The sequence below is a fragment of the Puma concolor genome, chromosome C1, assembly GCF_028749965.1.
Source record: "Puma concolor isolate L17-30 chromosome C1, mPumCon1.1.hap2, whole genome shotgun sequence".
Taxonomy (NCBI): domain Eukaryota; kingdom Metazoa; phylum Chordata; class Mammalia; order Carnivora; family Felidae; genus Puma; species Puma concolor.
This window is the reverse complement of record NC_141674.1, coordinates 159,142,874-159,408,979: the sequence shown is the minus strand read 5'-3', so window position 1 is coordinate 159,408,979 and position 266,106 is coordinate 159,142,874. Positions and strand designations below refer to the sequence as shown.

General features: G+C 39.6%; 1 protein-coding gene and 1 pseudogene across 2 annotated transcripts; both read left to right on the top strand.

Moving 5' to 3' along the window:
• Positions 1-20,273: 20,273 nt before the first annotated feature.
• On the top strand, positions 20,274-20,827 carry LOC112848531 (cofilin-2 pseudogene; annotated as a pseudogene).
• Positions 20,828-33,162: 12,335 nt separating this feature from the next.
• On the top strand, positions 33,163-231,740 carry LRP2 (LDL receptor related protein 2). Of its 2 annotated transcripts, none has more exons than XM_086718833.1 (79): positions 33,163-33,470; positions 70,061-70,168; positions 71,973-72,095; positions 81,591-81,707; positions 93,935-94,045; positions 94,378-94,491; positions 96,166-96,282; positions 97,311-97,463; positions 99,025-99,144; positions 105,122-105,250; positions 106,916-107,085; positions 108,093-108,310; positions 109,375-109,581; positions 112,401-112,603; positions 114,290-114,430; positions 116,694-116,897; positions 123,065-123,257; positions 125,003-125,128; positions 126,027-126,157; positions 128,742-128,879; positions 129,253-129,534; positions 130,697-130,936; positions 132,163-132,282; positions 132,379-132,495; positions 133,962-134,339; positions 135,536-135,784; positions 136,800-137,011; positions 137,846-138,030; positions 139,018-139,246; positions 140,276-140,453; positions 142,266-142,394; positions 147,956-148,122; positions 149,073-149,216; positions 153,205-153,314; positions 155,350-155,527; positions 157,672-157,885; positions 159,418-159,651; positions 161,229-161,417; positions 164,330-165,250; positions 165,383-165,548; positions 165,910-166,068; positions 167,230-167,516; positions 168,444-168,647; positions 169,998-170,240; positions 172,982-173,107; positions 174,453-174,572; positions 177,493-177,624; positions 179,645-179,846; positions 183,309-183,604; positions 184,686-185,202; positions 186,543-186,695; positions 187,213-187,383; positions 188,853-189,076; positions 190,965-191,142; positions 192,109-192,305; positions 193,227-193,472; positions 194,100-194,222; positions 195,220-195,339; positions 196,585-196,701; positions 197,405-197,521; positions 198,395-198,532; positions 200,410-200,532; positions 203,805-203,933; positions 208,228-208,359; positions 209,431-209,562; positions 211,258-211,401; positions 212,506-212,671; positions 214,344-214,472; positions 215,717-215,937; positions 216,739-216,915; positions 219,356-219,475; positions 221,914-222,004; positions 222,806-222,873; positions 223,255-223,369; positions 223,900-224,029; positions 225,028-225,132; positions 226,203-226,310; positions 229,891-229,962; positions 230,152-231,740. In XM_086718833.1, exons 1-79 carry the CDS (start codon positions 33,392-33,394, stop codon positions 230,311-230,313), a joined length of 13,938 nt encoding a protein of 4,645 aa, XP_086574959.1. In that variant the 5' UTR covers positions 33,163-33,391; the 3' UTR covers positions 230,314-231,740. The 2 variants fall into 2 exon arrangements, with proteins under 2 accessions (XP_086574959.1, XP_086574958.1); XM_086718832.1 differs by having other exon boundaries at positions 33,164-33,470; positions 223,252-223,369.
• Positions 231,741-266,106: the final 34,366 nt, after the last annotated feature.

Below are 266,106 nucleotides of genomic sequence, written 5' to 3'. Positions count from 1 at the left end.
CTGGCATGGAAAGAAGGAAGCTGGGCTTGAGATGAGAGAGAAATGAAAGTACAGGTGGGAATGCCATGCAACACGATGCTCTGGGTCTAAAGGGTGTAGCAATATAAGCTTGTCAGGCAGGCAGTTAGCGAATTAAGGTATATACAAGAGTAGGAAAATGCTTCTGTGGGCTCCAATATGTGCTCCATTTAGTAGATAAGTCTACAAGCAGGAAATTGTTGTGTATGCCAATCCAGTGGTTCCTGGGAGGACCCCTGCAAAGTTATAATAAACAGGATCCAGAATGCAGGGATAAATCAGGCAGGATCAAGGCAGGGAATCAGGATGTGAAAAATTTTATGAAGCACACATGATTTGGAGCCAGACTGAAATGGTTATCCAAGCATTTTCCCTTCTTAGCTGTGTGACTTTTGCAAGTTCCTTAACCTTTCTGAGTCTCAATTTTTGTAACTGTAAAGTGAAATAATAATCGCCACTTCACAGATTGTTATAAGGATTGGAAATGCTGTATGTAAAATGCCCAGCACAGTAGTAGACCCACAATATGACATCCATTCTTAATTGGTTAAGACATCAGTCCTTGTAAAGGCTGAGAGCTCCAAACAGTTGAGCCAAGGCAGCTGCTCAGTCTTAAGGACTGAGATGACTTGGTCAGGGAGAAGTCAGGTGGGAAATGTTGTGACCTGGCTATGTGGGATTCCAAGGCTTATTCTTAGCAAACCATATACCTTGTCTACAGGCTGGAGGGCCTGGGGCTGCTGATAAGGAATGGCTCAGAATAGGTCTAGGACAGAGGCCAGCCCCTGTAGTAGTCAGAGGACAAGAGGGGGGATCGGAGAAGGCAGAAATGACAGTGATTTTTGTTGGTGAAACCCATGGCCTGGTGGAGTAGTCTATGGTCTTGTCTCTAAAGGGACCAGATCTTTCTTTTGGTCTGGGAAGAGTCCTCAAGTGTATGTGTGTGTGTGCGTGCACGTCATTAGCAATGATTGTTATTCATAGAATCCTTTCACTAACCTATATTATTGTTTATTGTATGCTTATGCTGTCCTTGCAATAAGTAAATTATCATTTCCCTTTAATACCTAGCTGAGGAAAATAAAGTATAGAGTGAGCAAGTGATTTGTTCACATCACAATTGGAACCAGAATCTAAGTTTCATTTCTTCTAGACCAGAGCTTTTCCTCTTCTGTAGATTTAAAAATAAAATATTTTGAAGAGATTTTTGGTGATGGTAATAGGACATACTTTACTTTGTGACTTGTGGGATTTTTTAAAACCATATCATAAGAGTATATTGGTAATTGTATCCTTAACTGTACCTCTATGTAGATTACAGATGGGACAAAATTTATGGGAAATTTCATGGCAGAATTAAAATTCCCAATTCCAGAGAAAACTTGCCTGGCAGCACCCTTTTTGAGGTAGTTAACAGCTCAGTAAAGACAACAGGATGGTTCTGGATTTGTCTGTAGCTAGCTAGCTCTGTGGCTTTTGGCAAGTCTCCCAGACTTGAAAATCTGGTGGACTGTGTCATTCTAGCTTCAGCGTCCTAAGTGACCTTTGAAAGCTTCTTTCACCTCTAAGTAATAACGATACTGTGCTCCCACAACTGTGTTTTATGGATAGTATCATATGTGGGTATAATCACCTTCCTTTGATAGAAGAGGACCCTGAGGCTTAAAGAGATGAAGAGATCTGTGAAGACTGCACCAGTCATAAACGGAAGAGCGGTTTCCAATGCAAGAAAAGATTGGGGTCCTTAAAGCCCTTGCTTGTTCCAGTGTGCCAGATCACCAATCAGTTAGTTTCTCTGCCCTTCACTGGTGAGAAGTCAGAGAACTGCTAGTGTAACACCTCCAGGATGGGAGGTACCCTCCCCAAGCATGTGCAAGATATTCCATTGTGAGATAGAAAAGAATGTCTCCACTTCGATTTATATTTAGTTCATACTTCAAACATTTTTATTTTGGGCATATTTTATAATATGCATAAGAGGTCAATAGTGTGTCTATACCAAATATAAGTAATTTACATATATCATACATGGAGGTTTATAGGTTTATTGGATTTTTTTTTTCCTGAAAGGAAAAAAGTTTGGAGAGCCCTCATTTTCAATCTAATTTTAATTTTTGATTTAAAAAATGATTGTGAAAGTAAGTAGGCCATAAAAGTATCGTATAATAGAAACCCACTTGTAAGTGATTTTATTTGGATTATTTGATTTTTTGGATTATTTATACTTTCAGATTATCTGGGACCCCTGTTCACCTGTATCAAAGCAGCTATTGGAAACTTGATTCAAGAAGAGAAGTCTGGTTCATGGGGGTTTGACTTTAGTAACCTTGCTGTTTCTGGTATTCAGGTAATAATAAATACTCTTCTATATTTATGTGCCTGGTACCATGATAAGCATTTAAAATTATATCTCATTTAATCCTCACGACAGCCCTGCAAGGAAGGATTAATAGCTCCATTTTATAGGTGAGGGATTTCAAGTTGAGTGAAATGCTGAGACTTGTCCAAGATTGCCCAGTTAGAATTTGGACTTTGATCTTTTTGATTCTTAAATTCACAGCTTGTTTGGTAATCTGTGTTACACATGTCATATGTATTTGCTAAAATATTAACATCATAAAAATTAAGGTTTTTTTCTTTCTATTCTTTAGAACCATTAAAATGGATGCCACAATACAAATCTTACCACAAAATTTCCAGTGTTCATATAAGAGATTGATTTACAAAATTATACATGCTATGCATTTTTCTCCTTATCTTTATTTTTTAAATTATTATTATTATTAATTTGTTTATTTTTGAGAGAGAGAGAGAGAGAGAGTAGGGGAGGGGCAGAGAGAGAATCCCAAGCATGCTCCACGCTGTCAGTGCAGAGCCTGAAGCAGGGTCTCAACCTCATAAACACTGAGATCACAACCTGAGTTGAGGAGTCAGGAGTTGGACGCTTAACCAACTGAGTCTTTCAGGTGTCCCTCTCCTCTTTAAATAGAAGCAAACTTCAACTCTGATAGAATTTCCTAATTAGCATATTTTATGTGCAATTATATCACCCTCAAGATTTCAAAATTAAAATCATTAATGTTTAATTATCTATAAGTAACTGACCAATCAGAACAGGTAATTTTGCTATTTGCTTTAGGAAAAGTTAAGGATATAAATTATCTTGTTGTCCAATTAGGTTTGCTATATAATTCTAATTTATTCCATTAGCTTCTACTAGAAATTGAATACATTGTTTTGTCAAGTGAGGGCAAATAGTCTTTTTTTTTTTTAATTGAAGTATAGTTGACACACAATGTTACATTAGTTTCAGGTGTACAACATAGTGATTGGACAAGTCTATATGTCATACTATGCTCACAAGTGTAGCTACCATCTGTCACCATACAATGCTATCATAATACCATTGATTATATTCCCTATCTGTACCTATCATCCCTGTCACATATTCATTCCATAACTGGAAGCCTAACTCTCTCACTCACCTTCACCCATTTTGCCCATCCCTCTGCCCCCCCCCACCCCCAGAAATTGCTTTTTACTGTTAGGTAAGAAAATGCATAAAAAAAGAGGATACAGACATAAATCTATTAATTATGTGTGAAATAAGACTTACTAGTTGAATCTGGCTTTATAAGATATGATACACTTTGAATAAACAAGACATAGATTTCAATAATATTTACAATTGAAAACAGATAAAGGGACATTTTAGAAAATGGCTAATTACCCAGAAAGGGAATTTCAGTGGAAAAAAAGAAAGGATTAAATTTGGCCACTGGGTGTCAATCTTGATCCATATTCACAAGCAGTTAGGGACTGAGAAATAAATCTTAGATGACTTCAGCTTTTCTTTGTAATTCGGTCTCCAGAGAGTAGGGGAAACACTTTTATTTAATGACTAACACAACAACACATTTTCTCTTTTAGTCTTTGTGATTTCTCTTTCACAACCATGAAGATTTCAATCTTCAGAAAATCTGAGGGCCAAAAAAAAAAGACTAAAAACAGCAGCAAAAGAAGCAGGTTTATTGAAAATGGACTGACATTTGCACTTTAAAAATCCTCCTGGGCTTGACTAGCTGTTTAAGACATCATTGGGTGACTTTATTTCTGCACAGTACTTTGTGTTAAATTTCAAAGTCAAATAATGGTCTGGAAAATATAACTCTCAATTAAATGGTGCACTTTATTTAACGATTACCTTCTCAACCCAGAAAAATGGTATAACTCTGAAAGGCGTATAGTGTAGGTGGATATCTCAGTCCCAAGATCCCCTTATCTGATCCCTTTATCTTTACCTCTTTCTAATGTATCCTTCTAGAATCTAGATATGCACAAAAAAGCATTTATGTATACCTTTCTCCCCCCCCCCCTTTTTTTAAAAAAAAAAAATACACAAATAGCACAGTATAGATGACATTCTGGAACTTTCTTTTTTTAAATGTTTAATAATGTATCTTTGCAGTTGCTGCAAGTCAGTCAATATAGATCTACCTCATTTTGAATTGAGACCATCCTTTTAAAAATATAATAAATAGTACTCTGATGTTCTCATCTCTTAGGATTTTAAAAGTGGCACCAGAGGCAAGAATTTGGTCAGACATGCCAATCCAGATTAGAGGAAATGGAACGCGGAGAAGTTGGGCGTCCTCACCTCTGATGGTGTGCAAGTCTTTGATGCCCCTTCTCCTCCTCCTTCAAAACCCGTCCAACAACCCTGAACATACCGCTGACTTCTGTTTATCTTACACTCCCTGATAAGTCTCCTTAGAAGCTGGTGGTTCACTTAAGCCAAGTCACAGCCATATCTTGGCCCCTAAGACAAACTGTAGCAATGTTAGGGCCTAGAATAAAATATATCATAAAATTAGATAAAGCTGGATATTTGCAAATAACATTTTGAAAAACTCATTTGGATTAAAACAATGCAGCTTAATTTCATTTCTTTCTGAGCAATTGACTTGGATTGAGCATATTTTCATTTGTTTGAATTTAGTAGTTTGAGACTTCAATCTGTCTTCCTATAAACGGAACTGCCCCAAATGAGTCTCTATAATTATTGTGGGTTGCCATAGTCCCAAACTTACCTTTCCATTATGTTGGACTGGCACTGAAACCATTCTGGACAAAATTCCAGTAATCTTCTTGAAACAAATGCAATCATCACGTGTTGAGACGTAGCTTCAGTGAGTAGTCAATGATCCCTTGCTTTCTGGAGTAGCTGTGTTCTGTTGCAGGGTTTTGACATCCGTTCCCATCCCAAGCATGGTGGGAGATTGTACCTAGGTTTTGAATTAATTTTTGGTTTTGAGTACTTTTAGAATGTTGCATCATATATGTGGGAATCATTAGAGATACTCCCTTTAAGTGCTGGGGATACCTGTTACCAAGCTGTATCCTCTGTCTCAGCATAGTACTTAGAACCCCTGCTTAGTAAAGGCCCTTTGAAAAGCCTCAGGGCTTTACAATTCTACCCACAGTATACAACAAGCCCTTTGGAGTGACTGCAGCATTTCCTTATAAGAATTAGGAGACATGGTCAGTGCTTGTGTTCAGAGGGGAGTTTTGGATGTTTTATGCCCTGTCAGGATGTTCAGAGGCCACTCTTGATTTATAGTTGAAGTCCCTATTAGCCCCAGAAGCTTCTATAACACGTTGGCTGGGAATGACTTTAAGTCAGGGCTGCCCAGCAGGTTGATCTGTAGGCCTTTGGGAGCAGTATTTCAATGCACCCTTAGAATCTTGCCACTCTTTAAGTTATCAGGGCCTTGATAGCATTAATGCAGCTTCTGTAAGGGTCTAGTCCGAAGGAGGAAGTCCAGAGCTGCCAGAAGCAGAAATAACAGTGGTTGTGTTTCCTTTCCTCTCAGGCCTTCACTACAAATGTTCCAGAAGAGTGTGTTCCCTTCCTGGGACTGCTCTGGGGAACTTTGGCCTCTCCTTTTGCCTTTGGCTGGTAACTGCTGCCAAACCCAGGATCAGACTGGCATTTCAGAAAGGCAAAGGTGGGATTTAGTGCCATTCCTTGTGTGCCCTTGGGCTAGGAACTAACAGCTTTTTCATCTGTGAAATAAAAATGATAATAATGTCAAAAAAGTGATAATAGTGTCTGTGTAAATAAATGAGACGATGTATATAAAGAGGTTGGCACAATGTTGGCCAATGTAAGTGCTTAATAAATTGTGGCCACTAACACAGGGAGAGAAGTTTGCTTTAAGGCTCCCTGAAGAGGGTGATTTTAGTTGTTCCTTGTCTAAAAGAGGTCCTGCCCTTCTGACTCTCTGATATTTGAAATTCTGTAACCAGAAATTCATTCCTCAAAATCAAAATGTCTTGGTCAGTATAAACACTTTTGTGAGAGAAAATATTCAGGTTTGGCAACCATTTACACATTAATGAGAATAAATTAATCTTAATAATAGGTTTTAATAGGGAGAGATAAGGGCACTGACACTTTGGGGAAGAGAAGTTTTCACTGAGTAGAAAAAAAGAAAAGATTCTCAAGGCTCAGACACTGTAATTTTTTTCTACTTTGGAGTTCTATATAGAGCTCCCTTATTTCCTTGAATTCTGTGTCCCTTTGGGAGGAAATGATCCATAGGCACTTAGTCCCATGGTACCTTCTCTTTATTTAAAGAAAAAAAATTTTAATGTTTATTTATTTTTGAGAGAGATACAGAACACAAGTGGGGGAGGGGCAGAGAGAGAGGCCCGAAGCAGGCTCCAGGCTCTGAGCTGTCAGCACAGAGCCCGACACGGGGCTCGAATCCACGAACTGTGAGATCATGACCTGAGCCAAAGTCAAGACACTTAACTGAGCCACCCATATGCCCTGCTTCATCATTAATCACTAATTAACTTTTTTGCTTAAGTTAGAGTAAAACTGGAAACAGCATGAGAGCAGGGACCCCATATATACTCTTATTACCCATGTATGTTGGCCACAGTGCCATAATAAATACTTGTCTTTGAAGTAAAGTAAATAGGCACAATATTTTATAAATCTCTGTATAAAGTTATGTTATTTTTATATAATTATATGTCATTGAATATATGTTCAATTGAATATATAAGTATTATATTTGAATATATGTATGTATTTGAAAGGTATATGTAGTTGAAAGTATATATTCATGATATTTTCATGCTAAGTATATTCTTTCAGAAGAGACCTTGAACCTTTTCTACTTAAATATACTTACTTTACAAACAGGTATTTAAGGGCCCAAATGGAAAAGTTACTCCATCTAGATCTCACAACTAATTTGTGGCAGAGCCACAGGACAAAACCTGGGGTTTTTTGTTCCAAAATGGTACTTACTGTGTAATACTAAGTGTAGCTGAGTAGTCAATGAATGCCTAAGACAGCTAGGTTGGCTCAATATATATATATATACAGATTTTGTCTGGAGCCAAGTACTCAAACAGACATAAATTTAAGTGCGTTAAAATAAATACTTATTAAAATGAACCTATGTGGTTAGAAGTGAGAATAGTGGTGTCCTTTGGGGGAAGAGAGTGACCAAAAGGGTCATGAGGGGAGCTTCTGGGATGTGGATAATGTTCTGACTCTTGATTTGGTGCTGGCTACATGGATTAATTTATGAAAAATCCATCTAACTGTATACTTAATGATTTGTGTATATATTTTACTCTTTAAAAAGTTTACTGAGAAGGATGTAGGTTGGCTAGGTGCCATCTATATGTAAGACCTTGAAGTGCTATGTTTTACCCACATGAAAGTAATAGTTGGAGGTCAGAGGTTCACATTTTAGAATGGTCAAATTTAATTCTCCACCTTTGTCCTTTTATTCTCTCCTGCTTTCTCCAAAATAAGCAAATTTATTTAAGAAATGTCACAGATAAACATCTACCCCATGGGTATTGCCCAAATTGTATGGAAAAATTATTGCCCTGAGCCCAGGGTTAGAAATGCTTGTCTCCTGTTTGGTTACTGCATAACCTTTTTATGTACCTTAATCTGATCTTTCTACCCCAGGCAGTAAAGGAGATGATCATTTTTCCTTCAGGCTTTGCAAGGACATTGTATGCGGATGGACGAGAGTGCTGGTCGCACAGCCACGAGTTGAATAGAGCTATTTCAGATGTTTAGCATGATTCTACTCTTGTGCTTCTCACAGTGTGCGAGGCAGGTCCAAGCATATTTTTCTTGAATGTTAGCACAGAAGGGAGTGGGAATTAATGGGTTTTTATCAAGAAATAGGAGGAGGAGGCGGCTGAATGCTATTGATGTAGAACTGACTATACAGCCTGCCACCTATTTCTCATCCTTTGATCTTTTGCCATGATTTTCACCTTTAAAAATTTTACTTAAAGCTTTGCCATGGAAATAGGACATTCTTATAGGCCCAACCGGAACAAGTACAGGGCTTGCAGTTTTATAGATTTTTAAAATTGAAATTAATTCTAGAAAACCTGGGCCATTTTAGACTTAAAATAGCTAACAGTTTTCTACAAATACAGTGATAGTTGTCTCAAGGTTCTATATTCCCATTCATTAGCTCCTTTTTTTTTTTTCTCAACATGACAACTTACCATATGAAGCTGCTCTTTTTCTTTGCATCCAAAGTTCCTAAAAAATTCTTTGGAAGTGTAAATTCCTTTGATTTCACTCTTCCTTTTCTGGTTGAAATAAGAAAAACATTAATTTAAAAAATTATACATGCCCATTTTAGCAATGAAAAATGTTCTCCTTACATAGTTGGAAACATTCAGAAATGGCAAGACCCCTGTCAACATTTTAACTTGGTTTATATAACCGTCCACTGCCTTTGGCTCCCTTTCCCACCCCTCCCCCCCCCCAGCTTTATTAAGGTATAACTGATGAGTAAAATTATAAGATATTTAAACTGTACAATGTAATGATTTGATATACATGTACATTTGGTAAGAATTCCCTCCATGGAGTTAATTAACACATCCATCACCTCACATATTAGCCTTTTTTGTTGTATTTGAGAACATTTAAATTTTACCCAGCAAATTTCAGTTCTACAGTACAGTTGTTAGCAATAAAGTGATCATGTTATACATTGGATCATTAGATCTTCAGACCTTATTCATCTCACAACTGAAAGTTTGTATTCTTTTACGAACCTCTCCCTATTTTCCCCAGCCCCTGGCACCCACTTCTCTGCTGTTTCAATGAATTCAACTTTTTTTTTTTGGATTCCACATATAAGTGATTCCATGCAGTGTTTGTGTTTCTCTATCTGGCTTATTTCACTTAGCATACTATTTGACTCCCTATTTAAGGTGTGCTAAATCTCCTAGGTCTTAGCTCTGTGCATCTCAAGCCAGACCAAAGGACCTATGAGTAAATAAAAAGACAGAAGTTCAAAGAGTAAACATTTTGACCTAATGCTGTTTAAAATTCAGATTTTACAAAATGTTTGCAATATAGTTCAGCAATTCCACTTATAGTCTACTCACTCTGTATCAAGCTCCATGTTAGGCATTATACAAAATAATGACTTTCAGAGTTGCTTTTGTGTGGAAGGAATGTGATTCTTCCTTGCCTTAAGGATCGAAATCATTGTAATAGATAGAAACCCAAAGAGAAAATGGGTCCCTGAGACTAATTTTGTTCTGCACTTTTACTGTTTTGATCTTCCAGTCTTTCAATACATATTATTTGAAAACCGTGCCTTCACAAATGCAAGGATAGATCCACAGTAATTTAATTACAAAGCTTCAAACACAGCTTTACATGTATTTTAAAAAGTACATGTAACTGAGAGGGGAAAACAAAGAGACAAATGAAAATATTATAGTTACTAATGCGAATGGCTGATGAAAATGAAATGGAGACAGTACTTTTTTTGAGGCCCAGAGATTAATTTTTTTTTTTTTCCATTGAGGGATATTGGGAAACTTCTTTAAAAAATTTTGTGCTTAGAAGCACATCCATTGAAAAGATTCTGGCACTACTACTCCCATCTACATCCACATTCCAGCCGTATCTCTAGTGCAGAGATCTGAGAGTCAGAGTTAGAGAAAGATTTTAGAAAATAGGATTTTTTTTTCCTTTTTTGCTGTAATTCAACCTGAGGGCTTTTCATTTAAGTTGTCATGGGGGTGGGGGGGTGTGGACAAAAACCTACCACCAAACCTGATAATGCTCTCTTGGCTGGCTGCAGATAAGATTGCTTTTGCCATAAAGGAATGAGTTGATTTTGATTTAGCTTTAAATTACTCCAATGAATTGGTCGGCAAAGGAGATATGCATAGATTTAATATAATTTCTATATTTCCAGTAATTGGTACACAACATTTTTATATGTTTACCCTCGTTGTCAAGGAATAAAATCTGATGGAAGATCACTAAAAATTATTTTCATGGTGTGTGTATATATATATATATATATATATATATATATATATACACACACACAAATGAGACTGCAATTAATTAATGAGCTGTTTTTCTCCTACCATGTACTTGTGGCATGACTCCTTTCTCTTATTGTACTGTCTGGAAAGTCATTTATTTTTACCTAAATCGACTAAAGTAATCAAAAGGTAAGAATATCGAACAAGTTTTCCTTTTCTCCCTAGACTGTGTCTCACAAAGTTTAGCCTGTACATATTGTCCCATGTAGCATTGCTTTATTTTTTATTTAAAAATACAGAATTTTTTTCAAGGATTGTTGTTTAAAAACAAGTACCCTTATTGCCAACATCTGAAAATTGGGGTGTTTTTCCCAAAAATCCAGATTTCTGGCTTCTGTTACAAAATTAGGGGCTGGTAATAATAGGTCTGACTTCTCTCAGGACAATAATTGACTGAAGCTGAACAGTAGCCAAGTTATACACTGTGGAACAATGTGAGTTTTTTCTTAAATATGACCTATATTAACTTATTTGTGTTACCAGCCTAGGCCCTGTAGGCCTTTGAGTTTGAGACTCTTCTTTGAGTCAGGAATTGGTCTGGGTTAGATAAGAGTTTAAAGGTAGCAAAGGATTTTTGCTGCTGTTGTTCAGAAAGCAGGAATGACCCTAGAGCTTCACGGTGGAGTCTAGACTTTGGTTCAGACATATACGCACCCTGGTCCCTGCCCTGACATTCCCTACATCTTAGAACTTGGGGCAAATTCCTTAAATATTCTTAAGCTGCTTCCTCTTGTGTAAGTGAAGCTAATAACATCTCTCTCCTAAGGTTGTTGGGAGGAGTAGTAGAGAGTGATTATTTCCAGTACAAAAAGTTTTGCGAATGAAGAAATCCTCTAGCTAATTTTAAGAAATTGTTTACAGAATATTTACTAAAATTCTGAGAAGGGTGATACATTTGTGTATTTTAGATGGTCATCTAAATATTAGCTGTTATCTGATTATCGCTCTTACTCTCCAAGTTAGAATTTTATTTTATTTATTTTATTTTTTGAAAGATTTTATTTTAAGTAATCTCTACACCCAACATGGGGCTCGAACTTACAACCCTGAGATCAAGAGTCATATGCCCTGAGCCAGCCAGGTGCCCCTCCAAGTTAGAATTTTATTTTTAAAATTTATTTATCTAAATTCAAGTTAGTTAACATAGAGTATAGTATTGGTTTCTGGAGTAGAACTCCCAAGTTAGAATTTTAAACCATTTCCCCTGTAATATAATTCTTTCAAGAAAGTCATAGTGATGGCTTTTAGGCTGAATAAAGTTTCCTACATTGTTTGGCTAGATTTCTGCATTCACAGTAGCCATGCTTAAAAGTCACTGTAACTTCAAAGGTCATTCTAGAATAGATAATAAGAGAAACGTTAAAACAAACAAAAAAGCCCTCAGGGAAGGATTAAGAATCCTTTTTGTGTGTGCTTGCACAGAAAAGGGTTAAATCAATTTCCCTACACTGGTAAAATAGACTGACCTAGAAAAAAAGCCTTTCCAAAAGAAACTTATCATTTCTAACGTTCATAGAGCTACTTTTGCTGGCTGCAATGAACTGAATCTTCACTTATTTAAGTGACGAGAGAGAGATGACGTTGGAGCAGGTGGTTAGCGAACTCTCCAGCAAGGGAAGAAAACGGTATCCACAACAGTATAAAACAGTATAGAACATTTGAAATGCATTTCATACTTGACACAGTATATCTCATTTGGTCACACCAATTATCTCTGAGATGGATGTTATTATTATTTCCAGTCTATGGATTAGTAAAGGAACCCAAAATAGATATGAGTTTTTCCATAACAACTTGTCGCAGTGTTTTGATATCTAAATTAACATTGAGTCTATTTCTGAATTCCTGTTTGCCAAGGTCAGTAAACAATTCAGTATAAATCACATACCTGCCATGGGCCTGCACAAGAACTCTGGCCTTATGGACATGATGGGTCTTTGGACCATAGTGGTCACCATTGTTAATCCACTTTTTCTGCTATATGATGCCTCTGTCACAACCTGGCCCTTTACTGTTTGGCTCCAGGTAGACCACAGAGCAATCCTTCCCTGAGATCCTCTCTAATTTCTGCAGCTTGGCCATGGAGATCCCCATTGCTATTCCCAAGTCTCTTGTCTTCCATAGGTATCCCTGTACCCATCCACTTCCTTCAACATCTAGAGCACTGTGGAGAAGCTAGTGGAGGTTTCCTTTCCTCATAGAGCCCCATTCCTCTCCCAGTCTTGCAAGAATCAAATATTTGGGAGTCCAAGCCACTCCCATTTCCTAGGAAACATAGAAGCCTTAATACCATTTCCTTGCATGGGTCAAGACTTCCCAAAAAGAAAGCTTAGGAAACACACAAAACACTGTTATTCCTCCTGGGGCAAAGGAACCTAAAACTCAAACACAAAGACTTGGCTGTATTTCTTGAATAGAAAAAGGAAAAATAGCATTTTTTTCTTTTTGTTGAATTCATAACAGCCCAAACGACACAAATTAATTATAGTAGATCCTTGGATTGTAACTTGTTCTGCAAGATGAACAGACATTTGTAATAAATTGTTTTGTACTTAAAACATTTTTTTTTAGTGTTCATTTATTTTTTAATTTTTTTTAATGTTTAGTTTTGAGAGAGAGAAAGAGACAGAGCACAAGCAGGGGAGGGCAGAGAGAGAGCGAGACGCAGAATCTGAAGCAGGCCACGGACTCTGAGCTGTCAGCACAGAGCCCAACATGAGGCTCAAACCCACGAACTGTGAGATCATGACCTGAGCTGAAGTCAGAAGCTTAACCAACTGAACCACCCAGGCGCCCCTCTAATAAATTTTAACTTGATAAATGAGCGATATCTTACAATATGAGTAGTACGTGATGCTGAGTGTCACATGATCACAACAGAGCCAATGGTTCTTGAAATTCACTTTGATATATGAGTGCTTTGGATTACAGGCATGTTTCCCGAATGAATTATGCTCATAAACCAATTCACACTGGTGCAGTATTAGAAACTTTCCAAAGCAAGTGAGACTGCTTTCTGAGTGATTAATTCATTAAACATGGGTCTTTATACTTCATGAGTAAAAAAAAAAAAAAAAAAAAAAAAGGGCAAGTCATCTTTGGTGAAGATATTTGAAAGCTGATATTTGAAATTAGATGCTATATTAGGTCTTTGATAAAACAAACTACCTCAATTTTTTAAAAAGATTTATTTATTTTTTAAAGAGAGTGCACAAGCAGGGAAGGGGCAGAGAGAGAGGGGTACAGAGGACCCAAAGCAGGTTCTGTGCTGACAGCAGCAAGCCCAATGCAGGGCTTAAACTCGTGAACCATGGGATCATGACCTGCGTTGAGGTCGCAAGCTCAACTGACTGAGCCACCCAGGTGCCTCAAACTCCTTCAGTCTTTAATGAGGCTTTTTTGAAACAGTTGACTTTTCACAGATAATTCTTCTACAACACCATCCCCCATGCCCCTCCCCTTTTAGCTTTGTTTTTATGAGACTTTTTGAGTACTAATAGTGGCCTTTGTCATTGATTCTTATTCTTTTTTTTTTTTAAGTTTTTTTTAATGTTTTATTTATTTTATTTTTTTGAGAGAGAGAGAGAGAGTATGAGTGGGGAGGGACAGAGCGAGAAGGAGACACAGAATCAGAAGTAGGCTCCAGGCTCTGGGCTGTCAGCACAGAGCCTGACTTGGGGTGCTCGAACTGTTTTACTGCAAGATCATGACCTGAGCCAAAGTCGGAAGCTTAACCGACTGAGCCATCCAGGTGCTCCATTGATTCTTATTCTAATAGTCACATATCTAAGTTTGAGCCAGAGAACTATCTTTAGACAACAAAGGCTTACAAATCCTTGGGGACCCTTGGAAGATCTAAGGGATCAAAGGGTATTTTTGGCCCCACTTTCAGCTATAAGACCTCAACTACAAATATAATATAATTCAGATGGTCATTAGCTTGACTATGCCATAATAGATAGAGACTTCTCATAAACAGAATTCTAGCCTGCTCATCCTTCTTGCAAGTTAAAAGGGAAGGCCTTTTCTGAGGCTGCTGTGTTAACATCCCATAAATGACCTCAGTAGGGTCTGATGAATGGTGATAAGAAAAGAAAGTGTACAGAATTGGATGTTTATACTATATGGTGAAAACCATAGGACCATTAATAGAATGAATCCTGGGGAAGACTGAGGACTCTTTGACAGGAAGAGAAGAGTGACTATACTGACTTTGTGAGAGCTCAAATATTACAGTCATTCATAATAACTGAGTAGAGTTGGGATTTGAACCTAGGCAATGTAGCTCTTAATTGTGATGGTTGCCTGATAGGCTCGGCAGCTTTATTACTGGGAGGATCTGGGGGAGCTTGATGAAAATAATGTCTTTCTATGTTGCCAGCAAAGCTTCCCTGTGAAAAGCTGCCAGCCCTGATGCTGGCAGTATATTGCCCAGCAAATCTTGCCCATGAAGCCCTTTACACGTTGTGCACAAAAGCAGCAGCAAGAGCTAAACATTTCCTTCTCTAACCAACCCCATGGTTTATCAAGTAAAACAGTTACCTTAATCATCTCAAGTTCCAAAGGTTGGAACTTTGCTTTTTCCTAAGAGATGATTTTCCGAGAAGATTCTTAACTTGCCAAGAAGCAAACACCTTGGCAAAGGGGTAAAAAATTGACTACTTAGCGACCATCAATCCAGGGGGCTCAGGACCTTTGGATTATTGACACAGTTCATCTACTTTGGCAGTCATATAAGATTTCTAGGGACTAGCACATTTTTATTAACTGTCTCTTTAGCCACCAGACATGCAATTGTAGACTTCACATATTTAAAAAAACAGTTATAAAATTTTGGGACATTTTTTGGGGGGTAGAGTGACAAATCTGAAGAATAAAATCATACAAATTCATGTCTATTCAGATCACCAATAGTGTGGCTGTTGACTAATCCAATCCAAGTGGATCCTATTTTTTGTACTATACAATTTTTTAGCATACTTTGCTGTAATAGTTCTTGCAATACACTAAATTCCAGAGAAGAGTATAGAATAAGAATTAAATTATATTTAAAATTTGATGTTTGTGATCGTTAATGATTTGTAGCATGTGATAAAGAGAGAGCAACCAGTAAGCTATTCGCATTTTTCATTCCCAGTAATTCCTTTTTTTTTTTTTTAAGTTTATGTATTTATTTTGAGAGAAAGAGAGAGACGGTATGAGTGGGGAAGAGGCAGAGAAAGGGAGAGAGAATCCCAAGCAGGCTCTGCCTCACCCCACCCCCCCACCTGCCACTGATGGGGAGCGTGACCCCACGAACTGAACTGTGAGATCGTGACCGTGAGATCACTTAACTGACTGAGCCACCCAGATGCCCCACTAGTAATTCCTTTTGATTATAGAGTTGGGGTGTCCTATCCCCAAAGCTTATATTTTTCCTTATCCTTTCTCTGCTCATACTCTTCCTTTGTTTAGAATTTTCTTTCCTGAATTATCACTTATGGAAACCCTTACTATCCTTCAAGGACCAGTTTGAAAGCTGCTTCTGCCCTGATGTCTTCTTTGATCACCCTGCTATCCTTTGTAGGCTCCCAGCACTCAGAACCTGCTGGGTGTCACATGGTGTTTACTCCAGCCTGTTTGAATTTGCTGTTATTTCCATATGCATTTCATGTCACCTTCTAGATTGGGTGTAGGGGTTGGCAAACTCTATAAATGGCCAGACAGTAAATATTTTAGTCTGTGTGGGCTATGTGGTCTCTGTCAGAGCTATTCAACTCTGGCATATGTAGAATGAAAACAGCATAGTCAGTATACAAATGAACTAGTACTCAAATAAACTGGATTTTTGGAAACTGATATTTGAATTCCACATAATTTTCACATGTCATGAGATACTGTTTTCCTTTTGATTTTTTTCAACCATATAAAATTGAGCTGCCTTGGCTCAACTGTTTGGAGCTCTCAGCCTTTACAAGGACTGATGTCTTAACCAATTAAGAATGGATGTCATATTGTGGGTCTACTACTGTGCTGGGCATTTTACATACAGCATTTCCAATCTTTATAACAATCTGTGAAGTGGTGATTATTATTTCACTTTACAGTTACAAAAATTGGGACTCAGAAAGGTTAAGGAACTTGCAAAAGTCACACAGCTAAGAAGGGAAAATGCTTGGATAACCACTTCAGTCTGGCTCCAAATCATGTGTGCTTCATAAAATATTTCACATCCTGATTCCCTGCCTTGATCCTGCCTGATTTATCCCTGCATTCTGGATCCTGTTTATTATAACTTTGCAGGGGTCCTCCCAGGAACCACTGGATTGGCATACACAACAACTTCCTGCTTGTAGACTTATCTACTAAATGGAGCACAGAAGCATTTTCCTACTCTTGTATATACCTTAATTCGCTAACTGCCTGACAAGCTTATATTGCTACACCCTTTAGACCCAGAGCATCGTGTTGCATTCCCACAGGTGGCATTCCCACCTGTACTTTTTTTTTTATTTTTTTTTAACGTTTATTTATTTTTGAGACAGAGAGAGACAGAGCATGAACAGGAGAGGGGCAGAGAGAGAGGGAGACACAGAATCGGAAGCAGGCTCCAGGCTCTGAACCATCAGCCCAGAGCCCGACGCAGGGCTCGAACTCACGGACCGTGAGATCGTGACCTGAGCTGAAGTCGAACGCTTAACCGACTGAGCCACCCAGGCGCCCCTGAGTTTTATAGTTTTAACTTAAGTCTTTGATCCATTTAGAGTTAATTTTTATTTATGGTACAAGGTAGGGATCCAACTTCACTTTTTGTCTATAGATATGCTGTGGTCCCAACACCATTTGTTGAAAAGACTATTCTTTCCCCATTGAATGGTTATGGGTGGCACCCCAACCAATTGACCACAGATGTACGGGTTTATTTCTGGACTGTCAATTATTTTCTATGGATGTATATCTCCGCTTATGCCAGTAACACATTGTTTTCATTCCTGTAGCTTTGAAATAAGTCTTGAAATTATGAAGTGTGAGTTGTCTAACTTGATTCAAGTTATCTTTTTTCAAGATTGCTTTGGCTATCTTTGGGGTCCCTTGCAATTCCATATAAATTTTAAGGTTGGCTTTTCCATTACTGCAAAAAATGCCATTGGGATTTTGGTAGGATTACATGGAATCTGAGGATTATTTTGGAGAGTATTGCCATTTCAACAATATTAAGTCTTCCAATCCATGAACACAGGCTGTCTTTTCCTTTATTCTTGCTTTCTTTAATTTGTTTCAGCAATGTTTTCAATCTATAAATCTTTTGTCTCCCTTGGTTAAGTTTATTCTTATGTATTTTATTCTTTTTATGCTATTATAAGTAGATTTTTTTTCTTAATTTATTTTGGATTGTTCATTGCTAGTGTATAGAAATACAAGTGATTTTTATGTGTCGATTTTGTAGCCTGCAATTTCTGAAATCATTTATTAGCTCTAACAGTGTGTGTGTGTGTGTGTGTGTGTGTGTGTGTGTGTGTGTGTGTTCTTTAGGGTTTTCTACATATGATATCATGTCATCTTTGAACAAAGATAATTTTACTTCTTCCTTTCCAATTTGGATGCTTCTTATTTCTTTTTCTTGCCTAATTGTTTTAGTTAGAACCTTCAGCCCTATGTTAAATACAGTGGTGAAAATGGGTATTCTTGTTTGTTCCTGATCTTGAGGGAAAAGCTTTCACTTTGTTCACCATTGACTATTATATTAGCTGTGGGTCTTTCAGATAAGTTCTTTATCATATTGAGGAAGTTTCCTCCTACTCCTAGTTTATTGAGTACTTTTGTTTATCATGAAAAGTGAGTTTTGCCAAACACTTTTTCTGTACCAACGGCAGTGATCATGTGGTTTTTATCATTCATTTTGTTAATATGATATATTACATTAATTGATTTTTATTTATTAAACCACCCTCACATTACAAGGATAAATCCCACTTGGTCATGGTGTGTAATTCTCTTATTGTATTACTGAATTCAGTTTGCTGGTATTTTGTTGAGGATTTTTACATCTATATTTATAATGGATATTAGTCTATGATTTTTTTTTCAAAATTTTATTTAAATTCTAATTAGTTAACATATAGTGTAATATTGGTTTCAGGAGTAGAATTTAGTGATTCACCACTTACATATAACATGCATTGCTCATCATAACAAGTGCCCTCCTTAACACCCTCATCCATTTATAGCCCATCCCCCCCCCATCTCCCTCCATCAATCCTCAGTTCATTCTCTATAGTTAAGAGTCTCTTATGGTTTGCTTCCCTCTCTCTTTTCTCCCCTTCCCATATGTTCATATGTTTTATTTCTTAAGTTACACATTTGAGTGAAATCATATGATATTTGTCTTTCTCTGACTGACTTATTTTGCTCAGCATAATACACTCTAGCTCCATCCACATCATTGCAAATGGCAAGATTTCATTCTTTTTGATGGCTGAGTATTATTCCATAGTATGTATATACCACATCATCTTCTTTACCCATTCATCAGTCAATGGACATTTGGGTCCTTTTTTCCATAATTTGGCTATTATTGATAATGCTGCTATAAACATTGGGGTGCATGTGCCCCCTTTGAATCCATATGTTTGTATCCTTTGGGTAAAATACCTCATAGTACAATTGCTGGGCCATAGGGTACTTATATTTTTAACTTTTTGAGGAATCTCCATACTGTTTTCCAGAGTGACTGCACCAGTTTGCATTCCTACCAACAGTGTAAAAGGGTTCCGCTTTCTCCACAGCCTCACCAACATCTGTTGTTTCCTGAGTTGTTGATTTTAGCCATTCTGTCAGGTGCGAGGTGGTATCTCATTGTGGTTTTGATTTGTATGGTCTATAATTTTCTTTCTTTCTTTCTTTCTTTCTTTCTTTCTTTCTTTCTTTCCTTTCTTTTTTTGGTAATGTTTATTTTTGAGAGAGAGAGGCACAGCACAAGTAGGGGAGGGGCAGAGAGAGAGAGGGAGATGCAGAATCTGAAGCAGGCTCTGGGCTCTGAGCTGTCAGCACAGAGCCCGATGTGGGGCTTGAACCCACAAACTGTGAGATCATGACCTGAGCCAAAGTCAGACGCTTAACTGACTGAGCCACCCAGGCGCCCCTATATTTTTCTTTTCTTTATAGTATCTTTGTCTGGTTTTGGTATCAAGGTAATTCTAGCCTCATAGAATTAGTTAGGAAATGTTTCCTCCTATTCAGTATTCTTGGAAGAGTTTGAAAATGAGTGGTGTTAATTTTGCTTTAAGTGTTGGGTAGAATTCACAAGTGAAGTCATCTGGTTCTGGGCTTTTCTTTGTTTGGAGGTTTTGATAACTAATTCAATTTCCTTACTTGTTTTAGGTCTATTCAGATTTTCTCTTTCTTCTTGAGTCAGTTTTGGTAGTTTATGTACTTTTCAAATTTGTCCATTTTATTCATTGCATTTTGTTTTTTCTAGGTCCAGGGAAATCTCCCAAATTTAGCTAGAAGCTAAAATGATTATGATATATAAAATTTTTATTTTAGGAGTCTTAAAGTTTTCAGATAATGTTTTAATATCTAATGAATAGGTAAATAGGTTTTTGCCTGAGTAATATGCTTAGTGCATAAATACTTAGTGTTTCTAGATTGCCCTTTTTCTGAGCATCCCAATTTCTAAGACACCTAGCTTTTATGTTAAGTATGTACTTTTATCAATGAAAGACTTTTAATGAGGGAATTCATAATTTTACTCTTCAAAAACATACCTAATATAAGAACCTGGATATAGGGCTGCAGCTCCCGCACTCGCCGCTGCCCGCCTGCCCCTCCCTCTCCTCCTACCAGTGCCACAGACCCGGAGCCGGAGCCGCCGCCGCAGCCACAGCCACAGCCACGGACACTATGGCTTCTGGAGTTACAGTGAATGATGAAGTCATCAAAGTTTTTAATGATATGAAAGTAAGAAAATCTTCTACACAAGAGGAGATCAAAAAAAGAAAGAAAGCCGTTCTCTTCTGTTTAAGCGATGACAAAAGACAAATAATTGTAGAGGAAGCAAAGCAGATCTTGGTGGGTGACATTGGTGATACTGTAGAGGACCCCTACACATCTTTTGTGAAGTTGCTACCTCTGAATGATTGCCGATATGCTTTGTACGATGCCACCTACGAAACAAAAGAGTCTAAGAAAGAAGACCTAGTATTTATATTCTGGGGTCCTGAGAGTCCACCTTTAAAAAGCAAGATGATTTGTGCTAGCTCTAAAGATGCCGTTAAAAAGAAATTTACAGGTATTAAACATGAATGGCAAGTAAATGGCTTGGATGATATAAAGTACCGTTCAACACTTGGAGAGAAATGGGAGGCAACTAGTTTCACTTGAAGGAAAACCCTTATAAAGTGCAAGTGCCATCTGGATCTTAAGGAGCTTCCATTTCTCCACCTCAATCAATTGAAATAGTGTTAGGTGTTTTTTATTTCTGTTTTTGTTTTTTTTCTCTTCCCACTGGGTCCTTCCAATACAGTGAATGAAGGAAATACCATTCATGTAAGCAGCCTATCAGTGATTGCCATTAGACTGTTTAATACTGTTACTTTTATGTAGAACCCAAGGAATGCCTTCCCGTCATATTTTAGCCAAAACAACTGGTTATATGCCTCCCTTGCAGCAAGCACTACAATGAAAGTGATTGTCAATGTGAATAGCTTAGAATACTACAAAGGGTAAGCTGATTGAATGCCTTGAAAGTATTATCCACTGGTCAGATGGTAAACTTTATTCAGTATTATTTATAGTTGCACTTGATTGCAGTTCTGTGAGGCTCGAGCATTCATACACCTCACCTGCCTTGGCAAGCCTATTTTTGTGACATGGCAGCACAGATATAACACTATGCATTGAAAGCACTTTTTTTGTAATGAGTTTAACTCACTCTCCCTCCCCCAAAAGGAATGCCAATTAAGTTTTGTTAACAGTGTCATCAACTTATCCTAGTACCTCAGTATTCATTCCTGTTACCTGCATATCTTAAAAGAAACAGCTGTTAATGCCTTTTTGTTTTCCATTGAGTGTACCCTACTGAATAAGTGTAGGAGTTTATGTTTACCATGTAAGTTTGGCAACACTAAAAATATTTTGAATATCAGTCATGATGGCAATTTCTGTATAAAAGAGCCTTAAATGGAACATTGTTTTTGAGATCAAACTCCCTACCCTCACAAAATGGCCACGTCGCAATAAAAGTTGTGGCATATTACAAAAAAAAAAAAAAAAAAAAAAAGAACCTGGATGTAAATAATGGAAAGGAGATCTTGGGTGGATAAAAATACTTATCACATAAGGTTGTTGGGCACTATAATGCATCAATTAAAGGATTTTATTATATTCCTGCTTCCTCATTTCAGCCATATGAATTACTTATCTTTCAATATTCAGCTTATAGATCATTTTATTCCTCAACCTTGATTTTTCCCTTTCAACAGAGAGATAGGTGTGCCCTCCTGTGTGTGTCCATAGAAATTGTTTTTTCTCTTTTCATAAAGATGGCATATATTCATTATAGATAATTTAAATAACAGAAAAGTTAAAAAAGATCACCTCAAATCCCACCATATGGAGCTAAAGACTTGTACTGGTTCAGTGATCATTCTTTTAGAGTGGAGTTCAATCTTGGTCTTGACCTCATGCATCTCTCTCTCTGTCTCTACACACACACACACACACACACACACACACACACACACACACACAGACACGTACAAGCCTATGCAACCTAACAGAATAGCATGTTGAATGCACGTTACTTTGCAAACTGATTTCCTAAACATTTTTATGAAGATAAAAATAATATTTAATATTTAGGGGCACCTGGGTGGCTTAGTTAGTTAAGCGTCTGGCTTTGGCTCATGTCAAGATCTTACAGTTTTGTGAGTTCAAGCTCCATGTTGGGCTCTGTGCTAACACCTCAGAGCCTGGAGCCTGCTTCAGATTCTGTGTCTTCCTCGCTCTCTGCCCCTCCCCCGCTTGTGCTCTGTCTGTCTCTCTCTCAAACATAAACAGAAAATAATACTTAATTTTTATCATAAGCTAAAGCTTTAAATTTCTAGTAACCAAAGTGACATGGCAATTAAATTAGAGTTAATTTACAAGTAAGGGGTTTATGAAAAGCAAATAAAGTTGTTTTATTAACTTTAATTTGTAAGGTCACATTTATAATACCCTTTCGCTTCTGTTTTGACTGAGGCAATTATCTAACTGTTGGTTGAAATAACTGTATGAACAGGAAGGTACAGCAGAGAGAAGTCTTCCTTTGACTGGTGAGTGAAGACAGGAGTCTAGATGAAAACCAGCCAACTCTGAAGGAGCAGAGGCAAAGGCACTCAGGTATGGAAAATATCCTTATCTTTATCTGCCCACTGGAAAGGGCTGTGTTGGAAGAAAAGAATTTGCAGTTCTCTCTTCTAAAACCTGCATTAGGAAGCACCTCCAATTTTTCAGTTTGAGAAATAGTAAGGATTTTGATTATAAAGAGTCATATAAGTAGTAAATCAATTTTAAAGAATAATTTTTAGAGCTATTTGGCCAAAAAGTTTTCTGTCAGTTTACCCACAATTACCAAGATCAGTGTAATCAGATGGTAGCAGAGTCAATGTCTCTGTGCTACTCACCCTCCCAAACATTATTAATGGTAGGTTTTATTTTTATTATAATTTTTTTTCAGTTTAGGGAACCTCAGCTGATTCTGGGGAACATAGGTTTATTGTAATGTGGTATTTTCCAACTTGTTTCTCCCATCAGCATCTGCTTCTGTGTCACAAAATTCAAGTGGACTGTGTCCAAATATAACCAATGACAGTATAATGGATATGGGGAGAAGTAAATGGCCTTTCAAAGAGAATTCAAAAAGACCATATATAATTACTATATTTTTACTATAATTTTAAAAACTTTTCTTAGCCTAATTTTTCTTTCAGTTTGAGGTATTTCTAGACTTAAATATTATTTTATTTTATTTATTTATTTTTTATTAAATTTTTTAAGTGTTTATTTTTGAGAGAGATAGACAAAGAGTGCAAGCAGGGGAGGGGTGGAGAGAGAAAGGGAGACACAGAATCTGAAGCAGGCTGCAGGCTCTGAGCTGTCAGCACAGAGCCCTATGTGGGGCTTGAACCCACGAACTGTGAGATCATTACCTGAGCCGAAGTCCTGTGTTTAACCAACTGAGCCACCCAGGCGCCCCGACTTAAATATTATTTTAAAGTTATTACTTTCATGATGACAGAATGTACAAATTTTGGATGATATCTCATCCAAATGTTGTTTTGCAATATATTCAAATTTAGTGAGTTTTTATTTTTGTGCCATATTTGTTACTAAACAGGTTCCTATTACAACAGGGTGTACTGCAAATATTAGGCAGAACATATTATGCTTTGAATTGAAAAATTGGAATTTTGGAAAACTGTATCTTCCATTGGGAACTGGATAGCTTAAGTATACTGAAAGACTTTTTTCTTTTTTTTACAATGAGTTTTGTGGTAATATTAGCCAATGTAATTTTAAAAAATATTCTATAATGAAATACATCAACATTTAGAAGAGCTGCATAAGAGTGAATTAATATTTTCAAAATGTCTAGTATATAATGATACAAAATCCATTCAAAGTTAAAGACCAATGGATTTTAATGTAATTGTGGATGAAAAGTTCCTTGATGTGGTTTCAAATTCCTTATTGTAATTAACTCTTAGGAACAACTTGTTGAGTTTTGGTGTAGTATCAGAGAATAGTCACAATTATATGAAAAATATATTTTAAAGTTAAAAATATGAAATAACAGTAAAGGCATTGGAGAACTACAGCACACTCAGCATTTGAGAGACCATGAGCCAAGAAAGAAAGGGAAAACACTTAGGAAAGCTGGAAATTCTCTGCTACTTTTCTTCTCCAAAGCATTTCCAATTTGTAAGCTGCATTGATATGAGAAGTCTAATATAAATAAATGTTTACACGTTAAGAGTTTAATCAGAGCTTTTGGTAGTATCGTGGTGCTGCTGAGATAAAGACTGGAACTCAGAGCCACTAAGGAAGAAAAGTTCCTGGAAAATGCTGCACATTTTCTACTGAGGTATTTAAAGGACAAACCAGAACTAGTTCAGCCCTCAAAAAGATTGAAATCCAGGGGTGCCTGGGAGGCTCAGTTGGTTAAGCATCTGATTTTGGCTCAGATCATGATCTCACAGTTTGTGAGTTCAAGCCCCATGTTGGGCTCTGTGCTGACAGCTCAGAGCCTGAAGCCTACTTCGGATTCTGTGTCTCCCTCTCTCTTTGCCCCTCCTCTGCTCACATTCTGTCTCTCTGTCTCTCTGTCTCTCAAAAATAAATAAACATTAAAAAAAAGACTGAAATCTAGTCTTGAGACACTTCATTCTGGTTGGATCAAAGATTTACCCCTATTTTAACTGCCTACTTGAAGGAAAAGAAATTCTCTTTGGAGGAGATAGCATCATCTATAGCGTACACAATATGTTATACTCGTTTAAAGTACTCAATTAAAATTTGTCAAGCATACCAGAAGCTAGAATGAAATGAATGGAAAAAAAAAAAAAAGAAAGATAAACAATTGACAGTTTCAAAAGATACAATTCATATGTTGGAGATGATGAAATGGACAACTTCATGTGAGAACTGGGCTCTTTAAAAAAGGATTTGAATGGAAATTCTGGAACTGAAAACATAATGATGGAAATAAAAAATGTAATAAATGACTTTGACAGTATATAAAACCTAAAGTTAGTAGAAAGATGGAAATAATAAAAGCAAAGATATTAATGAAATGCAAAACAAAAATAAAAATGTAATTGATGTAAAAACAAATCCAAAGTTGGTTCTTCGAAAAGACCAACAAAATTGGTCATACTAGAAAAGAAAACAAAAAGGAGGAAATAATCAATCAATATAGTAATGAAAAGAAGGGCAGTACTGCAAATCATGCAGATTCCAAAAAGATAAGAGGAAATAATGAACAAATTTATGCCAATATATTTGAAAATGTGAATGAAATGGAAAAATTCCTAGAAAAGCAAAATTGCCAACATTGACATAAGAAAAAATAGAAAATTCAGTCCCTTGGTGGCACATTGATTACATTGGACCCTTTATATATGGAGGAAGAGGTGATTTATTCTTTCCAGAATCTACTGGTACTTTGAAGGTGGTTTTGTCTTTCCTTTTCACAGTGCCTCTGCCAGCACCATAAAAATGCCTGATTTACTAACATGGGATCTTGAATAGTGATGCCTCAGAACAAGCAACTCATTTACAAGTGAAGGAGGTTTAATAGTGGGTATTTGACCTTGGAATGCTTTAGTTTTATTATACAGCTTGTCCCCGATTTATGATTTGACTTACGATTTTTTGATTATACAATGGTAGAAAATAGATATGTATTCAACAGAAACAGTATTTCAAGTTTTGCATTTTGATTTTTTTCCCCTGAGGTGGCAGTGTGTGGTATAGTGCTGTGTTGTGATGCTGGGCAGTGGCAGCTTCAGCTCCCTTCATCCCTTCAGCCAGGCGGTGACGAGGGTACACAACTGATAACACTTACAACCCTTCTGTACCCACACAACCATTCTGTTTTTCACTTTCAGTACTCTGCTCAATGAATTACAGGAGCTTTTCGATACTTTATTGTAAAATGGACTTTGTGTTAGATGATTTTGCCCAACTGTAAGCTAATGTAAGCGTTCTGAGCACGTTTAAGGTAGGCTAGGCTAGGCTATGATGTTCGGTAGGTTAGGCGTATTAAATACATTTTTGACTTACGATACTTTCAACTTCTGATAGGTTTATCAGGAGGACGTAACCCCATAGTAAGTTGAAGAAGGTATGTATACCTCATAACCCAGAGGGAGCTTCCCTAATAGTACAATAGAATGACTTGTTCAATTTGTATTTAAATTACAAGGACAAAGCTTTGTAATTTGCTGAAGGACAAAGCTGTGGGATTGGGATATTGTCTTCTATGATCTAGCATGTGTCAGGTATATGCTGGTGCCTGTCATCATCCCGGTAAGAGTTTGTTAAATGACAAGAATGCAGTTTAGGTTCTGCTGGATCAGAGATCCTGATCCTTAGAATGATTTCACCAGGGGACACGGTAAAAGTACCACAGAACATTAAGGTATGACAACTGCCTAGTCACTTGACTCCTTACACGGGTTTCACCTAACCTTTACTGCAATCATTATGCTTCAGGTGTCTGTGGCATTTCTTTCATTTTGTGCCCAGGAGCTTCTCCATTGCTGCAGGCTCTAGTGGCTAGGGTGAACACACATGCATACCCCAGGTGACAGGGAAGGTGATGCCCCCCATGATCACTCTTAACCAATAGGGGATGGCAGCTGAAAGAGAAAGAGTTCTCTTATTGATCCAGGGGAATAATTCTGAGACTTGATCTAAATTCTCCTTAGGAGGGTTCTGGGAGATCTAAGTGCCAGATATCACAGCAGTGACATTGATATAGCACACTCAGTCCCGGACAGGGTCCCGCTGCCTCGCCCTTCCCAGGGGCTAGAACCTGCCAGTTATTGCCACCCCTTCTCGCTGGAGCACCAACTGACCATCTGGGACTCTGCTGACTCCCAACAGTCCAGACTGTACCTTCCTACCTTGCGTACCTTCCGTGGGCTTTGGTGATTGGTGACACTCTGAGGGGAGGAGGAAGGGGGAATTATTTTAGAAACACAAAAAGAGAGGCAGAAACAGACACAGAGAGGAATAAACCTGGAATTAAAAAAGAGGAGAGCTGTGAGAAAAGGTAGCAGTCACTTCGTGGTTTTCTTTTTGAGATTTCTGGATTTGGAAATGCAGAGCTCTCTGCTCTGACCCAAATCACTGGAATGTGGTTGGCCTCCCTGCACTGTGAAGCGGAGGAGAAGGTGGGATTGGGGACTGGAGGGGCAGAGGGGTCTGGTGCTTCCTGACTCTGGTGAGTTCTGGCTTGATCAGAACATCTGTGCATGCCTTAGGCTCACCTGACTCCCAGAGCTTCCTGTGATTGGGTCATTAAGTCCTAACATTTTTTAGCAGAGTTCTAATTTTATTCAACTTTTTTTCTTCAATCCGTGAGATTTACTAGATTCCCTGTTGTTTCTTTAAAATTCTGCCAAGACTTTTCATATGACTATATTTGCAAATCAGGAGGAGTCTCCTGTGATACTATATCTGGTGTCTCCATTTTTGGTTTGGAAAATGTGGCTGCTGCACTGGTTGTCCCTTTAGGTGTTGCTGTGGCTTTCTTGGCCCTGGCTACCTACCATGAGCCGGCACCTGACTTATGGCTCAGGACCTGGTTACAAGTTATTTAAAAAGGTAGGCGGTGGGAGAGTCATAAATGCAGTGTTCTTCCTTTTTGGATTGCAGTTGTTGTTATATCAGAAGCATACTGGGGCTGCCTGGTAGGTGAGATACCTTAAGATGTCTTTTTGGTACTTTTTGATGGTTTCAGTCTTGCTCTGTTTTGCATGTGGCAGAGATCCACTCAAGTTGCTCGAGCAAAAGAAGGATTATTTTAAGGATATAGTAGGTTAGTAGCTAGACCTGGAGTGGAGTCAGGAGTTTAGGCAGCTCCAAGAACCTCTGCCTATCTCTCCCCTATGTCTCTGAATCTCACCATCAGTGCTGGGAAAGCAGATAGTATATTTGAGAAACCAAGAGGAGGCCAGTGTGTCTAGACTGTCATATGAGATTCAAGAGATTGCCAGGGGCCAGATCCTGCAAAGACTTGTAGATTATGCTAAAAATTTTGATTTTTATTTCAGAATACTGTGAAAACTACCGAAGTGTTATAACCAAGTGATCTATGTAGTCTGCATGACTGCAAAATATTATCCTGGTTTCAGAGGGAGAAACTTTGAGGAAGTTACAGGAATACAAGTGTGATGACAGCTGGACTGAGGGAAAAAGAGCTGTGAGGACACATTAGAAGGGACTCCTAAGTCACTATGGGGGGCTTGGGAGGTATTCCTGGAAGAAGAGGTATTTTAGATGAGATTGGAAAGTTAATCGGAGTTAACCAGATGAAGAAAGGTGTTGGGAGGGAAAGAATGGACACAGGCAATAATAGGAGTGAACACTGGGACATAGGAGGGGAACTGTTCATGTGGATTTATGATTTCCAAGTTTCTCAAACTTGAAAAAATCATTTGATTTCAATATAATTTCAAACTCACAGAAAAGTTGCAAGAATAGTGCAAAGAAACCCTCACATACTCTTTGCCCATTTGCTCTCTCTCTCTTCCTAACACACACGCATACACACAAATTTTGCTTTCTGAATTATTGGAGAATAAGTTGCAAAGTCATGTTTCTGTACCCCTAAATCCTCTAGGATATATTTCCTAAGAACAAGGACCTTCCCTTTCCTAAGCAATGTCAGACAATTTAACATTACAAGATACTATTATCCAATAGATAGTCGACATTGAAATGCCTCAGTTTTTCCTATATTTTTCCCTAGTCCAAGTCCAACCCAAGCCTGTGTGTTGCATTTAATTACCATATCTCTAAAAGGTTCCTTAGTCTTTGTCTTTCATGACCTTGCCATTTTTGAAGAATACAAGTTGGTAATTTTATAGAATGTCCCTCAGTTTGGGTTTGTCTGCTGCTTTCTCATGGCTATATTATGCATTTTTGTCAGTGATACCATGAGGCATCTGCTAGATTTACCAAGTTTCTAGCTTGTGTAATCTTTAAGATGCTTTAACATCTGCCCTGCAGGCATATGCTGGACACACCTTGTAATGGACAACCTGATGGTATGCCCTAGTCACCTTGCCTTGACCTCCTGCCTCCCTCAGTGCCTCCCTCCTCTGAGAGTTCTCCCAACGGAGTGTTTTTCAAATACAAACTGGCCAACCCTGAGCGTGTTTACCCTATCTGCTTATTCCTTCCTTCAGAAACCACAGAAAAGCTGCTTGCCCACATTTTCCCTCCTCTCCCTCTGGGAATGCTCACTTTGGTACTTCCCTGTGTGGCCCCCCAGTGGTGTGACACGTCTTCCCTCTCTTGGCAGCTGGACGCGTATAATACACTACCTTTCCAATGGCAGTCATCTCCTGATCTATTGACCATACTATACCTAAATAATAATAAAACCTACTAAGATATCTGCCAGGTTTCTCCACTTCTCCTACTATGTGTAATTTGTGGAGAGATACCTCAAATTTTTTTGACTGTGATCTATAATAAGGTGACCATATATACCTATATATACATATGAATGAACCAGTTTTGTGAAACAATACGTATGCTTTCCACATGAAAGTTATTTTAGTTTCTATTCTGTTTTATTTAATTTGAAAATAATTCTTGTCTGAACTACTGAATTGATTTCTTACCCTCTAATTAGTAATGATCTTTGTTTGAAAGCACTAGCCTAATGCAAATATCACTTTGGATCATCTGATTGCAGAATGGAAAATAGATGGATAGATGGCGGGGGGGGGGGGGGGCAAAACTGATGACAAGGAACTTGTATAAGGCTCTTGCCATCATTCAGGTGAGAGAGTCTAGGTGGCTACTGGCCACGAAGTTGAGAGAAGTGGGTGGGTTTGGGAGTAAAGAAAGTAGATTGAAGAATTTAAGTTAACAGCACTTCATGATTGATTGCATATAGGGGTGGGGAAGAGGAGGGGTCAAGAATGACAATTCAGGCCTTGGCCTCTGGGCTGGATGGTGGTGCCCCTTTCTGAGATAAGGAACAATGAAGGTTTACGGTCCAGGCTCCACCATGTTGAGTTTAAGGTATCAAGGACATTAGACTGGAGCTGTTCAGTGGGCAGTTGGCTCAATAGCATTTAAGAAGCAAGTCTGGGTTGGATTAATAGCAAATTGAAGTTGAATTTTACTCAAGGAGATTTTACAACTTTATGCCCACTGCAGGAAACAGAAGTTTGTTTAAGATAGGAACAAATTCTCTGAAAATAGTTTTAATGATTTGTTATTGAGATGCATAAGTAAAATAATATGTACAAGTCGAAAATGTTTCAAGGAAGTCAATTAACATAAATTTACTAGAATATCACTTTTCTGCACTGTTCCTCTCTGTCTCCGGCTAACTGTAAAGTCTTACGTGCATATATATAGAGAGAAATGTGGAAAACAAAAGAAATTGCTCTTTACATCATATAGAAACAATGTCGGCTTAAATCACCACTGTGCAAACTCGGGCTTTCCCGGATGCTGGTCCTCAGATTTAGTCCTTCAAATCTAGATTTTCTCAGGTATAGATACCGGAGATAAACAGGCTGCAAAAAGATGCTTGTTTTCAAGCGGCACCAGTTTGGGGTTGCACTGAGAAAATGAGATCTTCTAGTGGAAAACTGTGGATGTGTGAATTTACACCCACAGCGTTGGGAGTGATGGACCGTGCTCCGTTAGTGGTCACTCATTCCCCATCCCACCCTTTATCTGCTCCCCTCCCTCCCGCTCTCCCTCCATTCTCCCCCCCTTCACTGCGTTATTCTGGGATTAACGGCGGGGTCGGCCCCGTACACAAACGCAGCTGGCTCGTACCGTCAGCCTGAGCCCCGCTGTGCAACCACGTCAGGAATTCCAGTAAGTTGGCAACACAGGAGCACAAAGACAACAACAATGAGGAAAACCCTTCAGTGCAGAAAGGAATGTTTGGAGCCCTGGCTGCTACAGTGAAAGGACACACACACACACACACACACACACACACACACACACACACCCCACACTCGCGCCCGCGCTCACCCTCCCACACCCCCCACGCGCCCACACCCGCACTGGGAGCCACCCAGCCCCTCCCGCGCACGCCTCCCCAGCGGCCGCCGCAGCTCTTTGTAACTCCGCGGTGCGGGGACGCTCATTGACTATGCAGCGCGGCCTGGGCGGGCGTCAGAGCCGCCTGACCCCGGCGCGGTCTCGTACCATCGCCTCGGCCGCCCGGAACCGGCATAAATCACCAGCCGAGACTGAAGTGCAGCTTCTCGCCCCCTCGCCGCTTCCCTCCTCCCACCGGCCTCAGCCTCTTTACTTCCCAGACCCCTCTGCCCCTCCGGTCCCCAATCCTGCCTGCTCCTCGGCGCTGCCGCCGGACAGCGCCAGTGCCGTGCAGGGAGGCCAACCACGTTCCAGTGACTTGGGTCAGAGCAGAGAGCTCTGCATTTCCAAATCCAGAAATCTCGGAAAGAAAGCCACGAAGTGACTGCTGCCCCTTCTCACAGCCCTCCTCTTTTTTTAAGTCTAGTTTTTCCCTGTGTCTGTTTCTCACTTTTTGTGTTTCTAAAATAGTTCCCCTTGCTCCTCCCCGCAAAGCGTCACCAATCACCAAAGCCCACGGAAGGTAGGGGTCCGGACTGTCGGGGGTCAGCAGAGCCCCAGACGGTCGGTCGGTGCCCCGGCGAGAAGGGGTGACAATAACTGGCAGGTTCTCGCTCCTGGGAAGGGCGAGGCGGCGGGACCCTGTCCGGGACTAAGTGCGCACAGGGCTGCCGCCTCCACTGTTCTGGCCCCTCTGGCTGGGGGAAAAGGGCTCCTGACTCCTTGGACCGGGACCTGGCTCCCGGGGGCCCTGCTGCGGAGTTAATCCAGAGCCCGGGACAGGAGATTCTGGGGAGACCCCCCGCCCGAGAACGGCCCCTTCTCATAAGACAGGGATCCCAGGTCCAGGAAATAAGTCGCGCCACCCCTCCTTTTTTTCTGCCGGCTCTAGAGTCACGAACCGCCTGAGGAAGATGCTCTGAGGGTGGCTGTAAGGTCCCTCCGCAGGGCTCTTGGGGGCCGGAGTCCCCGGCAGCCTGTCTAACGCTGCCTTGCAGGAGGGAGCTTCAGGGCTCCCCGAACCCCTTACGTCTCTCCCTCATATAAAGGCGCACCAGTCAATCCAGAGGACATTCATTCTTTTCCAATGTTGCTTCAAATGGAACAGATTTGTAAGAAACGCGATCTGGCGGTGACACCTGTGTATGTGCTGCTTAAGAAAAGCTGAACAAGGATCCAACTCTCCCCCCAACATTGATCTGCCCCCTTTCTCTTGGAAAAACAAACAAACAAACAAACAAAAAACAAAACAAAACAGCACCCATCTCAGCATCTCAACTCTGTGGGTGAAACCAGGGTGTCCGAGAAGCCTAGAGATTTCAGACTAGAGAATGGTCACAAATCGCTCCCAGCGGGCTTATTCCTTCCGTTTTCTTCTCTTCTTTTTCTTCCTTTTTTTAAGACTGTCGGTGGTAGGTTTCCCCGCGGACTGCGTAGCCGACTTCTGTTGCACAGGCAAACCCGCGCAGAGGCTAGGGCAGAACGTGCCCGTGTGTGTGTGTGTGTGTGTGTGTGTGTGTGTGTGTGTGTGTCAGGCGGGTGTTCGCACAAGTGTGAGACTTCCAGGAGTGAGTAAACGTGTGAATGCCTGTGAAGTGTGCGTGCACGTGTCGGTGTTTGTGTGACTGTGGAGTACCGCACGCGTGTGCGACTTAGGAATGTGTGTGCCGGCGCGCGAGTGAGCGCGTGAGACTGTCAGTTTGTGTGACAGTGAGGAGTGTGGGCTACGGTGGGCGCGCGACCCTATGAAGTGTGTGAGTGTGCGCGCGCGCGCGTGGGGTGTGCATGTGAGAGCGCACGTGTGTTCGAGTCCCTACTCCTCCCTACGCTGCGAAGTGCAGGGGGCGGGCCTGGCGGCAGGGGGCCTGCCCCGCTGGATTCCCGCATGCTAGTTCCGGGGCGGTCGGGTCTCAAGGGCTTTATGCACTGTCTGGAGGGTGGGGACTTGCGCGGGTAGAAAACAGGATGCCTCGGGCGCTGGGGCCGGCTTTCTGCCACTAGGAGCCCGCCGGGGTGCAGGCCTACAGGAGCGCTCGCGAGCAGAGGTGCCGCCGGTGCTGCGGGCTACGCGCGCCCACCTCCCGGGGAAGGAACAGCGAGGCCGGGGCCCCGGACGGTCGCGGGGATGGAGCGCGGGGCGGCGGCGGTGGCGTGCACGCTGCTGCTGGCTTTTGCCGCCTGCCTGGCGCCGGCCAGTGGCCAAGGTAAGCGCCCGCTGGCCGGAATTCCGCGCAGAGCTCCGGACTTACCCGGCAGTGGCAGGGGTCGAGTCCGTGAGCGCACAGAGGGGACCGCGGCCGGGAGGGGGCCAGGGCAGGGCGGCGGCGTTGGAGCGGCTCCCGCCGGGGCGCTCAGGTTGCTCAGCGAGGGGCGAGCGCGAGCACCCCTCCTTCGCCCGCCCGGCAACCGAGCAGCCACAAACTTGAGAAAGCGGCTCCGCCGGTTTCGGTGACAGCGCACCCCACGGGGACCCCGTCTTTGTTCCCACGGGACTTTCTCCCGATCCTCTGGAAAGCACTCTGCAGTTGGAACCCGGAGAATGAGGTTCTCTCAGCCTGTGCGCAGTCTGTTCCCCCCACTTATTTATTCCCTGGGGGTGCTGAGCAGTCCTCGGAGCTGCTCAGTGCGCAGCTTTCCACCTGCAGCGCGCAGCCGGGGAGATCCCTTCGAGGGCTAGAGCACCCCCCCCCCTTCTTTTCCTCGGCGAAACTTGGTCCCGCTGTGACCCTCAAGAGACTGCATCTCGATGCAGATCATTTACGAGCCGAGATAAGGCAAAGAGGCGGGATTGGCGGAGAGAGCGGCTGATATACTGGAGCATTTTCTTGAAGGGTTTTCCTTTTCAACGGGGAGGTGGGGGCTTTTGTGTTGATGAATGGGGCCCCGTCTGCGCGGCCAGAGTTTTGAGGGCTCGAAAGCAAAAGTTTCTGGTATGAAGCGCTTTAAAATTCTCTCAAGTTGTCAGAATTTACGTTTTTATAGAAACAGAGGCAGAGAAAGAAAGGGAGGAAGCAGTGGAGAGAATAAAAACAGTAAGGGTGAAAAACAGGGAAGACAAGTAGGGAGAAAAAGGGAGAGAAGGGAGAGGAGCAAACTTTGAAGACAGAGCAGCGAACGGAGTGGGGGGTGGGTGGGGGAGAGAGAGAAAGAGAGAGAGAAAGAGAAAGAGAGAAAGAGAGAGACCAGGGATGAATGGGAAGGGCGAGGAGGAGGCCGGGGAACCCGCGAGCTCTCTCCAGGCTTTGCGTTGCTAGGTAGCAGCCCAGAGCTGCGTGTGACCGACCACCAGACAGACAGAACGGACGCTGCTGCCTCCACAGGGACTAATCTGTCTGTGGGGATGGGAGAGGTCTCCCCCCACTTCTCTCCCCTCCTGCTCCTTCCTTCCCGTCGGACAACTTAATTGCCCTACAATGAAAATGAAACCCCTATTGTTGTAGGATTAGCCAAAGCAATAAATTGATTTCCCTGGATCACATATTGGGGTTGACGGGTGGGGACTGTAGAAGTCCCCATTTATGGCAGAGAGAGGGAAAAGCTTGTGGATGGGCCGTGGCATGTATTCAAATGGTTAATCTGCTTTCTTTCCTCAATTCTTAGCGTAAGCTCCTTAGAGGGAATCAACTAAATAATTATACAGCAACTCCTAGCAGTACCCATTTCAGACTTCCTGAGAAGTTTGGAAACGCCAACAAACCTCACTGGTTTGTAAAAATCTTTGGAGAGGGAGGGGAGGTGGGGAGAGACTGTTAACAATTCTTGCTTTGCACACCTTTTTCTCAGGGTTGGTAACACGGAAAGAGGATTTATTATTATCGTGGAGGGTTTGCCGCAGCTCTTAGGGTGATATACATCGTATGTCCTAAGTATAGCCATAGGATTTACTGTATGTTCCTGTCAGTGCCTGGCAAAAGGAAATCTTGTCCGGATTCATCTGGGATACATCTGGATTGTTCCCATACAACCCAAACAGGTGTTTTCTCCCCTGGATTGATGGTTTAGTCACCAATAAGGTGTACTTAACTTTTTTTTTTTAATTTTTAATGTTTATTTTTGAGAGAGAGAGAGAGAGCGAATGAAAGAGGGGCAGAGGGAGAGAGAGAGAGAGAGAGAGGGAGAGGGAGAGAGAGTTGGAGACACAGAATCCAAAGCAGGCTCCAGGCTCTGAGCTGTTAGCACAGAGCCTGCACAGAGCCCAAACGCGCCGAACTTACTCTTTTTGGTGGTTTAAATCCATCCATCTTCTCTGATGATATACAATAATATGTACAGTAATAATAGCATATCGTACACTTATACATGTGGCAGACCCTGTTCTAAGTGCTTTACACTAATTGACATTTAATTTTTATAATACTATAAATACTATAATGTTGACATTTAATCTTTATAATACCCCTTTGATGTAAGTACTCTTTCTGTATCTGTTTTACTGATGGGAAATGGAGGCATGGGTCATTGAAGTTAACTTGCTGAAGGTCATACTGCTAGAAAATGGCAGAGCTGTGAGTCCAGAGGCTATAATTTAACTGCTATAGTGTGTGGCTCTCTCCTCTATTTCCCTGTCTCTTTTATTTTGCACTAAAAATGTCATGCTCCCTAAGTCACTACCCATGTATGAGGTTACTAAAGAATCTGAGTGGTATTTTACAAGTCTTTGCCACTTACGCATCATAACTCTGGATATTTTTTCAGAAATTCTTTTCAGGTTTCTATCACCTGACCTCTAGGTAACCTTCCTGTAAGGTTAAGGAGATTTCTAGATTCCTGTCCTATTGACTTATCAGGTGAAGTAAAGTATGACATTGTAAAGATCCTTATTTGAGCACACACTTTAGGTAAGATCTTCCTGCAAAGTTTGCATCATTAGAAATTGGAAAAGACCTCTGAGTATTTTATGGTTAGTCTTTAAAAAAAAATTATAACACATCTGTAGCTAAAATTATTTGTATTTTCTTCATATTTTGTAGAATGCTGTTAAGAAATATTGGGAGAGCCTGAACTCTGGAGTCAGGCTGTCTGGGTTCTAGCAATGGCTTTACCACTTTCTAGCTGTGTGACATTGGGGAAGTCACTAAACTTTCATGGCTCAGATTGCTTATCTGCAAAATTGATATGATAAGAGAATCTACTCCAGGACATTTCATTAACATAAAGAGATAAACGTGCTGAATATGTAAGGCATATAGACAAAGATCGTAACTACAGCTATTATTATATTGACCAACACTAAAAGTAACATTTCTTTTTTTGTTTTCTATTCGTATTTCTAATTTCCAAGTGCACATAAGGAAGCCTTAGGCATTTTCAAGTAACATTTCTTTGAGGAATTCCCAGATCCCAGTACATGACTGAAAGTTTTTTTGAGAAAATGGTATTGGTCTTCAAGTTATATTCTTTCATTCAATAGAAACTGGGTTATGCCTGTTATAGTTAGTATCAGCTTTATGACAATTACACTTTCAGGTGAAGTTTATGTATTTAAAAGGATTATGGGCCCAGTAACAAACAGGCAATATTTTGGTTCTGTCACATCTCTGATACTGCTGCTGCTTTAATTTCACAGCAGTTGGCTTCTTTTTCTCTGCTTGAAGTTCTTCCTAGCCAGTTTTTATAGTATAGGGCTTCTGCTCAAACTCCCTTCAGTCTTGTGCCTGTCCTGTTCTAGTAGAAAGTTAGACTTTTATAGATGGGGGAAACCTTAGCTATCAGCTGGTCTACTTGCATTATTTTATAGATAAGTAACTAAACCTGGAGGGAAGAAAGGGGGACTGACAGGAGGGAAAGGGAGGGGGTTAAGCCCTTAGCCTAAGGGCCTGTGGCCCAGGATAGAACCAGCTCTCCTCTTTGTGTCTTCCTAATTGATCATTTTTAATTTTTTTAAATATTTATTTATTTTTGAGACAGAGGGAGAGACAGAGTGTGAGCAGGGGAGGGACAGAGAGAGAGAGACACAGAATCCGAAGCAGGCTCCAGGCTCCAGGCTCCGAGCTGTCAGCACAGAGCCCAACTTGGGGCTTGAACCCAAGAACCATGAGGTCATGACCTGAGCCAAAGTCAGATGTCCAACTGACTGAGCCACCCAGGCGCCCCTAATTGATCATTTTTAGATATAGGGTGGGTCACATATCCCGGGTCTAAGAGGAATCTCAAGTCTAAGAGGATAGGTTAATACAACCATGTGTCATGTCCAGCTTGGTTCAGAACTTATGCCATGTTAGTGCCCCACCTTTCAAAGACCATATCTCTGGATCCATTTTTCAAAATCTTGGGCCATCGAAACGTGTTACTAAGGTTTATGGATTTCATAGTACAGAATAGGTATTTATTCTTAGTTGAAGGTAATTGTTAGGTCATTTTTTTTAAAGTTTATTTTTGCGAGAGGGAGGGAGAGAGGGAGAGAGAAGGTGAGCAGGGGAGGGCAGAGAGAGAGGGAGAGAGAATCCCAAGCAGGCTCCTCAGTGTCAGCACAGAGCCCTATGCAGGGCTCCGCAAACCAACTGAGCCACCCAGGCACCCTTAGTGCCTACAACTTTAAATGTTAGTCTAGATTCATATTTGTAAATGACAGAAATCTAAATTAAACTTCCTGGAGCCAAAAAAGGAAATTTATTTCAATACATAATTGTAAAGATATAACTATTAGGTTGAACCATATGGGATTGCTGTTTTTCTAAGAAAGACTCAACCTAATATAAAATTTTATATTTTGCTCAACCCAATATAAAGTGGAGGCTCAGCCTATGTCAAGCTGATCTGGTTTCTCTATCTTCTGACTCTGAGAAGACTGTTCTCAATCATGTTCTTTAGTGTCTTAGGATGGCTGTCAGTGGCTCTTGGAGCCACGTTCTTTCTGGGAAAAAGCAAGAGTTTTTGTCTTGTCTTAAAAGTGTAAGTTGCCTCTTGGGCTCTGCTTAGGTCACAGACTCATTGCAGAACCAGTCATTGTACCTGGCATGAAATGTGCCCATGGCTTAGGCTTTGGGTCATATGCTTGGTTCCTACAGTCATGGACTAAGGTCGACCATAGAGGGAATTTTGGATAGGGCTCCCAGGTGAACAGAGGCTGGGCTGCAAAAACCAAATCTGTCTAGGACACTTTATCAGGTAAAACCAGCTGATGCTATTTTTGTTTTATCCATGAAGACAGACTTAAAAGGCTGAAGAAATTTCTCAAGAGCAGTCAGTGCTGGAAAAACTCAATGAATTGAAGGGGGGAAATGTTTTGGAAGTATTAAAGCAAAAGGGATGAAGTTTTATGTTCATGTGATCATGTTGCAATTTTAAGTTTAGGAGAACTGGAGAAAGAAGGACTTCTAGAAGATTTACTTGTAGCCTAAAGGCTTCTTATATGGAGCAGATCTTTGTGATGGATAGGAAAGTTCTGAAAAGTGAGCTGAGAGAGCAGAGTACAGGAGCTCTTGAGTCCATTATATGATTTCATTTTTCAGTGAATCCTACGTCCTTTCTCCTTTCCCAGCTAACTCTGCTTTCTTGCTTATATTTCTAAGACTTTGCTGCTTTTCCAGGCATTAGGCCTTGGCTATGAGAATGCGGTGGAAAGAAAGAAGAGAGGAGGTTTGGAGACATTAAAATGCTTCTGTGGAGGGGTGCCTGGGTGGCTTATTCGGTTGAGCGTCAGACTCTTGTTTTCGGCTTAGGTCATGATCTTATGGTTTGTGTCGGGCTCTGTGCTGATCCTGCTTGGGATTCTCTCTCTCCCTTTCTCTCTGTCCCTCCCTCCTCTTCCCTCCCAAATAAATAAATAAAAACATCTAATTAGAAAAAAAAGCTTCTATGGAGACAATACATCCTGGTGCAAATCCAAGAGTCCTTAGCATTTAACCTAAGAACTTCTTCAATAATGGTAGAGCAGGTGTCTTTCACACCTCCCTGGATTGATTTGGAATGTCAAATATATGCGCTCTATGCCAATGGTTATTTAGCTGGTCTTTAAGTCTTATTTCTAAAGCATGTGCTGAGAAACTAGAAACATTATCATTCCAAAATTAAGATGGTTAACTTTTATATAAGGGTACTTCTGACTTAGTACAGTGCCAAAACCCAATGCAAGGAAATAAGAAGTCTCTCTAAGAAAGGTGACGGGTTACACAATGTGAAGTTTCATGATGAAAGCTCTATGCTTTTAGTCATTAGCCCTCAGGTCATGCCTGACCCCCAAGGTTATTGGGAACAGGGAGAAATGAATGAAAGGAGGAAATGTAATTACCATTCTGTGCATTGAAAAGTTAAGCCACTGTTACCATGGATACAATGGCTTGTTTATTGTCCAGATCTTGAGATCCAAGTTTGTAAGCAATACTAGAGGTCTCCTTTAAGTTTATGTACTATCGGTCAATAACACATGAAGATTCTTTCTTAGTAACTTTGAACAGAAGCCTTTACTCACTAATCTACTGATTGACATTAAATGAAAACCTATCTACTTTTGACGTTCCTATAGGTGTTAAATGTGAACAAGGGGAAGAAGACAATAGCCACAGTTCTGTTGTGCTAGACTTTCTTGGATTCTTATATAAAAACATCCTGTCCTATAGTGTCAGAGATTTGCTTGTCTCTTTGGGCCCAATTTTTGGTTTTTATTTCATTAGCAAGGAGAAGCTTTTTTGTGTAAAGGCTGAAAAAGCAAAATAATTTATTTCATTAGGGAAATCCTCAAAGTTGAATTAAAGAATGGAAGGGTTTTTTTAAAATATGAAATATATCAATCCTATGCACATTATAATCTCACTAAAGGAGAGGAGAAAATGCTAGCATGTGCTTCCACACTGGTTTAATTTTGACATGGGGAAGGAAGGGTGTGGAGGATACTTTTTGTTGCGAGAAACAAGAAACTGAAAACCCACCTCAAACCGGCTTAAACAATAAAGGGTATTTATTGGCTTGTGTAAGAAAATTCTGAGGCTGAGTGGGGTTCAGGTGAGGTGCAGTCAGGGCTCCAGTTCTCTTTCTTTGTGTTTTTCTTGACTCTACTCTCTTCTAGGTTTCAGCTTTGTTTTCAGTCCAGCTTCCCCTATTGTTATATTATAGCTGCCAGAGCAAATGGGGCTGCATGTTTTCTTGATCATATCTAGGGTGAATTCAACATTGAGAGTTTGCTTATGTTCTCAAAAGCACTCTTTCACCACAACTTATAGAATGCTATAATTTTTAGGAACCCTAGATAGAAGTCAGCCAGTTCCCCGAACTTGGCATTATCATCAAAGTCACCTGGGGAGCTTTAAAAAGTGTATAGATTCTTAGGGCAAAAACCCAATCTTACTAAATCAGGAGTATGGGCATCTGTTTTTAAAGAGTTTCCAGTTGATTCTGAGGGTCAGACAATTTGGGAACAGCTGATCTAGGTAATCTCTCATTTTTAGTTTTGTAACTAAAGGTATACTAACATGCCACTGTAAATTCCTTCTAGCAGGCAGTTAAATACACTCTGTTAAATCCATACTTTCTTTTGAATGGGGATGTTACAAGGTAGCTACAGTAAGAAGGAAAACTACTCTTTTATATCTAGTGCTGCCCCCATTTCTGGCCATCTCCTATCCTGCCTAACATGACCCTCCCTCCCTAGAGCTACTGTTTGTGTCTTAATTGTATTCTTTGCTCTGTCCCTGGACACAATTGAAGTCCTTCCTCCTCCTCTCAGAACCTTTGATTCTTTAAGATGAGCAACTGTTGGATGGATCCTCTAATCCTTTCTTACCCAAATTAGGCAGATTTCTCTATAACCACTGTAATCTCTCTCCTCCAATTTATGTCAGAGCATCCCAACAGAGCCCACTGGCATCTAAAGCGGCCATCTATTCCATGGTTGGAATGGGAGTATTGGAAAATCTTGTAGCTCATTTCTTTTATAGCCTAGGCTCAATTCTTTGTAGACCCCACTGGGACTTAGAGTCCGTGATCCTACCACCTGTACACTGTCCCTCAAATCCCTTGTTTATTTACTTCCTCATCTTATATTGTTATGACTCTTCATTAACATTACTTCCTTGCCTATACCGCCAGCAGTCGGGCCCCCCTGTCCCGTTGTCTTGCTCTCTTGTGCTCTGCCAAAGCTCAGTCCTGGTTAAATCTAATGCTCCACATCTGCATTGCTGTAGCTAAATGTGGCAAGAGAAAACACAAAACTAGGTTGACTGATCTCATTATAAATTTGTGAAACTAATCTCAACCTCAGACCTGCTGTCTGGTGAGGCCATTCACTTTCCTACTTCCTTATATCTCCTCTTTCCTCAAACTTCCGACACCACCTGCTCAGATGACATTGCTTCTTATAAATGTGAAAATAGAAGCAATCAGAAGAGAACTCAACAAGCTCCCATAACTCAGCCATCATCACCTGCATACATCCTGTCTGTATATTCTGTCTTCCCTCTGGTTACACTGGATGAACTTTCCATGCTCTTAAGTTCAAACAGTTCATTCATGTTCTACATTGAATTCTGTCTTAACCTCTCACTAATTAATTGTCTACTCTCTTTCCCCACATTTCTGTTCCTATTTTCTCTGTTCCTCTTTATGGCAAAATTCCTTCCCAGATTTGTCTATTATACCCACTGTAATTTTTCTCCTCCAATTTTTCTCAAATCCATGCCTTTCAAGTTTTTGCTCCCACCCTTGGTAGATACTTCTTTTGCTAAGGTCACTAATGACCTCCATGCTATTAAATCCAATAATCCACTCTCAGCTCTTGTTTTATTTAACTATCAGAGGCATCTGACACTGTGTATCCTGCCTTCCTCCATGAAACACCTCATCTGGCTTCCAAGAAACCAAATTCTCCTGGTTTCCTTCTTCCTTGCTATTTTATTCCTGCCCATCTACCTGACTGACTACTTTTCATCTCTGTCTACGCTACGTCTTTGGAGACTCATCCTGTCTCATGGCTTTACCATCTATATGTTGACAACTTCCAAATTTGTGAATCTGATCCAAATCTAGACCAATACCATAACTCTGATCTTCTCTAATGCCCTAAACCTGCTTTCCACATAGGCTTTTCCATCTTAGTAAATGGCTGGACCATCCTTGCTCGGATTCCTTTTTCTTTTATATCTTACATTCAATCCATCAGAAAATCCCATTGTTTTAATCTTCAAAATGTATCTAGAATCCAATCACTTTTTACCATGTTTATTGCTACCACACTGATCCACATCATAGTCAGCTCTTACCGAGATTATTGCAATAGCTTCCTTACTGATCATTCTGTTTCCCTTTTGTCCCTCTTCTGTCTACTCTTGACACCTATTTAGAATATCAGTCAGATCATGTTACTACTGCTCAAAAGCTCCAATGGCTTCTGTCACACACAAGTTGAGTTGTCTAGAAACAGACACTAAGATGGAGTTTGGGGTAAAAGATGTTTATTAAGATCATTGCCCTTGAAGAGAAACGAGGAAGCAGGAATGGCAGAAGTTAAACACTCTGAGAAGGCCTCAGTCAACCTAGTGGGGAGCTCTGGAGCAAGACTTGACTGTGAGAGTGTTCTATGGCAGGCTGCAATGACCTTTTTTAGTTACTAGATGTGGCCTGCCCTCATAAGGGCATGACCTTGGGCAAGGTGTCTTTCTATAACTGAAGTGGACCCCAAAGGAGCTGAGTGAATCTAGAAAACCCTTTCTCCTCTCCCCCTCTCACAATGCTCTAGGCATGGTGATAATCCTTGCTTCCTCCCCGCATCCCCCCAACATAGTGTGTACCTTAAGGCTTTTAAATTTGCTTTCTCTCTGAGTGCTCTTCCCTCAAATTGTGCATGACTCACACTCCTTGCTTCCTATAGGTCTTTGCTCATAGGTCACCTTATCAGTGTGGTCTTCAGATTTTTCTTGATTAACTCTCTTCATTGCACTTATAACCATCTGACACAATGTATATAACTTATTTATTTATTTACTTTTGTCTTCCTTTCTTTAAGATGTCAATTTCATGAGGGCAGGAATTTTTGTCTCCCTTGTTTATTGCTTTATACCTAGTATCTAGAATAGGGCTAAATAAATAAATATAAGTTGAACAAATGGATAAATGCCCCATGGACTCTAAAGCTAAGAAGGGACATTCAGCTCATCACCATGTCCCTGGTATTGCCAGCCTTTAATTCCCCCAGGCTCCATCAAAAATCCCATGGAGGGGATAAAAAATTGCTATCTCTATTAAAACAAGTGGCTTAGCAATGCTGTTTCTCTCCATTTGACTCTTCCCTTTCCTCCGCCTCGCTGACCCCCAACACTGACGATTCCCAATGCATTTGAGAGTAGCTGATCCTGCATCAGTCTCTTTAACCTTTCTAAGGTTAACTTAGACACTTGATTACCCTGTGAGAATCCCCTGTATATACAGAATGTGTCATCCTGCTATTTTTAGGACAGATTTGATACAGTAGCTTTTACAAAAAGATAAGTTTTTGACATTATGTTAGTGGACTGCCATTCTGCATTTAAACAACACAAAAGAAAGCTGTCTGAGGCCACAGCATGGTGAAAACAGCCTTGATCACACAAAAGGGCCTCTTTGAAGAGGGGAGTGGTTTCCCAACTCAGGGAGGCGGCATGGACTATGGTGGAAAGAACATCACATGTCAAGCCGTGACATTCATCAGTCTTGTTCCTGATGAATGAAGGAAAAATGGGCTCAACCAAAGAAGGACCAGACTGCTGAAAAATGCCCATGACTGCTTGTCCTGTGGGCACAACCTTTCTCATTCCAGGTCCCATTCTTTTGAGGACTCTATGTACAACCATGACCAAATAGGTTAAAGGCAGAGGAATGGCTCAGTTACATGCATGAATGGGTAGTGAAGTTGCAAGAATGAGCTAAAATAATTATGGATAAATTTTTTTGGAGTGCTTGCTACATGTCTGACACTATCCTAAGTGTTTTACAGGTATTAATTTACCCACTTCATTAACAATCTGAATTTATGGATAAAAGACCAAGGCAAAGACAGGTGCCCAAAGCCATCCAATTACTAAGTGGTGAAACCAAGATTGGAACCCAGAGCCCTTATTCTTACATATTGTCACTGTGGATAAGTAGGAGCAGGTAGAAGATAGTGCCTGTCTACACAGTCAAACAAAGCCTTATTTAATGGTTCATGTTATGTTACGGTGACCTCATTTCAGAGATTGTTAGCTTTGCAACCCAAATGTCAGATATTTTTGTGTGACTTTGGCAATCATTCATGTAATACATGTTGATCAAGACCTTATGCTCCCGGCGTGATGTAACTAGTTATATCAAAGGATAGAGAGATTCCTGTGACATATGCCTGTCAAAATACCTTACTATTCTGAAGAGTACACTTCTATTTTAACCTACTTTTTACTCTATACTCCTTGGGTATCCATTGATTCTTGCTTGCTGGCTTCCTCCTGTACTACCATTCCTTATCTGGCAGTATTCTCTTCTCTATAATTACATGTCTTTTCATTCAAAAGATGACACCCAATTGGAGAGTTCTACTCTAACTTCCTCTTAGGGATGACAGATTTTAAAAGGTTGTTGTTGTTTAATATTGATGGAAAAATTCTTAATAAGCTCTCTTATTCAATATCCTAGAAGATAGTAATGAACAAGTGAGAGTGGAGTCTCTATATCTGAGGAGGCTGCTCTTTTTTTTTATTAAAATTTTTTTTAATGTTTTATTTATTTTTGAGAGAGAGAGAGAGAGAGAGAGAGAGAAAGAGAATGAGCAGGGGATGGGCAGAGACAGAGAGAGACACAGAATCCACATTAGGCTCCAGGCTCTGAGCTGTCAGGGAGCCTCTGAGCTGTCAGCACAGAGCCTGATGTGGGGCTCAAACTTGTGAACTGCAAGATCATGACCTGAGCCAAAGTCAGACACTTTTAAAAAAAAATTTTTTTTAACGTTTATTCATTTTTGAGAGACAGAGAGAGACAGAGCATGAGCGGGGAAGGGGCAGAGAGAGAGAGAGAGACACAGAATCTGAAGCAGGCTCCAGGTTCTGAGCTGTGAGCACAGAGCGCGATACGCACGGAGCTCGACATGGGACTTGAACTCATGAACTGCGAGATCATGACCTGAGCCAGAGTCGGACGCTCAACTGACTGAGCCACCCAGGTGCCCCTATCAGACACATTAAAAAAAAAAATTTTTTTTAATGTTTGTTTATTTTGAGAGAGAGGGAGAGAAAGCACGAGCTGGGGAGGGGCACAGAGAGAGGAAGACACAAAATCTGAGGCAGGCTCCGGGCTCTGAACTGTCAGCACAAAACCTGACATGGGGCTTGAACTCATGAACCGTGAGATCACGACCTGAGCTGAAGTTGGACACTCAACCGGCTGAGCCACCCAGGTGCCCCTTGAGGAGACTGCTCTTGTAGAGATGTGGAAGACATTTGCCGATGGGCTGGAGGTGCTAAAAGGTCTCTTGGCCCCCAGACGTCTCTCATCTTGGCCAAAGAGGTCTGCTTTGTCACCGTTAGAACCAGTTCTTAGGAGTAAGACATTGTTTCCTCCTGACACTCTGTTTAAAAGGGTAGAAATGTTTACCCCTCTAGAGCAGAGGAGTTCAGTGAGATAGCCATGCAGGTAAAAGTTTGCTAGAGCAAGGTTCACTGAGAATGAGATCCAAAACTGGTATGGTTTGATGGGGGATGAAAGTAGGGAGGAAGCTGCCAGAGGTGACAGGTAGTCTTGAAAGGGAGTCAACTTCATCTCAATTGGGTTGCCTAAATCAGCATTTCTAGGAGAAAAAGGTCTTAGGATGATTTTACGGGGAATTTCTACTGTAAATCTGTCAAGTGGACTTCAAAGATAGAACTCCTTACCTTCTACTATGGCTCTGCTTCCTCAAGTTGGCTGTATTTGAAGTAGGATTGTTAAAACAACAGGAGAGGTTGACCTTAAAAGCAACAAAGTTGTAAGGCTCTATCAGTCATTCCTTAGGGATTCACCAGTGCCAAGTAAGTGGGAGAGGAGGCTTGTGGATTTATTTATTTATTTATTTTTTAAAAAATTTTATTTTTGGGACAGAGAGAGACAGAGCATGAACGGGGGAGGGGCAGAGAGAGAGGGAGACACAGAATCAGAAACAGGCTCCAGGCTCTGAGCCATCAGCCCAGAGCCCGACGCGGGGCTCGAACTCCCGGACCGCGAGATCGTGACCTGGCTGAAGTCGGAGGCTTAACCGACTGCGCCACCCAGGCGCCCCGGCTTGTGGATTTAATGTACGTTGCAGTTATGATTTTTCTAGACCATAGTGATGACTATTGATAGGTACTTCTGGTTTTGTTTTTAGCATGTAGTACATAAAAAGAATTTGCAAATGAATAAAGTAAAATGCACATATTTCTTAAGTCAATTGTTAAATGGTTGATTTTTTAAATGTTTTTTTAAATTTTTATTTTTGAGAGAAAGAGAGAAAGAAACTGCAAGTGGGAGAGGGTCAGAGAGAGAGGGAGGCAGAGGATTCAGAGTGGGCTCTGTGCTGACAGCATAGAGCCCCACACAGGGCTTGAACTCACATGAAGTCTGATGCTTAATAAACTGAGCCACCCAAGTGCCCCCAATAAATGGTTAATTTTTGTGTACCAAAACTCTGAATTTTTTTTCCAGTTCACTTCTGCCACAAAAATTTACCTCTTCCCTAATATTTGGTGCAGTGAGGTGTTGAAAGAATTTGCAAAGTAATCATTGAAAGCCGAGATTCTGGTGAAAAACAAAATGCATGGTTTAAAAATTGAACATACTAACTGGAAGGCAGTGAAAGTTAGATGATTCTCACTGTAAATAATTAAACCCAGCAGTGAAGACAAGAGAAAACGTGGGACTTGAGCTCAGAGGGATACATCTTGTATTGAAGGCTTTCACTTCTCTGTAAGGGAAATCCTAGAGGTCTTTAATAGTTGTTGCCGATTGTGAATATGTGCAACAAAATCCCACCGTAATCCAGATTTATTTTTCAAACACTTTGCTGTGATGGAAGGAATGAGAAAAGGGAGGGAGGGGAATCAGGTTTTATCAAGACCCTTGCGCTCTTTCCCTTTAGCAAGTGTAAGCGTGATTTGTCACAGTGACCTGGGACTTTGGTTCCCTCCAGAGCCCTCTTGTACTGTGGGTGCTTTGGTAGATCAAAGACAATTGGCTTTATTTTATTTTTTTTCAGAGAAGCAGTGGGTCTACTAATTGAGAACTGGGTAGCCATGAGAGACATGGGTTATATTCCTTCTGATTGGTTTTCTTATGCCTTCCCACCCCCCTTTTCATTGAGGTGGGGGGGGCAGGTGATTTGTCTTAATTTTTCTGTCTTTAAAAAAGGGAATAAGGTTTCATAGTTTTTATGAATATTGGCATTATGAAGTGCTTTGTTTTATTTAAAAAATTAACACAGACTAAAATAGACTTTAGTGTACAGCTTGATCAGTTTTAATATGTGTATATATTTGTGTAACCACTACCACAGTCAAGATTAGAACAGCTCAGGGGTGCCTGGATGGCTCAGCCGGTTGGGCAGCCGACTTTTGGTTTCTGCTTGGGTCATGAACTCTGGTTCATGGGTTCGAGCCCCGAATCGGGCTCTGTGCTGATGGTGTGGAGTCTGCTTGGGATTCTCATTCTCCCTCTCTCTTTGCCCCTCCCCTGCTCGCTCTCCCTCTCAAAAAACAAACAAAAAAAGATAATTAAACCAAAAAAAATTAAAAGATTAGAACAGCTCAGTAATAACGTGCCCCTCACGCCCATTCCCTCACATGATTTCTTTGTAGTCACACCCTCCAAATAAGTTCTCAAGTTATTTTTTTGAAAACTCACTTTCTCATGTGAAAGTCTCCATTGCCTTTCATTTGCTCATTTTTACTTGAAAAGTGTTCCTAGCTCATTTTTTAAAGTAATTCAAAATGACATGGATGGTAGGGTTGCAAGGCTGCTCCTCCCTTATTATAAAAGAGGAAAAAACTCTGGAAAGATGGCAGCTCTTTCAGTATAGCTGTATAGGGGAAAACACACACACACACACACACACACACACACACACACACACACACACACACACCCCAAACTTGGCTTGTTGCTAGATTGGAATCTGCAAAGAAAACATGCTCAAGAAATCTCCCTTGAAGAGGGGGACAGAGGTTTATTTTTTATTTAACGATTTACCCCTTGACACCTGGGAAATGATTAGTTGATGTTTTCAAAGAAGATTAAGTCAGTGTGGTTAATTAACTGTAGTAATCAGGTGACTTAAATCAATTAACTCCTTGTTAACAATTTCCATCAATTTTGTAAATAAATGACTAAATCAGTAAATTGTACTCTTGAGATTAAAGGGTATTTCCTGATTTATTTTATTGATGACAAATTAGAGATTTTCTCCTTCTCATCTCATTTCCTCCCTGCCAACCTTACTGTTACAAATGAGAACTCTCAAGGTAGCTATAGTTTGAAAGAACACACCAGGTTAAGTTTTAATATATGATTTTAAAGAAAAGTCAGGCTGAAGGACACCTTTGCTCTATCTTAGCAGATGTTGAAAGAATCACTTAGGGAAATGAAACTTAATGAGTAAGTGTGTACATAATAATATTAAGGGAGAATGTGAGTAGCAAATAAACTGATTGCAGGATAAGCCCTTACTATTAAGTTTTAAAAAATTTTATTTTCCTTTCTTTTTCTAAGTTAAAACTGAATGATGGCTATAATAAAATGAAACAGAATTTGGCTTTTAGCTAGAAATAACCTTTGATGGATATCTTAGGTGCTCTATTTAAAGGGAACTTATAAAAATAATTGGATTTATTGATTGTATTAGTCTGTAAAGCTTAACTGCATTTTAAAAATATCATATAAATATACAAAAAAATGTTGTTTTTAGAATTTTTTAATTGAAGCGTGCCTGGGTGGCTCAGTTAAGCACCTGACTTGGTTTCAGTTTAGGTCATGATCTCCCGTGTGGGATCCAGCCCCAAGTAGGGCGCTGTGCTGACAATACAGAGACTACTTGGGACTGTCTCTCTCCCTCTCTCTCTGTCCCTCCCCTACTGATGCACTCTCTCTCTCTCTCTCAAAATGAGTAAATAAACATTCAAAAAAGAATCTCTATAATTGAAAATTCACTTCCCCACCTATAAGATTTTATTATGTCTTCATCTCCAATGAAACATATGAGATGGAACATTAAAAAATGATCTCCCATACCCTCAAATACGCCATTGCATTTCCTAGAAGACATGGAATATTCCAGGGATTTGCCCTGTATACCAGATGTTTTAAGGTTGTTTGGGATTGCTTCAAGAAGGAATATTTGGCATCTTGAATAACTTTTGAGGAATTAGTATGTATTTGCAAAAATTCCATGCTAAAATAAACCACATTTTATAAAGAGAAAATTCTTAAAGTTTCCTTGAATGTACAGAAAGTAGCCTAAATTGTGGGAATGCACTGAAGCCGGTGATATAAATTTAAATCTCTGGCTGCTAAGTAAAACTTTGGGCTCTTCCCGCTGCCCCTTCTCCACCTGCCCAAGGATCCTCAATCTCAAGGGTCTACCCTGGACATGGTTAACCTGTGGCCAAATCCTTTCTGGTGCTGGGACACTGCCTGGTGTTGGAGTTTGGAGACTTAGCTTGCTTACTTTCTAGATATGTGCCCCTGGGCCACTAGATCTCTCTGAGCTTCAGTTTCCTTGACCTATACAGTGGGTGTTAGTAATTTCTACCCTGCAGGCTCCTGGGAATATTTAAAGGACACTGTGAACATGTAAGTTCTTGGCACTTGGTGAGCATTCAGTAAACATTTGGCCCTACAGGGAACCTGGTGTTAAATCATTCATAGTTGACCAGCTCTTGGTTAGGTCAGTGCAGCAGAACAGCCACCATGCTGTGGTCTTTTGAAATAAAGGAACCACTTGTCAAATTCTCTATCCATAGAACTTGCTGGGGAAAAATATATCTTTTTTTTTTTTTTTTTAAGGAGGTGAAACTATCAGACAAAGAAGAAACATTAGAAGACAGGCCTTATAATCTGCCTTTCTACTCCAAGAATTTTTGGTTCTTCACTTTTCAGGTCTTGAAAGCACAGATCCCAAAATGTAATGTTACAGAAGGTTTCAAACTTCTGAATGGATCCAGTATTTCCATTTCATGTGTTCTGTATATGTTTCCTAGAAACTTGATCCCATGCAGAGTTTACTGATGAGGTCTTTGTAACTGAGAATAACAATGATACTCTCTACTTAGCCCAATGAAGAACCTTGGGGCTAAGTAGAGTTGGGTGTGTCCCCTGGTCAAGGAGAAGGATTTCTAGGGGGAAGAGTATATTTGAAGATGAACGCTTGGCTTTGTGAGAGGTTTTAGGCAGAATGTGTAAGAATCACAATGATGTGTTTTTTCTTTTGTGGTAGTGTCTTTTTGTTGCATGAAACTAGAGCAAGGTCAGTGAGGGGTGTTCAAGGTCAGTTCAAGGGGGTGAGAAAGCTATCAGCAAATCTAGTTTAGGTTAATAATCAGTGAATATTATCATTAATGTATTTATTCCACAAACATTTACTGAGATCCTATTGTGCCTAGAAGTGGAGACACGGAGGGATAAGACGCGTAAATAAACACTTGTGAGAGGTGCTATAGCAGAGGTTTGGGAACACAGGAAAGGATTGAAGTCAAGTAAGACCTGAGGGGGCCAAGAGCCAAGACCATAAAGATGGCTGGGTTTGAACTGAGTCTTCAGGAGGGTGTGCCAGCAGGAGATGGAGTTGGAAGAGTGGAGTCTGGTGACACTGTGGAGGACTTTGTCTGTCAAGAAGTTTGGTGCCTTTGAAGAAATGTAAGGAGGGAAGTGCAACAATCAGACTTTTGTTTTGTAAAGATAATGCTTGCTGCAATGAGGGAAAGCAGATCAACCAGTTAAGTTAGAGGAGCCACCGATGATGAGGGTGGAACCAAACCTGTGGATCTGCAGGTGATAAGAAATGTAGAGAGTCACCATGGGATAGAGAGAAAGCTTTTATTTGTGGCTTTTTGGGGATAATTCATGTTATTTGTTTTATAAGTTGATATGCTTATTTATGGGAGTATTAGACATATCTTTTCAGTGTACATCCATGTTATATACATTTATAACTACTTGATAGTATTTTCTTGAATCCTTTGTTTTAAACACTTCTACCTCATTGACCATCTAGGCATGGTGTGTGATGTCTTCTGTGGTTTATCTCACTGACTCCTAGTTGGTACAGCTCACATAAGAGGCATCTAGAAATGTGTAGGCTTTTTTTGGGGGGGGGGCGTTGTCATAATGCCTGAGTGTCACTGCTAGGCGTTGAGAGGAGGGATGCTACACTAGCTGCAATATACAGGACAGTTCTATACTACAAGGAGCTGTCTAGTCCCAAATGCCAATAGTATTTCTGTTGAGGGTCCATCTTGGTTGACAGGGAGTGAAGGAAGGAATAATACTACTAATAAGAACTGACATTTTACTGAAACTTACTATATGCCTGTGATATAGTCACCATAGTTATAGTGTTCAATCCTTGTGTCAGTTTGGGGAGGTTCTATCCCCATTTTAAAAATGAGCGCACTGAGACAGAGTAGGAGGACTGGCTCTGGGTCTTGCATGCTTAATTAACTCTAATACCGACTGAACCATCCAAGCGCCCAATTCTTTAACTTTTATTGAATACATACTCAGTTTAATACAATAGATTGATCAATTACAAGAGGACAGTGAGAAATACATTTGCATGGTGTGCTTATACTTTATTAAATATCTCAGAATACATCTCTTGGAGACATTTCATCCAGTTTAGTAGAATATTAGCAAAGTATCACCTCCAAGTATTTTTTAAAATATGGAAAATGATCACATTTATTGATTAGGAGAAACTCTTACTTGATGGCAAAACAGTTGGTGCTCTATAGATGTCTTGTGACTTGAATTGACTCTATGGAGGCACTAAGTGGTTTTAGAGGGTGCTATGATCTTGAAAATTTGGTTTTTACTTCATGTAAAAGGGAATCTGCCTCAAGCACTCAAGGTCTTTGTAATTTGAAGGCATGTGTCAGTGATACAGGATGAAAAATGTGTCTCTTTCTTGGACATGCCTTACACTTTCTTGCCTCTGCCAGTTCCAGTTTGTTTCCTCTGCCAGAAATACCCATCCCTCAGATCTGTGTATTGGGGATTATGCGCTCCTTTCTCCACAGGGCCTTTCTCGATTTCCACTCAATGTTATCTAAACCTCTCTTACCGCACTTATCATCATACCATGAAGTATAATTATTTATGTATGTATTTTATCTCCTCTAGAATAGGACCACTAATGCTGAGTTATGCCTGCCTCCCCTGGTATCCTGTGTCTGGAACAAAGCCATGTGGAAGCAGGAGCTTGAGAAATATTTGTTTTGGTAGATATTTAAAAGAACCACATGAGTGTAGTAAAGCAACTCCATCACCTAGGAGAGGTGATAGGACTGTTGTTGCAGAGAGGATTTTGTTTGGCTTGACCAGGATAAACATTTGTTTTTCTAACCAGCAGTAGAAGGCTGGCTTGGTACTCCTGTGACACCTGTCTTCCTGCTCCACCATACTCTGGTGGTGGCATCCATCCCTAAGGTCACCTCATTGTCCGAAATAGCTGCTTTAGCCACAGCCATCACTGCTCCGTGCCAGGTAATGGAAATGGAGGAGGAAAAGGAAGAGTGTGCCTTCTGTCTTTAAAAAGACTTCCCAGAAGTCCTGTACAACACTTCTGCTTGCATTTCATCTCCTTGATTATGACTTAATCCCATGACCACACTTAGCTGAAGTCTGGGAAATGTAGCCTTTCAGCTGAAGACCTGTTCACCTGAATAAAATTGAGATTCTCTTTCTGCATAGGAAGGGGGAATGAATATTGGGGTAGGCTACTTTGGTCTTGGCCATAGATGGCCAGGTAACACTGGGCATTTGTTCAGTGTTGAGGATCACATTTTGGGAGAGACAGAGACCATCTGAAATGAATTTGGAGGAGAGAAACAAGGATGGTGAGAGAATGGAGGCTATGTTATGGGAAAAAGGCTGGAAAAACTAGAGCTTCTTGGGGAGGTAAGAGGGAACAAATGGCTGGCTTTCCCCAGATATTTGAAGGACCATCATGTGGAAGAAGGATAAGCCTATTTTAAATGGTTCTGAGGGATAGGAAGGAAATTGTTGGTGCATAGCATGCACCAATGGAATGTTGGAATTCTACTTTAAGGTCTCTTTTAACCTTTGACCTTATGTAGTAGAGCTATATTACTGTATATATGTCTGTGAGTCTCTGATTTTAAGGTTAGAAATACTGCTTGTTCCCTGGTTTCTTTATATCAAAATCAACCCCCCCCTTAAAAAATATTTTTTAGAGAGAGAGAGAGAAAAAGAGAGCTCAAGCAGGGGAGGTAGGGAGGGAGAGAGAGAGAGAGAGAGAGAGAGAGAGAATCCCAAGGAGGCTCTGTGCTGTCAGCACAGAGCCTGACTTAGGGCTCAGGCTCACAAACTGCAAAATCATGACCTGAGCCGAAATCAAGAGTTGGAAGCTTAAACCAACTAAGCCACTCAGCTGCTCCTAGAATCCCCTTTCTTTCTTTCTTTCTTTCTTTCTTTCTTTCTTTCTTTCTTTCTTTCTTTCTTTCTTTCTTTCTTTCTTTCTTTCTTTTTTAAAGTTTTTTTTAATGTTTATTCATTTTTGAGAGAGAGAGAGAGAGCTAGAAAGAGCACAAGCAGGGGAGGGTCAGAGAGAGAGGGAGGCACAGAATCTGAAGCAGGCTTCAGGCTCTGAGTTGTCAACACAGAGCTCGATGTGGGTCTTGAACCCACCAACTGCGAGATCATGACCTGAGCCGAAGTTGGACGCCCAACCGACTGAGCCACCCAGGTGCCCCAAATCTTTTCTTAATGGTTGTTTTAATGGTGATACAGTCAGCAGTTTACATTTTGCAAAGCACAGGAATTTCCTCTTGCCAGATGTGGCCTCAGTTTCCTTCATGCTTGGCTTTCTTCAAAATGTCGTGGAGTAAGAAACAATTTCCACACTTAGGGTGTAGTGAGAATTCTTAGGTTGTAAACACTTAATATGAAGGTTTAGTAACTTCATATTTTTTAACTCAGTAATTCAATAAATACTGTCACTCTCAACTTCTTTGGACTGAGATATCTATGTACTAAACAATTTAAATACCCCTAAAATGTAATTGTTTAAGTGTCTTAAAAACAGCTATTATCAACAAAAAAATAAGCTTTCAGAGAGTTTATTTCACTAAGTAGTAATGTATTTTTGAAAGTGCATAGAGTAGACACATGCCTGAAAACTTGCCTATCTTTGTGAATTAAGTTCTACTCTTCTAGTTCAGTTTTATTTTGAATGCAGATATATTTTTCTCTTCTAAACTTCAGATATAAGAAACAGTTAAAGAGAGAATATAATTAAAAATTTTTTTCCTTTAATGTTTATTTTGAGAGAGAGAGAGACAGAGTGCAAGTGGGAGAGGGGCAGACAGAGAGGGAGACACAGGATCTGAAGCAGGCTCCAGGTTCTGAGCTATCAGCACAGAGCCTGACGCAGGACTTGAATTCACTGCAAGATCATGACCTGAGCCGAAGTTCGATGCTTAACCAACTGTGCTACTCAGGTGCCCTGAGAGAGAATATAGTTTAAGATGAAACTGATAATTTAGTAATAAGGTATTATTCAAATTTCAGTATTAAATCAACTTTTTTTGGGGAAAGAAGCTATCATAAGTTAATTTAAAAAGATTTTCAAACTATGTTGCAATTATGAATATGGAAATGCTAGAGTATGAGCAAATGTGTATGAAACAAACTAAAATTCAAAGGGAGACAATATATAAAGGACCAGAAAACACTTGTCTAAAATATTAATAATAACTAACATTTGTTGAACACTTAGTCATGTGCCAGGCTTATACTCCTTTTTCTATCTTCATATTAACCTCATAATAAGAGCTCTTATTATCCCATCTAAAAAGATGAGGAAACTGAGGCGTAGAAATTAAATAACATACCCGCCATAGTGTTATTAAAGCAAGAGCTGGGGTCTGAATCTATCTAGCCTGTAGGACTCCAGGGGCTGGCTTCTGGGAAATTACTTGGCTTTTGAACAGTCAGTCTTCCCTTCCTCCCTCCTTTTTTAGAGTAGTATATCAAGCACATTGCTGGCTGGTTATTCAGACTTTGTCTTTTAATCTTCAACAGAAAAGCTGTTGGCTTTTAGACATACTGGGCTGATTGGAAGAAGGGGAATACAGACTATTGCATTTGCTATGCATTCCTAAAGTTGCTCTTTGATCAGCAAGCTTTGATCAGCATTCCTTGATCAGCAAGCTTTGTAACACTGGGTGGGCCTCCTTGTGTGTACCTGTATGTGTATACAGGCGTATGTACGTGTAGATTCCATATTGGGTGGAATTGGTAAATCTTGCACTTCTAGTGGAAGGAGTTTTTTGAGTTACAAATAAAGTAAGGGGTTTCAGTTTACAAAAGAACCCAAATAATAGTATTTCAGTAAATCATCTTCATTTGTTATTTGGGTCTCTCTAGGCCTTTGGAGTCATTGCTTTTGCAATATTTCTTTAATGCCTTTCTCTTCAGCCCAGAGTAATCTAAGACACGTTCACTGATGCAGAGATGACACCAAATTCTCCCGGGAAGCCCTTTGAGTGTGTTTTAATTGGGCTGTGCTTTTATGGAAAAGTGCTGTCTCACTGCTGATGAGGTTTTGGCACCAGCAAAGATGGCCTTGTACAGGTACCACCACCTATGTGGAGTCCTGATAAGATACTCTGTCCCCCTAAAATCTGCCCCGCCAAGCTGGTGAAGAAGGTATTTGTGCATTAGAGAATACCTAAATGCCACCATCAGAAAATTCATTCCTTTGCAGAAGGACTCCCTATTTTCTGCTGTAAATGCAAATACCCAAGGAAGGGCTTTAGAAACCACTTAAACTTTGCTGTTAATAAGTCACTGGGAACAGATTTTGGGGGTCAGGGGTGAGAGCCATGAAAGCTGTAGCCACATTATGGGGATCCAAGGGACAGAGAAGAAAAGGATTTTCAGACAGGGGTGTGGGGAAATGAAGCGGAGGTGGGACCATTTAACTAGATAAGGCCCTAATTGCCTCATTCCTGGACTATCAGAAGAGCCTTTTAAGTTTAAGTTGCTTTTCCCTTCTTCATAACTTTACCCACCAAACTTAGTGAAGTGTTGAGTGCTCTTAGTAAACGGTGAGCATAGCCCTGCTCGGGGAAGAACTGGCTTCACTTAAGTTTCTGGCAGGACTTGGGGGTGGTTATACTGGTTTGCTTAAGGAGAGCCAAACTGTGGCCTTGTTCTCTTCACAAAGGTGTCCAGCTAGTTGTTGTTCTCCCTTCTTAAGAACACTCAGATGAACGGTCTACCGGAGCTTCAGTCCATGTTTGTTGGAATTTGGAGCCGATGCTCTGTGAGGGTGGAGAATACTTAGGAAGGCGGTAAGGCCTCAGGGAAGCCTAAGGCTGGGGTCATGTCGCTGGGATATTTTACTCTTCTTCTTGGAGGGATTGGATGTCCGAGTTTCATAAAGCCTTTCTCATTCAGCTAGAAGCGAACAACTTTGTCATCTCGAGCTTTCCTTTGAATATATTGTAAAGGCATGATCACACATGATTTTAGTCAAAAAATGCTTGCATTTTGTAGCATTTTTCTATAATATAGGAGAAAGTTTAGAGAACTAGGATAATGACTATCTTAACACTTGTAGGAAGAATTTGAAATACCATTCTTTTGAACCTAGGACGTGGAGCATTTCTGAACTTTCTAAATGGAACGATTTTTAGCTTAGTTTCACTTGATTAAAATCCTGAATTTCTTGGGATGCCTGGGTGACTCAGTTGGTTGAGTGTCCAACTCTTGATTTCTGCTCAAATCATGGTCTCACAGTTTGTGGGTTTGAACCCCGCATCGGGTTCTGCTCTGACAGCATGGGGCCTGCTTGGGATTCTCTCTCCCCTTCTCTCTGCCCCTCCCTCTTACCCTCTCTCTCAAAAAATAAATAACTTTTAAAATCCTGAATTTATTTATGACCTTCATTTCTTTATGTCCATGTAGAGGCACACACTGAGGTCAATAGGAAAACTTGGGAGTTCATTGTATAGTGTAATAATGACTCAAGGCTCATTCTGGGAAAGCCTTTATATGTATCATCAAGTGTGTGTGTGTGTGTGTGTGTGTGTGTGTGTGTGTGTGTGTTGAAATTATACACTTAACAGTATTCCACATATAAACTCCAGAGGATCACCTAAAGAGAGTGATTTTAAAATAGATGAAATAATAAAAAATGGTCATTGTGGGAAAACAGAAAGATGCATAAAGAAAAGCGAAACTGGTGGCAGCCTTGGTTTTGGGTCTAGCTTGACCTTTGTTTCCTAGAATAAATCTTGATTTTCAGTCTTGCCCTTGACTCCAGACTTGGCTATTGGATACTTTGTTCTTGGGCTGGAGGCAAAGCAACCACTGTGCTCTCAGTGCTGAGTGAGCTTCCTGGAAGCAAGGTGGTGCAGGGTTGGGAGGTTTTCTCTCAATTAGAACAAACAGCTCTTATCTGGTGGAGGTATTGATCCTGGAGTATTTTATTACCTAGACTGTTACAATGTTAGAATTGGATGACAGGTGGGAGTACCCAGGAGGGAACGAGCCTTCCTGGAAGGACTATTTCTAGCATTGTGCTGGTGTTTTACAGTTCTCTTCAGTCCTCACTTGAACCTGATGTTGTAGGTCAGAAAATTTGCAGGTTAAGGAAACTGCGTATCAGAGTTCATTAAATTTTTTTTTAAAAAACGTTTATTTTGAGAGAGTGAGCAGGGGAGGGGCAGAAAGAGGGAGAGAGAGAATCCTAAGCAGGCTCTGCAACTGTCATCACAAAGCCCAATGAGGGGCTCGAACACACAAACCGAGAGAGATCATGACCTGCGCTGAAATCAAGAGTTGGATGCTTAATCAGTTGAGCCACGCTGGTGCCCCATGTATTAGAGTTTAAATCCAGGTCCCCCAAGCTAAGTCAGTTAAGCAACAAATATTTATTGAGTGAAGAGTCAATTGTTAGTAAGGCAAATAGTTCCTACCCTCATGGAACTTAGAATGATGTAGGGACAGTCAGTGCTATTGCAAGGGTTGAAACCCATGTGTTCTAGTATTTTCTCTATTAGTATCTTGTTTTAGCTCTTTTTTGTAAAATCTGAATTTGTTACTAAATTTAATTAAAAATTTCTTCAATTATTATAATACCTAAGGACTCATTCTGAATATCAGCACATTCATTCAATATCTAATTTACAACTGTAACCATAGATACCCAATTTCCAGAATTGAGACAGCCAACTAAAAATTCTTGTTTTTGACCAAATCCTTCATGTCAGTTTATTTTTTGGTTGCCTTTTTAAAAAGTGCAATATAGACAATATTCCAGTAAGAGATGGTTTTAATTATTTGTGTCAACAAAGGTTTTATTGTGTGTACTTTCTAGTATAGTTTATTACTGGAATCATTACTTTTTTCCAGCATTGAAATTCTAAGGTTTTATTTTAATGCATGGTTAAAAGTTTAAATTTATAATGATAGGTTTTTTACTATCATTATTTATTGTGTTTATAGTAGAGATTAGGTAAAATCTTAGGAAATGCACTCCACATTGTTTTTCCTGCTTCTGACAATCACCACAGATAAACTTATAATTTTATTTAAGCTGTTCTTAATATTAGGACACTAAAAATTCACCATATGTAATCAGAAACCCACACCCCATTTTATCACACACAGGTATCAGTTGGAGACAATATAGTATTGTTGATTCTGTGTCAATAAGCTATTGAGTTGTTTCGAGTCATGGTAATCACATTATAACACAAAGTGATGACATTTATAGAGACTGGAAGTGATTTGGAGACCTATAAATGCTCTTCAGCACAGGCATAACAAACCCGGGCCAAGGGACTCTTTCTGTAACAGATAACCAGCTGGCGAGGCATGTCCTAAAGTTATTTTTGCTCAATCTGTTAAGATCAGTACAGCAGAGAAGACAAGAAATTCATTCAAACGTGAAAGTCTTTGCAAATATAACAGATCCTATTTTATAAATTCCCAAGTTAACAAAGGCAGCCCTACCTTTGACTCTGTATAAGGAAACCAAAATCATGATTATGTTAGCAAATTGCTTATAATAAAAAATTATAGCTTTTGATTTGTGGAATCAGATGTTCTTATAGCCTTTTGGGGGGGGTGCAGAGTACTTTTTCCACTCTAGAGTAGTGCTGGATATAAACACGGGATCCCATCCTTTAGTGAATAAGCAGAGAATAATCTGAACATATAAATAGGCTCCCAAGGATTTGAGGTTGACTTCTTCTAGTCTGTCTGGTGTCTCATGCCAGGTCAGTATGGAAGATGATTGTTGAAATGTTAATTAGATCAGAAGAAACAGTGCCTCTAAACAGTGGCATCCATTATCAAAGTTCAGAAATCACCAAGATTTCAAGCCTTTATCATCTTTTGGAAATCATCTTGGCCATACACACCTACACACACACACACACACACACACACACACACACACACACATTTTTTTAGACTTTTCTTTTTAAGTTTATTTATTATTTATTTTGAGAGAATGAGAGTGAGAGTGGGGGAGGGGCAGGGAGAGAGGATGAGAGAGAGAATCCCAAGCAGGCTCTGCACTGTCAGCACAGAGCCTGATATGGGGCTCCAACGTACGAACCATGAAATCATGACCTGAGCCCAAAATCAGATGCTTAACCAACTGAGCCACCCAGGTGCCCCTCATCCATATATTCTAATGGATTATATATTGTTTATTTATTGAATGTCATCTGGGTACTAGCAGGTACTGTACTAGGCACTAGGATTACAGAAGTATTTAGTCCTGCCCTTAGGAGCTCACAGTTTAGAATTATGCTTTGTTCGTGGTAGAATCGTAATTGAATCCTGCCACCTTACCATTTACTCTTCCTTTGGTGGTCACTCGATCTCATCTACTTCCTCTGTTCTTTACTTTTCATATATCAGGTCACGGTGGGAGAATTTTGAGCTTCTGTGTATAAAATTCTTTCTGAACTATAACTTGTCACTAGAAGGGAAAAAAATACAAAAAAAAATGTGTAAAACAACAAAAATTGGTTAATTTTTTAAGAAAGATAATGACACCATACATTTTTATTAAAAATAATGATGTCAGTTTATCAGATGATTAATTATCAGTACTTATTCCCAAGAACAGGTTTTTAAACTTACTGGTGGAATTATTTTCACATTCTTGCTGCATAATATTTAAGAGTTTAAGAAAGTTCTTTGTTGGCAGAAACCCTACATGCCCATAGCTAAATCATTAAGGTTGAGTCATACATGTGTGTACCCCCATTAGTCTCCTAACAAATGAACTATGATAAAAGTCAGTGTTTGTGTCAATAACAATGTAATGAGCCCCACAATAAGTGTCAAAATTCCTGATCAGAGTTGTCATCACACTTGTTTATTGACATGGAAACATTGTTTGCTTCAGAGTAAATTATATATATATATGTATATATGTATATTTATGTATGTATTTTATATGTAGTATATCTGATCTCTACTTTTTGAAAATGTACACATTAGAATCAGATGGTTGTTTAGTTCCTAGCATGAAATTTGTGACCAATAAACCCACTTAGCAATTACGTCCTGGTCCAGTCTGGATTTGGGACAAAGCTAAATAAGAATGAGTTAACCAAATTGAGGTTAGGGTTCAAGATGCTAGCTCTTATTAAATTCAGTGTCTGGACACTGATTATTGACCATAACACTTCTCCTTTCCTCCCTCTTCCTTTTTCTCTTCTTTCTATTTTTGCCTCTTCTTGCTCTTTTCATGCCGTCAGAGCTTGTTGGTGTAACTATTGTAATAGTTAAGAATGAAGTAACATGGAATAGAGGAGAAAGAGTACGGTGAGGTGTTTGTAAGATTCAGCCAAGAAGATCTATTTAGCATTTACAACTGATTTAGTCTGTGGCTGTAGAGAATCACCAAATCCACCAGTTGGGAATCAATTTCTCCTTCTGCTGCTATTGTAATTTCCAGTATCAAGCCATTGTCCATTTGATAACCTGGTGATCTAATCTGCTTGTTAAGGTGACCAAATTAGCAGTGATATTTGCAACTTTAACATATCTGTTTTAATTTGATTTATGGTTCAACACTTGGGGCTAATGCATCAAGAAAACCTTAGTTTGTTGCTGTCTGTAAACTTTGGGTTGAGAGTGGGTCTTTTGCACCATTTATAAGCCATAGGCAGGAAAGCTGCCTGTCTGGAGATGTCTGTAGTCCCTTATTTCTCACAAGTGCCTAGTTTCTTTTTTAGTGTTTGATTCCATTCAACCATTTTCCAGTAATTCATATTTGCTAGTCACTAAGCCATATAAGAATACTTGGGGCAATTGGGGTTGGAAGTCAGCACTTAAATCAGGGTGATTTATAGTTTTTGTACAAGGCCTGTTAAATTATTATGTGCTGAAGGGTATTTTAGACTTTTCTTATGTATAGCGTGATTCAGTGGTTCCTTACTTACCTGAGCAGGCGACTGTTTCAAATTTTCTTCTGTTTGGATAGTGTTCTTTATGGCATCCTGTAAGTATAGCTCTTTGGCCATTAGAGAGGTAGAAAACCAGGTAGTCCCTTAGAGGGAGTGGGGTTGAAGGTCTTGGACTTAGATTTCTTCCATGTGGAGGAGGAGTCCATCCACAGGAAACACAGTGACTGAGCTGATACAGAAAATACTACATGAATTACTTGGAAGTACAGAAAAGACTAATACAAATATAGTGTCAGTGTTTTGGTAGTGGCTGCCAGGAAGTTTTCATTGCGGAGTGTTCTGGGTAAAATCTTGGAGAGTCCTTTGAATGTTTTAAGCACTCATGTGATTGCCAATTTATATTTTATTTCAAAATTTTTAAGTGTAGCAGAGATCGGGTAAGGACATATGAAGAAATTTTTTGTTACGATAATTATACAGGTGGAAAAAGTTTGCCCCATAAAGCAGATGTGTCTGTGATTTTGTTTTTCATAACAATGATCCTTTTACATTAATGAAGAACTGCCTGAGGATTTCAGATTTTCAGCTTTTTTTTTTTTCTCTGTGTGACTCCCCCCACCCTTGAATGGGTAAGCCTGTGGATGCACTGTGGAACATTCCAGGGTGAAGTAGGCCTCCCTGGAACTTAGATTCTTTATCACACTCCCAGGGGAGTTGATTTCAAGCTGCTGGTACTAGGAGCTGCAGCATATTGCCCAATCCCAGGCCCTCTTATTGCTGGGTGGGAGGGAGTGGGATTGCTGTTTAAGAAATTTTATTATCTTCAGAAGGGAAGAATTTATTATAGGGGTTTTGGTAGATGATCTCTTTCATGTGGATTAAGATGTTTTGAGCTCTGAATGTCCAAGCTGCTTAGAGGTTCTAAGTTGTTCTCAACTGGGGGTGGTACCGCCACTCTCGAGTGATGTTTGGACATGTATGGGGTGTTATTGTTGTCACGGTGACCCCGGGGAAGGGCACTATTGGCATTCCACATATGGGGGCCAGAGGTGCTATACATTCTGCTTTGCCTGGGGCAATTAAATAATTGTCCCACCTTAAATGCCAACTGTGTTCTCTTGAGAACCCCTGAGAAGTGTGGTTTTATTCATAATGCTCAGGAGTACTGCCTGAAAGTCTGGTTGTTGGGGTAGGAGGTGCTCAGTGAAAAGTAAGTGGGATGTGAGAGACTAGGGGGAAGGGGAGGAAGGCAGGTAGCTTGTGTTTAAATGAAAATGGGAAATAGCTCAGTAAGTACAGGTGGAAACAATTTCCAGATTGAGAGGCTGCTCTGATAGGGCCTCACGTTATTCTGCTGGCTTTTGGTTATTGGAAAGGCACTTAAAAAATCATTAAGCGAATAACTATCTTTTTCTTTTTTTTTTTTTTTAATTCTTAAGTTAGTTAACATACAGTGTAGTCTTGGCTTCAGGAGTAGAATCCAGTGATTCATCTCTTATGTATGACACCCAGTGCTCATCCCAAAAAGTGCCCTCCTTAGTGCCCATCATCCATTTACAACCCTCCGTTTGTTTTCTGTATTTAAGGGTTCTTTTCTGGTTTGCCTCCCTCTCTGTTTTTATCTTATTTTTCCTTCCCTTCTCCTATGATCATCTGTTAAGTTTCTCAAGTTCCACATACAAGTGAAATCATGTGATATCTGTCTTTCTTTGACTTATTTCACTTAGCCTAATACCCTCCAATTCCACCCACATTGTTGGAAATGGCAAGATTTCACTTTTTTACTGCAGAGTAATATTCCATTGTATATATATATATAGAGAGAGAGAGAGAGAGAGAGAGAGAGCGCGCACATCTTTATCCATTCATCAGTCGATGGACTTTTGGACTCTTTCCATACTTTGGCTATTGTTGATAATGCCGTTATAAACATCGGGGTGCATCTGCCCCTTGGAATCAGCATTTTTACATCCTTTGGATAAATTCCTAGTGATCAGCTGACTTTCTTGACGGATGACTGAATTCCGTAGGCTGGATGCTCAGATACATTCAGCTGTGAGAGGATGGTGGGGAAAGGACAGTAGGATACTTTTGGTGTACCTGTAGAACTTGCTGATCATTTAGCATGCAAGTGGACCAGGCCTGGGGCAACTTGAGGGGCTTCAAGATGAGACTCATCTCTGCTAGCAGCCTCTCAGTGAACCACTGACCAGCTTGCTCACTGAGCTCATTTATGCTCTGGGTCGGTTTCTGGGGAAAGAAATAGAGCTCCAAGCCCTTCTCATGGTCAAAGTCTGTATCCTCCTCCAGGCTTACATCTACCCAGAACCACTGTTAGTTTTAAACAGTTACTGGCACTAGTGATCTCTAAGCTTTCTTAAAGTTGACCCGTTTGATCACGTCACTCTCTTGCTCGACATTTTCGGCCCTTTATTGTCCATCTTCCCAGCCTTGTTGTCCTCCACTTACAAGTAGTTCCTTATGCCGTGGAGGCCTGCACATTAGGCCTTTACCCATGATAGGCTTCTCGCAAGTTGTTTGGACGCTACACAAAGGACTGGTCCTTCCTCTTCACTTACCCAAATACTGCTCATCCACAAAGGCCCAGTGAAGTCTTATTCTCCTTCATGAAGCCTTCTCTAATCACTCCAGCATGTGGTATTAATTTTTTTCTCCTTGAGACCAGTTGATTTTTATTGTCTATGTTGCTTATTTGGAACCAAATCCTCTACAGTCATATGGCACAGCTTTGGAATCAGTCTACCTAGGTCTGAATCCCCACCTCACTACCTACTAGTTGTGAGATTTTGTCAAGCCTCAATCTCCTCATCTATGAAATGGGGCTTTTAATACAGTCTCACAGAGTTGTGATAGATAAGTGGGATAATCTATGGAAAATACTTAATACATGGCTAATTTATATTATATGTTACTTTTGTCCCCCCAGAATTTATAAACTCTATTAAAAAAAAACCCAACCATATCTTAACTTTCTTTGTTTCTTCCACAAGCTCTAGAACAATGTTTTGCATGTAGTAGGTATAGATTTTTTTTTTTTTTTTTGGTGGCTTTAGTGAATCTGACATATTCTTTTGGGTCTCTCTTTTTTTTTTTTAACTACACTTACATGATGTGTATACATGATCACTCATTGAGTGGCTTTGTGAGTTCTGCCTCAAAGTCCTTGACTTCTTGAAATGTCTTGAAATGAATGTCTTCTTGAATCAGGTATCAGGGCTCTGAAACACTATTTTGGAAAAAACAGTCAACTTAGTGGTTTGTAAAGTACATTTAAAAAAAGCCCAGAAGAATTCTGGCCACCTATTTGACAATCTGTTATGAAAACCAGAATGTTGCACAGAAAAAGAGTAGTAGGTTGGTTTGCTGGGCATGTCTGGTTTCAGTTCCATCAATCGAGTCCTTGACAATTCCACCAGTTGATGTTAGGCAGAGCAGGTCTTCCCCACAGTTTGTTACCCTTGCCTGTCATGGCTGCAGTGGTCAAGTTTTGGAAATAAGCAAGTGACTCTAAATCTTTGAAGGGAACTGGCTTTGTTGGTGGGGATAGGGTGTGAGAATTGTAGCGAACCATCACCCAACTTACAAACACTGAATGTATGTCAAGGGAATAAAAATAAAGTACAGAAAAAGTGAAGAAAGAATTATGGATGAATTAAGGAATTGCCTCTTACATTTGTTTGAGCACAGCGAAGGTAACACTATTAACATGTCATGTACTTTTACATGACGTATCTTTATTTATTTTTTAATTTTTTTAATGTTTATTTTGAGAGAGACAGAGAATGAGTGAGCATGGGTGGGGGAGGGGCAGAGAGAGAGGGAAACACAGAATTTGAAGCAGGCTGCAGACTCTGAGCTGTCAGCACAGACCCCGATGTGGAGCTCGAACTCACGCCATGAGATCATGACCTGAGCTGAAGTTAGATGCTAAATCAACTGAGCCACCCAGGTACCCCATCATATCTTTAAAAAGAGTACATGCACCTCCACTTCCTCAGGTAGACCAAGAGTCTGGAAGAACCAGCACATGTTTAAGAGGATCTAACAGGAAAATAGGATTTGCCGTAGAAATTACCTTACTCTGTTCACTTTGGACAATGTTCCATTGACTACAACTTGCCTTTCTCTTTTGAGAAAAGAATTTATGAGAGGAAAAAAGAAACTTTTACAGGAAACGGTAGGAGAATCAAACCTTTCAATATGACTCAATTTTTTCCTTTTTCTTTTTTAAACTTCTGGACATTCTTCTTTCAAGTAATTTCAAATTTTTCCAGATCTCATTTTCCTTTCTTTGGATTTAAGATAGCAAACAAACTCTTAGAGTGTTACTGCTTGCCTTTATGGTTTTATATGTCTAATGGTTTTACATATATGATACCAAGAGGCTGAATCTTATGAAGAGGAATTTTCATTACCTGATGGATACGTGTTGATTATTCCATGTGGGCCTAGCACTGTGCTAGAGGCTAGAAAGAGTACAGAAGTGGTGTTCTTAATTCAGTACTATTTCCTGCACTGGGAAAACAAGTGACTTCCTCCTCCCTCTAGGCATTATCTGTTTCTCTAACACATTCTTGGTCCAACACTTAGACCAGGAAGCTTGGGATATGGCTATTTATAAAGAAAGGATTATTCTTGTTTTTCTCCAGCTTGGGGCTTTATAAGGTTGGAAAACAAGTTTATTCTCATGTCTAATATAATTTTTCTTGAAGAGATTGAAACTGTTGCTTTTGATTGGCCAATTTCCCTAGGCCCAATAATTTTATATGCAATGTTTGTTGCCAGGTATACCACTCTTCTCCAACTGAATCATACCACATATGATGTGGTCGGGATTCCACACAAGCCCAGTTCACGAAATCAGTTAATGTTGACAGCAACTTTGGAAAAAAAGTCACATTTTTACATTCATTCTCGAGCTTGGTGGAATCATTTCTGTTTCTTTTCTTTTTTGCTTTTTCTCTTTTCTTTCTTTGGTGTAAGGGAACACAGAGCAGTGGTCAATGCGGCACAGATGCCTTTGGACCTGAACTATAACTGTCAGGTCCGAATTCTTGCATTGCACATGTTTGCTATTTGATCTCGGGCAAGTGACTGAACTGCTCTGTGCCTCAAGTTCTTTATTTGTGAAGTGTTCATAAAAATGACGTCTATCTCATAGGGTTTTTATGGAAATTAAATGACTTGAAGTTGGCAAAGTGCTTAGAGTGGTGCATGCCATTTAAGCACCATGCAAGTATTTTTCTTTTCATTTATTTTGATTCTTGGAAAAGGCCAGGGCTTGTGCTGGGGAAATAGTGTGTTTGCTTGGTCCCAGTGGTTTCTTGTCAATGGCTGCCTGGTTCCTAACAAAAGATTTTTATTTCAGTGTGGGTTACGATGTTTTCCTCGTTATTGCAAAATTACCTCTTGGTTAAAACTGGATTGACTGGATATGAATGTTTAGAGACCGTTTGTTGAAAACATTTTTTTCCTTTTGCTCTATTTAGATTTTTTTTTCTTCATAAACTGTTTGGCTCCAGTGTATGAAATCCCTCTCCTCGCTTATTTGGACTTCAAATTATTAAACAATAAGGTGTAGATACCTGTGGCGGGTTGACTTATGTAAAACAAACCGAAATCTGAAAATAAAGTGCTTACAGATGAATTGAAATCGGGGGCACCTGCCATTGTTATCAGACCTGACCCAGACCTTTCCACTAGTAGTTTGCTTCTAAACAGCACATATTCTCTTTATAATAGAGTGAATGACAGGCTTCTGACACCAGTGGAGCACTTTGTTTGATTGCTGGGAGGCCACCCAGCAATGATATAGTATGGGTTTGTTTTTCCTGGAGAGGTATTTCCAAACAATAGTCATTTGGGAGTTACAACAGGCATAGAAGGTAATACTGAAAAGGTGAACTTGATGGATGAATTATCATGGATCTGTTGATAAAGTGAGTAAATGGAGTTTGCTATATTTCTTTAGATAACTGAGTATCTGGGAGATCAATTATGAAAAAACTCTAACTAGAAAGGATTAATTGCAAAATTCCTCCTACCAGTTTTGGTTTGCATGTGTTTTATGCACTTGGCTTTGAAGTGCTTTAAAAAGTGACTTTTGGGTATCTATTTCTTTTTATGATGTGTATAACTTCATATTTTAAGAAAAATGAAAAATAACCTTAAAATCTGACTTGTAATAAAAGTTGCTTAAGGATTATATATATTTTAAAACAGGCAATAAATTGTTTTTTGAGAATTTTCTTCTGTAAGCTCAGTTTCTAAGTTTATGCTTCTCATTTTTTCATAGCAATATGAAATTCTTTGTAAGTAGACTGACCTTTAGATTGTTACCATTTTTCAACCAGAAATTATTAGATACTAAGGGAGACAAATGTACTGAACCTACAAATGTATTATGTTGGATTCCTAACAATAGACCTAATTGATAAAAGTGATTTAATATATGTTGTGTTAATAGCTAAACCTCCAAAGCCCCTAATCTCCCATGGAAATATTGCTTTGTAGAACAAAATCCAATGAGAAGTTCTGGGATTCCAGAGTGAATTTGTACATTCCTTAGGGGCATTTTTGCAAGGGAGGTTGTTGTGTTTTAAAGGTAGTTGATAAGAGACCTGCACCACCAACCCCAGACCTGCACCACCAACCACCATCGTGCATTAGTCTATAGAAGGTATTTGGGTGTACGTATTCCTGTACCACTCGGTACCACCATTTAGCCAAGGGAAGTTTCTGACCATTTGCAGCATACATTATAAATCAGGATGTCACTACCAGACAATCAGATTTGAACATTCCATGAACAAAGTAGCCTATATCCCCTAGGAATAGATCACTTAACTATGTTTATGTCATGCTGTTGATATGCCAGCATTTACACAAGTCAGGATAGCACATTGTTTATTTCTCTTAGGAGTAGATAATTGATCTGTATATTTACCTAATTTTTGCTTAATTAACCAATAACTGAAATAGGTAATTTAGCATGATCACTGAAATACCTGGGGAGAATAATTGTATTCTTTTAACCTCCCAAGTTACTCCTACCACATTGGGCTTGTGAAAGAATAATTTTGTATCTTCTCCAAGTTGGGCTGATGTTGGCTGCTTTCTTTAAAAAAATTTCCTACTTGGCACATGATACCTGGGGAAGTCACTGGTCACATATTTGGGGACTCAAAGGATTTCCAACTGCCTAATTAGTCCCCTGGGGAGACCTAGGATAATTGCTGGTTATATTGGTTGTATGAAATAAACTTGTTTAAGTTATATTCTCTTTCTGGTATCACTAGGGGATATCACTGCCACTTGGGTATGTAGTAACTTTGGGGGACAAATTTGTGCCCTCTGGTGGGGTACAGAGATTTTTCTTTTGTTTGTTTTTTTGGCTTAAAACAAGCAGAGATGAGCTTACAGATCTGGCATCCTACAAATGCGTTCAACAAAAAAGCCAAAATATTGGTCTGAATCTAAGAATGTAGGACCATAAATTGCTATATATGATTTAGTAATAAAAAGGCACTTAAAAAAATAAAGGGCGAAGAACTGAAAAAAGGCAGTCAAGCAAATAAGAAGTTACTCATGATGTTATCATTCAGAGATAAGCACCAATAACATTCTGGTCTTTCTCTACACTCTGTTAAAGGTAAAATTATACATCCTTGTCTTTGTTATATGATATAAGTTTTTATCCAAATCATTTAGAAGTTCTACATAACTATTTTAATGAGTTCTTCATATGTTAATATAAAGATAAGAATTTTATCCTTTTTTTTGAAATTATTGAATATCTAGGAAGCTTGCAATTTATTATAAGTAATGTTGTGATTAAAATCTGCATACATAAATCTTTGTCTAATTCTCTGATTAGTTCCTTAGGGGGGAAAATACCTAAAAATAAAAGAACTAAGAAAAATCACTTTTAAAAAGCAAGATATATGTTGTCAAATTGCTTTCCAGATTGGTTACGTCAAGGTATACTGTAGTGAGCTGTGCACAAAAATGGCCATCTTCCTGCAGACCCTGAAACAGATAATAAAATAACCATTATAAGAATGTTTTCTTCATTTTATAAATAATTTACATTCCTTTGATTACTAATTCATTGAAAAAACTTTTATTTTTATAAAACATTTGTATTTCTTTGAAATATCTATGTGGGTAAGTTTTTTTACTCTTTTTTTTTTTTTTGCATGTGGCATTATAAGAATGTGACAGTGAGCATTTTCGCTGTGAAGATGGGCATTGTATCCCTGCAACCTGGAGGTGTGATGGGACCAGAGACTGCTTGGATGACACGGATGAAGTTGGCTGCCGTAAGTGAGGAGGGGCCGGGCCAAACTCTGTTCGAGTAATATAAGTGCTTCCTGGTGAATTCAGCTGTACCAAAGATACAGTTGTACCTTTAGTGATAGATTCACGACTGGGCTCAAGTCTTTTGAGATGTCTGTTGTTGAATAGAGAACTGATGGCATTAATGATTCTTTTAGTTCTTTGGAGGAAGGGCTTCAATTCACATCCATTTCTATCTTACCCTTATCCCATGACCTTGATATGGAAACAAATTTGTGAGTAGTTTCCTAAAGCCTATAATAAAGTATTTCAGATTATTCACTCTGGAAATTTTGTCCACCAACTGTGATTTGTAATTCAAGGAGGAGTCTTTTGTATATAGGACGTTGCATAGCTTATGCAAATTACACAAAGAGATCACAGAAGAGGTTAGTGTGGTCTTAAATGTTTAAAAAAATGATAGTTAAAAACATGATATATTGTAACTCCAAAGTTTAATAACACAATCACTTTCACGTATATTCACATATATTTCTTCATTTAATTCTGTCAATATTCTGAGATAGGTTTCAAATTAGGAAACAGGCATAGTGAAGTTGAATCATTCATTAAAAACCTCCTTCCTGCACAAATCCCAGCCCTTAACATCTTTTGCTTTCCCAGCTTGCCGTAGGTGATCAATCACACCACTGCAGTTTCATTCATTCTGATTTGTGAACAGACAAGGGTTATCATCCGAAAACCAAGAAATCAGGGAAAAATTAATTTTGTTTGCAATTGTTGGCCATCCTGTGGCACAACAGAACAAACTTTGGTGTATTGTTTGGATCGTGATGCATTTGACAATCAGAGGAGGGTGGGGAATAGGTCCTATTCAGTGCTTCTCAAACTTCCGTGCACAAATGGAGCATCGGGGAGCTTGTTGATGTGCTGGTTTCACATCCATATGTTTGGAGTGGGACCTGAGATTCTGCATTTCTACCAGCTCCCATGTGATGCTCATGCTGCTAGTTTGTGAATCATATTTTGAGCAAGGGAGTAGTTCTATCTGCAGAGACATGATCATGTGCTATCTGTTTGCCTCCTATGGGATTACTGAGTTCATTTTTAGATTAAACACCAGGAACAGAAAAGCAAGAACTGTGTATTCTGGGATAGAGGAATAAATACAGTTGTACCAACAACTCTTTAGAGATTGTTAATGTAATAGCAATGTTCCATAACAACGATAATAACAACAGTACCAACAACAATAGTGACAGCAGCTAACATTATACTTCACTTGCACATAAATTATTTAACTTATTTTTTTATAGCAAACTATGAGATATAGTCCCCATTTTATGGTGCACACATTGAGGCTCAGAGAACCTGCCAAAGATCTTAAGTCAAGAAAATTATAGAAATAATAATTATTCACTTCTGGGTCTTCTTTTCCAAATAGCATGTTTTTTCAGCTCATTATGATGCTTTACTATTAGTTATTACAAAGCATTTCAAATAGTTTAGCAATAACTCATGGTTAGTTTGTATTTAAGTTACATTCTTAATTTGATATTTTTTTGTCATGCCTTTGTGTTTTGGTTGTTTGTTTTATTCTTTGTATTTATTCTTTGCATCATCAGTTTGTTGTGATGCCTTTGCCGCAATTATTTGGCATTGAATGCTGATTAGAGTCCACAGGCTGTTTTATAGGATTGTTTACTATTTGCCATCAATGTGTTAAGCAGGAGTTGACACAGATTGTTTTGAAATAAGCATTGCTTGTTGGTGTAATAGGGTGGATGTTTCACACAATGAGTTGAGTCCTTTCCTGGTTTGTTTTAGCTCCCCCTTCTTGCAAGTCGAACCAATTCCTGTGTCAGGGTGAAGGTCTATGCATCCCTAACTTCTGGGAGTGTGACAATGATGAGGACTGTGAGGATGGCTCCGATGAACATCAGCATTGCCGTAAGTGATTGTAGAGGAATTTTGTTTTGGCCCTCTGGACACCTAAAATTTAAAAATAATAATGGGATGATTCTTTATAAATGCTGAATTGGAACTCAAATCACAGGGGGCACCTATGCCGGCAATCTCACCCAGGGTGAGAAGATATTGAAAGTGTGAACGTGCTGAAGAATTATAAATATACCCCAGCGATTTGGAAATAGGATAGGTTCTCAGTATTAAGAATATGTCACACTCAGTAAAGAAAGAGAACATTTATTGGTATCTGTGGGGGGTGGGCAGTCTTCATTTGTGTGGTTGGCGGTTGGATGGGTCCTTTGGGTCCTGCAGTGCACACTGCATAATAACCTTCCACCCCTTCTGCCTCGGTGTTAAACTGCCTTCTTTTTGATTAAGTGGCAGTGTAGCGAGGTCTGTTGGAAGCATTGTTGCTTGTTGCTTCAGTGACTGCTGGTATAGCTTGCGTCAGATGAACTGCAGGAAGGAGGGAAACGGTAGCCCTGAGGAAGACCTTGGCAGCTGCTGCATTCCTGGACACTGAGGGAGTTCAGGACAGTAAACTGGAAGAAACGCTCCCATTCTAATTTCGTTGGGATCAAACTGTAAAAGAGTTTGAAGTGGGCTTGAAAATAATTTTGAGTGAGAGAGTAATCTTGGGTAAATATTAGATGGCAGCATATGAGAAATATGCCATGTGTAGCATTCCTTTGCTTTCTCTATTAAGGATATTTGTATAATTTCAAATTATTCCTGTATCAATGAGGATGTTTTTGGCTGCAAAGAATGAAACACACGTCTCAGAAAAGTTAAGCAAAGGGGGGAATTTATTATCTCGCACTATAAGAAGCCTAAGTGTATTGTTTTTCCAGGGTTGATGAATTCCCAACTCAGTAAATTATCAGCTAATTTTCTCCCACTTTTCTGCACTCCCATCTTTAGCCTGTTGGCTTTTTGTGATTGTATGAAAGCTGTAGAAGTCCTGGAATTCACATCCTTATAATTTCAGCTTCTAGAAGGGAGAACATAATATCCATTCCGTGTGTGTGTGTGTGTGTGTGTGTGTGTGTGTTTATAAGACAACCCCACCCAAAGCCCCCAAAGTGAAAAACCAAAGATCTTTTAGAAGTCCAGGTTAGACTGAGATGGAAATTGGAGAGGAGATATCTGACTGTAAGGAACTGCTTCAGGCTCTTGACCCCAATTGTCCTGTGGAAGAGTCTAGCTCTGATCACTGTGTGGCATTCACCTTTAAGCCTCCCCCACATTCTGTTTCATTAAATACACATCCCACAAATCATGGGCATCTATCATCACTTTGTTTTTGATTGTAAGATGTCAGCCAAGATCCTGTTGGCATTTTTACAGTCATTGTCCACAAAGATCAAAGAAGAAACAGATGTTTTTGATGGCTACTTCATGTGAGAACTTGTTTAGTCATTATATGACTAGTAATGGAGATTCCATGGCCTTTCGTTGGTCCTGGATTCATTTATAAGAGCTTGGAATTTAGCCCAGTACTTTTGAGTCCAGCATTGACTGTGAACTCTTTTCAGTCGGGCCAAGGGTCTTTTGAGGAAGAGAATAGGAATTCTCAAAATACCCTTGAGTTTGACTTCAGTTTACTCCTAAAATGAAGACTGTATAATTAAACAGCCTGTTAGGGCTTGTAAGTGTTGGTCATGGGGACTTCCAGCAACAAAGAGATGGTGATATTTGGGACAAAGTGATGAAGAAGAAACCAGCAAACTGTGTAGGGCTGTGGAGGGTGGTGGTGGTGACAAGTGACGATCTTGAGGAAGGCATGGACAGGAGCTAATCAAGGCCAAATGGGAGCATGGGATGTCCAGATGAGGTCCAGTTATGTTTCAGGATGTGAACATGTTTCAGGAACAGCAAAAGGGGAAGAACAGATCTGAAAAAGGGAGATGGGGGATGATAGTTCAGAAGTAGTGAAGGGAGGAATTAAAAGTGCCAGGCATAGTAGGGCACAGGAAGAAATCCTTGTTTGTAGGAAATCTGTCTGGGCCAATACTATTTTCTGGCCAATCCCTCAAAGGTCCTAGGGGAAAGAAGCGATGACTGCAGATAGTGAGTCCTCAGTGAGAACAGGATGGGGCTAGATTGTGAATCTCTGGAGAGCAGTGAATATACTTTATGCAGCTCGCATCCCTACTAGCAGATAGTAGGTTCTTGATAAGCGGGTACTGAATGAATTAATGAGTGATGAGTTATTTCTCTTTTGACTAGATAGACCATTTTGGTTCCATTTTCTCTTGCTCCCCACACAAAGTAGGAAGAAAGCTGAGCTGTAGATTGTGATACAATGTAATGGATGACCCCTTGCCAATAATAATATTTACAGAGGGTATGCAAGCTCCTAAGGACAACCACTTGGGAAAAGAGACTGGAGAAAATGTTATAGCAGCAATTTATTTATTTAATTTTCAAAAATGTTTATTTTTTGAGAGAGAGTATGAGTGGGGGGGAGGGGCAGAGAGAGAGAGAGAGAGAGAGAGGGAGAGAGAGAGAGAGAGAGAGAGAGGGAGAGAGAGAGAATCCCTAGCAGGATCTTAGCTGTTAGTGCAGAGCCCCATGTGGGTCTCAATCCCATGCACCAAACTGTGAGATCATGACCTGAGCTGAAATCAAGACGGTTAACTAACTGAGCCACCCAGGTGTTCCCATAGCAGTAATTTATAAGCAATGTTACATGCTATTTTAAATGAGTGTGGATTTCACAATATAATTCTTGCATTTTTAATGTCATAAAATTCTTTATTGGGCATCCTTAGCTGCAGACAGGATATGCCACCACTATATTCACTAAGGTCACCAGGGAACTCCTCAATGTCGGATGGACTTCCCTATTGCACAACTTTGGTGATCACGCCCTCCTTCTGGACACTACTATCTTGGCTGCCATGACGCCTCATTGTCCTGGTTCTTTTCTAAACTGCTTTGATCATTCTATTTTGTACTCCTTTTCTACCCAGCCCGTAAGTATGGCTGTTGCTTAGAGCCCTGCACTTACTCAATGCTTTTCCAGGATAATTTCAACCAACCTTATGATTTCGATGAATCTGGATGGCCTGGTGACACCCAAATTTATGCTTATGACCCAGATTTCTTGCCTGCACATCAGTCTTGCATGTTCAACTGCCTGTTGGAGATCCCCAGGATGCCTCAAATTCAAGGTGTCCCAAGTGGGATTAATAATCTTCTCCCATGAACTGTTTTTTGTTTTTTGTTGATGTACGTGAATTACCTTTAAAAAAATTTTTTTTAATGTCTCTTTGTTTTTGAGAGAGAGAGAGAGAGAGCATGAGCAGGGGTGGGGCAGAGAGAGAGGGAGACACAGAACCTGAAGCAGCCTCTAGGCTCTGAGCTGTCAGAACAGAACCCGACATGGGGCTTGAACCCATGAGCTGTGAGATCATGACTTGAGCTGAAGTTGTGTGCCACTGACTGAGCCATCCAGGCACCGCTATCTTCTTTTTTTTTTAATTTAATTTATTTTTTTAATTTACATCCAAGTTAGTATATAGTGCAACAATGATTTCAGGAGTAGATTCCTTAATGCCCCTTACCCATTTAGCCCATCCCCCCTCCCACAAGCACTTCAGTAAGCCTCTGTTCTCCATATTTGAGTTTCTTATGTTTTGTCCCTCTCCCTGTTTTTATGTTATTTTTGCTTCCCTTCCTTTGTGTTCTTCTGTTCTGTGTCTTAAAGTCCTCACATGAGTGAAGTCATGATATTTGTCTTTCTCTGACTGACTAATTTTGCTTAGCATAATACCCCCTAGTTCCATCCACATAGTTGCAAATGGCAAGGTTTCATTCTTTTTGATTGCTGAGTAATACTCCATTGTATATATATATACCACATCTTCTTTATCCATTCATCCATCGATGGACATTTGGGCTCTTTCCATACTTTGGCTATTGTTGATAGTGCTGCTATAAACATTGGGGTGCATGTGTCCTTTCGAAACAGCATACATGTATCCCTTGGATAAATAACTAGTAGGGCAATTGCTGGGTCATATGGTAGTTCTATTTTTAAATTTTGAGGAACTTCCATACCGTTTTCCAGAGTGGCTGCACCAGTTTGCATTCCCACCAGCAGTGCAAAACAGATCCTCTTTCTCTACATCCTCACCAACATGTTTGCTGAATTGTTAATGTTAGCCATTCTGACAGGTGTGAGGTGGTAGCTCATTAAGGAACCCCTATCTTTTTATAGAAATAAAATTAACTCACTATAAGGTAGTAGCAGAAAATACAACATCAGTCTTAACTACTAGAAATAGGCAGAGTGAGTCTTCCTCGTTAATGTAGCATTTTATGAAACATATTTCATTTTTTTCTAAATTTTTAATGTTTATTTTTGAGAGAGAGAGACAGAGAGACAGAGAGAGAGAGAGACAGAGAGTGCGAGTGGGGGAGGTGTAGAGAGAGAGGGAGACACAGAATCTGAAGCAGGCTCCAGGCTCTGAGCTGTCAGCATAGAGCCCGATGTGGGGCTCAAACTCACAGTGGTGAGATTGTGACCTGAGCTGAAGTAGGACTCTTAACCGACTGAGCCACCTAGGCGCCCCTATGAAACATATTTCTTTTTTTTTTTTTTAATTTTTTTTTAACGTTTTATTTATTTTTGAGACAGAGAGAGACAGAGCATGAACAGGGGAGGGTCAGAGAGAGGGAGACACAGAATCGGAAACAGGCTCCAGGCTCTGAGCCGTCAGCCCAGAGCCCGACGCGGGGCTTGAACTCACGGACCGCGAGATTGTGACCTGAGCCGAAGTCGGCTGCTTAACCGACTGAGCCACCCAGGCGCCCCTGAAACATATTTCATAATGAAAGCGTTAGAGGAAAAATAAAGATGGCTGTTAGTGACATTAAAAATGTAATCAATTAGCATGGAAAGGATAGTACAATCCCTTAGGCACCCAAGCTGGAAATTTGGAATTATTCTTGATTCTTCTGCCCACACTTAGTCAGCCAGCTCTGGCCTAATACCTCTGAAGTTCATCTCTTTCCCATTTATAGCATCATTTCCAGAATCTATCTGGGTGACTGCAGCAGCCTCTGGATTGGCCTCCCTGCCTCTAGTCCTATGCCTCCTCAGGTTCTCCCTGACACTGATACTACAAAGATTTAACTAAAACCCTTGGGTATCTCTCTATCCACCCCAAGAAGAAAGCTCCAGCTCCTTAACATGGTTTCATGGTTTACACTGGCTTCTAAGACACTACCAGCACTTATTTTTCCATGTCTATCACTTGCTATTCATGCCCGGAAATTTCCATGTGGGGTCACAGCAGTGCTTCTAGTTCCCTTGGGCATATGGTGCTGTGTCCCTCTTTCACAACTGTGCATGCTGCCTGAATGCTTGTTGCTAGACAGTCCTTTCCTTATGACCTAGCTAACCTCACTGCTTCTCCTTTAAGACCCAGGTAAGGTGTTACCTCCTAAAGGAAGCTGTCCCTGTTCACACTCTCATCTCAGAGTGAATTAAGCACACCTCCCTGATCCTTCTATAATTCCTTGTATGCCTATAATTCACTTTCATCATTGTTTTTAATTTTTTTAAAAAAGTGTTTATTTATCTTGAGAGAGAGAGCTAGAGCAAGCACACGAGTGGGGGAGAGGCATAGAGAGAGGGAGAGAGAGAGAATCTCAAACAGGCTCTGAGTTGTCAACACAGATCCTGACGCAGGGCTTGAGCTCACAAAGTGTGAGATCATGACCTGAGCTGAAACCAAGAGCTGGACACTTAACCAACACAGGTATCCAGGCACCCCTCTAATAAATTCTTAAAGTGTCCCCTAGAAAGCCATGAGCTCCTTGAGAGTAGGGAGTGTCCCTCATTCATCATTATATTCCCATTATTGGTGTACTTTGTGGTATATAATAGGCCCCCAGTAGAGGTTTATGTAATGAATAAGTAAATTCTAGCATCAGACTGGTTCATGGAACTGTATGATTTTAATTTGTCGTTTTTCTGTGTTTGAACGAGCATTTATTTATTTATTTAAATATGAAATTGGTTTCCATACAACACTCAGTGTTCATCCCAAAATGTGCCCTCCTCAATGCCCATCACCCACTTTCCCATCCCTCCCACCCCCCATCAACCCTCAGTTTGTTCTCAGTTTTTAAGAGTCTCCTATGGTTTGGCTCTCTCCCTCTCTAACTTTTTTTTTCCTTCCCCTCCCCCATGGTCTTCTGTCAAGTTTCTCAAGATCCACATAAGAGTGGAAACATATGGTATCTGTCTTTCTCTGTATGACTTATTTCACTTAGCATAACACTCTCCAGTTCCATCCACGTTGCTACAAAAGGCCATATTTCATTCTTTTTCATTGCCAAGTAGTATTCCATTGTGTATATAAACCACAATTTCTTTATCCATTCATCAGTTGATGGACATTTAGGCTCTTTCCATAATTTGGCTATTGTTGAGAGTGCTGCTATAAACATTGGGGTACAAGTACTCCTATGCATCAGCACTCCCGTATCCCTTGGGTAAATTCCTAGCAGTGCTGTTGCTGGGTCATAGGGTAGTTCTATTTTTAATTTTTTGAGGAACCTCCACACTTTTCCAGAGTGGCTGCACCAGTTTGCATTCCCACCAACAATGCAAGAGGGTTCCCATTTCTCCACATCCTCGCCAGCATCTATAGTCTCCTGATTTGTTCATTTTGGCCACTCTGACTGGTGTGAGGTGATATCTGAGTGTGGTTTTGATTTGTATTTCCCTGATGAGGAGTGATGTTGAGCATCTTTTCATGTGCCTGTTGGCCATCTGGATGTCTTCTTTTTTTTTTTTTTTTTTCTTTTTTCAACGTTTTTATTTATTTTTGGGACAGAGAGAGACAGAGCATGAGCGGGGGAGGGGCAGAGAGAGAGGGAGACACAGAATCGGAAACAGGCTCCAGGCTCCGAGCCATCAGCCCAGAGCCTGACGCGGGGCTCGAACTCACGGATTGTGAGATAGTGACCTGGCTGAAGTCGGACGCTTAACCGACTGCGCCACCCAGGCGCCCCTGGATGTCTTCTTTAGAGAAGTGTCTATTCATGTCTTCTGCCCATTTCTTCACTGGATTATTTGTTTTTTGGGTGTGGAGTTTGGTGAGTTCTTTATAGATTTTGGATACTAGCCCTTTGTTTGATATGTCATTTGCAAATATCTTTTTCCCATTCCACCACGGTTGTCTTTTAGTTTTGTTGATTGTTTCCTTTGCAGTGCAGAGCTTTTGAATGAGCTTTTTTTTTTTTTAATTTTTTTAAATGTTTTTTATTTATTTTTGAGACAGAGAGAGACAGAGCATGAACAGGGGAGGGGCAGAGAGAGAGGGAGACACAGAATCGGAAGCAGGCTCCAGGCTCTGAGCCATCAGCCCAGAGCCCGACGCGGGGCTCGAACTCACGGACCGTGAGATCGTGACCTGAGCCGAAGTCGGCCGCTTAACTGACTGAGCCACCCAGGTGCCCCTTGAATGAGCTTTTAATTACCCCCTCATAAACCCCTTTGAAAGGTTAAGCAAAAATATACAATTGCTTTGGGCGTCAGTTTAAGAAGAAAGCCAAGATACTTAAAATAATATTGGCACTTGATTTAGTTTTTCTACATATTTTGTTAGTACTGCTACTCATGACTTGCCGTTTTGTGAATAAAAAAAGTTCTTTAGGGGTGCTTAAGTGTCTCAGTCAGTTGAGCCTCCAACTCTTGATTTCGGCTCAGGTCATGATCTCATGGTTTGGGAGTTTGAGCCCCGCACCGACAGTGTGGAGCCTGCGTGGGATGCTCCCTCTACCTCTCTTTCTGCTTCTCCTTCTCTCTCTCTCTCTCTCAAAATAAATAAATAAACTTAAAAAATAAATTAAAAAAAGTTCTTTAATTTTATGTGGAAATTTTCAGTACATACTTAAGTAAATTATATGGGAATTTAATGAGGAAATATTAATCTTTTTAGACTTATTGAGATAAAATTGTGTCTGCTTTGGCTGAATTCAGACGTTTAAGTGACTTCTAGAAAAGTTGATCTATTCTAACTTTATTAATACAAGGTACCAGGAGAAAATATGAAATCATACTGTTGAAGTGTCAGAAATAGGCTGCCTGGAAAAATCTTGTTTGCTATTCAAGAATTACATAACACATACATAATGAAAGAATTTTCTTAGAAAGAACCGGATGACAAGATATAGTCAATTAAACACGGAATGTCTTATCATATAATAACCTGTATATGTTTGAATCTCAAGTGTCAGCTCTAAAACTGTGATTGATTATCCACTTGTCTTTTTGAAAGTTTTTTATTTTATTTTATTTTATTTTTTTATTTTTAGCATTTATTTATTTTTTTTTGAGATAGGGAGAGACAGAGCATGAATGGGGGAGGGTCAGAGAGAGAGGGAGACACAGAATCTGAAACAGGCTCCAGGCTCCGAGCTGTCAGCACAGAGCCCGACGCGGGGCTCGAACCCACGGACCGCGAGATCATGACCTGAGCCGACGTCGGACGCTTAACCGACTGAGCCACCCAGGCGCCCCGAAAGGTTTTTTTAGAAAGTTTAGATGATGGTACACCCCTTAACAGATACGTAATTTCATCAGAAAACCAAATTTTGCCAAACCTAAGCATCTTTACCATATGGAAGTATAGGAAACTATAAAAATGCAGGGGAAACCTTTTTTCTTCAATTTGAGGACTATAATTTTTTTCAGTGGGTCACATTTCCCCCAAATGCTTCTCTTTTTATGTGGACAGTTGAAAAATCCCATGATAATTCCTGCCTCAGGCTTCCCAAATAGCATTCACATGGTGCTTGCAGCATCAACTCCTTTGATTTTTATCTGTTTTATCCAGAGGCAAATTTGATAAGCTACTGATGTCCTGATTTTACCTACCCTAACCAACATAGGCTAAAAACAAGCTAGTTTAAATTGTTTATATATACAATTGACACATGTTCGATGTAGAAAGCTGATATAATGGGGAAAAACTCACCCATAGAAAAAAAATCACCTACAATTTTATTACTCAGAAATAACCACTGTTATAACCCTTTGGCATATTTCCTTCTTGTTTAAAAAAATATTATGATGACAGGTACCTCAACCGATACTCGGCTACTACTTATATCTGCAAAATTTTTGTTTTACCATTTTGGTTGTCAATGTATATTGTATTCTCAACACATGTTGATCCTATAATTGTCTACACTCACATGCTTGAGTGTTGATGTGATTCTGTGAGCATTTAGATATAGTATCGTGATACTAATACCTTTGCTTTTGCATTGTAGACAGCTCACACTGTCTACTTTGGGGTAGGTGGGTACCCTGCTTTCTAAGCCTATAAACTTTATGTTCGGTATACTCTCTTGCCTTTGCTTTTAAATTTTCCTCACTCATCTTTGGTAAATGGCAACGGATTGGTCTGTATTTGGCAGTAATTATAAAGTAGTATCTTTTCCCCTCCACAGCTGGGAGAACATGCTCAAGCCATCAGATTACATGCTCCAATGGTGAATGTATCCCGAAAGAATACAGGTGTGACCATGTCAGAGACTGCTCAGATGGAACCGATGAGAAAGATTGCCGTGAGTCCCTTTCAGTCTTTGTACTGTGTTTGCTTTCACCTTTGTCGCTTTGGCATTTTAATCAATTTGTTAGATTTGTTGATGGACAGAAATGCCTACAATATGCCTCTTGTTATTGAAATTTCTTGGCAGATTCTTTTGTGGATTAGAGGTGATATTCTGATAGGAGACTATTTTTAGCAAGACATTCTAAGTGTGTCCTGCCTTAGCATGTCAAGTTTCTGTATTTTTGGAAGAGACTTTTAACATTAACATAGAATCCTAAAAAGTTATTGAATACATTGAATACAAAATCCAGTTTGGTCAATGTTGGGTTTTATTGAATTATGATGTTAAACCAAATGTCTCATTAGTTTTCTGCTCTTATGGACTCAGTATTTTCCGGGTTACCTTTGGAAAAGTGTTACATTCTGAAAATGGCTTTCTCCAATGATGACATATTTGTAACTGATCACAAGATAAGGCATAGAAATCACACTATTCTATGTGTAATGTTTGGACATTACCATAACCAAAATAAGAGAGTGTATAATCATAGTGCATCATGTACTTCTTACAAATCAGTAATCTGCCTCTCTTGAGGTTTATGTGGAAGTGTTAGAATATGAGAATATTGGAATTATTCTACTATGTAAGTTCTGTGGTCTGTCTAACTCTATCTTTAGTCTCAGACATATTCAGTTTTGTTTAAAAGTTCTTATAAGTCTATTATTTATGTGTTTATCATCTATGGTATCATGTATGAATCAGAATGCCCTTGAGGTTTTAGACATTTTTTCCTGAATTTCTTTTGATAGGCTGCGTCTCGTAAGTTTACTATGAGCTAAGTACAGTTAGTTTCTTTCTTTTGCTCTTAAATTTATATTTCGGAGTTTAGGGAATTGTTTTAATATTTCAGTATTCCAATACTCAGTGGATAGATTTTGAGTGCCTTGATCGTAAACTTAGTTAGGTCTCCAACGGAGATTTAAGTTTTAGTCTATTCTCATGGGACACCTCTATTGTTTGATCATTTTGATTTAATTTTAATTTTCTGGACTGTTCCTAAACTTCTTTCTTTGGTCCAATTGGTATATTTTATGCTTCATGAGGAGAGAACCATCTTCTGGTTCTTTTTTTTGGTACATTCCCCTATATGGTGCAGTGCCTTGGGAGGGAGCTAACATAAACTGGTTATGAGCAAATCATTCCTATTTCACTGTACTGTTCAAACTGTACTTTTCATGGAAGAAATATTGTGAAAGGGAAAGATCTGGCTCCAAATAGGTCCAGATTCATGTTGCATCCATACCATCATCACATGGTGCATTTTAATGTTTATTTATTATTATTTTTATTTTGAGAGAGAGAGAGAGCATGAATGGCAGAGGGGAAGAGAGAGAGAGGGAGAGAGATAGAATCCCAAGCAGTCACACTGGCTTGACTTGAACTCTTGGACCGCGAGATTATGACCTGAGCTGAAATCAAGAGTTGGATGCTTTCTTTCCTTGGGTCTTATTTTTCTTTGAGAAAAATACTGTGATTTGTTTTTGTATCTCCATTTCCTAGCAGGATTGCTGGTATAGTTGTGTTGTGGTATAATTTCCAACTTAAATGTTCTCTCGGAAAGAGATTATGTTGTCTCTAATTTGGATCTGTTTTCACTTTGGAAATTTTACAGAATTACCGGCAATTTTAAAGATAGTGTATGTCTGGATGTCACCAAATTACAAGTCCATGAGTCAAGTACTCTCAGTACTTTGTAAAGCAAACAATAGGTCCTTCATTGTGGCAAGTGAAGAAAATGTTTTTGACTAAATAATAGTGATGAATCATATATTTTATAGTATTTTGTAAACTGTAAGTGTTATATAAATGTTGGTTGTTATTCTTAATTCGGTTCCTCAATGAGGACAATCGAGCAGGTGTTATTATTCTCTCACAAATAAAGAAACTAAAATTGCAAAGAGTAGACTGGCTTGTTCAAGGTTGAAAATATGTGGCAGAGCTAGGGCTAAATCCATCTTCTGGCTCCAAGTCTGGTGATTGCTCTTCATGAAAGACTTTATTTACAGAAGGAGAAAGTTCTACCTTGTGCAAGTTTAAGAGAGAACCAGAGGCTGTGCCACCAGCCAACAGTCTGTGTCTTTATCCCTAATTTACAAGTGGATAAAAATGAGTGCTTTATTGGAAATGCAATGGAACTGAAGGAAATGCTACTCTAGGGAAAATAAAAGGCAACTGAAACAGACTGTTTGGATTTATTCCATGTGAACACCCTGCAGCCAAGTCTAAAGTCATCAGTACAACTGCCTCACAACTTTGCCAATAGACCTTCCGGAAAAAAGCTGGCTGGGTACAAGTATGCAGGCTGCTGTTATAGAAAGGGGTTATGGAAAGGAAGTGAGTGAGCTTTATAAAATATCTGAGCAGGAATTTTTAATCAAGTTTTTGTTTATTTTTTTAAGTGCAAGTAATAGGTGCAACAAGGATTTCTTAAGAGAGCCAGATTTATATGATAGTTAATTGCTCCTGGAATCATACAAGTCATGAATCCTTCAGGTTTCATGGCTCTAAGATGAATCTGACACATGCAAAAGGGGTTTGTAATGAAGCATTCTTTCCTATTTCTCTTTGCCTTATTTATTTATTACTACGTGTTATTTATGGAGAAGTATAAAAAAAATCTAACAAATCAGGAAGTTACAAAAAGAATCTTCATGCTTCTTTGTGCTTTGATCTCCTGGCCACAGCCAGATTTGTACAAGAAAGAGAATAATGGCCTTGATCAAAGTCTTTAGAAAGTGCTAATATAGGGAGACAAATTGGCCTCATTTTGTTTTCCCTTTGTTTGGAACCCTTGCAGGAAGTAGGGAAGAGAGCTGCCATTTGCTGGGCTCCAATCACTATTTTATGCAATTTTTACCTTAATGACACAAGGTAGATGTGATGACCTGACCATCTCCTCAGGCTTTTAACCTAGGTCTAAACTGTATGCCCATGCAGGTTTTAAATATAATCAAAAGCAGAATGAATTGATAATGAACTCCTTTGTACTCATCACCCAGTTATATCAATTACCAACTCATAGCTAATTTTGTCTTACCTATATCTCTTTATTCTTATTTTGAAGCAGTTTTCACACATCGTATAATCTTATCTTTATTTCATCTATCTATCTATCTATCTATCTATCTATCTATCTATCTATCTATCTATCTATTTACTTGAGGTGGGGGGAGGGTACAGAGAGAGAGGGAGACACAGAATCGAAATAGGCTCTGAGCTGTCAGCACAGAGCCCAATATAGGACTAGAACTCATGGACTGCGAGATCATGACCTGAGCTGAATTCAGACGCTTAACCAACTGAGCCACTCAGATGCTCATATTTTCTTTTTGAGAGAGAGAGAGAGAGAGAGAGAGAGGGTGCAAGTGAGTGAGTGGCAGAGAGAGAGAGAATCCCAGGAGGGGCAGAGAGAGAGAGAGAGAGAGAGAAGCGGGTTCACCGGAAGTGGGGATCCTGTTTTTCCCGAAGTGGGGCTTCAACTCACCCACTGTCGGACTTGAACCCATGAACAGCGAGATCATGACCTGAGCTGAAGTCAGATGCTTAATGATTGAGCCACCCAGGCGCCCATAATCTTATCTTTAAATAGTTTAATATTTAACTCTAAAATATAAGGACTGAAACAGAGCATAACAATATCACAACCCACAGCTATGAGTTAACAACCATTAAAAAAATCAGTTCTTAAAATTCCCCAATTGGTTTTTTATTATTTTTTGTGGTGTCATTTAAAGCAAAGTCCAAATAAAATCTATGCATTGGAATTAGTTGCTGTCTTTTGATTTGTAGGTTTACCTTCCATTTCTGTTGTTTACCTCTTGCAATATATTTGTTGAAAAAACCAAATTACTTGTCCCGAGTTTCCCACAGTCTGGATCTTGCTCATTGCATCCCCAGAGCACGTCCTTTAACGTGCTCTTCTGTCCTGTAGTTTTTGGCAGCTATATTTACAGCAAGGTTCCTCAACCTTTGTACAAATGACATCAAGGGCCAGGTAGATCCTTTTTGCACGGAACATTATACATTGTAGAATGTCTAACAGTATCCCTGACCTCTGCCTACTAGAAGCCAGCAGTACCTCCCATTTGTCACAACCAAAAATGTCTCCAGACAATGCTAAATGTCCTGTGGGAGCAAAATCTCCCTCCACTAGTCTAGTTGGGAATAACATTAGTCTAGAGGCTTGAACAGATACAAAGACTTCTGCACGTGCGCGCGCGCGCGCGTGTGTGTGTGTGAGTGTGTCTGTGTGTGTGTGTGTCTGTGTGTGTGTAGGGGCACAATACTTTGAAAATACAGGTGCATATTTCCACTAGGAGGCATATAATGTCTAACTATCAGCCATTGATTGTTGCTAACATCCATTTAGTCATAGTTACTTCACTTCAGATATGTAACAGCTGTTTATTAGTTGTTTTAAATTGGAACATTACAATATGATGAAGGATTAAACAAGGCTTGCCCAGAAATCATTTTCATGAGACATGACACTTCATTCTATTGTTTCTGCAGTCATGGTACATGGGAATCATTACCTGTGGACAAATGCAGGATCAGCCTATGAGTGTGACTTTCATTTTTCTATTTCTCAGAAGATTGTCTACACGAAGGGGTCTAAATACGTTATGCCCCTAGAAATCATTTAAATATAGTAATGATGTTGGAAAAGCTCCAAGGAAGGATCTAATTCTTTTCCCCAAATATTTGAAAGGATCAGGAAGCTCGACCCTGTAGTTCATAGTCCTGATTGTCGGATCAGACCCCTAGGTTATAGTCTTTACCCTTTCAAGCTTTCTAAGATCAAGACACTGCGCTCCAACGTAGAGCACCTTGTGTCTATTCCAGACATTCCTTGTACAGAACAAAGAAAAGTGTATAAGAGTTCTCTCAGGGAGGCAGGGAGAGGGGAGGGAAGAGAATGGGCCTGATGATGAGGAAGGCAAACATAGTAAGATTCCACTAAAAAGATTATCCTTGAGACAAATTTGTGTTGTATGAAAGCTTTTCATATTGTTTGGTCTTTTTGTCTGCTGTGTTCCAATATGCATAAGGTATTTTTTGATTATTCTATTATGTGAGAACGATTTCTGGTTATGTCTACTATAAAAAGCTGTGAAACAGGTAAAAGTTCATTTTCTCCAAGTTATTTTATTCTTCAGTCTGGCTATCTATAAAATGGCACCTACTATTAAATAGCTGTCAATTAATTTTTCCCCCCAAGGAACAGGAGATTCAAAACTGCAGTCCATTTTACTTCTAATGGGATTAGCATCAAGGAAAAACCACTCATGCAGAGTCTAAGATAAACATCAGAACAATGCAGCAATTATGGGTCATTCAGTTAATATATTACAGTGACTTTAAGTTGCTCAAAACTAGTACAGTTTTTCCCAGTTAAGAGAACAGATTATTTTGTTTTTATCGAGTGCCATATTAGAGTGATGTTGGTGTGAGTAAAACTATTGCTAATTATCACTGGTTTGCAGTACTTCTCTTTTGATACTTAGGAATGCCAAAGAAAGGGTAAAATCCCTATTACAATGAAGGCTTTCTTGCTGGTAATCAGCAGTATTTGGTCTGCCTGCAACTGGGGCCGCTTTGTCCGTGAAGTTTTATTTCTATTGACTTTCTGTCTTTAGAATTCAAACATTTTCCTTTATATATCTAATTGCTGAAACTCCAAATGGGAAACAGGAATAAAGAGGATGATTCAAGTCATTCTGTAGACTATGATGGCTCGTAAAGAACATGCTTTTCTTCAAACTCAGTTCCATGGTTAAGCTGCCCCTTCAGCCTTGCTCTTACTGTTCTCTTTCTGCTACTCCAGGTGAGAAAGCAGAAGCAGAGAGACTGACACCCTTACCTATCACATCACAGACATACCTGTTTTGGTGTTCTTACAGTCGAGATAGAATTCAGAGCCCCGAAACCTTGGGGAAATAAAAATTTCTTATTTAAATCTCCATCAGGGGCACCTGGGTGGCTCAATCAGTTAAGTGTCAGACTCTTGTTTTCGGCTCAAGTCATGATCTCGGGGTTCATGGGGTCCACCCCACGCTGTCAGCACAGAGCCTGCTTGGGATTCTCTTTCTCTCCCTCTCTCTGCCTCTCTCCTGCTTGCACGCATGCTCTCTCTCAAAATAAATAAACTTAAAAGAAAATAAATCATCATACAAGCACATTATAAATATTTATTAAAAGCTCCCAAGGGCTGCCTGGGTGGCTCAGTCAGTTAAGCAGCCGACTTCAGCTCAGGTCATGATCTTGCGGTCTGTGAGTTCGAGCCTGCGTCGGGCTCTGTGCTGACAGCTCAGAGCCTGGAGCCTGTTTCAGATTCTGTGTCTCCCTCTCTCTGGTCCTCCCCCATTCATGCTCTGTCTCTCTCTGTCTCAAAAATAAAAAAAAAGTTAAAAAATAAATAAATAAAAGCTCCCGAGACCCCTCTCAGCTGTTGTCCAATTTCTTTGCTCCCTTTTATAACAAAGATACATAGAGTGCCTCCATTTCCTCTCCTCTTTCTTTCTTGAACTCCCTGAAAACAGCAGTTTCCACCAATCTCCTGAAAGCATTCTTGTCAATGCCACCAGTGACCTTGTTTTACTAAGCCTAATGGCTCCTGTTCAACTGTCACCTTATCAGAGAGCTGCTCCTCACTATCACTCATTTATTTTTGAGAGAGAGAGAGAGAGAGAAAGAGAGAGGGAGACAGAGTATGAGTGGGGGAGGGGCTGAGAGAGAAGGAGACACAGAATCTGAAGCAGGTTCCAGCCTCTGAACTGCGGGGCTCAAACTCATGGGTTGAGAGATCATGACCTGAGCCACAAGTTGGACGCTTAACTGAGCCACGCAGGTGCCCTGATTGAATAAAATATTTTTTTAAAACATTGTGGGAATTTATTTTTTTTTTAAGTTTATTTATTTGTTTTGAGAGAGAGAGAGAGAAAGAGAGAGAGAGAGGGTGTGCGAGCAGGGGAGGGACAGAGAGAGGGGGAGAGAGAGAGAATCTCAAGCAGTCTCCTCACTGTCAGTGAGGACCCTGAAGTGGGGCTTGATCTCCCAGTTTGTGAGATCATGACCTGAGCCGAAATCAAGAGTTGGACACTTAACCAACTGAACCACCCAGGTGCCTCCCAACATTGTGGGAATTTCTACCTCACTTGTAATTTTGTTTATCTCTTTATCCAGTTCTTAGCAAAGTATCCAGGGAGGTGGATTTCAATAAATGTATGTTGGATAGAATGAAATTCTAATGAAAAGGAACGTAGCACTCTGTAGAATAACTAGCTTTCAGCATAATGACGTTCATGCAGCAATCATTTGCTGATGAATCTTCAATTATCTGGAACAGTGTCTCGATAGGAAGACTGAGCCACACCATTTCTAGCTATGGTTTGCAAGTGGCCACTCTCATAATTCTAGTGGTGCGGGTACTCTTCCTGTCTCTTCAGTTAAAATTTGCGTGTTTGTTCTGCCCAGATGAGTCACAGAGGATCACTGTAAAGAACAGATAGGAATAGATAATGTGTTTTCTCTTTTTGGCTTCTGCTTCCTGAAAGCTACTTGGATTAAACTTGATTTTAGTCCCATGGTACTAGGCCTTGGGATTACTGTGTTTGCTTTCTCTCTCTCTCTCTTTCTTTTTCTTTCTTTTTAATGTTTATTGATTTATTTTGAGAGAGAGAGCAGGGGAGGGGCAGAGAGTGAGGGAGTCACAGAATCTGAAGCAGGCTCCAGGCCCTGAGCTGCTTGCACGGAGCCCAACGCAGGGCTCGAACTCACGAATGCGAGATCCTGACCTGAGCCGAAGTCGGACGCTTAATGGGCTAAGCCATCCAGGCATCCCTGCTTTCTCTTTCTAGGGTGCTGAATTGCTATTTCCATTTTATAAAACTTATTATGTATATGCTTTTTATTGAAAGCCATTGTTAATTATTTTTGAAGAGTGGCAGGAAATACTTTCCTCTTGTTTTGTTGTATGTTGCTTTATTTCCTTGGTGCTAGTTCATGATGGCAGTCACTTTGGGGATTTGAATTTAACTGGGGAGGGGGTAGAGTGAGTTCCCTGCTATATTGTGGTCTATTTTTTTGGTGCCGACTCTCTTGTTTGTTCTGGTACTCCGGGAAAGCTTTGTTTCCTAGCATAGAGTTTCCTTGAATTCCTGGATCATACCAGATTGAAGTCCTTAATAGAATATGCCATTACTTGCTGAAATCTAGAGTTGGCCTCACCACTCCAGACTCCCAATGTGGGATGGGAAACTGAATGGAAGAAACGAAAACTTTGCTTTTTCTCTAGAGTTATTTATTTTCCTTTTAAAACTATCTTTCTAAGAGTTTCTATTTCTTTCATTCAATTTCATTTTGTTTCTGTAATTTTTTGCTTCTTCCTACTGCTTGCTGTGAAGCTTCTAAGCAGTAGCTACATCTATTGTGATGCTAGGGATGTGCATTGTGGAGCCACATTGCCTGAATTTGAAATCTGGCTCTCCAGTTTACTGGTTGTATGACCTTTTTTAAATTACTTAACCTCAGAAAGGTACATATATAGCATCAATAGAATAGAAATCTATAAATGGGAGTAATAGTGTCTACCTCATAGGGTTGTGATAAGGATGAAATGAGTTCATACATACTGAGTACTTTCTGGCACCTACTTTTCAGTCTATGTTATTGATGGCTTTTATTGTCATTGCTTATTTAACTGTGGGTAGTACTTGCAACTAAGTGCTGGTGGCCAAACTAGCAAACTTTTTCTGGCAAATCATTACTTTGACTGGATTAGCCAGAGTAACTAACTTACAAGGATGAGGCTAAGACCTTGAAAGGTCTCAGGTATCTTGGGCAAGACTTTTATCAGTAATTTGTTATTTTCCTTTAAATCTTACCTTAAGTTTCATAATCTACCTTTAAGATGTCTCCCCTTTCTTTGTAATAAATTTGTCTTCTTTTCTATGTGCTTTTTGACCATTTTGCCAAATTCTGAGACTAGAATGTACTCACAGCCCTCTTGTCAAGATAATAAAGAGTAGTGTTAATATTTATATCTTGCTCTGCTGTGAATGATTTCCATTCTGGGAGTTCCATGAAGTCTTCAAGCCACTTCAGACCCTTTAATTATATGATTATCTAAACATGGTACTTTCTTGCTCAAATAAAATCATTAGCATAGAAAAATTTTAAAAATCTTCAAGCACCACACCAATCTTGTATGGATATTTGGGGGAAGCTCCCATTTGTAGGGGAACAAACACATACATTTGGCATGTGGAGAAAGTAAGGAAGGGAGAGGGAAGAGGTGGTGTGAGCAAGTGTGTTCTTTTTGTGAATTTTTGTGTCAGATAAGCTTTAGAGGTCTTGGGCTACTTGATCGTTGTCAATCTTTCCATTAAGACAAAACTTGGAAGGTTGGGTTTCTCTGGTTTCTTGTGCATTATCTCTTCTCTTAAATTTTCTCTCTACTTAAAATCTTGCAGGACATTTCAGATACATGATGGGTTTGCTCCATGGGTAAAAGTTTATGAGGTTAGACTCTTGACCTGGTTAGGAAATAAACCAAAAAATAAGATTTTAGGTATCTGCGAGTCCCAAAGTATTGTGACTTCCTATTTCCTGGGGTTGGTAATAGAAATCTTTAAGGGAAGTAGAATCTGTTCATTTCTTATTTTGTTCAGGGTGAATAGTTTGGAACCATTCCCTCTGTGTGGGTCTCCAAATATTTTCAGTATTTAGCTGAGTCAGGTAGTTCCATGCAGTCTTCCCTATGGGCATATACCGCAGTTAACTATGCACAGAATAGACCAGAAGGCTTGTAGGAGTTGAGGCAGGTTCTTGGCTGATTGAGAAGAGATTCATTATCATTGTGGATGGAGACAAGAAAGCTGTTCCTCATTCCCGGTGTTTAACTGCTGACCTCTGACCATCACAATACTCTCCCTGACGCCCTCAAGCTGGCCTTGTTGTTTGTTGGGGGGAATGAGGCGTGTCAGAAAACTTTTAGTCTTGTCAGTGGATACTGTTGTAGTTCTTCCCTTTCCGGTTTTATGGCACTGGCTCTCAAAAGGCAGGACGGCGAGAACAAGTGATCCTCTCAGTATATTTGTCCCAGATCCTTCATATCTGCCATAATCACCTTAAGTGAGGTAGTCACCCTCCAACCCCAAATAAATTTTCCTCCAAACAGATACCTTATCAATTACAAAGACAGGGTTTTCTAAGATCTTTCTCCTGCTTAAAAGGCTACACAACATACTCTAGGAGCTGTCTGGCACACAGGGAGGGGAATTGCTGGCCAGACTCAACTGGCCTCTTGCATCTCTTGAAGTGAGAATTAATAAACAGAGCTGTATGACCCTTTGAAGGCACATTTGTAATACCTTCTCAATGAAGAAAAGACAGCAGTAACCCTAAGCTGATTCTTAGACTACTAAAAAAATAAATTAAAATTCAGAAGAAATTAAAAATTTTAATCAGCTATTTTAAAATGCCTTCCATTTTATTATATGATTAACTAAATGGAACTTTGGCTATTTAAGTACACCTAAGTATTAAGACACTTAGTAGTCCAGTTTTAAAGTTTTGGAGATGAGAATATTTGGGGTTCTTTCACTGTACAAAAAATGGAAAAGTATCATTTGAGTGTTCATCTTTCATTAAAGTGCACGTTGTTAACTCAGGATAAGTTTAATAAAGTTTCAGCACAGGATTTTGTGCACTGCTCCTGCTTGAAGGAGACTTTGAGACTGTTTAAGGAATTATCTGTCCACATCTATGAAACCTCAAAGCAGGTTCTTAAATGAAAAATTGAGCCACAAAGTGGGACTCTATTGTCTAGTCTTTGAACCCTTATCTAAGGCATACCTTTTGCTTAAAGAGAAATTTGAAGATAATATGAGAATCATTATGAGAACAATCTTTAATGGAAAAAAAAAAAAGACCAAGAAAAATATCAGTTTGAGAAGGAGGATATTGAAGACCATAAAAGGCAGAAATTCAAAATGGTTTTGAAAGCTTTTTACCTAAAAAGTTCATCTGTGATAAGTCAGTAGCAATATCTAACATATCTTGAACACCTTGAGTAATGATCCAGTTCCTGCACTAAGTGTTGGGGATTCTAAAATGGGTAAGACAAGGGGCACCTGGGTGGCTCGGTCGGTTAAGCATCTGATTTCGGCTCAGGTCATGATCTTAGTCTGTCAGTTCGAGCCCCGTATCAGGCTCTGTGCTGACAGCTCAGAGCCTGCTTCAGATTCTGTGTCTCCCTCTCTCTCTGCCCCTCCCCTGCTCATGCTTTGTCTCTCTCTGTCTCAAAATAAATAAAAACATTAAAAAAAAATTTAGATGGGTAAGACAGGATCCTAGAACTTAAGAGGGTGTCATTATGTTGTGGGGGAAACAGATAAACAACCACTAGAATGAAGCCTTCATTCGGAATCACGAGAGGTATGTGTTTCAAGTATGGGGACACACAGGAGAGGGACTATCAGCATGTTATTCCTGCAAGGGACATCCTGATTTTTCCATCTTGAGCTAGAAAACCAGAGTGAAGCATCTGGTTAATAGCATATGTGTATAATGTGGTAATAGTTACTTGTGCTTGTAGAACACATTATGCTTTTCAGAATGCGATTGTAGACATTGTGTTTTGAGGTCCCTCTACCCTGTGAACTAAATTATGTAAATGTATGGATAAAGAAGTGGTAACAGAGACGATAAGCAGCTTGAGTAAGAGTAAATAGCTACTGAGTGGTCCCATCCCTCCTAACTTAGAAGCCTGTTTTCAGAAAGGAAACAACCCTCTGGCAAAAGAAACAGCCCTTCACTTCTCAAAGCCTGTTTGGTAGTACACTAGCTATCTGGGATGTTATCTGTATTATGTAAAAGAAGGTTCCATTTTGGAATAAGTTAAATTCCTTCTCATTCTTTAGCTCTGAGCTCATAGGTCACTTCTTCAGGGGAGACTTCCCTGGGCTCTGGACTCCCCCCTGCCATGCATTCTCATAGAACCCTGCACTTCCCACATTAGCACACAGCCCAGTTTGTAATTTGTAAAAGGAACCAGGTCTCTTTTGTTTTCCAGTATATGCTCAGCATTTAGTGTCTAACATGTAGTAGTCACTGAAGAAGTGTATGCAGAAGGAATGTCTTAATTTAAGATTTGTGTGTTATTTTCCTTTTTTTAGAATACCCAACATGCGAACAGCTTACCTGTGCCAGTGGAGCCTGCTATAACAGCAGTCAGAAATGTGATGGGAGAATTGACTGCCGAGACTCTTCTGATGAAAGCAATTGCAGTGAGTAATGTATGCAAGATGTGCAATGGTGTGCACAGTCATTTATGCTGGCCAATTCCACAGTCTCTTCCCGAATTTGTGTTCGGTGAATTCATGTTGGTAGCCTGAAGTCAGTATTTGGAAGTGGGAGTATTTGCACCATGGAAATTGGCAAACACTACGAGTCAGGGCCTTTTTGTTCCTGGAGAATTGGTTGTTAAACATTTACCAGCATGCTGCTGCATAATAAAAATCTCTTTTTAAACTTGAGACAGAATCTTCCTGTGAAATTAAATGGCTACAGTGGAATTGAACTTCTCTTTCTTCTTGCCCTCGTTAACTTTGTGTCACAGCTCAGGAATGTTCACAACACGAGTTCCAGTGTGACATTGGGGTGTGCATCCCTCGTATCTATGTCTGTGACCATTACCCTGATTGCGAAGACGGCGGTGATGAACGTTCTTGTGGTACGGTGATTTCCTTATGCTGGGTCAGGTTGCTAGGAGTGTTGCTGTAGTTATTTTCTGACGAATGTACCACTCTTTTCAAACAAAAGGGTCACTATGTCTGATGGCAGATGGAGCCAGAAGATCACTTAGGCCTCATGGCATGAGTTTCAGCAGTGTAGTTAGACCTGGACTCTTTTATCTTCTAAGGATCTGTGTAGAGTTGAAGGATTGCTGATGGACAGTGTGCATTTTTCCCCCTTAGGCTACAAGGGTACAGGGTGTATTGTATCACTAGGCTCTCAAATTACCCATACCTCAGTAATGGGTCTGATAACCTTGATAGCTGAACACTTTGAAGGGAGAGGAAGTTCCCTTATAGCAGTGGTCCTAGCTCTCCTCTTTACTTTGAAATTCTTACCACATTGATATTGGAGGGATAGGAAAGTTTCAGTATGGTGCAGGTGGCTTTTGTTGCCTCCACTTTTTAACTCTGTCCCTACTTTTTAATTTTCCTTTTAATTGCCTATGAGGCACATCACCTCTCATGGTTGCCTACTGTGGACTAATTTTTTTTATGTAATTTTTTTAACATTTATTTATTTTTGAGAGAGAGAGAGAGAGAGAGAGAATGTGAGCAGGGAAGGGGCAGAGAGAGAAGGAGACACAGAATCTGAAGCAGGCTCCAAGATTTGAGCTGTCAGCACAGAGCCTGATGCAGGACTCGAACTCATGGATTGTGAGATCATGACCTGAGCCGAAGTTGGACACTAACTGACTGAGCCACCCAGGCACTCTCACTCTGGACTCATTTTATTGGAATATGTAGTTTGAAGTCTCTGTGAGAGAGTTTTACTGATTTCACAAAATGAGGTGGCACCTTTTTGTGGTCATTTATGTACTAGAATGTTGTGATTTTTGTAACCACACTCATTTTGATTGATTGGCACCTATGCCTTGCTAAATTATTTTCAGTATCATCCTAACTTTTCTTTAAACATTTTTTTTGATGTTTATTCATTTTTGAGAGACAGAGAGCATGAGTGGAGGAGGGGCAGGGAGAGAAGGAGACACAGAATCCGAAGCAGGCTCTAGGCTCCGAGCTGTTCAGCACAGAGCCAGATGTGGGGCTCGAACCCACAAACTGTGAGATCATGACCTGAGCCGAAGTCGGACGGTTAACCAACTGAGCCACCAGGCGCCCCATCACCCTAACTTTTTATGAGCCATGCCTGACTTCCTTTCTGGCCCCTGGGCTTATTTCAGTGACTGTATTAAAGGGATTGTGACAACACAGAATGGGTGACTCAGAATCATTTGGTCTTAGATAGCAATTTCGGTGCTTGTGATAAAGTAAGGGCATGCTGGACGTTGACCTGTCTGTAGCACCTTTATCAATCTGCATTCTTTGTTCTGTGTCAACCTATAGCATACTGCCTTGTAATTTTGAGAGACAGACTGGCATCTGAGTTCACATCCTTGACCCAAAGATGCTGTTATGTTTTCTCCCCTTCTTTTTTCCACTCTTCCCCCTGTTCTTTCCTGGTTGTTTTTGTTTTGTTTTGTTTTGTTTTGAGATACTTTAGAGACTAAATTGACATAGTCAGTTTCGTTTCAGCTTAGGCAGTGAGTTGAACTTCTTGATTTTTCCCAAGTGATTTGTGTCTTTGGAGTGCAACTGCTGTTTTCTTCCAGCCTACGAGACCTGCAGAGGCAACCAGTTCACTTGCCCCAATGGCTACTGCATTAGTCAAAATATGGTTTGTGATGGAGAGGATGACTGCAGAGATAATGGAGATGAAAATGGATGTGGTAAGGAGAAGAGATTCTTATTGGAAAGCATTTTCTTAAAGTGTTTTCCAGAACTTGTATTCCTACTCTCCTTGTTAGAAATTATCTGTGATAAGCAAGTCTCAGGATTGCCTGCATTTTAAGTAACTTAGTGGGTGGGGAAGAAGGAGGTGACTCCCCTGGCTTTTCTTAAAAAGACCCTGGACCCAATTATAGAATAAATTATGATTTCTTCCCTGTCATCATTAAAGCAGAATAGGTGGGGCGGTCTGTCCCTCTTCTTTAATATATGCTGACTTTTTTCTGTTTTCAAATTTGGATTTTCAACCACATAAGTCACTGACATCCAGTGGTAGAAGATAGGCAATGTGTGAGAGAAAGAGTTAGGGATTGGTAGTTGCAGGAGACTCTGCTACCCAGGGAATTGTTTCAAGATTCTTTGAGAAGGAAATTGACAATGATATTCACCGCCTTCACCAGCAGTACCTCCAACAGTTCAGAAGTTACTAACGCCCACAGCATAAAGCAAGTCCTGTACTGTTCCAGCCCCTGATATAGTAAGAGTGATGCTTGGGGAAGATCCATTGGTTTCAATGTTCCAGGCAGCAGTCTTCCTGCAGTTTAGTTGTAGTTTTTCTTACATTGATGACATTTCACTAAAGAAAAAGAACAACCAAAAAAAGGACAGACAAAAACAAAACAAAAACTCAGGAAACTTGCTATTACCTTGATAACCCTAGTTCTATAATTCAGGATTTAAATTAACTGCATTTTCTTCTAGGGGTTATTAATCTAGTTTGTTTGATAATTCAGGTCCATGTGTCTTCTTACTCTTATAATCTGGCTGCCTACCTTAGAACAGAACTTGAATAATTCCATTTGCCACTTCTCATCTCAGTAAAAGCCCAGTAGTACAGTTAGAAATACTAGTTTACTAAGAATACTTGTGGACTTCTCTTGTCCACCTGGTCTATATTCTCTATATTGATTAAAAAGAGTTGGCTCCCTCTCCCATGTGGCCTGTGTCTCTTTTATTCCACCCCCTGCAGAAAGCAGTACTCATCATATTCGTGAATGTTACCCAGGCGAATGGGCTTGTCCAGAGTCTGGAAAATGCATCCCAGTTTTAAAGGTTTGTGATGGGACTTTAGATTGTCCAGGAGGAGAAGATGAAACCAATATTACCAAAGGACGATTTTGTGGTGAGTATGGAAATTTATCTGGGTAGTTTTCAGATAAAGACTGTTTTTGAGAGAGAGCACACGTGAGTCGGGGAGGGAGAGGATGACAGAGGATCCAAAGTAGGGTCTGTGCTAACAGCAGAGAGTCCGATGTGGGGCTTGAACTCACGAACCACGAGATCATGACCTGAGCCAAAGTAGGAAGCTTAACCCACTCAGCCACCCAGGCACCCCTCAGATAAAGAGGTTTCTGTTTTTCTATAATAGATTGCCAAATACAGAGAGTATTGGTGTTTGCATAACTATCCTAAAACTTACTGGATTAAACCAAGTAATATTTATTTCTCGTGGTCCTTTGGGTTGGCTAGGAAGTTTTGTGGCCTAGACCGGCTCATTGACACATCAAAGATGTTAAAATGAAAACCCAGTCTAGTCTTTTTCCACATGGTGATAGAAAAGGCAAACCCTAGCGAATGAGCTCTTTTAAACCTCTTCTTAGGTCATGTTTGCTAAATTTGTTATTGGCCAAAGCAGGTCATCTGGCCAAGCTTAGATTCAATGGATTGATGAAACAAACTCCATCTCTTAATGGGAGGAGCTTCAAAATATTTGTGGTGTTTTTTCTTTCACCCAAGCAGAATGGTTTTAATGGCAATTTTGATGATTCTAAAGGTGTTCTGGGGATATTATTCTCTGGCTTATACTTATGGAGAAGTCTTATCTGGCTATATTGGAAAAAAAAAAGAACCTTCTGGTTTCTGGGATATATACCTTACTTTAGTTTTTCTTTTTTCCTGTCTATCTATCTATCTATCTATCTATCTATCTATCTATCTATCTATTTACTGAGTGAGTGGAGGAGGGAGAGACAGAGAGAAAGAGAGAGAGGGAGAGAGATACACACAAAATTTGAAGCAGGCTGACAGCTCAGAGCCTGATGCGGGGCTCAAACCCATGAACCATGAGATCATGACCTTAGCCAAAATGCTTAACCTGAGTCAGACTCTTAACTGATTGAGCCACCCAGGCACCCCAGTTTTTCTTTTTTTTCTAAATGGTTGTAGAATATCCCCCCACCGTCAATCCATCAACTGTATGGACAATTGAGTGTCCTATATGGGAATACAATTTATGACCTGTAGTCTATAAATTATCTAGTAGTTGTTTAGAAGTAGCCATGGTTAACATGTTTCATGTTGCCAATCCAGTCACTTGGGAATTCTTGACTTTTTTCTACTATGTAAACAAAAAGATAGGCTTATGAGTTGATTTTTCCATAAACCGCCTTTAAGATGACTTGCATGTAGTTATAACTTCAAAAGGATTTATTTTTAGTGTACAAAAATCCTTTGTATACACTAATCTTAGCTCTTAAAAAAAATAAAAGGATTTATTTTTTTAAAAATAGGATTGAGCTTTCATTGCATAAAATTGCAGGAAGGCTCGAATGGTAATAATTTCTGTGTCTCTACTACATGCTTAATTAACTTTTAGGTTTGATAAAGGAAGCTTTTACTTTATAAGTAAATCAGTCTTGTCCAGAGTTCACTATTTATTTAACAAAGTGTTTTTCTCTGTTTAGATGTGAATTTGTGTGCTATATTGAGCTGTGAGTACCAATGCCACCCGTCACCAAATGGAGGGATATGTCATTGTCCCCTAGGTTTTATTGTTGACCAAAATAACACCCGCACCTGTGTTGGTAAGTGACAGGTGGGAGTGCCTTGTGTTTCATCACAAGTGCAACGCTGCGACACTGATGTGTTATGTGATCTCTGACATCAAGGTGTTTATGCTTGTGGATAGGAGTGACTATCTTTATAACAAAGACCAACACAGTCCCCATAGAAAACCTGGACAATAGGAAGTTTTAAGTCTGAGAAACTTGTGAAATGAACAAGGCAAAAGAGTGGTTCTTTTGAGTGGGTTGACTAGCTACATGGATACTTGTCCACAACATAATGAAGGAAGAAATCTTTTCGTGTTTTTTAGTATTTGGAAGCAGGGTTGGTGTGGCCACACTGGTTGTTTAATATGGTATTACATGCATGTGGATGTATTACCACATGGCTTCTTCTCACCCCTGGCCTCTTCTCCAGGATGCTCATACCTCTTCAGGACCCAGCAACTAAAGAGTGGTCACGTAACACAGATCATCAGCTCTCTGCTCCACTGGCCACGGTGGCCAGTCAGTACCCATGCCATGCTTGTTGTTAATCCTATTGATTTCACCTGTGTTTGAAGATTCTTGAAACTTGGTTCAAGAGTAGACACTGTCATTTTGCTTCATTTGGCTGGCATTGAAGTAGATGCTGGTGCACCAGATACTTCTCACATCTCTCTTATCTGAATTGTAACAGTGATTTTTCCCACTAGGAAATTTTTGAGTGTGATGTGAGCCAGCTTTGCATCCTTCTGAGATTAGGATGGGGTCTGATGATAGGAAAATTACTATGGCCAAGTAACATCAATTTAGTTTTTGTAGGATTTAAACAGTGATTTTTAATGCTCTGATTTCTTTCCTTCTTTCTGATTTTTGATACACAAACAACAAACGTATTAGCAGAAAGTGTCCATAGGGGTTTTTATTTATTTATTTTTAATGTTTATTGTTTATTTTTGAGAGAGCGAGAGACAGGTGCAAGCAGGGGAGGGACAGGGAGAGAGGGAGACGCAGAATCTGAAGCAGGCTCCAGGCTCTGAGCTTTTAGTACAGAGCTCGATGTGGGGCTTGACCCCATGAACAGTGAGATCATGACCTGAGCCAAAGTCAGATGCTTAACTGACTGAACCACCCAGACGCCCCCAGGTTTTTTTTTTTTTAACTTTGTTTTTACTGTTGTTGGCAAAAGGGCATCTGAAAGGTAACTGTAATGATTCATTAAAATTAAGTTTGGTAGTCATCTATGGATCTCCAAAAGATAGATAATTCAGATTTTTCCTAGGATATTTGTGTTCTTTTGATATTCCTTCCAAATAAGGGGTTCTTCAGGGTTTTCTGAATAAAAACAGACATGGCATATGTAAGACATACTTTTACAAAAGTGCTTCTCCTGAAATTTGGGTAAAAGTAATGAAGTTATTCAGTCTTTAGTCTCAGCTCATGGCTTCCAATTTGGTTATACTATATCAAATATGGTTGATCTTAATAACTGTTCACAGCCAGAAAAAAATTTAATGCCACAAATTAACTCTGGTTTACAAATTTAACTTGAAACTTTTGAGAAAGTCTATTCCTCAGTGTTATTGAGAACCATAATGGGACTCACTTATGTGTCATATGCCAAAGAAAAATAAGATTTTTATATCCGCTAAGCAATCCAATTAAGGTGGTCCTTGTGGTGTTCAAAGGAGGCAATTTTAGGTTTCTAATGTTGGGACCATGCCCCAAAGTTTGCCCATGATCTGATTGTTCCCCTGAAGTAACAGTATAGTTACTTGTTGAATATAAGACATGTCACAAGACAAGACATGCATATAAGATAAGACGTGCTTTACACAAATCACTTCAAGAGATTCTGAAGACTCAGAGACAACTCAAAATTATTTAAGGAAGCCCTTAAATTTCTAATCATTTGAAAATATTCTATTAAAAAAGATGATGATCTGCAACGGGCATTAAATGAAATCAGGACACTTTTTGTGTTTTATTATTACAATCATCATCATCACCACCACCATCATCAGATTGGGGATGCAGTCAAGTAATTAAAAAATACCGGTCACTTGAGTGTTCTCAACTGTTAGGTGGTTTTCTGAGCCCCTGCCTGTGCTGCCTGGCTTCATTGTGAAGGCAGCGTCCCCTTTTCCTCAGAGTGCTGTTTATCTGTGGGTGCGAGGCTGCTCCTTTTGTCTTTGACAAATGTCAGGGTCTACCCCCCCTACCCCCCGCCCCACCCCGCCACTTATTGCCACCCACCTGCCAATTCGATTTCTAGTCTTTTTAGTTCTCTAGGCATTTCTCCTTTCTCTTAGTAGAAAAGGAATTCCAATAGAAATACCAGAAGCCACATTCTCAGTATTCCATCAGCTTCTCTCTTTTTTCTTCTCTCACTCCCCGAAGAGGGGACTGAGACGGCTGCTGAGCTGCGTTGCATTTGGAACTTGATAGGCCGTGAAGTCTATTCAGTAAAAGTGATTGCTCTTTCAGAATCCTTGGCTTAGTTTTGTGATGCCCTACAACCTGTTCTTAGACATTGTTTTTTTGCATCCTAGAGTCTAGATAGCACATTTTCCAACACTTTTCCCCCCAGTATCTAAGTCTATGATGAGCTTTGGGTTCTATTTTCAAGTGTCTAGGGCTACTTGTCAGAGGTCTGGGCCACTTTGTTTTGAAGTCTGAAATAAATGAAAACTGTCATAATGAGTTTTTAAAAATACATTTAACCTATTAGTGAATGTAATACAGAAAATGCCAATGTTCTGCTGTGGCATAAGATAATTTCAGGGTTTCTAAAACTCACCCAGTTCCTAGCACACTGGAAGTCATTGATCTAATACTACGGCACTAGTTTCAACTTACATGATGAACATCTTTTTTTTAATCCCTGCAGTGTGTTCCTGGGACTTTAGTACAGATGACTTCATTTGGAGATAAACTCAAAAGTCTGCAGTTGGGGGCCTTTGTGATTGTTAGGTCCCGTGCCACCTGTAGAGACCTTTTCTGTGATCTCTGTTTTTCAAAGATGTGTTCTTTGAAGCTGGGTTAACATTTATTTCACAGACTGTGTTTTGCTCTCTTTGTAAAGAGAACACATTAGTTTTGATATGTGACATTACGAAACCAGTTACACTTGTTTCAGCAGGGCTTTTAGGAAAATTCTTTTGGTTTGCTCTTTCAAGCATTTCAACTCAATAAACACTCTCTGTATGACTGTGACCCTGCATGGCTGGCTCATTACAGAGGCTTCAGGTGTTGGAAACCTATGCAACATCTATCATCTTAGACATGGCTCCCCAGTGAATGCCTCAGTGGTAATCAAGAATAAAATTGAATAATCCTGACAAGTAATCTTGTGGACTTCTACCATTCATCTGCCCCTGGTAGTCTTGACCTGGCTGTGGAGCCTCCGAGGCGTGCTGAAGCAGTTTACCAGGGTTATTGTTTCTGATTGACAGGACATGCTGTTTGTTGACGGAATGACATCATGGTACGGAGTTAGGGCAGGGAGGTCATTCAGCATGGTGGGATTTCAGACAACCTGACGGATCAGAGGGTGTCCAAGGGGGTCTAAGCTAAAAAGGGGTTTTTGAATTATTTTCAAAGCAGTATCTGTTGGTATGAGGTGACAAAGAATAAAAAGGAAAGAAAAATAGGTAAAGGTAATGGCGTGGGAGGTGGCATTATAAAGCAGTGTGTTAGGGTTTTAGACAGTTTGCACTACTTTTCTATTCTCATGAAAAGCCTCAAGTCTACTTTAATTTTTCTTATTTTCACTTTGGCTGATGACGTGTAGTAATTATCCTTCATTTTTCTCCATAATGTAGACTGTAATCTTATTCATTCATTAAAAGTGACAGTGATTTTATACACTCATTCAACCTTTAAAGTACTTGTAGCCCAGGTGATAGGAAGGGCATTTGCACCCGAGAATTCTTAGTTATGACTTCTTCACCTTTGGTTTTCTTCTGTTTGACATCAGAACTCCTGTTCCCGGGGTGACTGCAGGCATTTAAGACATATTCTCATCGGTCTTGCATTCAAAATGAGGTCATGACATTCTGGGAATTTGAGGGCGAATATCCTGTACTTTCATTTCTACTGAGGTGAAGCCTCAGGTGGTGCTTTCTCAGGGCTGAGGTGAGGGCACACAAGAGATAAGTCATGAAAGGCCTTTTATTTATACACACATGCCTTTTACCTTGTCATGTCCAAATTGGATTAATGTTTTCCTTTGGTTAGTCACAGTCCTTGGAAAGGGCCATGTAGGCCCATGTTGTTGTAGTTGATCTTGAGGGAAAACTGGAAACTTCAGCTTGATCCCAGCGCTTTCTTGAGCTTTGTAGTTGGGGAGTTGTGAGATAGAGGGCCACACAGCAAGTATAGTAGAACCTAATTCACAACTGTGACATTTGTTGCAAATGTAATCGGGTCCTAGAAATGTGGAGAATTCTAGACCCTAGGGTACAATGCTTTCAGAAATTATAATTTACTGATAACCTGTTGGTATAGGATGTGATGGTCTTTCTCCCAGGTGAAGAGAGCAGGGTGAAGGAGACTGAAGAGTGGATGTGAACTTGGAGGGTCAAATGAAATATTTGGCAACAATCTACTAAGGATAGGCTACAATTTCTGTAGCCCTTAAGCTGTACAATCTTTGAGAAAGACTCGTTATATTTTATGTTGTTCCATCTGCTTCTCCCCCCCCCCCCCCATACTGTATTGTTTATATGTCAGTTTTAGAAAGTAGAACTAGGACAATGGTGACAGTAAACCCTACTCAGTCATGTAATGGACTTCCAATGAACACTTATTAAATGAATGAGTGAATAAGAAGTTAATGAATAAGTAGAAGAGAAGATATTTTAAAAATGTCTTAAAAATGATTTAAATTTAATTTTTGTTATAATTTTTTTTCCAACGTTTTTTTTTTTTTTTTTTTTTTTTAATTTATTTTTGGGACAGAGAGAGACAGAGCATGAACGGGGGAGGGGCAGAGAGAGAGGGAGACACAGAATCGGAAACAGGCTGCAGGCTCTGAGCCATCAGCCCAGAGCCTGACGCGGGGCTCGAACTCACGGACCGCGAGATCGTGACCTGGTTGAAGTTGGACGCTTAACCGACTGCGCCACCCAGGCGCCCTGTTACAATTTTTGATGTCAGAGGAAAGGCAGCTGGGCAAATGAATCTTTCCAAATACTTTATTGCAGTTACAGTTTTGTAACTTCTTGATGGGATAGATATAGGGCAGGTCTTACTTTATTCTGATGTAGTACTGTCCAATAGAACTTTCTGCAATGGTGGAAATGTGCTATATCTACACTTTCACATAAGGTAACCCTTGATCATATGTAGCTGTTGATCACTTGAAATGTGGCAAGTAAGACTAAGAAAATAATTATTAATTTTATTTCATTTTATTATTTTATTTTAAAATGTTTATTCATTTTGAGAGAGAAAGAGAGAGAGCAGAGAGGGAGGGGCAGAGAGAGAATCCCAAGCAGGCTCTGTGCTGGCAAGGTGCAAGCCATGAGATCATGACCTGAGCCGAAATCAAAAGTCACATGCTTAACCAGTTGAGCCATCCAGGCGCCCCAATTTTCATTTTAATTAATCGAAATATAAACTTAGGAAGCCACGGTGGGCTAGTGGCTGCTATATGGGAAAACACAGTTTTGAAGGGAATAAATTCAGATATTTTGTAAATCAACATTAAAAAATGAAATGCAATACCACAAGGCTATGCATCTAAGCAGTGCTGTGCATCCTCTGTAAAATTATCCTTTGTGCAGATTAAAAAAAAACTGTTTAAATCATCTTAGATTTTCCATAATATGAAGATGCCTGTTCTGAATTCCTATTTTTTATTGTATGCCTAGAATCTGGGCTACCTCCAGAGGGGACTTATTTAGATATGGGCATCACCACATTCCTATATGGCCCGTCCAAGACTTTTGTCAGAGTGTGCTCAAAAAATGCTGGTAAACATGGTTATAAATACTTATTTCCCATGTGGCAGATTTTGATGATTGCCAGATATGGGGAATTTGTGACCAGATGTGTGAAGACCGAACTGGCCATCACCAGTGCCACTGCGCAGAAGGGTATGTCTTGGAGCATCAGCAACATTGCAAAGCTAATACTTCCTGTGAGTAAATTAAGTACGCTTGCCATATCTTGGAACCGGAAACAGGAAATATCCTCCTTTCATAGCAGATGACAAAAGAAATATCAGCATTTATGTGGATAGCAGGGTTTTTTCATCACAAATTAGGAGTGGGCGCTGCTGCCAGAAGAACGGGTCCACGTAAATTTTATACTTTGTTTCTTAGGGACCAATTTGTGGATTAATTATGACCATTATTCATATAGTTTTTTAATTGGTTGCTTGTCCACTTTGAGTCTGAGCTTTTGTGTCATCCACAACATTTAATTGTGGTATGTTACTTGTACATTTAAATTTTAATTTACCTACCGCAAATGTGGGTGACTAGTATCTATAGAAATAATTTTGGTATTGTTTATGAAACATTTAGGGGTGGTTCCAAATGGACCTATGAAACTTGGGTTGGAATTTTGGGGAATGCCCTCATTCTGGATGTTTGGTTGGAATCAATCTAAGAGTACTGTAGTATAGAAAATTTATGGGGAAAATCTGTTAAAAAAAAAAGAAAAGGTATTCCCCCTCCTCCATTTATCATGACATTTTGTCATTGAATCATGCATTTCTGGGATAGAAGATCTTGACTTTGTTTCTTTTCGCCAATGTTTTTTTTCACATATTATTTTGAAGTTCCTTTGGCCTGACATTTATCTGCTCACATAATTGATCAATTGCCCATTTCAAGTTATTTTCCTGTACAAAATCTGACTTGCTGTGTAATAGCTTTTTGGTACAGCTGATTTTTTAACAATTAAATGTAGTTATTTTTAAACAGATAATAAATTCATATGTTCAAAAACTCTAATCTATAAAAATGTCTTTCTCCATCTCTGTTTCTCTCTGCCCAGTTTCCACTTCCCTTATCCCATGGATATCATTGTTTATTTTAATTCTAGTGATTGTTAAATACATAAATAAGAATGTACAAGTATAAGTATTTAATTCTATTTTTCTATACACACGGTTGTACATTGATATGTATCAACACAGAGAACTTTTCTTCACTTTTTTTATGTTAGCATAATAGTCCATTTTTTTGATGTATATTATTTATTTAGCTATTTCCCTACTAATGGACTTTTATATCATTTTTTATCCTTTGCATTTTTGATCCTTTAGCCATTGCAGACAAGACTGTGAGGAAAATCTTGATACTCATATGTCATTTTGCAAGCCTGTGAGTTTGTAGGTAAAGCAGATTTGGATCATCATTGCCATATTTTTAACAGTGATTTCCCAGTAATCCTTAAAATATGTTCTGTGCTTTACATAATCTGAAGTTGCACATGGGGTAAGGTGCCCATATCACAGAGGATTCTTGAAAATACCTGATGTATTCCCCTCAGTGTCCTTGAAAGCACATTGGACTAGCAGTCAGGATACTTGAATTCTTGGTGGACTCTGTTCCTAACTTACTTTGATTTTGAACACTTCATCAAACATCTTTTGCTTCCATTTGCTTATCTGTAAACTGGGTAGAATGACACCCATATGCCTGCCTCAGAAGTGTATTTTAAAATCAAATAAGATAACATAGAAGAAGTATTTGAAAAGGCAGGAAGCCTATCAGTTGTAAGTTCTTCTGAGAGAGTGATATGCATATGTTTGTTCACTTAAAGGTGTGATAATACCTTCCTTCTTCACATTTAGCTGAGCAGCCCTCCGTTATTTTCTCCAATGGTCGGGATTTGCTAATTGGTGATATTCATGGAAGGACCTTTTCCATGCTGGTAGAGTCTCAAAATCATGGAGTGGCTGTGGGTGTGGATTTTCACTATCACCTACACAGAGTCTTTTGGACTGACACTGTGCAAGATAAGGTAAATAGAAATTTCAGGAGTGTAGCTTGGGAGTTGATAGAACCCCAAGCACAAAGTGTTGATAGCTTTCATTTTTGGGGGAGTGAAGGGGAAAGTTCTTTTGTTTTCTAACAAAAAAGGCCCTTGAGATATTTTATGTTAATCAGCACCTTTTCCATGCTATACTATTACATGTGACCTATTAAACAAAGCAGTCTATTATATGGATTAGCCTTGAGCAACTTTTAATTTTATTCGAAATGGAGTCCAAAAGCCTAATTAAAAGAAATAGTAGACATTCTTTCAAAACTGGACAGATATTTGGTAGTAATTTTTGAAACTTGATCATTTAAAATGTAAAAACTACTCTGCTGCTTTGGATGATAAAAATCAGATTTTACCTGCATCTTCTAAATGGAACTGTAATGGAAGATTCGGTAACAAATAGTGACAACATTTTTTTTAACAGCCAAAATTTCATTATGCTGTCTTATTTGGAAAGTGTGACAGATTTAATTTCAACATTGAGTGATGCAATAGAGATTTTTAAAACAAACTTGAGAGGCTTCTAAAGAGTTATGGAATTTTATTTCTTCCTGTCACATTTTCTGTACTATTAGTAAAATTTTAATTCAATTATGTGATGACTTTTGCATAAAAATTCTAAAAAATGAGAATTTGGATTATTAACAATACTGATTTGCTTACAGCTAAAAATCAAAACAAACCATCACCACCTCCTCCACAAAAAAAGCCACATTCCTTAATGAAACTTTTGATAGTTACCAAGAATTAGAAATGGAGGATTTAAAAAAATCCAACTTTTTATATTTGCCTTACATATACTTTGAAATAATATTTTTCTCCCTAGGAACCCATTATATAAAATATTTTAGCAAGTCTCAGTGAATTTTTTTTTAAGTCCAGCTGACTGATTGGTACAGCATAGATGATAAATATACTGAATGAATATAGGAAAACAGTGCCCACAGCTTAAGACATGTAATTTTGTTTTTTCTTTCTTTTAGGTTTTTTCAGTTGACATTAATGGCTTAAATATCCAAGAAGTTGTTTCTCTTGATGATCCAGAGAATCTGGCCGTAGACTGGATTAATAATAAACTTTATTTAGTAGAGACCAAGGTCAACCGCATAGATATGGTAAATATAGACGGAAGCCACCGGATCACCCTCATAACTGAAAACTTGGGGCATCCTAGAGGAATTGCTGTGGACCCAACTGTTGGGTAAGAGATGTGGAAACATACTGATTTTAGTATTTTTGGAGCTTTATCTCTCCTCTTATACATAAAACATCCATTGGATTAATTAAAGGTTAATTCTGATTTCTTGTAGGCTCCAAAACCCATGCTTATTTTATGTCTCCACTCATAGAAGCTTTAAAGGAGTACCTCTACTGGTGTACTAAGAATATATGATTTTTTAGGGTTATGAATTTTATTTTTAGTGTTCGCCACATTTGCCTGCTGAGAGAATAGACTCTGTTCTGACTCAATCTAATAATGTTGTTACAACTAGATGTTGCTTTTGATTCACCATGATCAAGATGATCATTGTAACATGAATTAGCTGTAGTTTTTTAAAGAGGGGCAAGAAGATCGGAGCTATTCTTTTGGCAATTGTTACAAACTGGGATTGAGATGACAATGGTAATACCTAATTACAAGTTGTTTGATGTGCGACATGCCATCAAGATTGGTAATGCTTACTTGTCTGCAGGTGTAAATTCAAATTTTCCTTGTGTCCACATTTGAAAACAGTTATAGGAGACTTAGCTTTCTCCCAAATTCTCAAAGTTGGATCTTAGCACACTTGGGGGTGCCTGGGTGGCTCAGTCGGTTAAGCGTGTGATTTCGGCTCAGGTCATGATCTTGAAGTTCGTGAGTTCGAGCCCTGCGTCGGGCTCTGTGCTGACAGCTTGGAGTTTGGAGCCTGGAGCCTGCTCACACTCTGTCTCTCCCTTTTTCTCAAAAATAAACATTAAAAAAAAAAAATTAGAAGGCTTGTCTGAACTTTGGGCTACTGAAAGGTTGCTGAATGATGATTATTCATTTGTACTTCATGACATGAATTTTTAGGCTGCCGTATTAGTGCATTTTAATAGTTGCTATTTGGAGTTGTTGACTCTCCTGATTGTCCCTCGTAGTCTCTGATTTTTTTCTTTTGTTGTTTTATACTCCCATGATTCTCTAATCAGCTGGAGAAAATTTCCATTGATCCAAACAACCTAAAAACATATTTTCCAGAGAAACTTGTAAAATAACTGTCATCTTTTGTTTTTCTTTTGTAGTTATTTATTTTTCTCAGATTGGGAGAGCCTTTCTGGGGAACCTAAGGTGGAAAGGGCTTTCATGGATGGCACCAACCGGAAAGACCTGGTAAAAACAAAACTGGGATGGCCTGCTGGGATAACCCTGGATATAGTATCAAAGCGTGTTTACTGGGTGGACTGCCGGTTTGATTACATTGAGACTGTAACTTATGATGGAATTCAAAGGTAAGAAGTATTTTTTATAGCTTCATAAGTTTGGGAAAAAAGCATATACATATAAATATAAATATTTATAAATAGTATATATATAAATTATGGAGAGGGGTACAGCAGGACCAGGATTAAAATACTTTAATTAAAATTAAATTACTGGGTGGCTCAGTTGGTGAAGCATCTGACTTTGGCTTAGGTCATGATCTCATGGTTGGTGAGTTCAAGTCCCCCGTGGGGTGAGCTTGAGCTCTGCTTTGGGTGAGCCCCGCTTCTCTCCCTCCCTCTCTCTCTCTGCCCCTTGCTCACTTGTGCTCCCCCCTCTCAAAAAAATACGGACTTTGTGGGTTCAATATCTTGAATAACATTTGTGTTGACATTTGCATGAAGCGACAGGTTTTGTTTTTGGATTGTTGTTAACTTTTCTTGTGTTCCATGTTAATACTCATTATTGCATAGAGCATTTGTTCTTTGATTTCTCCTCTCCAACCTTTCCCCCACTCTCAGATGGAACACATTATTTTCATTAACTCCTGAGTCCATTTATTTCTCTGGGTCCCTTATGGTTTGTTTCCAAAGAACACTTTATCGTTTAGCTTTCTAACTTTCCCCCAGTGAATAAGTGCGTTTTATTATTTATTTAGCATAATCTGGTGGGAATTAATTGGATTTTACTCTGCCCTTATGTATTTCAAATTTCAAAGAGAAATTCTGACTTGCTTTTCACCTGATGTACTTCAAAGATACTTAAGAATATTTGAGCATAAACTATAGCATACTTTTTTTGCATTTTTAAATGTTATTTTATTATTTTTTAGATTTTATTTTTTTTTTAATTTACATCCAAATTAGTTAGCATATAGTGGAACAATTATTTCAGGAATAGATTCCTTAATGCCCCTTACACAACCTCTCCAGTAGTAACCCTCTGTTCTCCAAAATATGACAAACTTTTTATTTCATCTTTTTAGTCTGATTACAGTTAACTGTATTAGTTAAATTGTTAACTGTTTTAGTTTCTCTCTTTTTCATATTTTCAAAAATTGGTTAAACCAGTCTTTAAATTTGACTAGCAAAAACTACTCTGTGGATTCAGCAAATAAACTGCCCAATTTAATTTTCCAAATGACTTGATTTTATTTTTTTCTTAATGGAAGGAATATTATATTTTTTCTTCTTTATATTTCAAGGGTGGTATCACAGTTTACCACTAGATTTCAGATTCTTAAAACAATCTCTACTTGATGAAATGAAGTGATTGGATATTAAGACTGTGACTTCTTATCACTGAAACTGGTTCCCATAATGAGAATATGAATCACTTTAACGTAAAATATCAATCAACCCAATAAGTCACACAAAAACAATTGAGAAATTGCCTAAATTTTTTTTCTCTTTCACAGGTGTTTTGACATTATATTGGATAGCCTAACTATTTTTATGCTAAGGTTCAAGTAAAACATAAAACCTAAAAAAACCAATGTAGTTTCAGAAATATTTGAGTGCTTTGCTGGCTGTGAAGCAACATCAAAGAGCTATATTAAAACTCATGAGTACAGCTGAAATCATAAAGTCACTGCCTATTGCTGTGCCAGCAGGTGGCATTCAGGGTTCTGGAATTTGCTAAATGAAAAAGAAAAACCATTCTCTAATCTTAATGTGCCATGTCATTATTGAGTGTTTTAAAGTGTGTGCTTACTTGCCCCCTTAGGTTTCTTTGTTTTTGTTTTTTGCTTTTTGCTTTTTTTTTTTTTTACATTTTGGTGTGAAACCTTAGCATCTTCAGTTCTTAGAGTTCTATAGTGCATTTTTGCTTTCAGGGCTCTTAAGATTTTTCTTGAAGGTCTTTCTATTTTGCCACGAGGCAAAAAATAAGTTTTTTTTTTCTCAGAACCATCTTCTACTTCACTTTCTTTATGTGGCCTAAGTGAATTATCACTGATGTAGAAGAACTTATGGCAGACATTATCCTTGCTTGGCACCTTTTACTTGTATTTTCTTCTACGTAAAGCAGCTCTGGCCACTATGTGCCTCCACTACAAGTGTGGTGAGCAAACAGGTTTATCCTGAGGCATGACAGTAGTCGTGCTATTTTTTGGTTTTCCAGAATGACATCAGGAATAGGTCTGTATGGTTGTTCTGGAATTGTTCTACTTACTATCCAGCTCCCTAATTGCTAAGAAATGGTTAATGCTGCAGCGTGAAGTAAGTTGAAGGTATCTGCTATTACATTTCCATTCCCTTGTTATACTCTTTCACCTATGGATTTCAAAATGGTATCTCACATCTTAACCCTCTTCCCCTTTTATGTGTGATAACCTTAAAGAAGCATGTGAGAAAACAGTAATTTTTCAAAAAGTCTAGAATAAACTAGGACTGGTGCTAGAATTTTATTTTCAAGGGTCTTTCCCAAGAGACACATGAAAATCTTTTTATCAAATGTAGGTGGAGATATACCTACAACTTAAAAATATTTTTCTATATATTCTACATTTGGATCAAGAGATTACTTAGCTTTTTAAGCATTTACTTGAACTAATTCCACCTTTAATCAAAATGAAGGTATGGGGCACCTGGGTGGCTCAGTCGGTTAAACGTCCGACTTTGGCTCAGGTCATGATCTCACGGTTTGTGAGTTTGAGCCCCAAGTCGGGCTCTGTGCTGACGGCTCAGAGCCTGGAGCCTGCTTCGGATTCTGTGTCTCCCTTTCTCTCTGCCCCTCCCTGCTCATACTCTGTCTCTGCCTGTCTCAAAAATAAATAAAACTTAAAACAAAATTAAAAAAAAAAATGAAGGTAAAAAAAAAATTGTGTGATGTACATCTTTTGCAACAGGAAGACGGTCGTCCACGGAGGCTCACTCATTCCTCATCCCTTTGGAATAAGCTTGTTTGAAAATTATGTATACTTTACTGATTGGACAAAGATGGCTGTAATGAAGGCAAACAAGTTCACGGAGACCAGTCCACAAGTGTACCTCCAGACCTCCCTGAGGCCCTTTGGAGTGACTGTTTATCATTCCCTCAGGCAGCCTTATGGTATGTTTGCCCCAGAACAATGGAAATCCTGCTCAGTACTAGCCTTGGTAGAAAGATTTTTTTTCACAGCCATGGAAGTTAGTGATGAGCGATATCATGAGATTTAGGTGGCATTTTCAAATATATGGAGGGTTATCTAGAGAGTTAAACTCTCTGAAATTGGCTCTGTAGATCCTGGGGCCTGCTGGAGAAATTGACGTATTTCAGAGTTAAAATTCCAAATCTACAGGGAACTTAGAGATGTCTTTTACAGATATTATTTGGCACCAGCAATGTGCCAAGTCCTGTCTAAATGGTGGGGACAGACAGCAAACAAAGCAAACCAAAATATGTATTCTTATTCTACTAGGAGAAATCTTGTATTCAATCCTTTAATATTAAATTTGAGGAAATCGAGGCCCAGAAGAAGAAAATAACATGCCCAAGTTGAGGTGACATCAGAACCAATTTCTCTTCTTCTCTGTTGTATATGTATGACACTTGTTCTTTGGTTTGCATTGGGTCTGTCATAGGCTGACTGTGTTTGGTGTCATAGGCTGGTCACATCAAAAAAAAATTATTTTGATCGAGACATTGTATAGACATCTGTTATTTTATAGTAAGTCTTGTTTTAAATTGGCATGACTATGACTGTATATGGCTCTTTTCTGTGTTGATAGAAAGTTTACAATCAATGAACATTAATTCAGGGAAAGGCAGATTTTACTTTAAAACTCCCTTGTTAAGTGGCGGGTTTGATTTTACAGTGGAGAAGGACTATAATTAGGTTTATTTATTTTCTTTAAACAAAAAACCAGCCACTAGAACTGATACATTCAGGTGAATATCCTTCAGTGTATTCATCCTGGGAAAACATACGTTAGCTGAAGATGCATGCTGCCCCTGAAAACATTTTTGAAATATTTATTTGCAATAATCAGTTTATCAGCTACTAAATTCCTATTTGTCCTTGACCAAAAATATTACCCAATTTTATCATCCAAATTATTTTTCTTTGTAGTTTCCCTAAATCAATCCACCTGAGAAGGTAAAGAGATAATTTTAAAGAGTAAGTCAAAGGTTAAGAAGGTAATTTTCAAAGCAGACGTGACATTTTTGGCCATGACAAAAGCTTTGTGTACAGTGAGCATTTTCAGTCATTCCTTTGAGAATGGGTTTTGGAAGTATAAACTGGTTTGTATTGCAGGCATGTAAGGTTTTGGAATCAGATCTGGTTTTGACTTCCAGTTTAGTTGCTGAATAATCTTGGGCAGTAATAAAACTGAGATAATAATATTTAGCTCTTAGAGTCATTGATTGTAAATTGGCTTATTTACAAAGCGAGCATCCAGTGAATAATAGTTACTTATTATATCTTATGAATGGTAAAAATAACCCTAAAGTTTTTTGGGGGGAGGCAGTTACTTTCTAACCACTGAGGCTGGCAGACAGGGTCTGACATAATTGTCTTGGGGAGAAGAATTCCCAAAGTTATCTAGCTGTGGGAACCCTGTGTGTTGCCGTTTGAGAGTAGGTGGGAGAGTCAGAGCAGGTAAATGTGGATGTACACAGCAACAACCAGCGGTGGTGTTTCTGAGTTTCAAACCCATTATTCTGTTTCACCTACAGGGCTCAAAGTGGTTTCACATGTCTTTGGCAATCATACATTTCTAACTGAGATTTAACCCTGTATATTTTTTCCTCTAGTTAACAACCCATGTGGAGATAACAATGGGGGCTGTGAACAGGTCTGTGTCCTCAGCCATAGAACAGATAATGATGGTTTGGGTTACCGCTGCAGGTGCACCTTTGGTTTCAGCCTGGATGTGGATAACCGCCACTGTGTTGGTAAGAAATCACTTTTGGGCTCTCTTTTTGGCAGGCAGCAGAAGGGTATATGCTGCTTTTGGACAGGACTGGACCAGCTGTCATACTTAATGGTGAATAAGCCTTTGGTGGCTGACAGAGCATCTTCCTCAGTAGGCACTACTCCCTTCATACACAAAGCTGTCCCATGGGTCTTTCCTTTAATTGCACATTGAGGGTTTCCTTGGACTTCCTTTCCCCTTTGTCTCCTTCCTGAAATCTTTTTCTCCTTTTAAAACTATTCTCTCTCTCTCTCTCTTTTTTTTTTTTTTAAATTTTTTTTTTTTTCAACGTTTATTTATTTTTGGGACAGAGAGAGACAGAGCATGAACGGGGGAGGGTCAGAGAGAGAGGGAGACACAGAATCAGAAACAGGCTCCAGGCTCTGAGCCATCAGCCCAGAGCCCGATGCGGGGCTCGAACTCACAGACCGCGTTTCTCTCTCTTTTTTTAATGTTTATTTATTTTGAGAGAGAGAGAGACAGACAGACAGAGTGTGAGCAGGGGAGGGGCAGAGAGAGAGAGGGAGACACAGAATCTGAAACAGGCTCCAGGCTCTGAGCTCTCAGCATAGAGACCGATGTGGGGCTCGAACTCACGGATCGTGAGATCATGACCTGAGCCAGAATCAGACGCTCAACCAACTGAGCCACCCAGGTGCCCCTAAACTATTCTCTTAAAATTCCATACAATTTAATTTTGAGTTCTTTTCTCTATTGCGTATACTTTTTCCACTTTAGCTGGTAGCCTTAACTTTATTGGGAATAAAGCCTTGCCTTTATTGTTGCATTCCACAGCAAACTAAGTGCTGGGGCAGCTCATTTACTCATCTAGTTTTTCATTTTTCAGTTCAGATTTTATTTGTATCTGCCTCTATGCTGTGGGATGCAATTCAGTTCTTTTCTTCTTTTTCTTTCTTCTTTTTTTTTTTTTTTACATTTTTTTTACATTTATTTTTGAGAGAGAGAGAGATAGAGAGAGAGACAGAGCAGAAGTGGGGGAGGGGCAGCAAGTGGGAGGGAGACACAGAATCCAAAGCAGGCTCTGAGCTGTCAGCACAGAGCCTGAAGCAGGGCTTGAACCCACAAACTGTGAGATCATGACCTGAGCCGAAGTCGGATGCTTAACCGACTGAGCCACCCAGGCGCCCCTTTTTCTTCTTTTGTTGCCTACACATCTTCTCATGATTAGGCTCTTGCCTCAGCTTCAGCTGATGAAATGCACACTCTTACAACTTTTGTTTCTCTTGTCTTCACCTTGAAAACTCTCCTTTTTAATGCCTTGACAAATTCTTGCTCCCCAGATGGTGCTGCTTTGGGCTTGGAATGTAAATTCTCTAATTCTACCAGGGACAAATTTGTTAACTTTAAAAAAAAAAATGTTTATTATTTTAAGAGGGGGGAGAGAGGGAGCCAAAGCAGGCTCCAGGCTCTGAGATGTCAGTACAGAGCCCAATGTGGGGCTTGAACTCACAGACTGCGAGATCACAACCTGAGCCAAAGTTGGCTGCTTAACCAACTGAATCACCCAGGCACCCCAAATTTGTTGACTTTGTAGGTAATCCCAGACTCAGATAAAAATCACCCTCATTTAAAAAGCCATGTATTTCTGACTATTACATTGACACTACATTGTGTAATAATTTTGCACTTAAACTCCTGCAATTTTAATTTTTTGGGTATACCTCTTGGGTATACCTCTTTTTGATTTCCTGACATACTATTACTGTCTCCTTCTTTGATTTTAAAATCACTCCTTTTCCCCTATTTCCTCTATTTTTCCTCTCCCCTCCCATCTTTTCCTTCTTTGTTTATTTCTAAATAACTTACCTGGTTACTGTTAATTCTTCCTTCACTGGTCTTAATACCTTAAAAACTGCAGTAGGATTCTTGGTATAGATGTCTATTCAAAAGTTAATCCAAAGCAAGGATTTTGATGGAATTACTATGCAGGTCAGTTAATACTGCCTTAGAAATTCAGCCTATGGACCATGTTTTATATAAATCTTAAGGATAAATTTCTCGAGAAGAAGAAAGATTGTAATAGTTATATTGCCGTCATAGCTGCTTATCTTTTTTTCCTCTCTTCCCATTGTTTCCAACTATGTTTTCCACAGATTTATTTTTTATGTTTATTTCAAAATACATTTCTGAATTATAAAATGTGCATTGTGGATGTATAAGTAATTTCTCTGGAATTCAAGAACCAGCCTGTGGCTCATGGCGATGTGTTCTTCTTCCTACAGTTGTTAAGCAGTTCCTGATCTTTTCATCTGAGGTGGCTGTTCGTGGCATCCCGTTCAACCTGTCTACCCAAGAAGATGTCATAGTTCCAGTGACAGGAAATCCTTCTTTCTTTGTTGGGGTTGATTTTGATGCCCAAGAGAACACTATCTTTTTTTCAGATACATCAAAAGACATGATTTTTAAACAAAATATCAATGGCACAGGTGAGAATACATTAAAATTTTTTTGCATGCTTTGTCTATTTTTTAATAATAACAATAATAATAATAATAATAATTTTCTAACTAGAACTTACTTGGCTTGCTAAATATTTTTAAATAAGGAAAGAGAGCCATTACTTTTTTGTGACTTAAGTTAAAACAAAAACTTTTTCTTAAGGGTATATTTTTAATGATGAGAAATGTTAATATAAAAGAAGCTGACATTCCATAAAAGGAGAGTCAGTAATGGGTTAATTGATTAGAAGCTATTCCTCATATTCAAGCAGCCAGAGGATCTCTCTGGGAAGGATGCTGGGCTTGAAATAATAGTAAAAAAAAAAAAAAACAACCCCCAAAAACAAAAACATGAATTAATATGTGAGTGTCGATTTACTATAAATTTTCAATTGATTTGGGTTCTGTTAATATCTTCATAATCATCACAGAGAGACACATTATAATCAGGCACACTTTACTGTTGTGTACTTTATTGGATGATGACATCATCTTATATTTGGATTTTATAACCCACTGGAGAATTCTATCAAATACCACAACCAGATAAGGATACCATAAGAAAAGAAAACTGTAGGCCATAACTTCTGGTAAATATTGATGCAAGGCTTCTCAACAAAATAAACAATATTGCAGACAGAATTCAGGAACGCATTAAAAGGGTTATATATTATGACCAAGTGGGATGCAAGGATGATTCAATATATGCAAATCAATAAATGTAATACACTACATCAATAAAATGAAAGATAAAATCACACAATCATCTCAATAGATGCAGAAAAAGCATTTGACAAAAGAAAACATACTTTAATGATAAAAACTCTTAACAGAGTGGGTATAGAAGTAACGTATCTCACTATAATAAAGGCCATGTACAACAAACACTCAGCTAACATTATACTGAATGGAGAGAAATTGAAGGCATTCCCCCTAAGATTAAGAACAAGGCAAGGATGCCCTCTGTTACCACTCCTATTCAATATAGTGCTGGAAGTCCCCGCTAGAGCTATTAGGTAAGACAAAGAAGTAAAAGCTATCCAAATTAGAAAGAAAGAAGCAAAAAGGCAGTTATTTGCTGCTGACCCTATATATACAAAAAATCCCAAAGAATCAGTCAAAAACTGTTGCAATTTAATTAATAATTTCAATAAAATGGCAGAGCAGAAAATCAACATACATAAATCAGTTGCTTTCCTTTACACTAATGATGAAGCATCCAAAAAAGACGTAAAAACAAAACATTCCATGCACAATAGCATCAAAAACAATAGAATACTTAGGAATCAATGTAACCAATGAAGTAGAAGATCTGTAAAATGAAAACTACAAAACTTAGATGAAAGACATTGAAGAAGACACATACAAATGGAAAAACATCCCAAGTTCATGGACTGGAAGAATTGATATTATTAAAATGGTCATAATACCCAAAGTCATCTACAGATTCAGTGCAATCCTTATCAAATGACCAAAAGCATTCCTCATAGAAATAGAAGAAACAATCCTAAAATTTGTAGGGAACCACAAAAGACCCTGAATAACCAAACCAATCCTGAGGACACAGAACAAGCCTGGAGGTATCACACTTCCAGATTTCAAACTGTACTACAAAGCCAATGCAGTAACAACAGTATGATATGGACACAAAAATAGACACATTATGGAACATTAGGACAAAATAGAGAGCGCAGAACTGAACTCTAGCATATATAGCCAACTAATATTTGAGACAGGTTTCAAGAATAACCAATGGGAAATTGGGATAGTCTCTTCAACAAATGGTGTTGAGAAAACTGGAGAAACACATGTAATACAGTGGAATTGGATCCTTACTTCACACAAGTCAAAAAATTAACCAAAGTAGATCAAAGACTTAAAAAATGATTTCTGATACCATAAAACTCCCAGAAGAAAACACAGGGAAGAAGTTCATTAGTATTGGTTTTGGCAGTAAGTTTTTGAGAAGTTCATTAGTATTGGTTTTGGCAGTAAGTTTTTGTGCACAAATACAACAACAAAAATGAATGAATGGGACTACATCAAACTCAAGCTTCTGCACAGCAAACTAAACAACAAAATGAAAAGACCACCTACAGAAAGGGAGGAAGATATTTTCAAACTATATATTGGTTAAGGGGGTTAATATCCAAAATACATAAAGAACTCAGTCTAACTCAGTAATGATGACGACAACAACAGCAGTCAAATCCAATTAAAAAATGGACAGCAGAACCAAATAGACATTGTCTTAAATAGGGCATCAAAATGGTCCAAAATGGTCCACAGACACATGAAAAGATGCTTAAGATCACTAATCTTTAGGGAATTGAAAATCAAAAGTATGATGAGACATCACCTGCTACCAGTCAGAATGGCTAATATCAAAAAGACAAGACATTGGCAAGGATGTGGAGAAAAGGGAATCCTGATGCACCATTGCAGGGAAGGTAAATTGGTGCAGCCACTGTGGAAAACAGTATGGAGATTCCTCAAGAAATTGAAAAGAGAACTAACAGATGACCCAGTAATTCCACTACTGGTATTTACCTAAAGAAAATGAAAACACTAATTTGAAAAGATATCTGCACCCCTAATTGTTGCAGCCTTATTTCCAATAGCCAAATTATGGAAACTGCCCACATGTCCATTAATAGATGAATGGATAAAGAAAATGTGGTATATATACAATGGAATGATATTCAGTCGTAAAAAAGTAAATCTTGTGATTTTCAACACATGAGAGTATAATGTTAAGTGAAATAAGGCAGTTAGAGAAAGACAAATACTGTATGGTTTGCTCATATGTGGAATTTAAGAAACAAATGAACAAGGGAAAAAAGAAAAAGACAAAGTATAGACTCTTAACTATAGAGAATAAACTGATAGTTACCAGAGAGGAGGTGGGGGGGGGGGCATAAATAGGTGAAGGGGATTAAGATTACACTTACCTAGATGAGTACTGAGTAATATACAAAATTGTGGAATCACTATATTGTACATGTGAAACAAATATAACACCGTTAACTACACATTTTTTTCCCCCATGATGGAAGCTTTCTTCAAATTTCTGTGATTTTTGTTTAAGCTACCAGAAGGTCTTTCTGTCTGTATGGGCCTCATCAGCTGGATAACTTCAGATATTGAGGCAGACTTTCTGTTGGGGAGCTTCCAAACATCAATATTAGTAAATCTTTTTCTAGGGATAGTCCTTTGTCCTTATTAGATGTCTCCATTCTCCTTGGTATGGGGATTAAGAGGAGGTGAAGATAGCTTGCCGTCTGTGTTATAGGAGAAGTATAGAGGACAGGGGGCCAAGGACCCTTCAGTTCACTAGTCACACAATTTGCCTGTATTCAGTTTTGTTCCACCCAGCAGATGCAGTGCCGTTGTGCATTGTGGTGTCTTTGAGCCCACAGCGTCTCTGCATCATTTCCTCCAGAGAACAAGATTGCTGGTCTGTTAGAAGAGGTAGATGGACAGAAGTGGCAGAATTGCTCAGGATCCGGGAAGGACCTGGTGGTCTCACTGCTTCTAATACCAACTTGTAACTAAGCACTTTAGTTCTTCACCCTTGTGTGTCGCAGAGCCCGGTATCTCTGACCCCAAATATGTTGAAGTGTGTGTGTGTGTGTGTGTGTGTGTGTGTGTGTGTGTGTCTGTCTTCCCCCTGCTGGACTTAGTTTGCATCTCACCCCCCCCCCCCCCCCCCCCCCCCCCCCCCCCGCCCTTAGTGAGTTATTACCTGCAGTCCCTGCAGTCCCTTTCTCTTGCAAAGTGTCACAATCTCTTATCTGCTGTCCCTTTGTTGTGATGTTAGTAGAGTTTGGAAGGAAGAGGAGAAAACATGTGTGGGCAGTCTTCTACTTTCAACCAGACTGCATCTATCTGAAGACTAGAGTTAGGTCCACTGAGCTTGGAGAACTCCAGTCAATGTTAGCTTTCACCAAAAAGCAGAGTTAGGTTTTTTGCCACATGTAGGCTCAGTCTCCTACAGATCAGCTTCCTTCTGCTTTGTCAAACTGGAATTCTCATCACGCTTTTTGTCAGTTTCAAGTCTACATAATGAGCAAGTTACCTTTTAAAACACTCTATAGTATGCTTTGGTGAGAGAGGTTTTACACTGCTGTTTTCCACGAATAAGTGTCATTGAGTACGTATGTAGAGAATGAGTTGTCAGAAATCAGGTTAAAGTCAAGATCAGCTGAATGAAGCTCTCAAGGGACTCCGATATGATCAAATCTCTCCCATCCTAAAAGTGCAACCCACATCCCAGTCCAAGTGTCTCTCTAGTTGCAGCTCTCTCTCTCTTTCATTTCATGGTTGGACTTCTTGGAACATTGGCCTACATGTTCCTGTTCTCACTTCCACATTTATACTTTCCACTTATTCCTCACTCCATCTCAATCTGCCAACTATGTCACTTCACACTCTTCTCATCTTGGTCACCTCCAATGTCGTTTCCTTATCTTTCTGGTGTTCTTCAGAGGTCGTTCCTTCTTTGCCTGTTTCCTATATAGGCGTGTTCTCTATGTTCAACATGTGGGTCTCTTCTCCTCTATTTTCTGCATAATTTTGTGCCTTCAGCGTCTTGGATTACCATTTATGTAGCCATTATAAATTAGAATGGGGAGACTTATGGTAAGGCATTTACTGAATGATTTTCCTCCTAACCTGGCAAATGAGGGAAAGATCAGGGAAGACTTTTTTCAGGTGATATAAATATCCCTCCATAAATCTCCCTCCCAGCTCTCTGAGATTCACACCCATAATGCCAACTGCCTTTTATGTATCTCACCATATATCCCACAACTACCTCAAAACCAACAGATGTAAGTAGACATCTTTACTCCACGTAAGACTTCCTGCCTTAGAGCATGTAGAGCATGACCACTGTCCCTTTCCCTCTTATCACCCCTCCCCACCCCCATTCCTCCCAGGGTCTGGTGGTTACCTAAATTTCTCCCTTTCTCTTAACCTCTGTCATTAACTGACTAACCTCCAAAACACGTGGAGTTCTCAATCTCTTTCTCACTTCCAAGTCTTTCCTTTCCTACAGCACCTAATTCACCCCTTCCTTTGGGAAAACTGTCCACACCTCCACCTCGCCTTGTGCTTCATTTGGAGTCTGTGTTTCATACCATTCCATGCACATCTGTCAAAATACCCATTACTTTTTGATTTCTACCTCTTAGTTTAATTGCCTCCACTTCATTATAAATCCTTCAAAGGCAGTGTCCACACTTCTTTCAAGATGCTTCACTTTTCTATGACTCCGTTTCCTCATCTACAAAATAAGGTTGCTAATAATACCGCCTTCCTTGAACTGTTGTGATGATGGATGATTCCATGTAAAATCTTTGGGCCAGTTCCTGGCTTGTAGTAAGTGCTCAATATAAGCTATTATTACAAATACTATTAGCAATATTATGTTTCCTAAGTATCTAGTATGGTGTCTGGCACATAGAAGACTTTCTTTTATAATTTGCTAAGTAAATGAATGGAAAAAGCACTACGATGGTTTTCCCTACTTCAAAAAAAGTGTTATTGACTGTGATTCAGATTTCCTTAATGAAAATAAGAAAAAGGGGAAAAGACATAAAAATTTCACCAAGAGAAAAGTGGCCTTTTTTTTCCTCCTGTACCTCTGATTTCCATTTGGAATCTTTGCTGGTCTTTTCAAAATAGGGCAACTTTGCAGTTTGAAAGGCTGTTGAGAAGGTTGGGTGGTCACACCTCAGAGATCTCCTGCCGGTGGTACCTGGTGGCTTATCAGAGCTCTCTGTGGGTGGTGCTTGTGAATATGTGAACTCAGGTATCTTCTCTTCTTTCAGATGTTCTGCAATGAGAAATTTTTTTCTGGAAGGTTGAACAAGGGAGTAAATGTAGGGCATACCACTTCTGGTTCAATTTATCAGAATCATATCTGTTTTTTGAGATCCAAACTTTTGGGAATGGATAGATTCTAGTTTTATCTCTGTGGTTGCTCGTTGCTCAGCAGTGTTTTTTTTTTTGTTTTTGTTTTGTTTTTTAAGAATTCCACGTGGGTTACTGAAATATGTTATAACTCTGACACAATTTAAATATGCAGTAGTTGGAAAATGTATGGCATAAAATATATTTAGCTTAAACCTTGTTCATATTTCAACTTACAGGAAGAGAAATTCTCACCGCCAACAGGGTGGAAAGTGTTGAAAGTTTGACTTTTGATTGGATTTCAAAGAATCTTTATTGGACAGATGCTTCTTACAGGAGTATCAGTGTCATGAGGTTAGCTGATAAATCGAGACGTGCAATAATCCAGAATTTAAATAACCCACGATCAATTGTAGTTCATCCTATTGCTGGGTAAGTGTGTTTATGTTTCCTGAAAAGCCTGAAACTGTATGTCTTTTAAAGTTATTGAAAAGTGATGCCACATTTATTTGGCAAGCTCAGCAAATACAAGATTGAACTACATAAATTGAAATCACCTTAAATTTTATCCGCATAGCATAAGTTTAAGGAATCATTTCATCTCCTTGAAATCACTTTCTCCTTGGTTTCAGCTTTCCCAGTCTTCACTGAAGTGTGTTTTTTTTTCCACAATTGAAGAGGACCAACAATGTGATACAGATTCAGTAGAAAAGGATTGAATGTGCAGTGGAATTATCAGGAAAGGATCAAATTCTTTCCCTGCTTTAATGTATTGATACAAAGCGTGGCAAAACTTGCTTAATCATTCAGTAGTTTTCAGAATAAAAAGTCTTTCAGACCACAGACTAAGTTTCATGTTTAACCATTCCGTGATTGGTGGTGTCAGACAAGAAAAGACCGAACAGTTTATACTATTCCTTTTAGGTTCTTACCTTTCTTATTTAAATCTGGTTAATAGCGAATATGTTTGTTTGGAACAAGTCTGAGCTTGGTAGCTGTATTTGAGTGGAGTTTAAAAAGAAAAAAAGTGAGTGGTAAATCACTAAAACCTGATTTCTGGAGGACACAGAGTAAGCACTTTACATAATCTTGTCTAATTCAAAAGCTGGTTTGTGAGCCAGGAAGATATAATACCTGATAAACAACAGTTAGTACTCAAATTTCAGACCTATCTGACTACAAAGCCTTTGTGTCTAAAGAACTCTGTATGATGCCTCTAGAGTGTTTATTTTGTATTTAAATTTCTTCCTGTGAAATAATGTAAGAAACATTTAAAAACTGGTGATATTATTAATAATACATTTTATTGCCCTGTAAAGAGTTGATTTCCTAATGAACTTATCTTAAACTAAATCTTAGCCATTTGGTTTTGAAGAGCTGTTAAATTCCTTTCCTACTGACTCCTTCATTTAAATAATATGAAGTCACATTTTAGAAAATTATGTTTTGGAAAGACTAATTTTAAGGGTCATATGAGAGAGAAAAGTTTTGTTTGTTTGTTTGTTTGTTTTACCCCTAGATTTTTCTTTTTGTCACTCCTCAGAATAAAAGTTTACCTTGGATAGAGAGTGAGAGTTGGTTTGGGTGCATTCTTCAACCGAGATGAAATGCTTTCCTTGTGGAAGATGACTAAAGAGCTATCTAGTGTGACCTAGATGTTTAATCCAGAGAGGAAAGAGAGATTAAAATCTGTATTCTTGCTCATAGTATATTATTTCATTTCAACAACTTGGGAGTATTTAAAGTAACCCAGGGGTGCCTGGCTGGCTCAGTCAGTGGAGCGTGTGACTCTTGATCTAGGGGTTGTAGTTTCGAGCTCCATGTTGGGTTTAGAGATTACTTAAAAAATAAAATCTTAAAATGTAACCTGAATTATGTCTTTTTAAAGAATCTACTTGGTGACAATAGTTTCATGTCCCAAATCTAGCACATTGGTTCTCTGCTCTGGATGCCCAGTTTAATGCCATTGTATTTATGACTTTAGTTATATATTGCTACCTGAATTTTTAATTAAGAGATCGATAGGACACTAAACTTGCCTATTAAACAGATTTTATTTTTTCTGCATAAGCCCAAGAACATATACAGAAAATGAAATTGTAACATGTCTCTGGAAAATCTGAGTCATGTAGTTTGTTCCAGTGTTAACATTTTTGATTTATTACCTCTTTTTCTAGGTATATATTCTTCACTGATTGGTTCCGTCCTGCTAAAATTATGAGAGCATGGAGTGATGGATCTAACCTTTTGCCTATAGTAAACACTACTCTTGGATGGCCCAATGGGTTGGCCATTGACTGGGGGTAAGTAGGAATCATTGTGAATTATTAAGTTCCCTCTTAGTGTGGACCACATTAAGCAGTATGATGGAGTGAGGAAACTGGTACTACTTGCACTCAGATATTTTTACATCATTGGCACTGGGAGAAGGACATGGTATGATACAAGGACACAAAGAACACATAGTTAGCCAGCTTCTGCTGGGATGAAAACTAATGCACTCATGAACATTCTGAGGATATTGATAGAGGGAGCAGAATGATAGGACCTTGTGGGAGGTCCATACAGAGGAGGCAAGATGGAAATCACATTAGAAGTAGGATAGGGGATTTGATGAAGTTCAGGAGATGTGTAATTTTCATAGGGAGCATCTTGTGGGTAGGAAATCTTTAGTGTCAATTAATTAACAAATGTGTATTTGCATATATATTCTCTGGGAGAATTTTGAAGTATAGGATAGAGTTCTCAGGAAATTGATGATTTAGGAACATAGGAAAAGATAACGGGGTAAAAAAGCTTACAGAGATGAATGCCAAAGTAGTCTATAGAAGAGACAAAAGGAAGAAATATATGTAGTCTTTTAAACATAGATTACTACCAATATTTTGTTAACTTATGGACTTAACCAGGAGAAAAATAAAATACCTAACTGGAAGATAACATTAAAAAATTTTTAAGACAATTAAAAATTGCTTCGTTAGAACGTATTGTATCATTGGTGGGGGGCATAAGTAAGGTGATGAAAAAGAATGAAATCATGCCATTTTCAAAAATTATCACATTTTTAATGAGTATAATCTAATCTTTAAAACTTTGTTTAATAAATGTTTCAACTGAACATACCATTTATGATTGTCCTCCGTGGAAAGGGTGCATTACTAGTTTCTGGATAACAGATAACTAAGTATTTTATCATTTTAGTGCTTTACGGTTGTACTGGGTAGATGCCTTTTTTGATAAAATTGAGCACAGCACCTTTGATGGCTTAGACAGAAGAAACCTGGGCCATATACAGCAGATGACACATCCATTTGGACTTACTGTCTTTGGAGGTATGCTTTGAAGCAATAAAAGTGTGTTTTTTTTTTATACTTTGCAAATTGTTAACAGTAGACTCATCCTCATTTGGCAATCTCACAACTCCAGAAAAGTTGGTTACTTTAGAATACAAAAAATGAGAATGGTGCTATTATGTGTAGACAAAACATTTGGTTTTTTTTCACTTTGTGAATTTTTTGTTTTAGACGCTTTTAGATAATAATTGACAATTTATATAGGTACAGCATTTTGTAGATTACATGTATTATAAACTCCCCAAGTACTCTATGATATAAATATCCCCCAAAGAAATAAACTACTGATTCTATCACTTTTAAGAATAAAACACTAGGAGTGTTTGTGGTGTCTTGTGTTTTGTTATTCTTTGTAAAAACCTTCTTAGAATTCATGTGGGAAAGCTACTACACATATTTATCAACTGCATAGGCACTGAATGACTCTGAAACTTTTTAGACACATATTGGGTAACTGATATCATTGTTGTTATATAGAAATTAGTGTATGTCTTGTGAAAAATAGCGAGATGTAGTTGCTTTTTCATGAACCTTTCCGATAATTTAATGCTGCTAGTAAAGATTGCTTGGGGGTGTGAAATTCTGGAAAACACAGCAGCAATGATCACAGTGTTTCAGTTTTCCTTGTCCTGGCTCCCCTCTTGAGTGGAGTTGTGGTATTGAGTTGAGTGTAGCTTGGCATTGTGAAACAGGTGGTTTATTTAGTCTTGAACACAAGGTTTCTGCAAATGATTGTATAGCTTGCGCATTATACAAAATTGCCAGGCCAAGAGGATGAAGAGAGACTCAAATCTAACCTGGTTCTGTTTGACAAACCATAATTAGTCCAGTTAGTGCCGTTTTGTGATCCACAAAAGGCCCTGGACCATATGCTACTTGTGTACTTGGATGGAACATCCTACTCTGGATAATTAGCAAGGTGCTTTAACAGGCTAGATACTGACTGTAAATCAAAGACTTTCTCCCATGCATATAGTGTGGAATGAATAGGTAGTAAATATATTGCATGTTCCATCCTGCTGTCTGTTTATCTGTGGAGGAGTGCATGGTATTTAAAAATATTTTAAAAATGCTCTTGAGAGAGTAAGTTTTTATGATGAGATGAGTCAATTCTACATACTCACCCCTTTCTATTTATGCCTTTCCACTTACTCCCTTTTCACTAATGATGTCAGACAGCCATTTGATGTCACATAGGAACATTGTAAGAATGTTAAATTTTTCCTGCTCCTTGAGGGAATGTTTTGGGATTGAATAAAAAGGCACTTTCAATACCTTTTGGTTTCATCAGTATGAAAAAAATTTTAGTGCATACTCACAAAAGCAACACCATGTTCCCCAAATAATAATAATAATAGTAATAATAACGATGATAATAATAATAATAATAGTAGGTTTCTCCCAACACTGCCCTTCATTGTGAATTTCTTATAGAAAATTATTTTTTTTTTAAGTTTATTTTGAGAGAGAGGGGGAAGAGAGAGAGAATCCCAAGCAGGCTCTGCATGTCAGTACAGAGCCTGATGTGGGACTCAAACCCACAAACTGGGAAATCATGACCTGAGCTGAAACCAAGAGTTGACTGAGCCACCCACGGGCCCCTGGAAAATTCTTTGATTGCACAACACCATAGAAATTATCCTTCTTTTTATGGAAAGGCTAGATATGCTTGGCTATCTGTGCACCACACAGGAGTGAAAGGTTTATTGAACTTCTTATCTATTTAAGTATAGTAAGATACCTTCATGAGTGGTGGGATTGAGATTGTCAGTCAGTCTAGATAAGGTTTAGTAAGTCCAGTGACTGATTAGTCATTGATTAGGCCACAGATAAGGGAAATTGGTCTAATGATAAAATTTGTGGCATTTTTGGCATTTTTTGGTTAGCTGGGAATTTTAAAGTATTGTTAAAAAGAAAAATCCACTGATTCTATTCAAAATGTGTGTGTTTACTTTCTTGCTCTGGTAGCATAAAGGGAACATGACTAACTATTTTGAACTTCATGGAATATTACTACAGTTGGAGAGGTAGGCACACTTCTGTGGATAATTTGATTGATCCCCAGAGCTACAAAATTAGTGTCCTCAGTTAAGACATGGGATATATAGAAGGGTTGATCTGGAAGGGAGCTTAGAGATTTAGTTATTTCCTTAATTTTACTAAAAAAAGAACCCTCATCCAGTTAAGTACTTGCCCATAAGCACTGAGAAGTTTAGTGCTTTAGGTGGGATAAGAACTCGGTCATATGAGACACATCTAATGCTCTATTGAATAATCCAATTTTTTATTTTTACCTATGGAAGTCCAAACCTAATTGCTATTAAATACCATCACAATACATACTCCATACATGCCTGCCTGAACCAGAACTCTGGTATCATTAAATATGTAGCCTTCTAAGGAGCCATTTCTAGAGAGTAATAAGTCACAGAAAATGATCACAGAAATATATTACAGATATTTGTGGGAGAATCTTCTCACATTTGCAAGAAGCGTTACAAGTCTATTGCATTTTCCAAAGTGAGCTGTGATGATAATACTAATCACTGGTATTTCTTCTTAGACTATGTGTTTTTTACCGACTGGAGACTGGGTGCCATCGTTCGAGTGAGGAAAATGGATGGTGGAGACATGAGAGTTATCCGAAGCGGCATCACTAATATAATGCATGTGAAATCATATGATGCCAACACTCAGACTGGTGAGGTTGCCAAGTTCTTTTACATGGTTGTATTTTGTTTAATATGGTGGCTCCTTTACTTTTTAGTATGTATCATTTAATATAGCTCCGATTGTTATATATTCCTGCTACCCAGATAGTTAAATAGTGTAAGACTTAACAATCTCTGTTCAACTTTGTTAATCCTAAAGATATTGTCAGGAAAAACACATTTTAGGACGTTTTCTGTGTTTAAACTGAATGTTCCATTTGGCATGTTGATTTCTAAGAAGCAGCTACTTTTTAGTGTTGGGTGTGAACACTGTTCTTTCCCATTTGTTTTCCTTCACCACTAACCCTGTGATCAACCCAGTGGAAATGTACATAACTCACTGTCTCCCTCATTGCTTTGCAGGTTCTAACTACTGTAACCGACCCACACATCCAAACGGTGACTGCAGCCACTTCTGCTTCCCAGTGCCAAATTTCCAGCGGGTGTGTGGTTGTCCGTATGGAATGAATTTGACTTCTAATCACTTGACATGCCAGGAAGACCCATCCCATGAACCACCCCTGGAGCAGTGTGGTGCCCTTTCCTTTCCATGTAGCAACGGCAGATGTGTGCCCAGTCACTACCGCTGTGATGGAGTAGATGACTGTCATGATAACAGCGATGAGCACCTATGTGGCAAATTTAGTAAGTAGCTTATACATAGGAGATACTCAGTGACGAATAGAACAGAGAGGCGGACCTTTTTTTTTTTCTTTCTTTTCTTTTTTATGGTTGGGTTATCTCTGTGGGGGAAAAATATCTTCTAGAAGTTTGGATTTTTTAATATGTACCCCCAAGGCTTTAGGAAGCTAGATAGTAAATATCATTCATAGATCATGCTACAGTTGATTTCTACCATTGATTTGGGCTATCTTCAGCAACATTTTGTTTTTATCTGACATTGGATGTTTGGACCAATGCAGTCATTACAAGCTCCTCCAAAAGTCAAGTCAGAATAAATAGATTATAACCTTTAGTATCTGAAAGAATATATTTCATAATCGGTACTTGTAATCATTGCGTTTGAAAATTTCAAGTGGTATATTTCCTTTCCCCCACTTTGGAGTAAAATAGGGGTGAACTGATGGTCTTAATGTTTACATTCTTCTTTCCATGGTAATCTGGTTTATAAAGTCGGGGGCCTAATGAATGCTATTGTAGAAAACAAAAGCATTCCATTAAAATTTAAAAAAAGAATCATTGAAATCTAAGAACTCTCTATCAAGGTGAGATCAATAATAGTGATAACCTGTCTTTTTGGAGAGAAAGAAGAGTGTCAGATTTGAAAATAAAAGTGCCCACTTGTCTGAAATTTCTAAAATTTTCTTCTTGTTTTAAATGTACAAATTTTTACCTGAATATTTTATCAGTTTGCGTTTTTCCAATGACACCTTTTCAAGGTTTCTTTAGACTAAGTGTGAAATTGAGATTAGACGAAGTGTAGCTGAGAAATACGGGATGGGTCTCAGGTCACACCAACTAGAGATTGAATCTTAGGGAGATTCCTAAATGTCTCAAAGCCTCAGTTTCCTCATCTGTAAAATGCAGATAATTATACATACCACACAGTATACTTGTGAAGATTAAGAGAGAAAAAGTATGTATAAAACACTTAGAAAAATGCCTGGCTTATGACAATTAATTGCTAAATAAATGTCAGCCAATGGTGATGATAAGAATGACGTGCACGTCTCTCCTTATTTTGTATATTTGCTCCCTTTGAAGAACTGGGCCTTTACAAGGTAAGAACTCACTTAATAGGGCTGTAAAAGCAAATGTCTTTGTGACCAGTTTGTTTCCATTGTAGATAATTCCTGTGCATCTTCAGCGTTCACCTGTAGCCACGGAGAGTGCATCCCTGCACACTGGAAGTGTGACAAGCAGAATGACTGTGTGGATGGCAGTGATGAGCAGAACTGTCCGTCCCAGGCACCCACTTCCTGCCCTGCATCCTTATTCACCTGTGATAATAATCTGTGTATCCCAAGGAGCTGGCTGTGTGACACAGATAATGATTGTGCAGATGGATCTGATGAGAAGAATTGCGGTAAGTTTTGCGCAGACTTCTCTTGGTAGGTCAGTCTAATGAATAGATTTGAACAATTAGTAGGCCTTGCACATTTTCCTCTGAGGCTCACACAGTTTTTGTTGGATTGTAATCATTGTTCCATCTGTCAATCCCTGTATCAATAGGCTATCAGAGTAAAGAGTAAAGATGCTTAGAGTCCTCTGATCACTGAGTTTTATGGATGCAGAAAAAGGACTGTGTCTGTCTAACATCCAGACACGAGTGGGAAACAATTCCTCCACTATATATCCACTATATGTATGTATGTATATATAGATAGATATAGATATCTATATCTATATAAAACAAATTTGTGATATATAGATATATAGATAGATATCTATCTATCTATATATCACAAATTTGTTTTTTTCTAAATCATATAAGACATTTGGCTATTGGTTTTTCTTTTTGTTTCATACAGGCAAAAAGGGAATAAAGCACAGAAGCACAGAAAATTTAAGTTTCATTGGTGCTGTCTGCCCGCTTTTCATCTTGCTAGTTCTGATTTCATTTAGGTTGTTGTTTGTTTTTGTGTCTACAATAGTAGTTGAAGGTGGATGGAGTTCCCTGGACCAAGGTCTAGTCTTGGTTACATGACTAGGCAAGTCACTTCCCTCTGTAGCAGATGGGTTTTCAGACCTCTTCTAGCTTTCACATTCTGTGCGTCTATATTTAATATAGCTTCATATTGTGGATGGGACAGCCAGCACATCTGACTCTAAGGGTATGTCTCTTTAGCAAGGTAGGACCCTGGCTTCTAGAAACGTTCTGCTTAGAGTTTGGACTAAATCCAGTCATGATCCGTCTATATACTGTTGCGGCATGTGGGTCAGGCTGACCATGGTGCCCAGTTGGGCTCCGTTGCTTAGCTTTGGTGGAGAGTCACAGACCCAATTGTATTCATGAGGTATAGTCCAGTCCAAGCCCATGATGCTCACTTCGGTAAGTGTAATGTATTTTTCAAGGTTTAATCACAGAATCTGACTCTGACCTATAATCTTCTTATTCCTCTTCCCTCAAACTGTCCTGGCTTTGAGTACTCTTCTGGGCTGACTTTGGCTATATGGCTGATGTGAAGGAATTTTGAACACATGTACAAATGAGATAACCTGTGTATCTCCTTAAGCATTTTGCAGCGTTGGTCCGGTACACACTGAACAAGAAATAAACTGTTACTTGGTTTTGTTTTTGAATGACGTTAGAATTTACAGAGACATGCCTACCTAGTCAGTTTCGTTGTCCTGATCATCGATGTATTGACCTATCTTTTGTCTGTGATGGGGACAAGGACTGTGTTGATGGATCTGATGAAAATGGTTGTGGTAAGTGGATTGCTTTATTTTTATTCATGACATTTAAAAATGTGTAGTCATTTTTTCCTTGAGCTAATTTCGAATGCTTTTTTTTTTCATTCTTAGTAATTAATTGCACTGCTTCCCAATTCAAATGTGCCAGTGAGGGTCGATGTATTAGCAACATATATCGTTGTGATGGTGTTTTTGACTGCAATGACCACTCTGATGAGGTAGACTGTTGTAAGTACCATATTCCTACATGTTTCAGGCCAAGGAATCATTTCATATTACCACAGGTTTTTTCTAATTCGCATACACTGGAGAGAAGACAGCTTAAATTACAAACTATTATCAAAGAGTACTGAATATACAGTATTGAATATACAGTAGAGTTGACTAGGTATTTCCAAATAATAACTTAAATTTGTGAATCAAGTGGTTTTACAAATGGGCACTTTCCAGTCTCTTAAGTAGGTTCCATGTTTCTTAGATATTTTTGTTCTCACTATGAATATTTCCTAGGACATCCCAAATTCGTGGGTTTCAAATTTTTGAGGCTTGCTATATATAATGATATCTTAATTGTTTCTTTTAAATTTCAGTAGAGCGGTCAAATCATGGTATAGATAGGGTGTGGAGTATTTGACTCGAATTCTTTTGTAGCTATTTTTTGCTGAATATCTGCTAAGATGTTATGTGTTAGAGTAGGGTAAGAGAAATTATATAACATAAGAAATAATTGAAGCAAGGTACATGTTAATGAAGGCCTTAGAAATGATACAGATAAAATTCAATTGGGTTCACGGAAAAGACATTCCTTCTAGTCTTAGGATTCAAGGAGAACTTCATAAAATATAAATCTGACGGATCTATAATCTCCATGGGCTAGAGACCTATAGTGGACATGATTTTTTATTGCTCACTAATTGTGTCAAATGGATTTAAGTTGATCACTTGTTAGAATAATGGTGTTTTAGACCATGAAAAGCAGGTGTTTATCAATTTTCCTCCCCATTCAGAAAATAAGTTTTTAAACCTATGTATAAAAAGAAAAGTTAAATAAAATGCTTAATACTTTATAGATGTATACAACACCCAGAAATTCATAGTCACTGGTGTTCCTGTTTTCTGTTGAAAACATGGAATGCTTATGTGATGATTTGTGGTTAAACTACCAATTGCCACTGACTTGTGGTTGCCTTACAAGGTCCCTGGGAGGAAACTTGGCATAGTGGAAACTTAGCAAAGAATTAAGGACTTACTGTCACCCTTTGTTTACTTATTGTGTGCTGGTTTCATTGGATGTAGTTCATTTGAGGGAAAATTAATAACATCCAAATACTTGATATTAAACTGATCAATTCAAAGTAACAAATTAATGGCAATTTGAATTCTATTGAAGTGAACTGGTGATTATTTAATAAACAATAAGATGAATTTTATTATTAACCTGTAGTTGAACGAACGTCAAAAACACATGAAACGATTTTCTTTTGATTCAGGGACAAATCGGACTCGTAGAAAAATTTTTGTGCACTGCAATGTCTGAGAACCCTATATCGTTCTAGATTTTAATATTAAATTTGTTATAGTCATTATCAGAAACCCACCATTGATCCAAAATCATTTCTTCTTAATCTAGGAATTATATAAAAAGGATTATGAATTACCTTCATAAGCTCATCTCTCCCATGCATTTATCTTAGCAACTAGGCCTCCTGGGATGTGCCACCCAGATGAATTTCAGTGCCAAGCAGATGGTGTCTGCATCCCGAAGAGCTGGGAGTGTGATGGGCACCCAGACTGCATCTTTGGATCTGATGAGCATCACGGCTGTGCCCCCAAGACCTGCCCTTCAACTCACTTCCTGTGTGATAATGGAAACTGCATCTACAGAGATTGGCTCTGTGACGGGGACAATGACTGCAGGGATATGAGTGATGAGAAGGACTGCCCTACTCAGGCCTTTCACTGTCCCAGTTGGCAATGGCAGTGCCCTGGCCATAGCATCTGTGTGAATCTGAGTGCAGTGTGTGATGGCATCTCTGACTGCCCCAATGGGACAGATGAATCCCCACTTTGCAGTAAGTTTCCTGACCACAGTTTAATGGCCATAAATTCATTCTGAGCAGTGGCCTTCTGTGCATCACCATTGTCAGAGTCCCTATGCAGCTTTAAGGAAGGGATTTCAGTTCCTCTATGAATTCAAATCTGTGTAGGGATAAGCATCATGGACTTCAAATAAATCACCACTGGATGATATTTCTCATTAAATCCTTTGCACTTGGTTCTGTGTTTTTACTTCTTTTTTAGAAAAATGGGACTAAATGTGGCCATTAGATTGTCAAATTAATTTTTGTTTTGGATTGTGGTCCTAAGTTTTTCTAACTTTAATATTTTCTAATTTCAATCAGAACTTGCCACAAAGCAAATGAAGTCCGGGGATTTGTGTTTGCTGTGATTAAAATCCTGTGATTGGCATGTAATCCTAATTGCTGTCCTTTCTTTCTTTCCTCTTTAATCAATGCTCACTCTCAGATGAACCCCAGCCAGGTATGATTGCAAAATATTTTAGATTCTTATGATATTATATGGATTGTGTTTGTGCTGAAAATATTCTAGTAATTTTGACTTACTTCCCTCTCTGGAGCATGTTTCCTGTCACGTCTCTTAAAAATAAGTTAGAGTACACATGGAAATAGAGGCATTTGCATACCAGCCATGTGAACCAACTTTGAGTGGCTTCAGGCATTGTTGCTGTGGCCCTGAAAGGAAGGAGTGATGGCATGTTGGTGGATCTGTGCCCTCTAATGTTCTTATTTCCTTTCCCTTTCCATTTATTCCCTTTCATAGACCTTCCAGCCTTGCTCTTAAATGTCTCATCTTTCATTTCTGTATAGGTAGAAGAATGTCAGAAAGCAAGCAGGAAGTAATTTAGGTCTCTTTTCATTCTTTCTCAATGACAGTTGTGTTTTTTGATGTCGACAGTATTTCCCTAAGTTTCTCTCATGGCACTAAATGGAATTATAATAGAAGTGGTAGTGAAAAAAAGTGGTTTAAGTACAGTGATTGTGGAGGAGAGTAAATCCTTAAGGAAATTAGAGCAGACACTGACTAGCCTGTGGAGCTCATCCAAGTGAATAGCTGCTCTTAGCTCTTACCCAGGTATTACAATGAAGATGGCATGAGACCGTATGATAAATATTACAACAGGGTGGGACAAAAAAAAGCAAAGATTCCTGACTTTTTTTCCTTTGTGATTTCTCTTTCTTTATTCTAGACCAGGACAGCTGCTCAGATTCCAATGGTGGTTGCACTCACCAATGTGTTCAGGGGCCCTATGGAGCTCAATGCGTGTGCCCATCAGGATACCTGCTTGCCAATGACTCTAAGACCTGTGAAGACATCTATGAATGTGATGTCCCAGGCTTTTGTAGCCAGCATTGTTACAATATGAGAGGTTCCTTCCGGTGCTGGTGTGATAAAGAATACACGTTAGACACTGACGGAAGGACTTGCAAAGTTACAGGTAATAACTGAACTTGAAAGTGAACTACCTCCAGCCAGAATAACAGCACACTCCAGAGTTTAAGATCAAATGTTGCATGCAGGCATTTGACAGTGTTGGAGTTGAAGCCTGGATGGGTTATGTAACTCCTTAATCCACAGTTTATTGTGCGGATTAAATAAGTTAATAATGATAAAGATCTTGGGATATTTTGGAAAATAGAGAGTAAAATATAAATAGATAGCTGATTTTTATGTTATTTAAAGTATCAGTGGCTTTTATATTATTTAAAAATTATTTCTATATCATATTTAAGCATTTTATATATAATGCTTGGTTGATTCAATTCAACCAATATTAATTCAGTTTCTACTATGTGAAAGTGATTATACTAGCTATTAGGATATTGATTTGGATGGTTCACCTAAAAAAATAACCAAATAAAGAAGGTTATCATAATAGTTTCTTTTTCAAGTAGGAGGCTGAATGGTAGACAGTCCAGGGGCGGGGGAAGGCTGTGCACCATGCTAAAACTTGGTATGATTTATTACTAAAAAGGAAGTGAAGAGATATTGAGAGATAATTAAAAGTCTCTGCCACAGCTCAGTGCCTCAGGCAAAACAAAAATATTTAAGACACAATTCTTATCAGGAAGAATTATCAGGAAGCCCACATTCTAGGAAGGAAGATAAAATTCAAAAGTAACTGCAAAAGTAACAAATAGTAACTGGAACAATGCAAGTGTAGTTTGCTCCAGATTGATATTTAGGCAAACGCTGGGGTATAACTCAAGGAAAAAAGATATTTTGGAAAAAGCTGGTTTTAAATACTCATGAAAATGAGCTAACTATCAAGATAAAGAATGAAGTGATTAAATTATTTTTTTTTTAGGAATTTGCTTTCCCTATTACGATAGTTTGGAATTATATCTTCCTTCTGTTATCAAAAGTATTGCATCAAATATTTAAGAGATGTTTTAATTTAATTGTGGTTGCTCCCTGATTCATTGGCATTTGTGCATTTTCTTCTTGGACAGCATCCGAAAGTCTGTTGCTACTTGTGGCAAGTCGGAACCAAATTGTTGCTGACAATATCACCTCCCAGGTTCACAATATCTATTCAGTTGTCCGGAATGGGTCTCACATTGTAGCTATTGATTTTGATTCAATCAGTAGTCGTGTCTTTTGGTCTGATGGAGGTCAGGGTACAATCTGGAGTGCGTTTCTAAACGGAACAGATAGAAGAGTAGTAAGTACATTTCTACTGATCTATGGCCTCACTAGTCCCCCTGTCTTGGGATTATTACTCTTACTCAATCAGTGAGAACAGGTCCTACCTCATCCTGGGTAGCTCTCATTTTTCCTTTTGGACCACATTGCACCCAAGGGGCCTGGGCATTCATAACTCCCAGTATATGCGTGCTTTAGAAAAGAATGTGACGTCTGAAGGTGGATCCATGATTCTAAATTCCAGGTCACATGACACAGAGACTTCAGAAACTCTCTGACATAGCTTTTGTAATTTTTTTTTTTTCCCTAGTGGATGAGAGCAGAGGAAAATGCAGGGTAGTTAAGGGGTTGCTTTTCTTTAGCTTTAATTTAGTTATATTTCTCAATCCATCTCCCACAGTTTCAGTTTCTCGACCCTTGATGGTTATGTTTCCTCTGCCCCTTAGGACTTTATTTTGTAATTGTTGGCATTTAATCAATAAAGATATTATTTTGGCATGTGAACGTTATAAAGTTTCATAGTGTTGCCAATTTAGCGAATGGATAGAGCTTTTGTTTAAATGCAAAAGCTTTGAAACCAAATGAAAGTACACACTCACCCAACGATAGAGTTATCCCAGAGTATTCAATTCTACAAAATGTAGTATATTTTTCGTGGAATGCCGTACTGTTGATTTGGTGGTTAGCTACATGGAAGACAACATTTTCTAATCCTTACAAGCAATCCTAGGACAAGTTTAGTTGCCTTATTCTAGATTTTCATAGAACTTCAATCTATTCATATAATTATTTACATAATTTCAATTTATTCATTCTCTGCAGAATTCACTCTTAATTCACCTTTTTTCTTTAGCTACTTAACAGTGGTGTCACCATGACTGAAAGTATGGTGGTAGATTGGGTAGGTCGCAATCTTTACTGGACAGACTATGCTCTGGAAACAATTGAAGTATCTAAACTGGATGGGACTCACAGGACTGTGCTGATTAGTCATAATGTATCAAATCCAAGGGGACTAGCATTAGATCCCAGAATTAGGTAAGATTTTTTTTTTTTAATGATATCGCCTTGAAATGGTTATAAGGGAAAAACAATAATAGCATGATATGGCCTATACGTGTATCTTAAGATTTTAAATGAAACCTTGTTTAAACATTTCTATAGATATGGTAACCATCCAAGTAGTTATTGGTACCCTTCCTTTATCTGTATACTCTTCTTCATAAAGTACATAAGAGCCATTGGTTGTTCAATTAAAGAACACATTGATTTATTAGCTTGGTAACACAATTATTGAATTGATTGTCATAGAATTATATAATTAGGTCTCTAATGAATGCATTCAGTGGTATTCCATAGACGGGCCAGTTTGCTGTAACATGGTTATACAACCAAAAAGGCAAGATTTCATGTTTATTAGAACTCCGTTTTATGTCATGGAAGGAAGAAAAGTTTTGCCCGCTGGTTGTAACGGGAAGAAGAAATTCTCCCATGTGCTTGGAAACCTTTGATGGCTTCTTTCCTTGAATTTACTTAAAATTCTCTAACTTCAGTTCTTCTCTGTAAGATCGTGAGTTAGACAAATTATGCTTGATGCAATATAGATTTCCTAGATATTATAAAGTAATACACACCAGTGAAATTTATGATGAATCTCTGATGATGAATAAATTGACTCTTATCTTAAAAAATGACAGGGTAGATAAACAAGGCCAGATGGATTTTTCTAGATCAACTATTTGTGGATTGTACAGAAACATGAATAGGCATTGAGACTTTCATTGTCATTATGTACTGCATGTTTTATGAACATTTTAGAAACACCCAGATGGCTTATGATTGTATTATGATTACAGTTTTACTTTGTGACACTCAGAGGAAATAATAAACTCTGTATAGATGTTCTGAATTAGAGATGATTTACTTTAAGCAGAACATAAAGATGATGTTGTATTACTTAAAATGGCAGTTACTTTCCCTATTGAAATATATCCTTTCTGACTGGTAACTGATTTCTTTCCACAGTGACCATTTGATGTTCTGGTCTGACTGGGGCCATCACCCTCGTATTGAACGAGCTAGCATGGATGGCAGTCTGCGCACTGTCATTGTTCAGGACAAGATTTTCTGGCCCAGTGGCATAACTATTGACTACCCCAACAGACTGCTCTATTTCATAGATTCCTATCTTGACTACATAGACTATTGTGATTATAATGGACAGCATCGGAGGCAGGTGATAGCCAGTGATTTGGTAAGTTGGTTTTGAGGAAGACCACGCTGAACCCACAATAGCGGCTTAGTAGAAAGCAAATAGAGTTAACAAGAGAACTAAGCGATTAATTTTTGTATCTTAGACATTACAAGGTCAATCCAGGAAATATCAACAGGAGTGAGGGCCAATCCATCTTTCCTTACTAACAGAAAATAAATATTTTTATTCTAGTTCATGGTCAGATTGTGCCATGTCTGGGAACGATTTGTGTGATTAAGTTGATCTGTAGAGGCTAATCTGTTGCTTCTACACTTTAAAAAAGTGCGTTAAGCAAAAATTAATAATTTATATTTAGCTTTCTCAGTTAAATCATAGCCTGTTGTATATTTTGTATTTTTTAATTTCAGTATAATTGGTATACAATGCTATATTAGTTTTGGGTGTACAACATACTGATTCAACAATTCTGTACATTAATCAACTTTTATTCAGAAAATTATGGTGAATTTATTTTCACAATTTGAATGGGAAGATATAGGAAATATATATTTTAGCGAAGAGCCATTATTTAAAATTGCCATTGGTGATAGTTCTGTGGCTTTAAGGGGCCCTGGCAGGGCCTCCCTCCCTTCAGGAAGCATGCAAGTAGGCTGGTCAGATTTATGTGAATCTGTAGTGGCAGAAATAGCATTGGATAACAAGTGGTGATAACGGGGGAGGGGGCTAAGGCTTGGGAGTAGGGGATACAGATAAGTCACCTTACTTTCTGCCCTTCAGTGTTGCTTTCATTTGTAAAATGGATGCCCAGTGTAATGACCAGAGAAAAAATGAAGACTGAGCGACACAATGTGAAAGTGCTTTCTCAATGTGAAAGCGACAAAAATGTGAAAGTATCTTGAGTGCTATAGTGGGATAATTATAGGTCAAGCAGTGTATTTTTTGTCTGTCTCCTGAACAATGACTTCCCTATGTCTTAAATGATTAAATGCTAAACGATATCCTTTTCTACATTTTTTGCCTTGGTTTGTACTTGTTGGCAAAGTCTCATCTTTTCTCTTCACTTCACAGATTCTGCGACATCCCTATGCCCTAACTATCTTTGAAGACTCTGTGTACTGGACTGACCGCTCTACTTATCAGGTTTTGCAAGCCAATAAGTGGCATGGTGGAAACCAGTCAGTCATAATTCGTAATATTCAGCAGCCCCTAGGGGTTGTTGCAGTTCATCCTGTGAAACAACCTAATAGTAAGTGATATAGAGACACTTGCCTGGGAATAGCTTGGAAAGCACTTATTCTGAGAATGCTAAGTGTACAATGTTGTACACCTATTTGTTTGGGCAATATACTCCCTTCTTCTTTACTAACCACCGCAGTCCTAACATTTTCATTACTTTTATTTATCATGGTAAACTAAAAATTTGTATGTAACAACAACAGACCTAAACTGTGTCATTTTATTCAGCAATTGGCTACTGTCTCTGTGACAATTTCTAAATCCCTGTTTCCTCGGCTGACAAATACTGCATAGACCAGATAGTCCCTTAGATCCTTTTATTGCTACCCTTCTGTGATCTAAAGGAGCTTATTCTTAGGACTCGTTTATTATGGCGCCAGTGCCCTGTAGGTGTAGCTATCCCAAGTCATCCTAGATGTAGATGTGATATACGCCACACATCCTAGATATGTGTGTGGCTAGATGATTTAAAAATTTGACATTGGTAGTTTAGTTCTATCTCCCTTTTTTAGAATATCTGCTCCCATGTTTATAGTATTCTCAGTGCTTAGAATAGTGCTTAGAGCACAGTGAATGTTTTTTGAGTGAATGAATAGATTAATGAATCTAATGCAATATATATAATAAGAATGTATAAGATCTAGAGGACATCCTGTGAGCCTGGGGTGCACATAGGTTCCCTTATTTTAAAAAGCAGAGACGCACAAAGATATCAATAGAGAGATAAAAGATTACTATCTAACCAAAATTTGGACAATAGTGGATAAATTTCAAGGTCACAAAGGGAACATGCACATTTTCATTTAATATAAAAAGATTTTTTAGCTTAGGCAAGGAGACACATGTTATTTGGCATCGTATTTCTATTACTGAGCTTTGGGTTACTCAGTAGCTATTTGTTCATAAGCTGGTTATAGATAGGATTGACCTGTGACCTTGGGCAAGTCATTTCTCTCTCTTATTTCTCTTATGAGCTTTGTGTTGAAAGCATGATGCCGGGGAAGGGTAAAGTAATTTAGGAAAAAACCAAACCAACATAGGTAACTTAATCTATTTGAGTCTCTACTGGGGGCCTCCAGGGGGACAATAACAGCATGACTTTGTGCATACTTAAAAATTTATTTATTTACTTACATTGAGATAAATTTGACATATAATATTATATTTTTAGGTGCACAGCACAATGATTTGATAAATGTATATATTATGAAATGATAATGACAATAAGATTAGTGCATATCCACCATTATACATAATTATAACGTGTGTGTGTGTGTGTGTGTGTGAGAGAGAGTGTGTGATGAGAACTTTTAAGATCTACTCTGTCAGCTACTTTCAAATGTATAATACAATACTGTTAATGGTAGTCATAATGCTGCACATAACATCCCAGGACTTATTTATCTTGTAATTGGAAGTTTATACCTTTTGACCACTTTCACCCATTTTGTGCACTACCTACTCCATGCATCTGGCAACTGCCAATCTGTTCTCCATATGAATTTGGTTTTTCTTAGATGTCACGTATAAGTTACAGCACATAGTATTTATAAGTTATATAACTTATAGCATAAGTTATATCATATTGTATATCATATAGTATACTATAGTATAGACAAGTATATTGTCTTTCTCTCTTTGATTTATTTCACTTAGTTTATGCTGATTGCAAATGGCAAGATTTTCTTTTTTACAGCTGAATGATATGGCGTGTGTGTGTGTGTGTGTGTGCACTACATTTTACTACATTTTCTTTATTAATTCACTCTGTGCACTTTAATGTGGGAGGTGAATGTTTTCTTCTCTTCTTTTTCCATTACAGGTGAAAATTCATGTGCTTCTTCCTCCTGCAGCCACCTATGCTTGCTTTCCTCACAGACGCCGCACCTTTATTCTTGTGCTTGTCCTTCAGGATGGAGTCTTTCTTACGATTCTGTGACTTGCTTGAGAGGTACCGTATGCCCTTTAAGTGTGGAGGCTGCCTTAGTTTAGCAGAGCAGTGTGAGCTCTAAGCCACTTGCTAACAGAATGTGTGCTTGTGTTCCCTTTGATTCAGCAAGTCTTTGGAGTACGCATGCCATGTGGGACGTGTGCTGTGTTCCCTTGGAGTACGCATGCCATGTGGGGTGATTTAATTGAGCACCTCAGTTGTAATAGTTTCTGTATATAAAGCTCATATTATGTGTGGATATGACTCAACAATCCTTAAGCTCACGTTTTCTTTTACCTGGTTACAGTTAGACAAGCAGTGATAATGGGAAGCTCCAAATTCTGCACTTAGGAAGTAAGGATTCTTAACACTTGTGTATGGCTTCCTTCTCTCAGGTTCCTTATCTCATTTTTATTGTTGTCACTAATAGTCAGTGATGAGTGTTCTAGCATAGGCCTTCTGACTCCAACTGCAATAACTTTAATATCTGGTATTTTAAAAATGAAAGTTTTCTTTGTATGAAAGATTGTTAAGTGATTATTTGAGCAATTTAATCTTTGTCTCATCCAAGATACTTTACTGGGTTGATGGAGATATTCTTCTTCTTATTATTAGTATTATTAGGGAGTGAGAACAAAAGGGAAAGATACAGTCAATCCAAAAAAGAGATTTCTGCTGGAGTATGTACATGATACAAAATAAAGTCTTTTTAATGTTTGTTTATTTTTGATAGAGAGAGTGTGAGCAGGGAGTGGGTGGAGAGTGGGAGAGAGAACCCTAAGCAGGCTTTGTGCTGTCAGTGCAGAGCCTGATGCGGGGCTGGGACCCACAAACTGCGAGATCATGACCTGAGCCTAAATCAAGAGTTGGACATTGAACTGACTGAGCCACACAGTTGCCCCCAATAATAAAGTCTTTTTAAAAATCATTTACCTTTGCTTAAAAATCTAGAGAGTTATTCTAAATTCAAGGTCTTTGACTTTAGTTTTTGAATGTGTTTTGGTCCTGACAAAAATGGTTGCAGACAAGTTAAAATTAAATATTTAATGATAAAAAATCCTTAAGCTAAGAGAAAACAGAATCTTAATCTAGAGGGAAAGTTATTTTTCAAGTGGAAAATTTTTGCTGAATCCAGGAAATTAATGGTGTTTACAGATTTTGCAAATGTGGGCTTACTGAAAATTGAATTCCATCAAGATATAATATTTTGCAATGATACTTTCATGATGAAAGATTTTAATTATTGGTAATGCTTACAAAGGGATTGGCATTTGCCATTTTTCTTCAGAGACTTATTATGCACCTAATCCTTGTTGACACTGTTTAATTTAGTGTGTCCTCAGAGTCTTTCAGCAGGAGATTAAACTGGGCTATAGACATTTTGGATACAAAGCATTCTTTCACCATGCAAAGGTTGTTGAACTGTGCATTGGGGATTGGTGTAATCAATGTAACGATCTGATGGTGATTGATATCTAAGTAGTAGCTTTTGTTGTTTCACAAATAATTCCACTAGTGGGTTTTCTATTGGCTGACTTTACTGAGGTGGAACTTTTTTAGTATTGCTCAATTGATTTTTGAGTACCACTTGGGTAACTGAATGCCAATATATGTTAACTAAGAAAAAGAGGGGCACATTTTTTTCAATCAGAAGCTTAGAAGACTTGTTAACATTTATAGATGAAAACATTTTACTTGATTTACAGGCTAAATAGCTTTAAAAATATTGTTTACTAAATGTCTGGAATATCTTTGGAAGTGCATACGATGAGGTTAAGTGAAAAGGCAGGCTGTTCACCACTGGCCATGTAAAAATATGCATTAAAAAGATCTGGGAGACAACACACATAAGCACCAATAGTGGTTACAGTGGGTAAGGGAATTATGAGATATTTCTATTTTTTCCTAATGAGGCGACATAAAATTTTAAGCCAAGAACTTTCTCTGCATAAAATAGCTTTTTATTCTTTCAAAAATATGTTCTCCACAATGCCAAAACCAAATAAACAACAACAAAAGCAAACCGAAACAACGCCCAGCGTCCTCTACAATAAACAACCTCCAATCCAAAATGAGTTTCTGACTCAGTGTGAGCGAGACACAAGACAATTGTCTCAGTGATTATGTGCAACATAAGAAGAAAACACTCCTTGCACACACTGTTAGAAAGGTTGATGCGCTGATCATTTAGTGCAACATCTGAGTTAAGGGGAACCTAGCTAGGAAGTAGTAAACATTGCTGTTCAATTACAACATAAATTTCCCATTACCAACTGCTTCCTCTTTACTTCTTGCCCTGCTAGTACTAATCTTAATGGGATCATGACATAAAGAATAAAAATGAAGTAATGATTTTTAATTTCAAAAGACATACTGTGGTAGGATGGCTTACATATCACCTCCTTCTGAACTCCTTCCCATCCCACCCCAGGTACTTTTGTTCATATTCCTTCATGGCCATTATGATCCAGAATCCATATACTTTGCCTAGTTCTGTAGAATCAAGTTCCTTGATGATTAAGCCTCCACCTGATTCATTGATATTTGCTCGTTGCACGCAGTAGCACTCAGTAAATGTTCAGTGAATGACAAAGCCCTCCGATATTCTTTCTTGCTCCCTCTTCATTCCTGTGTTTTCCGCCTATTTATTCCCTTATGGCTGTATTGTGTCATCAAATCACTCGTTTTATCTTTCCCACAGAACACTTTTCATGCACTCTCTCTGGTATCATCCTTCGCCTTGGCTGTCACACTTTCTGCCAGTGCAGCACTAAATGACTCCCACCCTCTGGTTCATTGCCCATAAATGTTCACTAGTGGTAAGTGGTATATATATTTTCTCAAATATGCCAGCAGCGATCAGATCAAGAGCCTGAGACTTAGCCTGACAAAGGAATAGTGGCCAAAGGAGTAGAGCTGGGTAGGGCTTGAGAGGAGTGCTTCTGGGAAGAATCAAGAAAGCCCATGTTCGATGGATGAGAAATGCAGTTCTTTAGGTGCTTTGGTTGAGAATTCCTCCAATTAAGCAAAATGAAAATTACACATTAAAAAGAGCAGTATTCGGTTTTGAGTAATCTCTACTGTGAAATTGGGGAATACTTCTTGTTTTTACTGAACCAATGAACACTTACAACATATAATCAATAAATAATTAAATATCTCAATATAATTTCAAGGTACATATAAACCCCCAATATAGCTTACACATTTTATTACTGCGTGTTAAATTAAATGAATTGAGTGGTAATTTGATATTCAATAACTAGTACCCAGTCTGCACTTTTTGTGATTAAGAACATAAGTTTTGGAGTCTGAGGACCTGACAATTGTTTAATTTCTTTGTGCCTCATTTGAAAGTTGGGGGTGGGTGGGGTTGGTAACACTCTAACAAACAGGGTTTGGAGGCTTCAGGGAGATAAATTAAGTGAAATAATATCTGGTCCATACTGTATGGCCCATATTCTCAATAAATAGGGGCGATTATTATGGCTCTTTCATTTGTTCAGAAGAGAGGCAACGTGGAGCAGTTAAGAGAGAATGGGCTTGTGAACCTACACTCTCACTAGCCCCTGCAAGTTTCATTGGCCTCAGCTGAAAACAACTTCACAGGTTTAATGGAAAGACGAAATGCTATATATTGTAGGACTTTGTAAAATATAAACATTAATAGCTGCAGTATTTACTTTAAATTTATTCCAGGTTTATAAATGCTAAGTAATTTTTAGTAACTGAAATGCCAGGAGAAAGGAAAAGCTAATGAGATGTTAAAATAAGTTAAGAGCCAGGGGCACCTGGGTGGCTCAGTTGGTTGGGCATCTGACTGAGTTTTGTCTCAGGTCATGATCTCCCGGTCCGCGAGACCCTCAGTGCTGACAGCAAGGAGCCTGCTTGGGATCCTCTCTCTCCCTCTCTCTCTGCCCTCCCCCACTCTTGCTCTGTCTCTCTCTCTCAGAATAAACTTAAAATCACATTGAAGATGGAAAATTTTCCAGATTATCAAAATAATGAAAGCATCATTTTTAGCAGATGAAAATTATGCAATGATTAATCATTTTATATTTTGCTTAATATGTGGTATATGTCATATACATGTCTTCATAACATGAAACTCACACTCCAGTTTTCCTTTTATTTAAAAAAAATTTTTTTTAATGTTTATTTATTTTTGAGAGAGAGAGAGAGAGAGAGAGAGACACAGCATGAGCGGGGGAGGGGCAGAGAGAGAGGGAGACACAGAATCTGAAGCAGGCTCCAGACTCTGAGCTGTCAGCACAGAGCCCGATGCTGGGCTCGAACTCACAAACCATGAGATCATGACCTGAGCCAAAGCCAGATGCCTAACCGACTGAGCCACCCAGGTGCCCCCCAGTTTTCCTTTTCTGAGAGAATTATAAATATGTCACTCTTGACTTTTATCATTTTGGATTTTTTTTTTGACAAAGCATCTACAGCTAGGATAAAGATTATCTTTGAAAAAGGACCTTTAGACCAGAGAAGAAGAGACAGATGGCCAGGGTGTATCCATGTCTTTGGCACTGGGAAGGGATGAAGAATCTTGGTCATCAGTTCTGGTCCCTAGCCAGCAAGTTTCCAATCTGAGAGAAGACATCAGTCTATCAAACCTGAGTGGCCAGAGTCCATATTTGAGGCTCACCAAACAACTTCTAGTATGACTTTGTGCTTTCTTATGGGCTGAAGATGCAAGCATTCTGTTTACACAGTGGTTGGTTTTGTCTTGAAATAAACCTTGGAACCTGCTTAGAAAAAAAAAAAAAAAGCAAGAAAAAGAAAAGAAAAAGGACCTTTTATCTATTAAGGAGGTTAAGTGAATTGCTAGTTTGAATAAGATATTTTGAGGATGTTTAAAGTTGCAAAATACAGATACTTTTGAGAACTTTAGAAGACACTATTTACACTTCCACTTATGCATCCATCCATTTATTCATTTATGTGGTCATTCATTTAGTTAGCAGATATTTATTTGGCAACGATTACATGCGAGGTTCTGGGGACATAATAGTAAATCAGACATAGTCACTACCTTTTGGGAGTTAGAATCTAGTGTGAAAGACAGCCATTGGGCAACAGCAATTGGGGAGATTATAAATTGGATTTTATTTAGTAATTAAAATCTCTAATAAACACCAAGCCACACGTGGTAGTGTTTTTATTTTTTGAGCACACTTAAGACTAATAAATTGAATAGTCTATATGTTTTCTTTCACTTTTTAAATTCAGTATTAGTGAGGTTTCTCTGTGTGTAGAATGTGATGCTCAACACACATGGATGCTTTATCCATGTAAGTAAGGAATTCATGAAGAGCAAGGTAAATACTGATCTACGTTGGGAAAGTCCAGAAGTGTTGCATGTATGGTTGGAGATTTGGTGACCTAGCAACCCTCTGAAACCCAATCAAAGGCCCTGGATTGTCTGATAAATATCTACCATGTATGGTATTTTTTGCTACAAAGCTTCAATGGTGTTTTATCCTATTAGATGGTAACAATCCACTGCTTTCCATTACTCTAAATGTCTGGGAATAGTAAGATATAATTTTGACTGATATCTGCTATTTTCACAGATGATCAACCTTTCTTAATAACTGTGAGATACAGTATAATTTTTGGAATCTCCCTCAATCCTGAGGTGAAGAGCAATGATGCTATGGTTCCCATAGCAGGGATAATGAATGGTTATGATGTTGAATTTGATGACTCAGAGCAGTTCATCTATTGGGTTGAGAATCCAGTAAGTTTTGAATAACATTCAAAGTATATAACTTGTTTCAAAGAGCTTACCTACACTACTTCCTTCTTATAAGCCAACTTTTGCTGGGTGGATAAAAGGGAAATGGTCCAGAAATAAATTAATTTACCACTAAGTTTTTTTGAATCAGTGAAGGATGTAAATAGGAGGCTGACCTGGAGCAAAGAGCAGATAATAGGCACATTTAACCTATTGGATGTTATTTATTCATTCAGCAAGCAATTATTAAGTGTCTACTTTTGCTCTGTGCCAAACTAGCCACTCCCAACTGTAGAATACACACCAAGAATCAGTAACAAACATTACTCCTAAGGAGCTTTAAGCTAATAGAAGATACTAGATGAATATAAAAATGATTATGAATCAAAACAAAGAGCAATAGTTCTCTGAAAGAATTCCAGGAGAGCATTTGATGTGGCTGCTGGGATCTTCTCAGCATCTTTGCCTCCAGGATAAAAAGAGCCCTCCTTCAGTTCCCTTTCTATTGGAGCTCACCCTTTAGAGGAGAAAGCTGTGAGGAGGGGGAAGGGGCAAAGAGATTACAAATAAAGAAGAGAGGAAGATCTTTCTGTTTGAGGCTTGTCACCTCTATGTAAAATATGCTTCTGGCCGCCTGATTTTCACCTTTGATGGGTTATTTTTATGACTATGGCCTGTAGTAGTTAAGAAATAAATCTCTGTAGCCAATATCAGAAGCAACCCGAAGGATAAGCCTTGCAGAGTCTTCTGACACACTGAAAAAAATCATTATTTTTGAAGTGTTGCTGGTGTTATAGTATTATACGCAGCGAGCCCACCCAATGGCGCTGAACCTTTGCCTTTCCTCCAAGTGTGAGGAGTGTTCAAGAAACATAGCAGCCAGCAGTGGCTGTGCTTCCATGTGGAAGCTGTGGCCTTTGAACCAGCTCACCTCTTCTTGTCCTTCTTTCCAGGGTGAAATTCACAGAGTGAAGACAGATGGCACCAACAGGACAGTATTAGTTTCTCTGTCTAGGTTGGGTTCTTCCATGAGCCTGGCCTTAGATTGGATATCAAGAAACTTATATTACACCAATCCTGGAACAATGTCAATTGAGGTAATGATTCCATAATACCAGTTACACAAACACTGGTTTTTGATGCATATAAAATCTATTCTCAGGAAATGCTTTCATTGATTTTGAAATTATTTTTAAGCAGAAGCAAAAGAGAGGAGCTATCGGTATTAACTATCAAAGTCTTAGAAGGGATGGAGTAAAACCACTTTAGAAATAAATTATTGGAACTTTCTACTGCCCTATTTTGTTTTCTTCCTAAGCATCAATACTAACTTGTTCATAGAAAAGGATTTTAGGTAATTTATAAAAATATATAAAAATAGTTTAAAAAAGGAATTCAGCATTAGGTATGGAAGGAATATAGTAGGCAGGAGATTTTCCTCCCTATCTTTCCTCATCAAGTCTGTAATGCTGTTTCAGTCCCAAACCAAATTTATAGGTTACCTCTGTTCTAAGATGGAAATCTTTCTATGGCTCCAATGCAGTTTTTCTAACAGTGCAACAGAAAGTAGAAACTTGATTCTAATTCCTTTGATACTTTTCCTCGGTGTGATAAGTGTTCTTTTTACTCTAATTCCCAGAAGAAATTCTAGATGGGGCACAGGTATGCAATCGCATGGAGTAAATCAGAGGTAATTCAACTAGCATTGGTTTGTTCCATTCTGGGACAAGGTTATTAATTCATAATAATTTTGAAAGTGAAAATTTCTAAACCAAAGGGAGGGTTTAGTGAGAAGGGCAGTCTGCAGGACTGTGTAGAGTGATCCGTTCACTGCTCAGGGTGAGGTGCCAGCCAGTAAGTAAGCTGGTTCTCTATGGGGTATTCAGAAAGGGAAATGCTGAAGGTGAGAAAGGCACATAGCAGCCAAGTGGTGAAATTAGAGCAGATTGGTCAGAACAGTGGTTACAGTCTACAAAGTCTTCTACAAACAGGATCTCTTTTAGTCCTCTCAACATTCCCAAAGGCAAGCAACACAATTAGAGGGGAGTTTGCAAGTTGCACAAATGCTAACCTCTGAGTTATCTCAAGCCAGGTAGAATCATCAGCTCTTAATACTGGTTCAAACCCTTTGTTATTTAGATAAGCTCCTGAATTTTACATAATTTAAGAAACTGGCTTAAGCAGTCAGCTTCACCGCCCTGCTTCCCAGGCAGTGTTCTGTTCTGACTTTGCCTTATTATAATGATAACTCCAGCAATCCAGTCTGCTTTAACCCCCTTTGACAGTGACAAAAGGTAGTTTTTCATAATCTCAACTAAAAATATCACTCTCCCATTAAAACATTGGCACAATTGACTGCCTAAAACCCTTAATTCCAAACACATCTCTAGTGTCTGCTTAACACAAAGCTGTCTTCATTCTGAATGGCAATGAATATGTTCAGACTCTGTCTTTTGGTCTCTTGTTTTGTAAACGGGGGTCTTCCCTTTTAAACTGATAGTTTTCCAAAAGCAGGAGACATGTTTCCTCCATCAATATTAGGTACAATGACAAGGCACCCGCTGATGGATAACTGTGTGAGTGAGTGTGTGTGTGCAAATGTGTATCTTGGTAAGTTCACCCTAATCATATAAACCTAAAGTTAGTAATTGTGCCCCAATGCAGTGAGGCACAGAGGAAAGATAATTTGCTTTGGAGTCAAAAGACCTGCTTAGAGTCTGACTTACTCATTGAACAAATACTAGTAAATGAATCCGTCCCATTGTTAGTCCTGGATATTCAAAGATGAATAACATATTTTTTCCTGCTTTTAAGTAGTTCGTGCTCTGAGAGCTAGACATATAAACAAATAGCTTTGTTCCAGTGTGCTAAGTGTGATATGAGCAGTGACTACAAACTGTTCTGTGGCTAGGGGCAAAGTAAAAGTGTGGAGAGGGAGAATGGCAGGAGAATCAGTGACTTGTCAGCTGTGTCTTTCTTGAAAGAGGGCCAATATTTATTGCTGCCAAATGAAGAAGTAGGGAAAAAGCACCCCAGGCAGAGAAAAGCACTTGATAAAGACTGAGACTTGAAAACGCACTGTATTTACTCTGCTCAAAGGGTATTTGATATTGCACGAATTGCTTAACTTCTCTGAGTTTCTGCTTCCATATCTGCAAAATGGGGTTATATCTCAGTAACTAAAAGTACGTCTTGAAACTAAGATATCCTGTGAATACAGAGTCCTTTTTCCCTCAAATCATCAATATATTTGAATATCCACAGAGGGCCCATGAGAATAATGATCTAAAGGTAAATTGTCCTTTTAGCGTTGTTGTTTTTTTTAATTGTTTTTCTCCTTTCGTGATATCAGTGGTGACTCAGGTGAATGTTAGATTGCTTAAGGGCACAGAAATACTGTTCACTTACCATTTACTCGAATAATATCCTTCCAGGATAAGAGTTACTCCTATTTAATTCAAATTTGAAAATAAGAGAAGTACTGAATAAATGCTTTCCACTAGGGGTAGCTGTGTGCCTGTTCACTAAATGTAATTTTGTAGCTGAAAAGAAGTCTACAGAATGGTTGTGTGAGAGAGAACTTGATGTATCCCCCAAAAAGGAAAAGAACTTTCCTTTGAACCAAAGAGATCCTTAGCCTTAAGAAAAGGAGTGAAATTTTGGCAGAAAGGGGCAAATTTAAAAAAGACACCAGACAGGAAAGAGAAAAATTTAGAGAGGAGAGTGAGGGAATGAATAAAGAGAGGGGTGTGTGTGTGTGTGTGCGTGTGTGTGTGTGTGTGTGTGTGAGGTAGGAAGAGAGGGAGGGAGGAAAAAAATATAGAGAGAGACAGAGAGAGGGCAAAGATAAAAACATAAAGACTGTGGGGTCCGTGGGTGGCTCAGTCAGTTAAGTGACTCTTGATTTCAGCTCAGATCATGATACTGAGCCTGGGTGTGGAGCCTGCTTAAGATTCTCTTTCTCCCCGTGACCCTCCCCTGCTCATGTGCTCTCTCTCTCTCTCTCTCAAAAACAACATAAACATTGATACACAATCTATTTGCATTAAAAAGCAACTTTATAGAAAAACCTTTGTGCACATAATCAATATACATTTTCTAATTTCTTACTAGCTGTTTCTCTTCTCAGACTGTCTTACGTACATATTAGAATAGCCTTGTTCCTATAAGAAACTGCTTCTAGTCTGGTAATCCATATTTTTCTGTGATGTTTCAGAGTTCTGTTAACATTAGCAATTAGAGCAATAATAATTAAAAGTGGGTAACTTTGAGAAAGCCACTAAATGTCCATAGGACTCTTTCATCATCTGTAATATGGGTATCTATCTCACAGACGGTCGTGAGGATTCAGTCCAATACTGTTTAGTATAATGCCTGCTACATAATAAGTGTTCAATAAATGGATCAATAAACAAAATAGGAAACACACTTGTACTGAGCTCTGTGTTAAATGCCATACATGTATTATCTCACAGCTCTATGCGCAATGTGCCATTATCATCTGCACCTTATTCATAAAGAAACTAAGTTCAGACAGGTGAATTTACTTGTCCCAGTCAGATCTAGATGGGCAGGGATTTGAACTCTTCTGTTTTAACTCAGGTTGTTAATGTGGCACAGAATTCACTTTAACTCTGAGTAAATTTGGACTGTCTGGTCAGCTGTGTTTTCAGTGAAGGACCACCAGGTGCCTTGGCCACATCACTGGGATGCAAGAGAGCTGTGGGGTTTTCATTTGTCTTCCAGAGTTTTCCTGTATCTTTTTCTGAAGACGTTTTTGTAGCTTCTCTTAGGCAGTGATTTTGTATGTTCACCCATTTGAGTCCTTCTTTGATCCATATAAATGTCCTCTCCTGAAACATTAGGTGAATTGAAATAGGAATTTGAGAGGTGATTTTGCTTTTCTTACTCATTTTCTATTGAGGGGATTTCCTCATAGCCCTGAAATGCAATTAGGGATTATTGGAATCTCACACAAACCCTCCCATTCATCTCAATTTGTTGTGTGTGTAAGTTCTCCTTCACCTCAGCCTTCTTTGTTTCCCGTTTTGATACTCAGTTCTAATGAGTGACTTTATGCTATAGGTTTTGAAACTCCGGGGAGATGTCAGATACAGAAAAACACTGATTACCAACGATGGGACAGTTCTTGGAGTTGGTATTCCAGTTGGCATAACTGTTGATCCTGCTAATGGGTGAGCGTTCATAAATGACACAATCTGCTCTATGCAGCACCATTCTTGTTAATGTTGTGACCTGATGAAATGGAAGATTTCAGACTTAGGACCTTTTTTGATTTCATATGCCAACATTTTGAAAAATACAGATCTCAGTGAGAAAGAGGAATACCTCTGAGTTACATCTAACATGAAAGATGTAAATATGTGTTTTGTTCTATGTTCTTTAAATTAGCAACACTGGACTTAAAATTAATTCCAGGAAAGAATTTTAGACATTTAAAAATGGAATTATAGCAATTAACAATGCATTCTGACTTTGAGTGAATGTGGAAAGCTTTAAGGAGCTAGATAACATTTGAAATAGAACTTGGAGGAGAAGGCTTCCCATGGGTGGAGAATGGGTTGGGAACTGGGGAGTGGTACTTGAGGCCAAACAAGGAAAGCACAGAAGCATCACAGTATTTAGCATGATTGTGTAAAGGGCTGAAGCCAGAGTCTTAGAGATTAGTGACAGTTGACAAGATGGAAGCCAAAGGAAGGATTTAATGTCATCTTGCTAAGGAATCTCACTTCTTTCTTTTGAGTCAGTTGGGAATTTGGAGGAAGGAAATGATAAAATCAAATTTGTATTTCTGAAGGATGGGTCAGGATCAGAGTGGAAGAGTCCAGGGGCAGGGAGACCAATTAGGAGAAAGTGTTCAGCTAGGGAGGAGAGTTCTCAGATAAGATAAGGTAGCTTCAATTTTTAAGGAACTTAGAATTCACAAGAGTTTATGACTTTGTCCAGCAAACTTTTGATAGCCTGGAATTTAAGAAAAGAAAGAAAATTACGACACGAACGCAGGGCTAGTTGTTAGTGAGGTAGGCACAATGGGACATGATGAGAATAAATAACGATGTTGCTAAAATAGTTATGCATGAGGTCCAGGCAGAGAGCGACGGAAGGCTTGGGAGCTCAGGCAAGTTTTAAGGTTGAAGAACAGGCTCAGTAGAAGAAATAAAATGGGGGAAGGGAAGAGATTGGAGTTTGGTTGAGGCAGAGAATGTCAGAGTTTGAGAACTTACAAGTAGGGACGTTTAGACTTGAAGATGAGGCGCATGGGACGGGCATGCAAGAAGTATGCAAATAAAGATCAGAATGAAGGGGTTTGAAGACTTGTGGGGAAAGAGTGTAAGAGGATTGTCTCATGAGGCTATGGCAGCAGCTGAGATAGAAAGGAGTGGAAACTGAGATTCAAATCTAGACAGTGTGTCCTCAGTGGAAATAGAAAGCAACCCTATATATTTTAATGAAATTTTATATATCATGGGTTTGGCAATTCTGTGTGGCAATTAGGGTTTGTGTGTAATATTACATTTTCCATCACAGAAATCAGAAAAGAAAGTAGCTGGTCTTGTGCTAGATGATGATTTAGATAAGAATTAAATAACAGGCCTGAGAGGTGAACAGAGAGGTACTTGCCAACTTTTACATCAGCTTTGTCCTTCCCAGGGCACTGCACAGTGCATGATTCTTTGAAAGGGATTGACCATTGATGTAGGCTATTTCTTAGTCAGTCATAAACTTCCAAATTGTCTGACCATGGTAAAAGATTCCCAATGCAGGGTGCTAGCATCCTACCCCAATAATAACTAGGAAAAATACAGACATTGATAGAACACTGGTTATGTACTCTTCCACATTGTATGTCACAAGATATTAATGATTTAGACTTCCTCCATTGACTTGAGCACATCTCGAGGGCAATTCTTTTAAATACTCAATGAAATTGTGTTATTTTTTTTTTTTTTTTAATTTTTTTTTTCAATGTTTATTTATTTTTGGGACAGAGAGAGACAGAGCATGAACGGGGGAGGGGCAGAGAGAGAGGGAGACACAGAATCGAAACAGGCTCCAGGCTCTGAGCCATCAGCCCAGAGCCCGACGCGGGGCTCGAACTCACGGAGCGCGAGATCGTGACCTGGCTGAAGTCGGACGCTTAACCGACTGCGCCACCCAGGCGCCCCTGAAATTGTGTTATTAAATGCTGGTGTTCTTTCATGGTTGTAGGAAACTGTACTGGTCGGACCAAGGAACGGACAGTGGTGTTCCTGCCAAGATTGCAAGTGCTAACATGGATGGCACATTTCCAAAAGTTCTCTTCACTGGGAACCTTGAACACCTGGAGTTTATCACCCTTGATATTGAGGAGCAGAAACTCTACTGGGCTGTCACCAGCACGGGAGTGGTATGCACACCCTACTGGTCTTTATTGCTGAGTGTGTATAGCTGATCATGATCGTTCCTTGTGTGGCTGTGTTTCCTAAACAATCTCACTTGGCCACGTGGACCAGTGATGTATTATCCTTTCTCCCAATAACATTTTTCCCTAGAGCAAATATTGCCGTAGTTGAATATTTTCTAGTCCAATATTTTCTAGTATGTGCATAGTTCTTTATAGAATAATGTTCATTGCCATTTTCATCATCCTTTGTTTTTTTTCAAGATCAAATATTTCCATTTCACATTTCTTACTTGACTTGTAAGAGCCATTTCTTTCATGTGTTAGTGATTTCAGTGCTTTTCTTTGAAAGTTCTCTATGCTCTCCAATTGTAGAGACTGAAGGGGAAAAAATGTACATACCAAGTTCCTGTGCACAGCATCCTCTCTTAGCTACGTGTCATTTTCTAATGTTTTGATATGGTTGGCACATATATGAAAACTCCCCTATGGAGGTAATTTTATATTCTGCAATAAGAAGCAGAAACTATATAATTTAATTCATTCACAGACATAGTATTTGATCATCACTGTTGTACTTATGCAATTGAGCTGGGACAAGGCACATAGAAGGTGCTCAATAATAACTTGATCAGTTAAAATATTGCTATGGATATGGAATCGAATGTGCGCTAAGTCTCTTCCTTGCCTTCTAAATGGTAGTGACTTCAGATCTGGTTTTGATGTTGGTGTTCACCATAATATTGTGCAGTAGGTTTGGTTTTCAGTTCATTATCAGTTCAACAAGTGCTAATTTCATTCCTAGTATGTATTTGTCATGGTGATAAATTTTGAGGATTAAAAAGGAGCAGTGATGCTTTAAAAGCACTTAACAGACTTTGATGCCCGTGTGCAATGATGAGGGAGCTCTTGTCCCATGGCATGAATTCTGGGACAACTTAGCCTGTTCCAGACAGTGCCCACCACCTTTCGCCCTTTTTCATCTGCTCTGCACTCCTGACTGTGTGAGCTTGTTATTGGTGTGACTCTCCATCTTTTCTCCCAGGTCAGAACCCTCATGTTTCCCCTCACTCGAATAACTGTGTCCTTATTTGGCCATTACAAAATCCTGACAAATTGTCCTCTGCCTCTTTTCTCATGTTCTGCCCTTTTTTGCCACTTCTACCATACTGAGCCCCTTCTCTCTAGCCTTGAGTGGATGACGGCTGTCATTAATAAACCTTGCTTTCATGATGGAGACCTGTTACCTTCATAAAACCACAAAATAGGTTTGATCACTGCTCAGTCTATAGGAGTAGCTCCAAACACTTCAGCTGAGCATGGTCAGCTAATCTGGTCCTGGTCACCCCTTCAAAGCTCCCCTCTAAGCTTATCTTCCCTGTGCTCTAGCTTTCTGAAACTTCTGTCAGTTTCTAGGGCATAACCTGCTCTTGTAACTGCTGGGTTCCCTGTCAAGCAAGGCAGTGAGCCAAACCTCATTTGTCTCTCTTGCCAGAACTCAGCTCAAATCCTGGCACAGAAGAGGCACTTGAGACAAGTTTCTGGAATGAAATCAAACCAGTTATGTCCACATTTTATTTTTCTTCCAAAAGCAGACAACTTGTCATTTCTCATTAGGAACTTCATTTTTGTGAGCTCTTTTCCAGTTTTCTAGAGTCATTTTCACTAAGACTTGTTAGCTCTTCTAATATAACAGCATTACCCTTTGCCCCATTCAAGTCTCGTTATCTTGTCATTGAGTGGAGCATATTTTCTGTTCCCATTGCAGAAATTGTTGGTGAAAATGTGAAATGCAGGGTCAGTCAACTCCTGGGTAATGGTCTACGGTTAGATATTGAATGTGTATCCTTATCCGGAATATCACATGCAGGGCCTAAAGAGGTTTATTTCCCTTTCCTTCACCGTGCCATTTGACAAAGTTGTTGGACTTACTTGAGCTCCAACTTCATCATCAGTAAAATAGGCATAATGACATTTGCTTGATCTATTGCTCCATGTAATTGTGAATACCACATGAGAAAACAAATAGGAAAAATCTCTGTAAAGGATAGAGTGCTATATCGATGTCAGGTATTATTATTACGAGAATGTTAGTTTTTTCTCTCATTTCACCATGAATCAGTCAATGACAACAATTCTGATCTTTTTAGATTGAAAGAGGAAACGTGGATGGTACAAATCGAATGATCCTGGTAAACCATCTTTCCCACCCCTGGGGAATTGCTGTCTATGATTCTTACCTTTATTACACTGATGAACACTATGAGGTCATTGAAAGAGTTGACAAGGCCACTGGGGACAACAAAGTAGTCTTGAGAGAGAATATTCCAAATTTGAGGGGTCTCCGAGTTTATCACAGACACGGTAAGTATTTGTCACTGAAACCTACATATTCACAAATGTATAATGCATATTGCACACATCTACACACTTACATATAAAAATACGTGCCCACACACAGACCTATATACATACACATGCATGTAGGTTGAAATTACCTCAAATATTTAAAAAAATGATAACCCTCTCATAAACTTGGCTAAATGTCGAAGACTAATCTGGCATTTGGAAAGCCAGGTTGATTTCAGAATAAGCTTATTCCCATTCCTTCTTCATCACTCCTTACTTTGCTTTTGCTTCATAGCAGTCCCTGACATATTATCTATGTTTGTTGTCTCTGTTTCTCATTAGAATATAACCTCCCGGGGCTTCTGGGTGGCTCAGTCGGTGGGCATTGACTTGGGCTGAGGTCATGATCTCGCGCGTTTGAGCCCTGCATCCGGCTGTGTGCTGACAGCTCAGAGCCTGGAGCCTGCTTCCGATTCTGTGTCTCCTTCTCTCTCTGCCCCTCGCCCCCTCACACTGTGTCTCCCTCTCTCAAAAATAAATACACATTAAAAAAAAAATGTAAAAGAATGTAACCTCCCTAAGGACAGGCATTTTGTCTATCCTATTTCTTGCTCTATATACAGTAACTAGACAAGTTGCTGGCACATTGAAGGTGGTCAGTAAACATTTGTTGGATACCTGCTAGGAAAATGTTAACAGGATAGAATTTTTAATCTTAAAAGGAATACTTTCTGATTTCAACATTTTTTTCATAGATAATGTAATTTTTGATTTGCCCCTTAGATTAGCATTATGATCTAGAGGTGATTTTTTAACGTTTTGACATATTTTACAGCTTTTAGTCTGTAACTGAAGTTTATTAAACGGTTTGCTGTCTATAACCTAGGTTTGCTACTTGGCATTTGTTTTTATTGCATGGGAAAAAAACCTTTAAATTTTTTTTTTTTCAACGTTTATTTATTTTTGGGACAGAGAGAGACAGAGCATGAATGGGGGAGGGGCAGAGAGAGAGGGAGACACAGAATCGGAAACAGGCTCCAGGCTCTGAGCCATCAGCCCAGAGCCTGACGCGGGGCTCGAACTCACGGACCGCGAGATCGTGACCTGGCTGAAGTTGGACGCTTAACCGACTGCGCCACCCAGGCGCCCAGGGAAAAAAACCTTTAAATGTTATTATTTAATATATTCTAAATCAAATGCCCATCACATTGTTGATCATATAATTAAACGGATGTAATTTTAAATGCCAGTACATAGGTCGAAAGGGTGAAGAAAATCAGAATTTGCATACTGACCTGTCTAATTCTTCTAATTCCTATATAATTTGTGGAAGAAAAACCATTGATCCTCTAATCTCTATTAAATAATGGTTGTGGTACCTTTATGTGTTAGTTGTATAAGCTGCAGTTGATTCAATGCTGTTTTTATGTTGTTAACCCAGGTATTGTGTTATTGATTAATTATTTGATGACCCAGTATAAAGTATTTGAGATGGAGTGGCAAATATGTGAGGTCAAAAGTTACAAACTAATTTTGGTTTCATTTAGGCACATCCTTCAATGGCTGTAGCAACAATGTGAATGCCTGTCAGCAGATTTGCCTGCCTATACCGGGAGGATTGTTCTCATGTGCCTGTGCCAGTGGATTGAAACTCAATCCTGATAATCGGACCTGCTCTCCATATAGTTCTTTCCTTGTTGTTTCAATGCTGTCGACAATCAGAGGCTTTAGCTTGCAATTTTCGGATCATTCAGAAGCCATGGTGCCAGTGGCAGGCCAAGGTATGCCAACTCCAATATAAGTAAGATTTCACTCTGTCTTGTGCCATGTTGAATTCTTGGTGCCATAAAGCATTTCTTCACGTTTGGATTCAGCATGTAATGAGGTTCTCTCTTGAAATAAACTGGTTCTGCCTTGAATAGTTCTCAGACATTAGTGTGCATCAGAATTGGAGAGCTTGTTAAAACCAGGTCTGGACCCCATCTCCAGACTTTCGCATTTAGTAAGTTGGGGTAGGGCCAGAGAATCTACATTCCTAACAAGTTCCCAGGTCGTCTGATGTCACTGGTCCATGGACCACACTGAGAATGACAGAACTAGAGAAAGATAGAATGTAGCATGAGATTGCAAGAAGTAATCAGAGTTGGTGTTTAGAAGAACAGTTAATGGAGATTTAGGGTCAAGATTATGCTACTTAGAATAGTAATGAAGTAGTCCATAATCTGATTTGTTAATATCTGTTTGAGGAGTTGAAATAAGTTGACAGCATTAGTATCTCCTTAGTAACTGTATTTTTGCAGTACTTTATGCCTATATACAGTGAACATAGAAAATAATCACTTGCTTTCTAGATGAACCAAGAGATTTCTAGGTGTGTGTTACCACAGGGGGAACTAAATGTTTACTCGCATCATAAGGAGTGTGCCACAGGATAATGATAGAAATAAAAGATAGAAAGGGAAGAAAAAGAGTGAAGGGAATGGAGGGGTGGATGGTCAGAAGAGGTGGCAGGGTATATAGTGTAAGAAGTCAGGGAGCTTCTGGTGCCAAGTGTGCTCCTGCTTGATACTTACATTCACAGGTACTTATGACTCATCTTTGTTTACTCATATCTAGTATATGTGCTGCCGAAGCGAGCACTGTTTACTCATATCTAAAAAGTTATGGATCTAAGTTACCATCTTCTAAAGATAGTATAAAAATCAATTAATTTTTTTCATAACTTTTATTTTGAAAATTTTCAAACACAGGAAAGTTGAAAGAAAGGTACAGTGAACATCCTTATACCCTTCACCTGGATACAAAAATTGTTAATATTTCAGCACATTTGAACTCTCAGTCTGTGTGTGTATGTACACCTGCACATACATTTAGTGTTACTAGTTTCAGGTGTAGAATGTAATCATGGACTCAAGTTTTTACTTTATTTTTTTTTCAATTCAATGTATTATAAATGTTTACCACAATCACTCTTGATGCTCTGTTGAATTCATTGTGGCCAGGTAAAACCTCTTAAAATGGCTACCTGTATGATGTTATGATCTCATTAGTGTTTGAGTGCTTCCTTGCTTCTGTGTGTAAGAAGGTGTTCTAGGCTTATCTTATACCTTCCATTCCCAAACTTATAATCAGCTGTTTCTCCCGGAAGCCAGTGTTTCTTATCGTGGGAGATGGTTTTTAGAAACCACGATCTGGGTGGTAGGTGTGCTCATTGCAACTGGGAAACAGTTTTATTTTGCAGTGGGGGGCACAGTCAGAGAAGGGGGTTGGAAATGATGGTGTGAGAGGGAGGGCAAGCATTTTAAAGTTCTAGTTCGATCCAGAGTACTGTTTAATGATCTTTTCTTAAATGTTTCAGGACGAAATGCACTGCATGTGGATGTTGATGTATTCTCTGGCTTTATTTATTGGTGTGATTTTAGCAGTTCTGTGACATCTTATAATGCAATCCGTAGAATCAGACCTGATGGGTCTTCTTTTACAAACATTGTTACACAAGGAATAGGAGAAAATGGAGTTCGGGGTATTGCAGTGGATTGGGTAGCAGGTAGGTAAGCCATATAGTGATTTTATTGAGAAGTCTCTTTTTGTGTTTGCATCTCTATCATCTTGTTTTATGCCAGAAAGTTTAATCTAACACCATATGCACTACAAAAATATTTTTCTAGAGAATTATTAGTATTATTTAAGATAAATTGAATTATGCTTTTAGACTAAGCTATACTTTTATTAAGTTAATTATAAGGTACTTCCGTGGACAACTTCATAACAGCTAATACATTTTCTTCTATTATCAACATAATCAGAACTGTAGACAAAATGATTAGAAAAATTATGTTGATTTGTTTTTTTTCACACTTAGATTAGCACCTAACTTCTAAATTAGAAATATCTAAATGAAAATTTAGGATATTAAATAAGGATATTAAACTGTGTGAACCATAAAATGACAATCATTTATTTCAAAGCTGAACAATTTTATTAAAGAAATTTTTTTTAATGTTTATTTATTTTTGAGAGAGAGAGAGAGAGGGAGCACGAGTGGGAGAGGGGCAGAGAGAGAGGGAGACACAGAATCCAAAGCAGGCTCCAGGCTCTGAGGTCGAACCCACAAATCTCGAGATCATGACCTGAGCTGAAGTCGGATGCTTAACTGACTTAGCCACCCATGCGCCCCAAAGCTCAGCAATTTTAACTGACAAATTCTTAATCACTTCCTCTTATTAATGTGTTAAAACCCTTTGATTATTAGGCACTTTCTCTGTTTTAATTTTATTGAAATTTATTTTATTTTTTACAATGAAATACATAACATACACTTATTAATATTCTAAACAACTCTAAGAATGTAAATATGATCTCCAGGTGGTAACAGGACCTCTCATCACTGACTTATTCCCTCGTTAGCCATTGTTGAAGCTCTCTTCAACCCCTGCCTGATCATAACCCTTGTTTCTCCTTTGATATGCTGACATTGAATTGGTTGGTAACTATCCTCACATGTGACTTGACATTTTCCCACTCTTGCATATAGCAAAATCACCTGCTGTTTTTTATTTTATTATTTTTTAAAGTTTTTATTTAAATTCCAGTTAGTTAACACACAGTGTAGTATTAGTTTCAGGCATCACGTACTTACTTTCAAATTAAATTTTAAATTAATTTTTGTTTAATGATATACTGAGAAACAAATGTATTAAATGTATTATAATTTTTAGAATATGATCCTATTCTATAAAAAATTGGTATCATTGTGTGTTAATCAAGTTGGGTAAGTAGACAGCACTTAAAAATATTAAAATATATTATGAAAATCGAAGTACTCTAATAAGAGTTTATTGTAAATAGTAAATATCATAGTATGGTTAGATAAGGGTTTAATTGGGTTCCTAAATCCCACTTCTGATTACAAATTCCTATATTACTTTTGAGAGTATAGCGTCAACAGTCTATGGCCGATGGGCCAAATGCAGCCCACTGGCTGTTTTTAGTTCCACAGTTTTATTCAGAAATAATTGATATACATCACTGTATAAGGTTAAGGCATAAAGCATGATAGTTTGATTTTCACATATTGTGCACAATAATTCACAATAGGTGCAGCTAACATCCATCATCTCATATAGATACAGTAAAAAGGAAAGAAGAAGAAAAAAAATATTTCTTCCTGTAATGAGAACTCTTGGGATTTACTCTTAAATACTTTAATATATACCATACAGCAGTGTTGACTATAGTTATTATGTTGTACATCCTTAGTACTTATTTTTTTATAACTGGAAATTTGTACCTTTTGATTATGCCTGTTTTTGTAAGTAAAGTTTTACTGAGACACAACTGTGCCTATTTGCTAATGTATTTTCTATGGCTGCTTTTTGTGTTTACAGTGGCAGACCTGAGTACTTGTGAAAGAAACCATGTGCTCTATAATGCCTTAAATATTTACTATCTGGCCCTTTTTGGAAAAAATTTGCCAAGCCTGGATTGAAGGATTTAAATATACAAAGAGTAGATCAGTAACATATTGCATATTGGCCTGATTTCTCCCGAGCAATTTTGATTCAGACCTAAGAACAAAATAGATGTTCCTTGGTAGCAGAATTGACAGTTCAACAATAGGCTTTTGACTACATGGAATCAATATGGGATCACTATCTACTCATACGGCCTTCACACCATTGTGGGTTTTTTTTCTTTAATTTATATTTCAATTTTTATTTTTGAGAGAGAGAAACAGAGACAGAGAGATAGAGCATGAGCAGGGGAGGGGCAGAGAGAGAGGGAGACACAGAGTCTGAAGCAAGCTCCAGGCTCTGAGCTGTCAGCAGAGAGCCTGACGTGGGGCTTGAACCATGAACCGTGATATCATGACCTGAGCCGAAGTCAGATCCCCCAACTGATTGAGCCACCCAGGCGCCCCCCCCACAGCATTGTTTCTTTCTAGCATTTACATTGTTTTGTAATGTCAAAAGACAAATGGGTTTTTGTTTTGATGGCTGTAGAAGGTCCATGTGATGAAAACTGCTACACTGGTTAGAGTATACTATTAACTCATGTTAATTCTAAGCACAAAGAGCTCTTGATGACATTGATAATGTCAGAAACTGCTGGCTTTCCCTCTTTACTCCTTTCCTCATGTTGGGAGTAGAAGATATGTCATGATAATATGTATTAGAGTCTTAGGTGTTAAACATTCAGTTGCACATTCTGAAAAATATATTTTTCAGTAGAAAGTGGGTTATCACGTTTGCTATAAATTCCAATCTGCTTTAGAAGCTGAAGGTAGGCACTGTCTCTTTAAATTTGAAGAAACAATTTCTTTAATAGTTATTATCTTGGAAAAGATAATATTTACTGATCCAAACCTCAACCTTATATATTTTGTTCTGAATTTGAAAGGTACCCTCTTTTTCCTTCTTGGTTTTGCACTTACCAGCATGCTCTTTCATTTTCCTGCAGGAAATCTTTATTTCACCAATGCTTTCGTGTCTGAAACACTGATAGAAGTTCTGCGGATCAATACCACCTACCGCCGTATTCTCCTTAAAGCCACAGTGGATAGACCCAGGGATATTGTTGTAGACCCCAAGAACAGATATCTCTTCTGGGCTGACTATGGGCAAAGCCCAAAGATTGAACGTTCTTTTCTTGATTGCACTAACCGAACTGTGCTTGTATCAGAAGGCATTGTCACACCACGGGGGTTGGCAGTAGACCATAGCAATCGCTATGTTTATTGGGTTGATGATTCTTTAGATATAATTGCAAGGATTGGTATGGAGGCAGAGGTGTCTGAAGTGATTCGTTATGGCAGTCGTTATCCAACTCCTTATGCCATCACTGTTTTTGGAAATTCTATCATATGGGTAGACAGAAATTTAAAAAAAATCTTCCAAGCTAGCAAGGAACCAAACAGCAATGAATCACCAACAGTGATAAGGGACAATATCAATTGGCTAAGAGATGTAACCATTTTTGACCAGAGTGTTCAGCCCCGGTCACCAGCTGAGGTCAACCACAACCCTTGCTTGGAAAATAATGGTGGATGCACCCATTTCTGCTTTGCTCTCCCTGGATTGGACACCCCTAAATGTGGCTGTGCCTTTGGAACCCTAGAAGGTGATGGCAAGAGCTGTGCCATTCCAACAGAAAATTTCCTCATCTTTGCCTTGGAAAATACCTTGAGAAGCTTACACTTGGACCCTGAGGATCATAGCCCACCTTTCCAACCAATAAGTGTGGAAAGAGTTGCTGTAGACCTGGCCTATGACGACATAAGTAACAGAATCTACTTCACACAATCTTTAGGATCTGGAAACGGTCAGATTTCGTATGTCAATCTAAATTCAGGGACCAGGTCTTCCACTGCTATTATTTCAGGTAAGAGCACTTCAGGAGCAGCTTATATTGGAAATTGACACAGTGTAATCAACACATGTGGATGACCTAGAGGTTCTAAAATGCTTTTTGAGATTCTAATACCTTTGTGTGTGTTTATTGGTATATGTCCAGGTAAAGGGAATCCTGATGGCATTGCCTTTGACTGGATCAATAGAAGAATATATTACAGTAACTACACCAATGAGACAATTAACTCAATGGCCGAGGATGGGTCTAAGCGCACTGTGATAGCCCACGTTTCAAAGCCAAGAGCAATTGTTTTAGATCCTTGTCGAGGGTATGCTATGGTCTCGTTTATCATATTTCTGTATGTTTATTTCTGGAGGGAGTGGGGCCTGAAATTATATTATGTTCCTAGACAGCCAACATTTTATTGGCTTGAAACTCTATAGCTGTATATTCAAGTGTGAAAGAGCATGAATGATTTTGACTAGGAAGTAACTCCTGTTGATGCTGGAATCAATGTTCTGACTCAGTAAATCCCTTTTAGGCAAGTTGTGTGGGTGAGAATGGAATGGGTTTCATCTGCCGTATTAATGTCAAATTTTCAGGTAAAGAAGACCGCCACTCTTTTAACCTTTTTAATTATTGTGAGCTTCCTTGTGGTGAATTAATTATGACTCCTTTTGGATGACTAGGTACATGTACTGGACTGACTGGGGTACCAATGCCAAAATTGAGAGAGCCACACTGGGAGGAAATTTCCGGGTACCTATTGTGAACAGCAGCCTGGTCTGGCCCAATGGGCTCACTCTGGACTACGAGAATGACCTTCTCTACTGGGCAGATGCCAGTCTGTATGTGTCTTTCATTATTCTTGTGGGTGTTGATAAGAGTTCTTGTTTCTACTTCTAAAGGAGGGATTTGCATAATATGATGAAAATATAATATGCCAAATAGACATAGCCAAAATGTAGAGTCGCAGTTTTATGAACTATGTCTCAGCTTGATGAATGTACCTGTGAAAATTGGTCTATCATGAGATTGAATAATTATGAACTAGAAAGCATCTAAAGACACATTATTAGATAAGTTAATTTCAATTATAATTACAAATATAATCACTCAATTTATAATCTCCAGGCCCCATGTAACTATTATAAAATATGAATGACTTTTAAATGCACGTTGATATTAAGTTTCCTCTGGGCTTTAGTCTTACATATCTTGTTAAAAACATTTTCCTTTAGTCTTTGACTATTGGTCATCTTCTCAGATAGGTTTTTCTCAGCCAATTTTGCAATGTTTTCTTATAAACCTTGGTCAATTCTAATTTTGTATGTAACTTATTTAAGTAGCCCTGAAATTACATTCCAGTCATCTTAATGGTACAGCTGAAAAAAATGAGATGATTTCATTTATTATTGCTGGTGTTTCCATGTCAGAAATCTTAACTTATTTTGCTTATTTTCTTAAGATTTTGGTGTTGTGACACTAAGCACCTAACAATCTCATCTTTTCTTTATCTTCTTATTTGAAGCAAGCAGTGATGTTTAAGTGTCTAAGTTTGGATTATTTTAGGTAAATACCTCAAAGGACTAGGTACATGTCAAATTGAAACGGTCATTAAGGGAGTAGGAAGGAATAAGTAATTCACATTTCATTGAGTGACTAATATGTCTAAACATATGTACTAAATATATACTAAATATTGAATTCCGTGCTTTGCATGTATTATTTCATAATATTCTCCTGTTCCTAATTTCAGCCTGGTTCCCTGTGTAGGCTTACTTATAGGCTATATTAATGTTTGGAGATCAATGATTTATACAGGCCATTGTTTCATAAGCAAACCAAGACCTTCCATCATTGGATGAAACTTTTTTTCCTGCTTTATGCTACCCTTGAAAAGAAAGTTGGGGGCTTGTGTAAAGGAATGGTTGGAATGGTTAGCATTGGGTTGCCATTTGAGGAACTTCTTATTTCTGGATTGCAACATGTTTCTTGCTTTATTTTAGGCAGAAGATTGAGCGCAGTACTCTGACGGGCACACAGCGTGAGGTCATTGTCAACAGAGCCTTTCATCCTTTTAGCTTGACTCTATATGGCCAGTACATTTATTGGACTGACTGGAACACAAAAAAAATTTACCGAGCTAACAAATATGACGGGTCAGGTCAGATGGCAATGACCATGAGTTTTCCCTTCCGGCCTAATGGTATTCGCGTTATTGTGAAGAACCAACAGCAGTGTAGCAATCCTTGCAGTGAGTTTAATGGAGGCTGCAGCCATATTTGTGCACCAGGTAAGACATTGCCCATGAAGATCGAATCATGTAGTGTAATAGTGCTGATGACTGGTAGGGAAGGCTGAGTGATACTCAACTCTAAGAGGTGAAAATCAAAATTCTCCTTAATTTCAGGGTAATTCATAAAATAGATTTAGGGGTTTGTATGTTTAGAGGAAGACTTTGATAGGTTCTATTTGATATGGAGGCCTCTTAAAAAAGGCAATTTTAACTCAAGGTTGATGGAAGTAGAAACATGGAGTCTGTGGCCGCCAAACTTCATGAATTAAATAGAAATTCCATGAATGAGGGGCACCTGTCTTACTTCGGCTCAGGTCATGATCTCACTGTTCGTGAGTTCCAAGCCTACATAAGGGCTCTGTGCTTACAGTGCAGAGTCTGCTTGGGTTCCTCTCTCTCTTTCCCTTCCCCACTTGTATGCGCTCTCTCTCTCTCTCTCTCTCTCTCTCTCTCAAAATGAATAACTAAACTTAACAAACTTTTATAAAAAAAAGAAATTATATTACTGAGCTTACCTCCCTTATGAAAGGATTTACTTCTTCCACGTAGGAGGTACTATTATAGTTTGATATTTTATAGTGTGATATTATGTGTTTCATAGTGTGTTTTATAGATAGCAACAGGTTCATAGAAAGATGCATCTTTTGGTACTACTGCTTTATAGATTTTGCTGAGAAGAGAGAATGGTTTCTATTGTGTCAGTGCAGGCAAGAGCTAATTGTTTAAAGATTAAGGTGAATTAGCTGTATTTATTAGAATTGGTGGTTGTTCTTCATGGAAAAAGGACTCAGAATATAGTTGAGAGGTCAATGGAAAGAGTTTCTATGGCTTGTCTTGTAGCGCATTTAATATAGAAATATTGCCATTGCTATTCTGGAGGGGAAAATAAGCAAATCCTTTGCTTTTTCGGCAACTTTTTTTCAGGTCCAAATGGTGCCGAGTGCCAGTGTCCTCATGAGGGCCGCTGGTATCTGGCCAACAACAAAAAGTACTGCATTGTGGACAATGGGACACGGTGTGATAGCTCCAAGTTCACCTGCCTCAATGGGCACTGCATCTCAGAGCAATGGAAGTGTGACAACGATAATGACTGTGGTGATAGCAGTGATGAGCTGGAAATTGTCTGTGGTGAGTTGGACTCTCAGAGCTTTCGTTAGGAAGCAAACTTGTCTTTATGCCGTGTTTTTGGTGCAGAATCCTTCTGTGTGTGCGTAGGTTTCAATTTTGTGCCACTGTGTCCTGTTAGAACTGAAAACTGAGAACGCAGACTATTACATCACATAGAAGCTGGTATATCCGCCAGGGAGTAATGTATGATGTTTCAGTAGGAAGCACTTCCTCTGTGGTTGAGAGCAAAGGTGCTGGAATAAAATCCTAGCTCTGCCATTTACAGTCTGTGAAGCCATGGAGAAGTTACCCAGCCCTTCTGAGCTTCACATACCTCCTCTGGAAACTGGAGGATTTTTGTGAGGAGAGCGACAATATATAAAAAACACAGCATGGGGTTTGGTGCATGTGAAGCATGACTTAGCATGGAACTAAGAACTCTACTAGGTGATTGTTATCATTTTATTAATTTTCATAGCAGAAGGGTCATTAATGATTTATTGAAATCATTCAGTATTCAGCTTCCATCTGAATGGGGTGAGTAAAACACTGGAAGTTAGCTACCTTTTCCCAATAGACTGTAGGGGCTGAGAGTTTTATTTTCCCTAAAGAGATTGTATTTGCATGCTTTTCTGTGATTGAGGTAAAATTTTAAATTGAGATGACAGAGAATAACATTTGCTTAAGATAACTAATTTACTTTATTTTTTTTTTTAATTTTTTTTTTTTCAACGTTTTTATTTTTGGGACAGAGAGAGACAGAGCATGAACGGGGGAGGGGCAGAGAGAGAGGGAGACACAGAATCGGAAACAGGCTCCAGGCTCCGAGCCATCAGCCCAGAGCCCGACGCGGGGCTCGAACTCACGGACCGCGAGATCGTGACCTGGCTGAAGTCGGACGCTTAACCGACTGCGCCACCCAGGCGCCCCAATAACTAATTTACTTTAAAAACATACACAATATGTTTTGATTAATCTAATATAAAGTTTACCTCATTTTGCACACAGTCCATTTTGCAGCCTATTTTGCTTTAGAAGGTAAACTCAAAGTACCCATTTTATTTGAGTGTATTTTTCTAGAAATTAGGATTCCTAATTTGTTTTTTTTTTAACATTTATTTATTTTTGAGACAGAGAGAGACAGAGCATGAATGGGGGAGGGTCAGAGAGAGAGGGAGACACAGAATCTGAGGCAGGCTCCAGGCTCTGAGCTGTCAGCATAGAGCCTGATGCGGGGCTTGAACTCACGGACCGTGAGATCATGACCTGAGCCAAAGTCGGACGCTTAACTGACTGAGCCACCCAGGCACCCCTCTAATTTGTTGAATGCTTTAATCAAGAAGTCTCGTCAATGTCTTTTCTTCCTCTTAGCGTTTCACACCTGCCCTCCGACAGCCTTCACCTGCGACAATGGGCGATGCGTCCAATATCATTACCGCTGTGATCACTACAATGACTGCGGTGACAACAGTGACGAGGCAGGGTGCCTGTTCAGGGACTGTAATGCCACTTCGGAGTTTACTTGCAATAATAGAAGGTGTATTCCTCTTCAGTTTGTCTGCAATGGCATAAACAACTGCCATGATAATGACACATCAGATGAGAAAAATTGCGGTAAGTTCACCAAGTACTTACTGTGGGAGCTCTGCTAAGTTGGTTCCTCTGTTATTTTAACATGGCCCATTCACTCCATAACCTATCTCAGACCTGGAATTAGACACTTATCCCAAGAGACCTCATTCCTTTTGTAGATTTAGAAATTACCACAGTGTTGAGTTGCCCTTTCCTTGGCTTTCATTGCTTCCTGGGCTTTTCAGTGTACTAGAGCTAGGAAATACAATTTTTAAGGGAGAAATTATATTTTAATTTAAGATTAAATTTTTTAACTTATATTTTATAAATCCTATCTCTTTTGTGCTTAAAATTGGTTTCTGATTACATTAACATAGTTACTTCATTGCTTTATTCTACAATAATTTCAAAATGCCTATAATAATTTCAAAATAACCACACACATAATACTACTACCAGTAAATCTAATCATAATCTAAGATTTTATATCCCTCTTGTTCTTAGATTATGTCCTGCTAGGGATATGTAGCCAAATGCTGGTTTTTAAAGTCCTTTGAATTTTTTTCCTCTGAATTGTTATGCTATTAACTTGATGCAGTGTTTGCTTATGTTACTGTTTCCAAATTTTAGGAATTGCTTTCCTTCTTCTGTTTTTATTTCTTAGTTTTTATTTATACAAACTAATGTACATGGTTCATGGTCAAAATTGTATGATGAGGTACATTCACAGTAGTCTTTCCTCCTTGTCCTCTCCACCCCACTCACTCTGAAGTATTCTCAATTTAACATTATTTTATTAATAAAAATATTATTATTATTATTATTATTATTATTATTATTATTTGACACTGGCTGAAAGAGAACTTTCTATTACTTTTATAATGCAGAAAATTCAACAGCATCCACTTAGGCCAGTTTGATGGCCAGTTCCTTCCCCTTTGCCTTTTCCAGCTTGAGCCATCGACTTTGGTCCCAGGATGTTGCCTTCCCAGTGATGGTGGATCTCATCATATCTGTCATTATAATTGGTCCTGATGTCTTCCACCAGCTTAGCCAGAGGTCCTTTGTCTTCTGAATTAACCTGTGTGACGTTGACAGTGGTGCAGGTTGTCGTGTGGACCAGACATCCCAGCCTGGCCTTCCCCGTGATAATGCAGTAGGGAACCATCTTATGACACAGGATAGGCAGGAAGACAACCAATTCAATGGCATCCACATAATGTGTAATCCCTACTGGCTGAGCCTTCTTATTATCCACCAAGGTGGTGACAGTATTAACCCCAGCTCCAAGGACAGGCAGCCTCTTAGTGGGCACATCCCCTTTGTTGGCAGCTTTCTTCTCTGCCCGGTCCAATTATCTCTGCTTCTTCTCTTGCCTTGTCTCTGGTCTGTATTCGTGGACCAGCTTAAGCAGTTGAGTAGCTGTCCAAAGCCTGGGTAAACTGGTTAATCATGGGAGGCACTTTTTGATGTTTATAGAGAATAGCCCTTTGCTGCTGCAGCCGGATATAGCTAGGCCATTTGGCAAATTGACTGAGGTCCCTTTTGGTCTGGATGTCCTGTCTGATGCCAAAATTCTTGGGACTTTTCTGAAATGAGGGATTAACCACCTTCTTGGCCTTCTTCTTCACAACAGCAGGGGCTGGGCCACCTTCTTCCCCTTAGCCATCTTTCCTTTCAGCATCTTGGATGCCTCGAGGAGGGACTGATTATTGTTTTTTATTATAAGCATCTCTCTCTCTTATTACACACACACACATACACACACACACACACACACTCTCTCTCTCTCTCTCTCTCTCTCTCTCTCACACACATATTGTTTTTCTTACACATATTGTTTTTCCTGCTGTTTTGAATCTTGCTTTCTTTTTTTTTTTTTAAACGTTTATTTATTTTTTTTTAATTTTTTTTTCAACGTTTATTTATTTTGGGGACAGAGAGAGACAGAGCATGAACGGGGGAGGGGCAGAGAGAGAGGGAGACACAGAATCGGAAACAGGCTCCAGGCTCTGAGCCATCAGCCCAGAGCCCGACGCGGGGCTCGAACTCACGGACCGCGAGATCGTGACCTGGCTGAAGTCGGACGCTTAACCGACTGCGCCACCCAGGTGCCCCAAAACGTTTATTTATTTTTGAGAGAGACAGGGATAGAACGTGAGAGGGTTGGGACAGAGAGAGAGGGAGGCACAGAATCTGAAGCAGGATCCAGGCTCTGAGCTGTCAGCACAGAGCCTGACGCGGGGCTCAAACTCATGAACCATGAGATCATGACCTGAGCAGAAGTCAGACGCTCAACTGACTGAGCCACCCAGGTGCCCCTGAATCTTGCTTTCTTACTGTTAACATATATGCTGGAGATCATACCATCATTACTTGTCAATATATAGAGCTCTTCTTCATTCCTTTTTACAGCTACATATTACCTCATTGTGTGGATATGCCACAGTTTATTTAACCAAGAGTTGAGACTCTTGTTGATGAGTTAATTAAGTAATTAAAATTAAATAAATAAATGAATAATTAAAATATATGGTTTACTACAAAGTAAGCGTGCTCCCTTCTCCCCTGCCCTTACCAGCTAGAGATACCTCTTTTTATTCTAGAATCTATGGTGAAACAACTGTCATGGTTATTGCCTCCGTCATAGCTTTAAAAATGCCCCCCTTTCGGTCTTCCCAGCTATTTTGAGTCCAATAGGTCTATTTGTGTGGACGTTGTTAATGCTATATATATATGTGTGGTAGATACGTTCCAATATTTACCTGGCTGTCTTTTCTAAGCTGAACGTGCCTGCCTGCCTGGATATGTAAAATGTCAGACTACGAATATTTGCATTCCTCATTTTTACTTGTGTGACGAAGACAATGACTGTGGAGACATGAGTGATGAAAGCCCTGTTTTCTGTGGTAAGATAAACTTGTTTCTCTTTCTGTGGTTCCCGTGACGCATGTCTTCCGCTAATACATAGATTATATGGTCTGGGTGTTTGCGCTTTTTGTCACTGGAAATTGACCTCAATGGTAGATGCAGTGGGCAGTTCTTTTAGGATGTGATGAGAGGGGCAGTCCCACTCTCTGTTTTCTGGCTGGTTGCCCTACATATTTCTTCCAGAGAACTGCTCTGACACCTGACCTTTTACAGTTGCAGAGCTATTTCTCCCAGAGACGAGGGCCTTTTGTCTTCAGGAACCCCAGGCAGAATTTGTATGTCAAGTCCTTATATTTACTCCTAATATGATTATAATCACCATTAGTAAATGAAATACCTTTTCTGTCTTTTTAATATGCTTGAGTTTCAAAAATCTTTATTCCATATTTAGCAATTTGGTTCAAATATTTTTCCTGGGTTTGTAGACTGATTTAAAAGGCCTTTCTTAAGCTTGATAACTATTACTATAAATAGATGCATAATTTAAGAATTTAATAATTCTCGCCAAGCCAGGGTACAGTCTGAAAGCGAGTGTCAGTTGTAGTATAATAGCAGCAGGAGGAAGCAGAATTCAGGATTTAGCCATCAGACAGGGACACATAGATTGGAGGCAGGGCTGACCTTTCAGGGACCTCTGCTTCCTCATCAATTTTACCCCTGGAAAATCATCAGATATTATGGATCAAAGCAAGGGAGCCTCGTAGACCAGAAGATTTCTAAGACTTGATTCTAGTTCGTACCCACATAACAATTTAGAAAATACATCTGAACTAGAGTTACCTACGTTTACACAAGACAAGAATCAATATTCAAACATAGGCAGTGTCATTTACTCAAAGGTCCCATATAACAAGGATGAATAAGAACATAGATGTGCTAACTTTTTAGAACCATGGTCTCAACACAGCCAAAGGATGTGTGTGTAGTGAGCTCAGATAGGGTCTTATGTTGTTTTTGCTTTTAATATTATTTCAGTAGAATTTATTTCATTTTAGGTTACAGCAGAAAACATTGAACTAAGTCTTCTTATACATTATTTGTGGTTTCGTGTGTCAAACAGATATTTTAACAAATAAAATTTACTTTTGGGTTTCTAGAATCTAGAAAGAAAAATTCTGGAAAACTGAAGCAGTATTGCCTGTCTTCTCTTTCTCACCTACATCTCCCTTCCTGTGGAAAGTTTATAAAAAAACCCTTTTCCCAGGCCTCAGTCTTCCCTCCCTGGCACCTGTTACTTAGTTCAGAGATATAGGCAGATGGTTAAGAATGATGGGAACAAGCTTGTGTTTTACTCCTGGGTTTTACCTTCTTTTCATCCTCCAGCTACTCACACATGCAACAATGAGGAGTTTCACTGCACGTCTGGACGTTGTATCCCCAGACACTGGTACTGTGACGAGGAAGCAGATTGTCCTGATGGCTCTGATGAACCTGACACTTGTGGTAAGAGAGTAACAAGCAAGCATGACAAGCATTATGATGCAGCTAGAGAACCTCTTCCAGCTACTTCCACACACAGAGTTGGCTCATGGCTGCCTAATGTTTGTACTCTGCTCTTACTCTCAGTTAAGATGATGAAACCACTCAGCAGACATTCATTAAAAACCCATTTGTGTAGGGTACTGTGTGGGGAGCTGATCAGGGTGTGGAGGTTGCTGCCTAATAATCATGAAATGAGATTATGTTGGTGATACCCTAATACTGTGCCTGGCTTTTAAACTCCATTAATTTTAATTGACTGTGAATTGGAATTTCTGAATTTGTTTGAGTTCTGGCCCATAAGGCTGTGGGAGGATCCAAGAGTGATTGGAATTATCATATATATGGGGAAGGGGCATATTATGGGCACATGTCCTCCTCCAGTTTATGTGCCGACTTATGAAAGTTAAGGTCCCAGGGTCATCTGAGTTTCCCAAGAAGTTTCAGAGACCCTCTGGTTGTATTCCTGGAGACAGTTGTGCCTATTTATTTGGGGGGTGCATTAACCTTAAAAGTTCTAATCTATATCCGTGCACATTTTTTTAATATAACTGTCATTGCTTTTTTATCTGGCAATAAATCAGTCTACAAACTATGACCATGGCTGGCTGCCTGTCTTTATAATGTTTTATTAGAATGCAGCCATGTTTCGTCTATGGCTGCTTTTGTGCTACAATGGCAGTGTCAAGTGGGTGTGACAGAGAACATATGTCCTGTAAGCCTAAAATATATGCTATCTGGTTAAGAGAGACATATGCTATCTGGTTGCACAGTCTTCACATTCCTTTTTAATGGCAGTATGATATTCCATTGAGTGGTTATATTATCTTTGAATTAACTGCCTCTATTTTAAGCACTTCGATTGCTTTTATCTTTTCCCTTACTATAAATAGAGCTGCAGTAAAATCATTATATATAAAGCTTTTTATTTGGGGGGTATTTTCTTAGTACCATTTTCATAATTTTACAGCTGAATCCAGACTGTTTTCTATTCCCGTTTTCTCTCAGGTTCAAATACTGTGGCTAATAGTTGGAGAGTGGTTTTTGACGCTCTTTGCCAAGCTCTTTTTTCCCAACATTGAAAGTTTTGTAGAAAGCAAAGGGCATGTAGAGTTGTGAGGATCTATAAAGGAAATAAGTAACTGTTAGGTGAGTAGAATAGTGTTAGAGATTGGTTTAGATATATGAATGATTTGTTCAAATATATGAAGAGTAAGTATAGTTTCCAGACTTCTCCATGGGAACCAAAGTCCATAACTGCAGTTGGTACCAACTGCCTGTCACAATGAAATAAAGATAAACGCAGAATCTATATAGGAATACATTCTCACAATATGAAGGAGTTTTACTTTATTTTTATTTTTTAAAAGTTTATTTTGAGACAGATGGAGGGGGGTGGTGGAACACTTGGGGGAGGGGCAGAGAGACAGGAGAGAGAAAAAAGAACCCCAAGCAGACTCCATGCTGCCAGTGAGGAGCCTGACGTGGGGCTCGAACCCAAAAACCATCTGATCATGACCTGAGGCAAAATCAAGAGTCAGTTGCTTAACTAACTGAGCCACCCAGGCACCCCGGGAGTATCATTTTAAAGAAATAGTAAGATGTACACAAAAAAGCGAAATTTTCATTTTCTTAGACTTCTCTAATCTCACTCCCCAGAGATAATCACTGCTAAGGGTGAGTGTGAATTCTCCTTACCTTTTTCTGTATATCCTAATATATATTTTCAAAAACAAATGGAGAGCTCACTATGCATATTTGTCTGCAGCGTTGCCCATTTCAGCTTAACAACATCTTGTCAGCACTTTAGCAAACACAGAGCTACTTACTCCTTTGCCCTGCCATCTCAAGGATGGACGGCCCGTGTGTTGTTTCCTTTTCTTAACTGATGGATGGTGAGGATATTTCCATTTTTTCACATGAAACATAATACTGGAATGAACATCCTTTTAGAAACCTCTTGGTGCATATGTGGGAAGATTCTTAAAGGCTGGATTTCTAGAAGTGTGCTGTGTGTGTGTGTGTGTGTGTGTGTGTGTGTGTGCCAAAGGGACTGTGTCTCTTTGTAGGCTGTAGTCATGTGTACTCCTTCCTTAGCAGCTTATGAAAGGTCCTGTTATCCTTACTCTTATCATTGGGCTGCCTTTTTCATAGTTAAAATTTAATGTACTTTGCCCTAGGTTAATTTTGAGAGGCCCCTGGGTGTATGGACCTGTGACAAATAGTTGATAGGTACATGTGGGGTTATGATGGAAGAATTTGAATCAGTGATGGCTAATTTAAAGCATAAGGGTGTCTTATCAGTTTAATTCAACAAATATTTCTTGAGCACTTAGGTTCTAAGCACTTCCAGACTATGTCAGTAAAGAATTCGAAGATCCCTGTCCACATGGGGCTTATATTCTAGTGAGGGGGGACAGGCAACAAAACAAGTAAGTGAATTGTATAGCATGTTGAAAGGTGATAAGTGCTATGGAGAAAAGCAAAAAAGAGAGCGGAAGACGGGGATCAGTCATGCTGGGGGATGGTTTGTGCCAAACAAAATGTTTTTGAATGAAAGGTAGATTTAAGAATGAAATGAATGAAATAGTTATTTATACCCTCTTGGGAAAAGACTGTTATTCCTCTGTCATGCCTGAAAGGGAATATCGAGTCTCATCCTGGTAACAAAAGATAATGAGAGCTTTGCACTGTCAGTCAAGTACTTCAATCTCAGAACACTGGCCACTGGTACAACACTCCTTGGAAGACCCAGCATAGCTGTACACAGCTGGGTAATGCTCTGTTTCAGGTTTTTAGACAGTCTGTGGGATAGCAGGCTTCTGTTAAGATTTTTGGACTACAGACCACTTTTCCCCTGAGAGTGTTTTATATCTTTTCTCAGAGTACCATGAAGCAACATGTTTAAGTAATGAGTTCAAGTGTGACAGTGGGAGGTGCATACGAAGAGAATGGATCTGTGACGGTGATAATGACTGTGGGGACATGAGTGACGAGGATGAAAGGCACCACTGCGGTAAGTGAAACCATTCATTCCTCTGCAGAGTCACATTCCATGGAAGGTTGGGAGATTAGTTTTTGTGTCTTTGGAGAGTATGATTGTCAGCAGATTCCTCTTTGGTTGTGTACTGGTAAAATGTTACCATCTTTTTCCACTCTGAAATTGTTTGATAGCATCCACTTCAATGCTTCAATTTGATAAGAATTATTTTAATATTTTTTTGTCTTTCTCTTGCATTTAGCTAGCAGAAATAATGTCCTACATTTCTGAAGCAGACAAAGAGAACTCAATCTTTTTTTAAAAATTTTTTTAAATTTATTTTTTTTTTATTTTTTAAGTTACATCCAAGTAAGTTAGCATACAGTGCAATAATTATTTCAGGAGTAGATTCCAGTGATTCATCCTCTACATATAACATCCAGTGTTCATCCCAACAAGGGTTTTCCTTAATGCCCCTTGCCCATTTAGCCCATCCCTCCACCCACAACCCCTCCAGCAGCCCTCAGTTTGTTTTCTACATTTAAGAGTCTTTTATATTTTGTCCCCCTCCCTGCTTTTATATTATTTTTGCTTCCCTTCCCTTATGTCCATCTGTTTTGTATCTTAAATTCCACATATGAGTGAAGTCATAGAATATTTGTCTCTCTCTGACTGAAATTTTGCTTAGCCCTCTGGTTCCATCCACGTGGTTGCCAATGGCAGGATTTCATAAGAGAACTCCATCTTTAAACAGCTTTAAACAGTGTAGTAATTAACTGTGCCTCCAGTTTCATGTATTACCTTGTTATTTGGAGGAGTGGGTAGAGGGAGGGTCATTCCTTTTGAGTGGTTTGTGGAACAGACCATGGAGCACCGTTTTCCATTACCAACAGAGCATGGAACTCTTAGCTAAGAAGTCTTAGAAGAGCATCTTTCCATGGTAAAACGATAAAAACAATGGCTTGCTGATGTTTGCATTTCATTTCATTGTAACCCCTTATGTCATTGGCTTTGGTGGTTGTCTCTAGCTCCATATGTACTCAGTGCATTAAAATGGGGAGTTGGCAGCTGCACAAACATAGCCTGTGGCATGTACTTTCCTCCCAGCTCCACTCAGCAAGACAGCCCCTCCTTTTGTCTCCCATTCATCCACAATGAAATTGGATAAAATACCAGTTCTTTCATTCTGCAGGCATTAATGATTATATATTAGCATCTCATCTTTTTCCTAACAGTTGTCATTGTTGCTGAAAACTCTTGTTGACATATTTCCCTCCTATATACCCTAATTCTACTTAGGTGGTAGCTGTAATGTAGTTGAAAAAGCCCTAAATTTTGAGAAAAAAAAAAAAGACCTAGATTTGAATCCCTAGGTCTTTAGAAAGGTCTGTGACTTGGACCCATCTGGTTAACCACTTTGAACTTTAATTTTTATCTGAAGAATTGGCATAAAAATACCTATCCCACATTGTGTGTGTGTTTTTTTAAAGTATTTATTTTGAGAGACAGAGTGTGGGGGAGGGGCAGAGAGAGGGAGATAGAGAGAGAGCAAATACCAAGCAGGTTCTGCACTGTCAGTGCTGAGCCCGAAGCGGGGCTCGATTTCATGAACTATGAATTCAAGAGCTCAGTGCTCAACTGAATCACCCAGGCGCCCCTCATGTTGTGTTTTTGTAATTACAGTTTGTTAGCCAAAAATTGTTATCAAGTATAGGGCATTTTTGGTGTAAAGATAACAAAATGGGAGTAGTTTTCTGAAGCTCCAAGGGAAATACATGATTTTAGATCAATTATATGGAAAACTAAGCGAGGTATTTATTTCCTACTTCTGAAAAAAAAAATCCAAGGTCCAGAGCAATTAAAATGGAATTTAGAAGGTATTTTTTATTATAATCTTTTATTATGATAGTGATTTGTCTATTTGTCAATGTGTTTTTACCCTCATTTGCTTTCATCCCTCAGGCTATTAAAGCAAGAGAAATAATGGCTCAGAATGAATTCAACTGCTAGAATGAGTTGTCATGTGGTTTCTGATTCTTGTGTGCTTTGGTTTCAGACAGTCACAGCTGCTCAAGTTCTGAGTTTCTCTGTGCAAATAACGTGCCTCCATCCAGGAAGTGCATTCCCCAATCCTGGGTCTGTGATGGTGATGCGGATTGTACTGATGGCTCTGATGAGCATCAAAATTGCACAAGGAGATCTTGCTCTGGAAATGATTTCACCTGTAGTAATGGACGGTGTGTCCCACACTCATACAGGTGAATTGGGGATTAACAAATTTCTCAGTAACCTCATATGTCCAAAGGGGCAGGGGTAGCTTATCCATTAGGCATAGTGACCACAATGCCTAGGGTCCATAGAAATTTTAGTGGCCTATAAAAATTTTTGGATTTCTTTCAAAATCAAAGGAAAAAAATGAGAGTTTAGATCAAATAAAGTATTTTAACATATAATATTAATATATTTGCCTTTGTGCCAATGTGATCATTAGGTACAATTTTTAATATTTTCATGGAGAAAGGGGCCCATGATGGTAAAAGGGTTTATGGCTCATGAAAGTTACAATGTGGACCTTGCATAGAGGGCCAGGGAGATTAATGAAGTGGGCTTGATTAAGAAAATTCTTTCCAGAAGTAGGTGACTCTCTTGGTTTCCCACTTGGAATAGAGGAATGGGTACAAGAAATTCCTCATTTTCTTCTCTCTGCTATAAGAAAAATAACAAAACAAACATGATCATAAATGGAGCTTGGCACTTACAGCCAATGAAACAGCGGGGAGAGGAAGGTGAGGTAAACTGAGAACACACCTTCTAGCTAAGAGATACAAATGCTGTTCAACATTGTGTGGGAGTGCTGATCTGTTTTTAGAGAAATTGGAAATATCGATTTTCATATGGAATAGTCTGATTTTAAGTGCTGGAAACAAAATTTAAAATCCTAAGAGCACTACAGGTCAAATAGATTCAGTGCCCAGCCTGCCAGCATCGGAAACCTCTCCTGTAATATTCTGTTGCTTGATTTCTTGTCACTCTCTCCAAATGGGCCTTTCCAAAGGTTTATACTTTTTTGGTGCCCTGCCTTCTCACTATCCCCACATGGCCAATTTTTGGATATACAGGGAAGTAGAGCAGAAAAATGATGTGTAGATTTCAATCCTGATGAACTAGGGGAATAGTAAGAACATTAACAAAAGGAGGGGGTCCAGGAGGGAGTTGGCTCTATGTAGACAGCAAGTCTGATGTCGTGGGACTTCCTGAGGTGAAAATGTGTATCAGGCATTTGGACACATAGAACTGGAGCTAAGAAAAGATGTTGCATGTGCCAAGGTCTGTTAAAAGACATACATGCATACTGATAGCAACAGGAACTGTCAGCTTACAGTTTGCTAAGGAAGGAGATGGAAAAGATACACAATGCTGGTGCAAGATGAGAGCAGCCGAGCTTCTGGAACCATGTGCTTTGGGGCAAGCAGGCCCTCAACAGTACCCGGAAGTACTTCTGGAATCCAGTGTGGTACAGAACTGTGTGTTCATGATGGTAGTCCTGAGGAAGCCAGAGAAGGTCAAGTTGCGTTCTGTGAATGCTGCAAAAGGAGCAGGGACTTGGCATGATGACAAAAAAATGGTAGTGACGAAGCCCAAGTAGACACAGCTGAGAGTTGGTCGTATTGATACCCTGAAGACATTCAGGAGACAGAGCTGTCTCTTTTAGTAGTGAGATTGCATTTCAATATGCTTTGTCTATATTTAATGGATATGGATGTGTTCTGTAGATTTTAAATTTTTGTAAATGAAAGTGAATAATATATTTTCTCCTTATTTGCTCAAGAGTTCTTTTATGCTCTTCTGCTATTTGTTCTTCTGAATTCAGTAAATATTTAGTATCATCAGTCTGAGATATATTCTGAAAACCTAGCCTTAGGAGCTACAGAAGAGAATTGTATCAGATCTTAATTTTTTATGTCAGATTCTAGATTTCTCTACTTCCTTTCTGAACTTTCTGAGTTCTGTCTCATTACATTACTACTGTGATCTTTCAGCTGACTTCCCCTGTCCTAACAAACTTTTATTGATTGCATCTTTTCCTTTCTTTGTTCCTTACTTCCTCCCATTCTTCCTCCCTCTCTCTCCCTCTCTCCCTCCCAAGTGGTTGTTTTTTGTTTTTGTTTTTGTTTTTGCCTCAGCTTTCTGAATTGCTTAGCCAAGAGCTATGGCAGAGCAACAACAACAAACAACGACAAATACTTCTTATCTGGACACATGAGCGATAGAGTCTAACACAACCCTGGGTTCTCTTCTTTTTGCCAGTAGTTGCTACTTAAGAGCCCTCTTAATGTGCATCCTTTTGCTTGCTTGGCAGAGTGTGTGTTCCCCCATTTTGTATGGTGATATAGGAGATCAGTTTTCCTATTGATTTTTTTTTTTTTCTTGGCTCATTATGATGTTGCTGAAGAACCTGGATGAGGCTGAGTTGTGAGCAGCTTTCTGGAATATTGATGTGCTGTGATGTCCAAAAACCTGGTGATTTGCTTTTCTAAGTTCGGAGTTGGATCTAAACTATAGGATAGACAGCATCGGTGTTTCAGATCATTTGGAAATGAGTTAAATAGGTCCCAGGACACCAAATGGGGTTAAACCAGCTTCCTCTGATCACAGCTTTTTTTTTTTTTTACTGTTACATGCACTCATTTTGTTATGAATCACTTTGCCAGTGCCCTAGGTTTGTGGGTGGCATTGCTGATTAGCGACCTGACCATAGATCAGTTGTAAAATTGACCACATTCAGCTTTGGTACCTTAACATCTTTTAATACTGTGCCTCTAGCTCCTATGCCCTCCATGGTAAATCCTTTTATGAACTATCAAACATTAGCTTTACCAATCCTTGTTCAAGATTCCTTTATACTTATGAATTCCTTTATTATGAATTTCATGATTCCTTTATACTTATGTTTTGTTACTGTCAACGAGACCCTCATCAGTAATCATAACTTTCATGGGAGTTTGAAGTAATATAGAGAGGAGAGACCAGTCTGGCTCACAGAATTTCAGGGAACTATGTTGTCCTCGTGATGCCTGGGAATGCTAGGTCCACGGACAATAATAGGAAATGCCTTGTTCCTTTGCCCTCAGCCCATACTTAACTTTTAGTTTTTCCTCCTTCCCGTCACCATGACCACTCACATCTCATGACAAGTGGCAGGGTATCATAAATAAAGATGGAAGGAACAGGACAATGAAAACATTACTGCAATTGGAAGATATGTTAGGGGACACATAATAATCTCATCATTTATAATATATTTTCACTTGGGTATGGCCGCTTCTATCACATGGCTATGCAGGATATTTCCCGTGCCCATAAGTTGTCATCATTATCTGATGAATAGATATTATGAACACCAAAACTATAAAAGTTGTGTTTAATTTGTCAACTGCTTAAAAATGAATATGATTATTTTTAATATCTCTAGATCCACATGTCTAATGGTAGCAACCAGCACCTGGGGAAATTATATGGAATGCTAAATATTAGATTCTTCTTGAGCTGGAGATTGGTGGGGTTCCCTCTCTGGGGGAGAGGGAACTAAGGACATGGGTGGTCTTGTTACTGAAATGGTTCACCTGATGTTCAGGTAGAAGAAGAAAGCAAAGTCCCAAGTAGGTGATAGTTGAGACTTGTCAACCTTTCCAAGTGTGTTACTGGGTCTCATTACACAGGTGTGACCGGCGCGATGACTGTGGTGACTACAGTGACGAGAGGGACTGCTTGTACCCCACTTGCAGTGAGAGCGAATTTACCTGTCAGAACGGGCTGTGCATTTATAAGCAGGAAGTCTGTGATGGGGAAAATGACTGTAGAGATGGATCTGATGAGGAGGAGCACTTGTGCCACACTCCAGAGACTACGTGCCCCCCTCATCAGTTCAAGTGTAACAACGGGAACTGCATCGATATGGTAAAAGTCTGCAACCACCTAGATGACTGCTCAGACAACAGTGATGAGAAAGGATGTGGTGAGTATAGCAGAAGCTTTGGGAAAAGGAAAACAGGGAGACTGAATGTGGATTCTCAACCCTTTATGACTCACAGGGACTTCCCAGTCTGTCCTCTAAATAGTATATCACTGGGAAATTACTATTGCTTGTCTATCAGAACGCAAGGATTTCTTGGTATATAAGGTCAGTACACAAACATTGTTCAGCTAATTCATCAGTTGGGCAGTTATTATAGAGAATGGAAGATGAACAAATTCATACCATTGGTAGTTAAACAGCATTGTTAAATAGGGCAAACAGTGTTGATTCTCTTTGAACCCTTGAAATGACTTGTTGCCTGAGCTGTCCCTCTGCTAGGATTCCTTTGTCTATTCATTTTCATCCTCAGGTGACCGAAGGGGGGAGAGTTTTAAACCCCCTCTCACTCTGACCTCCCCAGGTAAACCAGTTGAGCATTTATAAAACATAGAATTAATGGGAACATGTTATCTTCCCTGCATAGTTTCTGGGTGAGCTTGGCTATGTGTCACAGGACCAGCTACAAGTACACTTAGGAGGCTGCTGGCCGGCTCATCCTATCTTATGAGAGCCAAATGTCTACATCTCTTCCCAGCTCCCTGTTCAGTGATGTCGCCCTGGTAACCTGGAATTGGTCATGTGAGAGAGTCATACCATGGAAATGGGAGATGCTACAAATCATAGCATTCCTCTACCTACCCGCCCCCCCCCCCCACCGAGATGCTGTTTTACCAGCATAACACCTGCCAGGCTCTTTCCTTTTGCTCTTCTTTCTCCTCTCTCCCGCCATTTTACTTTTTAAATTATTAGTTACAAGGAGAGTAGCAGGTATAGGATTAGAAGTCAAACTTAATCTTACTAGTTATATTAGTTGTTCAAACCACCAGTGAAGCATTAAGTAGGGGAGGAAGTTGAAAAATGGTGACTTTTGAATAATCTATGGCCTTTAGAAAGCCCTTATTGTCTGTCTTCCTTTAGCATGTTTCATTAAGAATTGGGCCGTCGAGTGGGAAGCTTGACCCATTATGGTGGGTCCTTGGTGGACATTTTAGCTTCTCTAATACCTGTCTTTTACTTACAGGTGTTAACGAATGCAATGACCCTTTACTAAGTGGCTGTGACCAAAACTGCACAGACACCCTCACCAGTTTCTATTGTTCTTGCCGTCCTGGTTACAAGCTTATGTTTGACAATCGGAGTTGTGATGATATTGATGAATGCAAGGAGACGCCCTTTGTCTGTAGCCAGAAGTGTGAGAATGTAATGGGTTCTTACATCTGTAAGTGTGCCCCAGGCTACCTCCGAGAACCAGATGGAAAAAGCTGTCGGCAGAACAGTAACATCGAGCCCTATCTCATTTTTAGCAACCGTTACTATTTGAGAAATCTAACTCTAGATGGCCATTTTTACTCCCTCATTTTGCAAGGACTGGGCAATGCTGTGGCATTGGATTTTGACCGAGTAGAAAAGAGACTGTATTGGATTGATGCAGAGAATAAAGTCATTGAGAGAATGTTTCTGAATAAGACAAACAGGGAGATAGTCATAAACCACAAACTACCAGCTGCAGAAAGTCTGGCCGTAGACTGGGTTACCAGGTAAGAAAACATGGAGGAGCTTTTTAAAAGTTCAAAGGGCTTTTAAGAAATATTATAGGCAATGTTTTCAGCTTTGTAAAAATATTTGTTTGTCTATTTATTTGAGACAGAAAAACAGAGTGAGCAGGGGAGGGGCAGAGGGAGAGAGGGAGACAGATTCCCAAGCAGGTTCTGCACTGTCAGCTCCGAGCCCAATGTGGGGCTTGAACTCAGGAGTCGTGAGATCATAACTTGAGCTGAAACCAAGAGTCGGACGCTTAACTGACTAAGGCACCCAGGTGCCCCTGTTTTTATCTTAGTAGAGAATTGAATCCAAGCTTGTGGACACCTCATTCATCAGGATTTACCCAACTGAATTAACTGGCAATGCTTGTAGATTTCTGCATACTCATTTCCTCATTCTCATCCTTAAAAGGATGCTGCCATGCTAATAGTTAAAGAGTCTGAACATCCAGGTTGGTTGGAACAGGGGTCCCCTCTTGCAAGGAGACACTCATTCTCCTTCCAGTTGGAACTGACCATCAGATCTTAAATGACCCTCAAATTCTAGGGGGAATTGAATCCTTTGCTTTAAGACTCTGGTGAAAGTCGTGAACCTCTTGCTGGATAAAAGCACTTAGAACATTTACACTCGCACAACTTTGCATTGGTTTTAGAAGGTTCATAGATCCCTCAAAGCCTCACCTACGCTGATGGTAGATTAAGGACCACAGATTAAGAATAGAAAATAAATGGATTTTACTGAATAGCAATATATTTAGAACTGAAATATCCTTGAGGTAGAAGTTTCTAAAAGATTCTAATAAGTGTCTGAAGGTTCTTAAGTTTGATTAAGTAAGATTGCCCAGAATAAGTAACTCATTTTGTCAGCCCAGTCTGACAGGGCCAGGGAGGGGTAAGGTTTCTCTGTATCTTAAGGTTGTCATAATTCAGAGTTCCTTCGCGCGGTCTCAATAATTCACTTAGACAAGTCTGCTTCCTCGGCTCTCTCATATGACACTAATTGCTTTCCCTTCTGTGACCCTGCTCCTCTAAGCCTTTACATTGCCTGAGAAGGATGCCCTATGCTGCATTAAGAAAGTAAAGCCAAAATCCTTATTCGAGGTGTGGCCCCAGAATTCCCTATGTGACAATCTCTTTAAGGTGGGAATCTTGAATCTTCTGTTGCCTCATTGCAGGAAGGTTAGTTTCCTGTTTCCCCTTGCCCCTGTTTTCTTGGGGGAAAGTGCCTTCTAGCAGCGGTCTTTGTGATTCCACCATAGTACGGATAGGAAACTTGGTAGCTAAACCGTTTAACAAGCAAAATGGCTTTATCGGTAACTCCTGGCCTTTCATTTCAGAAAACTCTACTGGGTGGATGCCTACCTGAATTGCCTCTCTGTCTCTGACCTTGATGGTCGATACCGCCGCAAGTTGGCCGAGCACTGTGTGGATGTCAACAATACCTTCTGCTTTGAAAATCCCAGAGGAATTGCCCTCCACCCTCAATATGGGTATTGTCTCCCTGTCATCTTGGGCTCTTCTCTCATGCCCTTATTCTGCCTCTGTAACCAAAAAGGCTGTTCACATACTTATCTCAAGGCCAATATCTTGCTGGGATTTGTCTTCTGCTTTTCTTAACTGGTAAATGGTTTAGTTATAATGGGTAGAAGCATGGCATACTCAAATGATATTCATCAATTGTTCTGTTTGCTATGACATACCATTTCACTTTTCAAGTCACCTGTTTTGGCTGCATGCAGAGAAAATTGAGGTTAAAAAAAAAACCAAAACACCACCTCTACTGAACTCTCCACGTGAAACCCACTGAAATCCCCAGTTAATCATGTTCATTCTTGAGCATTTCCTATACATCATCCTTTTTAAAGATTGTTTTCTGTTAGTTCTCTTTCCTTTCTGAGAGACTCTGTAGCATGTCAGTTCTATGTCTCTATTTGGAGAAAAGCTATGTCTTTTGGCTACTGACTTCTTTCGGCTTCAAGGACTGACCCTTTGTGTTTTCTCCAACAGGCATGTCTACTGGGCAGACTGGGCTCACCGAGCATACATTGGGAGAGTAGGCATGGATGGAGTGAATAAGTCTGTGATTATTTCTACCAAGATAGAGTGGCCCAATGGCATCACCATTGACTACACCAACGATCTACTCTATTGGGCAGATGCCCACCTGGGTTACATTGAGTACGTACAGAAAAAGGATAAAGTAAACTGGGCAACTGTTTATTACAGGGCTTCTGTTGCCAGTGTGTTATTCCCAGGCAGCTTCTAACTGCCTGTGTGTTAGAAGTCACTTGGAAGTCATTTCTAAACAAAACTGCCTATGGGCAATTCACTGAGCTCTGTGGTTATGGTATAGTAGAAAGAATGTGAAGATTGAAGCCAGATAGATTAGGTTTTTGTCCTGGTGCTTTCATTTCTTATTGCTTTTTCATCTAGGAAATGGAGGTAGTAAACTCTCCCTTATTATAGACAGCTTGGTGCTCAACTCGTCTTAATTTTCTTATCCCTTTTTTAACCTATTTTTTTTTAATTTAATGTTTATTTTTGAGAGAGAGAGAGTGCACGTGTGCGCGCATGAGTTGGGGAGGGGCAGAGAGAGAGGGAGACACAGAATCTGAAGCAGGCTCCAGGCTCTGAGCTGTCAGTGCAGAACCTGATGTGGGGCTCAAATTCACGAACCGTGAGATCATGACCTGAGTTGAAATAAGACGCTTAACCGACTGAGCCACCCAGGCACCCCTAACCTTTTTGTTTTTAAAATTGAGACATATAACATTGGTCAAGAAGGTCTTGAAGTTTTCCTGTAAGTTACCATAAGTTATCATGTTTTGGAGATATTTTTAATATTGTATGTCTAACATCAAATTTCTTAGCTGCTAGCTCGTTCCACTTCCCATTTGAGTTTTAGGGTCTACTCTAAAATTGATATCAGTATTTTGACATAGACTCATAGCAATGAGCAAGGCAATAGAACTGGAAGGACCTGGAAATCTGGCCACAGATGCTCTGTGATATCTTGAAATCAGAAAACCTCCTGGAATTTTATTTGTCTGGAAAAGTACTCATCAATAGTGCCCAAGGAATGATTCATAATAAATGTGCTGCCAGGGTATGCAAAGTGAAGCCTTCAGGCCTATACTTTCACTCAGTTAGTATATTCCTTGCAGGTGACACTGAGAACCTCGCTGTCTCTTAAGAACAGCTTCTCCTCAGAAATGTTCGTGAAAAGGCAAAATCCCAGCTTTATATTGCTATCCTCTGATTTCTTCCAGTGACTTAGGAAACAAAAATTATGTCCATCCCAGGATATCAAAAGGATGTTGAATGGAGAACATTAATGTAAGAGGTTATAAGCCTATAAGAGCTGAGCCAGCTGCATCTGTAGCAAAGCAACCATGGTTAGGATTTAGGGATTGTTGAACTCCTGTGGCTATTCCTATTTTTTAAGCATGGCTCTTGTGTTCAGCTAAAATATGTTTTAAGTTTGGTTTTTGTTTAATTAGAGTCTAAGAGTTTCGGGGAGGATCTGAGTGGGCATCAGTTACCACTAGAAGGTGGAATTTTATTAATTGATTTTTCAGTTCATCTATCCCTAAAGCTATTAGAAGAAAGGAGTTAGCTTCATTAAGTGACTCTTCCTCCCACCCTAGGTATTCTGATTTGGAGGGCCGCCATCGACATACCGTGTATGATGGGACACTCTCTCACCCCTTTGCTATTACCATTTTTGAAGACATTATTTATTGGACAGATTGGAATACAAGGACAGTTGAAAAGGGAAACAAATATGACGGATCAGATAGGACTGTCCTGGTGAACACAACACATAAACCGTTTGACATCCACGTGTATCATCCATACAGGCAGCCAGTTGGTGAGTACGTGACTGAGAAGCCTGGCCTAGTTGCTTTAGTTTCTATGCATGCCATTCTTATTTCTTTAAGCATAAACATAATTTATAAAGAGAATGACATCACTTGTTAGTGTTTCCTGCAAAGCATATGGGAAAGGCTGCTTATAACTTTTTTTTTAAATTTAAATTCAAGTTAGTTAACATACAGTATAGTCTTGGCTTCAGAAGTAGAACCTAGTGTTTCATCACTTACATATAACACCCAGTGCTCATCCCAACGGGTGTCCTCCTTGAAGCCAATCACCCATTTAGCCCATTCTCCCACCCACCTCCCCTCCAACCCTCAGTTTCTTCTCTGTCTTTAAGAGTCTCTTATGGTTTGTTTCCCTCTCTGTTTTCATCTTATTTTTCTTTTCCTTTCCCTATGTTCATTTGTTGTGTTTCTCAAATTCTGCACATGAGTGAAATCATATGATGTCTGTGTTTCTCTGACTTATTTTGCTTAGCATAATACTCTCCAGTTCCATCCACCTTGTTGCAAATGGCAAGATTTCATTCTTTTCATTGCCAAGTAATATTCCATTGTATTAACATACCGCTTCTTCTTTATCCACTTATCAGTTGATGGACATTTGGTCTCTTTCCATAGTTTGGCTATTGTTGATAGTGGTATATAACTTTTTTTTCCTTAACATCTGGTTTATTCTGGGCTTTTGTTTTTAATAAGTATTAACAATTGTTATGTTGCTGTAGTTACTGAGCTGAAGTATTTGGTGAGAGGACTGAAGTATTTTAAAGTGGGTTAAAAATATCATGACATTTCACCCCTAAATACTTAAGAAAGCACCTTTGAAAAATAAGGGCATTTCCTATGTAACCACAATAAATAGTCATTCCATAACACCAATCTATTAAATGATTGATTTAAAGGAAATGTTTAAAAGAAAATTACAATAATTATAAAACATCATTTATTAAGTGTCTATTTGTGTATGACATTTTATGTGTTAAACATATGTTATGCTTGTCATCTGGAAGGTAATAATGTTAAGAGCAACACAGTGTCTCATAAGTTAGGGAAAATTTTTTCTTTTGAACTAATATTCCTCATCATGTAGTTAAAACCATTGTATAATTTAAAGATAATCTAGCAAAGGTCTGGAATATGCCTTGGGGATAGAGTGGATTTTGTGGGCCTGCTTTGTTGTGGTGTTTTGTTAAAACATGATAAACTTATAAGTAAGGAAAAATGAGAATTGGCAAAATAAGGATATTCAGGTCCTCCCACCTGCCGGAAGTGAATACTTTTGATATTATTTAAACAGAAGTTCAAATTAGGGGCGCCTGGCTGGCTTAGTTGGTAGGGCACAGACTCTTGCTCTTGGAGTCTTGTGTATGAGCCCCATGTTGGGGATAGAATTTACTTAATAATAAAATATAAGTTCAAATTAATCTTTACCTCCAAGTGATGACCCAGAATATTAGTAAAGGTGTTACTGCACAGTTTACCTGTTCGCTTCATTCTTGGCCATACTTCTATTGCCCATATTCTCAGAATGAAAGAAAAATTTCTAGCATCTGCTAGAAATTAAAACTGTTAGGTTCTGGGCACATGAACTTAAGCTAAGTTCCCCACCTGATCTCCAAAGACTTTGAGAAACACATATTTTCTAGTCCTAAACACCAGTGGGTATGCCTTACTTCTGGTAGCACATAGATCAGTTTTCTCAAAGCATAGCATTGCTTACACAGTTCTACCATCTGTCTTATTTATGAATTTTTGGAAAAAGCATTTAACTGGGATAATGATTTTTCGTATGAGAGGTGACTAGTTTGATTAGGTGAGCAGTCAGCTCACCTGTGCTTGATATTTTAAATGAATGAACATATATTTTCCTTCTTTCACTAGTGAACAATCCCTGTGGGGCCAACAATGGTGGCTGTTCTCATCTCTGCCTCATCACAGCAGGAGGAAATGGATTCACCTGTGAGTGTCCAGATGACTTCCGAACCATCCATATGGGTGACCTCAACTTCTGCCTGCCCAAGTGCTCTAGCACCCAATTCCTGTGTGCTAACAATGAAAAGTAAGGCTCTCTCTTCCCTCACCCCACTGCCTCTCCATCCCTGTGGACACCCATTGAACTTCGAGGGTCCAAAGGATGGGAATTTCCTAATAAACTCAGATTTTGGGTAATTAATGTGGTTCGTTCGGAATGCACCAAGACTCTCTGTCTCCAAGTTCAGATAATATCTCCCATGAATAGAAGCTATTTATTAACCAAAAGGTCATACCTACATATGCAAGTATTTATATTTTAGAGAGAAAGCAAGCTGTGTTTTTTATTTTTAATAAATTGTTCTGGGTATCAGGCCCAAGACTGTATATGTGCACACTGAAAAATAGTCCTCAAGAGTTGTAGAATTTCTTTCTTTCCCACTCATATACTGGCCTAGCTTCTTAGTTAACTATGCCAGAGGATCCAGGATTATACATTCAAATCCATTTTTGATCATTTGTGTCTGTTACAAAACATGCCCACAGGTTATTTCCCTAACAATGGCTGTAGGCCACTGATGACTGAGTCAGGGGGAGGTGTTAATTCAGATCATGGCATGTAAGATTCAATGGCAGATTAGTCTGCTTAAGTAAAATATCTTAGATTAAGGATCTAGCATATGCCTATCTTGACCTAGGCTGTCAATAAATGTAAGTGCCCTCTACCTTTCCAACCAATACCTGTATGCCTTTTATGTCACCCCAGCAGATATTGCCAACCAATTCCTGCTACCAGAATCACAACCCCAAACACACACTCCACTGTCTTCTGTGGCAGGAATTTAATCGTTAGGTCAAAGCATTTTTTCCAGCATGCATTTGAGTCTTAACCAACCTGTTCCATCTTATCTAGTTAGTTATATTTTCTCTGAAAATACACCACAGTAAATACTCCTGCGTATTATCACCTGGGATTCAGGTTTGACATCTTCTCTCTGGATAGCCTCTCCTACCAAGTGTTTTGCTAAGAGAAGTGCTGCGTTTTGTCTGTCAGGTGTATTCCTATCTGGTGGAAATGTGATGGACAGAGAGACTGCTCGGATGGCTCTGATGAACCAGTCCTTTGCCCACAGCGCTATTGCCCATTAGGCCAGTTCCAGTGCAAGGATGGCAACTGTACCAGCTCGCACTTCCTGTGCAACGCTCACCAAGATTGCCCTGATGGCTCTGATGAAGACCAGATTCTTTGTGGTGTGTTGAATTGCTTTATGCCTTCTTTGCCCATTTCTTTTTTTTTTAATTTTTTTAACGTTTATTTGTTTTTGAGACGGAGAGACAGAGCATGAACAGGGGAGGGGCAGAGAGAGAGAGGGAGACACAGAATCTGAAAGAGGCTCTAGGCTCTGAGCTGTCAGCACAGTGCCCGATGCGGGGCTCGAACTCACAGACCGTGAGATCATGACCTGAGCTGAAGTCAGACGCTTAACCGACCAAGCCACCCAGGCGCCCCTCTTTGCCCATTTCTATAGCAGATTGTGTGCGATTGCGATTCTGTGGGGATTTTCTGCATGCCGTAACCCAAAAACTAGTCCACAGTCCTAGAAGAAATGTCGCGTCCATACTATATTTTTATAAAGTAAGGTCTTTATAGGGCAAACAGTTGAGGTAGGTCGTATGTCATCTGCATTCCGTGATTCTTTACCATGTGCTCTGCATAGAATCCTCCTGGGGCGCTAACATTGAGGGCGAAATGAGGGTTTCCCACTCTCATTTTAAACAAGGACTCTCGTGTGTAATATTTATTTGTGTTTTCATTTTTAAAAGCCAAGAAGGAAACCCTCCAAACGAAAAACAACACATTAATAACAACAAACGTGAAGTTTGAAACACGTTGTCCATTAGGAGAACAGGGAGAGGAGAGGGTGAATTTAGTATGCCATCAGAGAGTAGTCTTGAACCCCTAATTCTGCATGCAAGAGAAAGATATTTATGAATTTGGGAGACGGTCATAGTCAAAAGAGTAACTGACTATGTAATTGTGCTGGTTGACAATAAGTGCATTAGGACATGAGTCCTCTGAAAAGAAATTGTGATCAGGCTCTCCAAGATCCATTAGCATAAATTAGGAGCTTCTTTTCCTAACACCTTGCAACGCAATGCCCCTGCTTGCAGAGCATCACCGCTGCGAGTCCAACGAATGGCAGTGTGCCAACAAACGTTGCATCCCAGAAGCCTGGCGGTGTGACTCGGAGAACGACTGCGGGGATAACTCAGATGAAGATGTTTACAACTGTGCCAGCAGGATCTGCCAGCCAGGCTATTTTAAGTGTGCCAATAACCACTGCATCCCTCAAGGCTGGAAGTGTGATGTGGACAATGACTGTGGAGACTACTCGGATGAGCCGGTGTCAGAATGCAGTAAGTGGGAGGGACATGCATGACCCAGATCAGGAAACCAAGGGGCCCCTGCTTTGGCCCCATGGCACACTTCCCGTTGGCTGTCCCTGCTAACTCTGGCACTGCAAGGCCAAGTATGGCTTGCAGGTGGAACCAGACCCAGTTTTGAAAGTGTCTGATTCCTCCTCTCGAGACCCCGAATATCTTACTACCCAGAATATTTTGTATGTTTAGTGCTTTCTCATTTGAGCCTTAGGGCAACCCTGTGAGGTAGGGAATGTATTACCAATTCCCATTTTATAGATGAGGAAACTGAGGTTCACATTAAGTGGATGATCACATTTGTATTTCGCGGTAGACTCGACACCCAGGTTTCTTTTTGCTTCAAGCCTGGTTCTCCCCCACCCCAGCCCCCATAGTTATCCTGTAACACAAATGAGTGATACTGGGATAGTGAGGAAACTTAAGACACTTTCTGTTCTTGGTAAATAGATCACACCTAAAACAGACACATGTTGCCAGAATTAATCCAGTTGGTAACATGATAATTGTTACTCCTTAATATGACAATGGGGAGGTATCTTTTGGTGCTGTTTTCATGCAGGACTGAGACTTCAGTTCTGACTTTGCTATTTCCTCTCTTTTCAGTGAGCCATCGCTGTGACAACCATACAGAATTCAGCTGTAGGACGAACTACCGCTGTGTCCCACAGTGGGCTGTGTGCAATGGTTTTGATGACTGCAGGGACAACAGTGATGAGCAAGGCTGTGGTAGGAGGGGCTGCAGGGGTTGTGGGGGGAAAGCAAGAAAACCTAAGTGTTAGGTGCCATCTAGGAGATGAGAGTGCATTTCCCGTGTCATTATTGTTCGTCTGTTTAGCTCTGGAACAGCACCTTCTGATAACATGGTACATTTTTGTAGCATTTTATCAGATAATGGGGGGAGTTTAATTTATATCATCTTAAATGAAATCCCATCCCAAAGGATGTTGTAATTGGGCAAGATGTTAAGATATCAGGAACTTATATAATTTCTCCTAAATGTGGCATCCTTATTCACACTTGACAAGTTTAAATTGTCTAATTATATAGATTGATTAAAATTGATGGAAGGATGGTACAGAAAAGATGTGGTATCTGTCTCTAAAAAAATAATTCATCATCAGAGTATTTCTTGTCTGAAGATTTTCATATTCTGAATGTCTCTCTGTCCATACCATCTATTAGAAAGCTGAAGTCACCCCAGCAACATTGACAGAACTTAGGGGCAAAAGGCCCAATGAATTAATAGAATCTGTCAAGGTTAGCCATATACTTTCACTTGAAACCCGAATGTCTGTGAGTGTATATGCCAGGCTTAGTTGGAAGAGAGTAAGGAAGATAACAGGTTATTTTAACACCGAATTTAATAACACTGAATTTAATCAACTAAAGGCAATGAGATGGAAATGTTCTATTAGCTCGTGGCATCACTTAATCTTCCTTTCCAGGCCTTTGTTGCAAATTTACAAGCCAGATACCAGTTCATTTTTTGAGCAGTTTCTATGAAAGAGAATGAATCTAATTTGTAGCAGTTTCAAGTTTAAGTAGGATAGGTTCAGGTTAGCCAAAAGAGGGATATTGATAGTGCATGTTGCTGGCGTTCCTCTCTGGGAGCTTTGAGTCTATGGTAGCATAATTCTCAGATTGTCTCGCAAGAAAGCCAGCACTACCTTGGCATTTCTTGACCTTTGGCTTCTGAAATCTTGGCAATGACTGTGCTTTGTAGAGGAGAGGACGTGCAAACCTTTGGGAGAATTCCGCTGTAATAACCACCACTGCATCCCTCTTCGCTGGAAATGTGACGGGCACAATGACTGTGGAGATAACTCAGATGAGGAAAACTGCGGTGAGTGTTCAGGGTTTTGTGTGCCACTAGAGCTGTGATGCTTGTTCTTTTTGTCCATAACTCAGTTGTCTATGCCATTCTTCCTCGATGGGTAGGATGACAATGACCTGACCTCTTGCTTTCTGCTGACTGCTACATTTCTACTTTTTCTTTGGATAAAGACATAAACATCTCCTTTTAAGATGCTTATAATGAAATTTTGAGGAGAAGGATGTTTACCCAAGTATGTTTTTTGCTTGTTAAATTTGTTTATATCTAACTTTTTCTACAAAGAACTTGAGGTGACTTATAATAAATCAAGGACAAATATAACAAGATAAATAGAATAGAAAGAAAAAAATCAGAACGAAGAGAAGTTAAGGAAGGAAAGGTGCTAACCCAAAGACTTTGCTTCTTAAGCACTTGCACCAAAATGGCCTTAATAGCAGAGGAAAGAGATCTTGAAGGCTAATGGTTAAATGACTGGTCAGGTTTTAGTTCCTCTCTCCCAATGAAGGTGCTAACTACAAAGAATTGGATAGGGAGGTCAAGAAAAGGAATCCAAAGGTCTGGATCATATCAAACTAGATAGTCTTGAATAACTGGATGTATTCTGAAAACAACTTTAATGAGACCCTGCCCTGAACGTATTATTAGTGATTCATGATATACATGTCAATTTCAGATCGACTAATATGGAATGCATTCTTTTTTTTTAAGTTAGCCTCACACTCAGTTTGGGGTGTGAACTCACAACCCTGAGATCAAGAGTCATATGCTCCGCTGACTGAGCCAGCCAGGTGAATTGTAATATGGAATATATTGTAACTTTGGTCACCTTTTGGAAATAAGAAGTGATCACCGTTTGCCATAGGCAATTGAGAGAATCAGAATGCTGATTGCACCTGCAAATATCAATTGGCTAAAAACTTCTTACATGAAAGTGTGATCCACTGGAATTTTAAATTTGAGAAAGTTCATATTTAATTCTATTGGAGGTTATCTAGACTATCATGAAATCAACAATTATCTTGAGATTAAATCATATTTGGACAAACCTCTTAATAAAGGTCATTCTTTATATTCTTAAAATTGAGTTAGAAGGTCTCATTTTGGAGGGCAGACAGTCAGCCAGCCCAAGCAAATTGCTAGGACTTGGGACACAGGAGTGCCTTGCACACTGAGGGTATTCAGGCCAACTCACAAGTCTGTCTTCTGTGTGTGATTCCTGGTCCTCACTGATGGCTGTGTGGCTTTCCTTTTCAGTCCCCCGGGAGTGCTCAGAAAGTGAATTTCGTTGTGATGATCAAAGCTGCATCCCCTCTCGTTGGGTCTGTGACCATACCAACGACTGTGGAGACAACTCAGATGAACGAGACTGTGGTAACTGTCAGAGCGCTTTGAGAGGCTTACCAGGGGTTGTGGTAGTAGGGTCAGCATTGTTGACAGAAGTAAGGACTTCAAATGTGACTTTATATATTTTTTCAGGGTAAAACAATTTTTTTTTTTGTAATATGTGTTATATGTAAACCTTAGCATAACACAGTACCTTCTGTTCTGTATTTTCTATGCTTTTATTCTTAACTTACAGCAATCTTGATTAATACAAGGGGGAAATGGCAAGAGATTTTTAAAAATCTCATTTTAACTTAAACATTTCCTAGGAGCAGACTTCAGTCTGCATTGTCCTTATAAATGACAACAGCAAATACATTCTTTTTTTCCTACTGCTCCCCAGAAAGTGGCCTTCAAGGATATATTACTGTAGTTCCCTGGTATAGAGGCCAGAGGATTAGAATAGGAATCATAAACCCCAAGTGATTTTTTTATAGCTCTTTACTCATTAAGGGTTGGGTCTGGGGATTCAGATTTGTGAGGGAAAGCTGGAGATTATTTAATAGAGGAGAGATAGGTTGTTGAGTGGGGAAAGTGTATTTTTTGAGAGTTTATTCATTTGCTAACCACAAGTTGTGCATTTGCTGTGAGCCGGTCACAAAGTTTGGATAGTAATGTGATGAAGTACTTACTATATTCCATGGACCTGAGAATGACAAGGCCTTCTGGAATGACAGTCTTTTCTCTTCAGAGTTGAAGACCTGCCAACCTGGATATTTTCAGTGTCAGAGTGGACACTGTGTGCCTGAACAATCAAAATGTGACGGAACCGCTGATTGTCTGGATGCCTCTGATGAAGCCACCTGTCGTAAGTTCTAGGCACCTGTGGTGCTGTTTATCTGAAATGAACACATATGGCCTAGTAGAACCTACCTCTCCATCAGCCACCACTTCTTAGATGAGAAAGCCATAGGGATTTTCTATGCATTCATTGATTATCTATCAATGCATTCATTGATAATTATAAGTTCACTTGGGATTTGAGTCACTGTATCCAGGTAGCTCATAATAGTCATTCAAGTGCATTTCATTAACAATATTTTAAATAGAAAATATAGTAAATATCTGTGCTAAGAAAAATAGTTACACATTATTAACTATGATACAAATCATTAATTGGAAAAAAACACAGGTAAACAAGAATATTTGAATAGATGGATATAAAGAACTTGGATTGGGTAGTAGAACATTCTGAATTTATAGCACTAACATTTTTCTAAAGTGCATGATGGCATAAAAAAGTTCTTTAAAACAAAAGCCAATGTGATTCTTCACATTTTAGTTTTTATGAATCACTGAGTGAATATTCATTGTTGTTGATTGTCTGTGATGGATATTATTGATGTGGTTGCCACATCTTGAAACCTGGTTTCAAAGAAACTGTATAAATGGATGATGGGTAAAGCCAGTACTGACACAGCTGAAGAGTGGCCTTTGCCTCTAAAGAAGAAGTCCAGTGCTATCCACAGAATGACTCACGTCTTTGAAAACTGGGATTGGACAACTGTCCTTAAGAAGTATTCCCTCATTATTCCCTCATGGTTTCAGATAGGCAACAGAACATCTTGATGAATAAGGAAGAGCAGGCTATAATGGAAAGGGCTAAAGGAGAAATAGAAGCTAACTTTTCAAAACTAGTACTTTTTCTAATAATTTGAATTTGTCTCCTCCCCACCCACAGCCACTCGCTTCCCCAATGGTGCATATTGCTCGGCTACTATGTTCGAATGTAAAAATCATGTTTGTATCAGGTCATCTTGGAAATGTGATGGTGATAATGACTGTGGCGATGGCTCTGACGAAGAACTTCACCTGTGCTGTAAGAGGCAGAGAAAGGGCGGGTATGGGAGTGGTGTTATCTGGCAAAATCTCAGAGTTTCTTATGTGGAGCATGTGACACCAGAGAGCAGTTGGACAATTTTTGAATACTAGATGCATGAGTGGCATCACTGTGATTGTACTTGGTCTTTTGCCTTAAATCTGTGTTTGAAACATTCATCACTATTCATTTTTAGCCCAAGGATTTGACAAAAATGCCATGTCAAAATATTTCCTTCCCTTCAGAGAAATTTGATTAGGATGCATTATATTTTCACAGTGGCATCTCAACATTTTTCTTGCTACCTCTTTTCTTGTTAGGAACTGTACATGTTTTGTTTTGCTTTAACTTAATGGATCTTGAAAAATATCTTAAGTATGTGTAACTTTCGAAGAAGTCCTTAGGAAGTTGCTCCCTCTGTAAGATCAAGTGCCCACAGCTAGTAAAATTAAACCTTGGAGAGGCAGAGACATAGCCACATGAAAAAGTAACCAACACTGTTTTATAGTGTTGCACCTGTCATTCACAGCAAAGTTTTTCTGCAACAGTTCTATTAACAGTAATTCCAGTGCCCCTGGGTGGCTCAGTCAGTTGACTATCTGACTGTTGATTTTGGCTCAGATCATGATCTCATGGTTTGTGGGATCAACCCCCCCCCCCCACCCCGCATCAGGCTCTGTGCTGGCATTGCAGAAGGGATTCCCTCTCTTCCCCTCCCCTGCTTGCACTGCTCTCTCTCTCTCTCTCTCTCTCTCCTTCTCAAAAATAAATGAGCTTGAAAAAATAAATACTAACAACACTTCCAAGAATCAGCTCTTGGATCTGACTCCCCGCCCCCCACCAACCAACCTTATTACAAGTTTCTCCTTTTGCTCCTGTGTGTGGTGCAAAAGCAGAAGGAAAATAAAACAGCCAAAGCCTTCCATGTAGAAGAAGAACACATATGTGTGTTGAGTTTACCCAATTCCAGGTACATGCATGGAGGACCATGCCCCTGTACCAAACAAGTAAGGAACCTGGGTTCTATCTTTGGGTTCCTCACAGGTGCACAAGCATCAGCAAGAAGTCTAATTCAACAAAATGAGACAGGGTTCAAATGTGAAATAGCAACTTTAATGTAAGAGAGGTGAGGGAATTCAGGAAGGAAAGTCTGTCATGGTGGGAAACTTCATGCTCTAGAGAGTCAATGACAACTGCAGTCAGAGGGACAAACAGTGGCCTCCTTGCTATTAGGGTAAGAGCTTGTGTAGGGTCCTGCCAGCCTCTCCAGCTTCATGGCTGTCATTGTCCCCCTCATTCCATGCTCCAGCTACAGAGATTTTGATTCAGGCCCAAACACCTGCCATGCTCTTTCCCGACTCAGAGCCTTCCCAAGTGAAGCCTCTTCTTATCCCTCCTCCCCCGGAACTGGATCAGGTCTTGCCAGTAGATGCTATCATAGAACTTTAAAAGTTCTTTTTAAACTTTTATTCATTCATCTGAGAGAGAGAGAGAGAATGAGCAACTGAGGGAGGGACAGAGAGAGAGGAGGAAGAGAGAATGCCAAGCAGGTTTCACACTGCCAGTGCAGAGCCCGATGAGGGGCTCAAACTCAAAAACTACCAGATCATGACCTGAGCTGAAATCAGAGTCAGAGACGCTTAACTGACTGAGCCACCCAGGCACCCCAGGACTGTGTCTTTCTTGTTTGGCATTGTATCTGGTTCCTAGATACAATGCGTGTATTAGATAGTCAAGATGTATTTGTCAGTTGGTTAATTGGATGAACAAATGAATGGATGAATGAAGCCAGACTGTGGCTGGCCGGGGAGCATTTTAGATACTGACCCATTCTACTCTTAACGTGTACTTTTGTTTTGCCATCTTTCCTTTCTCAGTGGATGTTTCCTGTGATTCACCATACCGGTTCCGATGTGACAACAATCGCTGCATTTATAAGCACGAGCTGTGCAACCATGTGGATGATTGTGGAGATGGGAGTGATGAGAAAGAGGAGCAGTGTAAGCAAAAGTGAAAAAGAAGAAGGAAAGATGAAGGGCCCCAAATTATCTGCAGTTTGCAAAATGTACCTCTTGGATTTCAGTTCATTCTGTAGAGGCTTGAGTTGGACTTATGACAGTGGATCTCTGTTGACAGTTGTTTACAGACTATAAACCTGCGTGTTACTCAGATGCATCCCTGCCCGCTTTTTCCTGTCTGATTTGAGCAAGTCCCTTAATTATTCAGTCTTCATTTAAATATTCAATAAGCTTCCCCCCCCGCCTTTTTTTTTTCTCTTAAAATGAGAACAAACACTAATTGCTGGTTGACACTTCACAAATTAATGGTTTATTTGTTTTAAAGAAATGAAGTTTGGCTACTTTTTAGCCTAGAGTTACTTCTTGCTAATCTAGGCATGTGAACTTCTCAATGTCCAACTGAAAAGATCATGTTAAATAAGGCAGCCCCGGTGTTAACAGATCTTGTCTTACATGCATCTTTAAAATGAAAATTCATTTCTCAGAAGAGAAAAATAAGGGATTATTTTAAGATCGAAGTTTCAAACTGACTGCATTTAATGTTTTAGATACTGAAAAAAATCTCTGCTTCCCCATTTTGAGAATGTTTTAAAATCTATTCATTGGACGGGAGAGTTGATTAATTTTTTGGATAATTTACTTAGGAAAAAGTCAGCGAGGAAAATGATTTCCCCAGACTCCAATTATATTTTTTCCTTAAAGGATACTATTTGGGAAAATTGACATAAATGGCTAATTTTTCTGTTTTCCATCCCTTGTATTGATGTGGCCTTGGAATTCTCCCTGCCAGCTGTCATCCTGGAGGGGACGTTGGGGAGGACACTGACACTATTGCAGTGCTCCAATTGTACTCATTTTATGGTTTTTTTTTGCCTTTTGGCAGAGGCGAACCTATGGTTATAACATTGTTGCTATGTTTATTTGAGGTAGAGAACAAAAGGATGAAAACCCAGAAATAAAACATTTAAAAATTTTGGGGCAAGTTTCCCCCTCCCCCCCTCCCCTTTCCATTTCCCTTACTGTTAATGCCATTTTTTTCAATGGATCAAGACAATTATAGCACATAGGCAAATCTGAATAAAAGGGTCCGTAAACTTACTCTTCCCAAGGAGTAAATTGTTAGTTAAAGGAATCATGGCTTGCCATCACAACAGATAAACTGCAAATTTCAATGGCTGAAGATTGGAGAGGTTGATTTAAAGTTCAATGAAGGTCAGGCAGTTCTCGGTCCTGTAATTATGCCACCTGGAACACATAGTCTTCGAGGTTGCTGAGGCAGGAGAAGAGAGAAATGGACGAGGTACACAGGTTCTTAATCTTCTGGGTCTGGAAGTGATAGATTTTGCTTGTGCTTGCGGTCGTTTGGTTGGAACTGGTCACATGGCCCCAATATGACTGCAAGGGGGACTGGGAAACCCAGGGAAGTGCATGGATATTTAATGAATACCAATGATTTCCACCACAGTTTACCCTTATGTCAGTAACAATCCGTTTACACATTTCTTCCCATGCATAGAACTCCCTCACCCTCACTCCAAGGGATGTGACTCATAGTCCCATTCAGTAACTGAAATCTAGGAGCCCCGGACATAGTCCCATTCAGTAACTGAAATCTAGGAGCCCTGGATGGGTAGGCTGTAGCCCTGCTGTCAATTCCAGATTCGGTTCCCCTTGGTCCATAAATAAGTTTTATTTGTGTCCCCCTTGTCCCCAACAGATAGTGGTGGATCAGGGGGAAGCATAATAGAAATAAAGATTCCCACTGGGCAAGAAAGAATTAGAGATCTACTGCCTTCACCACTCTATAGCAATTCTGAAACACCAGGTGACACTAGGTGACACATGTTGGCGCAGGGCAGTCCTGATTTTTGTCTGTTGCTCTGGTGGAGTTATTAACAGTGCCCTTTCACTCTCAACTATATGGTTACCCTATGTAGACTTTGTGAAGGCCACTACAGTGGGGAGTGGAGGAGATTCACTGACGAGGCCAAGGCTCTGCTCTGAGAAGAGCACTGGGTCTATTGTCCCTCATTGCCTCCACCTTTTGGGAGTATTTCCTTGTCTTTTCCCCTCTTCGTTGAAGAGGGAACAAGAGAATAAGCCCTTTTTAGGAGCTGCACAGCTTTCAGCCACTCCCTGCTTGTAGGTTTGGGGGCCCACAGGTTTTAGAGTCCCCGTCAGAGTATTTTGGCTTGCTTGGTCATATATTTCCTGGAAATTGACAGGCTTTTCACCTGTTTGATTCCAGTCACTTCTAAAAGTGAAGAACCTCACTTTTGAGACATAGTTTTTGAATCTGCTTTCTTTGTTTGCTTTGTTTTCCCCATGTACCTTTGTCTCAAATGATCATCAGTTATCTTCAGGCCATCCAGAAAAACAGATGGGCTGTCATTTCATCCAAGTCAGGTTTTCCTGGGTCTTTCTGTCTCAATGACTTCTAAACAGCAGAATCTCACTGTTTGGGATCTAAATGCAGTCAGTTCTTCCCATGCATCAAGTTTCTAGACTTTATTTTATTTCATTTCTGCTTATAAATCATCTGGTTCTTCCCTGAGCTTTTCTCTGTCTTAATACTATCTGGCCCAACTGGTAATGACAAGGAATGCACACTACTAACATTCTCTTTTCTAACCTCTTTCCATAGATTGACATGCTCATCGAGCAGTTGGTCTGCCTTCTGATTTTTCCCAAGTCACACTTTTACCAGATGTTTTGCCATTGCATAATATGGGTCTCCATCTTTCCTGCCTCCAATATCACTTTCCTCATTGCTTGCCTCCTGACTATGAAGCCAGTGCCAAATAATTTAGGTGTTTATAATGGAAGCGCTTTATATATATACGATTGAAGGTAATTAATACTAGCTGCTGCACCCAACAAATTTCAAACTCTCAGCAGTGAACCTAATGAAGACTTACTTCTCACCCAGGTAAAGGCCTGTGTAGGTTGCCCAACCCTCCTCCATCTTGTAACTAGGCCACCTGAAACACATGGCTTCCCAGGTTGTCAAACCAGAGAGGCACATGGGCTTTATTTGTTTCAGTCTAGCAGTGACATAGCTCGCTTCCTACTCATAGCCCATTGAACCAGAACGAGTCACATGGTCCCAACATAACTGCAGGGGGGACTGGGAAATGTAGGGGAAGCACAGGCTTATTTGTGAACAATAACCATCTTTGCCACAGAGGGAAGCATCTTGTTCCACAGAAGAGAAAGTTTTAACTTTGACTTGAACTTTCATTCTTAAATTACAGGTGTAGCTTCGACCTCTAGACCTTGTAGAGAAGATGAATTTAAGTGTAGCAACGGACATTGCATTTCACAGCATCTTGTATGCGATGATGTCGATGACTGTGGTGACCATTTTGATGAAACAGGTTGCAGTAAGTAAATATTTATTTCTAGAGTTCATTGGAGTAACTCAGGTTTACCTAATGAAAGCATGCAAGAACATAAAGTAGATGATAACTACATAGTTCTTTTTAATTTAATTTGTGCTCTGAACTGCAGTCGTAGCTACCTGTTACTGAGCATTCACTCTACCAGACGTTGGTACCAGACATTTACTCTGTACCAGACATTGTGCTAAATAGTACATGGATTATCTTATTTCACCCTTGTAACAATCCTCTGAGCTAGGTATTATTCTCTCCCTCAATTTTTTTTTTTTTTATTTTTAATGAGGAAACTGGGTTACAGGTTTAAAAAAACTGGCCATGCCTTCTTACCGTTAAGAGGTTGAGCAGGAATTTCAATTCTGATCTACCTAACTGCAGAGCACATCCTTCTCCCGTTAACTAGGTGCCTCTCAGCACCTGAAAGCTGTTTTTCGTTTATGAGTCTGCATACTTTTTGACCATAAGCTAGATGCAGTATCCTTCGGCACTTAGGGGAAAAGCTTCTAAGGGGAGTTGATAAAGATGGGGATGTCACAGGGAGCCTTGGAAGGAACATTTATTTTTATTGTTAAAGTTGAGGGAGGATTTGTGTAGGAAAAGAATGATGAACACAACCAACAGGTGGTTCTAGTTCAATATTGTGATGGAAATGTTGGGATGACATGTTAATAATTTACACTTTTTTAGTCCTTTAGAGCTCTTATGAAATTCTTGCACATACATTATCTAATTTGTCACTCAAGTCAACCCCATTGGGTTGCTATTACTATGTCTGTCTATATAATCTCAGAGCTTTAGGACGTTGCTTGAGGTCATGCAGAGTGGCAGAGGCAGGATTCGAATAGTCCTGTGAGTCCCAACAAGACCTCTAGTTTGCTCTGCCACTAGGTGTGCCCCTTTGATCATCAACCAACCTCTCCAGGCCTCCGTTTCTTCATAGGAAAGAAAGTTCTTCAAACTCTAGGAGCCCATGACTTAATCATCCTAGTTAGTTCCACAAGATTTCAACTTCTTGGGCTTTAAATGCTCTTTCCTGAGGCATCCCAAGGATTTCCTGGCAAATTTTCTCCTGTGTGAGTTACAAAGGAGGGTAAATAACTGGTCATAATGAGTTGATTTGCCTTTTATTTTACCCACTTCCTAGTGGGGCTTGGAGTTTTTGACATAACAATGTGACTTGATGAAATATTTTAAAAAGTATGAACATGACAGGATTTGCAAAACTAGGTGTTAGATTTGAGTCTAGATTTGGTGCCACGACTGACATGTGAACTGTTCCAGGAGTTTGGAGAATTTCCAAGTTGGGCATGGGTCAAACATTAGTTCCTCTTTTAGTTGCCATGTAAAAGGCTTACAATAGACCACAGTATTTTTAATTCAAAAGACATTTGATTAAAAGCAGCCTTTATTGAAAGGGAGTAAGTAGCATAAACATTAATTTAGGTTTGGAAGCAGCATTTTTTTTTTTTTTTTTTTTTTTTTTTTTTTTTTTTTAGGTATTAAGTGGATATGTGATAACAAATTCAGTCTTCTGTGGGTCAATAATTTAAGACATAGAATTCTTATTTAAAATATCAGTTCTCAGGTGCTACTAATCTACTCGCCTTTCTTTTCTTTTCCCTTTCTCCCCTTATTTCTCCTTCTCTTTTTAATTTTACACTTGATCTTAGCCAAAAGGCCAAGAAGCAATCCTTTTAATTTTAAACAGGATCCCTGAGGTGTTCAGGGCATATGTTTGCTTTTTAAACAATATTTTAAAATCAAGAGAGAAAGACATTAGTATTTTTCTAGCATCATTGAAGTATAAAGAAAATAATTAGCCCCATAAAGGTAGATTGACTTGCTATTTCTCTGCTTAGTGGTTCTTATTCCTTCATAAAATAGAAAATAGAGTGCCTATATTATAAATACAGTGTCATGTTTGGTTTTGGATAGACCTGTTGTTTGTGGATTAAGATGGTGATTGTTTTCAGATGAAAGAAGTTATAAGTTCCTCATATTTGAGGAAGAATCTTATAATGTTATATGGTTGCTGCTCTTGTTTGAAGGACTTTTGCTTCATAAGAGTATAACTCACTCAAGGGAGCAATTGGTCTAGAAATGTTTACTTCATGGGACCTTTAGTCACAGAAGATTACAGAGTCTAAATATACACATGAGACCCAGAGAGGTTATGTGAGTAGCTTAGGGCTGTCCAAATTAATAAAAACAGGTCACACTTACTAACATTGTAGTGGTGACATCACTACCAACCTTATAGAAATTTAAAAGAAATTTAAAAGGGAATACTATGAAGAACTTGATGTCAGCAAATTAGACTACTTAGGTGAAATGGCCAAACTCTTAGAAAGACAATGACATGACTCTAGAAAAAATAAAAAATATGAATAGACTTATTTAGCAATGTGTAGTTCTTGAGAGCTAGACTAGACCTTTATTATAAGGCGTTCATGTATATATCTTTGAAGTATGAACTCCAATGGCAACATTCCATTGAATACCATGGTACTTTATTTTGTGATTATTTTTCTTTTTCGAACTCAATGTTTTTAGTCGTTTCAAACCTCATATGCTTAAATAGTCATTGTACCCTAAGGAACCCTCATTACCTGCTACAGGAGGCAGATAGATACAAATCTATTTTGCTTTAAAAGGACTGAGCTAGGAGATACCACAGTCTCTTTGGCTAAAATATTCAGAAGCCTGTGACCAAGAGAATTTCATTTGAGAGGCAGACAAAGATTTAATCCTTTATGGAGATAACCACCATCCTTCCCACCCCTGGTCCCCCCATTGTCACTCACTAGGTATGTTCATCTTTGTCAGCTTCCCTGTAAGACCTGGGTTTGAGGGTTAGATGGAGACTCAGGATAAAAGATGCAAAGTTACAATAATACAAAAATGAAAGCCAGATGGCTTTGACAGATATTGGCAGAGACAAGAATTCAGGGCAATGAGGAACAATGAACTGTGAGGATGGAGTATGAGTTATTAAAAGTCTTCCCTGGAGTATCTGAACCCCAGAACAGTAGGGATAACAAGAGTCATTCATATGAGCCCTATAAAAATGAACTATTGTTGAATTTTTTTTTGTATTATGAAAGCTATAAAATCCAGAAAATAAGTATTAACAATCAAAAGTAAAAATCACTTGAATCCTGTAACTAAAAGACAACTAATCTTAAAGTTTGGTGTACTTCTGTTGTCTTTTTTTGCACATGTATGTGTAAAAATTATTAATATTAAAAAATAAAGATACATAGTCTTTATGTAGTGTTACAATCTTTCCCTCCATTTTTGTTATAGATATTTCCCATGTCAAAGTATCATTTGAAATCATGAATTTGAATGATTGCCTAACAATCCATCATGTAGATAATCATAACTCATTGATTCTAAGATGCATGTTTATTTTCACATTTTAACATCTCTGAAACAAGGATCATTCTTCAGTTGATAACATGCCATAGTGTAAGTCCCAGAGTTTTTCTTTTTTAGTATTACATAAAGTAGTGCACCAGTGGTGGCTTACTCAGATTTGATAAAATGCAGTGTACCATAATTGTTCAAGTTTTCAAAATTTTATTATCAATAATTTATAATCCTTAAATAAATCATAGTGCACATTTTTCTTTTTGAAGGAAAATGTATTAACATGGAAAACTGGATAATAGGGTCTGAATATTTTTAAAGTCCTGGGTTCATATATGTTGTTGCAAAATTCCTTTTCATGCAGGCCACTCTATGGTTCTTATAGCAGTGGTATGACTTATAACTGGCCAACACTTAATATACATGTGTATACATATCTCAGTTGGTCTTCTTATAACTTTATAATTTCCTCCTATTTGTTATGTTGCTCTAACCTGTATCAATGTCCTTTATTACACATATAATAGGATATATATTACATATATCATTTTATATATCTTAATCCTAATATATATAATATATCAGATATTACATATCTAAATATATATAATAGCATAACAGATGGTTACAGTTGTAAAGAGCCTCTGACTTCATAGTTCTGGACTCTGGAATTGGATATCCTGAGGGTAAGCCTGGCAGTGATGAGTAAAATGGAAAAATTGCCTCAAGAATCTAACATTATATACATTTGTATAAGTGGCATTCAGGGTGTTACCAGATATTTGAATACAGGGGTCCTCAATCCTTTACAAAGACTTATGGAAAGGGGTTATCTTGAGATGTCCTATAATAGGCTATAGATAAGTGTTTATACCTTTCATTTGTAACACTAAGATTGTTTTTCCAGATACAGGAAAAGAAAGATCATGTGCGGAGAATCTATGCGAACAAAATTGTACGCAGTTAAGTGAAGGAGGCTTTATCTGCTCCTGTAGACCTGGGTTCAAAGCCAGTATTTTGGACAGGAACTCCTGTGATGGTAGAGTATATTTCCTACAATTCCTACTTTTTAGGTTTTCCACTCATTCCCTTTTATTAAACCCCTGTTGAATTCCCTTAATGGGGCCAAACTCTTGGTTCTTGCTCATTAAAATACTTAAGTGCACCAGTAATTGTACTGTTAGAGGGTGACGATCAGTTCTGAGAGTATAAACTGTACATTCATGATGTATGTAACCAATGATGATGTTAAGATTTTGCTCACTAATTTCTTGGGACATGAAAAAACAACACTCAGGAATGCCGATTACTTTTTTTCCATGCTATCTTGCCCATCCCTAGCAGATGGCTAGGCAGATAGCTCATCCTTAGTAATGTCTGCCGAACCGGTAAGACTTCAGTAATGCTGACTGCTTATTGTATCAGTGTGAGAGATCAGTTTTTTTTTAAATAAACACAAATTTTATTTTCTTCATCAAAGTCCAACAACATATATTTGTTACACACTTTCTTAAGCCAAACATAAGTGAGTTCTGAGGTATGGGGTTAGAAGCTAGCTTATCAAGATGGTAAGGACTGAGTATGATTTTAAGTGTCTTTTCTTATTTGAATTTTCTGTTTCTAACTCATGATGTATCATACTCAGATGATTGGGACAGTTCTTTTGGAAGCTGAAGCTTAAGAACTCAATAAAAAAAAAAATCAAATGAATGAGTCCCTTTCCTGAAGCTAGTGAGGGCAAGGGAACTGGAACTGAACAACGCCAACACACAGCGGCTTTCCAAAAGTGAAAATTTTATTCTGCTGTTGTAGAGCTGCACTGTTGCAGTTGAACCCCATCTTCGTTGCTTCCTAGCTTTGGGACTTTGGGTTTAGGAATAGTCCATATTGCAGAGTCGTTCTGGAGGACTAAATGAGGGAAAAACAGCAGAGGCATGTGAAACCACATCTGACTCTTAGTAAGTGTTCCACAAATGATGGTGTCATGGCTTATTTTTGTCTGCAGCTTTCTCAGTCCGCATTGTTTATGAGTATGGATTTGAACAGAAGCAGGGTCTCTAAGGAATGGTTGGGAGCAGATGGTGCATATTTGCTTTTATTGTATCTACAGACATCAACGAATGTGAGCAATTTGGGGTTTGTCCCCAGCACTGCCAAAATACCAAAGGAAGTTATGAGTGCTCCTGTGCCGAAGGCTTCAGGTCTGTGAGTGACCACTATGGAAAACGATGCGCAGCTGATGGTATGCTGGGTTCTGCTGGGACTAATCAATCGACTTTTAGAGAAATAAATGCTGATGAGTACAATATACCAGAAAATAAGCTTTAGGCTCTCAGTCTTATTTTTAATTCACCAGCTACTTCTCTTCCAACACCCATCCACTCTCTTCTCTCTCCTCTCCTGCCAGATTAAGACAGTAACTGCAATCCCACAACAAATACATAGGAATTAAAATGAGAGTCAGGTATTATTTATTATTCTGGGCTTAGCATCTTGTCCACCTTGATAAAAACTTCAAAAAGTGGACAAGATGTCACCTTCCAGAATATTTACACAAGAAAAGCTTGCTTATAGGGTGGTGGTCAACGGAAGGAAGTTAATGAAACCCTCCAGCTCCCACTCTAAGACTAAGGTGTGGGAACCCTGTAATTCATGAAAAATAGTCTCATTCAGTTGGGGCAAGTCAAGGACATTCTGTTGGTAATTTCTTTTTTTACTGTTCATGGACTGCTGATCATAGACAGAAAGAGTCTGGCTCATTTATAATTTCAACCATTTGTTCTACATTTTAGGTTAATGCCAGTATCTGAGAGGCCTGATAGAAAGCAGTAATAAGTACTAGATAGAAATGACAAAAGAGAAAGACTGTGTGGCAGAAGTATTATATAGTCCAAATTTCCAGAGTTCTGACCAAAATCAGCATATCCCCGTCGAAGGGTATAGGTCTTCACAAGTCTTACAGATTTGAATTTGAAGTTTGTACTGGAGTTTAAAGAACTTGAAAAGGAAATCACATTTTTAAGATTTAAGAGTAAAATGGCTGTTCAGTTTCTTTATACAAATTGGGCTTTTAAAGCATACGTTTGATTAGCATACTTAAATATTTTACCCCCCAAACCTTCCTGACATTGAGTGAAAACTAGAGTAAAGGCATTTGAGCAGTTGGTCTGGTAATTAGGCAGCAAATTAAAAAAATGTTCAAGTCGTTTAACTAAGGAGATGACTGAAATAAATTCTCGTAGTCACATAAAGCACAATGTCAAGACAGAAGAACTATATAAAGTGAACTTTCAAAAGTTACTTAAATGAGATTTGATTGATATTATTGCAAGTAAATTAAATTTTAAAATTCAAACAGTGCATTTCGAGATGAGTAACCATTGAAATAGCTGCTTTGGGTAAGAACAAGGATGAGCTGTTTTTGTCATTAGCTGGAAGATAAATTGAATCGTGGAGCTGATTACCTGCTAAAACAATCATAAATTCTGTCAGTAAAGAGTAAGGAATGAGGACTTCCTGGTAAACTTTTAGTAACGCTATACATATTGTATTTCTTCTGTGAGATTGTCTACAGTCTTGTGTTTTATTGCCAGTGAATAAAGAAAAAAAAATCAGTGGAAAAGAGGACACAGTCTAGGGGTCTCAGTCTTGCCCTGTTCTAAACCATCACCCACCGGGGATAGGAATAAAGAACTGATAACATCCCTAGCAGAAATATTAGCTTTCCACCTGAAAATGGAGGCAAGAATGTCCACTGTCACAGATCTGGCAACCCAGTTGGGTAGTTATCTCTACTGATTAGCAGAGATAGTCAGATTTCCATAAAAACTTATTTTTTTTAAAGGTGGGAGGATACTTGCTATTTTATATCTACTTTATACAAAAAAGAATTCAGATAGAATTCAAACAGATAAAGAGGCCCTTGTCTTATTTACAGGTAATCCTCCTTTGTTGCTACTGCCTGAAAATGTGCGAATTCGGAAGTATAATCTCTCATCTGAGAAGTTCTCAGATTATCTTGAAGGCGAGGAACGTATTCAGGCTATTGATTATGACTGGGATCCTGAGGGCATAGGTCTCAGTGAGTATGAACTTTCGCATCTGTCATTGATATTAATTGAATTATAAGGTGTTGAACTTTGGGGAATTTATTTTTCAATGAGTGAATTTTGTTGCATGAGTGGAAGAGGGGGTTCCTCCTGTCCAGCGTGTTCTGGACGCCTTAGCATGACGGTGGGTCCCAGCCAAACTTTGTCAACTTCTAACCAAACCTTCTCCCATCTCTGGGGATTATCCTTTCAGGACCACCTCATATCTCTTTGTCTTTGCTCAGGTAGGGACTGTTCTTCCCCATCACTGTACCTTTCAAAATTTCTACTCAAACTCAACATTTCTACTCAGCTCAAATGTCACCTCCTCTGACATCTTCTATAGTTCTTCCTGGGCACAGTTCCATAAGTACTCACTCATGAGTCCGTAGTGTTTTATATATGGTTTTACTAAACCACCTTAAATAATTGTAACAATTCTCTGGTTCTCCATTTCTTACCTGTAAAATAAGAACAGTATTCTTGTCTGCCTGACTACCTCTGAGAGTTCTTTTGAAGATCAAATGAGATAACATGTGAAAATGCTTTGCATACTATCAATAACAATGCAATGTAAGATTTCTTATGGTAGTGTTTTCACACTTACACAATACAATAAAATTTTTAAGCATGGAAAATACCTAGGAAGCCATAGTCTTCCTTTGATTTTTAAATGCCTGCCATCCACTATCCTGTAGTCTATACGCTAAATAGGATTTCTCGTCTACATAGCTCCTTTACTGCCAGTTATTGAATAGTCTGCCCCTGGTTTATCTATACATTTTTTTTTTGAAACTAGAACTTGATCCTAATGAGAGAAAATAGGCTCTTGACTGAAATATATTTTAATAAGTTACCTTGAAATAGAGACAGCTAAGTCAGTATCAATAAGCTATTAGTTGAAGTATTTGTAGCTAGTAGCTCAAGTATAATGTGTTGAGTTTGATCAGATATATGTAATTGAATTACTAGTCTTATAGGAACAATAAGGAAGTAGAGATGTCAATGAAGGAACAGTAGTCCACCCGATTAGACCCCAGTTCCTCCCTTACCTGATGTTCTTAGCATGAAACTCATCTGTTTGTCTTGCCTTGCAGGTGTCATATATTACACTGTGCTAGGCCACGGTTCTGAATTTGGTGCTATTAAACGTGCCTACATCCCCAACTTTGAATCCGGTACTAATAATCTTGTGTCAAAGGTTAACCTGAACCTGAAATACATAATGCAGCCAGACGGATTAGCAGTGGACTGGGTTGGAAGGTAAATTTAGCCATGTTCCCCTCTTGTCAATTCTATTTTCCTGATCTATTCAAGATCTATTTCCTAGATCTCCCTCCTGCTTGTCACACCACGTGAGTTAAGCTGACCCAGATATGGGTGCACTCAGCGCTGGTGCAGCTGGCTGATGCCTGGGCTTGCTCTAGCCCCAGCAACCACCTCTGCTTATCCCAAGGTGTCATATAGACAGTATCATTTCCTATAGTCTATGTATGCCATGAAAAAGTTTGGGAAAGCACCGAAGTCAAGATTTTGTATTATATCTAGGAGAGCTTTCTTGCCGACAGAGTTTTGGATTCCAAAATTAACTTCCAGTATGGCAGCACTATTCATTTTAGAAGAAATGGAACAGTCTCACAATTCTACCAGCAAGGCAGTTGAGATGAGACATTTTTCTCTCGTAATTATTTTGAGGAGGAACAACCCACATCTTGTGTTTTGAGCAGACTGTATTGTCTGAACAGATTGGAAATTTGACTTTCCTGTGTAGTCTTTGGGTTGAGTTAATAGCAGTGTCAGCTTTATTCTGCTCTTTTAGGTCTCCTGGAGCCCCAGGGACTAGAACCAGAGCTTTTGTATGATCTCTAAATAAGAGCTTTAAGTAGGTTTATCATCAGGCAGATTCATGACATGCAAACTGATGTGGAAAAGTTCATAAGCTCCTTTTTTGAGGAGGAGCCTTGCATTGGAGTGGCATTTATGGGAAAGTGATTATGTTGGAATCAGAGCTCACGCATTCATAGACTCCCCCATGGCCTTGGAAATGAATGAATAATGAAAAAAATGTTTGAGAGGGGAGTCTCAGGGGCTTGTTGCGGACCTCTGGGAGAATGAGAGTCATTTGCAGCATAAATTAATTTTCACCTTTTAACAAACCTGTCTAATGCTCCTGGAAGACTTGAACATCTCTGAAGAAGTTAATTAGGTCCCTGCTGTGCCCACAGGCTATCAGGACAGTCATTTCAGCATTTTTTGTCAGGAAACAAGGCCTCAGAGAGTCAGTAACTTGAAATTATATAGACCATAGCACTTCCTTCTGAAAACCAAACAGGCAGTAGCAAATCTGTCTTCATGTGTGAAGTTTTGCTTCTTTATCAGCCTTAATGAAAGAGCGAGTGAAGAAGCTGACGGAAGTCTTTCTGCTTGTAAGAGACTGAGACCTGCAGCTCTAATAGTGAAAATAGGGCAGGGTGGCCTTGCTGAGTTCATTATTTTGGAAAGGCTATTTCCGCTCATTGGAGCTGATGCCAGATTCCTATTAATTCCACTGGGGCTCTTGGTTGAATCGAAACAGATTCACAGGGCAGTTGCAATTAAAGGGCCAGCTAAACAATGCCTGGTGACTTCCACCTGGAAAGTACATGTCTCATAGTAATGCCAGATGTGATGTCCACCATCATCACTGATCCTGGCTGATCAAGAAGGAGTCCCCTCTATCCCTTACTCTTCCACTTGTAACTTTCCAAAGATGCTCCCTTGGCTGAAGAGATTGGGGCGTTCCTGATGGAGGGAGACTCTGCTCTCATCATGAGTATCTAAGTGGTTGTCTTGTTGGCCCCAGCTTCCAAACTGAATGCTTTCATCTTCAAACCTCTTCCCTAGAAATGACCAGTCTAGATTTTTTGGATTTTTAACTTTGTCCCTTTAAATTCAGGCATATTTACTGGTCAGATGCCAAGAGTAAACGGATCCAGGTGGCTAAACTTGATGGGAGGTACACAAAGTGGCTGATTTCCACCCAACTGGATCAACCAGCTGCAGTGGTTGTGAATCCCAAACTAGGGTAAGTACTTGTAGGAGTCCTTTTTTTTTTTTTAAAGTTTATTTATTTTATTATGAGAGAGACAGAGAATGCCAGCAGGAGAGGGACAGAGGACAGAGAGAGGGGGAGAATCCCAAGCAGGTTGCACGCTATCAGTGCAGAGCCCAATACACTGTGAGATCATGACCTGCCTGAGCCCAAATCAAGAGTTGGACACTTAACCAAGTGTCCAACTTAAACAACTTAAACACCACCCAGGCACCCCAGTACTTGAAGGAGTCTTTCATTTTCTAGATATTTGCCACTGGATTTTCAAGAAATTATACCTTTAATTATTTTTTCCTAATTGTACTGAAATTGACTTTGAACTTTTTGCATTGACATCTATGACTAATTTAAGATGCCCTAAAGATCTTTAGGACCATCCAAGCTTCAGACTGATACTGTGTAAGGGGAGGGCCTCTGGCCACAATTTTTTCCATAGCCCAGTTGTCCAAAATCCACACATTTCTCAATAGAATTTAAGGATTGGTTTATACCTGGTGATTGGTTTAGACTAGAGGCTGCAAAGTGGTAGCTGGTAGGCTAAATATGGCTCACAGATATATTTTACTTGAACTAAACAGAGCTTTAAGGTTTTTAAAATTTAATTGCTAACACACACACACACACACACACACACACACACACACACACACACACATTTTACGCTGTATGTTTGGCTTGAAAAACCAGAACAACTGATAACACCAGGTAGGTATGCCTTTCTTGATGCAGTATTGCCTGGAACTTGTAGACAGGGCTTTGCTCTCACCATCTCTTGATGTTCATGACTGCTGTGCTCCAGTCATTTTTTTTGCCTGCCTGGTCTTTTCCAAGTATTTGAGGTGGTGCAATCCCTGGTCTCCATTTTAAAATAGGAATTCTTGTTTTGTTCTCTGATACATCTCGAACACAGGACAGTGCTGCTCACACATAGGCATTCAATAAATACTTTATGAAGAATGAACAGCTTTGTCATTATACATTTTAAATTGTCTGAATGTATATACTTGGACAGGGCTGGGCAGTCTCTATTGAGGAAGTTTTCAGGAAGGACTACAGATGCACTGGCCCCTCCTTTTCTCTCCCTTTCTTCTAAAGTAAAGTATAAAAATAGCATCACTTAGCACCCAGATCTCAATGAAAAACAGTTGATTTCTTTTTTGGAAGTTCATGCTCTGCTTCAGTGTAGAAGCCTCACTAGAGGAAACTTTCCATTACAGGCTTATGTACTGGACTGACTGGGGCAGAGAACCTAAAATCGAGTCTGCTTGGATGGATGGACAGCATCGGAACATCCTGGTTCAGGAGGACCTTGGTTGGCCAACAGGCCTCACTATTGATTATCTGAACAATGACCGGATCTACTGGAGTGACTTCAAGGAGAACAATATTGAAAGTATAAAACATGATGGGACTGATAGAAGAATCGTTGCAAATGCAGGTTAGAAACGAGTTACAATTTACCATGTTAAATAATAAATATATTTTGGGTCTCTGCCCATTTTCTCCAGAAGGAATCTGAATCTTAGGAACCGATTGATATATTTTCTTAGATACTGCTCCCCTCAACTTCCAGCTGCTGATTTAAATGCAAATGAATCCATTAGCAGTAATTAAGGTTTTGTTTTGTTTTGTTTTTATCCTTTTAACATAATTTTTAAAAGACACTCTTAGCAACAGATATTGAAATAACCAAGTTTCCCATTAGGTTGCCCTGATAGGGGTGACAGTCATGTGTACCAATGGAAATCCATGTCTAACCATTTCTAGACCTATTTGTTTTTATTATGCTCAATTGTTTATTATGTACAACAGGAAACATCTAGAAGGAGAGAAACATTTTATTTTCTAATCCAGATTTCTGCAGCACTACAACAATCCAGTATCTACCAGCTTTTCCTGATAAGTGGTATCTTATGTTCAAAGAAAAAAAAAAGGATCTCTGCCATCCAAATTATTGTCCAAAGAGAAAATCAAATCAACAACTTGAAAGCGAGCAAGTACTCTATAATTGGCATGAACCAGTAGACATTAATCTAGTTTAATGTCTGTCATCTTGATCTCCCAAAGTAGCACACTTTTGTGGTCACATGTTCAGAAAGTCTGCCTGAATGTTCCTGGATTTTCAAGGCATTGAATTAGGGAATAACTCAAGCATAACGACATCTGACATAAAAGAGGGGTAGGGAATTTTCTATTCAATTATCTTGCTTTGTTTTGGTTTTCCTCTGTGGGTAAGCAGCAATGAACCCATATAACCTGGACATCTTTGAAGGCCAGTTTTACTGGATATCTAAGAATAAGGGAGAAGTATGGAAGCAAGATAAATTTGGGCAAGACGAGAAGGAGAAAATGCTGATGGTGAACCCATGGCTCACTCAAGTTCGAATCTTCCATCAACATAGATACGATCGGTCAGGTAACATCCCTTGGAGTAAGATGTTCCTCATTATCTAGAAATCTTATTTCAAATTAATGGCTATATTGTTGGAAAATGGTAGTGGATTATAATAGTCTGATCTCTTGGTGCATGAAAGGGGTGTGTGTGTGTGTGTGTGTGTGTGTGTGTATGTGTGTTTTAACCATTTCGACCAAAGAAAAATAAAATTGGTGGTCAAATGTAATTATATACACCACCAGCAGATATGAAGTAAACATATTTCAGTCCTGGGGCGCCTGGGTGGCTTAGTTGGTTAAATGTCCAACTCTTGATCTCAGCTCAGGTCTTGATCTCAGGGTCATGAGTTCAAGCCCTGTGTTGGCCTCCACACTGGGCCTGGAGCCTGTTTAAGAAAAAAATTTTTTTTCGGCCCTCATTGTTTGGAGTTACAAGTATGTACTTCTAGGCCACAGAATCCAGTAGGCATCAAAACCTTGCTAGGTGTCAGGTGGGTAACAATGGGTTCGTGAACATCAGGCTAGTCAAGTTATCCTGAGCTACGTGAGCTTCAGTTTAAAATTGTCAGTCATGGGGCGCCTGGGTGGCGCAGTTGGTTAAGCGTCCGACTTCAGCCAGGTCACGATCTCGCGGTCTGTGAGTTTGAGCCCCGCGTCAGGCTCTGGGCTGATGGCTCAGAGCCTGGAGCCTGTTTCTGATTCTGTGTCTCCCTCTCTCTCTGCCCCTCCCCCATTCATGCTCTGTCTCTCTCTGTCCCAAAAATAAATAAATGTTGAAAAAAAATTAAAAATAAAATAAAATAAAATTGTCAGTCATGCATTTCTACCCCCTCCCCTCTCTCCCATTTTCTTAGTTGTGGGTCCTGCTTCACCAGGTTACCTGTGTTCTAATTCATCCTTCACCACTGAATCAAGCTAGATAAAAGGGAAGGAAATTTTTGAAGTGAGGAAAGGAAATAGGCTTTTATTAAGCTCTATAAGTCAGATTCTCTCTTCAAGTGTTAACCCAGACATTTGTTACTTTAGTTAATCTCCAGAATTATAATTAGATTTTATTTTCATCTCACATATAGGGAACCCCACCAGTATAATAGCTCGTAAGTCCTCCATGTTCCTGGGGCTCTCGTGCTGGGCAGTTTTAAAGGCAAGAAGGGAGAGGACGGTACATGTGGTGAGCCCCCTCTCTGGCCTTTGTAGAAAAGGCTACCTAGGAGTCAGTGGAGTTGGCTGGGCCCCCTTTGGAGAATGCTGATTGCTGTGTAGGCCAGAAATCTAGACCAAGCTGTGCCAGATTAACATTTACTCTGGACCAGTAGTTCTCAGATTTTAGCATATATCATAATCATCTAGAGGGCTTGTTGAACACAGATTGCTGGGCCCTACCTGAGAGATTTCTGATTTAATATGCCTGAGGTGGCCTAAAATTTGCATTTCTAACAAATTCCCAACTGATGCCAATGTTGCTGGTTCAGGAACCACATTTGAGAAGTCCTGCTCCAGGCTCTGCTCAAGTATGGGCTGTGGACCAGTAGCACTGGTGAGACATGCAAGTCTCTCAGGCCCCACCCAGCCTTTTTGAATCAAATTCCCCAGGTGGTTTGTATTACATTCAAGTTTGAAAAGCTCTTTTCTAGAGAGCTGAAGAAATGGTAATGGAACAGATTTTGAGTGAGACTTTGGAATATGGCTTATTATTTTATAGCCATTTCCTTGTCTGTAGTTATAGACTGGATGACAGAGAATCAGGATCACAGAATGTTAGTCTGAGAAGAAGTTTAGAGGTCATCTATACCTTGGAGAAATCATAGTACATGCTAAGGTAGAATTCGGATGACTCTAGAATTACTTGAGGAGCTTTTAACGGTAACACTTGTAACATCCTAGACCAATTTAAATCTGAATTTCTGTGACTGGGCATCAGTAGTTGTGCATAGCTCTCAGGTGATTCTGATAATCACAGGTCTAAATTCCCTTGTTTTTCAAGTAAGGAAAGTACTTGAAGAAAGTACTCCTGTGCGGGTAGGGTGGAAATCATATGTAATATATAATTTGGACACATTATGATCTATCCAAATTTAGGTAATGACAAATCTTGACATAATAATAGGGTCTTTGTGGTCTTTTGAACTATCTCAAATTGCTTTGCGTTGATTAGTTTTTGTGGTCATGCAGTGGACTGGACACCTACCTTCCAAATCTGCCAGAGACGGGGAGGAGATAAGTGATGACCAGTAGACAGTGTGAGTTAGGATGGTGAGAAGTAGGAGGGTGGCTGTGCCACTCTGATGGGGTGCCATGGGGATGGTCATGTAAATGAGGTGAATAGCCAGGTGGCATGTGGCCTAGAGGTGCTGGGCTCTGATGTCACCTGGCAGGGCCACAACTCAGTTGATGGGCATATCTTTGGTTGGTGAACTCATTCCCTCTTCAGACCCTAACCACTGTCCTCATGTGCTTTCCAGTGCCCAACCGCTGCAAAAATGTCTGCAGTCACCTCTGCCTCCTGAGACCTGGAGGATACAGCTGTGCCTGTCCCCAAGGCTCCACCTTTATAGCAGGGAGCACCACTGATTGTAACGCAGGTAGGGGTGCTGTCTGCACAGCCATGGGGGCCTGGGAATGCTCTTCTGCCTTCTTCAGTAGCTTCCCTACTTGTGCTTCTCTTCCTGTAGGAGCCTGGAAAAAATCCTTGTGTGGCTGGGTCCTTTGCAGGATAGAGCGGGGGTGGCTCGAAGGAGGGATGAGAGATGGGGAGATATGAACAGAGCTGAGTGGGACTTAGGGAGCCAAACAGAGTTGGTGTTCCAGTGATTGCTGAGAATTATTTGCTAGGATCTGTAGGGTACCAATCCAGTGCCCCCAAATCTACCATTGTGTTGTTTTGTAAGGGTATTTGGAAGAGTGGGTTTTCGATAAGGTCTCTACCTCCTTTCTTTACCTCCATACTGGGGGACCTTATCCAGTGCGGATGGGAGGGCGAGAGGAGGGTCACTCTTTTCCTCACATGCTCATTTCAAAGTTTTGACAAGTGAAAAAGGTACATTTAAAAAGACACCTTACGGGGCGCCTGGGTGGCTTGGTCGGTTAAGTGTCCGACTTCGGCTCAGGTCATGATCTCACGGTCCATGAGTTCGAGTCCCGTGTCGGGCTCTGTGCTGACAGCTCAGAGCCTGGAGCCTCTTTCAGATTCTGTGTCTCCCTCTCACTCTGCCCCTCCCCTGTTCATGCTCTGTCTCTCTCTGTCTCAGAAATAAATAAACGTTAAAAAAAAAAGAAAAGAAAAAAGACACCTTACATTGTTGGAGGCTGGAGGCTGGAATAAGGAAGCAGTGCTTTATTTCTCATCCCAAATGCTGTGGATGATCTGTGCCTAGCAGGACCTTTCTTCAGTGACTCTTAAATTAGGGAGTATATATAAGTCCTGGGGAATAACTAGTGTCCATGGCTAGTATCCAATTATTAATAATACTCATTAAAAAAATCATCCTGTAGTTTGCTAGCAGCCCATTTTGTGGCTCACATCCTTGTTTTTATTTTTTAGTGGCCCATTTTATGGTTCCCTTCCCTCAGTTTTAGCTGATGATGCTATGCTTAACCACCTGTGGCCACCAGGGGGAGCAAGTGGTTAAACAAGGCACCAACTTTTGGCTCTTCTGAACCAGCCGGAAAAGTTGGCGGGTTTAGAGAATGAACGCAGGAACCAAAAAACAGCTACTCCCGCTTCTCTTCCCCTGTCCCCACTCTCATCCCGAGGCTGGGGGAAATATTGGCAAGATTACAGTATTTAGTAATATTTTGAGCCAAACAATTTCAAGCTTTTGACATTTGTTGTATGCTGTAGACAGATGGTTCTGACATTTATCACAATTTCACACTCATGGGCGGTGTTGTCCAAGATGTTACTTCATCTACTACTTTCCTCATTTACATTGTTTGCCAAGTGCATTATAGTCAGATTCTTGTTTAAAAGAACTTTAACCAAAGCAAGCACGATAATGGTGGTAGTTGTTCCATATGGGGTCTTAGTTTGGCATTTTAATTAATTAATTTGATAAGTATTTATTGAGAGCCTACTATGTGCTAAGTACTAAGTGCTGGAGATAATGAAAGTGAACAAAACAGATCCCTTGCCTTTGTTGAGCTTATATTCTAATAGAGATTCTAAATAGAGACTGCCCCCCCTCCCCAAATGTATAATGTCAGATAGTAAAAGCAAAAGGAGAAAACGAAAGCAGGGTAAGAGGGATGAGGGTCAGGTGGGAGTTGGGTGGCCTTTAGGTAGAGAGTTCTGGGAAGGCCTCTGTGATAAAATGAACTTTGAGTAGAGATTCAAATAGAGGGATTGAGCCAGGAGGCTATCTGAGCTCCTTAAATAAGTGCACATGTGACAGATACTTACTGAGCATCTTCTAGGTATAAAACATGGAAACGCTAACAGCCCCATCAGGCACCTCCAAGGAGTACGTGGGGGCTGAGCTGGAGCAGGGACCCAGAGCAAGGGCAAGTTGGAGGACTTAAAAAATAGGACATCTCTAACCAGCTGTCTATCAGGCATCTGTGTATCTACATTGTTGCTTGATTGATGGGTCCCTGATGCTTTGAAGCCTTCAGATGAAGTGTTGAGGTGTGCCCAGATTGAACTCTTGTGTTTCACTGGGCTTGCAGAGGAGAATTCTGAAAACTTCAAATGACAATACGAATGTCCTAAGAGATTTCTTTACCACAAGTTTCTTTTAAATGTTAATATATGTTCTGGAGTGTAGCATCTCTCCACTGGGGGGAAAATGCTATAAATTGCCTCTTTCTTTCCACCAAATGTACATTACTCTCCAAGACCTTATTATTGATAAGGATATTCATCTGACTTAAGTGGAAGGTACCGTTTTGATGAGGAAACTAATTAGCTGCCCTGCCCCCATCCACTCCCCACTCTGACCCTGGGCCTGAAGCACATTTGCATGGTTTGGGTGCTCTGCTGAGTGTGGCTGACTAACACATGCATGGCTTTCCCTTTCTGCAGCCATCGAAAGTCCTATCAACATGCCCCCCCCATGCAGGTGTATGTACGGAGGAAATTGCTATTTTGATGAGAATGACCTCCCCAAATGCAAGTAAGTCTGAATGTTGAGGTCCGAGTTGTAGGCCTTGGGGGAATTTAAGACAAAGTAGCCAGAAAAACAAGTACAGGAGCCTTGCCAGTTCACTAATTTTCACATCGTGACCAGCTTGCCCTCCCTTGGGAGAGTCCGCAGAGAACTAAGGCAGTGCTTCTCAAACCAGACTGTGCATAAGTATCATCTCATTCACAGGGATTCTGCATTTCCAACAAGCCCCCATGAGATGCCACAGGATTGTGAGCCAACTGTAACAGGGATTAGAGAAGTGACAGCCCCAATTTCTCTACTCACCTGGTGTTAATTACACTTGGAGTGTGGGAGACCAGCTGTCAGCAGAGCTGAGTCAGCCCAAGCACTTGTGATGAGCAGAGACTGGGCTAAAGACTTGGGGGAAAAAAAAAAAGAATTCTTGAGAAAGCTCTAACGTGGCACAAGATAAATGGAGGTCTTTAAAAACCGTTTAATGGAAACATATCAGCGGAAAGAATACAATCTTGGTTTCCATTTTCATTCTCAATGAAACATTGCATAGAGTAGACACCAATACATTTATTTGATGACCTTGCAGGTGTCATAGCCACAGCATTGAAAGTGAATTTCATAGTCAGATCAAAGTCAGTTGTTTTTGCTGCTCATCATATCTTGGCAGAATAAACAAAGTCGTGCAAGATACACTGACTGTCCCATGTGTAATTTGCTCGGTCAAACCTCTCTCTACCTGAAGATGTGCTTGTACAATAGCTATGGAAGCCTAAGAATGCCACAGCTTGTGAGCAATTCTCCTTTCACTTTCAGGTGTCCCAGTGGCTACATGGGAAAATATTGTGAAATAGGACTTTCAAAAGGCGTCCCTCCAGGAACAAGTAAGTTTTAAGAATATGAGCAACCTGGGGGCGCCTGGGTGGCTCAGTTGTTTGAGTGTCCGACTTTGGCTCAGGTCATGATCTCGGTTTGTGAGTTCGAGCCCCACATCGGGATCCCTGCTGTCAGCGCAGAGCCCACTTGGGATTTTCTGTTCCCCTCTCTCTCTGTCCCCCACCTCTCTCGCACTCTAAACATTAAAAAATATATATATGAGTGACCTGGAAATGCTTCACAGCTCCTAAGTTGAAAGCTGTTTATATTCTATTTAACTCAGTGTTTGAATTGGTTCTGCCCTCAGCTTCCAGTCTTAAGTCTATTGGTTCCTTTCCCTTTCCCCATGCTGATGTGGTCACTTTTTCTTCCCTCTTCGGTGGCAGCAGTGGCTGTGCTGTTGACAGGCATCCTGATCATCATAATTGGAGCGTTGGCAGCATTAGGATTTTTCCACTACAGGAGAACTGGCTCCCTTTTGCCTTCTCTGCCCAAGCTACCAAGGTCAGTTTCATCATGTGGAATATTGATTTTAGAAGCTTGGATGATGTGACTATTGAATAATTCAGGGTTTTTTGTTTTGTTTTGGTTTGGTTTTTTTGTAAGTTAAAATAGCATAACGTGCAGCTTAACCTATTCTGTAGAAACAAAAAGTATTGAACTTAAAAGCCATCATTTCAAATCACAACCTCTTAATCTAATGCTTTTTTGAAGACTGAATGCAAATCACACTTTATAGTCCAAATAGTTATGCCCACTGGTGGGGATTCAGGTTAGACTGGAACACAGTCTGTGGGTTGGACCAGGCTTTATTCCTGCAAGTGCCAAGTTAGCCCTCTCTTAGATGTCAAGCATTCAACAATGTGCTTTAACACTTCTGTGTGGCTAAGGCAACTTCCTACCATATTTGATGTATGAATTCAGAGTGGGAATTGAGCGTTTCATTTAAGTAAGCTTTAGCAATATGGAGGAGAGGGTACTATTGCAACAGGTGGCTTAAAAAATCGTACACTGTTTCAATTACTTTATTTCAGCTTAAGCAGTCTAGTTAAATCCTCTGAAAATGGAAATGGGGTGACCTTCAGATCAGGAGCAGATGTTAACATGGATATTGGAGTGTCTGGTTTTGGGCCTGAGTCCGCCATTGACAGATCAGTGGTGATGGTGAGTGTGGCTGCAAAATGGCTGTATGTTTACTGTTTTATAAAAGAAACACTTTTTATAGAGAATAAAATTAACCTAGAATAAAAATGAAACGGTATGCTTCTCAACGTAAAGTCTTTACAAAATTAGGAAACATTACGTTTTTGCAGAAAGGTCTCTAACATATTAGTAATAAAATTGCACTTTACCCCTGCTCTAAGCCACACTTGAATCCTAAACAGTGTTAAGTTTAATGAGAATCTTATGTTTAATGAGAGTCTTATGTTTTTTGGGGGAGAGGGGAGAGAGAGCATGGTATTGTTTTTATTTGATGACTCTTTGTATGTTAAGGGAAGGAGTAGGGAAATCCATGTTTCCTAGTCTTCTATATTTTCCCACCAATGTGTATAGTTGGGATACATAGTGATTTTAGATGCAGTGGTTGGTTCAAATCACAGCTCTGCCGCCTTCTAAGAATGTAATAATAGGCATGAAGCTTGATCGCTCTGACCCTCATTGTCCCCATCTATAAAATGGATACAGTAATACCTCTTGTGAGGACCAAATGGCTACTTTATGGGTGTACTAGTACAGGATCTATAACCAGGACTGGAAAATAACTTTCAATATTTTGCCTTTCTTCCAAATCTTTCATGTTTAACCTCCGCATAAAAGTACAATATTACCTATTCTTTCTTCTTTCCCCTCTCCCTCTTCTCCTCTTTGCTCTCTTTTCCACCAGCCACCCTTTTCTCTGCTGTGCAGACCTATCCCCAAGTGAATATTTGCATTAACGAGCCAAAGAGAATGTGGGTGTAAAAGAGTGTTTCTGTTTCCTTGATCTGATGAATTAGTGCATTTGTTACTTCATGTGATGTTTGCCGTGTGGAGACCTTGTGTCTCCTGGCTTTTTCTTTAAGTTCTTTTTGGATAAATTTGGCATAGCAACTAGTATACCTCCAGGTGTGAGGAGGGCACCTTCCTTCCTGTGTAAACCAGATACTTCTTTTCTCCGTCAGAGTGAACACTTTGCCATGGAGATGGGGAAGCAGCCCATAATCTTTGAAAACCCAATGTATGCATCCAGGGACAGTGATGTCAAAGTGGTTCACCAGCCAACCCAGGTAAGAAGTCACAGCCCTTTCTTTCAGGTTCTGCTACTACTCAATCTTGTGCTATTGAATAATGCCCTCCTAGGGTTCTCCTTACTTTCCCTCAAATGGAAGGAAGCAGTGTTCCCGCCCTTCAGGTTCACTAAATGCTATAATAGGACTGACCCAAGGGTATGACACCAACGTGTTGCAGAGTCGCTGAGGCTTGGCAACCATTCTGTGCTGACCAAGAGCCTTGTCATGCTGAGTGGTCAGAGCAAGAATTACGAGTCCACTCAGGGGCTTGGCAAGCAGTGCCTGACTCACACAGACTCTCTGTAAATATTTGTGAAACGAACAAGTGAATGATTGTCAGGTCATTATGTGGAGATTTGGGGGATTGGGTATACTCTCTGGGTCCTTATTGGTATCACCGGTGTGTTATTTGAGGTGACCTCCTTATGCTTGCCTTTCACATACTTTTCTGAAAACTAAAGTTTTTGGCTGCCAGTATACAATTGGAGTTGTTTGTCTGAAAATATGGTCAACAGTGGAAATAAGGCAGCACAGAGAAAACAATAAAATTGTCATTACTAAGTAAGAGTATGACTGTGATGGGTGTTTGCCTCCCAGGACTAAGGCATGAGACAGATGACATAGTGGTTGGTGCTTTGATTTGGGGGAGATGGGAATGGTGTTTAGTCCTAGGGCACGGGATTGTTCTCCTATTAAGACAAATAGTGCGGGGCGCCTGGGTGGGTCAGTCGGTTGAACGTCTGACTTCAGCTCAGGTCATGATCTCACAGTCTGTGAGTTTGAGCCCTGCATTGGGCTCTGTGCTGACAGCTCAGAGCCTAGAGCCTGCTTTGGATTCTGTGTCTCCCTCTCTCTCTGCCCCTCCCCCACTCATGCTCTCTCTCTCTCTCTCTCTCTCTCTCTCTCTCTGTCAAAAATAAATAAACATTAAAAAAAAAAAAAAAGACAAATAGTGCCTGACCATGTCTGTGAGAAAGCAAGGCAGTAAAGTGAACCAAAGAGCTGATAAGAAACTTCACAGCAAAACTTCTTTCAAAACTGGATAATATCCTTTAATATGCATGCAGGTGACTGTATCTGGAAATGTGGATAACCAGAACTATGGAAGTCCCATAAACCCTTCTGAAATAGCTCCAGACACAAAGCCGGCTTCCCCAAGTGCTGATGCAACTCAGGTAATAGTGTCTGGCTACTGAAATGGTATGGGATTTGCAAAGGGCTTAGGAATTGCTGGGTTTACTAATGCTAGGGAAGACTAGGGAGACCCTGATAGGCTCATGGACCCAAGACAGGCAGTTAATAAAGGTAATTTTTAAATAATAATAAATTGAAAATTGTTCCACTAACTAAAACCACATTTCTAGCATGGATTGAGATGGAATGATATTCCTTGTGACGTGGGAGACCATATGGAAAAAAGAAGGGCAACTGGGGCATTGAGTGTCTGACTTTGGCTCAGGTCATGATCTCGCTGGGTTTGTGAGTCCGAGCCCTGCGCCGGGCTCTGTGCTAACAGCTCAGAGCCTGGAGCCTCCTTCATATTCTGTGTCTCATCCTCTCTCTGCCCCTCCCATGCTCATGCTCTGTCTCTCTCTGTCTCTGAATAATAAATAAATGTTAAAAAAAAAATTAAAAAAAAAAAGAGGGGCAACAGATTTCAGGATCTAGTCTCTTCAGACTAGAGTTACTTGATTTTACAGAATGACTTAGAATAAAGAGTTCACTGTGTCAATCACACATATAGAAGACCTTTTCCTTTTTCATGTAATGCAGTTTTTCTACAGTCTACATCTTTGTTCCCTGAATAATGAACTGTGTTCTTAGCTCTACTGCTGTTACCTATATTCACCACGAGATGGCACTAATTCATACTCTCTTCATCTGTCCATCTATCCATCCAACCAACATTATTGCCCTCGGTGTGCCAGGTACAGGATTTAACACTGGAGATTAAAAGAAAAAAAGATCATGAATAGAGCTTCTCTGTCATGCTTTCAGGCACTTTGAAATTTTTATATTGGTCTACAGAGAGAAATTCAATTAAATTTGATATGAAATTTTGTGTTAATATATAATCCATCACTAGTTTTAACGGACACATATGAAGCTATTTAAGATCTAACTGTCTGATTTTGGGCAAAATATTTTTCCTCTGGTTTTTAGAGTCTTTATGTTTCTCATTGGGCTCACTATTGGCATAGTTCTTTGTGGTACAAAAGTTTGTCTATGCATTGCAACACATTTTAGTATTTCTGGCCCCTGTCCATTAAGCGTCAGTAGTGTCTCCCCCAATGCCTTGTGATCCCAGAAATCAGCCCCACTCTGCCTCAGCACCTCCATTTCCAATTGGGAGCAATAGGATCTGGAATGTCTCAGTTTTAAGGTTCTATGACCCCTGTAAAGTAATATAAAGAAACAAATCCAAGGGTAGTGAGAAATCTGACTATTTACACAATCCTTGTTTCTGAAATAATCTGTAAGCATAACTGGTATCTGCAGAGTTAACTTGGAAGTCATGCTGAATTTTCAGCACCTCAGAAATTGGTTTCTATTCTGCTTGTTTGGATCAAAATAAAAGTTGAACTAAATTAATGCTAATGAAGAGTTTATAACAAAGGTCTCTACCTTTTCATATTTCATTTACTAATTCCTTCTTCTGATACACACATGCACGAACACACATACACAAACACACACACACCAGACACATAAAAATGTCTTAGAAAGGAATTTTCAGTTTTATATTTTTTCAAGGGACTGAATTTTTTTTAAGCTACATTTTAAAATGGATTTTGAAGATTAATTTTCTACAGACACCGAAATACTTGAATGTCACAAGTCTTGAGTGTTGCAATGTTGTGTCTCTTGAGTGTTCCCTAAATCTAACTCAACCCCAAGGCAGTGCCAGATTTATTTTATATTCTCAACTTTTCTTTCAGTCCATTTCAAGTCTAGTGATCTTCTCCACTGGACAGAGCTCTCTCCCAGCCTGAGCAGGAAGGGGAATGTGGTGGAGATGTTGCAGCCTCTGACCTGCACATCTATCATCAGAAACAATGAACACTGAAAGACTTTTCAGACGAGAGTGGATCTTCATCAGTTATAGTCTCTTTCTTTCTCATCTTCACCTTTGCAGTGTGTTGGCTCTTCCTCTGTTTTGTTGTTTTTAATGAGTTGAGGCTGAGACCCTCTAAGGTCTGTCCTACGTGCTATGTCTAGGGATCTCTCTCTATCGGTTGTCTTCTGGGCACTGAGATGGCAGCTAATGTGGCTTAAAGCAGTAAGGCAACACTTGGTTAGGCTCTCTCTAGGTTGACATTAATGTGCCAAAGTGGCTCACAAATTTATCTTTCATCAGTAAATCTGCTCAAAAGACTCAAAGCTAGGAGCAAGAATTCCTATGACTCAGTTCTATTGTTTTCCAAGTCATGTTGACATGCACTGGATTTCCCAAGGAGATAAAAGTGAAAATCACCAGTTTCTCTTGTTAGTAATTGCTTAACTCCAAGGAGCCCATCCCATAAGTGTAAGCTTCCAGAGGCCAGGCTCTTGATCTAAATGTCTTTATCTTTTTCTTGGTGGCTGCCATGTACAGAGTAGGTGTTCACTTACATGTGGGTTATAGTGCATGGTCTTCTCCTGTAGTCATGTGCCCCCTATGTCTTCACATGTTGGCCGCCTAATTTCACAGAACAAGAGATGCCCCTAAAACATATGGGCTACCTTAGCTTCCTGCTGGAGCAGGCTGTCCACGCCCTTCCTTTCTGTTCCTTTGTCTTCTTCCATCTCGAAACAGCCAGAGCTGTTTCCGGCACTGGCACCATGGGTAGCTTTTCAGCGAGACCTGGGCCACCAGCCATAGTCTGTGGTGATTTCTCTTTGGGTTCTTCAGTGTATGGTCCTCTGAGTCCTATCATCATTGCCTACTCTTCCACCTACAGTTCAGTTATATGCGCTTGCTGTGACTCCTTCCTCATCTATAAAATAAGAGCACCTACCTCAGAGTTGCCAGGAAGATTAATTGGGAAAACTTGTAAAACTTTTAGACTAACCCCTGATACATAGTAAGCTCTCAATAGATGCTATTTTTTGTTGTCACCATTGCTATTTTGATTACAGGAGGAAATGATGAAGGGGAAGGGATAGGTTTGAGTTGACCAAGGATCAAGACATCATTTTAGGAAATGAGAGTTACAACCTGGCTTTCCCCTTAAGTTTTAAGCAGCCCCTGAAGAAATCTCTTGCCTGTCTCTGTCAAAGCTTCTAGATTCTGTTGGCACAGATTCTGTCAACTATACATGTCAAGTCAAGGAAGTCTTTGAACTTATTAGATGAAAAGAGCCCAGAGACTTTCAGTTTCAGTTTGGGGACTGTCTGAGGAGGAACTGAACAATGTACCCATGGGTCAGGTCATGGGGTCCCAGGTCCCAGTTTGCTTTTTCCTTCACTCAGAAGACATTTTAAAACCTACAAGGAGGTTGGGCGCCTGTGTGGCTCAATCGCTTGTGCGTTCAACTCTTGGTTTGGGCTCAGGTCATGATCTCAGTTTCATGAGTTCAAGCCCTGCATTGGGCTCTGTGCTGTTAGCACAGATTTTCTCCCTTTTCTCTCTGCCCCACCCCACTTGTGCTCTGTTTCTAATAAACAAACAAACTTAAAAAAATTAAAAAAAAAAAAAAAAAACCTCCATGGAGGAACAAATCCATGCAAAAAATTCCATTACTGAAGGTTTTCTGTTTCCCCCTTTTCATTTAGGCAACAAAATGGAGTATCTTCAAACGAAAATTGAAACCAACTACCAACTTTGAAAACCCAATCTATGCGGAGGTAATTGTTGACAATTTTTGTTCCCACAGGCGTTCAGCATTCTTTCTTAGCAATAACTTGTCCGGCTAAGGTGGGTATACACTCAGATTATTCTGAGCAAACTGGTAAAGATTTGTTTTCTTCACACAAAACTGTTTCCAGTCCCACTGGGGGAATAAATGGCTGATTCGTTTTTCCCTGTGGTCTTAGATGGAGAATGAACACAAGGACAGCACTGCTGTGGCTCCCACTCCCTCTCCTTCCCTCCCTGCTAAAAGTTCTCCAAGGAGAGACCCAGTGCCAACCTATACTGCGACGGAAGACACTTTTACAGACACTGCAAACCTTGTTAGAGAAGACTCTGAGGTATAGCTATGCCATCTGTTTAGGGATCATTAGAAACACACTTTTGCACATATATTTTTTACAAACAGATGAAGAAAAAGTTAACATTCAGTACTTTATTAAAAAAATATATTTTTTCCCATTTGCCTGTAGTTGGAAGTGTCTTTGGAAACCGTGTCTTGTGTGTCTTTTTTTTTTTTTTTTTTTACTTATGCTGTCTCATATTTTTACAAATAATTATCACAATGTACTATATGGATATCTTTGCACTGAAGCTATCTGAAGGTAATGCTATAAATATACTGTACATTTGTAAATTTTGGAAAGATTATCACATCATTAAATTTGCTGAGAAAAGTATCTGCTGAATTGGTTGGTGATCATTCCAGTAAATGACCCAACAAAGAGAGGAATTGACTTGGGGCCTTTCGCCATGTCTAAAGAAGAGGTACCACTCATATTCCCTATAGGATTATCAAGCAAAGAAACCCAGGCCCCACTCTTAGGTCCATTTTTACACCTCAGCACTTAATGTTCAAGATTAGCTGATTATTCGATTAGCTGATTAGTAGGCATATGGATACAGGGCACTGTGTGTTATCTAGACATCTGGGTCTGACCGTAGATGCCTCAGATAATGCAGAAGGTAGAAGAAAGCCAATTCAATTTCACCCTTCTGCATGTTTGTGTTGTCTAGCCAGAACACTTTCACATGTGTTACCTCACTAGCTGTCAAATCAACGTTTTTATTTGTGATGTCTGTGAGAAAATTCCATGTCAGGAGGTACAAGTGTCCCGCAAAGAGTTTGTATCCAGTTGAACGAGCTCTTTTGCCTGATGGACCATAGGGCAGTTTCCGTCCTTGCCTGGCATCTCAGGCGGTCACCTACCCCAGACACTGGAGCTCACCAGCTGAATGACTCAAACCAAATCTGTGTCTTCATCAAGTAAGGTGCAAAGCGAATACCAGTTAAGCAAAGCCTCAACTGGGTTTTGTTTCTGTCTGAAAATATCATTATAATGACTATTTATTTCCTAAGTTGAACATGAATAGAAAGGGAAACTGTTCTTATTGAGCCTTTTTTTAGGTCCTTTTGGCTAAATTATACATTTGTATCGGAATGTACTGTAGAGCCTAGAGTTTCTCTTGAAACTAGAGTTTCTAGAAGTGGGCATATCTTCACAACAGGACCCATGGCAGGAATATACAAGTTCCATACTGAGTAGCATTTCTGGCTCTCTGTGCTAATATTGCACATTTTTAAAACAATGAATGGATGGATGGATGGATGAATGAAACATGTACTACTGATTATTTTGTTACCGAGTTCTCAAAATATTTGTGGCTTGTATTTTGAGAGCTTATTGTAATTTTTTTGAAATATACTTTGATTAGAAAAGCAAACGGAAATGATGCTGCTGAAAAATTTCTAATAAATGTGTATTTTATCAGACTTCTTTGGCGTGCTTCTTAAGACCAGCTCATGAATTGGTTGTATTTCGCTGTACACAGAGCTCAGGGCTGTAAATGCCAGGCAACCTGAGAGCTAGGGGTGTCCAGAGTTCAGGGAGGGGAGGAAGAATTCCCAGCACATGCAGACCTGACAGGCCTGGTGGGGTAATCTCAGAGGGGAGTAGCTCCTTAGGTTCCCACCTGAACTCTGGGGAGGCAGCCCCTTTAATTGCCTTTCAAAGTCAATTTCCACCTCTTCTTACGCTGTAGGCCCTGAGCCAAGTCCCCCTTTTCGGATCTGATTGTGTTCCAGAGCTCAGTGAAAGGACCCACTGCTGAGGGATCTCCGAGCTCCTCATGCTGAGCCTGACAGAAGAGCAGTGAGGACAGTTGCAGCTGGAGAGAGTTTTATTCCAAATTGGAATTCAAGCTTCTGTGGGGTGTGTATTCTGATGCATTAACATGGGGGTGGCTGCATCAGCCAGCAGAAAGTGTGAATGCACGGGTAAAAGGGAGCCAGGAAAACCTGCACTTGGAAATGTTTGCAGTTTCCAGCTTTGGTATTTGTTTTGGGCATTAAGCTCACTATGAAATTGTTCTCAGGAATTTCTTTTATGAGAATTCGTTTTCTGCTCAGCTTCATTTCCCAGTGTATCCCAGAAAGGACTCAGAGAGCCTGCTGGTGCCTTCCTGTCCTCTCTAGGGGACTTTGGCCCTCCCGTAGCCCCTCCTGGTAGGCTCCCCCAGTGCCGGGTTCTCCCCCTGCTTCCTTCCTTCCAGCCAGGGCAGCTGTTTGGAAACTCTGCCAGTGCAGGAACACCGGGGAGACAGGGCACTATTTACAGGACTGAAGTTTAGGTTGCTCATCATTTTAGCACGTGAAACAGGGGCAATTTTAGTAGCAGAATGGAGTATTGTGTGTAATATAAAATCATGACCACAGCAGGTGTGTCCACCCAAAGCTGTCAGATCATACCGGTCACCTTTTTCCAGGGTTTCCCAGTAAGCTTTCTACTATTTATTCACTCACTGATTCACTCACTCACTCACTCACTCACTCACTCACTCTCTCTGTGTTCTACCAGCACTCAGTTGCAGACAAAGGGATGCAGAGACCACGGGTTTCAGGAACATATGTGACAGGAGAATTTTCCATTGAGAAGTCCATCCATTACGTTGGTTTTTCTCTGAAATGGAAAAAGACCAACGTTTGATTTTTGAGGTGGAATATTTCAGACTGGCTCAAAGACAGTTAAGAACTATGTAGGCCCTGGGGTGAGGGAGGGTTCTAAGGAAGCTGGTTGGAGATACACAGGTTTTCCCAGGCATCCTAGAAAGAGCTCTGGACTGCAGGCTTGAGTCCTTGGCTGCCCTTGATCTCTCAGCCTCTGTTCCGCCTTCCCCCTGTGTTCATCATGGTCACAAGCCGTATGTCCTAAGGGGGATACTATGTGACTATGTGTTTCCTTTCTGAAAGCTCCCTCAAGAGAATAAAACTAAAGTTGCTTTCTTCACATCTGTGATTTGCTTTGAAATAAGCCAGTGTGTGCTGGGGAGAGAGTGAGGAACAGGATAGAGATACAAAGAGATTGGCCACAAGGCAAGAAATGTTGCCGCTGGGCCTTGGGTCCATGGGGGTTATTATACTATTCTCTCTATTCTGGTGTATGTTTCAGATTTTCCTGAATGAGCTAGGAACTCACATCCTTCAGTTTGTCTGCTGTCCTCTCTAAGTAACACACAATCATGAATTGTCACGAGAGAATCCCGTGTTACAGGCACCAGCAAATCACAATAGCTAGTAGAATGTTTACACGCCAGGTTCGGTTCTCAATACTTTACGTGTTCTATCTCCTTTCATCTTCATAACAGTCCTATGTGGTAGATACTATTCTCCCTATTGTACAGATGAGGCACCAAGTGGCTAAACACCTTTGGTTAAACACTAAAGTCGCACAGCCAGTAAGCGACGGGGCTGGAATTTCAATCCAGCTGTCTCAACCCGCTGCCGTGGCCACTTCTCTCAGAGGATGCAGTCTAGTGCAGGAAACTAATCCCAATAAAATGTGTGGGAGCACAGGAGGACAGCGCTTGTCACAGATCTTCACATTTGACCTCCAAAGATGAATTTGTCAGTAAAGAAGTCCAAGGAGGAGGGGAGACAGAAAAGATAGCATGGGCAAAGACAGGGAAGTGGGGACGGACACGGTGCAGGGGATGGCACAAGCCGTGCTGTGTTGTTCCATCGGATACTGCTTGGGTGAAGATCCTGAAGACATGTAGCTGCATATGTAGCTTAGAGAAGGTTGGATGGGCCCATATATGAATCTGATGCCCTGGAAAGGAAGATCCGCACCGATTGGCTCACCTCACCAGGGGCCCTGCCCCAGCCACTGCAAGGGATGGATCCAAAAACAAAACAACGACAACAACAAACCCCCCCCCAAAACCCCCCAAAACAAAAACAACAACACTTGGGTGTGTCAGCTTTTTAAAGTGACCAGCTTTGCTCAGTTCTTTTGGTTTTACCAATTCTGAGCCACTCCTTCCTGGAAGTGAATCCAGAGCATCTTGTTTGAAAATCAAGCCTCCGTGTTCACTTTGTGTCTGTGATGTTCTGCAATTAATGATAAGAAGCCAAACGAACAGGTCTCTAGAAACTACTAGAGGGCATTGAGTCCCACTTACATAACAATATTGCCAGTCATTGAGTGCTGTCTCTGCTTATGTGGACCAGAGAGGAGGGGCACCTATTTCTGTTCCTCTGAAAACTGATGCCCCCTGATGATAGCCATCATCACAGGACAAATGCCTTCATCATAGGCGCTAGGCCATCCTCCTGCTGTTCATCAAAGCCCCAGAGGCTCCTTCTATAAAACAGGTTGGCCATGGGAGTCTGATGCGAAATGTGTGTAAAGAATGTATTCGGCCCACTTCGTGGCACAGAGGAAGCCCTCAGTCCACAGTAGCCATGCTTACTGTCATTAATTGAGTGGAGGAGGAAGGAAGAGTTTTTTTTTTGAAAACGGGAAATATATTTTTAAAAGCTCCTTGGGTGATTTTAATATACAGCCAGCATTAGAACTACTGATCTAATTACAAGAGGCTGATCTTTGATTTTTTTTTTTTTTTTAATAAAGGATGTTATGGGGATGGATGGTCAAGATTTTATTTGGGCCTCTGGACGAATGGACACATCTTGTCTGTAATGAGGCCGGAGGGGAGATGATAAAATTTGGGGTCTCATTTTATTGTTACATAAAGGGAATGAGAAGGCAATTAATACCCCTGAGCATGAAAGATGGGAAAACCAAGACCCAGAAAGGTAAAGTGCATATTTAAGTCACAATGTTCAGAGCCACATTTCTTGTCCCGACAAGGCAGGGGTAGGGTCTTTCACAAAATTCCCAGTGTCTAGCACGCAGGACTTCACTGGATTGAAGAACAAGCTGATGTAGAAAGTTACTTTTTTTTTTTAATATTTATTTATTTATTTTGAGAGAGAGGTTCTAGAGCTACAGCGGGGGAGGGGCGGAGAGTGGGGGAGAGAATCCCAAGCAGCCTCCGTGCTGTCCAGCACAGAGCCCAGTATCTCACGAACCTTGAGATCACAACCTGAGCCAAAAGCAAGAGTTGGACACTCACTAACCGAGCCACCCAGGCGCCCCAGAAATTTACTCTTTTATCCCTTCCCATGTTTCCAGACTTAGCTCCAAGGGACTTTTCTTCCATTATGTTCTGTTTGTTAGTTTTCCTCAGCCCCATTGTGGCTATAATTTCCTCAAGAGGCCTCTCTTAGGAGCCAGGGAATAGAAAACTTTTTAAAAAGTCCTGAGCTTTCTTGACAGTAACACCACTTCCCTCCAGTCAGGTAAGACACCATCTATGACCAAGAGTCCAACTGTAGAGTTACAAGAGTGCATTTGTTGAGTTTTTATGGTTTTATTTTGGGGCAAGTTCTAAGAATAAAGCATTTCAGAGTGACACTTCAGTTTTATAAGATGAGCAACCTCAGGTTGTTGGCACAGTACTTTGTTGCCATTTTCCAAATCTTAAAGTGACCAAATACGTTTGGTGGAGGGCAATGGAGGCTTATTTGCGATAAAAACTCAGGAGGCGGGGGGGACATAAGGGGGTGTCACTTTATCTGTCTTTGACCTCATGTATGCGACTGACATGGACTTTAGTCACATTGAGCAAAGCTCTAACTGGCCACGTGCCTTGGGTTAGTCTTTTCACCTCCTAGGTGATTAGTAGCTTCACCTGGAAAGTGAAGGGGTTGAACACAATTATCTCTAAGTTCTCCTCTAGCTTTCAAGTGCCATGGTTCAATGATTTATCTGTATTTGAGCCTTCATGTGGAGTTCTGTTCATTTCAAACCTACTGCAGCTGCTCCAATAAGTTCTAGGCTTGTTACAGAGATTTCAAAGAAGGCAGATTCAATGACAGCATCTTAATTTTTATCCTCAAATGCTGTCTCTCTCTAGGTGAGCTATCAAAGAGATGCATTTTAGAAAAAAAAAATTTTTTTTTAAGTATTTGAAAGACTGCCTGTCAATTTTAGGGCTGTAAGCTGCCATGAAGTGCCCCTTTCTGCAGGAAACTCCCGCAAACATTGTTTATACATCCAAGGCTTCAGGGGCCTTTCATGGGACCCCAGGCCCATAATGAGCTTCCTAAGTCATATGAAGGGACCTTAACCAGAAGGACCAATGGTATCCTGCTGACTTCTGATGAGATTCCAGGCCCATGCATGGTCTCTGGATTAAAGAAGAGATGAACCTAGGAATAAAATAAATTAATCACGGGGCTTCCATTCTTTGAAAGTTAAACTCGAATTTATTTTTTAATTATGGTGAAATACACATAACATAAAATTATTTTTTTAATTTTTTTAATTACATTTATTTGTTTTTGAGAGAATGAGACAGAGAGCGAGCGGGGGAGGGCACACAAAGAGGGAGACACAGAATCCAAAGCAGGCTCCAGGCTGTCAGCACAGAGCCCGACGCGGGATTCGAACCCACGAACTGTGAGATCATGACCTGAGCCGAAGTCGGACACTTAACCGACTGAGCCACCCAGGTGCCCTGACATAACATAAAATTTTAAACTTGAATTTGTAATCATCAATCTGCTATCTGGGGCCTTTTTGTTTTTATTTTTGTTTTACAAGATGGTCTTAGAAGGCTGTCTATAATGTCTGGAAATCACCGAGGTGTGATATTTCCTTCTGCTCTGTGTCACAGCAAAAAGGTGGCACAAAAAGATGGCAGGAGACGTAGCTCAGGCAGGTCCAGCCCAGGAGGGAATGCTCTAGTCACTACGATGGCCACGTGGGTTACCACTCAGAATGGGTTGCCCTGCGGTGTTTAGAGTATAAAGACACCAATGTTAATAACTTAAGTAAACGGCCACCAAGCTCTGGTTTAGGAGTCAGTTTTGGCATCTCGGAAAGTAGAGATGGAGCCATGACTCTTTTCCTAACTAGCTGGCTGGACTTGCCCACACTACTATTGGGCTTTGCAAAACTTCGGTTTCTTACCTAAAAAAAAAAAAAGAAAAGAAAAAGGAAAAAGAAAATGGAGATGATAAACTCCCCAGGACTCTCATGAGGATAAACTGATTCATTCGACAAATAGTGAATGAGCATCTACTAGGTTCCAGGGCATAGTATCAAATAGTAGCAGCTAACATTTACTGAGCACTTTATGTGAAGTAGCTCATTTAATTCTCCTGGAAGCTTTATACAGGAACTACTATTTTTACCCTCTCACAGATCAGAAAATGGAGATAACAGATGGGAAGATGCTTTGTAGGTTGCACGGCATGACCCAGGAGAAATTTTCCTTTACTTCCCCTATTTTATTTCTATGGATTCTTGTGACCTATACTGTCTAACAGCTATAACAGCAGGTATTTATAGCATGTTTTCTGTGTGCCAAGACTTCTAAGCACTTTCCAAGTGTGAACTCGTTTAATCTTCCCAACCACCCAATGACGTAGATTAGTATTGTCACCCCTATTTTACAGATGAAGAAATTGAAGTCAGAAAGGATTAAATGACTACACAACCTATTATAACTACTGTTGGATCCAGGACCCTAACTCAGATAAGTCAGATAAATCACCCCTGGCCTCTGTGTGTTGCTATCTTGCCGTCAGTTAGCACTAATGTGATTTAATACGAGCCGTTGGAGGAGAGGGCTGCAGTCACAGGGAATTCCTCGTGCGGGACTGACTCTCGGGGTGCTCCTCCCCAAGCTGGGTGCTGGCTTCTCTCCCTATGAAGGGCCAAGCCAGCCCTGACTAGCTGTGCCAACCAGCATTAACCTTTTCTTTGTTCGAGTCACTTGCGTTGAAATAGATAATGAACATACGCCTTGATTTCTTCTGTGAAAGATGGGCTGAAGATTCGTGGTGTGACTCCTGCATCCTATCATGCAAGGTGGCTGTTCCCGGGGAACAAAGATGCAAGAAAAAGGCAGCTGCAGTGATTTTTCTGAGCCCTGCCTCAACACGGATAGCGGAGCCAAACAGCTCAGACACCTAACCCTAGACTAAACTCTATTTGTAATTTCCTGGTGGGTCTCGCTTTAATCAAGAGGGATGCATGGCCTTCTCCTGCACTCTCACGGACCTTCTCAGCTTGCCTCCATTCTGGTCTTGCCTCAGGAAGACTACAGAATCATCTATTACAATGGGTGGTTTTTTTTTGCATGTCTCTCCTACCCTGTGTGAATGTCTCAGGGACAACAGCTAGCTTTCACTGCTGTATCCATAGCTCCTAACACTGAACCCAACACTTAATAGGTGTTGAATAAATGTTAGGCTAAGTAAATAAATGAACAAAGTTACAGGCTAAGGCAAGAAAGAAATCCATCGAATCCTGAGCCCCCAGTGAAAGATGAATGATCTCACAGGTGCACATTTATCCTGCCTACGTCACAGGCTGGTTCAGAGAAGTTAATGCATGTGAGGTCACTCTGGTCTTGATAAGTTGCCGTTTAAATTTACATCTTGACTTTTTTCTCCTAATCTCCTGATAAAGGTTTGTAATTGAATAGAATGGCCAGATGTTTCTTTATTTATTAAATGTATTTTTAAAATGCTTACTTATTTATTTTGAAAGAGAGAGAGAGAGAGAGAGAGAGAGAGAGAGAGAGAGAGAGATTGAGATCATGAGTGGGGGAGAGGCAGAGAGAAAGGGAGAGAGAGATAGAATCACAAGCAGACTCCATGCTCAGCACAGAGCCTGACGCAGGGCTCAATCCAATGATCGTGAGAATATGACCTGAGCTGAAATAAAGAGTTGGCTGCTTAACTGACTGAACCACCTAGACACCCCCATCAGGTGTTGTTTAAACAATATCTGAGAAGTTAACCTTGTACCCTTCCAGATTCCTGACGGGAAATAAGCTGTTACTATAAGTTCACCTGATGTAGGGAGAGAAGCTCTACCCTTCCTGGGTCACCCACTCTCTAAAATTTAACAGTGCTCTCATACAGAATAGGCTGTCAAGAACCACTTATGAAACTGCCCTGGGTTTCTGGACTTTGGAGACCAGGCTTGATATGAACTCAGGTCATAGCTGGTATCCACCAAGCAGTTAGTATATGCTCTTCTGTACTAAGGCTTCTGTACATAGTATCTCATTTAAAGAGTACAACAAGCTGAGGGAGGTATGATTATGAGCATCCTCAATTTATGAAGGAGGAAACAGGCACAGAATTAAAATAGCCTGCTCAAAACTACATAACTAGTAAGTAGCAGAGCAGGGCTTTGAACCAGGAGGTTTCAATCCAGGGCACCTCTCTAACCATGGCCAGCACTGGTTTCTGGGTCATCTCTGTGATTTGAGACATGATGTAATGGAAAGATCTCTGTTCTAGAGAGAAGACTCAGGTCTTGGTCCAGGTTGGCCGGAAATTAGTAATCTGATCAAGTTACCTGCTTTTGTATTTCTTAAGTGGGGAATTGAAGATCAGTGTTCAAAAATCTTTCATAAAGGAAGGCCCCCTTTTAATAATTCCATGGGACCCGTGCTTTGAAAATTATCATTCATCAAAAGAATTATATTTACTGAAGTTACTTTTTCTATTTTTAACTAATTAAGTCAAATCAGAGTTATCAGTTTCAGCAAAGTCCCATCTGTCCCCTTGGCCTAGTTTCTACCCTGTTTTTCTGGGTCACATCACTAATTATTTTCGTTTCTTAGACCTGGCCACCATCTTTTATATAAGTCTGTTTACTAGTTTTGTCTTTCTCTCCCTCCAGAATGTAAACTTCTATGTGGGCCAGCAACTCACCTGCTTATTCACCAGGTACCACCTGCTCCAGGCAGGGTAACCCTCAAGGCCAGGTAACACAGTGTACTACATTCATGGTGGAGAGACTTCTGTGGTAGCAGGACTTCTCTAAAGATCCCAGTTGATGGCAAATATATACCCTTTCTACTCAGTTAATGTACAGGTTGAAGGAGTTGAAGAAAATATTCTTTATCTATGAAAGATGCTTGGATCCATCTCTTTATGAAACTAAATGTTGATATTATGAGATCTTGAGAATGTTCTGGAAAGCTATGCATATAGATATAGGGATGGGTGGGACAAAGGCAAGATAGGACAAAGAGATAAATTCTGATACATTTTCCATGAAGGCTTCAGTCAATCCTATAGGATGCTCTGGAGCTAGATATAGTCCTTTTAAGTTGTCCCTAACTGAGGCAAGGGTCAAACCTTTGATCCATGTACTAGCCCGGCATTGGCCACCAATTTCCTTGTGCTAATCTGTTCAGGCTGCTATATCAGAATACCAGAGACCATACCATACCATAGGGTGGTTTCTAAACAATAGAAATCTATTTCTCACAGTCCAGAGGCTTGGAAGTCCAAGATCAAGGTGCTTGGAGACTCAGGGTTTGGTGAGAACTCACTTCCTGTTTCACAGACAGATGGTCGTCTTCTCTCTGGGTCCTCATGTGGCAGAAGGGATAAGGAAGTTCTCTGGGGCCTCTTTTATTTATTTATTTATTTATTTATTTATTTATTATTTATTTATATTTTATTTTTTAAAATTTACATACAAATTAGTTAGCATATAGTGAAACAATGATTTCAGGAGTAGATTCCTTAATTCCCCTTACCCATTTAGCCCATCCCCCCTCCCACAACCCCTCCAGTAACCCTCAGTTTGTTCTCCATATTTATGAGTCTCTTCTGTTTTGTCCCCCTCCCTATTTTTATATTATTTTTGTTTCCCTTCCCTTATGTTCATCTGTTTTCTCTCTTAAAGTCCTCAAATGAGTGAAGTCACATGATTTTTGTCCTTCTGTGACCGACTAATTTCACTTATAATATTACCCTCCAGTTCCATCCACGTAATTGCAAATGGCAAGATTTCATTCTTTTTGATTGCTGAGTAATACTCCATTGTATATATATACCACTTCTTTTTCCATTCACCCATCGATGGACATTTGGGCTCTTTCCATATATTAGCTATTGTTGATAGTGCTGCTATAAACATGGGGGTGCACGTGTCCCTTCGAATCAGCACATCTGTATCCTGTGGATAAATGCTTAGTAGTGCAATTACTGGGTCATAGGGTAGTTCTATTTTTAGTTTCTTGAGAAACCTCCATACTGTTTTCCAGAGTGGCTGCACCAGCTTGCATTCCCACCATCAATGCAAAAGAGATCCTCTTTCTCCACATCCTCGCCAACATCTGTTGTTGCCTGAGTTGTTAAGGTTAGCCATTCTGACAGGTGTAAGTTGGTATCTCATTGTGGTTTTGATTTGTATTTACCTAATGATGAGTGATATTGAGCATTTTTTCATGTGTCGGTTGGCCATCTGGATGTCTTCCTTGGCGAAGTGTCTATTCATGTCTTTTGTCCATTTCTTCACTGGATTATTTGTTTTTTGGGTGTTGAGTTTGATAAGTTCTTTATAGATTTTGGATACTAACCCTTTATCTGATATGTCATTTGCAAATATCTTCTCCCATTCTGTCAGTTGCCTTTTAGTTTTGCTGACTGTTTCCTTCACTGTGCAGAAGCTTTTTTTTTTTTTTTTTGATGAGGTCCCAGTAGTTCATTTTTGCTTTTTTTCCCTTTCCTCCAGAGACATGTCAAGTAAGAAGTTGCTGCAGCCAAAGTCAAAGAGATTGTTGCCTGCTTTCTCCTGGAGGATTTTGATGGCTTCCTGTCTTACATTCAGGTCTTTCATCCATTTTGAGTTTATTTTTGTGTACGGTGTAAGAAAGTGGTCCAGGTTCGTTCTTCTGCATGTCGCTGTCCAGTTTTCCCAGCACCATTTGCTGAAGAGACTGTCTTTATTCCATTGGATATTCTTCCTGCTTTGTCAAAGATTAGTTGGCCATACGTTTGTGGGTGCATTTCTGGGCACTCTATTCTATTCCATTGATCTGAGTGTCTGTTCTTGTGCCAGAACCATACTGTCTTGATGATTACAGCTTTGCAGTATAGCTTGAAGTCTGGGATTGTGATGCCTCCTGCTTTGGTTTTCTTTTTCAAGATTGCTTTGGCTATTCGGGGTCTTTTATGGTTCCATACAAATTTTAGGATGATTTGTCTTAGCTCTGTGAAGAATGCTGGTGTTACTTTGATAGGGATTGCATTGAATATGTAGATTGCTTTGGGTAGTATTGACATTTTAACAATATTTGTTCTTCCTATCCAGGAGCATGGAATCTTTTTCCATTTTTTTGTGTCTTCTTCAATTTCTTTCATAAGCTTTCTGTAGTTTTCAGTGTATAGATTTTTCACCTCTTTGGTTAGATTTATTCCTAGATATTTTATGGTTTTTGGTGCAACTGTAAATGGGATCCATTCCTTGATTTTTCTTTCTGTCGCTTCATTGTTGGTGTATAGGAATGCAATCGATTTCTGTGCATTGATTTTATATCCTGCAATTTTGCTGAATTCATGAATCAATTCTAACAGTTTTTTTGGTGGAATATTTTGGGTTTTCCATATAGAGTATCATGTCATCTGCGAAGAGTGAAAGTTTGATCTCCTCCTGGCCGATTTGGATGCCTTTTATTTCTTTGTGTTGTCTGATTGAAGAGACTAAGACTTCTAATACTATGTTGAATAACAGTGGTGAGAGTGGACATCCCTGTCTTGTTCCTGACCTTAGGGGGAAAGCTGTCAGTTTTTTCCATTGAGGATGATATTAGCGTTGGGTCTTTTGTATACGGCTTTTATGATCTTGAGGTATGATCCTTCTATCCCTACTTTCTTGAGGGTTTTTATCAAGAAAGGATGCTGTATTTTGTCAAATGCTTTCTCTGCATCTATTGAGAGGATCATATGGTTCTTGTCCTTTCTTTTATTGATGTGATGAATCACATTGATTGTTGTGAGGATATTGAACCAGCCCGGCATCCCAGGTATAAATCCCACTTGGTCATGGTGAATAATTTTTTAAATGTATTGTTGGATTCTGTTGGCTAATATCTTGTTGAGGATTTTTGCCTCCATGTTCATCAGGGAAGTTGGTGTATAGTTCTCCTTTTTAGTGGGGTCTCTGGTTTTGGAATCAAGGTAATGCTGGCTTCACGGAAACAGTTTGGAAGTTTTCCTTCCATTTCTATTTTTTTGGAACAGCTTCAAGAGAATAGGTGTTAACTCTTCCTTAGATGTTTGGTAGAATTCCCCTGGAAAGCCATCTGCCCCTGGACTCTTGATTTTTTTGTGAGATTTTTGATTACTAATTCTATATCTTTACTGGTTATGGGTCTGTTCACATTTTCTATTTCTTCCTGTTTCAGTTTTGGTAGTGTATATGCTTCTAAGAATTTGTCCATTTCTTCCAGATTGCCCATTTTATTGTCATGTACTTGCTCATAATATTCTCTTATTATTGTTTTTATTTCTGCTGTGTTGATTGTGATCTCTCCTCTTTCATTCTTTATTTTATTTATTTGGGTCCTTTCCTTCTTCTTTTTGATCAAACTGGCTAGTGGTTTATCAATTTTGGTAATTCTTTCAAAGAACCAGCTTTTGGTTTCATTGATATGTTCTACTGTTTTTTTGGTTTTGATAGCATTAATTTCTGTTCTAATCTTTATTATTTCCTGTCTTCTGCTGCTTTTGGGTTTATTTGCTGTTCTTTTTCCAGTTCTTTAAGGCATAAGTTTAGGTTGTATATCTGAGATCTTCCTTTCTTCTTTAGGAAGGCCTGGATTGCTATATACTTTCCTCTTATGACCGCCATTGCTGCGTCCCAGAGGTTTTAGGTTGTGGTATTATCATTTTCATTGGCTTTCATGAACTTTTTAAATTTTCTCTTTAACTTCTTGGTTAGCCCATTTATTCTTTAGTAGGATGTTCTTCAGTTTCCAAGTATTTGTTACCTTTCCAATTTTTTTATTGTGGTTGATTTTGAGTTTCATAATGTTGTGGTCTGAAAATATGCACAGTATGATATCGATCTTTTTGCACTTGTTGAGGACTGATTTGTGTCCCAGTATGTGGTCTATTCTGGAGAACACTCCATGCGCACTGGAGAAGAATGTATATTCCACTGCTTTAGGATGAAATGTTCTGAATATATCTGTTAAGTCCATCTGGTCCAGTGTGTCATTCAAAGCCATTGTTTCTTTGTTGATTTTTTGATTAGATGATCTGTCCATTGCTGTGAGTGGGGTGTTGAAATCTCCTACTATTATGGTATTACTATCTATGAGTTTCTTTATGTTTGTGATTAATTGATTTATATATTTGGGTGTTGCCACATTTGGCACATAAATGTTTACAATTGTTAGGTCTTCTTGGTCTATAGACCCCTTGATTGTGATATAATGTCCTTCTGTATCTCTTGATAGAGTCTTTGTTTTGAAGTCTAGATTGTTTGATATAAGTATGGCTACTCCGGCTTTCTTTTGTTGACCATTAGCATGATAGATGGTTCTCCATCCCCTTATTTTCAATCTAAGGTGTCTTTAGGTCTAAAGTGGGTCTCTTGTAAACAGCATATAGATGGATCTTGTTTTCTTATCCATTCTGTTACCCTATGTCTTTTGAATGGAGCATCGAGTCCATTGACGTTTAGAGTGAGTACTGAAAGATATGAATTTATTGCCATTATGATGCTTGTAGAGTTGGAGTTTCTGGTGGTGTTCTCTGGGCCTTTCTAATCTTTGTTGCTTTTGGTATATATATATATACCACACTCCTTTAATTTTTGTTTGTCTGGGAACCTTTTTATCTCTCCTTCTATTTTGAATGACAGCCTTGCTGGATAAAGAATTCTTGGCTGCATATTTTTCTGATTCAGCACATTGAACATATCCTGCCACTCCTTTCTGGCCTGCCAAGTTTCTGTGGATAGGTCTGCTGCAAACCTGGTCTTTCTTCCCTTGTATGTTAGGGACTTTTTTTCCTTTTCTGCTTCCATGAGTCTCTCCTTGGATGAGTATTTTGTGAATTTGACTATGATATGCCTTGTTGATGGTCGGTTTTTGTTGAATCTAATGGGGGTCCTCTGTGTTTCCTGGATTTTGATGTCTGTGTCTTTCCCCAGGTTAGGAAAGTTTTCTGCTATGATTTGCTCACATAACCCTTCTACCCCTATTTCTCTTCCTCTTCTGGGACCCCTATGTTTCTGATGTTCCTTTTTAATGAGTCACTGATTTCTCTAATTCAAAAATTGTGTTCCTTTGCCTTAATCTCTTTTTTTCTGCTTTGTTATTCTCTATTAGTTTGTCTTCTATATCGCTGATTCTCTGTTCTGCCTCATCCATCCTTGCCGCCGCTGCATCCATACGTGATTGCAGCTCAGTTATAGCATTTTTAATTTCATTCTGGCTATTTTTTACTTCTTTTATTTCTGCAGAAAAGGATTCTAATCTATTTTCTACTCCAGCTGGTATTCTTATTATCGTGATTCTAAATTCTGGTTCAGACATCTTGCTTGTATCTGTGTTGGTTAAATCCCTGGCTGTTGTTTCTTTGTGCTCTTTCTTTTGGGGTGAATTCCTTCGTTTTGTCATTTTGAAGGGAGAGAAGGAATTAATGAGGTAGAAAAATTGAAATTAAAATTTAAAAAATATTAAAATTAAAAATTAAAAACACATACACATACACAAAAATCGAATAGATGATGCTAGATCCTAAGTGTGTTTTGGTCTGGGTGTTGAAAGTGGTTTGACAGATTAGAGAAAAAAAAAGTGGGGGAGGGAAAAAAAAAGGAAATCATTTGAGAATTTGAAAAAATGAATACACTGAAGTAGACTAAAATGAGATGATGGGGGTAAAATAGAATTTGAAAAAATATATACAAAAGTAAAGAATATAGTAGAAAAAATTAAAGAAAAATTTATTTTTTAAATTTTTTTTAATGTTTATTTATTTTTGAGGCAGAGAGACAGAGCATGAAAGGGGGGGTGGTCAGAGAGAGGGAGACACAGAATCTGAAACAGGCTCCATGCTCCGAGCTGTCAGCACAGAGCCCCACGCAGAGCTCAAACTCACGGACCATGAGATCATGACCTGAGCTGAAGTCGGACGCTTAACTGACTGAGCCACCCAAGCACCCCAAGAAAAATATTTTTAATAAAAATTAAAAATAAATATGAATTTTTTCTTTTCTGTATTTAAGAAAAAAGGAAAGAAACAAAAAAGAGAAAAAAGAAATCTTTTGAAAATTTGAAAAAGTGAATACACTGTGGTAGACTAAAATAAAATGATGGAAGTAAAATAGAATTTGAAAAAAATTACATAAAAGCAAAAAATACAGTAATAAAAATTACATAAAAATATTTTTAGTAGAAATTGAAAGTAAAAATGAAATTTTTCTCTTTCTGCATTCAAGAAAAAGAAAAGAAATGAAAAAGAGAAAAAAGAAAAAGAAATAAAAAAAGGAAATTGTTTGAAAATTTGAAAAGGTGAATACACTGAAGTAGACTAAAATAAAATGATGGAAGTAAAGTAGAATTTGAAAAAATTTACACAAAAGTAAAAAAATATACTTATAAAAATTAAAGAAAAATATTTTTAATAAAAATTGAAAATAAAAATGAATTTTTTCTCTTTCTGTATTCCATAAAAAGAAAAGAATTGTTAGAGGGAAAAAGAGAAAAAAAGAGAGAAAAAAAGAAAGAAAATTGAATAGATGAACCTGCTAACAGATTGAAGTAGGGCTGGAATTGCTTCGTTTTCCCCTAGAAGTCAGTCTATGTGGCTCTTTATAGTCCATAAACTAAGCCGGCAGTGAGACTTGTGTTCTTGAAGAGCGAAATTGGCCCAGTTTGGCGGGGCTCAATGTAATGGCTCCACGCTCCACTAGATGGCGCTGCTAGCCTACTGGGGTGGATTGTTGCGGCGCTCGTAGATGCGTATGCGCTTGGGTGGGAGGCGTGAAAAGGTGCCACCAACCTACCCAGTTTGTGCTCCCGGCTCAGCAATCGCGCACCGGTCCTCTGTCTTCAGCTCTCATCCACTCCCCGCTTTTCCACTCTCCGTGACCAGGCCGCTCCCTTGAGTTTTCTCTATGATGCGGCTGTTTTCCCCAGTCCCTACTTCCAACGGACTGCGGCTTTGACCTGTTCCCCCCTCTGTGGGAGGGTCTCACTGAGCAATGGCCGGATGAGCAATGGCCGAATGTCGGCTGCACCCAGGAACGCTTGCTGGACCCTGCTGCTGCCGATGCCCAGAGACAGCCCGCCACAGAAAAAGTCTGCGAGACAGTGTAGCAGCAGCATTTCAGGGATTATGGAAAATGACAACGCATCTGGCACCAGGCTCCACCCCCAACGACCCTGTTCCAGCACCAGCAAACGTGGCCGTTTTCTGGGGTCTGCTGGGACCAGGTGGCTTCAACAGTCTCTACTGAATGTCCTTCCAGCAGTGGAACCGCTTTTCCCTGTGTGGCCCGAGAACCTCCCGGACCCCACTCTGTTCCTGGGGATTCGCCCTTCCCACCAGAGCACCGCCAGGTATCGAGCTGTGGAGTTGCAGACTTTGTGTTCCCCTTGTTTACAGGCTTAATGGAATTTAAACTCTCTCCTTTCTCCCTTTTTAGTTTAGTCCCTGCGGCTATTTCCAATTTTCCACTTTCTCTCCAGCTGCTTTTGGGGAGGGGTCCTTTTCCCGTATGCTCTCCCCGCAGTCTCCATCCTCTGTCCACCCACAAAAGCAGTTCCCTACCTTTTGCAGCGTCACGCTCCCCAAATTCGCTTCTCCGCACCGCGTACCTGCTGAATTTTGTGGTTCAGGTTGTGCAGATTGTTGTTTTAATCCTCCAATCAGTTTTCTAGGTGTGTAGGATGGTTTAGTGTTGGTCTGGCTGTATTTCATGGACGCGAAACACACAGAAAACGTCCATGCTGTTCCGCCATCTTGGCTCCTCCCTCTGGGGCTTCTTTTAGAAGGACGTTAATTTCATTCATGAAGGTTCTATACTTACGACAAAATTACTTCCCAAAGACCATACCTCTAAGTACCATTACATGGGGGACTAGATTTCCACATGTAAATTTTTGGGGGACACAAAAATTCACTCTATATCATACCCCCATAACCTTGGGGGAGGCAGAATAAGGTGAGGCTTGCTGAGGGCAAGGCCATCAAAGGGCATGGTGGTGAGAACTTAGCAGCTGGGGGAATGGTACACGGGCCTCAAAGAGGATCTCGAAGGATCACCTGGCAAATCTTCAACTTCCATCTGGTGCTGCCACCCTATCTTAGCATACTTGATTACCAGAATGGAACAGAACAGAACAATTTGCCCAGCCAGTACTGTGTTGCATATAGCAAAGAATGAATCAACCTAAAAACAAAGATGGCCTGGCCTTCCACTTGCCAGATTTCCTGACAAATCAGCCATCCAGAGTAAGCACTAGAAGAAGGTTCCTAACACTCCTCTCTTCTCACCTGTTTGCTTCCCCTTTACCTCTTCTCTGTTAGTTTTATTCTCCAGCTAATCTGACAGAGACAGCCTTTGGGAGGTGGGCATGAAATTGGTCCTTTGGTCTTGCCCTGGAGACGGGGGCAGGGACTGTGCCTCCTTGTGGGAAAGGGGGTACGGGTAGGAGTGAAGGGATGGGAGTGGGAACGTTGTTTCTGGGTAAGAATCCTTTTGCTGACCAGAACTACACGTGATAGCTGTTCTAAATGGAGGAAGATAGCCGACAGTTTTCTGAGAATATGCAACTAAAACTGACTTGGGTCGCACCAAAAGTTGCATATTGCACAAGAGAGGTATTCTGAGCTTACAGATATGAAGGGTATTTTTCTAAGATCAAGTGTTAGCAGAAGTGTATCCCAGGGTTTTGTTTTGTTTGTTTCTGAAGAACACTGAGTCATACTAAAGAACCAAACAGGTACTCAATTCTAGAAAGGTCGGGTGGTCAACATTGTGCTGGCCTTGACTTAATGCACCTACTTTCAGACCTCATGGGAACCTTGGCCCCTCTAGATGTCTTTATTTGCTTCTTTAACTCACTGACTAGTGAGTGTGCGTGTCTCACACTGGATTGCAAAGATAGTTTATATTTCCTAATTCTTTTGTTGTTGGTGGTGGTGATAACATAAGCCAATCCTTTAGATTCCAAGTAACAGCTTTTGAATGAATCTATTACACCAAATGTTTTATTTCAAGATCTATACAATGATGGTCTCCTTTGACAGTTACCTATTCTTGAGGTTTCAAGGAGGCTTGAGAAAACCCGTAATTAGATCCATGGAGACTGCGGTCATAAAATCAACCCCTGGTTCACATATGACCCATGGCTCCTGGCCTGCCTCTCCTGTCTCCTCCCCTGAGCTTGGGGGAAATGTGTGGCTTCTTGAGAGTCTTTGAGTTCAGAAGACAAGAAAAGGAAGAGGCTGACAAAAGCAACAGTCTGGGGCCATTACGCCCAGGGTTTTGGCCCTATCTGTGGTGGGGGACCAGGAGTCGGGGAGCTCTGGCTCCCGGATGGCTGGGCCCAGCAGTAAAGACATGGGCACAGGCATCACAGAGAGCCTGACTCGGAGTTCTAGTTTCAGTACTTAACCAGCATATTCTTACAGTGCGTATTTAATCTCCAGGCTTCTTTGGGGATTATGAATGTACAAAAATGTAAGCTCCATGAGGACAAAGACATTTGCTTCATTTATGCTGCAACCCTAAACCTCATGCTCACACCATTGTTTATGGTGCTCAGATATTTGCTGGATAAATGAAGTAGGCAAACCACTTAGCACAGGGCCTGAAGCATGGCCAATGCATGGAGCATCACAACCACCGTTATTTTACCAGGGATGCATCCTGCACCCTGCTGCTTCCTGATCCACTCATCTACCAGGACTTTTTTGTGGGTGCTCCTGGGTGCTGGGCCCTCGCACTTCATCATGAGTTGAGTTTGCTGGCTTCCTTTTATGACTCAGCCAGATGGCAGATCTGTGCAGCGGGACTGTGGGACTGGGGCAGCAGGTCTAATGCTGGTGACTTCAGCCTGCTGAGGACTAGGACAGGCCTGGGTAGGGTGCCAAGCTGAAGCATTTCAAACAGCAGGAGTCCCGGAATGCTTGAGGAGAGGCTGTTAGGTGCTGAAGAAGGGGTCCAAGGGGGGAAGTGGCAGGAAGCCAAAGACACAATGTGCCTGGTTTGTTTGAGGAACTTTCCCAGGACCAGTCCTGTACCCAGAAAAGCAGAAAGACATTTTTCTTTTCTTTTTTCTGTATACTCCTCCCTCCTGATTGTGTGAATTCTCTTGTCAAATCACAGAACCGAGCCTAGTACAGTTAGCTCTACAGCTGAGCCACAGTTTGGATTCCATGGGCTCTTGCTATTTGGAGAGAGACCTGAACCACCCATTGACACATTGTTTCCATGAGAAATTCATTCCCAATTCCAAACAGATGATTAATGGTGTAGGTCTCAGAATGAAACCCATTCTATACCCTGTCCTGCAATCCTGACAAATCAGAGCTTGATTTTGGTGACGGGCATTGGGGAGTTTTGTTTGCATAATAAAGAATTTGCAGGCCCCCAGGGAGAGCCAAGGCAGACTCTGGGGCTATCAGCTCCAGACAGATAATTCTTGAATAAATTGGAATGATCAAACTGGAGGCCAAAGGCACTTCTGCAGCTTAACATACTAGAACCCAACTTGAAGAGAAAACGCAGATGCATCAGCTGGGATGGAGGCTGGCTGCGTTTGCACAGAAAGGAACATCTTGAGAGTGGTCATCTATGTGTTCATACTCTCTCCCAGCCAGGTTTCCTAAGGGGCCTGGGGCAAGAAGCTTATTGAATGAGCAGAGAAAGCCAAGGAAAGATGTGCCCCACTAGAACTGTTACAGAAATACAGACAGGGGAGTGCTTCTCGAGGTACCTCTTCAAAGGTTTATCATGCTGGTGAGAGAGCAGTGACTGGGGCCATGTCGGGGTTGCGAAGGGGGAAGATGACCAGATTGTTCTTCGGCAGTCAAGGACTGACCTGTCACCCAAAGGGATGCGGGGTGTTGAGAGAGGAGCCCATGAGTAGCTGGCAGGACTGTTGGTGCCCACAGCCTCTTGGCTGCCAGAAGCACCCAGGGTCCCACCCCACCACGCCTGAACATAACCTCGGCTGCTCTCAGAACCAGAGTTACTCTTATAGAGGCTTCTGGAATACACAAGGTTTGACATGTAGGCATTCACCCTGTGGATTTCTGCTTGGCGTCTTCTCCCATCTTCCCTCTAATGAGAAGGTGAAAGGAGGAATAGGAGGAGCTGGCCAGATGGGTGCAAATGTTCATGGACCTAACCTGTTACATAAGTTATAATTGTTTCCAGTTCGTTCCCTGCCACCCCTTGTTAGCTACAGCAAACTGATTCGACAAAACTTTACACAAAGGGCAGCCAGCTCACTTCCCACTGCCTCCTTCTCCTCTCCCTGCCCACAGTAAGAATGCTAGGAATTGTTGCCAAAGCATTGGGAAAAAGAAATAGGACATTGGGGGTTGATCCATTGCAACCAAGCTTTTCTGGTGCCATCTGGATATGTGTTTCTCTGGAACACTGTACTTCCTTTCACAGATTATAAAATATGATGGCACGTCCTAATTATACTCCATAATGAAGACGGAGGGGGGAAATTGCATCTGAGAAGTTAAAAGCTAATTCCTAAACCTGACCTTAACAAGTGGTTTCCACCTCACCCACACCCTTGCCCCCACCCCATCCAGGAGAGTTTCTAGAAAAGAGCCAGTTTCCACTGCTCAGTAGAGGCTTTCAGGCCCCAGGGTGCCTAAACTGATCTGCAGCAGGAGGGAAAAGGACAAAGGCTAAGGGTGAGAAATACACGGGGAGATCCATTCAGTTAGGAGACCATGGTTGCCCACCGGGCTGACAGAGACCTTCATATTCCAGTGTTGCTCTGATATTGCATGCCTGGGGTGGGGTGGGGGGGCATTTGTGGTTCCAGCACCTCATCTTTCCCACCTAACAACTGGGATTCTTTTTCTTTCTTTTTTAATTTTTAAAATGTTTATTTTTGAGAAAGAGAGAGAGCATGAGCAGGGGAAGGGCAGAGAGAGAGAGGGAGACACAGTCTGAAGCAGGCTCCAGGCTCTGAGAGGTCAGCACAGAGCCCGATGCGGGGCTCGAACTTATGTCACCATGAGATGGTGACCTGAGCTGAAGTCCACGCTTAACCGACTGAGCCACCCAGGTGCCCCTTAAGGCTGTGCTTCCTAATACATATTTCCATATCAATAAGGAGATAAAATCCAAGAAACGTTAAAAGGTGCCGAAGCCTTAGAGAAGATTTCCACAGAAGGAGTGGGGTGGGGTGGGGGGGCATATCAGTTTCATGCTGAAGGCAAGGACATTTATCAAAAATTGGAGGGGAGTCAAGAGCTAAGGGCCGGAGAACGTTGTTGGGTGTGGACGTGTGGGTGTGGTGATCATCTACCAGCCTGCAGAGGTGAGACCTGGGAGCATTCTTTTTTTAATCCCCGTTAGTATATTGTAGTCGTGTTCCCTGAGTCAGTAAGGCCTCGGGGCCACCTCTTCCTGGTTCTGCACTGGCAGATAAAACATAGTCTGCCCTGTCTCCTGGGCTACAGCTCATGACTCTGTCCCTGAGGCAGAAGCCTAAAATTCCCTGCTCACTGATGATCCCAAGCAAAGATATGTCCACAGATGGATCCCTCTCAAAGGGTGCCAGGAATTTTGAACACGGGTGTAATTCATCTTCTAAAGACCGAATACGTTTTTTTGTTTCTTCACCATTCAGCTATTTGTATTAAGTTTGGTTTGACAGTGGTGTGAGGCTTTATTTAAATTTATCCCTCCCCCCGCCCCAGGCAGGGTGGGTCAGTCGGTGGGTCAACACTCACTGTGGGGCTGCCACAGTCTTCAGAGTGGGAGGGACCACTCACGTTCCTGTCTCAGAAAAGTGATGGATAATGATGCAAAATTCCTTTTTATAATTATGTTCAGCCAGCTTGAATTCCCCAAACTCGTTGTCACTTCTAGTTATAAAGACATGCCTGCCCTTGAGGTGCCTCCCCCCAGGCCCACCTCCAGGGAGCAGGCGAACAAAGAAAGAAGTATGGAAGCCAAAGTGATTATTGGGACCAGAGTGACAGGATGGAGAGACTGTAAGGAAGTGATACGCACAATTAGCGGCCTGGCAAGTTTACAGACATTACTCAGTGAGCCCCCCCAGGATTTCCCTGAATACACTGATGGGGGCTTTGTAGCAAACGTTAGCTTTTTATACATCTTAGTAGCAATGAAAATAGAGCAACTGCAGTTGATTGACGGAGCCAAGTATAGCCTATTTATCCATTCCCGAGCTTTTGTTAGAGAGGGGAGGTGAAAATGTCTTTAGCGCTCAGTGGTCCCTGCTCCTCGTTGAGACCCCGGCCATCTTTTTCTCTCCTCTGAAAAGTGCTTTGGCTCTAGCGCAGGGAGGTCAGTGGGAGAAACCAAGTGAAGGTCAAACTTTTTCTTTCTCCTTTATTTTTTGTTAGTCATGGTTAGTGGCTGAATTTTTAAAAAGATCCAAAAGCAGGAAGTGGGCAACTTGAATATTCTAATTTGCATATTCATGTCAAACCTGTGTTGCCAGGACTCTGTTATTTCAGAGACTGTTGCCAAGGGCCCAGCTTGGAAGGGCCTCCGCATGTAGGGGGGCACCTGGGCCTTTGCAGAGGGCTTCACAAAATGAGAATACCCCGCTGTTCCCCTTCTTTCTCTTCCCCTGGTGGAATGAAGGACAGCTTCTCTAAGTGGCTGATGTCACCCATCCGTGTGCCTTTCTCCATGAAGGTATTCACGTGCAGTGAGCTGCAGGCACAGGATTTGGAGATAGGGGTATTTTTCTTTTTATGTCTGTGTTTTTGATCACCTGCTTGGTTTTGTTTGTTTGTTTGTTTGTTTGTTTGTTTTCAGAGAGAGAGCATGAGAGAGGAACAGGGGAGGGTCAGAAAGAGAGGGAGAGAGAGAATCCCAAGCAGGCTTCTTGCTGTCAGTGCAGAGCCTGATGCGGAGCTCCATCTCATGAACTGTGAGGTCATGACCTGAGCCGAAATCAAGAGTTGGGCTCAACTGACTAAGACACCCAGGTACCCGTCACCTGCTTTTTTTTCTTCTTTTAAATTACACTTATCATTGTTTGTGCTCTGTGTTAACCTGGGTTATCCTAGATGCTAGCAATAGTGGGGCAGGGAGCATGATGGTTTTCCATCAGACACAGGAAACTTGTACTTTTACTATGTTCTCATAGCAAAGAACTAGAGGAATGTCGGATTTAGTTGGCCTGAGAGGAAGAATTCTTCAATAAGATAAGCTATTAAACAGAGAAATTAGTTTGTTTCGGAACATGCTAGATTTCTATCCATTAGAAGTGATACTTCTTAGGGGTAGAGGGATGGATTATGTTCCTTTCCAGGAAGAGCAAACAGAAACTGCAGGACCCTTCCTGGAATCCCAGGGGTTTTATGAGCACCAGGTGCCCCCTAGTGTCCAAATGGCACCAGTGGGTTTGCATGCTTTAATCCTGACAAAAACATAACACAGGTGAGGGAGAGAGGAAGGGGAATTGCAATTTCTATTTGTTCCCTGGGGCCTGGCGTGTTGCAGGGGAGGAATAGAGGAAGGAAGGGGACCAGTTTCAGGAAGCCATAGTGTCTTGCCCCCAGACCACTCGGGGAAAGGGCCGACCGAGGCTAGGGCTTCCTCACCAAGTATCACCATAAGAACAGGTCCATGCAGTGGAAAGAGCCTGGATTTGGGAATTAGAGACACTGGAGCTCATCTCCTAACTTAACCTTTAACCAACAGTGCGACCTTGGACCGAGCGCTTGATCTTTTTGATCGTGGCACCTTCTAGGTGGTGGCAAGAGCAAGTGTATTTCAAGGTTAGGATGAGAATGAGACAGATATGTGAATCACCTGCTACCTGACCCCCTTTGCCTCTTGCCTGTCCCTCCTCCCCAATTTGAAACCGCTTCCCAGGCCCAATTCGCTTGACACACAGCTACATGGGCTGGCTTCATGAATATGCTATTTCCATTTATAAAAATATTATAGGGGTTTGTGGGTTTTTTTTGTTTTTGTTTTTGCTGTTCTAACTGATAATTAAATAAAGTAAATCTCCCTTAAACTTGGCCAAAAAAAAAAAAAAAAAAATACCTCATGCAATCATTTCCACGTGAGTGTGGCCATTTGGCTTTTGGCAATTGTAAGAAAATGCTGAGCATTCAAACCTGCGCCACCTGCCGGCGGAATGAGGTAATCCCCTAATGGGCTGCCGTGCAGTGTCTAGGAACGACTCTTCTGAAATGAAGCTTCTGGCTTCATTAAAAGTCATGAATATATTTCCCCAGCGATCCACTGCAATGTAATATCAACATATTTTCCTGGAAAATCAAAAATCTTAGCTTCTAACTTTATCTTATCTTTATTTGGGGAAGCTTTTTTTTTTTTTTTTTAATCAGGAGAATTTGGATTAATTAGAAAAGACTCTCCTCCTTTCCATTTTTACAATGGAGGAAGAAAAGAGGGATTATGGGTAGCCTAGGTAGCATAGGTAAATGTGAAAATATTTTACAGACTAACTTCTCTTACCATAGTCTTAAGTCTTCCCTAGAACAAAGGGGAATAAATTAGAACACATGAATAAGTCATTTTGAAAAACTTGCCTTGTGTGTGAGAGGAAGGGGCAGGAGGAATGGAGACCATCCATAAGTATCTAATGAACTAGGACTGAGTTCCACCTCAGTCAGGTCAGGTGTGTGTGTGTGTGTGTGTGTGTGTGTGTGTGTGGGCATGACAGTCAATGTCTCTCAAATCTCTGGTTTTCTCAGCTGTAAAAAGATTCGTTATAATAGCACCTACTATAAGGTTGTTGAGATTACATGAGATAATGCATACATTCACATAAAAAGTGTTCAGTACATGGTATGTCTTTCTACTGTCATTCATTCACTTTCTTTTTGTGCTTATTTTGGGTTTGTGATGTATCTTTTGCAAGCTTCGTTGGCAATTTACAGAAGGAACAGGTGGTCTTACTTCACTTCCTGCTGAAATGTAAGAGAGTTGTCGCTTTAACCATCTAGGGATGAGATGTAGAGGGAGGTCTTATGCAATCCTGCAACAGGACATTTTGCCAGCCCTTGACTTGGCTCTGAAAACAAAAGACACAAAGGAAATGCTCATCACCTAACTTAGAGCCAAGGACAATGCTAACTACTAGGCAATATGCCAGTACTTATACTTGTAGGCATCATCAGATGTAGCCTCTTGTCAGCACACTGCTTCTGGGAGCTGAGGGGGTGTCCAAGTAGAGTGTCCCACTAATTTGTTCTTGGTTTTGATTTTAAATGGAGACATTTGTAACAAAGAGCCATAAGTCAGGTGCCCCAGTGATGTTTCTGTTGTCATCCCCAGGCTGCTTTGTCCCCTAAGGAAGGACCTGGACCTCTCAATTTTGAGCCCCCCCCCCTTTTTTTAATTCCACAGTACCCTTGTCACAGTGTTCAGGTTGAGTGTGATGGCTCAAGTTCAAAACCTAACCACAATATTTCCTGTGGTTTCCACTGCATTTCATTACACAGTGCTAAGAAAGTACAGGGGAGAAATGTTGTAGTGTCATTACCTGGGAGAAAGGCAATAATGTCAGTGAATTTATGGTAGCACAAACAATATCAGACCTAAATTCACCAAAGATTTTGTATAAGAACCTGTTCTTACAGCAAGATGATTGTGGTGCTTATTTGATGATAATTTTCATAGTTCGAAACTCCATATGGAAGATCAAGTGCGTTTACTTCACTCATAAAAAATAAAACTTCTCATTGCTGAGGCTTAGATAGTCTAAAAATATACACTTAGAGAGCAAGATGGACCCTTAGCAGCATCTGGTGCTGGTGGCCGCCTCTAGGAGGCTGTCCAGAGTAGAAGCTGATTGTCCTGACTGATACCCCCCCAGCTCTAGATGCTGGGTAAGTTGAGTATCCTACCTGACCTCTACTCTTCTTCATAGCCACCTTGCAAGGTTGTTGTGTGAAGGTTAAGTGAGGTATTCATGCATGCAAAATAATTAACATAGTGCCATGCATGCATAGTAGTTGCTCAATACGTGGTATTATTGTTATCATCAGCCCATTTCTGCAGCTTTTCAGGAATGATGATGTTAGGGGTCTTAGATGTGTATAGGTCACTCTCTGGGGTCAGTCTTTCTTCTGTATCATGGAAGTCTCTTATCTTTCTCACAAAAGAAGAAACCCAGGTCTTATCTGAGCCTTGCTCTATTGTGAAAATGACAGATAATCTTGTTGCAGTCTTCCTATCTTTCAAGACTCTTGTTCCTTTTTTTTTTTTGAAATTAGAAGATGAGTCAGAGATCTGAAGGGTCTTACCACTCTGCTTCTCCAATTCTAACACATGTCTAGTAACTGGATGCCTTGTCAGGCCAGTCCTCTGTCTTTGTCATAGTACCTTAGGTAGGACGCAGTGGGTGCTGAGAAAATGGTGACTGTTTGTGTGGCTGTTTTCTCCTCCACAGGTGCTGGTTCTTCCTTTCATCATTTTGAGTGCTCCACTCTGAATTTAATCCCTTCTTATCACACTTAACTTATAGAATTGAGAAGAAAAAAATCAGAATATTGCTCTTGTCCTTGTCTCTGGCCAATCCATTCAAATAATGGCCCAAGATGGGGCTGACCTACAGCTAAGTTCTACCATGAACCTTAGATAATTTGAGAAGGTTCCAACAAAATAAACAATAACAATAGCTGACATTTATTGAGCTAAGCTTGACATGCATTCACTAATTTAATTCTTATAACTGTCTTAGGTAGCTACTCTTGTCATTCCCAGTCTATAGAGGAGGAAACTAGGGTTTAGAGAAATTAAGTACTCATCAATAGTAAAGTCAGTAGTAAAGGCAGAACTGGATTTTTGACTCCAGCAGCTCAATCCAAGAGTTCTTTCTTTTCTTTCTTTCTTTCTTTCTTTCTTTCTTTCTTTCTTTCTTTCTTTCTTTCTTTCTTCTTTCCTTCCTTCCTTTCAGAGCTCACACAAGCAGGGGAGGGGCAGAAGGAGAGGGAGAGAGAGAATCTTAAGCAGGCTCTATATCCAGTGCAGAGCCTGCTTGATCACATGACTGTGAGATCATGACCTGAGTTGAAAACAAGAGTCAGACACTCAACTAACTGAACCACCAGGACCTCCGAGAGTCTTTGTTCTTAATTACTTGTGAAGCACTTCTAGAAAGGTATATCACAGTTTTTAAAAGGTATTCATTTGGGACAGATGCTTAGAAGCAAGAAGGCAGAGTAGGTGAGCTGACAAGGATTGCTTTACTCCATAATTTTGCCCAATCAATGTGATGTTAATACCATCATATGGTTCTCTAACAAAGTAGCACAAACTTTGGCTTAAACAACAGAAGTTTGTTGTCTCCCAGTCCTGGAGGCTAGAATTCTGAAATCAAGATGTTGGCAGGGTTGATTCCTCCAACAGCTGGGAGGGAAGGCTCTGTTCTAGGCTTCTCTCCTTGGCTTGCAGATGGCTATCTTCTCCCCTTGTCTCTTCATATTGCCTTCCTTCTAAGTGTACTTGTCTCTGTGTCCAAATTTCCCTTTTGAGAAGGACACCTGTCATATTGGATTAGGGCCTAACCTAATGACCTCACTTTAACTTGATCACCTCTGTAAAGACCCTATATCCAGATAAAGTCACATTCTGAGGTACCACGGCTCCAAGCTATCTATTTATGTGGAGGGGACACAATTCAGCCCCTAACAGCTCCCCTCTGTCATTTCAAAGTAGTGATCCACATCGTGACCCCATCTCCCCATAGCAGGGAAGTGGTTTACTTGACAGGGAACTGTCCAAGAGAGTTAGCTTTTGGAATCAAATAGGGCAACTTTGTTAATGCCTCATTTGCCACTTTTAGGCTATACCTCTGAGAACTCACCTACAAAAATAGAAAGGACAGGTTTAAGAAATAAAGAAAGAAAAGGAATGTTTCAGTCAGTGGCTAATGTTTAGAAGCTCTTGACTGTTGATGATATGCAACAGACTCTCAAACACCGTTAAGGAATCAGATATCCCTGAAAGAGGGCGAAATGTTTTCTAATTGGTTTCCTAAAACAGTTAGTTAGTCTCTCATAGAGGAGAGACTTACCTTCTGAATCACTTATTAATGATTTGGAGATCCCGAATTTGGAGATCCTGATTACTCTACTTTGTAACAGTAGAGTTGGTCAATAGCGTTATACTATTAAGAACTGCTTATAATCAACACAGTTATCTCCTTTCTTATTTATCCAGGGTAAGGATTGTTGCACTAAATTAGAGAGGAAACAAGGCTGTAGGAAATACAAATTTTAAGATCTATTGAATGAAAGGATAACAGCACCATGATTAAGTCAGGGGCTGAAGAAGTAAAATGATGAACTCACAGCTGTCTATTGCCTCTGGCTGGGCCAGATTTAGAAAGGAAACTGTGAGCATTTGTTTTAAATATTTCTACTCTTTCATTCATTGAAATTTGAACGTGTTATTGAGAAAAGTAGAAAAAGTGTGTAGAGTCTAATACTGCTACCACTTGTGTAAGAATGAGCACAAGGAGGAAATCTATATATTGGTATTTAATCTACATGTCCCAGGGGGACAAGAGCTCCTAGCTAGGAACTAGAGGACTGGTGGGAAGAAAAGTAAATTCTCACAGTATATTATTTGCAGAGTTTTATTTATTTAAACAATATCCATTTTTAAAAGTCAGTCCATGTTTTGGATAACTGCATACACACAACTAAACTAGTCAGGGACACACAAGTTCCAAGCTCCTTCCAGCCTCCCCTTCTCTGTGCTGGCCCCGGGGCTGCCTCTGGGCACTGTCTCAAGTATAGTTTAAGTTCATCTGGAAGCCTATAAATGTGGCTTTGAGCACCTTCTTCTTCGTCCTTTTCAGGCTAAGATGAGCTTTCCAGGATTGAAGAAATGACGTTTCAGATCTTATAAGAAGTGGGATGAGAGGCATTTGGCTTCTTGCTCTGTCAGATTTCAGGGACTGGAAGTTCTTAGCTGTCTATCACTGGAATGTGCCATATCTGAGTAAATCTTAGGAGTCTTAGGTTTGTGAGAGTCTTGAAATGTCAACCAAGTCAGCCATTCTGGCTCACTTGAATTCCTTCTCCAGCATCTTCCCCCCAACGGCTCTCCTCCCTGTGATTGCCTATCAGCCATGCTTGTTCTTCAGTCAAGCTCTTTCTGGCAAAAACAAAAACAAAAACAAAAATGCTCCTCCTTTATATGGTGCTGAACTTGAACTCTAACTAACTTCTACTCCTGCCCCTGGTCCTATTGTTATAGCCCCCTAGAATAAGTTTAATTTCTGCTTTCACAGGGAGGACTCTTTGAGTGACTGCTCTGTCTCCTGTTTCACAGGCTCTTCTTTCAAATACCTCCAGAGTCTTCAACTCTGTTTCCACTAAGCTGCTTTCAGATAACCTTGATCTCCTGGACACCCTCTTTGGAATGTCTGTGACTACAAGAGACTGGGGTTACCAACATGTTACCAGTTCTCTGAGCAGCTGAGAGTACAGATAGACATCACCAACCTTAACTATATATTGTAAATTTAAAATTTAGGGATGCCTGGGTGGCTCAATCAGTTGAGCATCTGACTCTTGATTTTGGCTCAGGTCATGATCTCTCTGTTTGTGAGTTTGAGCCCCATGTCGGGCTCCTCACTGGCAGTGTGGAACCTGCTTGGGATTCTCTCTCTGTCCTTCCTCATGCCCGCATGTGTTCTCTCTCTCAAAATAAATAAACTAAAAAAATTAAACAAAATAAAATTTAAACCAAGGACAAATGATCATTTATTTATTTTTTCCTTGCAAGGGTGGTGGGAGGGGGTAGGTAGTTACTTCCTACCATTACATCACGCTGTTGACTCTCTTTGAACTATTGCATAAAATGCCTCAGTATTTCTACAACGTGGCTTTGAATCCCATGCTTGTTTTTTAGAACCACAGCAGAACCCTGCCTCTTTCTCTATATCATTTCATCTTGTTAGCCCATGGCTAGAACTCAGATTTGAAACCCAGATTCTATATTCTTAGGTATTCCCCTGGTAGGTTCACAAACTGCCTCTTGTGTCTTCATCTAAATCAATGATAAAAACTGCTCCTCTTGGGGACAGAACTCAAATCGGATTCAATTCTACTTTGGAATTAGAATGTTCAATGTGGGGAAGGGGCCCACAGAAGACTTGAGTACTTGGAGAATTTTCTGACCAGATATTTATGTTTATCTCAGTTGAATGAGCACTGGAGTTTGTAAAATATGAAGATGCCTGTTTGTATTTTTTCTCATGAAGAAAAGCCCTGTTTCTTAGAAAGGTGTTAGCAGCTAGGGGTGGAGAGTGTGTAGAGAAATGAGAAAAGCCTGAAGCCCTTATCAATCATTTCTCTCAAGGGCTCAAGGACATAGGGAAGGGGCCTGGAGATCACTGGCCAGGAGATTTGTCTTATGATTTCACCAGTCAAAATTTTAGAGTTTCTCAATTAGGATGGCTGCAGAGTTTCAGAAAGAACTTTAAAGTTTTAAAATCCACTAACTTTTCTTTCTCTTTTTTAATTATTTTTCTTGAGGGGAGAATTCATATTTTAGGGAATTAGAATTTAGGAATCATAGATCATTAGAGTTGAAAGAATCTTGGCTACTAGGCTCCTCATTTGTGAAATGGAACAGTAAATGCACGTGTTGTGTAAATGCTATACAAACTATATGAGAACATTCACAGACAACACTCTGGATGCTGGTGTATTTTAAAGGTTCAGTGAACACGAACTGTTATTATCATGATGGTTTCAGAAAAAGCAGCTTTTTCTCCCCTCTCTTCTCTCCACTGACAGATTTTGGCTCAAAAATAATGAAGAATATTCCATTAACCAGAGCTAATCAACAAGGTAATTAAAAGGTGGTCAACCTACCATTCTTCAGTGGTTTTGGAGCAGAAACTTGTCAGACCAGGAATGTTGCTAGTGGGAATGTCTCTGTGAGAAATACTAGCCTGCATGTCCTCTTCCCGCCAAGTCAGAACGTCCAGCTACCTATGGTATTATCTTGGATCGCAGTGTGTTAGTGCTATGAGGCCCTGACCCCTTCCCAGCTAAGATCCTCTCCTTTTCTCTCACTAGTATTCCCAGGGCTAGCACTAGCCACAGTGACTACAACAGTCCACCCCTTCCCCCCCTCCCCCCCAGTGGCACTTCCAGAATCACTTCTGGAATTGACAAAAATTGACAAAACTACAGCCATGGGGGAAACAGTATTTGTGGGATGCTAGCTTTCTGTCCTCTTTCCTTTTTCTGATCTTAAAAGCTAAAAGATTCAAAGAGTTGGTCTTGGGTCAATACAGATAATCCAAGATTAGCAAAAGTTGATTACATATAAATTCTTCAAACTAACAATAATAGTAACAACAAATAAATAAAATTGATAACAACTAAAAAGAAAAACAAGAAGAAGAAACAAGAAGAAGAAAAAAAAGGAAATCTAGAGATTTTAGTTAGAAAGCTTCAAGGACCTGAAAAATGGTGTATAAGTACTTTTGTTATTTTATAAGAAGTGAGAAGAATTTTATTTATTTGTTTATTTATTCATTTATTTATTGTAATGTTTTTATTTATTTTTGGGACAGAGAGAGACAGAGCATGAGCAGGGTAGGGGCAGAGAGAGAGTGAGACACAGAATCTGAAAGAGGCTCCAGGCTCTGAGCTGTCAGCACAGAGCCTGACGTGGAGCTCAAACTCACAGACTGTGAAATCATGACCTGAGCGGAAGTCGGATGCTTAACTGACTGAGCCACCCAGGTGCCCCAGAAGTGAGAAGAATTTTAAACTAGAATAGAGGAAAACAAAAAAGAATATATATACTCAAAATTATGCATCATTCTTATGCATAGTATTATTGCCTAGGCAAGACTCATGTTAGATTAATTTAATAAAGTTTTTTTTACAGGCCCAGTATTAAACTTTGGAAAAGTACTCTGTGAGAGTCAGTTTCAGCACAGTGGCTCTGAGTGTGAGCTCTGGCATCAGACTGCTTGGGTTTGAACCCTGGCCCACATTTACAGTTAGCAGTTAGCTTGGGCAAACTGCCCACGTCTCTGTGATTTCCTTTCTCCATCTCTAAAACAAGTATCTAATATCCAAAGATACAATACACACATATTATATCTAATATCCAAAATATATAAGGAACTTCTTCACCTCAATAACAAAAACAAATAACCCAATTTAAAAAATGGGCAAAGGCCTTGTGTAGATATTTCTTCACAGATGTGCAAACAGCCAATAGGTAAATGAAAAGGTGCTCAATATCACTAACCACTGATGATCAACTAATGCAAATCAAAATTATAATGAGGTATCTGGGGTGCCCGGGTGGCTCAGTTGGTTGAGCGCTGATTTGAGCACAGGTCATGATCTCACATTTCATGAATTCGAGCCCCATGTCGTCAGGCTCTGTGCTGACAGCTCAGAGTCTGGAGCCTGCTTCCGATTCTGTGTCTCCTTCTCTCTCTGCCCTTCCCCTGCTCATGTTCTGTCTCTCAAAAGTAAATAAACATTAAAAAAAATTTTAAAAATTATAGTGAGGTATCAACTTATATTTGTTGGGATGGCTGTTATCAAGAAAAAAAGATAAGTGTTGGTGAAGTTATTGAGAAATTGGAACTCTAGTGCACTATTGGTACAAATATAAAATGGAGCAGCTGCTATGGAAAACATTGTGGAGGTTCCTCAAAAAATTTAAAAAAAAGGAAATACCACATGATCTAGCAATCTCACTTCTGGGTATGTAGCCGAAAGAATTAAAATCAAGATCTTGAGATATTTGTACTCCCATATTCCTTGCAGCACTGTACACAACAGCCAAGATGTGGAAACAATCTAAATGTTTACCAATAGGTAAACTAACAAAGAAAACATGATATATACATACAATGGAATATTATTTAGCCTTAGAAAGAAGGTGATCCTTTTATACATGACAACATGGATGAATCAGGACACATTATGTCAAGTGAAATAAGCCAGCCACAGAAGGACAAATACTGCATGATTTACTTACACGAGGTACATAAACTAGTCAAACTTATAGAAACAGAGAGGAGGGGCACCTGGGTGGCTCAGTCAGTTAGGCTTCCGACTTCGGCTCAGGCCATGTTCGAGCCCCGCATCAGGCTCTGTGCTGACAACTTGGAGCCTGGAGCCTGCTTCAGATTCTGTGTCTCCCTCTCTCTCTGCCCCTCCCCCGCTCCCACTCTGAATAAATATTTAAGAAAAAAAAAAAAGAAAAGTAAAGAAACAGAAAGGAAAATGGTGGTTTCCAGGCACTGGGGGAAGGGTATAGGGGGAGTTGCTGTTCACCCAGTATAAAGTTTTATTTGTGCAAAATGATTAGGTTCTAGAGATCTGCTGTACGTTCTGATGATACAATACTGTATTGTACACTTAGTTTAAGAGAGTGGATCCCATATTAAGTGTTCTTACCACATTAAAAACAAATAAACAACACAACAATAGCAACAACAACAAAACATACCCTGGATATGGTTGGGGTTAGATGAAATCATTTGTGTAATGTACAAATGCATTAAGAACCTGACATGTACCAAATATTAAATAACCATTGATATTATTTTCTTACTATACCTGTGGGAAGCTAGACTTCTTGGATTACCTGATCCATAAGCCAGGCCCCACCATCTATTGGGCAGCATCATACTCAATTTCCATTTGTCATATCTAAGAGGAAAAAATAGACCCAGAATCCCGAGAGTAAATCTTTTACCTGATCGTGGGACTGAATGATTTTTGTCCAGGGTTTATGCTATGTATCCATAGCAGAACCCTTCCCATGTCCAGTTCCTCAAAAGGGACTGGAGTGGGACTGTTCAGGGCAGTTGCCTGTTGTAGAATGTGACAGAATGCCATGTTGCCTTGCCTGACCTATTTCAGGCCAGAGTGCTGTTTATTTCTAGGGCCTAATCAGGCAAGAGCTGTGATCTGGTTCTTTCTTGGGCAGGTGCTGTGTGCAAAAAGAGTTTGAAAAATTCTGCTAAGCTAGAATCTGCATTAGAGCCCTGGCTATTTTAGTACCTCATATATATAGTACGAGGGAAATTACTCATATTTTCATTTTAAAAATGAGTCACAGAGCTGAGGAAGAATGTCAGTATTATGAATGTCAACAGAATTGTCTTATTTTTTAACAGGCAAAAATTCAGGAAACTGTTGACCAGCATTGTCCTTATAAACTGTGGTTTAGATAAAATTGTTATGAATGATTTCTACATATTAAAAGGCTTTTCATTTTGTGACTGTTTAGCTATTTCCTCCATGCTGATGAGACTGTGGTCTCTCACATTCCTGACAATTATTGGAATTAATAGAGAAGAAAGTCAAAATTGGTCATTTTCCTTAGAAACTCCTGGAAATTTTCCTTATTAAATATTGGCTGGGTTGCCCAAGGAAATTGTGGAGTTTCTGGACAGATTTTCAATTGAAGTGGTGGTTCTTTTTAGCCTGGATGGCTTGGCCATATCCTGCTTATAGGCAGAGAATTAGATGAAATGATTCTTGATGCTCTTTGTTCTGTGACCACTGAGCCCAGAAAGCCTCAACATGGAGTTTCTCCAGACCAACAGATAGATCATGAAAAGTCACCATGGCAACTAGTTTCTGAAGGGAGGCTTACAGCAGAACCAGAGGTAGGGAGCCATTGTGGAAGTAGTCAAAGGCTTAAGGAAGTTACAGGATTTTAATTGAACTGATTCTTTTTTTTTTTTTAATGTTTCTTTATTTTTGAGAGAGAGCCAGAGCATGAGTGGGGGAG

Coding starts and splice junctions, on each gene's coding strand:
- LRP2 (XM_086718832.1), top strand. CDS start 33,392: ATGGAGCGCGGGGCGGCGGCGGTGGCGTGCACGCTGCTGCTGGCTTTT. Junction 148,123..149,072: donor TCTATTGGGTTGAGAATCCA/GTAAGTTTTGAA, acceptor CCTTCTTTCCAG/GGTGAAATTCACAGAGTGAA. Junction 173,108..174,452: donor TGAAAGCCCTGTTTTCTGTG/GTAAGATAAACT, acceptor TTCATCCTCCAG/CTACTCACACATGCAACAAT.